The 208282-nt window shown below is 31.8% G+C and overlaps 4 protein-coding genes and 2 long non-coding RNA genes across 7 annotated transcripts; 3 read left to right on the plus strand and 3 right to left on the minus strand.

Moving 5' to 3' along the window:
* The first annotated feature begins 26058 nt into the window (after nucleotides 1-26058).
* Gp150 (leucine-rich repeat domain-containing glycoprotein 150) lies at nucleotides 26059-139707 on the plus strand. 2 transcript variants are annotated; one of them, XM_075313376.1, is made up of 10 exons: nucleotides 26059-26276; nucleotides 26498-26566; nucleotides 101650-101720; nucleotides 125206-125576; nucleotides 130665-130914; nucleotides 130972-131231; nucleotides 131294-131624; nucleotides 131682-133296; nucleotides 136450-136536; nucleotides 138525-139707. In XM_075313376.1, the coding sequence occupies exons 4-10, from the start codon at nucleotides 125224-125226 to the stop codon at nucleotides 138800-138802; spliced, it is 3174 nt and encodes a 1057-aa protein (XP_075169491.1). In that variant the 5' UTR covers nucleotides 26059-26276; nucleotides 26498-26566; nucleotides 101650-101720; nucleotides 125206-125223; the 3' UTR covers nucleotides 138803-139707. The 2 variants fall into 2 exon arrangements, with proteins under 2 accessions (XP_075169491.1, XP_075169492.1); XM_075313377.1 differs by lacking the exons at nucleotides 26059-26276; nucleotides 26498-26566 and adding exons at nucleotides 84221-84361; nucleotides 84519-84650.
* LOC142241595 (uncharacterized) lies at nucleotides 50998-51749 on the minus strand. The gene is made up of 4 exons (XR_012723712.1): nucleotides 51675-51749; nucleotides 51459-51609; nucleotides 51124-51363; nucleotides 50998-51061 (listed from the first exon to the last, which is right to left on the minus strand). It is a non-coding gene; the product is annotated as an uncharacterized LOC142241595 (long non-coding RNA).
* A 6997-nt stretch (nucleotides 139708-146704) lies between the features above and the next one.
* LOC142238939 (uncharacterized) lies at nucleotides 146705-153163 on the minus strand. Its single transcript, XR_012722869.1, has 2 exons — nucleotides 152907-153163; nucleotides 146705-147605 (listed from the first exon to the last, which is right to left on the minus strand). It is a non-coding gene; the product is annotated as an uncharacterized LOC142238939 (long non-coding RNA).
* T3dh (Type III alcohol dehydrogenase) lies at nucleotides 149712-153008 on the plus strand. Its single transcript, XM_075310670.1, has 4 exons — nucleotides 149712-149870; nucleotides 149936-150017; nucleotides 151573-152089; nucleotides 152156-153008. The coding sequence occupies exons 1-4, from the start codon at nucleotides 149821-149823 to the stop codon at nucleotides 152896-152898; spliced, it is 1392 nt and encodes a 463-aa protein (XP_075166785.1). The 5' UTR covers nucleotides 149712-149820; the 3' UTR covers nucleotides 152899-153008.
* A 6076-nt stretch (nucleotides 153164-159239) lies between the features above and the next one.
* LOC142238888 (uncharacterized protein C16C10.8) lies at nucleotides 159240-160571 on the minus strand. Its single transcript, XM_075310616.1, has 2 exons — nucleotides 160156-160571; nucleotides 159240-159923 (listed from the first exon to the last, which is right to left on the minus strand). The coding sequence occupies exons 1-2, from the start codon at nucleotides 160473-160475 to the stop codon at nucleotides 159353-159355; spliced, it is 891 nt and encodes a 296-aa protein (XP_075166731.1). The 5' UTR covers nucleotides 160476-160571; the 3' UTR covers nucleotides 159240-159352.
* An 8680-nt stretch (nucleotides 160572-169251) lies between these two features.
* LOC142238889 (uncharacterized) lies at nucleotides 169252-169864 on the plus strand. Its single transcript, XM_075310617.1, has one exon. The coding sequence runs from the start codon at nucleotides 169347-169349 to the stop codon at nucleotides 169515-169517; it is 171 nt and encodes a 56-aa protein (XP_075166732.1). The 5' UTR covers nucleotides 169252-169346; the 3' UTR covers nucleotides 169518-169864.
* The last annotated feature ends 38418 nt before the right edge of the window (nucleotides 169865-208282 follow it).

Here is a 208282-nt window from a genome sequence, read left to right on the forward strand (position 1 = left end):
AATTTTTATTTCTATTGAAAATTTCGTCAAAATTTTCTATTGAAACAAGAATTTGCGATTTGTCAAAATTTTATTTCTATAGAAAATTTTGTCAAAATTTTATTTCTATAGACAATTTTGTCAAAATTTTTATTTCTATTGAAAATTTTGTCAAAATTTTTATTTCTATTGAAAATTTTGTCAAAATTTTTTATTTCTATTGAAAATTTCGTCAAAATTTTCTATTGAAACAAGATTTTGCATCTATAGATAAAATAAAAATTTATTTCTATAGAAAATTTGTGAAGTACCTCTTAGTTGGAGAGGAGTATTTTGCAAAATCTACCTAAACATCAAGTACTCTACCAATCTACTCAACAGTAAAAAAACTATAATCTTTGGTAGAATTCTACGAAATGTGCCAACCATGAGACCTATCGTGAGATTGAGACAACCTTAGGTATTAGTGAGACCAATCAAAAAATTTGTTTGCGATGGATCCCACATAATTTGTCAATCGCTCCAAAAAAGGTTCGTGTCGTTTGATCGATGGATGTTTCAAGATGAAAGAAATGTATCAAGCAAATGATTGCCTTTGTTAGAAAAACTGGATCTTTCACAACCGCACCACTATAACGGCGCAGAACAGTCAATTATGAGTGGCACAAAACCATTTATTTGCCAGTTGTCTTGCAAGAAATAAGAAAAACCAACCGCCGAATCAAAACGGATCATTGTTCAACACGACAATGCGAGCTCACACAACTGCATTCTATTTATAGACCACATTTTTGGGCACACACAGGGCGATGTAAAATAACTTTATTTAAGGAAAACAAACCATTTTAATTGGTCTCTTTCTTACAAAAGATGTACCAAATAACGTACTTTTTTTATATAATCCAAAAACTATGAAACGATTTCGGTATGATGCTTGGCATTTCATATTTATAGTATACTATATTTAATTTTTGCTATAATGTTTCTTATTTATAATATACATCGAGAAAAGAACAGTGCTTGATATTAGCGAAGTAGTATATGATTTTGTGAAAAAAAAATTTTTTTTTGTATACATGAAGGGTGATCACAATTCAACCAATCTCAATATTTCCTTCTTACTTATTCCACCAACATTGTATAAGGTGCATCATTGTGTTGTGTTTCAAATTGTTGCATATTTTCTCGTCCCAGTAGACGGTAAAACAATTCAAACATTTTGTGTTTTTTTTCTCTTCAGATGTCTGTTGTGGGCCACATACATTTCATTTGGTGCTGTGGCATTGACGCTATTATTGCAACATTATTTTTGTTACCAATTTTGGAAAATTACTTTCATTTATTTTGTTATGTTGTTTTGTTATTTGGAAATTTTGAGATAAAAAAAATCATCGCTTAAATAATGCGAAATACATTACGAAATATTTCAATACGTCTTCGTTGAATGTTTTGTCATTTTTCATTTCAGTTATAGATTAAGCCTTAGGCATTGGTGGTTGGACATAATTCAATCAATTTTTGGTGGGGTAGGTTTGCAAAATTTAATGTGAAATTTGATTGTTCGAATGATTTGATGGAATTTTCAATTGAAAATGTCATTACTGGAAATTTAGACAGCTTAGATAATGGAATTTCGATTAGAGTAACTTAACATTTGGCGCAAAGATTAAAACCTGTCTAAGGTGGAAATTATGGATTCCACCGCATTGAAAATTAGGAGTTTTTTGTAAGTAATAGGATCTCAAGGTTGATTTAATTATATTCGTCAAATGGTTACTGTGTTTAATGTTTTAAAAATTGAAAATTTTGAATTTGTCTTATTGGGCTCTATAGGAAATCTTTAATAATCATTAGTGTCATTGATCTTCCTTTTAGACACAGATCGATACAAATTCATTGTCCGAGTCGATTTAGCCTTAGCTTAGCCGTTTGTCCAAACATTTGTTGTAATATTATATTGTCTAATAATGGGAAGTAGCTCCCATTAGAATGAGAAATTTAGTTCTAATAATCAATTTTAATTTGGAATGCTGCTGTGGCTTTCCCACTAGCTAAAAATTTTAATATGTTATTTTTGTACTTTTCCTAATTACTTGAAATTTGCAGAAAATGTAGAGAATATCGGCTATTTAAGAAGGATGGAGGAATTTCATTTCAATTCACAAAAAATACTTTTGTTTTAGTTGTATCTATCTATTTTTTTATGTTGATCCGAATGGATGTCTACAACATTGTAAAACATATGTTACTGATGTGGTTTTCGATGTCGATAAAGTGCTACCTAAACCACATAACGATCTCAAAGAAATGAATGTCCACACAAATTGGATTAACACAAAAGTGCAACAAAAAAATCAAGCGGTAATGACACCAAAGTAGAGAACTTCAACCTTAACTCGAACCACATCAATGGATAATTGGTGAGTTATTGGGTAGGAGGGGTTGGTTTGAGTATTCAAAAGGCACAGTTCAGATGTACCCACAAACCCACTTTAGTGCAACTGTCATCAATGGTTCATATAGAATTTGTATACGCTGAAAAAAATAATAAAAATTTTTTACTTTGTTTAATTAAATGACTAATTCCTTGAACTCCAATACACTGTACCATAGGCCGCATATAAAATTTTGTCAAAATTTTATTTCTATAGGAATTTTCTCAAAATTTCATTTCTATAGGAAATTTTGCCAAATTTCATTTCTATATGGAGTTTTATCAATATTTAATATTTATAGTAAATTTTGTTAAGATTTCATTTCTACAGGAAATTTTGTCATAATTTCGTTGCTATAGGAAATTTTGTCAAAATTTAAATTCTTTAGGAAATTATGTCAACTTTTCATTTCTATAGGAATTTTTTTCAACATTTCATTTCTACAGGAAATTTTGTCAAAATCTCATTTCCATAGAAAATTTTGTCAAAATTTCATTTCTATAGAAAATTTTGTCAAAATTTAATTTCTATAAGAAATTTTGTCAAAATTTCATTTCTACAGGAAATTTTGTCAAAATTTCATTTCTATAGGAAATTTTGTCAAAATTTCATTTCTATAGAAATTTTTGTCAAAATTTCATTTCTATAGGACATTTTGTCAAAATTTCATTTCTATAATACATTTTGTCAAAATTTCATTTCTATAGGAAATTTTGTCAAAATTTCATTTCTATAGGAAATTTTGTCAAAATTTCATTTCTATAGGAAATTTTGTCAAAATTTCATTTCTGTAGGATTTTTTTTCAAAATTTCATTTCTATAGGAAATTTTGCGAAAAATTTCATTTCTATAAGAAAATTTGTCAAAATTTCATTTCTTTAGGAAATTTTCTCCAAATTTTATTTCTATAGGAAATTTTGTCAAAATGTTATATCTATAGGAAATTTTGTCAAAATTTTATTTCTATAAGAAATTTTGTCAAAATTTCATTTGTATAGGATATTTTGTCAAAATTCCATTTCAATAGGAAATTTTGTCACACATTCATTTCTATAAGAAATTTTGTCACACTTTCATTTCTTTAGAAAATTTAGTCAAAATTTTATTTCTTTAGAAGTTAGTCAAAATTTCATTTCTATAGGAAATTTTGTCAAAATTTCATTTCTACAGGAAATTTTGTCAAAATTTCATTTCTTTAGGAAATTTTGTCAAAATTTAATTTCTTTAGGAAATTGTGTCAAAATTTCATTTCTATAAGAAATTTTGTAAAAATTTAATTTCTATGGGAAATTTTGTCAAAATTTCATTTCTATAGGAAATTTTGTCAAAATTTCACTTCTATAGGAAATTTTGTCAAAATTTTATTTCTATAGGAAATTTTGTTAAAATTTAATTTCTATAGGAAATTTTGTTAAACTTTCATTTCTATAGAAAATTTTGCCAAAATTTCATTTCTATAAGAAATTTTGTCAAAATTTCATTTCCATAGGAAATTTTGTCTAAATTTCATTTCTATAGGAAATTTTGTCAAAATTTCATTTCTATAGGAAATTTTGTCAAAATGTCATTTCTATAAGAAATTTTGTCAAAATTTCATTTGCATAGGATATTTTGTCAAAATTTCATTTCTATAGGAAATTTTGTCAAAATTTCATTTCTATAAGAAATTTTGTCAAAATTTCATTTCTATAAGAAATTTTGTCAAAATTTCATTTGTATAGAAAATTTTGTCAAAATTTCATTTCTATAGGAAATTTTTTCAAAATGTCATTTCCATAGGAAATTTTGTCTAAATTTCATTTCTATAGGAAATTTTGTCTAAATTTCATTTCTATAGGAAATTTTGTCAAAATTTCATTTCTATAGGAAATTTTGTCAAAATTTCATTTCTATAAGAAATTTTGTCAAAATTTCATTTGCATAGGATATTTTGTCAAAATTTCATTTCTATAGGAAATTTTGTCAAATTTTCATTTTTGTCAAAATTTTATTTGTATAGAAAGTTTTGTCAAAATTTCATTTGTATAGGAAATTTTGTCACATTTCATTTCTTTAGAAAATTTAGTCAAAATGTCATTTCTATAGGAAATTTTGTCAAAATTTCATTTCTATAGGAAATTTTGTCAAAATTTCATTTCTATAGGAAATTTTGTCAAAATTTCATTTCTATAGGAAATTTTGTCAAAATTTCATTTCTATATGATTTTTTTTTTTTTCAAAATTTCATTTCTATAGGAAATTTTGCCAAAAATTTCATTTGTATAGGAAATTTTGTCAAAATTTCATTTCTATAGGAAATTTTGTAACTTTTTCATTTCTTTAGAAAATTTTGTCAAAATTTCATTTCTATAGGAAATTTTGTCAAAATTTCATTTCTATAGGAAATTTTGTCAAAATTTCATTTCAATAGGAAATTTTGTCACACATTCATTTCCATAAGAAATTTTGTCACAATTTCATTTCTTTAGAAAATTTAGTCAAAATTTTATTTCTTTAGAAGTTAGTCAAAATTTCATTTCTATAGGAAATTTTGTCAAAATTTCATTTCTTTAGGAAATTGTGTCAAAATTTCATGTCTATAAGAAATTTTGTCAAAATTTAATTTCTATGGGAAATTTTGTCAAAATTTCATTTCTATAGGAAATTTTGTCAAAATTTCACTTCTATAGGAAATTTTGTCAAAATTTTATTTCTATAGGAAATTTTGTTAAAATTTCATTTCTATAGGAAATTTTGTTAAACTTTCATTTCTATAGAAAATTTTGCCAAAATTTCATTTCTATAATAAATTTTGTCAAAATTTCATTTCTATAGGAAACTTTTTCAAAATTTCATTTCTATAGGAAATTTTGTCAAGATTTCATTTCTATAAGAAATTTTGTCAAAATTTCATTTCTATAGGAAATTTTGTCAAAATGTCATTTCTATAAGAAATTTTGTCAAAATTTCATTTGTATAGGATATTTTGTCAAAATTTCATTTCTATAGGAAATTTTGTCAAATTTTCATTTTTGTCAAAATTTCATTTCTATAGGAAACTTTTTCAAAATTTCATTTCTATAAGAAATTTTGTCAAGATTTCATTTCTATAAGAAATTTTGTCAAAATTTCATTTCTATAGGAAATTTTGTCAAAATGTCATTTCTATAAGAAATTTTGTCAAAATTTCATTTGTATAGGAAATTTTGTCACATTTCATTTCTTTAGAAAATTTAGTCAAAATTTCATTTCTATAGGAAATTTTGTCAAAATTTCATTTCTATAGGAAATTTTGTCAAAATTTCATTTCTGTAGGATTTTTTTTCAAAATTTCATTTCTATAGGAAATTTTGCAAAAATTTCATTTCTAAGGAAATTTTGTCAAAATTTCATTTCTATAGGAAATTTTGTCAAAATTTCATTTCTATAGGAAATTTTGTCAAAATTCCATTTCTATAAGAAATTTTGTCAAAATTTCATTTGTATAGGATATTTCGTCAAAATTTCCTTTTTATAGGAAATTTTGTCAAATTTTCATTTTTGTCAAAATTTCATTTGTATAGGAAGTTTTGTCAAAATTTCATTTGTATAGGAAATTTTGTCACACTTTCATTTCTTTAGAAAATTTAGTCAAAATTTCATTTCTATAGGAAATTTTGTCAAAATTTCATTTCTATAGGAAATTTTGTCAAAATTTCATTTCCATAGCAAATTTTGTCAAAATTTCATTTCTATAGGAAATTTTGTCAAAATGTCATTTGTATAACAAATATTTCATTTATATAAGAAATTTTGTCAAAATTTCATTTGTATAGGAAATTTTTGTCAAAACTTCATTTCTACAGGATTTTTTGTCAAAATTGCATTTCTATAAGAAATTTTGTCAAAATTTCATTGCTATAATATATTTTGTCAAAATTTCATTTCTATAGGAAACTTTTTCAAAATTTCAGTTCTATAGGAAATTTTGTCAAAATTTCATTTCTCTAGAAAATTTTATTAAAATTTCATTTCTATAAAAAATTTTGCCAAAATTTCATTTCTATAATATATTTTGTCAAAATTTCATTTCTATAGGAATCTTTTTCAAAATTTCATTTCTATAGGAAATTTTGTCAAAATTTCATTTCTACAAGAAATTTTGTCAAAATTTCATTTGTATAGGAAATTTTGTCAAAATGTCATTTCTATAAGAAATTTTGTCAAAATTTCATTTGTATAGGAAATTTTGTCAAAAATTTCATTTCTACAGGAAATATTGTCAAAATTTCATTTCTATAGGAAATTTTGTCAAAATGTCATTTCTATAAGAAATTTTGTCAAAATTTCATTTCTATAGGAAATTTTGTCAACATTTCTGTCGTATACGAAAATTTATCAAAATTTCATTGCTATGCTCTTTTGAAAACCAGCTTAATTTTGAGGAGAAAATTGTATAAATTCTCTAAGTTGTGTGGCACACGATACGGCACGATCTTTAGAGATCTAGTAATTAAAACAATTTCATGACATTTTTTCTTTGAGTGCAATAGAACCATTAGTGTTTCCGGATAATGACCTAATGAACGACATCAACATAAAGAGTCTTATCTTTACTAATTCAGATAATATCTCTCACAAACAGATGCTTTTGGGGATCTTGTTAAACTTGATATTTTTTGATGATTTTCAATGCTTATGTTGGGGTGTTATTGTTGTGAATGACGATGGCAAGAATAAAGAATGAATGGATATTTAATTCGATCAAGACACCATCATCAACTACACAAAACACTGTGAAGACAATGATGTCTTGTACAAATGACAAGAAGAATATAAACAATTTCAAAAAATTAAAAAAAAAAAAACAAAAACAGAATGAACGGAGTAACGACACTCATATGGTTCATAATGCAAACACCCCAAACAATGAAATCAAATCACACCCAGCTCGAAGAGTGTTTTAATGGTTATTAAATTTTTAATTTAAATTTCAATTAATAATGTTAAAAAAAAATTATTGTGTTAATAAGTTAATTTGATGATGAAAATTTATGATTTTTTCGCCCCAAATTATGTTAATTAGAAAAAATGGAATACGATCAAAAATTTTGGGTTAAATGTGGAAAACGAGAATTTTTTATATATATTTACGATGGTTCAATGTGGGGAATAATAAGTTTTGTAACACATCGAAGTGTCGATTCCCCATCGTACTAAGTACTAAAAGTATTCTAAATCGAGATATCTCTCTTAAGAGATGCTGAATGTCAGGCAAATCAATTGAGAAACACGAACGGGAGGTCCCTAAGTTCTGTAATTGTAGTGTGTCCTTTTTTCCCCATAAATTACTTTCATTGGGTCAAAAATGCGATATTATTTCGGGATTCCCCCTTTAATGTCTATTAACGACCCACTTGAAACTTTCTTTGCCATACGGCCTTAAGAGACTCAAGAAGATACTAAAATAAATGTTAACACAAAAATATATTTTTGTTCAAGCTCGTTCATTGGAACATAGCTGGTTTTCGATTGGGGAGAGATTTGTTTTCGCTTGCGCGACTTTTTCGCTATTGCTGTCACCATTGTCGTCGTCATTTCATATTCATAATCTTTGACATTGCAACACAATGCAAACAGCATTGACCTTGTGTCAAGACGACATAAAATCCCCAAAATAAAACATACTGACACTAACGGAGGTAGTTTACAACAAGACCAACCAAAATCTCTCCAATAGATCCCCAATACGACCCACCACTTGACTATGTATTTCATAGGGATGGCGGCTCTAAAAATTTAATTTTTGGGATTTGTTTTTTATTTAATTTTTATAAGAAATTTTGTCAAAATTTTATTGATATAGAAAATTTTGTCAAAATTTCATTTCTATAGGAATTTTTTTTTAAATTTCATTTCTATAGGAAATTTTGTCAAAACTTGTCAAAATTTCATATTGTAAAAGAAAATTTTGTAAAAATGTTATTGCATTGGAAAATTTTTTAAAAATGTTATTGCTATAGATAATTTTGTCAAAATTTCATTTCTATATATTTTGCCAAATTCCATTTCTATAAAAATTTTATTAAAATTTCATTTCTAAAGGAAATTTTATTAAAATTTCATTTCTAAAGGAAATTTTGTGAAAATTTCATTTCTATAGGAAATTTTGTCAAAATTTCATTTCTATAGGAAATTTTGTCAAAATTTCATTTCTATAGAAAATTTTGTCAAAATTTCATTTCTATAGGAAATTTTGTCAAAATTTCATTTCTATAGGAAATTTCTATAGGAAATTTTGTCAAAATTTCATTTCTATAAGAAATTTTGTCAAAATTTCATCTCTATAGGAAATTTTGTCAAAATTTCTTTTCTATAGGAAATTTTGTGAAAATTTCATTTCTATAGGAAATTTTTGTGAAAATTTCATTTCTATAAGAAATTTTGTCAAAATTTCGTTTCTATAGGAAATTTTGTCAAAACTTCGTTTCTATAGGAAATTTTGTCAAAATTTCATTTCTATAGGAAATTTTGTCAAAATTTCATTTCTATAAGAAATTTTGTCAAAATTTCATCTCTATAGGAAATTTTGTCAAAATTTCATTTCTATAGGAAATTTTGCCAAAATTTCATTTCTGTAGGATATTTTGTCAAAATTTCATTTCTGTAGGAAATTTTGTCAAATTTCATTTCTATAGAAAATTTTGTCAAAATTTCATGTCTATAGGAAATTTTTGTCAAAATTTCATTTCTATAGGAAACTTTTTCAAAATTTCGTTTCTACAGGAAATTTTGTCAAAATTTCATTTCTATAGGAAATTTTTTCAAAATTTCGTTTCTATAGGAAATTTTTGTCAAAATTTCATTTCGTTTCTATAGGAAATTTCCTATAGAAATGAAATTTTGACAACATTTCCTATAGAAATTAAATTTTGACAAATGAAATGAAATTTTGTCAAAATTTCATTTCTATATGAAATGTTGTCAAAATTTCATTTCTATAGGAAATTTTGTCAAAATTTCATTTCTATAGGAAATTTTGTCAAAATTTCATTTCTATAAGAAATTTTGTCAAAATTTCATTTCTATAAGAAATTTTGTCAAAATTTCATCTCTATAGGAAATTTTGTCAAAATTTCATTTCTATAGGAAATTTTGTCAAAATTTTATTTCTATAGGAAATTTTGTCAAAATTTTATTTCTATAGGAAATTTTGTCAAAATTTCGTTTCTGTAGGAAATTTTGTTAAAATTTCATTTCTATAGGAAATTTTGTCAACATTTCATTTCTATAGGAAATCGTGTCAAAATTTCATTTCTTTAAAAAATTTTGTCAAACTTTCATTTCTATAAAAAAAATGTTGTCAAAAGTTTATTGGTATAGAAAATTTTGTCAAAAGTTTATTGATATAGAAAATTTTGTCAAAATTTTATTTCTTTAACAAGTTTTGTCAAACTTTCTTTTTATTGCTATAGATAAATTTGTCAAAATTTCATTTCTATATAGGAAATTTCGCGAAATTTCATTTCTATAAAAAATTTTATTAAAATTTCATTTCTAAAGGAAATTTTGTAAAAATTTCATTTCTATAGGAAATTTTTTGAAAATTTCATTTCGATGGGAATTTTTTTTCTGTTCTTTAAAAAATTTTGACAAACTTTCATTTCTATAAAAAAATTTTGTCAAAATTTTATTAATATAGAAAATTTTGTCAAAATTTTATTTCTTTAACAAGTTTTGTCAAAATTTCTTTCCTACAGAAATTTTTGCGAAAATTTCATTTCTATAGGGAATTTTTCAAAATTTCTTTGCTAAAGGAAATTTGGCAACATTTCATTTCTTGAAAATGTATTCAAAATTTCACTTCTATAGGAAATTTCATCAAACTTTCATTTCGATAGGGAATTTTGTCAAAATTTAATTTCTATAGAAAATTCTTCATTTATGTTGGAAATTTGGTAAAGAATTCTCTTCTATAGGAAATTTTGTAAATATATAATTTTTTTAGGAAAAATTGTAAAAATTACATTTTTATAGAATTCTTCTCATTTCTGTTGAAAATTTTGTCAAAATTTAATTTCTATAGGAAATTTTTCCAAATTTTAATTTTCATCAGAAATTTTGTAAAAATTTCCTTCTATAGGAAATTTTTCCAAAATGTAATTTTCATCAGAAATTTTGTAAAAAATTTCAGTTTTATAAGATATTTGGTCAAAGTTCATTTCAATACGAAATTTTGTAAAAATTGCATTATTGTGGAGAATTTATCTTTGGCGTTGGGAAATTCGTTGGCATATTGTAACCCAGAATTCGATATTTAATAGCAAATGGCACTCCTATAGAAATTGCAATTGAAATATGAAGACACTAACAAAAATCTTTCAAAAAACATTGCCCACTTTCCATTCTCAGTAAGCGTTGCTGCCAAAATATACATAAAAATTGCCCAAATGGAAACTCTTAAATTAAAAATGACAATGAATGGACTACACTTTACACCATCGCCGTCAATTGTGTAGGCTACTCGAATGAACATACCGATGCTCCAACAACTGGCATTATTGCATGAAGAGGGAGTCCCGTTTGCAAATTACCGCCTGCAGTTTTTTTATGTAGATCTCTCATGCAACAGTCCCATCACCCAGCCATAATGGCTGCAACTGGCTCTCAAACATCACCACCAAGATTCATTGTCCGTTGCATTTTTAATCCAATATAAGCTCCTTCATGAATGAACTCCTGCCATCCATTTTCCTTTTGGTATTGGGGACATCGAAGTCGTCATAGTATTCCAATAGGTATAGCGTGACATCGCAATTGGAATTGTTTGTCTAGCTAAGTATATGACGATGATTATGTTGATTCAGTAGATTTTCTAGACCACCTGCACCTTGTTATAAACAAGAGGTAGTTAGTTGATCGTCACAAAGTCTGTAGCCTGAAGGCTTCGATACAAAATGGGAATTTAGTGTTGGTACGATTACTTTTACAAATTTCCGTTGGAAACTTTATTGAAATTTACTATTTTGAGGTTTCTGAAAATGTTACTTATATAGGAAATTCAACCACTTCCATGATTTCATCCGATATTGTGACTGCAATCATATGCCTAAAGATAAAATTTCCGAAAGAAACGAAATGTTGTCAAAAATTTCCAATAGACAGTTTTGAAAAATGTCCAATAGAAATTACATTTTGACACAAATTTCAAAGAGATATAAAGTTTTAAAAAAATTTCCTATACCAAAGAAATTGTGACAAAATTTCCTATAGAAATGAAATTTTGAGAAAATAGATATGAAATTTCGACAAAATTTTTTATAGAAATGAAAATTTGCGATAAAAAATTCATAGGTATGCATTTTTGAAAAAAAATTGTTAAGATATGAAATTTTGATAAAATTTCCTAAGCCAATGAAATCTTCACAAAATTTCCTAAACCAATGAAATTTCTACAAAATTTTCTAAAGAAATGGAATTTTGACACAATTTCCTATAGAAATGAAATTTAGCGAAAATTTCGTGTAGAATTGCATTTGTGAAAAAAAATTCCGATACAAATGTAAATACTACGAAATTTTCTAAAGAAATAGAATTTTGACCAAAATTTCTTGTAACAATGACAAAATATCCTATAGAAATTAAAATTTCCTATAGAAATTCAATTTTGATAAAAATTTCCAATAGCAAAGAAATTTTGAGAAAATTTGCTATAGCAAAAAAAAAGAAAAAATACAAAATTTCCTATACCAAATTACAAAGAAACGTTGACAAAATTTCCTATACCAAAGAAATTCTACCAACATTTCTTATATAAATGAAATTATGACAAAATTTCCAGCAGAAAGGAAATGTTGACAAAATTTCCTATAGGAATAAAATTTTGACAAAATTTCCAGTAGAAATGAAATTTTGATAAAATTTCCTATAGAAATGAAATTTTGACAAATTTCCTATAGAAATGAAATTTTGACAAATTTTCCTATAGAAATGAAATTTTGACAAAATTTCCTATAGAAATGAAATTTTGACAAAATTTCCTATAGAAATGAAATTTTGACAAAATTTCCTATAGAAATGAAATTTTGACAAAATTTCCTATAGAAATGAAATTTTGACAAAATTTCCTATAGAAATGAAATTTTGACAAAATTTCCTATAGAAATGAAATTTTGACAAAATTTCCTATAGAAATGAAATTTTGGCAAAATTTCCTATAGAAATGAAATTTTGACAAAATTTCCTATAGAAAAGAAATTTTGACAAAATTTCTTATAGAAAAGAAATTTTGACAAAATTTCCTATAGAAGTGAAATTTTGACAAAATTTCCTATAGAAATGAAATTTTGACAAAAATTTTTATAGAAATGAAATTTTGACAAAATTTCTTATAGAAATAAAATTTTGACAAAATTTCCTATAGAAATGAAATTTTGAAAAAAATTTCTATAGAAATGAAATTTTGAAAAAATTTTCTATAGAAATGAAATTTTGACAAAATTTCCTATAGAAATGAAATTTTGAAAAAAATTTCTATAGAAATGAAATTTTGAAAAAATTTTCTATAGAAATGGAATTTTGACAAAATTTCCTATAGAAATGAAATTTTGACAACATGTCCTGTAGAAATGAAATTTTTGACAAAATTTCCTATACAAATGAAATTTTGACAAAATTTCTTATAGAAATGACATTTTGACAAAATTTCCTATAGAAATGAAATTTTGACAAAATTTCCTATAGAAATGAAATTTTGACAAAATTTCCTATAGAAATGAAATTTTGACAAACTTTTCTATAGACATGAAATTTTGACAAAATTTCCTATAGAAATGAAATTTTGACAAAATTTCCTATAGAAATGAAATTTTGACAAAATTTCCTATAGAAATGAAATTTCGAAAAAATTTCCTATTAAAATGAAATTTTGACAAAATTTCCTATAGAAATGAAATTTTGACAAAATTTCCTATAGAAATGAAATTTTGACAAAATTTCCTATAGAAATGAAATTTTGACAAAATTTCCTATAGAAATGAAATTTTGACAAAATTTCCTATAGAAATGAAATTTTGACAAAATTTCCTATAGAAATGAAATTTTGACAAAATTTCCTATAGAAATGAAATTTTGACAAAATTTCCTATAGAAATGAAATTTTGACAAAATTTCCTATAGAAATGAAATTTTGACAAAATTTCCTATAGAAATGAAATTTTGACAAAATTTCCTATAGAAATGAAATTTTGACAAAATTTCCTATAGAAATGAAATTTTGACAAAATTTCCTATAGAAATGAAATTTTGACAAAATTTCCTATAGAAATGAAATTTTGACAAAATTTCCTATAGAAATGAAATTTTGACAAAATTTCCTATAGAAATGAAATTTTGACAAAATTTCCTATAGAAATGAAATTTTGACAAAATTTCCTATAGAAATGAAATTTTGACAAAATTTCCTATAGAAATGAAATTTTGACAAAATTTCCTATAGAAATGAAATTTTGACAAAATTTCCTATAGAAATGAAATTTTGACAAAATTTCCTATAGAAATGAAATTTTGACAAAATTTCCTATAGAAATGAAATTTGGACAAAATTTCCTATAGAAATGAAATTTTGACAAAATTTCCTATAGAAATGAAATTTTGACAAAATTTCCTATAGAAATGAAATTTTGACAAAATTTCCTATAGAAATGAAATTTTGTCAAAATTTCCTATAGAAATAGAATTTTGACAAAATTTCCTATAGAAATGAAATTTTGACAAAATTTCCTTTAGAAATGAAATTTTGACAAAATTTCCTATAGAAATGAAATTTTGACAAAATTTCCCATAGAAATGAAATTTTGACAAAATTTCCTATAGAAATGAAATTTTGACAAAATTTCCTATAGAAATGAAATTTTGACAAAATTTCCTATAGAAATGAAATTTTGACAAAATTTCCTATAGAAATGAAATTTTGACAAAATTTCCTATAGAAATGAAATTTTGACAAAATTTCCTATAGAATTGAAATTTTGACAAAATTTCCTATCGAAATGAAATTTTGACAAAATTTCCTATAGAAATGAAATTTTGACAAAATTTCCTATAGAAATGAAATTTTGACAAAATTTCCTATAGAAATGAAATTTTGACAAAATTTCCTATAGAAATGAAATTTTGACAAAATTTCCTATAGAAATGAAATTTTGACAAAATTTCCTATAGAAATGAAATTTTGACAAAATTTCTTATAGAAATGAAATTTTGACAAAATTTCCTACAGAAATGAAATTTTGACAAAATTTCCTATAGAAATTATCCTGCAATGTGGAACGCCGTTCGGACTCGGCTATTGAAAGGAGGTTCCGTGTCATTAAGCTTAACATGTAATCGGGCAGCACTCAGTGATAAGAGAGAAGTTCACCACTGTGGTATCAGAATGGACTTAATAGTTTAAGTAAGTCTGGTACATCGAGCTGCCACCTAACCTAACCTTTCCTATAGAAATGAAATTTTGACCAAATTTCTTATAGAAACTTTGACAAAATTTCCTATTGAAATGATATTTTGACCAAATTTCCTTAGAAATGACAAAATATCCTATAGAAATGAAAATTTCCTATTGAAATTAAATTTTGACAAAATATCCTATAGGAATGCAATTTTGACAAGATTTTCTATAGAAAAGAAATTAAATCACAAAAGTAGTTTGGTATTTCATTGCTACCCTTTTGCAAACCGATTTGACGGTAAGTTTTGGAGTTGTGGCAGTTGTAATAGAGAAGATATGACATTGCATACTTCTACGAGCACATTTTACGATACATTTGCATTGTACCAATTTCTAGCTTAGACAATAACCTTACGATCCATTCAGCTTATTGTCTTAGCTAGAAACTGGTACAATGCCATCTAAACATTTCCATCGGCAATGAAAGGGAAAGACGTCTCAAGTTAATTTACAGTTGTTTCTCTGCACACCGTAGATGGCGCTCTTTGTTCTATAAAATAATGATTTTTAATATACCCTTTTCTCTTTCATTTCTACTTTTGAAAAAAAAAATGACATTTTGTACAAAATATAAAATGAACTATTTTCAAATTTAGCAAAATTGTGTACTTCATTTTGTAGTGCCAATTACACTTTAGTTTTGAAACCTTAAAAAAAACTTTTAATTGGCTGGAAAATGTAGTAGGCTACACATCTTAAATTTTCATGGAAACAATTTTCATATATAACAGGTTGGCTGATAAGTCCCCGGTCTAACACATAAATGGCGTCGCTAGCATAAAATGCATATTATTTTTATGTAGTAGCAACCTTCAAATGATTCGTGTCAAAATTTGACGTCTGTAAGTCAATTAGTTTGTGAGATAGAGCGTCTTTTGTGAAGCAACTTTTGTTATTGTGAAAAAAATGGAAAAAAGGAATTTCGTGTTTTGATAAAATGCTGTTTTCTGAAGGGGAAAAATAAGTTGGAAGCAAAAACTTGGCTTGCTAATGAGTTTCCCGACTCTGCCCCAGGGAAATCAACAATAATTGATTGGTATGCAAAATTCAAGCGTGGTGAAATGAGCACGGAGGACGGTGAACGCAGTGGACGCCCGAAAGACGTGGTTACCGACGAAAACATCAAAAAATCCACAAAATGATTTTGAATGACCGTAAAATGAAGTTGATCGAGATAGCAGAGGCCTTAAAGATATCAAAGGAACGTGTTGGTCATATCATTCATCAATATTTGGATATGCGGAAGCTCTGTGCAAAATGGGTGCCGCGCGAGCTCACATTTGACCAAACACAACAACGTGATGATGATTCTGAGCGGTGTTTGCAGCTGTTAACTCGTAATACACCCGAGTTTTTCCGTCGATATTTGACAATGGATGAAACATGCCTCCATCACTACACTCCTGAGTCCAATCGACAGTCGGCTGAGTGGACAGCGACCGGTGAACCGTCTCCGAAGCTTGGAAAGACTCAAAAGTCCGCTGGCAAAGTAATGGCCTCTGTTTTTTGGGATGGAACAATTTTTAGCGCATGGAACAATTTTTATCGATTATGTTGAGAAGGGAAAAACCATCAACAGTGACTATTATATGGCGTTATTGTAGCGTTTGAAGGCCGAAATCGCGGCATAACGGCCCCATATGAAGAAGAACAAGTATATAAGGCCGTAAGTTCGGCCAGGCCGAAGCTTATGTACCCTCCACCATGGATTGCGTAGAAACTTCTACTGAAGACTGTCACCCACAATCGAATTACTTGGGTTGCGGTAACACTTGCCGATGGCAAGGTATCTTAAAACTTCCTAACACCGTCTTCTAAATTACAAGGTAGTCCATACGTAGTATATATTAAACTAAAAAAGGCCCATTAAATACGTATATAATTAAGTTTAAAGTTTCTATAGAAATAAAATTTTGACAACATTTTCTAAGAAGTAAAATTTGGAAAAAATTTTATATAGAAACAAAATTTGGAAAAAAAATTTTCTATATAAATAAAATTTTTACAAAATTTTCTATAGAAATAAAATTTTGACAAAATTTTCTATAGCAATAAAATTTTGACAAAATTTTCTATAGAAATAAAATTTTTACAAAATTTTCTATAGAAATAAAATTTTGACAAAATTTTCTATAGAAATAACATTTTGACAATGTTTTCCATAGAAATAAAATTTTGGTAGATTATTTTTGGATTGAGTGGTAACCATGAATATGAATCGATATGGACCAATTTTTGTGTGATTAGGGATCGGCTATATAACTATAGACCGATATGGACCAATTTTGGCATGGATATTAGTGGCCTTATACTAACACCACGTTGCAAATTTCAACCGGATCGGATGAATTTTGCTCCTCCATGAGGCTCCGCAAGCCAAATCGGGGGATCGGTTTATATGGGGGCTATATATAATAATGGACCGATGTGGACCAATTTTTGCATGGTCATTAGAGAACATATACCTATACCATGTACCAAATTTCAGCCGGATCGGTTGAATTTTGCTCCTCCATGAGGCTCCGCAAGCCAAATCGGGGGATCGGTTTATGTGGGGGCTATATATAATTATAGACCGATGTGGACCAATTATTGCATGGTTGTTAGAGACCATATACTAACACCATGTACCAAACAGCCGGATCGGATGAAATTTAGTTCTCTTAGAGGCTCCGCAAGCCAAATCGGGGGATCGGTTTATATGGGGGCTATATGTAATTATGGACTGATATGGACCAATTTTTGCGTGGTTGTTCGAGACCATATACTAACACCATGTACCAAATCTCAGCCGGATCGGATGAAATTTGCTTCTCTTAGAGCGATCGCAAGCCAAATTTGGGGGTCCGTTTATATGGGGGCTATACGTAAAAGTGGACCGATATGGACCAATTTTTGCATGGTTGTTAGATACCATATTCTAACACCATGTATCAAATTTCAGCCGGATCGGATGAAATTTGCTTCTCTTAGAGCGATCGCAAGCCAAATTTGGGGGTCCGTTTATATGGGGGCTATACGTAAAAAAGGACCGATATGGACCAATTTTTGTATGGTTGTTAGAGACCATATACTAACACCATGTACCAAATTTCAGCCGGATCGGATGAAATTTGCTTCTCTTAGAGCAATCGCAAACCAAATTTGGGGGTCCGTTTATATGGGGGCTATACGTAAAAGTGGACCGATATGGCCCATTTGCAATACCATCCGACCTACATCAATAACAACTACTTGTGCCAAGTTTCAAGTCGATAGCTTGTTTCGTTCGGAAGTTAGCGAGATTTCAACAGACGGACGGACGGACATGCTCAGATCGACTCAGAATTTCACCACGACCCAGAATATATATACTTTATGGGGTCTTAGAGCAATATTTCGATGTGTTACAAACGGAATGACAAAGTTAATATACCCCCATCCTATGGTGCAGGGTATAAAAACGAATTTTGACAAAAAAATGTGTTTTTCTTTGTTAGACCGGGGACTTATCAGCCAACCTGTTAATCAAGGAACGTTAGAAAAGCAATTCTTCCCGTATATACGGCTTATCATAAGGGTCTCGTGAGGACATAATTTTTCAATAGTACTTTAAGGATTAGTACAAAGAACACTTAAGGACATTACAATTAAATTTGTATAGATTTTAATAATACAAAAGTGTGAATCTTTTAACAATAAACCAGGGATGGTCAAATAGTTCTGGTATCCATGAGGATTTTACGTTTCTCATTTAATCAAGAAAGAAGAAAACTCTTCATATTTTCAACGGTAGTACTCGCTCTTTATAGAGCTCGACTAAGAGTTAATTCAACGAAGTAGTTTAAGTTTCACCCTAATACACAAATCCACATTTATGTATGTATGTGTACTCGAGCATTTGAAAAGTTTAATTCTCAATCAATAACTCCTTCGATTTGTTGAATGATGCAACAATGGTTTGCTGTTGCAAATATGACACCAAACCAAATTAAATAACCTTACCTCTTCCACAGAGATACAGAGAAACCAAATAGAAACGTGATCATTTCAGAGTCTGACAATACCCCGTTTAATATTTGTGAAGAGAATTCATGTCTCATCTATACGAAATGCTCTTAAATGCCTATTGTTTCCGTTGGTTTTCCCTTGCAAAATACACAAAAACCCGTTGTTGTTGAGCTAAAAAAACCCACCATAGCATTCCACAGATACAAATACACAGCTTGAATGGATGTTACCTGAATTCCACAGAAATCGTGGGCGTTTTTACGAGTGCAATTGTAAAGATAATAACAAACAAACACATAGTGCCGTTCAATATTACCGAGCCTCAAATGCACACACACATACATGCACTTTTGGTGCATGTCCATATGCAATCCATATGGGAGTCATAAACAACAATTTCATACGAGTGTCTCTACACATATTTACATACCCCTATATACGCACTCACCCAGATTATACGCTTAACCATACGCTGACTTGGCTCGGATTTTGTCGAACTCATATAATGTAGTGATCGGGGAGATGAGAGTGTTCATATCATATTACCATCACATATGGGTGACTACACGGAAAAGCTGAAAATTTCCGTTGAAGACAATAAGAGAAATATTTTGCCATTGATCATGAGCAGGGTTGGCCTGTCACAAACTGTGACTTTTGCGACAGACATTTGTGACGGTATAATACGTACGTCGCAAAAGTCGTAAACCTACTGTAGAAAACCAAATTTTGAATAAAAGAAATCCTGAACATTTTTTAATTTAGTTTACCAACATTCGCTGTGAGTTTCTGCAGAAATTTGTGAAAGTTTTCCCATGGTCAAGCCTATTTTCTTAGGTGGTATCAAAATTCCGGTTGGTGAGTGTGCAAAATACCTTGGGGTTATATTGGACGGGAGACTGAACTTAAAGCTAAGACAGGACGAGAAAATCCACGGTTACCCTGTACTCGTGCAAAAGGCAAAAGGGAAACTGTGGGGACTAAAACCGAAAATTGTGAACATTCCTAAGAATTGAAACTTATTCGCAAATACCATCAGCTACTTCTTTGATCCTTACAAACTGTGTGGTCCGCTGTTCGAATCCCCGTCCGGCAAAAGGTAAAATTAAAATAAAAAACAAGTATATACGGCCGTAAGTTCGGCCAGGCCGAATCTTATGTACCCTCCACCATGGATTGCGTAGGAACTTCTACTAAAGGCTGTCATCCACAATCGAATTACTTGGGTTGCGATAACACTTGCCGATGGCAAGGTATCGTAAAACTTTTTAACACTGTCTTCTAAATTGTAAGTTAGTCCATAAGGGGTATATATTAAACAAAAAAAGGCCGATTAAATACGTATATAGTTCAGTTTGACAAAATTTTCTATAGAAATAAAATTTTGACAAAATTTTCTATAGAAATAAAAACTTGGAAATTTTCTATAGAAATAAAATGTTGACAAAATTTTCTATGGAAGTAAAATGTTGACAAAATTTTCTATAGCAATAAAATTTTGACAAAATTTTTTATAGAAATAAAATGTTGACAAAATTTTCTATAGAAATAAAATGTTGACAAAATGTTCTATAGAAATAAAATGTTTACAAAATTGTCTATAGAAATAAAATGTTGACAAAATTTTCTACAGAAATAAATGTTTTACAAAATTTTCTATAGAAATAAAATTTTGACAAAATTTTCTATGGAAATAAAATGTTGACAAACATTGCTATAGAAATAAACTTTTTACAAAACTTTCTATAGAAATGAAATTTTGACAAAACTTTCTATAGTAATAAAATTTGACAATTTTTACATGGCTGTTAGAGGCCATATACTAACGAAATGTACCCAATTTCAACCGCATCGGATGACTTTTGCTCCTCCAAGAGGCTCCGGAGGTCAAATCTGGGGATCGGTTTATATGGGAGCTATATATAATTATGGACCGATATGGACCAATTTTTGCATGGTTGTTAGAGACCATATACTAACACCACGTACTAAATTTCAATTGGATCGGATGAATTTTGCTCATCCAAGAGGCTCCAGAGTTCAAATCTGGGGATCGGTTTATATGGGAGCTATATATAATTATGGACCGATATGGACCAATTTTTGCATGCTTGTTAGAGACCGTATACTAACATCAGGTACCCAATTTCAAACGGATCGGATCGGAGGTCAAATCTGGGGATCGGTTTATATGGGAGCTATATATAATTATGGACCGATATGGACCAGTTTTTGCATGGTTGTTAAAGACCATATACTAACACCACGTACCAAATTTCAATCGGGTAGGATGAAGTTTGCTCCTCCAAGAGGCTCCGGAGGTCAAATCTGGGGATCGGTTTATATGGGAGCTATATATATTTATGGACCGATATGGACCAATTTTTGCATGGTTGTTAGAGACCGTATACTAACATCAGGTTCAAATTTCAACCGGATCGGATGAATTTTGCCCCTCCAAGAGGCTCCGGAGGTCAAATCTGGGGATCGGTTTATATGGGGGCTATATATAATTATGGACCGATATGGACCAATTTTTGCATGGTTGTTAGAGACCGTATACTTAGACCACGTACCAAATTTCAACCGGATCGGATGAATTTTGCTGCTCCGGAAGGCTCCGCAAGCCAAATTTGGGGATCGGTTTATATGGGGGCTATACGTAAACGTGGGCCGATATGGCCCATTTTCAATACCATCCGACCTACATCAATAACAACTACTTGCGCCAAGTTTCAAGTCGATAGCTAGTTTCGTTCGGAAGTTAGCGTGATTTCCACAGACGGACGGACAGCCGGACAGACGGACGGACATGCTTAGATCGACTCAGAATTTCACCACGACCCAGAATATATATACTTTATGGGGTCTTAGAGCAATATTTCGATGTGTTACAAACGGAATGACAAAGTTAATATACCCCCATCCTATGGTGGAGGGTATAAAAATTATAAAATTGAATAATTTCTTCTACAATGTTTGTATTACAGAAAAAGGTGCTAAGAACTAAAAAATCTCGTGGAAGTGAGAAAGATGTCGGGGAATATACAATTGGGCAGAAACAAAATTTTGAGCATTCAGGTCGAAAACCTATGTTGTTAGCACCTATATTACCTGTTTATTTTCATAATTCATTATGATTGTAAATATATAAATAAATAAATAAAATTTTGAGCACAATATTGTTTGGGAGAATTTTTTTTAAGCATATAATATTTCTGGGTGCAAAATGCTTCCAAACATATTATATGGTCACACAATAACATATTGTTTTTTGGAAGACAACATTATTGAATTTGGATGCAAAAATACAAAATGTTTGGAACTTAGACTACCCAAACATATATTGTTTAGACCAATATGCTTTCAAACATATTATATATTGGTAGAGATCAAACATATAAATGTTTGGGCAATACCCAAAAATGTATATGCTTGAAGCAAAATATGTTTGGGAGTATATGTTACAGAAGCGATTTTTTGTGAGGGTGCGGTCAACAGCGAAGCGCAGTTTTGAGATGATCGAGACTTTGGTATGATTTAGTGCCAACCTTACTCACCAATCCGCTCAAGGCGCCAAATTCCAGTGGATTGAGATCTGGAGACTTTGGTGGTCATTATGCAATAGGAAGGAACCTCCTCTTTAAGCCATTCTAAGTTGACGTGTACAGAGAGCGATGGTTCTGAATTTTGTTGGAAAGTCCATAGTCTGCGACCGAAACGTTTATCTGCCCAGGGCATCAATACTGTCTTTAGAACAATTCTCTATAATATTCCACATTATTTTGATTCCACGGTTGATGAATACGAGCGAAGAACAATCATCAGCCGTGACGGCAGCCCACACCTGTACTATTGGAGACGCTTGAGAGTTCTGATGGCCAATCCAAGGTGTAAATTTTCTGCTGACCTCTCTTCTGACATATAAATCCGATAATTTTGTGTGTTAATAAACTGCTCAGTTTGGTTCGGCTCCTCATCGGAGAAAATTAAATTCGGTAACTGGCTACGTGCAAGCGAAGCAACTCCTTGCCTCTTTTTGTGAAACGGTGAGCTCTTGCAATTTGTTGGAAGGTTAATGACATTAGATCAAGCTCATTTTTCAATATGTGTTGTTTCGTTTCTCACGATATGTCTAGCTCACGAACAAGTTTTCTACCATTGCAACGTGGATTTTGATAAAATCTGGCCTTCACTTTCTGGTGGGGTTACAGTTTTTTGGGACACGATATACCAAGAGAAGGAATATGAGCACCCCAAACATATTTCAGGGAGCCACCGTGGTGCAATAGTTAGCATGCCCGCCTTGCATACACAAGGTCGTGAGTTCGATTCCTGCTTTAGTGATAAGAGAGAAGTTCACCAATGTGGTATCACAATGGACATAATAGTCCAAGTGAGCCTGATACATCGGGCTGCCATCTAACCTAAACTAACATAATTCAAGAGCATGTTCACAGAAAAAAATATCACCAAAATATTTCCAATTAAAAAGTCAATTGAAGTTGAAAATATTTTTAATTAATAAATTACTTGATATAATTAACTTTTTAATCAAATTCGAAAAACTAATTCAGTTAAAAAAGTGCTGATTTTTTTTTAAATTTTTAATTAAAAATGTATTTCAAACAATCATTTGTTAATCCAAATAAAAACTGTAAGCCAATTCAGAAAGTAATTAAAAATAGTTACCTTTTTTAATTAATAAATTAATTGAGTTTTGCAATCAACATCAATTAAATTTTTAATTGAATCAATTAAAAAATTAATTGAAATTTGCTGAAAAAAATCAATTAATTTTTAATCAAGAATTTTTTCTATGCCCAATTAAAACTGTGATTGATACTATCATTTTTGTGATTGAAGACATTTCAATTAAACAATTAATTGGATCAATTAATTTGGTGATTGAATCAGAAAAAAATTGTGTGTTTGTACACGGATGAAAAAGACTGTTTTTCATATGTTTGGCTATAAACATTATATGTTTGGAACACAAATTTTTAAACACAATATTTTTGAGTGCAAGCATATAATGTTCATAAACTAGCATAACATGTTTGGGACATATATGTTAATATGTTAGAACATATTATGTTTGGGACATAAAATGTTTGTAAATATAATATGCTTGGATGCAAACATAAATTAATTTAGAAATAGCCTATAAACATATATGTGTTTAGTAGCTTGGAGCGCTATTTAACAGGGAGCGATATTGAATTAAGTTGGTGGTTGTTGCTTGTTATTAAAAAATTAACATTTTATTTTTCCTTGGGCAATTGATCAGCTACTTCTTTGATCCTTACAAACTGTGTGGTCCGCTGTTCGAATCCCCGTCCGGCAAAAGGTAAAATTAAAATAAAAAAATCATAAAATTGAATAATTTCTTCTACAATGTTTGTATTACAGAAAAAGGTGCTAAGAACTAAAAAATCTCGTGGAAGTGAGAAAGATGTGGGGGAATATACAATTAGGCAGAAACAAAATTTTGAGCATTCAGGTCGAAAACCTATGTTGTTAGCACCTATATTACCTGTTTATTTTCATAATTCATTATGATTGTAAATATATAAATAAATAAATAAAATTTTGAGCACAATATTGTTTGGGAGAATTTTTTTTAAGCATATAATATTTTTGGGTGGAAAATGCTTCCAAACATATTATATGTTCACATAATAACATATTGTTTTTTGGAAGACAACATTATTGAATTTGGATGCAAAAATACAAAATGTTTGGAACTTAGACTACCCAAACATATATTGTTTAGACCAATATGCTTTCAAACATATTATATATTGGAAGAGATCAAACATATAAATGTTTGGGCAATACCCAAAAATGTATATGCTTGAAGCAAAATATGTTTGGGAGTATATGTTACAGAAGCGATTTTTTGTGAGGGTGTAGCAACCAGTTATTGTCTCGATTTATTATGTATATTTCGGCAACAATGTATATGTTTGCAGAGAAAACAAAATTGTTGCGACAAAAATGTTCCATGTTCACTATTCAAAAACAACATCTTTCTTCTCTGCATGTACAACATTGGCAGTTTCACGGTAAAGGGAAAGATTGATTCACAATGAAATGCGGGTGGGATTTAACGATACCCACTTGTAACTATATAAAGCAATCCAACAATCACCCTTGAATTCCATCACGAATAACTTTCACCCACAGAATGAATATGATCACCTCAACCATGTTTCAAAAGCAAACTTTTATTTTTGGACGGGAGCATTTCGGTTCGATTTTAATTCTTGAATGTTAGAGAAATTGTAAGCCCCTTGGGCGAGTCAAATTTCGACGGTGTGAATATGAGCCACAAAAGCGTAAATCAATTAGGACTCCAAAAAAATTGTATGGATAACCACAAACCCAAATGTTTATGTTTTTTGGGGATTAACTTCATTTTATTCTTGGGGTCGTTTGCATTATGAAAACAAATCCCAATATATCAAATGAAATTGAACCCAAATTTTCTTTTTTGAGGTTCGTTTCAAGTTTTCAAGTGGGCCCTATTTTCGCATTCTGCAATTTGACAATGACGGCACTTCTGTTGTTCCGAATAGCATTGTATCGCTATCTCACCTACGGCCTGGGTTTAAGATTTTCTCCTATGGATAAATTTTTATTAAAACTTCATATTCACTTCTATTCATTATTAGGGTTCATTTCTTTTAAACCAAAAGTGAAAATTGAGCCTAATTTTATTTTTGGGTCGATTTTCATGCTTCAGCTAAATTTTGTTGGCTTGGCTTCATTATGAAACGTCCCCCCTATTTGTGATTTGGGGCTTATTTTCATGCCGCCTCAAATTTTAAATGACTCACACCGACACAAACAAAATTATAAAAAAAATATTTTTCAAAACGATTGTGTAAGTACCTAACGGAATACTCACTTGCTTAACAACGAAATGAATGGGGAGTGACCCATATTTCAATGCAACTCATCATACATCATACAAGCACAAAATATATTCAAATGACTACACATTTAAATGAGAGCACTTGAAGCCGCTCACAGATACTCAATGCAAAGATATATCAACCAAAAAGAGAGAAGAACCCAAGAAATTCACCACTATTCTGGTAAACAAAGACAAAGAGAATAGACCAAGTGCAAACGTTGCGATCCCACTTTGGACGAATACAACTCATATTACCAAAAGCGGTTATTAAACGAATCGCGACAGCCAACGAATTCAGTCGAGTTAAACATCAACAGGTGTTAAAAACGTGTTGACGATAAGTGTCGGACGAAATCTTAATTTTACTGTAATTTTTGTACTAATAAAAAAAAATTAAAACAAAAACAACTAACAAAAGATAATAGAAGCCAAAACGATCTGGAAAAAGAAAAGAATAACAGAAAATATTAAGAAAATTCCAAAGGTGAAGTCAAGTTTACAAAATAAACGACAAATATAATAACCAAAATTATTTAGAGATAATCTGAGTAGATTTAATTCTCTACCAAAAAAAAAATTCAATTCTAAAAATTGGTGAATTTCTTTATTTTTGTCTTCTTTTGTGTGGAAAAAACCCAAGTGTTATTATATAGTACATCTGTGACTAGACCTGTTTTTCTAAGCAAGGATTATTATATTTTGCAGCTCTTAGGATTTAATTGAGAATCTATCTACAACGCAAATTGAATTTTTCATCGAAAAATATAATTTGAGGTAAGTTTGCAAGCAGTACACCATGAACAAAATCAATATTTACTTATATAAAAAAAAAGCAAATCAATTTTCGGAGGGGCTAAACGAACGAATTCACTAAGGAGGAAACAACGAGCGACGAACACAAAAATTATTAAGAATTTTTTTTTTATCATACGCTGGTTAGCCCTGGGTTGTGTTTTTACCTAATTTTTGTTCACCTTTTACCATTATTGTTATTGTGTAGTTATCTCTGCCCACCTATCTACCTATCTGGCTATCTTTATGCGTACCAATATACAATAATAACAACAATAGGAATACAACCAGCGATACTCGTTACTTCAACACACTAACACACACATTGAAATACCATGAATTCACCTTAGCTTTCGAGTGAAAATGTAGTCATCATATTTCATTAGTATACTGAACACTTTTAAGCCAAGAGTTGTTGTTATCATTATACTCTTGTTTTTGTATCTCACCTATGTTAGAAGAGTTGTCTCTTTTTCACCTGGACAGTGTGCCAGAAATGTTTACATGTGGTTGTATGGCGAACAGAGAGAGAGAGAGAGAGAAACGGTTTGGAGAGATCACCGTATACAGGTATTGTGCTATCACAAATGCTTCTTCTTCTTCTTGTTTGCAGACTGCTATGAAAAACAAAATTAACTCATATGTCGCTGTATACAGACTTAAGCAAGGGTCGGTCAATGAGGAGCCAGTCTGGCAGTCAGTTAGTGAGTGGTAGTAACTGGTAACCACAATCTGGTTTGTTTTACATACTCACTATAGTTCACCTCTATTGATGGCGACCATAGAAATCTCCCCCAAAGACAAAAAAGATTATGTGTGTGTGTGGTGGGGCCCGACAAACAGAGAGGGACACAAAGCCCAGACCGACACATTCTTTCGAGAAAACATTTGTTTTTTATGTGTGACCATCAATAGAAATTTATTTATTTTGTTTTGATCTGCATATGATTGGAAGTTATGAATACCACTAAAATATGTAAAAAAGAGGTTAAGAAGATGTTAAGGTGGCCAGATGTTTTGATATGTTTTGGTTTAAAGGGACGATTTCATAGATCATCACAATCATTGCGATTGCGATTACAATTTGGCCAAATATGAAAGTCGACTAAGTAGGATAGGAAAAGACATTAAGATAAGATTAAATGCAAAATATTTTTTTTATAAAAAGCCTTTAGTCCAAATGTGGGATATGGATCCTTTCTCTTTATCCAAATCACTTAGAGGCCTCTTTTGCGTTTGCAATTTTTAAGTTGTTTTATTACCAGTAAAAAGTTTGTTTTTGTTTTATCCATATCGAAAAATTTAGGTCGTATTTATTATAACGATATAACCCAAGTTCAGGCTTCCACAATCTACCCACTAGAGAACCCATATTCAATTAATTTATGTACTAACATTGTTTACATTTCAATTACCTTTGAAACAAACAAATCAATCAATTTCATCCGCATTCCCCAATTGGACGTCTCATCTGCATTCATGAGAATATTTTCCACATAAAAATTCTTGAATATTCACAATATGAGTAGAGATTCATTTTGTATTTCGTTGCCAGCTTTTGCTGTCATTCCTATTATTTCTCTTGTTTATTTGTCCCCCTTTTTTTGCTGCTTCTTGTTGGAGCATTAAGGTTTCTTATTACCTACCTACGTTCCTACAGATCTAGACGTTCAGTAGTTTATAAAATCGCTTATTCAGCAGCACTCTTTGTAGTTCGAAAAACGAAAAAAAAAACACTCAGACTGGGGGGGGCGATAGAATTCATGAATACGTCAATCTATACAGACAAAACCAATATGGGTAGGTACACCACATATGAGGTGAATGTTGTTTGGCAAATGCATAACATTATTCGCCAATTTGTACGTGATATTCCAAGTATATTTACTGTTTTTGCTATCCTCGATCATAGCTCAAAAATTTTGACCTCAGAAAAATATTTCAAAAGATGAAAAATGTCATATAAATTCATTACAAATCTCTTCCAAAATAATATGTTCCCGATCTTAAAAGCTCTTAATTTTGCTTAGAAAAAAAAGAAAATGTTTTACAGTAGAAATTAATAACACGCAAAGAAAAAAAACTTTTGGAAAATGGGTTTCGCAATGTGAAAGATGAAAAATACTTTTTGTAGGTTCATACTAGGTAGCTCTATAAGGAATCACAACGGACCAATATGGTCTAAGTGGAAATCAATTCCATTTCTACGAATTGAGTTAATCCTGTATAAATTAAGCTAACCTGCTACCTTTAGGTTAGCTTAATTTATACAGGATTAACTCAATTATTCTATTTGTTCTAAAGATTTTATCACTTCTTTTGCGTACTCAATCAGCACTTTTCGGACCATATGTCATTATCTATTTCATTCTGCACTATTTTCAATGTTCGAAGATTTGTTGTTTTCTCAACACTTGTTTGCCGACATTTCAGGCTCACTTGGACCATTCAGTCTATTGTGCGCTTCTCCCTTATCACTGAGTGCTGCTGATTCTATGTTTAGCTCAATGACAGGCATTGGCGGAGCTAGAAATTTTCTCTGGGGGGGGCTATGCCCCCCCCAGACATCCTTCAAAATTTTGTCGAAATTTCCGAAGCGATAAATTACCCCTATTGATAAAACTATACATCCTCAATTTTATTGCGGTGTTAAAGGCAATATGCAGCAAAATCAATCAAAAACAAAAAAAACTCAATCGCAAAAATTAGTTGTATTGATTAATTTTTTAATTGGCTTTGATGATTGATACTATCATTTTTTTTTTTTTTTGATTGAATACATTTCAATTAAAAACAAGTAAGTAAAGTCTAAAGTCGGGCGGAGCCGACTATATTATACCCTTCACCACTATGTAGACAAACATTTGTGTTACCATCTCAACTACTTAAAATTTGCTGGGAGCTATATAAAGGTTTGCATTTCCAGATACAAATACTTTTAATGGAAACAATTTTTTGTACTTCTACAAAAACTCTAGAATTAAAATTTAAATCGGCTAACGCCCTGGGATGATACACAATGTTAGTAAAAAATATGGGAAATATGAAGCGAGAGAAATTTTAATGCAATTGCACAAAAGAGATTTATGATTTTTCAGGCGATACATATGTATTCGAGATATAGGACAATTAGAGTAATATTTACAATTTTTGCTACTCAGCAGTGGCGATTTTACAAGGATATTGGTTAGATCTCGCCAAGATATGTGTAGGGCGACTTGGAGCCTTATTTAAAACTCATCCGTTCTGTGGAAATTTTGGCATTGCAGTGTGTAGGATATGGCTAAGATATGGGGAAATCATCACAGAATTTTGTGTAAACTGTGAGAATTTTGGCCATATTTGTATTCTCTGTGGAAACTCTCCAGTCAATTGGAGGAAAATCCCATTGAAAATGGGTCTAAAATATGAAACAGTCGACCATATTTCCCCAACTCTGGTGTACGTATATATGAAAGCTATATACAATCTGAACCGATTTTGACTAAATTTGACATGTATAGTTAGAATAATAATTCTGCTATCTATGCGAAATTTCACGTAAATGGGAGTATAACTTTGGCCCCCCTGGTCACATGAGTGCAAATCGGACGGGAGATATATATGGGAGCCATATCTAAATCTGAATCGATTTCAACCAAATTTGGCACAATTACCTATACTCCGTATACACAATTACGTACTCCTTGCGCGAAATTTGAAGCAAATCACGGCAAACCCCTGGATTTTGAAGCCATATAAGTTCAAATCGAACGAAAGATATATATGGGAGCTATATCTAAATCTGAACCGATTTGGCTGATATTTTGCAAGATTTGCGAGATTCATTAAATATTTGGATGTACGGTATTTCAAGAAAATCGGTTGATAAACACGCTAACTATGACCACATCGTAGATAATTATATATGGCAGCTATATCTAAATCTGAACTGATTTTTTCCAAAAACAATAGCAATTGTCTCTGTCTCAAGAAACGGCCCTATGCCAAATTTGAGGACGATTGGACTTAAATTGCGAGCTGTACTTTGTGCACAAAATTACATATACAGACAGACGGACGGACAGACAGACGGACATCGCTAAATCGACTCAGATTTTAATTCTTACCCGATCGGTATACTAAAAGATGGGTCTATGACCACTATTTCTTGGCGTTATATACAAATGCACAAACTTATTATACCCTGTACCACAGTAGTGGTGAAGGGCATAATTAATTAGATCAATTAATTTCATGGTTGAAGACAAAAAATATTTTATTGTGTGTGGGAGCCGGTTCCACGACACCGCTATAAATAATCAAATAGCAACTTACCATTATTTAATATAACAAAAAATAAAAGCATTGCTTTAAATATGTGTTTGAAAAATATTGTTTGTAATTTATTTTTAATTCAAGACAACAAACATATGATTTTTAAATTTTATTTAAAATGTGTGTTTTAAACCAGGACTAGAAATCATAAAGCAAAACATAAACTTAACATATTCATCGTGTATAAAAAATACTAAGAATAAAAAATTAAATAAAAGCCAAAAAATAAATTGAATATTATAAAACGTCTATCTTCGATTAGTTTTTAAAAATTCTCTGAGAACAGAATACAACGAAGCAACTGTCGAGAGCAGCGGTGCCAACTCTGTGGACTTTTCGTGATTTTGACGATTTTAGATGGTAAATTGGGCATGTGACGATTTATGATTTTAATCAACGTAGTTATAAATTGACTATTATTGAAAATGTGCGTCTCAAGTTTCCTTTTAGTGTTTTTATTTCGTGTTTTTAGTTGTAATGTAAATATCAATACTAAAAAATATGCTTAACATACTCTCTCTGCCACAATCTTAATTGGATTAAACACATCGCAAAGCTTGAATTAAAATATAAAACAACTGTAGCTTTGATTATTCTGGGGGGGGCAAGAACTATTCTGGGGGGGCTACGCCCCCCCCAGCACCCCCCTAGCTACACCAATGATGACAGGGTACTTGTCGAACGGCGTTCCACATTGCGTTGAAACCACTTAGAGAAGCTTTGAAACACTCCGAAATGTAACCATCATTACTGAGAGGGAATAGTCCTCCACGGATCCATGGTCGGTATGTTTCAAAACTTTCGAACCATTCTGACGGTGGTTACCTAACAGGTTGGCTGATAAGTCCCCGGTCTAACAAAGAAAAACACATTTTTTTTTGTCAAAATTCGTTTTTATTATTCAACATTGTTCCCTTCAAGAGCGATACAACGATTATAACGACCTTCCAATTTTTTGATACCATTTTGGTAGTATTCCTTCGGTTTTGCCTCAAAATTGGCCTCAGTTTCGGCGATTACCTCTTCATTGCAGCCAAATTTTTTCCCTGCTAGCAAATTTTTGAGGTCTGAGAACAAGAAAAAGTCGCTGGGAGCCAGATCTGAAGAATACAGGGGTGGGGAAGCAATTCGAAGCCCAATTCATAAATTTTTGCCATCGTTCTCAATAACTTGTGGCACGGTGCTTTGTCTTGGTGGAACAACACTTTTTTCTTCTTCATATGGGGCCGTTTTGCCGCGATTTCGACCTGCAAACGCTCCAATAACGCCATATAATAGTCACTGTTGATGGTTTTTCCCTTCTCAAGATAATCGATAAAAATGATTCCATGCGCATCCCAAAACACAGAGGCCATTACTTTGCCAGCGGACTTTTAAGTCTTTCCACGCTTCGGAGACGGTTCACCGGTCGCTGTCCACTCAGCCGACTGTCGATTGGACTCAGGAGTGTAGTGATGGAGCCATGTTTCATCCATTGTCACATATCGACTGAAAAACTCGGGTGTATTACGAGTTAACAGCTGCAAACACCGCTCAGAATCATCAACACGTTGTTGTTTTTGGTCAAATGTGAGCTCGCGGCACCCATTTTTCACAGAGCTTCCGCATATCCAAATATTGATGAATTATAAGACCAACACGTTCCTTTGATATATTTAAGGCCTCTGCTATCTCGATCAACTTCATTTTACGGTCATTCAAAATCATTTTGTGGATTTTTTTGATGTTTTCGTCGGTAACCACCACTTTCGGGCGTCCACTGCGTTCACCGTCCTCCGTGCTCATTTCACCACGCTTGAATTTTGCATACCAATCAATTGTTGAGATTAACTCTATGGTTGGTCCTGTCGTAATATTTCGACCTTAAAAACAAACGGTTCGATGTGGGAACTATCACAGATGTATGTCGGAAACTTGATAGGCACCGATTCCAGAACTAAGTTAAGGGTTTTAGGTATAAAGAAAATAATATCTCATCCAAATAGATACATTGATAGATTAAACAGTATACACGCACAGAAAAAACATGTTTGGACATGGTTGCCGCATCCATTTAATGCTTATTTAGAGTATGTAATTGTCGCGAAAACCATGTATTTTGTCTTTGTAAAAATAATTTTCGAGCGGAGAAAAATATATGTTGGCAATAAGCATTTAAATGGTTCTCAAATGCCGCAAACATGTTCTATTATTTAAATGATAGAATTTGAGACCATTATATGGTCAGGAAAATCATGTATCTGACCATTCAATTTTTTTACTTTTTTGCAGAGAAAAAAATATTTTTATAGTTTACGTATAGACATGTCTACAACCATTACATGACCATAAAGACCATGTACATTGTTTTCGTGACCATTTAATTTTTTAATTTTTTTGCAGCGACAAGAATTTTATAAAAACATTGAGCAGGTACACACGATTTTCATTTTGCGCGTCAGTCGTGTGTTGATTGTTTCTTGGAATGGACGGAGAATACGGAATTATTGTGTTTTGTGTTAATTTATTTATTCAGAAATGGCACGTGGTTTTATGTGAATACAAAAAAGGAAAGTGTAATTGAAAAAAATATACCTGGTTTTTGTTCTGCATTTTGATATATGATATAATTTATTTTTATTTGCAGTTACATGATGTCTGCGTTTGTACATTTGATGGTCACGAAGTAAATATGGAATGATTACTTATTGTTGAAATTGAACCAAACTAGAGTGTGTAAAAATATGTGAAGTTTGCTTGCACGACATTATAAATACAAATAAACAATGAATTAGTTTATAAATAAATAAAAACAAATAAATAAAGTTGATTTTGTATTTCTTTTCTCAAGTGGCGTCCTTTTTTCGACGACGAAAAAAGTTTTTTCATAAAAATCAAAACATTTTAGGTTGTGACCATGTTCTTTTAACTAGAAGAAAAACATTTTTGACGAATAACATAACATTTTAGATCGTGACCATTGTCTTTTAATGGAAACAAAATTCTTTTTATCAATATAATAACATTTTAGATGAGGACAATTGTATTTTTCTTAGAACCATGTTCACTGAGCCAACATGGTTGCAGGTTAAAATGTTACATGGTCGCCGCAAAAATAGCTGCTATCATATTATTTTGCTCTTCGAATATGATTGTGGCAATCATGTTTCTTCTCTGCGTGTAGGACATAAGAGAATGGTGGAAGTTTGCCAACTCCATTGAATGAAATATTCATAGGCATGACAATAATCGATCTACATCAGTATTCTATAATTAAAATTGATTCTAAAATTGTTATATGTGCATCCTTAAATTGCCAGACTCCCTTAGACTATTCAGTCCATTGTGATACGGTTAGGTTAGGTTAAAGTGACATCTTTAGAGCGCGATATTTGGTATAAATAGAATCATATGGACCCTTGTCCATACAAACTTTCTAAATGATTGTATTTCCATGTTTAACGAAATTCTGTTGTCTATCTTAATTCCGCTCTTAAAAACAAGCAAAGTTAATACCTTAAGAAATTGGTGCAAATTGCCACAGACGGACCTATCACAGGACCGATACCTGCTCCAGTTTGTCACAAGTTTTAAAAGTTAATTTATTGATTTCTAAACTCTTTGTTATGAAAATCATATGGAACCTAATCATTTACTGTAATAAAATTATCAGAATAATCTATTGTCCAATGTATTCCAAAAGATTTTTCTTGGAGCTTGTTCCAGACTGGTTAATGAGGACCTGTTTATGGGGTGGTCTCATTAAAGTGTCGCAGGACATGTCCTTCGGAATGAGTCCGTGTTATGTCCTAAAGTGTAAATTTACACCGTCAATGACAAACCCATGTTAAAGTGACCGGTCCCTCTCCTACGTCTTGGCCAGAACTGGAACTGATCCATACATACTAGGGACTGGACCTAGGGGTGATCCTTTTCCAATATGATGGTTTAGTGGTATATTCCTAAATTGTATTGGCAGCTGGCTTCATATGAACGGTTGTCTTGCTGAATACCAAGTTGGCTTTCGCAAGGGGGTTTCGACCAAGGGGGTTTTCATTTCATTCGATTAAAAGAATCTACGTAGTTTTTGTTACTTTTTCCGCAGAATTCGCCAAGATTCCGCGTAATTTTCTATTCTACAAACTCGATCAAAATGGTAGTTCCTCCAAGTTCCTAAACTTATTGCAAAAGTTATTTTTGAAAACACTTCATGTCGAATTTTGGATCAGACAAGGATGCCTTCTAAAACCTACCTTGTATTCGATTTATTTCAGCGACCTTTCCGAATGTTTGTCACATGGTGTATCGATTGCTGGCACCTCAATCAAAGTTTTAGGTTATGTATAGCGCCGGCCCGATATTTCGGACTCACTTATGGCGATTTCGATTGGCGAAAAAGGTGCAACATTCTCGAAATTGATTGCCAAATATGAAGGACATAACCATAAATTTTGGATCCTATATCCCTCGCATTATTATGAATTAATAATAACTTTGGAAAGACACTATCATTTGAGTGAAAATGTATTGACGGAAAAAGTAGTGTCACACCAGGGCAACATATTTTTTGCGAAACGAAAACGCCTTTAGACTATTCAGTCAGTGGTGAACTTCTCTGTAATCACTGAGTGCTGCCCGATTCTATGTTTTTTAGCTCAATGACAAGGATCCTTCTTTTTATAGTCCGAACGACCACGGGGAGCCACCGTGGAGCAATGGTTAGCATGCCCGCCTTGCATACACAATTTCGTGGGTTCGATTCCTGCTTCGACCGAACACAAAAAAGTTTTTCAGCGGTGGATTATCCCACCTCAGTAATGCTGGTGACATTTCTTAGGATTTCAAAGCTTCTCTGAGTGGTTTCACGCCATTCGGACTCGGCTATAAAAAGGAGGTCCCTTGTCATTGAGCTTAACATGGAATCGGGCAGCACTCAGTGATAAAAGAGAAGTTCACCAATGTGGTATTACAATGGACTGAATAGTCTAAGTGAGCATGATACATCGGGCTGCCACCTAACCGAACCTAACCATAGTCCGAACGGCGTTCCATGCACCGCTGAAAAACTGTTTGGTGTTCGGTCGAAACTGTGGTTGAACCCAAGGCCCTATGTATGCAAGGCAGTGGCTCAAAGTGTTGATGTATGCCGAAAAGTTGCAACGATTTTTTCTGAAGAAGATATTATTTCTTCCTGCCGCCTAATTATATTCTCCATTTGGAAACAGTTTCACCCTCGTTACATATCTATATGAATTAAAGTGAAACCTCTCAAACTTGGACACTCTGAAAACCGGACACCTCTAAAAAATGGACAACCATTGACACATAGTGGCTCCTTGTATTCGACTTAACATTATGACATAATTTTATAGATGAGAATTCAGCACATCTTGTAAGTACGATTATGAAGACCAGAGGTAGTCTGGTAAAAACTTTGTGCTTTTCGATCTGAAAATTCTGATCCATGTACAATCTGTAACCTAGGTGAAGTGGAAAATATATATCGCTTTGTGGGCTTATGTTCGATATTTTCAATGGAAAAAAGCATTTATAACCGATGAAATTGCATGAAGCTGCATTAAATATAAATCTCTTTTAATTTCATCTCGAACAGATTTATTATTTATTATTTTTATTTATGTTAAATTTATTGTACCCAATCAGACACACAACAAATATTTGTTATGTCTTATTATTATTTGATTAGATAATTTTGCTCTAACTAACCATTTGGTTTTATCATTTATAATTGGAATTTGTTAACAACTAATCATACAAACATACACGCATACATACAAATTGGGAGTATCTTCATTAATCGCTTCCTCTTTCTCATATCATCGAGGTTTTATTAATGATGCAGGGGCAAAGAGGGCATCCTTACCATGATTGTATAAAGAGAGAGAGCATTATATTGTATGCAATAGATTCATAAATTTCTTTTAGAGAGTCTGCATTAATCACTCCCTCATTTTCCTCTCTTTAGGCTTCTATTAATGATGCTGAAAAGTAAATCGCTCTCACATTGGGAATTAATGAGAATTTACAAATGTTATGACTCTCGTCATTGTCTTCTTCGAAACCATATTTAGATTTCAATACTACGAATCATTATCATGAATTTCCAATAAAATCAGACAATAAAATCATAAAAACGAGACAGCTTATGCGATTATTCCCTTTTTAAAAAATTCAAATTGACATTAAATTGAAAGTTGATCGTATTGATGGCTGACGTAGACCAGAAATGATTTTTACAAGTGGCGCCAATTGACAAATAAACTCTGTATGTTTCTTTGGATATTGTTTTCAGTTTTATTATTATTTTTTTTTTATCAAAATACCAATAACGTCATTTAATAATTTCTTTACGTTTTCCAAGGTAGCTGAAATAAACTTTTAAGTAATGTTTATTTTGAGATAAACCAGCATCATTGGTTGATTTCCAAAACTTTGTTTTTTTTTTCGTATTTATTTTTATATTTTAATGGCCTTGTATAAGCAAGCTGTATGTCTCAAATGTAAAATGAGGTTTCGATATTTTTATAAAAAAAATTAAACAAATGACAAACGTTCAGTAGAAAATACAAGTGTTGTTCAAAGAATTTATTTTTGAAATGAACCGCAGAAAACCCACTTATATATAAAGGGTAGTTGACACTTTGTGTTTTTTGTACGATTTTTTTTGTTCACTTGATAAGACTACGTGGAAATGGAATTTAAGTTTTGGTATCCATTTACGTTTACTCGATTTGACCACACTTGTATATTTTTTAATCCTTTCTTCCTTTCTAAATTGCCCAAATTGGAAGGTCCATCGGATTTTGGAGGAAGCCATTGGTTGGTAGACATTTTATAATTTGTGGCACTGCTTTTGAAAGTTTACGAACATATTTCATCATACAACACGATGTTCAGAAAACTTTACCTACACAGAAAAAAATATCACCAAATGTTTTCCAATTAAAAAGTTAATTGAAGTTGAAAATTTTTTCAATTAATAAATTAATTGATACAATTAACTTTTTAATCATGATAGAAACATTAAGTTAATTAAGTCAATGATTGAAAATTTTAAAATTTTTATTAAAAAATTAATTGATATAATTAACTTTTTAATCAAATTCGGAAGACTAATTCAGTTAAAAAAAGTGCTTATTTTTTAATTTTTAATTAAAAATGTATTTCAAACAATCATTTGTTAATCGAAATAAAAACTCTAAGCCAATTCAGAAAGTAATTACAAAAAGTTACCTTTTTTAATTAATAAATTAATTGAGTTTTGCAATCAACATCAATTAAATTTTTAATTGAATCAATTAAAAAATTAATTGAAATTTGCTGAAAAACTCAATTAATTTTTTAATCAAGAATTGTGTCTATGCCCAATTAAAACTGTGATTGATACTATCATTTTCGAGATTGAAGACATTTCAATTAAAAAATTAATTGGATCAATTAATTTGGTGATTGAATCAAAAAAAAATTGTTTTGTGTGTAGTGCTCGTTCTTCAATACAGCAACCAACTTTAGGATGCTAAACCATTCGTCTAACACCTGACACCTTTATTCCAGTGGCAGTTCATTTTATTGTTTACAAGCCTACAGAAGCAATTTGATCTATTGCATTCAGAATTAAAGTTATTCGCAATAGAATTGAAGCGAGATTGTGTGATTGCTTTGTATTTGGCTGGAAAATCGCAAATGGCTATCGCTACTTGATACTGCAACGCGTGTAAAAATAACGGTCATAACACCAGAAATAAAACGAAAACTGAGAGCCAAATTTGACTCTCGTACATATCATGATGACGGACGGATGCAATACGGAAAAAGTTCGACTGGAATGGGTCAGGGAGTTGCTTCGCCCAAATGGAAGTGGTCGTTACAAAATTTTGTTTTATCCTATGAGAAGCCATTCCAAATTGAGTAGTTTGTAAACAAACAAAATAATCTGGTTGGCTTGCCGAGGAGGTGAACTGAAAATATACATCTTCGATTGGTAACCAGAACTCAAGCGCCGCCCATGGTAAGAGAGTGGGCCGTCACGTACCGCTCCCACTGGTATTTTCTATTTTCTACTAGGTTACCTCCAAGATTATTTTGTAATCAAAGGTTTTACTGGTGTTAAATTTTATTAGATACACAAATCCTTTGATGACTTATGAAGATATCTAACAGGTTGGCTGATAAGTCCCCGGTCTGACACATAGATGGCGTTGCTAGTATTAAATGCATATTATTTTTATATAGTACCAACCTTCAAATGATTCGTGTCAAAATTTAACGTCTGTAAGTCAATTAGTTTGTGAGATAGAGCGTCTTTTGTGAAACAACTTTTGTTATTGTGAAAAAAAATGGAAAAAAAGGAATTTCGTATTTTGATAAAATACTGTTTTCTGAAGGGAAAAAATACGGTGGAAGCAAAAACTTGGCTTGATAATGAGTTTCCGGACTCTGCACCAGGGAAATCAACAATAATTGATTGGTATGCAAAATTCAAGTGTGGTGAAATGAGCAGCCTTAAAGATATCAAAGGAACGTGTTGGTCATATCATTCATCAATATTTGGATATGCGGAAGCTCTGTGCAAAATGGGTGCCGCGCGAGCTCACATTTGACCAAAATCAACAACGTGTTGATGATTCTGAGCGGTGTTTGCAGCTGTTTACTCGTAATACACCCGAGTTTTTCCGTCCATATGTGACAATGGATGAAACATGGCTCCATCACTACACTCCTGTGTCCAATCGACAGTCGACTGAGTGGACAGTGACCGGTGAACCGTCTCCGAAGCGTGGAAAGACTTTTTGGGATGCGCATGGAATAATTTTTATCGATTATCTTGAGAAGGGAAAAGCCATCAACAGTGACTATTATATGGTGTTATTGGAGCGTTTGAAGGTCGAAATCGCGGCAAAACGGCCCCATATGAAGAAGAAAAAAGTGTTGTTCCACCAAGACAACGCACCGTGCAACAAGTCATTGAGAGCGATGGCAAAAATTCATGAATTGGGCTTCGAATTGCTTCCCCACCCACCGTATTCTACAGATCTGGCCCCCAGCGACTTTTTCTTGTTCTCAGACCTCAAAAGGATGCTCGCAGGGAAAAATTTGGCTGCAATGAAGAGGTGATCGCCGAAACTGAGGCCTATTTTGAGGCAAAACCGAAGGAGTACTAACACAATGCTACCAAAAAATTGGAAGGTCGTTATAATCGTTGTATCGGTCGTTATAATCGTTGTATCGCTCTTGAAGAAGAAAAAAGTGTTGTTCCACCAAGACAACGCACCGTGCTACAAGTCATTGAGAACGATGGCAAAAATTCATGAATTGGGCTTCGAATTGCTTCCCCACCCACCGTATTCTCCAGATCTGGCCCCCAGCGACTTTCCTTTGTTCCCAGACCTCAAAAGGATGCTCGCAGGGAAAAAAATTGGCTGCAATGAAGAGGTGTTCGCCGAAACTGAGGCCTATTTTGAGGCAAAACCGAAGGAGTACTACCACAATGCTACCAAAAAATTAGAAGGTCGTTATAATCGTTGTATCGGTCGTTATAATCGTTGTATCGGTCGTTATAATCGTTGTATCGCTCTTGAAGAAGAAAAAAGTGTTGTTCCACCAAGACAACGCACCGTGCTACAAGTCATTGAGAACGATGGCAAAAATTCATGAATTGGGCTTCGAATTACTTCCCCACCCACCGTATTCTCCAGATCTGGCCCCCAGCGACTTTTTCTTGTTCTCAGACGTCAAAAGGATGCTCGCAGGGAACAAATTTGGCTGCAATGAAGAGGTGTTCGCCGAAACTGAGGCCTATTTTGAGGCAAAACCGAAGGAGTACTACCACAATGCTACCAAAAAATTGGAAGGTCGTTATAATCGTTGTATCGCTCTTGAAGGGAACTACGTTGAATAATAAAAACGAATTCTGACAAAAAAAATGTGTTTTTCTTTGTTAGACCGGGGACTTATCAGCCAACCTGTTATAATAACCACAATGAAAATGTGCATTAATAGCATGAAATATTTCATTATTCAATAGAAAAGCCATTATAGTAAAGAAACGTTCATTGTTTTTACGAAATTATTTGGTTGGATCAACTGTAACGGCAATTTTCGTCAATATTAGGAAGCTCTTTCTACCAGTATTGTTTGAAAGATATACTAGTGCGATTTTGGTAACACTATATATCAGAAACATTGTTCATATAAACAATTTTACAAAACATAGATCCATTACTACATAATATATTGAAATTTCGTTACATTGTTTCTTCCATTCTTACCTTTCCCCAATAACAGTTTTCACAAAAAAAAAAAAAATATTCTTCATGTAATTTCCTGATTTACAATTGTTCATAACGAAAAATATTTTAAGAAGTTATCAGCCTATTTGTTCAACTTATCAGACAATCAGAATAATATACTAGCATCATAAATTTTATTCATAGAGATCGGTATATGTAAAGATAAACTCAAAAACAAAGGAAAATAAAATGATAAAAAAATGCATAGATATCACGAAAATGTATGCATACCAAATAGGCACATTATACATTTTAATGTCGACTTTAGGAAGACATAAAATCTCCCAACAAACCGTAATACTGAATATTTATTTTTGTCTGTAAAACTGGACTTATCTATAGTCGATGATCTACAAAATGTCAATCTTAATGGGATGGATAAGTTTCTGAGCTAATGTGGAAAGCCAATCAGCCAGCAATCGAGACAGACGTTGTATGGAAAAATATTCAAATTTGAAACTTCACTAAAAAAAAAACAACAAACCTCTTATACACCTACACCAGTGGCCGACTACGCACTTTTGTTTTTGGGAGAGTCACTGCTTCTCCAGAAACAAGGAGGTTTTCAAATTTATAGTCAATTAGTCATGTCAGAGACCCGAAGTCAGACAATAAAATGCAATGACGAAATTCAATATCCACCAATGATTTGACATTATCCACTCAAACTAAAAACCCGCATGAAAGATTTTGTGCATATTTGTTTCTGAATTTTAAATAAACTCTACAATTTATGTAGTGTCATATAAATCATAATTGTTAATAAATGGGAATTTGTAGAGAAATTAAAAAAATCAAAAAGGAAAATCATATTGAAAATCAATTTAAATCTCTTCTCACCATGTCTCTGGTGGTGTCACATAGAAATAGTTTCAATTCCAAAAGCAAGACAAGCCAGCATATTTTTGTTTGCCTTATCAAGCTGTGGCTATAACTGTTTTCCCCGATTTCAGTATCACAAAATAAACGCCCACTGTTTTTGTTTACCATTGCAACAACTGTGTGGATAATAATAAAACCTCACATTCACCACACACTTACTTTAGGCTTATTGCCTAGTGAGTTAGAGAGAGGGAGAGGGTGTGTGTGTAGTGTCATTTGTAGAAGTAACAAAGTAAATTCTCAAACTTGTTTTTCCAGGTTCTGCTGCTTGCATTCAATGAAATGCAACAAACCCTCTTGTTGCAACATTGAGCTCCAAACATCCAACAACAAAACAAACACCATAAGGTTTTAGGGAGTCATGAACATGATGATTGATTTGTGTAAATGAGAAAGCTATCTCACCCTTGGGGGGGGGAGAGTAATTCAATACAAATAAATGTTAACGGTATTTTCCTTATCAATTTCCTATCCAGCTCTTGAATATTCAATGCAAACAGCAGTCTCGACCAATGTTGCCTTATAGGTTTGAAGAAAATCACTAAATATTAGGCTAAACATAGAATCGATGTACCCAAGGAGACTTATGACAACTCATGCCTTATTATCACTGATATCAGGAGTGGTAAATGAAGTCTTAATATTAGTAAATTTGGATAGGATCAATATGTTTTTTTGGACTTTTAGAAATCCATCAACATATTGAGGAGCACAAAATAGATGTGCGAAAAATTAGCCGCAAAAGAAAATAGTAAACAAAACTTACCAAAATTGTAAGACAATGGCAACCATGACCACATCATGGGTAAGCAGTCACCACAAATCAGCGTTGCCAGAATTGTTTCACCAAAAACCGCTAGATTTGCCCAAAAAAATAGCTAAAAAAAGCTAAAAAGTTCTAAAAAATAGCTAGAAAAAAGCTAAATTTTTTTGTATCGAAAGTCACATTTTTGATTGAAATTTAACAAACTTAAAGGCTATTATTTCACTTACAATGCATATTATTTTCATTTTAATTCCACTTCTGTGAGACTATAACAATATCTAAGGCATAGTAGCTCTGTTTGCGTATTCGATACATTTTGATTACTATCACAAATTTTTTACTGGTACCAGTAAAAACATTTTCCTTTTCTTCATGAGCTATCAAAGTGCTTTAAAAACGTGCTAACGCCAACTTAAATTTCCAAATTCAGACTCGACTTCAAGTAGAAATTATTGTATATATACGTTTTTAAAATAAAGTGTTGAAAAACATCTTCTATTTTTGAACGCTATTTTGGTTTGTGGTTAAGATGCAAAAACTCCTCACATTTAAAGACTATTTCATTAATTCTTCCTTCTTTCATGAAAACATACCCATTTTTAAATTGAATCACTTAATTATAAGGACAAAACGACTTTATCGTCTTTTGGACAAGGAAAACAGTTTATATAAAAGAAATTCACAAATGCTATTATAACCAAAATTCGCGTTCGTATTTTAAGGCGATGAAATCTTTGGCCTCACGACAATATTTTTTCAGTGCACAAAGCGATTCACATCTACTATTTTAATTTAGTAATATCGTAATAACTTTAGAATATTATAATAACATAAAAAGGATAAACGAGTCAAATGATAATATTCCCAATAATTTACTGACAGTCTATCTAACAAATTTGTATGGTAATAGTAGATTTAAATTTTACGATAACTTTTATGTAATGAAAAAACTTTACAACAAGGTGTATTTGCTACAAAAATGCCCGCATAATGGCTGGAATCATTATTAATGTTTCAACGGAGCTTTGAAATATGTGGACACCCTTATTCTTGCAGCAAGGCTTAGATAAAAACGCCGATTTATCCATATTTCAATAGAAACATGTCGAAAATAAAAAAAGCCAAAAATAGCTAAAAGGGTCATGAAAAAAAGCCAGAAAAAAGGCTAAAAGCTAAATGCATTTTTTTCCCGCTAAACGTCTTCAAAAAAAAGCCAAATCTAGCGGGAAAAAAGCTAAATTGGCAACGCTGCCACAAATATAAAGAAAAATTCTGTCAAACCTAGAAAAATGAGATGAAAGACAAAACAATCGTATATTGTAGATGAATAACAATTAACCCAGCAAACATCAATATATATTAAAAAGATAGTGAAAAGAAAAATTGTTTGTACACTGAAAAAAACTGAAAACAGTGAATCCACCATAAAGAAACATTTTGGTAAATTTGAGAAAATTTACATTATTTTTTAGAAAAAATTTAACCAAACAGTATTACAAACGCTGACATCTCGCCGATATCACAAAAATAAGTTAATATTTTTCGACAAATTCAAGAAAATTTATTAGACATAATTAATTTTTTTCACTTGTTAAAGAAATTTTTGTAGTTCGAAGGAAAAAATTGGAGTTCAAAATTGCAAGAATGTGTTTAGTGCCATACGAATTTCAAGATGGGCGTATTTGTAGTAAAATTTACAAATTTAAAGAAATAATTTTGTGAGAAGTACGAATTTAGTAAATTTTTATGATACATTTGTGTATAATTTTTTCACATTTTTTAGTTCATTTATCTAACGTACGCAAAAAATATTAGAGTAAAATAAACTTTCTGCAAGTATAATAATTCCATGAACTTAAATAAAGTTAAATTGGTTTTAGTGAGAGAGTTCACTTTTAAATTAAAATATACAAAATTTACAAAGATTGCCACCAAACGATTTTTTCTCTTGGCATTTTTCCCCTCTTTTGTTTATTCCGAATCGTTGCAACACTTCTTTGATCTTAAACCGACACGCATGCATTAACGTTAAACTACAATCAGCAAAGGGAAGTTCTTCGCCATAGATTTAATTTAAGAAGCCAAAGTGCAAGCACTTCTTTTATGACCAAAGATGCACAAAAGAAAAGAAGTAAAAAGTGTAAAAAAACGTTGATGTGGAAAAACCCAAAGGCAAACGCCCAGCATTGCACATTTTATTTGTTGATGGTTTTCTTTGTTTTTTCTTGTTAGTGTCTGTCTCTCTTAACAGCGGCCACAGATGAAGAAATTTTAGCCTAAAGGTGATGCAAAAATTTCGTTAACTTCATTTCTTTTGATGGAGTTAAGTTAAGAAGCCTCTTTTTAGTCTCTTTACTAAACCACCACAATGAGAATGGCGACGACGAAAGTGGCGACCGATTACTGGAAGGAATTTCTTGGGCTATGAAATGTTTACTTTAGTTTTTTTTTTAAGAAAATGTCAAGACAAAGTCTATACAAATAAACGAGCAAAACAAAATACTCTGACTGTAAGGCATATAAGATTTAATGGGAACAGGGGCAGACGCAAAAGGAAAGCAGAAGGCTATATCTTTTTCCAAGATAAGATAAACGAACACATTTGTTAGGGTTATGTTAAGGTGGTGCAGCAACAATACTATGCCATTAACATGAAAGGTGAATAGCAATAACATTCACAACTCTCTTATGCGTATTCATCACAAGCTTATGTAGATGGACAACAGTTAAAATAGAGTAATTTTGAGTAAAGTATGATCTATTGTGTGCATGTAGTTAATATGTGGTGTGGTAAAATAACCCGTTCAACGAAGTAAATAAAAGTGATGTCTCATTTTCATGTACCATTTCTCTTGGGATTTAACTGTAAATTAGCAGAATGCAAATTGCAGATATTATCTCTCCTGTTAACTTTAAGTTGATATTGGTTATCACATTATTAGTCTACGTGTGCCTGTAAAAACAAATAAAGCTAACCCCAGCTCTCCAAATTTAGCATCTTCGACGTCCAAGTTATCGAATAGGATATATTATGAGAATATTTTTAGATTTTCTAACCATTGCCCCGCATACTAAATGAATTAGCAAAGCGAGAATCACAAACACAAGTTTTTGGGATTTTTAAAATCTCAATGTTAGTAAAAGTGGAAAGTCGATATACAAGGTAGCTGATATGTAATGTAAAAAAGTAAAGCGCTATATGTTTAAATTTGTTTGTTTTTAATTGTATTGTCCAAAAACAAAAAACTTCGGAAATAAGATCACATTTTGGAATCAGTTTTGATTTGTTCTAATTGGCCCATAATTCGTGCTAAAGGTGTATTATGGGCTTCAAACGTCCAACAAAGCAATTACATGCTGCTCGAAAGTGGTTCTGAGGTAACGGTTGCCACACGAGCCAAAAATAACCTACCAAGGTAGGTTAAGGTTAAAATGGCAGCCCGATTAAGTCTCAGGCTCACTTAGAATATTCAGTCCATTGTGATAACAATAAACTACCAAACATTTACCACAACATTTTACCAGAAAACTACCAAACGAACAAATCTTATTTTGAAAAATTTTATCTCTATAGAAAATTTTGTCAAAATTTTATTTTTGTAGAAAATGTTATTTCTATAAAAAATTTTTAAACATTTATTTCTGTAGAAAATTTTAATTTTTCAGAAAATTTTGTCAAAATTGTATTTTTATAGAATTTTTTTATCAAAATTTTATTTCTATAGAAAATTTTGTCAAAATTTTATTTCTGTAGAAAATTATGTCAACATTTTATTTCTGAAGTATCTCTTAGTTGGAGCGGAATAACATATTTTGCAAAATCTACCAAAATATAAAAAATCCTACCAATCTACCAAGCAGTAAAAAATTTACCATTTATTATAGAATCCTACCAACAGAGGCAAACGTGTCTGCGGTCGTTTGGGCCATTCCCGGCGATGCCACAGGCGCAAAATTCCTAGGTATGGAGATCGCCATTGTGAGGTAGAAATGAAGCCATTCTTGCTTGACGCGTGCTGAGCGCGAGGGTGCTCCGTCCTGTTGTAATGTCTACGGTCTGCGGCCGAAATGCTTGTCAGTCCAGTGCTGTCTTTAGGATATTTTTCCGATAATATTCGTCATTTATTTTGACCTCAAGTTGGATGAATTCGAGCGGGAAACGACCATCGGCGATTACGTTGGTCACACCATTATCGTCGAAGGTGCTTGAGTTCTGGTAGCCAATCAAAGGTCTAAATTTTTAGCTGATATGTTTGGAATGTAAACCCGATAATTTTTTTTCACAAACTGCTCAATGTGGAATGGCTTTTCAAAGAAGAAAGCCAAATTCGACAACTGACAACTTTCGTAGAAGCGAAACAATTGTTATACCCTGCGCCACACTGTGGAACAGGGTATTATAAGTTAGTGCATATGTTTGCAACACCCAGAAGGAGACGAGATAGACACATGGTGTCTTTGGCAAAAATGCTCAGGGTGGGCTCTTGAGTCGATATAGCGATGTCCGTCTGTCCGTGAACACATTTTTGTAATCAAAGTCTAGGTCGCAGTTTTAGTCCAATCGACTTCAACTTTGGCACAAGTATGTGTTTTGGCTCAGAATAGAACCCTATTGATTTTGGAAGAAATCGGTTCAGATTTAGATATAGCTCCCATATATATATATATATATATATATTTCGCCCGATATGGACTTATATGGCCCCAGAAGCCAGAGTTTTACCCTAATTTGCTTAAAATTTTGCACAAGAAGAACAATTAGTACTATAGTCAAGTGTGCCAAATTTTATTGAAATCGGTTAAGATTTAGATATAGCTCCCATATATATCATTCGCCCGATATGACTAATACGGTCCCAAAAGCCAGAGTTTTACCCCAATTAGGTTGAAATTTTGCAGTAGGAGTAAAATTAGTAGTGTAGTGAAGTGTGCCAAATTTTATTGAAATCGGTTCAGATTTAGATATAGCTCCCATATATATATTTCGCCCGATATGAATTAATACGGTCCAAAAACCCAGAGTTTTACCCCAATTTGGTTGAAATTTGGCACTAGGAGTAAAATTAGTAGTGTAGTCAAGTGTGCCAAATTTTATTGAAATCGGTTCAGATTTAGATATAGCTCCCATATATATATCGTTCGCCCGATTTACAGTCATATGACCACATTGGCCAATCTTTTACTCCGATTTAATTGAAATTTTGCACAGGGAGTAGAATTAGCATTGTAGCTATGTGTGCCAAATTTGGTTGATATCGGTTCAGATTTAGATATAGCTTCCATATATAGATTTCGCCCGATTTACACTCATATGACCACAGAGGCCAATTTCTTGCTCCGATTTAGTTGAAATTTTGCACAGGGAGTAGAACTAGCATTGTAGCTATGTGTGCCAAATTTGGTTGAGATCGGTTCAGATTTAGATATATCTCCCATATATAGCTTTCGCCCGATTTACACTCATATGACCACAGAGTCCAATTTTTAACTCCGATTTAGTTGGAATTTTGCACAGGGAGTATAATTAGCATTGTAGCTATGCTTGCCAAATTTGGTTGAAATCGGTTCAGATTTAGATATAGCTCCCATATATATGGTTTACTGATTTCGACAAAAATGGTCAAAATACCAACATTTTCCTTGTAAAATCGCCACTGCTTAGTCGAAAAGTTGTAAAAATTACTCTAATTTTCCTAAACTTCTAATACATATATATCGAGCGATAAATCATAAATAAACTTTTGCGAAGTTTCCTTAAAATTGCTTCAGATTTAAATGTTTCCCATATTTTTTTACTAAAATTGTGTTCCACCCTAGTGCATTAGCCGAATTAAATTTTGAGTCTATAGATTTTGTAAAAGTCTATCAAATTCTGTCCAAATCGAGTAATATTTAAATGTATGTATTTGGGACAAACCTTTATATATAGCACCCAACACATTTGACGGATGTGATATGGTATCGAAAATTTTAGATCTATAAAGTGGTGCAGGGTATAATATAGTCGGCCCCGCCCCACTTTAGACTTTCCTTACTTGTTTGGCTTAGGTTAGACACAGTGGCAGCCCGTTATTTCAGGCCCACTTAAACTATTCAATTCATTGTGATACCACAAAGGTGAACTTCTTTCTGGTCACTGAGTGCTGTCCGATTCGATGTTTAGCCCTATGATAAGGAACCTCCTTTTTATAGCAGAGCCCGAACGGCGTTTTAACTTACGGTGAAACCAGTTAGAGAAGCTTTGAAACACTGAGAATTGTCACCAGCATTGTTGAGAGGGGATAATCCTCTCAGCATGTTTGGAACTTCATTGCTTTAATCCAAACTGGCGTGGTACCGGTTTTTCGTCCACATTTTGAACGCGATGCAACACTACCAGTATCACGATAACGACCAATTGTACGAGAAACAAAATATTTATTTACAATTAAATGCTGAAGCGCTCTAAATATCACCACTATTGCGCATCATTTCTATCACAAATATTTTTATATCTAAATGCAATGGATCAAACTGTAAACTTGTAGCATGAACTGGAATAAATCTGTCTGCTGTCAGACGCACGTTTTAGAAAGGATACTAACCGGAAGTTGGTGGCAATACATATCAACCAGCCTGCATTCACAGTTCTCACGCTATAGCAGAGATGAATGTATATATTCTTGAAAAGTCGAAAAATCAACCATTCGGCATTTTCACCATTCTTGTATTTTTACATCGGATAAAGAGTAAAAAAATTCTGTCTATTTGAACTTTAACTATTTGTTTTAGTTCTACATTTATTGATTACTGTTTTAATAAAATATTAAATAATTATGGAACTCTGTTTTCTGTCTCCTCTTTTCTGTCGTAAAATATGTAAAACACACATTATTGTATATGACAATTAAGCCGACATTAATGACTTCAAATAAAACTTTAAAACAAAAACCAGTTTATCGGCTCTTTTTCATTACTATTTTTTGTGTTTTAAGAGCTTTTATGTGTGGCTAGATTTTGAAATTTGTAAATACGATTTTAATTTGTTTATCTAAACACACATAATCCGAAGACATAAAATGATTAAATCGTATCAAAGTAATCTTTTAGCGGTTTCATTCTAGGATGGTAGCTGGCTATCTAAAAGTCATTAAAATTCCATAACCAGAATGTGAAAAAAAAACGGCTGGAGAATTGCTAAGTAGCTTTATGCTATAAATAATAATAAATATAAATAGGAAACTTAGATATTTTTCTGTCTTTGCTAACAAAACATATGTATATATGTATATATACATGTATTGTATAACAAATAGAAGTATAAATTTTAAAATAATTTTTTTTACTAATTATCCATTCTTTTCTTTTTTTAGGTGAGTACTCGTTTAACAATGAGAATTTAATTGAAATCGATCTGGGTAAGTGGTTTTGGAAATAGTGAAAAAAATAAAATAAAATGCTAAAAATATAAAAACTCAAACACACAGAAAAAAGAAAAGGATGGGCGAATATGATTTTGTTACAAATATATTTTTATTTTACTGAGATTGAAACTTTTAAAATTGTTGATCTTTCGACATTACGGCAAAAAAACATTGCGTAGGTACACACAAAAAAAATTTTTTTGATTTCAATCACGAAAATCGCGGATTCAATCATTTTTTTAATTGAAATGTCTTCAATCACGAAAATGATAGTATCAATCACCCATTTTGATTGAAAACCAACACGATTTTCAATTAAAAATTTAATTGACTTTTGTCACGGAATCAATTAATTGTGTGATTGAATCAATTAAAAACGTGATTGATTTTTAACATAAAATTCAATCACAGTTTTAATTGAATCAATTAAAATTTTAATTAATTTCGCGACAAAAATCAATCAACTATTTGATTCATTCAATTAAATAATTAATTGAAATTGGCTATAAATTTCGATCAAAAAATGTATATATTGCGACCCCAAAATCGTATTTAGTTTTATTTGAAATAAAAGAAAATATGTGTTTCTTATAAAACATATTCAATATTTTATTATTTTTTTAATTATGCAATAGACAAATAAATTTGGTTCTTGTTATTTGTGTTTTGTTCTAACATAACTTACTAATACAATTACTATCAATAACAACTATAGGGTGAAAAAATAAATTATATAAATCATTATAATAATAACCATGTTAGCATGTTCCTTCTAATATGTAGATGCGCCTAGATTTCCAATAATTCAGCAGCCTGTAAGCTAAATTAGAATAATTTGAATTTAATTTTGTTCAAATAAAAATTAATTTTGTTAAACATTACCTGCATAGAATATCAAGTTCAATTCTTAGTTCCAGGTTACAGATTTATAATCTTCTTTTGTAGTTGTAGTCTTTTAGCATAAAAAGGTGTATTAAGGAGCTCGGTAATTTAATTTTAGTAACAATTCCTTTCCAAAATCCACACATTGAAATCGTCTATTAAAATTTGAACCAATGAAAGACAAAAATAATGGGAAAACAGTGTAGTATTTGGTATTATATTGATGATACTTCGTAAATTCTGGAAATAGAAAAAAATATAAATGGAAAATACATATTTTTATTATTTTCGGATATTTTTCATGTTTTTAAATCCAAAAGAAAGAACTTTTTTACCATTACATAATTCAGCTCATTAGTTTATATATCAGATATACTGCTCTCTACTTGGGTTCAAACTGAAAAAGGCAGGTAAAGCAAAAATGCAATTTAATGCCAACGCCACTTCCCAACTTCAAGGTGAATCTTCCAACAAACCCATACCGCTCTTGGTTTTAAGAAAACTAAGAGTGAAAAAAATTTATAATTTTAAAAGATCAAGACGGTACCCACTTTTTTGTTGCAAACATATTCTTATATATTTGATAAAATGATGGAGTTGATGGTCAAGTGATTGGTCAATTTCACGAAATAAAATTGGTCACTAAAAGAAATGAATAAAAAATATATTATTTTAGTCCGTTTAATGTAAACAGGCTTCAATGGAAAACGGTATTCACATTTCACAATTTCTTACCTTCAATAAACGTAGATTGTTTTCCATTTTTACAATACCACAAAACACAAACACAGGTAATTTCAAATGCGTTCTCTCATATATTTTTTCAACCCTTTACCACGTGGCCATTTGTTGTTGCACACTTTATTTATTTCAACCCTTTGCTATGATTTGTTGTTGCGTTCAAAATATTTATGCACACATATTGAATGCAGCAGACAGAATGTCGCCAATCATGTTTTTCAATTTACGCGAAAAACAAAAAACCAACCGTTCGTTACGAGTTACTTCCACAGACTGATCTCTCCATCATACATTGTTGAATAAATACCCATTCTCTTGTTCTCTTTTCGCTCTTTCCATTGCTCAAAATTATTCAATTTCAATCACAAAGGTAATTGGAAACGGAAAAAATTTCAATCACGTTTGTAATTTAAAATTATTTCCGAATTGATTAACAAATTGATTGAATCAATTAATATTTTAATTGGAAACGTAACAAATATCAATAATTTTTTTAATTGGTTTTATTTCGGATTTGATTAAATAATTAATTGAATCATTTAACATATTAATTGAATCCGTTTCCAAATTCAATTACGTGTTTAATTGAAAAAATTTTGGTGATAATTTTTTGTGTGTATATCACGGTTGCCACAGTTGGTAGAATTCTACCAAAAATGATAGATTTTTTACTGTGTGGTAGATTGGTAGAACTCTTGATGTTTTGGTAGATTTTGCAAAATTAAATTGAATTCCTTTTGAAATCCAGTAAAAGTTAATTTTCGAAGTGCAATGTGAATGAGGTATAATCCAGCATTCGGTATGTTATGTACTCTTACTTCTTTTTTATACCCTCCACCATAGGATGAGAGGTATATTAATTTTGTCATTCCATTTGTAACACATCGAAATATTGCTCTAAGACCCCACAAAGTATATATATTCTGGGTCGTGGTGAAATTCTGAGTCGACCTAAGCATGTCCGTCCGTCCGTCTGTTGAACTCACGCTAACTTCCGAACGAAACAAGCTATCGACTTGAAACTTGGCACAAGCAGTTGTTATTGATGTAGGTCGTATGGTATTGCAAATGGGCCATATCGGACCACTTTTACGTATAGCCCCCATATAAACCGACGCTCATATTTGGCTTTCGGAGCCTCTGGGAGTAGTAAAATTCATCCGATCTGATCGGTTGAAATTTGGTACATGGTGTTAACATATGGTCTCTCACAACCATGCAAAAATTGGTCCAAATCGGTACATAATTATATATAGCCCCCATATAAACCGATCCCCAGATTTGGGTTGCGGAGCCTCTTGGAGTAGTAAAATTCATCCGATCCGGCTAAAATTTGGTACATGGTGTAAGTATATGGTCTCTAACAACTATGCAAAAATTGGTCCACATCGGTCCATAATTATATATACCCTCATAGAAACCGATCCCCAGATTTGACCTCCGGAGCCTCATGGATGAACAAAATTCATCCGATTCGGTTGAAATTTGGTACGTGGTGTTAGTATATGGTCTCTGACAACCATGCAGGAATTGGTCCATATCGGTCCATAATTATATGAAGCCCCCATATAAACCGATCCCCAGAATTACCCCCGGAGCCCCTTGGAAGAGCAAAATTCACCCGACCCGGTTGAAATTTGGTACATTGCCCTAGTATATGGCCGCTAACAACCATGCCAAAATTTGTCCATATCGGTCTATAGTTATATATCCGATCCGGCTAAAATTTGGTACATGGTGTAAGTATATGGTCTCTAACAACTATGCAAAAATTGGTCCACATCGGTCCATAATTATATATAGCCCCCATATAAACCGATCCCCAGATTTGGCTTGCGGAGCCTCTAAGAGAAGCACATTTCATCCGATCCGGCTAAAATTTGGTACGTGGTGTTAGCATATGGTCTCTAACAACCGTGCAAATTTTGGTTCACATCGGTCCATAATTTTATATAGCCCTCATATAAACCGATCCACAGATTTAACCTCTGGAGCCTCATGGATGAGCAAAATTCATCCGATTCGGTTGAAATTTGGTACGTGGTGTTAGAATATGGTTTCTGACAACCATGCAGGAATTGGTTCATATCGGTCCATAATTATATCAAGCCCCCATATAAACCGATCCCCAGATTTGACCCCCGGAGCCCCTTGGAAGAGCAAAATTCACCCGACCCGGTTGAAATTCGGTACGTGGTGAAATTTGGTACATTGCGCTAGTATATGGCCGCTAACAACCATGCCAAAAATTTTCCATATCGGTCTATAGTTATATATAGCCGATCCCCAAAAATAATCTACCAAAATTTTATTTCTAAATATAGAAAATTTTGTCAAAATTTTTTACTATAGAAAATTTTGTTAAAATTTTTTACTATAGAAAATTTTGTAAAATTTTATTACTATAGAAAATTTTGTCAAAATTGTATTACTATAGAAAATTTTGTCAAAATTTTATTAGTATACAAAATGTTGTCAAGATTTTATTTCTATAGAAAATTTTGTCAAGATTTTATTTCTATAGAAAATTTTGTCAAATTTTTGGAATCAAATTTGACAAAATTCCATATCGGTCTATAGTTATATATATCAGATCCCCAAAAATAATCTACCAAAATTTTATTTCTAAATATAGAAAATTTTGTCAAAATTTTTTACTATAGAAAATTTTTTCAAATTTATATTACTATAGAAAATTTTGTCAAAATTTTATTTCTCTAGAAAATTTTGTCAAAATTTTATTAGTATACAAAATTTTGGCAAAATTTTTTACTATAGAAAATTTTTTCAAATTTTTATTACTATAGAAAATTTTGTCAAAATTTTATTTCTCTAGAAAATTTTGTCAAAATTTTATTAGTATACAAAATTTTGGCAAAATTTCATTTCTATAGAAAATTTTATCAAAATTTTATTTCTTTAGAAAATTTTGTCAAGATTTTATTTCTATAGAAAATTTTGTCAAATTTTAGCAATCAAATTTGACAAAATTCCATATCGGTCTATAGTTATATATATCAGATCCCCAAAAATAATCTACCAAAATTTTATTTCTAAATATAGAAAATTTTGTCAAAATTTTTTACTATAGAAAATTTTTCAAATTTTTATTACTATAGAAAATTTTGTCAAAATTTTATTTCTCTAGAAAATTTTGTCAAAATTTTATTAGTATACAAAATTTTGGCAAAATTTTTTACTATAGAAAATTTTTTCAAATTTTTATTACTATAGAAAATTTTGTCAAAATTTTATTTCTCTAGAAAATTTTGTCAAAATTTTATTAGTATACAAAATTTTGGCAAAATTTCATTTCTATAGAAAATTTTATCAAAATTTTATTTCTTTAGAAAATTTTATCAAATTTTATTGCTATAGAAAATTTTGTCAAAATTTTATTTCTATAGAAAATTGTGCAAACTAAATTAGTTACGTATTTAATCGACCTTTTTTGTTTAATGTATACCCCGTATGGACTAAATTACAATTGAGAACACGGTGTTAAGAAGTTTTAAGATACCTTGCCATCGGCAAGTGTTACCGCATCCGATTATGGATGACAGTCTTTAGTACAAGTTTCTATGCAATCCATGGTGGAGGGTCCATAAGATTCGGCCTGGCTGAACTTACGGCCATATATACTTGTTTATTCTGGGTCTCTAACGAATTCCCTAATTTATTTCCAATCCATCTTTCCCAGATGTGCCAGATCCCAAATAACCTCTTCACCGATATGGTTAAATCTTTGCCTAGTAATGGCAGGGAAGTTACAAGTGGTGTTCCAAGGTCTCATCATCCTCAAAACACGCCCTAAATGGACCATCCTCTGCTGCTTCTATTCGGCACCGATATGTTCTCAAATCTAGGTGCCAGGTCATTATTTCCACGGCCCTTTCGGACTGTCGTCATATTCTCGGTGAAAAGTGCCTCTATTGACTTTGCGTTCACTAAGTTCACTTCCCTATCCTATGTCCTATCTCTTATCGGCAGTTTATTTGCCTTTATGTTACCTTTTATTCCGGCATGTCCCGGTACCCATATAATGAGGTTCCTACAATATTTCGAGTTTCAGTTCGGTTCGCGCTCGAACTGTAATGTCTGCTATTACCTTCACTGACCTCCGGCAATCTGGGAAAATATTTACGTTTTGTGGCTTAGTTACTGCAATAGCTGTCATTTCCCTCTGGCAATCTGAGAAAATTATCACATTTTGTGGCCTCGTGTTACTTCCTTGTTATTTATCACATTCCGTTATGGCACGCACTTCTGGCTGCAGGATTGTCCTGTGGTCGGGTAAATGAAATAGGATCTTGGTGTTTGGGCGGGAGCCACCGTAGCGCAATGGTTAGCATGCCCGTCTTGCATACACAAGGTCGTGGGTTCGATTCCTGCTTCGACCGAACACCAAAAAGTTTTTCAGCGGTAGATTATCCCACCTCAGTAATGCTGGTGACATTGCTGAGGGTTTCAAAACTTCTCTAAGTGGTTTCACTGATATGTGGAACACCGTTCGGACTCGGCTATAAAAAGGAGGTCCCTTGTCATTGAGCTTAACATGGAATTGGGCAGAACTCAGTGATAAGAGAAAAGTTCACCAATGTGGTATCACAATGGACTGAATAGTCTAAGTAAGCCTGATACATCGGGCTGCCACTTAACCTAACCTTGGTATTTGGGCCTTCCTCATGTACCCTAAGACCCGTCGACTCTCCCATCTACGATCCATTGGTCTTTTACTAACGAAAATTGTTCACTTTTTGGAGGTGCCCGCTTTTCAGAGTGTCCAAGTTTGTAGATATCTATCCGAACTGTTTGTTAATTAAAATATTAATAATTAATTGTATAATTACTGACGATCTATATCTATTGCACTGCCGATTCTGTCAATCAATCTGTGTATTCTTGGATTTAGCCGCAGATATTGCTAATAGTCAAGGAACCATTTTGCATACCTAAACTTACTACTTTTCCATGAATTCTGGTAGTCTTGCCTTTGAGGAAAATAAAATTTCATTAAAAAAAATGTTATTTTTTTCTCCGAACATATCAAAATGAAACCATAAAACCATTTACGATTAATTTAAATCAAATCGTTATTTTCCAGTGCCTATGAAAACAATATTTTTATCATTAAATTAAAATGAAATTTAATTAATTGAATAAAACTACATTCTCTAAGCTTGTGCGACGTAAAAGCAAATGTCATCTGCATACGATGAGAAGCAAAAGTGAGAAAAAACTGCATATTAATGACACATTTCAATGCAATCATTGAGGGTTAAGGTGATAGATTCCATTTAAATAGACAGACGTTTCTGTTTTATTTTACTTTTTTTGTGTGATACTGTCATTTTCTTTTTTTTTTTTAAATTAACATTGGACAATTTTTGTAGCGCTTTTATAAGGGGGGAAAATAATATTTTATGCTTAATTTACTTTAAATGTAATTATAAATAGCTAGGGTAAAATTGCCATAAAAATGAGTTCCCTCTATTTTTGTACCACAGATAAAATTGAAAATAATGCTTTAATTTTTATACACAGAAAAACATTTCACGAACATTTGTTCAAATTAAACTCTTAACTGATTTTTTTTTAAATATTCAAGTAAAAATTTAATTGATTGAAAAAATTTATTAATTGAAACAAAAATCTATGACAAAAAATAATAGTATTAATTAATTTTTTAATTGGATCAGTTATTTTTTTATAGGCTTTCAATTAATTTTTTAATTGATACTACACCCAAAGAAAAAATACTTTCCTCAGGAACGAAGTTGTAGACAACCGAAATTCCCCTTTCCTATAAAGTATTTTATTTTCGATCAAACAAACCCAAATTTATGATATGCGATTCAACGATTGTCTCTATTTCTTTTTATTTGCCTTTAAAGAAAATTCTTTAATGTCAAAAGAAAACTTTGTTTGTCCAAATTTCGTTCCTCAGAAAAGAAAACTCTTCCTTCAGTGTATCATTTCTGTGATTGAAGACATTTCAATTAACCAATTAATTGGATCAATTAATTTCGTGATTGAATCGGAAAAATGCATGAATGAATGATTTCATGTTAAAAATGTAGCAAAGTCATTACATCACATAAACATTTCTCACGAACGATAATCACCCCAAATATGTTTCAAGAGTATAATCTTATTTTTGGACGGGGAACATAGTATATTTGTGACTGTTACCAAGCTATTGTTAAACTAACTTTATCACTCTTTACAAAAAATCAAAATATTTTTTTTTTATTTATGATTTAGAATAAAAATAAAATATAAAAAAATATATGCCAGTAGCAGTGGTCCATGTTTCATTATTTATGCAAAGACCCATAACCTAAAAACAAAAAAACCAACAAAAACTTCAATAAAAGTCATTAGTTCAACACATTATCTTAGTCACGAGTTTGAATTATTTAAGCCAGAATTTATGCTAAGGCAATAGTGTCAGAGGAACAGAAAAAAAGTGGATATGGTTTCAGAAGAAGCAAAAAAAAAAAAAAACAAATGATATAAAAAAACACGTAAATCGAATTGAGCTAAAAAATATTGGCTATAACAAATGACATCATTCTCTTTCATACCAGCTATGAGTTGACGACGATTATGAAAAATGTTAAAAATATTCAATGAAAACGATCACAATACAAAAAAACCAAAAAAAACAATCACTTATCAAATGCAAATTAATGAAATAAAGGAAATTATTAAAATAGATAAACGAAACGAAAAACACATAAGGCGGTCATATCATTTCATTTCATATTCATTTTCGCATACGTGAGCTTTTCACTGAAATTTCTATAGCAAATTCTTGGAAATGAATTCATTTCATTGTTAAAATGAACTTACGAGTATAGTCTTTCATTTCATTCAAAGTAATAGCAACTATTGAGAAATGTAATTTAATTCATTAAATGTGACCTAAAATATTAATAGTTAAAAAAACCTGTTATTAACCAACCATATTTAGAAATTCTTGAGATTTTATATAGATAAATAACGAAATAAATGCTTTTATTGTAACCTATTTAATTAAATTACTTGTAATTTTGCCAGACCATTTAACTACTCATACTATATTCAAACATACTTTGCAATTTACAATACAATAAAAATTAGTCTACATGAAATAAAGCACTAAAAAACAAGTATATATGGCCGTAAGTTCGGCCAGGCCGAATCTTATGTACCCTCCACCATGGATTGCGTAGAAACTTCTACGAAAGACTGTCATCCACAATCGAATTGCTTGGGTTGTGGTATCTTAAATCGTTTTATAAATTGTGAGTTAGTCCATACGTGGTATATATTAGACAAAAAAGGTATGTATAGGTAAGTCTACAAATAATTGCGAATCGATATGGATTTTTGCACGGTACGTAGGGAGCCAGAATTGAAATATGGGTGTCGCTTATATGGGGGCTATATTCAATTATGAACTTGATATGGACCAATTTTTGTGTGATTGCGGATCGATTTATCTGAGGGCTATATATAACTATAGACCGATATGGACCTAGTTAGGCATGGTTGTCAACGGCCATATACTAGCACAATGTACCAAATTTCAACTGACTCGGATGAAATTTGCTCCTCCAACAGGCTCCAAAACCAAATCTCGGGATCGGTTTATATGGAGGCTATATATGATTATGGATTGATATGGACCACTTTGGGCATGGTTGTTAAATATCATATACTTCCACAAAATTTAACCAGATCGGATAAAATTTGCTTCTCCAAAAGGCACCGGAGGTCAAATCTGGGGATCGGTTTATATGGGGGCTATATATAATTATGGACTGATATATACCAATTCATGCATGGTTGTTGGACACCATATACTAACATCACGTACCAAATTTCAACCGCATCGGATGAATTTTGCTCTTCCAAGGGGCTCCGTAGGTCAAATCTAGGGATCGGTTTATATGGGGGCTATATATAATTATGGACCGATGTCGACCAATTTTTGCATGGGTGTGTCAGGCCATATATTAACACCACGTACCAAATATCAACTGAATCAGATGAATTTTGGTCTTCCGAGAGGCTCCGGAGTTCAAATCTGGTGATCGGTTTATATGGGAGCTATATATAATTATGCACGTATGTGGACCAATTTTTGCATGGTCATTAGAGACCATATACTAACGCCATGTACCAAATTTCAGCCGGATCGGATGAAATTTGCTTCTCTTAGAGGCTCCGAAAGGCAAATCGGGGGATTGGTTTATATGGGGGCTATATATAATTATGGACCGATGTGGACCAATTTTTACATGGTTGTTAGAGATCATATGCTGACACCATGTACGAAATTTCAGCCGGATCGGATGAAATTTGCTTCACTTAGAGTCCCCGCAAGCCAAATTTGGGGGTCCGTTTATATGGGGGCTATACGTAAAAGTGGACCGATATGGCCCATTTGCAAAACCATCCGACCTACATCAATAACAACTACTTGTGCCAAGTTTCAAGTCGACAGCTTGTTTCGTTCGGAAGTTAGCGTGATTTCAACAGACGGACGGACGGACATGCTCAGATCGACTCAGAATTTCACCACGACCCAGAATATATATACTTTATGGGGTGTTAGAGCAATATTTCGATGTGTTACAAACGGAATGACAAAGTTAATATACCCCCATCCTATGGTGGAGGGTATAATAAAAATATTTTTGAAAAACTAACTATTCTCTTTCATTGATAGGCTAAGAAGTTTCCGAACCGCCCTCGTACTATATTAAAACATACTTTGCAATTTAAATACAATAAAAATTAGTCTATATGAAATAAAGCACTAAAAAAATCAATCAGTACTAATAGCGAAAAAAATAATTGTTTCAGCATGCAGTTAAGAGAAGAATAATCCTAGTATGTAAATTTCATAAGGAATAAACATAAAAGACCCAAATTAAATCATCTCACCAGGCCAGATCTCACTAAAGACTATGGAAATGTGTAGTGGCCAACACTGAAACATACCTATAGTAAGGCTTGGTAGATTGGTATTTGGAATTTTCTTTTCAATAATTTAATAGTGCAATCAATTTCTGTATAATAAGCTCTATTAAATATTGTAATATGTAGTTTCTTTTTGTTCTCAAAGCTTCCTATTTTTTTCCATGATTTAAGGTAGAATTACATACCATGCGTTCAATGCGTCCGATGATTGAAGAGTTGAAATTTCTCTTTGAAATCAAAAGCTCGACTAGTCTGCCGCAAACAGAAAAAATCAACCCTTCCATCAACGCACGGATTGACGCATGGTGTGTAATTCAACCTTTAGAGTTTATTTCTGTTAAATCAAATGTGAAAATGAGCCCTAATATTATTTTGGGGACGATTTTTATGCTTTAGTTACACTTTGTTGGGGCTCATATTCATTATGAAACGTCGTTTCACAATTATGACCCTGTTTCATTTTCATTTTGGGGCTCAATTTCTTACCATCCTAGAAAAGCCACAAATTTACCCTTAATAACATATATCTCCGTATTCCGATATTTGGAATCGAAAGTACACCCAGAGAAGGAATATGATTACCTCAAACATGTTTCAAGAGCAAAATGTAATTTTTGGATGGTGACCATGTAACATTTTTATGGCAACCATGTTATTTTCTCGGAAATTATGTATATGGTTTCGGAAAGCATTTTATTTTTGGCGACAAAACAACATTTTTGCGATAAACATTTTACGTGGTTACCACCCAAAAATAACATTTTGCTCTTGAAACATGGTTGAAGCGATCATATTCCTTCTCTGCGTGTATTTTATTTTTATTATAACAAAAAAATTGAGATTCTCTCGGACTTAAAGTTCAATTTCACTTTGAACTTTCCATTAAAGAGGACTAAACAGAATGGCAGATTGACACAATTATGACCTTCAAACGACCTACAAAGGCATCAAATGCTGCACGAAAGTGCCTCTGTGGTATTTTAGTTCATTCCCGGTAAAACGCCGCCTTGAGATAGTCGACATTTTGGTTAGTTTTAGTGTCAATCTTACTCTCAACAAATTTTGAGGATCATTTTCTTACCGTCCTAGAAAAAGCCACAAATTTACACTCATCAAATATGTGCTTCGATATTCGAAAACAAAAGGATTTTATTATTTTTTTTTTTTTTATAACAAGAAAAATTGAGATTCTCTAGGACTTAAAGTCCAATTTCAATTTGAACTTCCCATTAAAGAGAACTACACAGAATGACAGATTGACACAGTTATGAGTTTCAAACGGCCTACAAAGGCATCAAATGCTGCACGAAAGTGCCTCTGAGGTATTTTAGCTCATTCCCGGTGAAACGCCGCCTTGAGATAGTCGACACTTTGGTTAATTTTAGTGCCAATTTTATTCTCCAAAAATTTTCCCCGATGCAAAAGCTCAGAATTCGACAATTCGCGAATACAAATGTAAGCATGTAAGCATTCGGTCGTTTTGAGATAAAACTTAATCGATAGTAGTTCTATGATAGATCTCTGACGTCCTCTCCAGCATCTGAATCGAGTTGAGCTTATTTAGTAGAAATCCTTTGTATTCGAAATAGAGAAATTTCTCGAAAAAGAATTTTTATAGAGAGGAGTGGCTGAAACTTGAGTAATCGACTTTCCATGGGATTTTACATACATGGAGAATGACATATTTGTATTTTTCAATTCTCTAGTGCATTGAGTAAAACAACTGCAGAAGCCCTCAATGTCATGTTGCATCTATATTCTGTCATTGGATATATTAGCCAAACATTGATACTCAATATAATTGCAGAACCTGCCAGATGATTGCTGTCATTCTGGCGGAACCAGGAACTTGAAACTCAGTAGTGTAGTTTGGACTACATAGTGTCTTGGATCTTCAGGTTCTACGACAACGTCGGTATAATACTCCCGGGTCACAGGGATTTGCCTTGGAAACTAAAAACAAATAAGTGGGAAGACTTATATATCATCCCATAATATTTATTATCATCACAGCGATTCACTTCCTCTTTACGAGATATAAAGATTTCTTTGTTTAGCAGCGGTGGATTACCCCACCTCTGTAATGCTGGTTTCAAAGCTTCTCGAAGAGGTTTCACTGGAATGTGGAACGCCGTTCGGAGGTCCCTTGTCATTGAGCTTAACATGGAATCGGACAGCACTCAGTGATAAGAGTGAAGTTCACCACTGTGGTATCACAATGGACTGAATAGTCTAAATGAGCCTGATACATCGGGTTGCCACATAACCTAACCTAACCTTTGTTTAGCAAAAGAACTATTGCTATTGAATTTGATAAATACGAATTTAATTCATTTCTGACCTCGTACTTTAGTCACTCATCCTTTTGAGTTCAAAAAAACTCAAATTTTTTTAGAAAAAAAGAATAAAATTTTGGAAAAAAAAAATTTATTCATTTGCTATAATGATGATCTCTTTTTTTTCTGTGCAGTTAATCAATTAATCCAAATAAATTAGTGTGTACTTGAAAGCGAGTGCAAAAACCTTTTATTTGTAATAATCAAATCACAGGTTCATCCACCTTAGAAATGGAGTACGTGACAGAATTGCACTGCCTCAAAATATTATTAAATACAAAATTTCAACTATAAATATATATTGTATTTCCTAGACAATTGATAGTTAATACTGCTAAATGCTTTTATTAATGAAAATAGAACAATTTATTCAAAAATGTTAAATCCCTCTCAAGCTATGTATATATTTTTTATTAGTTGATATTCAGAGTCTTAAAGTGTCTAACAGATGTTTTGACCCACATAAAGCTTCATAGTTTTTATTTACCCTTTTTTCATAGTTGTTAAGCGGACTACCATAATATTTATTTTTTCTGTTGTAGATAAGATAGTATTCAATATTCCTTTTACTAGTGGTTACTTATTAGTTTTTTTTTTCTTCAAATTTTTCAAAGCTGTTCTATTTGTAAGGTTAGACATTTTATAGAAAAAACTTACAAATGCGATAAGACCTTAGAAACAAAAATAGAGCTTTTGTTAACTAGGTAGACATTTTTACAAATGTTATCAAACTATAAAGTGCTACAAAACAGAAAACTGTAAATGAAAGGAAGATATTGTATATGACACTACTATATTGGAATTGTTAAACATTGTATACCACAAAATATTGCACCGAGATTACATATTGTATATATTGATCAATTGAGAAGGGCAATCGGATTGCCAGATGATTTTGAAAATCTGAGCGAATAACTTATTTTGTGTATCTCTCTGAAGCTCTTTGTAAAACATGTAACTAAAGATGATCTTAATGTCATATTGCATATACTGCCTTTAGGTACGTTTGCTTAAACAGTTTTGTCATGACAGAGGCAACAGAGTTCTCTCTCTCTCTCTTGTGGGACAGACTTGCCTATCACAATAGACTACGACAACCTGGCGAAAAAACTGTTTGGCGAAGAGAGCCACCGTGGTGCAATGCTTAACATGCCTGCCTTACATACATAGGGTTGTGTTTCGATCGAACATCAAAAAGTTTTTCAGCGTTGGATTATCCCCTCTCGGTACTGGTGAAATTTCTGAGTGTTTCAAAGCTTCTCTAAGTGGTTTCAACACAATGTGGAACGCCGCTCGGGCACGGCTATAATATAGAATCGTGCAGCACCCAGTATCACAATAGAATGAATAGTCTAAATGAGTATGAAAATATCGGGCTAAGACTATACCTAACCTAACCCCTTTGGCAAGAAATTGATACAGATTCCTGGAAGCATAATTTAATTCAATTCGACCATTTCGCAGATAATTAAGTTTTGGAGACAAGGTCTCTACTTTTCGAGAATCTCACACTCAGAGAAGGAATATGATCACCTCAAACATGTTTTAAGAGCAAAATGTTATTTTTGGATGGTGACCAGTAACATGGTTTTCGCAACCATGTTATTTTCTCGGAAATCATGTATCTGATTTCGGCAAGCAGGTTATATTTGACGAGAAAATAACATTTTAGTGACAAACATGTTACATGGGGTCACCATACAAAAATAACATTTTGCTCTTGAAACATGTTTGAGGTGATCATATTCCTTCTCTGTTTGCATACTGAAGCTCTTCAAAACATTCACAGGTCTCTGACGTTAACTAAACTCTTTTCCTTTATACTGCCCTCTTTCATTTCATGTCTTAAAGTGAGTACTAAGTTTCGTATTTTTCACCAAAACACAAAATTAAAAGTACAATTTAAATAATGAAATAATTAATGAAAAACATCTAAGGAATTGATTGTGAACCATTTTATATTTATAATATAATTAATTTTAAAAAAGTAACCGTGAAATCAAGCAGGTTTTCAGCTTGAAAACTGAACATAGTACACGCAAAGAAAAAAAAACGTTTGGAAAACGTGTACCGAAAACGTTTTTCTTTTGTTAGAGTTTTTTGAATTGCTTCGAAAAGTATACACTTTTATCACCAAAAAAATTCGTTTGTTACAAAATGTTAATTGTTTTAATAAAAAAGGTTTTTTTTGAACCAACAACACAGTCCATTTCGTTTATATCTAACACTGTTCTTCTCTGACTTTAGGTCTTAAATAAGACACATTTTACAGTTCAAAATTTAATATACTACAATGTAATATTGAAAATTTTTTCGGAATCTTCCTAACATATCTGGAATATATGCAAAAAAAAAAAAAAAAAAAAAAAAAAACTTTGGCCGAAGCAGGGATCGAACCCACGACCCTTGGCATGCAAGTCAGACGTAGCAACCACTGCTCCATGGTGCCCAACTAAATGTATTTTTCTGTGAAATAAACTTTGTTTAATACGCTCGTGGGCGCCGCAAGCTATGCTATATATGAATATAACTTATATGGGTAATTGTCTATTGATGACAATAACGGCTACATAGCTCGGTGGATAGTGTGTTGGCTTACAAATTGCATGGTCCGCGGTTCAATTCTCCGTCCAGGCGAAAGGTAAAAAAAATTAAAAATTTATAAAATCGTATAATTTCTTCTACATTGTTTGTATTACAGAAAAAGGTGCTAAGAATTAAAAAACTTTGTGGAAGTGAGAAAGATGTGAGGGAAAATGCAATTAGCCAGAAAAAAATTTTTTTGAGTTAGTCTTTATGAAATTGTTTTTACATCCTGGAAAAGAATAAACGTTTATCACAAAAAGTATATACTTTTCTTCCAAATACACTTCCTTTCAACGAAAAGCAAATGAGAAACGAACTTTGTTTGTCTAAAATTTCGTTTGGGAGGAAAGAATTATTTTTTTGCGTGTACTCAGCTTTAACCACGAAGTGAGTTTTTGAAATAGTTAATTACATTCTCTTTTTATTTTTCATACTCGAAACAAGTTTAGGTTAGGTATAGTGGCAGCCCCTTATTTCAGATTCACTTAGTATATTTGGTCCATGTATTTGAATTTGAATTTACCGACCTTACCCAAATGATTAACGGAGTTAAGAGCGGAGGCAAGAGCGTTACTCTTCGAGAAATTCATATTGAGATCCTTCGCAAGAGTCACTTGTCTCCTAAGGTAAATCATAGACATAATACATAGATGAGCCATGGGTGTCAAACTATGATTGACAGTTCCGAAGATTAAGAATAAACGAGAAAAATAAGAGCACGCTTACAATCTCTTTCGTTTGCCGATTTTACACAAAATTAGAACGCTTATGATGCAACAGAGGATTTATAAATAAATTAATATATAAAAAGTTCATATTTGAACAAAAAATTGTGACCAAAACCGCGGAAATACGAAATTTAATTTTGAGCAGCATTGCTCTTTACGAACAACACAAAAGCAAATGCGCGAAAATAATGTTTGGGACTGACTCTTTAAGAAAAAATCAAAACGAAATGTCAGAAAATTAATTTTTCGAACTGACACATTTTTATACCCTTCACCACTACTGTGGTACAGGGTATAATAAGTTTGTGCATTTGTATGTAACGCAAAGAAGGAGTAATCATAGACCAACCTTTTAGTATACGGATCGGCTTAGAATTAAATTCTGAGTCGATTTAGCGATGTCCATCTGTCTGTCTGTCCGTCTGTCCGTCTGTCTGTTGATGTATTTTTGTGTGCAAAGTACAGCTCGCAGTTTTAGTCCGATTGTCCTAAAATTTGGTATAGGGTCCTGTTTCGGCTCAAAGACGATCCCTATCGATTTTGGAAAAAATCGGTTCAGATTTAGATATAGCTGCCATATATATTTTTCACCGATCTGGTCATAATTGTATATCAACCGATCTTCCTCAAATTCCGTACGTCCGAATATTTTATGAGTCTCGAAAAACACAGAGGCCAATTTTTTGCTCCGATTTATTTGCAATTTTGCATAGGGAGTAGAATTAGCATTGTAACTATGCGTGCCAAATTTGGTTGAAATCGGTTCAGATTTGGATATATCTCCCATATACAGCTTTCGCCCGATTTACACTCATATAGCCACAGAGGCCAATTTTTAACTCCGATTTAGTTGAAATTTTGCACAGGGAGTAGAATTAGCATTGTAGCCATGCGTGCAAAATTTGGTTGAAATCGGTCCAGATTTAGATATAGCTCCCATATATATGTTTTTCTGATTTCGACAAAAATGGTCAAAATACCAACATTTTCCTTGTTAAATCGCCACTGCTTAGTCGAAAAGTTATAAAAATAACTCTAATTTTCCTAAACTTCTAATACATATATATCGAGCGATAAATCATAAATAAACTATAGCGAAGTTTCCTTAAAATTGCTTCAGATTTAAATGTTTCCCATATTTTTTTACTAACATTGTGTTCCACCCTAGTGCATTAGCCGACATAAATTTTGAGTCTATAGATTTTGTAGAAGTCTATCAAATTCTGTCCAGATCGAGTGATATTTAAATGTATGTATATGGGACAAACCTTTATATATAGACCCCAACACGTTTGACGAATGTGATACGGTATCGAAAATTTAGATCTACTAAGTGGTGCAAGGTATAATATAGTCCCCGCCCCGCCCGACTTTAGACTTTCCTTACTTCTTTTAAAGAGAATAGTAGATCATCTATGTATTATAATGTCTATGAGGTAAATTGCCTACTTTTCTCTTTATTGTGCTCTCTTTCAATTCACCGGAATTTTTTTCTGTGTCATGTGGTGAGTTTTCGATATTGTAAATAAATGTCTCACTTTTTTTCATACTCCAAACAAAGAACTCTCAAATCCATACTGATAGACATGTATTCTCTCTCTCTCTTTCGGGTCAGACCTGCCTATCACAGTAGACTACAACAATCTTTGCAGCAAGAAAATTGAAACACTGAGTATACAGATTCCTGGTAAGGGAGGTTATTTAAATTAACCGATCGTTTAAGTCATATTGTTATCCTTAAAAAAAATCACAGGTCTCCAGATCTAAACTACTCTCTTTTTTCTACACACTGCTCTTCCTCTTTCAATTCACCGTAAAATTACTCTGAGTCATGTGGTGAATTTTCTTAGATAACAGCAAATAACAGTCTCTTTTTTTCATACTCCAAACAAAGAACTCTCTAATACATACCACATCAGACATGAGTTCTCATATTACCAAGAAATGATCGAAACATTATTAGTGGCTTACGGTTTAGGCTTACATTTCAGGTAGTTTTACCTTGGCAACAGATTAAAATATACCCATTGTAAATACAGACATTTGCTACGATGACCCTAACCATTGATGAAATTGAGATGCCTAATGACTTCATGTGAAATCACAAGCAAATGTTAGGTTTCGTCTTTGGTATTTGAATCAGACAATGACCGATTTGGGAATGTACTTGCAAAACTATCCTCTTAAATTATGAAATACAACACATCTACCTGGTAGACGTAAATGTATAGATGGACATTAAATCTCTGTTTAATTTCCTTAAATTCGATGAATCTAGGTTGTGTGTATAAGACATGTGTAGAGAGAAGTTCATAGTGAAAATTTCATATAGATAATGTTACGATATATCTTGATGGTCTTCCTGTTAAGCAGGAAGTAAATGATGTTCTTTACAAAAACCATATTGTGATTATGAAAGGCAAACAGGGCTATGTGCTATGGGTTTTCTTAGTAATAATTCATAAAGATGACAATGAATTTTTCCTAGTCAAATATGGGAAATTCAAAATCTGAAGAATGTATGTCAATATGGTGTAGCTAATACGAAGGTTTGCCATTTTGAACGACTATGTTTTGTGATTAAAATGCCAAAAATGTGTGAAAGTAATCTAAATTTCAGAATCCACTCACTTTTGCTCGTTAGTGACCAATTTTTGTCTTTACTATTGATCTGAGAACCCGTTAAAAAAAAATGCCACCATGGCGTTTGGCAACGCTACCAGTATCACTATAACAATTTATGGAGCACAAGAGTTGCAAAACTATCGATAGTTGCCCAATTCAATAGTTCCTTTGAATACGAAGGATTGCCAATTTAAACGACTGTGTTTTTTGCGATTCGAACGACAAAAATGTGGGGAAGTAATCTAAATGTCACAATCCATTCACATTTGCTCGATACTATTCAAACTTTGCCTTGACTCTTGATCTGAATACGATGGGTAGATACTCACCGGGCGATTAAATGTATTGTTTTTTTTTTACAACCACCATGGCGTTTGGCAACGCTACCAGTTTAATATAACGATTTATGGAGAAATACACAAGAGGTGCAAAAGTATCAATAGACGCCTATTCGATTGAAATTTTTTGATTGAAATGACAAAATTGTGTGAAAGTAATCTAAATTTTAGAACCCATTCACTATTGTTCAATTCCCACTCATTTTTGCTGAATATTGACTAACTTTCGCCTGGACTTTTAATCTGATTCCGCGTTCAGACACTCGCCGGACCATTTCAGATGTTATTCCCGTTAGTTTTGTTTATTTTTGAACCAACGCCACAGCATTTTGCAACTGTAACAGTATCGCTATAACGTTTTATGGGTCCATACACCACAAGTCCAAAATCATCGATAGTTTCTTATTTTGTGATTGTGATATACTTGAATTAAAAAAAATATATGTAAGGGAGGCTATAACCTCTAGAGAATGCGTGGAAATTACGGTTGGTGAATGCCTCCCATATATGGATAGTAGGAAGGAAAACAAATAGCTCATTGGCCCTACGATCCTTATAGGACACATCTGGTAAAATTAGGTTAGGTTAGGTTAGGTTAGGTATAGTGGCGACCCACGTAGACTCTTCAGTGATACCACAGTGACGAACTTCTCTCTTGTCACTGAGTGCTTCCATTTGGTTCACTTTGAGAATTTCCAGCTCGCTAAAATGGTATGTTCTTGGAAAATCTATATAGTCCTGAGCAGGGCTGCGGAGTCGGTATCTGAAGATTTTGCTGAAGTCGGAGTCTAAATATTTTGCTGAAATCGGAGTCTGAAGATTTTGCTTAATTGCGCTGCAACTTCCAATTAGGACGTTTATTCTATGTTTTCTAGAAGGTTAGACTAGAAGATGGACTGAATCTATCACTTTTAATGTCCACGACCATAAAATTCTACTTGTAACATATAGAAATATAGATTTTAATTTTATTTAAAAACGATATTCCTATGTCCATCTGTCAGTGGACTTCACGCTCACATATAAACCGATCATGAGCGCTTAGGTCTGCTTTTGCCAAAGAGTCTGCCTTTCCAGATTGAAATTGGGATACGAGAATTTGAGATTGCTATATAAATACCAAAATATGAGTCGACTCCAGGGTCAGATTCGAAGCGGATAAAAATGCTGAAGTCGAAGCAAAATTGTCCCGACTCCACTGAAATGGTCCTGAGACATTGTTACTATACAAAATAAGCTTTTTTTCTAGGATATTGTAGTACTCTAAGGCTGATTAATTCCTATTTTCCTGCTAAACTTTCTTTCAGTAGCAAAGAATTTTTAGTTTCGTTTCTTCTCTCTCTCTCTCTCTCTGCATTGACCAAAAATCCATATTTCTTGAAGTTTTTCTTTCTTCGAAATTATGATGACGATAACGAACCTCACGTTGTTTTTTTCGGGAACTTTATGCGTTTTCATGATTTCTTTTGGAGTATAAAATAAGACTCAAATAAAACATTCGACATTTGACCAAAAGCCGTAAAATGCGGCAGCAAATGATGGCACAACTGGTTTTAAGTACGCATCACAAAAACACAACAAGGTAAGTACCTACCACAGATCAGATGAAAGTCCAAACGAACCAGACTGCAAATGAAAAATAACAAAAAAAACAAGCAACACAAAAAAATACGAAGAAGAAGCGTTTTATGCCTTTTTAACAGCTGCAAAATTCTTGCGTCTTCATAAAGAGCGGAAGACTTGTGGTAGTTTCAAGTTTTTTTTTCATTTTCTGGGTTTCTTTTTGCTTCACAACCAACAAAATACAAAACTCTGAGGGTTTTGCAATTCATAACTGCTCGAAACACACAAAGAACTTAAAGCCAAGACCAGTTATTAAGCCAAGATATGAACGTGTGCTTCAAATAACCATAAGCTATATACCTATGAGCCATATGTCGTTGTACATTACATCTGTCTGTCCGTCCGTTCGTCTTATGGCCCTTTAAACCCAAAAACGGGAAGTAAATATGGGTTCATTAAGCTTGGTGTTGATGGATACATTTTGTCAAAGTTTAGTGATAATTTCATCACTTACAGTACTAGAGAAAATTAAATCATACTTAATAATACTTCTTAGGAGTTATCTTCGAGGCGATGATTATATAGCGAGGCATTAGTGATTGTAATGAGAAAAGTCGACGAATGCGAAGCACTGTTGCTATTCGTGCCGAAAATAATATACTAAACTTTTAAGAAAATTTTGTCAAGATTTTATTTGTATAGAAAATTTTGTCAAGATTTTATTAGTATAGAAAACTTGGTCAAAATTTTATTTCTATAGAAAATTTTGTCAATATTTCATTTCTATAGAAAATCTTGTCAAAATTTTATTTCTATAGAAAATTTTATCAAAATTTTATTTCTATAAAAAATTTTGTCAATATTTTATTTCTTTAGAAAATTGTGTTAACATTTTATTTTTATAGAATTTTTTTTTCAAAATTTTATTTCTATGGAAAATTTTGTCAAAATTTTATTTCTATAGAAAATTTTGTCAATTTTTTTTATAGAAAATTTGGTCATAATTTTATTTCTATAGAAAATTTTGTCAAAATTTTATTTCTATAGACATTTTGTAAAAATTTTATTTCTGTAGAAAATGTCAAAATTTTATTTCTATAGAAAATTTTGTCAAAATTTTATTTCTACAGAAAATTTTGTCAAAATTTTATTTCTATAGAAATATTTATCAAAATTTTATTTTTATAGAAAATTTTGTCAACATTTTATTTCTATAGAAAATTTCGTAAAATTTTTATTCCTATAGAAAATTTTGTCAAAATTTTATTTCTATCGAAAATTGTCAAAAAATTTTTTTTCTATAGAAAATTTTGTCAAAATTTTATAGCTATAGAAAATTTTGTCAAAATTTTATTTCTATAGAAAATGTTGTCAAAATGTTATCTCTATAGAAAATTTTGTCAAAATTTTATTTCTATGTAAATTTTATCAAAATTTTATTTCTATAGAAAAATTTGTCAAAATTTTATTTTTATAGAAAATTTTGTCAACATTTTATTTCTATAGAAAATTTCGTAAAATTTTTATTCCTATATAAAATTTTATCAAAATTTTATTTCTATAGAAAATTTTGTCAATTTTTTTTTATTTCTATAGAAAATTTTATCAAAACTTTATTTCTTTAAAAAATTTTGTAAAAATGTTATTTCTATAGAAAATTTGGTCACAATTTTATTTCTATAGAAAATTTTGTCAAAATTTTATTTTTGTAGAAAATTTTGTCAAAATTTTATTTCTATATAAAATTTGGTCAAAATTTTATTTCTATAGAAAAATTTGTCAAAATTTTATTTTTGTAGAAAATTTTGTCAAAATTTTATTTCTATAGCAAATTTGGTCACAATTTTTTTTTTCTATAGAAAATTTTGTCAAAATTTTATTTTTGTAGAAAATTTTGTCAAAATTTTATTTCTATAGAAAATGTTGTCAAAATTTTATTTCTATAGAAAATTTTGTCAAAATTTTATTTCTATAGAAAATTTGGTCAAAATTATATTTTTGTAGAAAATTTTGTCAAAATTTTATTTCTATAAAAAATTTGGTCAAAATTTTATTTCTATAGAAAATTTGGTCAAAATTTTATTTCTATAGAAAATTTTGTCAAAATTTTATTTCTATAGAAAATTTTGTCAAAATTTTATTTCTATAGAAAATTTTGTCAAAATTTTATTTTTGTAGAAAATTTTGTCAAAATTTTATTTCTATAGAAAATTTGGTCAAAATTTTATTTCTAGAGAAAATTTTGTCAAAATTTTATTTCTATAGAAAATTTTGTAAAAATTTTATTTCTATAGAAAATTTTGTCAAAATTTTATTTCTATAGAAAATTTTGTCAAAATTTTATTTCGATAGAAAATTTTGTCAAAATTTTATTTCTATAGAAAATTTTGTCAAAATTTTATTTCTATAGAAAATTTGGTCAAAGTTTTATTTCTATAGAATATTTTGTCAAAATTTTTTTTCTATAGAAAATTTTGTCAAAATTTTATTTCTATAGAAAATTTTGTCAAAATTTTATTTCTATAGAACATTTTGTCAAAATTTTATTCCTATAGAAAATTATTTTAAAATTTTATTTCTATAGAAAATTTTGTCAAAATTTTATTTCTATAGAACATTTTGTCAACATTTTATTTCTATAGAAAATTTTGTCAAAATTTTATTTCTATAGAAAATTTTATCAAAATTTTATTTCTATAAAAAATTTTGTCAAAATTTTATTTCTTTAGAAAATTGTGTTAAAATTTTATTTTTATAGACATTTTTTTTTTCAAAATTTTATTTCTATAGAAAATTCTGTCAAAATTTTTTTTCTATAGAAAATTTGGTCAAAATTTTATTTCTATAGAAAATTTTGTCAAAATTTTTTTTCTATAGAAAATTTTGTCAAAATTTTATTTCTATAGAAAATTTTGTCAAAATTTTATTTCTATAGAACATTTTGTCAACATTTTATTTTTATAGAAAATTGTGTTAAAATTTTATTCCTATAGAAAATTTTGTCAAAATTTTATTTCTATAGAAAGTTTGGTCACAATTTTATTTCTATAGAAAATTTTGTCAAAATTTTATTTCTATAGAAAATTTGGTCAAAATTATATTTTTGTAGAAAATTTTGTCAAAATTTTATTTCTATAAAAAATTTGGTCAAAATTTTATTTTTGTAGAAAATTTTGTCAAAATTTTATTTCTATAGAAAATTTTGTCAAAATTTTATTTTCAAAGAAAATTTTGTCATAATTTTATTTCTATAGAAAGTTTTGTCAAAATTTTATTTCTATAGAAAATTTTGTCAAACTCTAATTTCTATAGAAAATTTTTCAATTTTTTTTCTATAAAAATTTTTGTCAAAATTTTATTTCTATAGAAAATTTTGTCAAAATTTTATTTCTATAAAAAATTTTGTCAAAATTTTATTTCTATAGAAAATTATGTCAAAATTTTATTTCTATAGAAAATTTTGTCAAAATTTTGTTTCTATAGAAAATTTTGTCAAAATTTTAGTTCTATAGAAAATTTTGTCAAAAATGTTTTTTTCTATAGAAGCAAAATGATAGGGTTTATTTTCCAAAGAGGTCAGCTGAAAATTTACACCTTCGATTGGGAAAAACATGATATCGTTTTCCTAAAAACAATAGCTAATCTAAATATCAAAAACAATGACATCGATATTAAAAGCTAATTATATCGAAACAGATAAAATTTCAACTTTCACAATAAAATGAGTTAATGACTCATAGTAAATAAAAGAACGAAAACTCAGAACATATACCATTTGGGGAATATGGAATACAATGACCTACAGTGTATGTCTATACATTTTATTTGTGACTATTGAAGATACAACAATATGAGAAATACGCAAAAGGTAAAAGTTGTTTATTAGATTGGTGACAATTTTTACTTGGAAAGGTATTATATTCGGCAACACAAAAGAATTTGAGACATTTGTTGGATCCTTTCTTAAACCTACGTCATTTAAATCGTTATCAATATATGTATTAAAATACTTCCCCTTGTAAAGCTACATGATCATCATATCATTGTGATCATTGGCATTCGATCTGATGGTCTATTTGCAGAGCATGTGTGGGCTTATAATTAATGGACGATTTTTTAATGGTATGGTAGTAGGATTTGTATATTTCAGAGTGTGGTTACGTTATATTTTCTGTTTGCTTTTTTTGATGATATGTTTTTTCATCAACAGGAAATAAACAAAATAATCTGAAGACAAACTGGTTTTTGTCACTTTTTATCTCCCATCAAAAAAAAACAAAAACAATATTTTAATTTTAAAACATTTCATTGCAATAAAAATATCATAAAAGACAAACAAACTGCATTCATTTTTAAAAATTATGTAAATAAAAGTAAAATAAACTACAAAAAAATTTTTGTTTTTTAGTTTTGTTTTTTTTTTTTGCCGAAATAGCACAATTATTTGACACCGACAGAATTATGTCTCTAGCGGAAAAATGGCAAATGATCAAAATGGTACATATTTGGTTCAATAAAGTTCATTATAAATATAAAAACATGAGTAAAACTAGAAATACGAAAATACTTTTTCCACCATCCAATTTTTTTCTAAATTCATTTATTCGTATTCACACCATTTTTAGCTTACGAAACTACTGAATGACGATTCAATATGGAGATCAAATGCTTAATTAGCATTTTTGTTGCTTTTACAACTTGTTAAGATCTCTCAGAAATAAATACCGACTATAGACAATATGAACAATTGTTATGGGTAGAAATGCATATTTTGCATCTTGCCCTTTCCAGAAGCAATGGGTTTTTGTGATTTACATTACAGAAATTGAAAAAAGCGCCGCCTATTCAGGAAGCAACTGCATATTAATATACATTTTTTTGTAGGTGTTTTGTAAATAATTCTTTCTCCGTTTGTTTTGAAAAAAATATATCAAACGATTTGTTTATTATTGTTTATCTACCATTTGAAATACTTTGTATTATTGTGGTAGGCCAAGAGATCAAGAGATATTTCAAAAGAAACCTAATATGATTGCATATATTGAGATAGAGTAAAGTAGCGGAAAATAATTCCCAAGTATTTCAATTAGTTACTGAGAGATATGTAAACAATGACAAAAACTAACAACAAACAAACAATTTAGATCAGTACTACAGTAGAGGCCGTGACGAACTTCTAATACCCTTCATCATGAATTTGCAATCCAATGATCTCATCAAAATTGAAAATCGACAACCCTATTTATAAAAACTGGTTATATAGTGAGAGACTGAGATAGCAACTATCTGGTCTCACTGGGTAGCCGTATCTCGTCGCTCTGGTAAAAAGATGTGCCTTCTGAACCACTGCCGTGTAAACGGCATCCAAAGCCTGTGATTAATTGCCCAGCAAACAAAATGTGACCAAAAAAGTTTTGAAAATGTTCTTTTTGGATCCAGAAGTGGTGCCAACTTGGCGCAGAAACAATGAATTTAACATGGGCTTGTCATATGACGGATGTCCACAATTTCAACAGCCGTTGCACAGATTTTACATCACTCCTTAAGGTGTGACCCGAATTCAGTGTTTTAAATATGAATACAAAAAATTGTAATATTTTGGAAATAAATATTTTTTTAATGATTTTTAAAGCATCCTAAAGCTTGTCTGAAACGTTAGACCTCAAATATTTTCAAAAATTCCCAATTTTTCTACAATAGATTTAGCATTTTTTTTCGACAAAATTTGAATAATTTGAACCATTTTATTAATTTTTACTCTCTTTTTACCCTATTTGAAACACAACAGGTAAAATTACCCATTAAAAATATGAATAAATCGAGTTATAAAAAAATTGGATTAAAAAAACTTCATATGCATGTTAGTTAAAATAAAGAACTTCTTTGGGCGGACATTTTTGGAAGGGCTTTTAAAGCCGTGCCTTTAGAAGAACTTTTTTTGCTGGGTGATTGCAAGTCTTTTCGAAAGCCTAACCAAATGGACTTGGCTCGATCAGGTGCCCTGAATGTGGCAGTGGCAGCAGTTTATCAGGTTCTGTTGGGTGAGGAGGTCACAGTGTTGCCTCACCGAGAGCATTTTGAACTCATGCTGCTGATCCTGCTATCCGTAGCGCAGTATTCTGCACCATTTGAAGATTTCTCCATTGGGTCTCGCTTATACTGGGAGTCCAAACGGGGGCCAAATTATCGATAAGGGGGAGACCAATCGACTCATAGATCTCTTGAATCATCCCGCGGGTTGTCCACACTGGTAGAAAAAGCTTCGTTATATTAACGAAATTTTTCATTAAAAGGAGTCTCTCTGAATGGAGAGGTCGCAGTATTGCCCAGAGATGGTCTGTATCAAACGTTTTTAGGTTTGCGACTGTCGCAAAGTTGTAAACGTCGTAAACGTCACATACACGTCGTAAATGTAGAAAAAGTAACAAAAGTCGCAAACTCAAAATACTTTAGTTGCGTCAGCTAGGCAGCAAATTCAATGATATCCAAGACGATGGTATGTGCGAAGAAGTTTCAATTCTTAGGAATGTCCACAATTTTCGGTTTTAGTCCCCACATTTTCCCTATTGCATTTTGCAAGAGTACCGTGGATTTTCTCAACCTTTCTTAGCTTTATGTTCAGTCTCCTGTCCAATATAACCCCAAGGTATTTTGCACACTCACCAACGGGAATTTCGATACCACCTAAGAAAATAGGCTTGACCGTGGGAAAACTTTCACAAATTTCTGCAGAAACTCACAGCGAATGCTGTCAAACTAAATTAAAAAATGTTCAGGATTTCTTCTATTCAAAATTAGGTTTTATACAGTAGGTTTACGACTTTTGCGACATACGTATTATACCGTCGCAAATGTATGTCGCAAAAGTCACAGTTTGTGACAGGCCAACCCTGGTATTGCCTCGCCGAGAGCATTTTGAACTCATGCTGCAGATGCTGCTTCGGTACCTTTGAGTTACTTCCCGTTTGAAGATTTTGCTTATACTGAGAGTCAGGATCTTGTTTCTACTCCAAAAGCTTTTAGCAACTATTTCGGGATGTTTTCCAAACTGGAACAAGCTTGAGTGCAGTACTTCGCCTATAATGTCCGGTTTTTTTTTCAGCGTTTTGATATATTTATTCTTAAATCAGGAAGAATCACAAAAATCAGGCCCCGATAACAATCTGTCTGGTTAAGTTGATATACAACAACTCAAACTCAAGAATTTTAAAATGCTAACATTACAATGCTTGAAGTATGTAACAAAGTAATAACCACTTAACATATATATGAAGGCCATTTAAAGCAATGATGATGGTCAAGAATCACAGCACATGTATCAACATTTTTTTAAATATTTTTGTAACCGTTTGTGCATCACACAGAGAGTTTTTATTTTTTATATCTAAAATAGTAGACCATTTGGAGAGTACAAAACCTAAAAACGAAAACATTTATTTCAAATTAATACCATATTTATGAGAGAGTGATTTTTTCTTTGATGACGGCATTTGGTGCGCACTTGGTCAAATTCAATGAAATAAAACCGGCTTTCATGGCTGCCACAACTGTCATCATCCAAAGTGAATTCAATTCGAACGGCTGCCCGATGGTATGTTACCAAATGCACGTAACACATAAAATGCGTTTACAAAAGACTAACTATGTGAATGGACATCCGTTCATATATATATGAGTGGTAGACATGTGAACAGATTTGCGAGAATAACCATGAATTGGTTTCAAATCTAGCCTATGGCGACAAGCTTTTAATTGAAAAACCAAAAAGGCTAAATACGATTAGAAAATAAATATTTTAAACTCTTAAAACATGTGTGTGTGTGATAGCTACCCACACATTGTCTAAGCTCATAGTCAATTATGGCTGCCAATTATATTATTTTTCGGGATTAATGGACTAAATGGTAATATTTCCCGGTTCGCATGGTTATTATTTCAATATTGAGAATTTTCCTGGTAGGTTTGTTGGTTAATAGTCTGTGACAGTATCAAATCACAGTATTTATTGTTGAAAAGCAAATGTCGGAAATAACATCAAATTTTAGAATCATCTTAGATTTGTTCGAATTGACTACCATTGTCACGAATTATTGCCGACGAAGCCATCACACGTTACACGAAACTGGTTTTGCGGTATTGTGGCCCATTCCCAGTGTCGATCATCTCAATAGCCCCATATTATAATTTGTTTAGTGCCGACCATACTCTTGATATAGCCCAGGCGCAAAACTCCAAACGTTTGAGATCCGGAGATTTTGGTTGCCATTGTGCGGTAGAAATAAACCGAGGAACCTCAACTTTAAACCATTCTTGGTTGACGTCTGACGTCTGGAGCTCGGTTGTCACTCGATCCAAAAATAGTCTACCAAAATTGGGAGAAAATTTTACCAAACAAAAACAAATATTTTGCTAAATTGTATTTCTATAGAAAATTTTGTCAAATTTTTATCTCTATAGAAAATTTTTGTCAAAATTTTATCTCTATAGAAGATTTTGTCATAATTTTATCTCTATAGAAGATTTTGTCAAAATTTTATCTCTATAGAAGATTTTGTCAAAATTTTATCAAAATTTATTTTTACCAAAAAAAATTTGGTAAAAAATTTATCTCTATAGAAAATTTTGTCAAAATTTTATCTCTATAGGAAATGTTATCAAAACTTTATCTCTATAGAAAATGTTGTCAAAATGTTGTCAAAATTTTGTCAAAATTTTATCTCTATAGAAAATTTTGTCAAAATTTTATCTCTATAGAAATTTTTGTCAAAATTTTATCTCTATAGAAAATTTTGTCAAAATTTTATCTCCATAAAAAATTTTGTCAAAATTTTATCTCTATAGAAAATTTTGTCAAAATTTTATCTCTATAGAAAATTTTGTCAACATTTTATCTCTAAGAAAATTTTGTCAAAATGTTATCTCTATAGAAAATTTTTTCAAATTTTTATCTCTGTAGAATATTTTTTTTTTTTAATTTTATCTCTATAGAAAATTTTGTCTAAATTCTATTTCTATAGAAAATTTTTGTCAAAATTTTATCTCTGTAGAAGATTTTGTCATAATTTTATCTCTATAGAAGATTTTGTCAAAATTTTATCTCTATAGAAGATTTTGTCAAAATATTATCTCTATAGAAAATTTTGTCAAAATTTATTTTTACCAAAAAAATTTGGTAAAAAATCTTTCTCTATAGAAAATTTTGTTAAAATTTTATCTCTATCGAAAATTTTGTCAAAATTTTATCTCTATAGAAAATTTTGTCAAAATTTTATCTCTATAGGAAATTTTATCAAAATTTTATCTCTACAGAAAATTTTGTCAAAATTTTATCTCTATAGAAAATTTTGTCAAAATTTTATCTCTATAGAAAATTTTGTCAAAATTTTATCTCTATAGAAAATATTGTCAAAATTTTATCTCTATAGAAAATTTTGTCAAAATTTTATCTCTATAGAAATTTTTGTCAAAATTTTATCTCTATAGAATATTTTTTTAAATTTTATCTCTATAGAAAATTTTGTCAAAATTTTATTTCTATAGAAAATTTTGTCAAAATTGTATCTCTATAGAAATTTTTGTCAAAATTTTATCTCTATAGAATATTTTGTCAAAATTTTATATCTACAGAAAATTTTGTCAAAATTTTATTTCTATAGACAATTTTGTTAAAATTCTATTTCTATAGAAAATGTTTGTCAAAATTTTATCTCTATAGAAAATTTTGTAAATGTTTTATCTCTATAGAAGATTTTGTCAAAATTTTATCTCTATAGAAAATTTTGTCAAAATTCTATTTCTATAGAAAATTTTTGTCAAAATTTTATCTCTATAGAAAATTTTGTAAAAATTTTATTTCTATAGAAAATTTTATCAAAATTCTATTTCTATAGAACATTTTTGTCAAAATTTTATCTCTATAGAAAATTTTGTCAAAATTTATTTTTACCAAAAAAATTTGGTAAAAAATTTATATAGAAAATTTTGTCACAATTTTATCTCTATAGAAAATTTTGTCAAATTTTTATCTCTATAGAAAATTTTGTCAAAATTGTATCTCTATAGAATATTTTTTTTAAATTTTATCTCTACAGAAAATTTTGTCAAAATTTTATTTCTATAGAAAATTTTGTCAAAATTTTATCTCTATAGAAATTTTTGTCAAAATTTTATCTCTATAGAATATTTTGTCAAAATTTTATATCTACAGAAAATTTTGTCAAAATTTTATTTCTATAGACAATTTTGTTAAAATTCTATTTCTATAGAAAATGTTTGTCAAAATTTTATCTCTATAGAAAATTTTGTAAATGTTTTATCTCTATAGAAGATTTTGTCAAAATTTTATCTCTATAGCAAATTTTGTCAAAATTCTATTTCTATAGAAAATTTTTGTCAAAATTTTATCTCTATAGAAAATTTTATCATAATTTTATCTCTATAGAAAATTTTGCAAAATTCTATTTCTATAGAAAATTTTGCCACAATTTTATTTCTCTTAGTTGGAGAGGAATATTTTGCAAAATCTAACATACAAAAGCACCAAGAATTCTAGCAAACAGTAAAACAACTACCATTTTTGGTAGAATTCTACTAACTACTAACTGGCTCGGGCCGAAATATTTGTCTGTCCAGAGCTTCATTGACATTTTCCCGGCATTTATTTTGACCATTGGGCCATTACGGTCACCCACACCATTACCATCAGGCACGCTTGAGTTCTGGTGGCTAATCGATGTTTAAAATTTCAGCTGACCTCTTTGGCAAGTAAATCCGATTATTTGGGAACCACCGTGGTGCAATGGTTAGCATGCCCGCCTTGCATTCACAAGGTCGTGGGTTCGATTCCTGCTTCGACCGAACACCAAAAAGTTTTTCAGCGGTGGATTATCCCAACTCAGTAATGCTGGTGACATTTCTGAGGGTTTCAAAGCTTCTCTAAGTGGTTTCAGTGCAATGTGGAACGCCGTTCGGACTCGGCTATAAAAAGGAGGCCCCTTGTCATTGAGCTAAACATGGAATCGGGCATCACTCAGTGATAAGAGAGAAGTTCACCAATGTGATATCACAATGGACTGAATAGTCTAAGTGAGCCTGATACATCGGGCTCATACCTAACCTAACCTAACCTAAATCCGTTTTGTTTGTTCACAAACTGCTCAATTTGGAATAGCTTCCCATGGCAAAACCCAACCAAACCCAACCCAAATTCAGTAGCTGGTCACTTTCGTGCAAGCGAAACATATCCCCTTTACTCTTTCCAATCCAATTTGTTTTGGGCATTTGCACTTTTTGAAACTTTGGCTTTAATCCAAACTCATTTTTCACTATGTTTTGCATCCATTCCCGCGATATGTTCAGCTAACGATAATGTTTTCTACCACTGCGACGTGGATTTCGTCAAATTTGTCCTTCTTTTTTTGGATCATTTCTGGTGTTGTTACTGGGCTTCCGTCCACTATTTGGAGACGATGTAACACTGTCATCATCACAGTTATGAACAATTGCACGAGAAACAAAATAATTATTCACATTTAAATGCTGGAAGGCTCCTACAATAGCCACTTGTGGATTTCCAACCAAATATATAACAATCACGCTTGAATTCCATCTCGGCTGAAAATAATAACGGGCTGCCTATACAACCTAAAGTAACCTAACCTATATGTGATCTGTCGGAATGTTCACGGCCGTAAACACATTTCTTGGTTGTTTCCTCGTCCATATCGTGGTCTTGCATTTCATTCAAATTCGTCATCTTATCGGACTCTACCTGCGCAAACGGTTTTGATATGGAGTATAACCGTTTTTCGTGTGAAAATGTGATCTTAATGCTTGCTAACTTATATATATGTTCGAAAATTTCAGATATTTGCATCACTATCTGTTCAAACTCAAAACAAAGATTTCGCTGTTATTCGACGCAAACTTTTTTATATGGAATATAACATTCGTGCGAAAACTTGATCTTAGTATTAGGCTTTATTTTTGATCGATCTGTGTATCAATTGTTACCATTAGGGCACATGAGGTTTCATAAGCTCTCCTAACCTAATTTTCCCGAGTACATTTTTAATCAAAAATTTTCAAAAGACGAAATGTTACTCAACCAATGCCTTGGAACTTTTCCTTTTATATGCAATAGAACATTCGTGCGAAAACATTATCTTAGTATTAGGCTTTATCCTTGATCCATCTGTGCACCAATTGTTACCATTAGGTCACGTTATAAGGTTTCATTAACTCTCCTAAACTAATTTTCGCGAGTACATTTTTAATCTAATAATTTCAAAAGACGAAGTGTTACTCAATCAACTAAATTTATCATATTTTTTTTTTTTTTTTATTTTTTAGTTTAGAGTTTTGGTGAAAAAAAATCGTACATAACACCTACGTTTAGAACTCAAATCATTTAAAAATATTCCATGAAGCAGATTCGAAAAATCAACGTTAATTACTTATGAAGCTATAGCGCAAGACCCAGACGATCACTCTTCCATTGGATTTCTTGACTGGATTTTAAGTATGGGGTCTTCGAATAAATACTCCTGAAAGGCCTTAGAACTTTTATTCATTCCATGCTATAATTTTCTGACAATGTGTAACATTTTCCGATTATTTGTTTTTTATTTCAACTTTCAACTGACGTCAATATCCACCACATGTAAATCCAATAATCTTTTTTAAATTATCTCTAATGTTTAAATTGTTCATTCTTACTTATATTTAATTACAGACAATTTCCATATCAACACTTTGCCTCATAAAATCACACCTTAGATTCCCCTTAATCTATTTTTTTGTTGTTCATTAAATGAACATTGTAAATGGGCCCATCTCTATAAAGCTCAATTTTTTTTACACAACCACAAGCCACATTGTAGCAAAGTGTGGTGTGAATGGTGAATATATATATGCACTCACCCACCATAATGGAAATATGTATTGACTTACATGGGTGAGATCATTTATTCTCACCCAAAAACAAAAAATCAACATGGCTTCAATTGTGCACTCGACACTGTTATTTTTCGTGAGTGTGTGGCCTGCTTGTTTGGCCAGGTTCGAAACGTCGCAACGATAAAAATGCAATGCAGTAAAGGTTGTTGTTTTTCTATAGCCTCAAAGTCATTTTCAGTATTTTTTTCTTTTCAATATATTAACAACTGTTGACAATTGTGTTTAGTTAATCATATGACAGTTCTCTGACATATGACTTAAGCCGCTAACGTTGCCATTGCTGTTGTGTGTTTGCTGCTGTTGTTGTTATTGCCGAGATTGTAGTTGACAACGGCTTAACTCGAGACTTTGATTCACACCCTCATTCTTTGGTTTGGTATTTTGAATGGTGGTAAATAAATTGAGCCTAAATCTAGGGATTTTGAGACTGAGAGTGTGGTCGTCGCTTTGGTCTTTTGTTCATTTAAATCATAATTGATGGAAAAATTCTTATGTTTGAAGTTTATTTTAAGCTCTCTCTCTCTCCCTCTTTTCTCTTTGTCATATAGAATCGACTAAAATTGTGTTTGTTTTGCTTGAGTTCATATTCAAATTGAATTTCTACAACGGATTATTACAACAACAATAGCAACTGCGTATAAAATATATTAACGGAACACCATACTTGTCGGCCATTCGGGGTATGTATTTGGGAAAACAGGAAGTATTTGGATTAGTTAAACAAATGATACCGGTGTAAAGTGTCGTCATTATTGTCATAACGTTGACGTCGTGAAGTGAAGTGAAAGTATTTAGTTTTTATGGAAATTTGTGTTAGGTGAATGTTACAATGTACACTCTCACACACAACAAAATAGAATATTCAAATTTTAATATGGATTTAAATGGATTAGTAAGAATAAAGCAACCATGTTCAAAAATTCTGAATACAATTAAACCTCTGAAAGGTGGACACCCTCGGTCGCCTTAAATTTATCCACATTTGAGAGGTGTCCATGTATGAGAGGTTAATTTTAATGTGTTAATATAGAAAACGTCCCCAACAACTGTCCACATTTGGAAGGTGTCTGATTTTCAGAGTGTCCAAGTTTGAGAGGTTTTACTGTATATATATATAGAATGGCAACCTCTCAAAAGTAGACACCCACGTCGCCTAAATTTCGTCCACTTATGAGAGGTCATATACCAAACGTCTCACGAAAGTTGTCCACTTTTGAGAGGCTTCCACTTTACAGGGTGTCTAAGTTTGAGAGGTTACGCTGTACTTTTTAAATTCTTACAATTGTCATTTTTCTATCACAATGGGCTGAATAGTCTAAGTGAGCCTGAATCTTAATCGGGCTGCCACTTTAACCTAACCTAACCTAACTGGGGTATGGAATAATAATATGGACGATATTTAAACTACACGAATGTTACTGAGTTCTCACAAGTATATCTGTAAATATCTCAAGGGCGCAAATTAGACATGAGGATTTTTCCACATATTTAAAAACTTATTTCAAAAAAAAAAAAAAATGTACGAGCATTGCCTTTTATATTTGGGGATTGGGCAACCCTCATTTGCAATCTGCCAACTCTATTATAGCGTTTGGCATTTTTGAGGTTATACGTACTCAGAAAGTTTGGACTTACGAGCGATATTTGTACTGTTTACAGTAACTGAACAGATTCATATCGTCCAAAAAATTGATTCAAATCATGAAAATTTCCGTGCGATAACAGGTTGGCTGATAAGTCCCCGGTCTAACAAAGAAAACCTCGTTTTTATTATTCAACATAGTTCCCTTCAAGAGCGATACAACGATTATAACGACCTTCCAATTTTTTGATACCATTTTGGCAGTACTCATTCGGTTTTGCTTCAAAATAGGCTTCAGTTTCGGCGATCACCTCTTCATTGCAGCCAAATTTTTTCCCTGCGAGCATGCTTTTGATGTCCGAGAACAAGAAAAAGTCGCTGGGGCCAGATCTGGAGAATACGGTGGGTGGGGAAGCAATTCGAAGCCCAATTCATGAATTTTTGCCATCGTTCCCAATAACTTGTGGCACGGTGCGTTGACTTGGTGGAACAACACTTTTTTCTTCTTCATATGGGGCTGTTTTGCCGCGATTTCGACCTTCAAATGCTCCAATAACGCCATATAATAGTCACTGTTGATGGTTTTTCCCTTTTCAAGATAATCGATAAAAATTATTCCATGCGGATAAAAATTATTCCAAAAAACAGAGGCCATTACTTTGCCAGCGGACTTTTGAGTCTTTCCACGCTTCGGAGACGGTTCACCGGTCGCTGTCCACTCAGCCGACTGTCGATTGGACTCAGGAGTGTAGTGATGGAGCCATGTTTCATCCATTGTCACATATCGACGAAAAACTCGGGTGTATTACGAGTTAACAGCTGCAAACGCCGCTCAGAATCATCAACACGTTGTTGTTTTTGGTCAAATGTGAGCTCGCGCGGCACCCATTTTGCACAGAGCTTCCGCATATCCAAATATTGATGAATGATATGACCAACACGTTTCTTTGATATCTTTAAGGCCTCTGCTATCTCGATCAACTTCATTTTACGGTCATTCAAAGTCATTTTGTGGATTTGTTTGATGTTTTCGTCGGTAACCACCCCTTTCAGGCGTCCACTGCGTTCACCGTCCTCCGTGCTCATTTCACCACGCTTGAATTTTGCATACCAATCAATTATTTTTTTATTTCCCTGGGGCAGAGTCCGGAAACTCATTATCAAGCCAAGTTATTGCTTCCACCGTATTTTTTCCCTTCAGAAACCAGTATTTTATCAAAACGCGAAATTCCTTTTTTCCATTTTTTTTCACAATAGCAAAATTTGCTTCACAAAAGATGCTCTATCTCACAAACTAATTGACTTACAGACGTCAAATTTTGACACGAATCATTTGAAGGTTGGTACTATATAAAAATAATATGCATTTAATACTAGCGACGCCATTTATGTGTCAGACCGGGGACTTATCAGCCAACCTGTTAATTTTTTTACGACTTTCGACGTGGATTAATTCAACAAAAGTGTATCGATGAACATAATTCAAATTTTGGCTATTAAACTCCGTCAAGGACCAGTGTTTAACGATGGTATGGTGAATTCAACCGAGGTCGTAGTTCACTTCAAGAGGGATTTTGTGAACGTCTTCCAAAATCAGTTGTTGTTCCGAAAAAACCATTGATGATATGTCCCAACTGATAATGCAAGATTATCATGTGACCTATGGTGAGGTTGAGACAACCTTAGTCATTAGTGGGACCAGTATACATTCAATATTGTAGGAACATTTGACCGTCAAAAAAATTTGACGACAATTTGTCAATCGCTCTAAAAAAGGCTCGTGTCCATTGATCGAAAGAAATGCTCCAAATGCGCCGTGCTTCGAAACAAATCTATGACATCGTGAAAGGTGATGAATCGTGAATTTATGCATATGAGCCCGAAAGTAAACAGAAGTCGACTGTATGGGTGTTTGAGAATGACCCAAATCCAACAAAAGTTGCTCGCGTACGGGGCATACTTGCAAGCACATGACACCCTGTTTTTTCGGAAAAACTGGACATGAAGCAATAAAACAACTAGAACAACGAAGAACCGTCAATTTTCAGTGGTCTAAAACCATTTATTTTCCTAATGTCTTCCAAGGTATCAGGAAACCCAACCGCCGAAAACGGATCAGTCTTCAAGAATTGCAGTTGTGAGCCTACAAAGCAGCGATTTGATGAGTCATCCGCTGACTTGGCACCGAATGATTTCATTGTATTCCCGTTCGTAAAAAAACAGAGGTCTGGTGATGCATAGAGAATACATTTTTTTGGAGATACCTCAATCAGATTGGCAGAAGTGCTTCGATCAATTGTTTCAAACGCATCCAGAAGCCTATAGATCTTAATGGGGAATATTTTGAAAAACCATAAAGCGATTTTCGATGATCAATATTTGTTTTTTGATCGCTAATCCCGAAATATAAAAGGCAACCCTAGTACCGACTTTTCACAAGTATATATTTTATAACAGCCTGATCAAACGAAGTATTGTCCATCAAACGCATCCAGAAGCCTATAGATCTTAATGGGGAATATTTTGAAAAACCATAAAGCGATTTTCGATGATCAATATTTGTTTTTTGATCGCTAATCCCGAAATATAAAAGGCAACCCTAGTACCGACTTTTCACAAGTATATATTTTATAACAGCCTGATCAAACGAAGTATTCCCATCTTTCTAGCAAGATATGGACACCGCGGCGAAAAAACGCTCGTCGTTTGGACAATCCGCGAATCTACCCAATTTTTGGCTTCCTCAAAAGAACGAAAATGCTGATCAGCCAGGTCAGGTGTCATACACCAGAATAAGTGGTAGTCCAAAAGGATAATATCTGGTCCATGCGGAGAGTGAAATAGGACTTCCTATTTGAGTATTTGCCAGAAAGTGTTTGTGCAATTGAAAAATCGCCATTCGACGTCTCTCTGCATTCACTCATACGGTACGCAATTTCCTTGCTTTTGAATCATTCACAACAATTTCAATCGATGGAAAATAGAAAACGAGCAATTTGGCATGTTCATCTTGAGTGACACGAGTCATCGTCGTGTAAATCCTTCAATTCAGCACCTTCAAACTTATTCGATTGTTGTGGATTTTGCGGAAGGGGAATTCAATGTGGAATATAGAAGAGGAGGAATTTCTTTCATTTTGTTAGATAAATATGAAAGAACATTATTTATAAGTTTAATATATATTGCAAAAAACTACAATTTTGAAATAGCCAAAATGTTTATTCCTTCAAAAGCCTATTGCATTCAAATATTTATCTTATTATATCCTTCACTACTGTGGTACAGGGTATATGTATGTAACGCCAAGAAATAATTGTCATAGACCCATCTTTTAGTATGTATACCGATCGGCTTAGAATTAAATTCTGAGTCGATTTAGCGATGTCCGTCTGTCTGTCTGTATATGTAATTTTGTGCACAAAGTACAGGTCGCAGTTTAAGTCCGATCGCCCTCAAATTTGACATAACGTCTTTCTTCGGGTAGAAGACAATCGCTATTGATTTTGGAAAAAATCGGTTCAGATTTAGATATAGCTGCCATATATAGTTATCACCGATTTGATCATAATTCACGTATTTATGAACCGACGTTCTTAAAATTTTGTACATCTGAATGTTTTATCAGTCCCGTAAAAACTGCCAAATATCAGCTAAATCGGTTCAGATTTATATATAGCTCCCATATATATCTTTCGTCCGATTTGGACTTATATGGTCCCAAAAGCGAGAGTTTTGCCCTGATTTGCTTCAAATTTTGCACAACGAGTACGTTTAATAGTATCGTGAATTGTGCCAAATTTAGTTGAAATCGGTTCAGATTTAGATATAGCTCCCCTATATATCATTCGTCCGATTTTGACTTATATGGCTTCAAAAGCCAGAGTTTTGCCCTGATTTGATTAAAATTTTGTAGAAGAAGTACGTTTAATAGTTTCGTTAATTGTGCCAAATTTAGTTGAAATCGGTTCAGATTTAGATATAGCTCCCATATATATCTTTCGACCGATTTGGACTTATATGGCCCCAAAAGCGAGAGTTTTGCCCTGATTTGCTTCAAATTTTGCACAACGAGTACGTTTAATAGTATCGTTAAGTGTGCTTAATTTGGTTAAAATCGGTTCCGATTTAGATATAGCTCCCATTTATATCTTTCGTCGGATTTTGATTTATATGGCCTCAAAAGCCAGAGTTTTGCCATGGGTTGCTTGAAATTTTGCACAAGGAGAACGTTTTATAGTATCGTTAATTGTGCAAAATTTAGTTGAAGTCGGTTCAGATTTAGATATAGCTCCCATATATATCATTCGCCCGATTTGGACTAATATGCCCACAGAGGCAAAAGTGCTACTCTGATTTACGTGAAATTTTGCAGAGGGAGTAGAATTGAACTTGAAACGTTGCACAGGCAGTAGAATTAAGGTTCTGCATATGCGTGTTTATTTTGGTTGAAGTCGATTCAGATTTTGATATAGCTCCCATATATATCTTTCGCCCGATTTTCCGTCATATGACCACAGAGGTCAAAGTTGTTATCCGATTTACGTGAAATTTTTCACAGGGAGTAGATTCAGTGCATTTGACGACTTAAATGTAAAATCTATAAGTATTGGAGAACTCTGTACAGATCTGCTCAGATATACAGAATATATGTGTATGGATTCATATAGCATCCAACACATTGGACGGATTTGATATGGTATCGAAAATGTGGACTTACAAAGTGGTGAAGGGTATAATATAGTCGGCCCCGCCCGACTTTAGACTTTCCCTACTTGTTTTTGATATAAAACTGTTAAAGTGTATTGCATTTTTAAAGCTTCAGATATCAAACATGATTTTTCCATTTCAAAACCCGAAAATTAATTCAAACATAAAACTTGCCATCTTTTAACGATTTCCAACGTTTTTGACAATATAAAAAGAGGAACACAAAGACATATACAAATTTAGTGGGAAATTTAACAATTATAATAAAAAAGCAAAACATAAGTAGTAAACATTTTCGATCGTAAAATTAAGGAAGTTTCTGATTGATTCATGTATTATGATTTCCTTTTCATGGTGGCTATATAATGAGAAACGATGAAATACTTTCGATCGTAAAATTTGTTTATTACTCAAGTGATGGAATGATAAAAACAGCGTCGGCGTTTGTTAATTAGGTAACAATCTTTGAGTGATATTTACTAAAGGTGGGTATTAAGTTCGAGTTTATTCGCTAAAATCTTCAGTTTTTCACGAGTACTTTTCTTTAATAATCCATTTTAAGGAATACAAACTTTGTGAAAATTTCCTTTGGGCTATTCCCCATCAAGTTATAATAAAATTTACAACAAATATGTATAATTTTATGCCTTTTCTGCTGATTTAGTTTTCACTTTAGCGGCTAAACTCGAACTTAATACCCACCTTAAAGTTTAAAATACTTGTATAGTTTTCCAGTTATATTTAAATAACTTGGATCAATAATTTTTGAGCTTCATTTAAGGATTAAGAGTACAGATTGCGATGTTAGATAATATTTGTGAAGTCAATATTTGTTTTCGAATGTACACTTCAAATGTAATTGCAATAATTAACTATTTTGAATATTTATAGATTGTTTTCAAGTTTACTTATTGTCGGTAGATATCACTCAAATGCAATCGCAAAAGGAATGTACTTCTGTTTCATATTAATGAACACCCAATGAAATACCTATATATAGACATTATTACAAATGAAATGAAATATTTGAAGAGAGAACTATCTTATAATAATATTAGAATAGAAAATTAAAAACGAAACACGTGTATATAATAAATAATATTGTTAAATGAATTTGCAATTATAAAAACAAACAAAGATATTAGGGTGGTTAAGAACTCGTATGGAAATATACTATTTCCAGAAATGGTCTGTATGAAGCTATTTTAGGTTTGCGACTGTCGCAAAGTTGTAAACGCAAACGTCGCAAACTCAAAATACTTCTGTCCCTTCAGCTAGGCAGAGAATGATATCCAAGATGATGATATGTGCAAAGAAATTTAAATTCTCAGGAAGTTATTAACGAGTTAAAAAAATGAGAATAGAGTTATTTCAATTGGTGATTCCAAGCCGAAATTACAATGAACTACTTGATGGTGCAGTAAACGTAGCGGTCGGTATTCGCTCATCCTTTCTTTCCAAAATTTCTGCAGAAACTGGAAAGCAGGAAGACTACTTGAGTCTTGCAAAAGTGAATTTTTGTTTAGAGAGAATTTTATAAAATCACGTTTTGGCTTATTAGAGCCAATTTCCATACTAATTGAAATTTTTCACAATTGTAGCAAACCAAGAATAGTTTGGAGTTGCGAATGAGAGATGTAAACCTAGTGGAGATTTGAAAAAATATTTTTTTTTGCATCCCTTTTATCGGGATGCCTAACTAAATTAAATTAAACAAGTATATACGGCCGTAAGTTCGGCCAGGCCGAATCTTATGCACCCTCCACCATGGATTGCATAGAAACTTTTACTAACGACTGTCATCCACAATCAAATTACTTGGGTTGCGGTAACACTTGCCGATGGCAAGGTATCTTAAATAATCCTTAACACCGTCTTCTAAATTGTATGTTAGTCCATACGGGGGATATATTAAACAAAAAAAGGCCGATTAAATACGTATATAATTCAGTTCGACAAAATTGTCTATAGAAATAAAATGTTGACAAAATTTTCTATAGAAATTAAATGTTGACTAAATTTTCTATAGAAATAACATGTTCTATAGAAATAAAATGTTGACATAATTTTCTATAGAAATTAAATGTTGACTAAATTTTCTATAGAAATAACATTTTGACAAAATTTTCTATAGAAATAAAATTTTGACAAAATTTTCTATAGAAATAAAATTTTCTATAGAAATAAAATTTTGACAAAATTGTCTATAGAAATAAAATTTTGACAACATTTTCTATAGAAATAAAATTTTGACTAAATTTTCTATAGAAATAAAATTTTGACAATATTTTCTACAGAAATAAAATTTTGACAAAATTTTCTACAGAAATAAAATTTTGACAAAACTTTCTATAGTAATAAAATTTTGACAAAATTTTCTACAGAAATAAAATTTTGACAAAACTTTCTATAGTAATAACATTTTGGTAGATTAGTTTTGGCGATATGGACCAATTTTTGTGTGCTTGGCCATTGGATATATATAATATGGACAAATTTTTGCATGGCTGTTAGCGGCCATATACTAGCGCAATGTAACAAATTTCAACCGAATCGGATAAATTTTGCGCCTCCAAGAGGTTCCGGAGGTCAAATCCGGGGATCGATTTATATGGGGTCTATATATCATTATGGACCGATATGAAACAATTTTTGCATGGTTGTTGGAGACCATATGCTAACACCACGTACAAAATTTCAATCGCATCGGATGAATTTTGCTCCTCCAAGAGGCTCTGCAAGCCAAATCTGGGGGTCGGTTTATATGGGGGCTATACGTAAAAGTGGTCCGATATGGCCCATTTGCAATACCATTCGACCTACATCAATAACAACTACTTATGCCAAGTTTCAAGTCGATAGCTTGTTTCGTTCGGAAGTTAGCGTGATTTGAACAGACGGACGGACGGACATGCTCAGATCGGCTCAGAATTTCACCACGACCCATAATATATATACTCTATGGGGTCTTAGAGTAAGATTTCAATGTGTTACAAACGGAATAACAAAGTTAATATACCCCCATCCTATGGTGGAGGGTATAAAAATATTCACAATTTCTTTAATTCAAAAATAGGTTTTTATACCCTCCACCATAGGATGGGGGTATATTAACTTTGTCATTCCGTTTGTAACACATCGAAATATTGCTCTAAGACCCCATAAAGTATATATATTCTGGCTCGTGGTGAAATTCTGAGTCGATCTGAGCGTGTCCGTCCGTCTGTTGAAATCACGCTAACTTCCGAACGAAACAAGCTATCGACTTGAAACTTGGCACAAGTAGTTGTTCGGTCCACTTTTACGTATAGCCCCCATATAAACCGATTCCCCGATTTGGTTTGCGGAGCCTATGAAAGAAGCAAATTTCGTCCGATCCGGCTGAAATTTCGTACATGGTGTCAGCATATGATCTCTAACAACCATGCAAAAATTCGTCCACATCGATCCATAATTATATATAGCCCCCATATAAACCGATCCCCCGATTTGGCTTTCGGTGCCTCTAAGAGAAGCAACTTTCATCCGATCCGGCTGAAATTTGGTACATGGTGTTAGTATATGGTCTTTAACAACCATGCACAAATTGGTCCACATCGGTCCATAAGTATATATAGCCCCCATATAAACCGATCCCCAGATTTGGCTTGCGTAGCCTCTAAGAGAAGCAAATTTCATCCGATCCGGCTGAAATTTGGTACATGGTGTTAGTATATGGTCTTTAACAACCATGCACAAATTGGTCCACATCGGTCCATAAGTATATATAGCCCCCATATAAACCGATCCCCAGATTTGGCTTGCGTAGCCTCTAAGAGAAGCAAATTTCATCCGATCCAGCTGAACTTTGGTACATGGTGTTAGTTTATTGTCTCTAATGACCATGCAAAAATTGGTCCACATCGGTCCATATCATCAGATTTGACCTCCGGAGCCTCTTGGAAGACCAAAATTCACCTGATTCAGTTGAAATTTGGTACGTGGTGTTAGTATATGGTATCCAACTACCATGCCAAAAGTGGTCTATATCAGTCCATAATCATATATAGCCCCCATATAAACCGATCCCGAGATTTGGTTTTGCAGCATCTTGGAGGAACAAATTTCATCCGAGTCAGTTGAAATTTGGTACATTGTGCTAGTATATGACCGTTAATAACCATGCCTAACTAGGTCCATATCGATCTATAGTTATATATATCCCTCAGATAAATCGATCCCCAATCACACAAAAATTGGTCCCTATCAAATTCATAATTATATATAGCCCCAATATAAGCGACCCCCATATTTCAATTCTGGCTCCCTACGTACCGTGCAAAAGTCGATATCGATTCATAATTATTTGTAGACTTACCTATACATACGTTTTTTGTCTAGTATATACCACGTATGGACTAACTCACAATTTAGAAAACGATGTTAAGAAGTTTTAAGATGCCACAACCCAAGTAATTCGAATGTGGATGACAGTCTTTCGTAGAAGTTTCTACGCAATCCATGGTGGAGGGTATATAAGCATCGGCCTGGCCGAACTTACGGCCGTATATACTTGTTTTACATTAGGTTTACGACTTTTGCGACATACGTATTATACCGTCGTAAACCTATGTCGCAAAAGTCACAGTTTGCGATAGGCCAACACTGACTATTTCACTCAAAATAATTAAAAATGTCAACCTAACCTCCAATCAAGTTACCAATAGTTACTTCATTTTGCAAAACTTCCTGCTATTGCAAAAAGTGCTTAAACTATAGCACTGTGATCATTTTTCATTAATTGATCAAATATCAATATTAGAATTTTATATTTGGTAATGTTATATCTATCCATAGTGAATAAATAGATAAAAACAACACGATTTCATGTCAATTTGAATAATTCTTTTGATTGTGCATTACAACACTTACAGTAGATTGAATATCGCTGATTTGTTTTTCTTATAAATGAGACATGACAAACCGCTAAAAATCTCCCCTGAACATATGCATATACACAACCACAATAATTGAATAATGACATATTTGTATTTTATATATATATTTCCTATTTTAGAAATCTTTTATTGTGGCAATCATTGTCTCAAAACAAAGCCAAGGTTTCAACAAAGGGCTAATGAGGAGCAATTTGAACAAAGACATTTTTGTTATAGCTTTACGGAATGTGGACATTGTAGATAATTGCAAACGACCTAAATATGAAGTACATATCGGTGATCTATTTAAATTTCTTACTGTCTTAGTAAAATGAACCATGTCTGTACGTCAGTCTACCTTACAAGGGAGAAATAAATCTTTGACTCACTTTTAATTTGTGATGATTTATTTTGGTTTGAATCTATTCAGACCATAAATATTGATATACCGAAACACCCAAAGAAGTCCAACAATTATAAGTGTAGAATGAGCCATCATTTAAATATATAACAAATTATTAGCGTACTATACAACGAATTAAATAAATCCTTAGAAAATAGATTGTAGGGGATACTCAAGCTTGATATTTTTGAGGTTATACAAACTCAGAACGTTTTCACATACAAATTTCGCACAAAAATTTAACAACAATTTTTGGAGATGAAGCTGCGTCAAGAACCAATGTTTATCGAGGTTAGGTTAGGAAAACTCCGTAGAAAGGAAAAATGGTGTCCACTTAGACTATGTTGGTCCATCGTGATTTCTCATAGAAAATAATACGGTTCTCTAGGTCTTCCATCCAGAAGCCTTGTTAAAGGCGAGTATATACTTTAAATTACAGTCCCGTACCTCAGTAATATCCTGAAAGAAAAAGAAATCCAATATCTTGTTTCGTCTAAAAGATAATGCCGGACACTGGCACAGAAAGTGGTAAGAGTCTTCTGTAGCCTCCGGGTCAAGGCACCATCTACAAATATCATCGGCCATTAAGCCAATCCTGACCATATGCTTCCCAAGTCTGTTGTGCCCTATTATGCACTGAAAAAAATATTGTCGTGAGGTCAAAGATTTCATGTCTTTAAAATACGAATACAAATTTTGCTTAGCATAGAAGACGCATTTCTCTAAAATAAAGTTATTTTCCTTGTCCAAAAGTCGATAAAATTTTCAATGAAGTCGTATTGTCCTTATAATTAAGTGATTTGACTTAAAAATGGGTATCTTAACATGAAAGAAAAAAGTTATAGGCTAAGGTCAACTTGAATTTAATATTTCAGAAAAATTCTTTAAATTTAATGAAAATGTCTTTAAATTTGTTGTCTTTTTGCATCTTGACTACAAAGCTAAAAATCGTTCAAATATAGGACATGTTTTTCAAAACTTTATTTTAAAGAAGTTTTTTACTTCAAACATAGCATAATTTCTACTGGAAGTCGAGTCCTAATTTGGAAAATAAAGTTGCCGTTAACTCGTTTTTAAAGGACTTTGATAGCATATGAAGAAAAAAAGCTGAGAAAGCGAAAAATTAAAATTTGCTTCCTAGAAGCAAGTACACAAAACCTAAATTTAAAAGAGAATTGTGTCTTAAAAGTATCCTTACTTGTATTCTCCGCTTCTTTGGCTCGGAATCAATACCAAATTTTTTAAAGTAAAGACAAAATCTTTGGAACCGAGTATGCTTTTTTTTCAGTGTGATGCCTATTAACGTCCTTAAATCCTCTCTATTCGTCGCCATTAGAAATGCTGAGTTTCTACTACTCTTGTCGTTCCATATCAATTTGGTCCGCTCGCTACCCACAGAGGAAGTCCATCGTTCCTTCCACAGATCATCGTATTTAACTTTGACCCTGTAAGTATATAAAGATAGCGGGGGTAAAACGTCCGTGACGATGTTATCCATAGCGCGTGCACCTTCCTTAACCAGCACATCTGTCTCTTCATTGTCCCTTATTCCATAATGTCCAGGTACCCAGCACAGAGTTATATATGCTGTTCAGCGAGAACTCTGAGTTCTCTACGACAACGGCCGACTATCTCCAATGTTATGTTCGTATTATCTAAGGCCTTCATTGCTGCCTGACTGCCTCATCAACAGAAGCTCCGCAGCTTTGGCAATAGCAAATATCTCCGCCTGAAAGATGCTACATGCGTTGTCCATTCCATATGACTCACTGATTCCTAGCTCCTCGCAGTAGATACCACTGCCCAGGCCTTCAGCCATTTTCGATCCGTCCGTATAAATGTTCAGATCTCCAAAAAGTATACGCTTTTCCTCCCAGTCGTCTATGCTTGGGATAAACAATCTTAGCTTGCCTTTATATACATGCCGAGTCGCCATATAGTCCGTCCTTAAATGTTGCCCAGTTGAAGCAACAAGTTCCGTGTGCCTACAGGTCGTGTTTCCGAGTAATGTTTATCAATAGTATGGTGACTTCAACTGAGGTCGTAGTTCACTCCAAGACTAATTTCATGAAAGACGTCAAAAATCAATTGTTGTTCTGGAAACCATTGATGCAGAGCACCATGTGACCAATCGTGAGATTCAGACAACTTGAAGAATACAATCGCAAAGGTTATTGTCGATTATTCAAAAAAAAAAAAAACTCCAAAATTACGATCGCGGAGCTTCGAAACACGTCTATGACATCGTGGCAGGTGATGAATCGGGGATTTACGCGTATGAGTCCAAAAGTAAACAGCAGACGACTGTATAGTATAGTGAGTATAAAACTAAGGAAAGAAATTTAAAATAAAAAATATTTTGCTATTTCTCGGCTGACATGCAATTCAGCTCGACCCAGAATATACACAATTTATGGGGTATTCTATCAATATTTCGATGTGTTACAAATGGAACGACAAAGTTAGTATACCCCCATCCTATGATGGAGGGTATAATTAATGTAAAAGATAGAATAAAGAAAAATAAAATTAATTAAATCAAATAGAATGAAATTGAAATAATTCATTGATTTAAAAATATTAAAGTGTTCATGCCTCATTCTTTTTTTGTGGTTTATTCGACTGATCATTTCTGACAAAGTCTCCTTATTTCCATTCTTTATTATTTTTGTATAAAATTTTACTTAATATGTGTGAAACCGGTTATAATTTTAATATTTACTGACCGAATTATTGAGTTGTTAGCAAATTAACATAATTTAATTTAAACTTCCTGCCCCATATTTTTAAAATGCCCTACTTACTTTTCTTAACGAGCTTAGATATCGAAGAAAATAAATAAATAATTTATGTAAATTACCCGATCGTCATAATTTTTCATGATCAAACATTTTCCGCAATTGCTTCAAGAAATTCCCCACAATGAATTGGATGTAAACATTATGAATTTAACTTATTTATGTTTTAATATTTACACATATCGCCCTTAACTTTGTAACAAGAAAAAAAAAAACCAGATGTTTTAACAAAACCAGAAAAAAATACTTAATGTAAGCTTAAAAGGATGATGGTGAAGGCTAATTAAGATCAAATCAATTGAATTCTGTGGTATTGCCATTCTGGACATCAATCAGTCAACATTAAAAATTGTCACAGTATAAAATTTATAATTCTATTTAACAAAAGTACAACGTGAAAATACGTGAAAAGAAAGTGCGTCAAATAAAATATTTTTTCTTTTAATTTTTTATAATTACAAATAATATAAAAAATTGATAAAATAAATTTATATAACAAATTTATAAAACAAACAAACAACAAATTATGAAACATCATTAGGTTTTAATGTTATTATCTTATGCCACTAATCAAACAATTCTGTGTTAATGGGTTGCTGTAAGTGATGGCTATTATCCGAAATTCTAGACAGAGATTGTTTTGTTAATGTTACGTTTGATGTTTGTTTCAATAAAAAAAAAAAAAAACATTTTAAATAATTTTCATTAAAATTTTCACTGTGGGAAAAACTCATATAACCTAAATTGTTATCATTGTGTTATGTTGTGAAAAATTAATAAAATTCAACTGGAAAGGTCAAACAATTAAGATGCTGGCATACAAAGTGTGGCTGATATGTATTCCAAGCAACTTCTAAACCGCTATCCAGATTACTTCGAGTGACAGTTCATTTTATTGGTTACAACCTTACAAAAGCATTTTGATGTATTGCATTCAGAAAAAAATTATTGTGATAGAACATATCGCGAAAACGAGGTTGGACTAAGCCTTTGAAGTTGCAAACAGTGCATGGGGTTGCATTGATGAGTTCTTGCACCTTTTACAAATTAGACTTGAAAGAACAAAGGTTTTCTTTTGCACGAAAGTGTTCTATTACCAAATTTGGTTTTTTTCTCGGATAATAAGTCATTCCAAATTGAGCTGTTTGTGAACAAAATGATCGGGCGTACTTGCCCAAGAGATCAGCTGCACCTTCGATTGGCCACCAGATTTTAATGGTGGCCACCGCCGATTTTAATGGTGTGCGATGGTAGCTCCCCGCTTTATTCAACCAAGAATGGCGCTGAAATTCTACCCCACAATGGCCACCAAAATCTGCGGATCTCAATCCGTTAGACTTTTGCGCCTGGGGCATTTTGTTAAGGTTGGCACTACGAGGGCGGTTCGGAAACTTCTTAGCCTATCAATGAAAGAGAATTGTTAGTTTTTCCTGAAACTTCAATACACTTAGTCCAACGCTTTTCTAGCAATTCTATCCCTTGATTAATATAGTTTTCCTCAAGGTCTTCAAAATAGTGGTTCACAACTGTAACTGAAAATCCATTTTATTTCGCTTAAAACGATCCAAACAAGCTTGAGAAATGTTCATTCTTATGCGTTTTTGATCGACTGTTAACAAATGCGGCAACCATCTTGCAGAAAGCTTTTTCATCTGTGGTTCTTCATGCAAAATTAAATGGACTCGATCATTTGAGATGCCCATGATATTAGCAATTTCACGCACTTTTATTCGTCGATCATTTAATACCATATCATGTACTTTGCCTACAATTTCTGTTGTTGTTGCCGCTTTTGGACTTCCACTACGTGGTTCATCTTCAATGCTTGTACGACCACGTTTAAATTTAGAAACCCATTTTTTTAATGTTGTATATGAAGGAGCACTTTCACCTAACACATTCACCATATCATTATGAATTTCTTGTCCCGATAAACTTTTTTTATGTAAATATTTGATGACTGCACGCATTTATAATTTTTCCATTGTAAAAAAAAATTGCGGATGCGTCTTTTTTGAACACCTGTTTCTATACGAAGGAGTTGCCAGATCGGGAAAAAAATTAACATGTGTTCATAACAGAGATGGAAGTTTCCAAAACACTTAACTTTTTTCTGTTTATACCGCGCTTTTTGTGCTAGACTAAGAAGTTTCCGAACTGCCCTCGTAAAAATTACCAAAGTATCAATCATCTTAAGACGGCACTTCATACACTGAAAAAAAAGCATACTCGGTTCCAAAGATTTTGTCTTTACTTTAAAAAATTTGGTATTGATTCCGAGCCAAAGAAGCGGAGAATACAAGTAAGGATACTTTTAAGACACAATTCTCTTTTAAATTTAGGTTTTGTGTACTTGCTTCTAGGAAGCAAATTTTAATTTTTCGCTTTCTCAGCTTTTTTTCTTCATATGCTATCAAAGTCCTTTAAAAACGAGTTAACGGCAACTTTATTTTCCAAATTAGGACTCTACTTCCAGTAGAAATTATGCTATGTTTGAAGTAAAAAACTTCTTTAAAATAAAGTTTTGAAAAACATGTCCTATATTTGAACGATTTTTTGCTTTGTAGTCAAGATGCAAAAAGACAACAAATTTAAAGACAGTTTCATTAAATTTAAAGAATTTTTCTGAATTATTAAAGTCAAGTTGACCTTAGTCTATAAATTTTTTCTTTCATGTTAAGATACCCATTTTTAAGTCAAAGCACTTAATTATAAGGACAATACGACTTCATTGAAAAGTTCATCGACTTTTGGACAAGGAAAATAACTTTATTTTAGAGAAATGCGTCTTCTATCTTAAGCAAAATTTGTATTCGTATTTTAAAGACATGAAATCTTTGACCTCACGACAATATTTTTTTCAGTGTAGGGATGGGCCAAGATACCGAAGAACCATAATTCGTGCCAAAGGTAGTCAATTCGAACAAATCTAGTTTGATTCTAAAATTTGATAGTATTTCCGCCATTTTTTGCTATTGAACAATAAAATTTTACAAATGGCAAAAATATTGGTCTACACCGAATCGATCTGAATGATCGGTTATGGCTTCTATAATCTATATATATACACAAAAAATGTATTCCTCTGAAGTCACTCGTATCTCGCGTGATTCAAACGTGAAGGCCACAATTTTCTACATTTTTCTACATTTTCTATAACTGGAAAAAATTTATAACATTAAATATTAATACTCATATGATTTTATTATTATCACCATTCTCCTCCATTAACTTGATTTTTAAAATGCGTATTCTCTTTTTTATTTATTTCAGTTACCAACTTTGTGGCATACAATTATTATAACCTCAGGGGTATATAAATAAATATAATTCTTAATTATAAGGTGAGTAATGCTATTGACTTCAATGTCTGTCAATTTTGGTTGCTTGCAAGAAATTTATGTGCCAAGCAATTTGTATGCAATTTATTTTTATTTTATTTTGCTGAACCTTGTTTTTCTTCTTTTTTTTTTTGTTTACTGCTTTTTTTTTTGCAAAACACCCACATGGTTTTGCATGCATACAATTTTAAAGTATATTGTTTTGATTTTGATTATACAATACTTGATGCATTTAATGGGGAGATAAATTATAAAAAAAAAACACACATACAAAGACTACGCTTAGCAGAAAATTGATTAATGAAGACATAATAAATTGAGATGATTAAATGACAGAAAGCTGCGAATCACAAAAGCAGAAAATAATATAAAAATTGATATTGAAATATATTATATCCAAAGAAATTTGTTAGAAGAAACAGCAGAAAAATCTGTTTAAACTACAAAAGGTCTGCTGAAAAAGATAAAACAGTCTATGAATTAACAAACGAGGGGATATGCAATAACACAATAAAAACATTATTCTATTCATTATTCTTGTATTTTCTTAAAAAAATTGAATTGTTGTCAAATTAAGGCATAAAAACAAATAAAGGAGGTCGAGGCCGACTATATTATACCCAGCACCACTCTGTATCTTCATTTTCCTTCAAATGTGTTGGGTGCCATATATACTGGAAGAAGGGTATTCTTTTCTGAGGAACAAAATTTTTGACAAACAAAGTTTTCTTTTGACGCTAAAAATTTGTGTTTAAAAGTAAATTTAAAAACAAAGAGGCAATCGTTGAATTGGTTACCATAAATTCTGATTTTATTGTTCTAAAAGAAAATACTTTATTAGAAAGGGGAATTTCCTTTGTCTAAAATTTCGTTCAGGAGGAAAATACTTTTTCTTTGGGTGTATAAAGGTTTATGTTTCCATATAAATATATTTAAATCTGAGCCGATTTGGACAAAGTTTTTAGACTTCTAGTTTAAAGCCAAAATACAAAATCCTCCAAATAAGCCTTAGCCTTTATTTTGATGCTTTTTTATATTTAATAGAAAGATTCAGTATCTTAGTTCGTATAAAGATTAGTTCTTTAAATCAAAAAAAAAATCTTGACTTTATACAAAATTGGCCTTCACAGAAATTCGTGTCCTAAATTTAATATAAACATTATTCTATTCATTATTCTTATATTTTCTTCAAAAAATCTGAATTGTTGTCAAATTAAGGCATAAAAACAAGCAAATTGTTTGCGAACGCATTTAAAAAAACTAGTATGGAAAGTCTAAAGGCGGGCGAGGCCGACTATATTATACCCAGCTCCACTTTGTATCTTCATTTTCCTTCAAATGTGTTGGGTGCCATATAAACTGAAAGAAGAGTACTCTTTTCTGAGGAACGAAATTTTAGACAAGCAAAGTTTTCTTTTGACGTTAAAAATTTGTCTTTAAAAGTAAATTTAAAAACAAAGAGGCAATCGTTGAATTGGTTACCATAAATTCTGATTTCATCGTTCTAAAAGAAAATACTTTATTAGGAAGGAGAATTTCCTTTGCCTAAAATTTCGTTCAGGAGGAAAATACTTTTTCTTTGGGTGTGTAAAGGTTTATGTTTCCATACAAAAATATTTAAATCTGAACCGATTTGGACAAAGTTTTTAGAATTCTTCTTTAAAACTAAAATACAAAAAAAAATAAGCCTTAGCCCGATCCGGCTGAAATTTGGTACATGGCGTTCGTATATGTTCTCTAACAATCATGCAAAAATTGGTCCACATCGGTCCATAATTATATATAGCTCCCATATAAACCGATCCCCAGATTTGGCTTGCAGAGCCTCTAAGAGAAGCAAATTTCATCCGATTGAGCAGAAATTTGGTACATGGTGTCAGCATATGATCTCTAACAACCATGCAAAAATTGGTCCACATCGGTCTATAATTATATATAGCCCCCATATAAACCGATCCCCCTATTTGGCTTGCCGAGCCTCTAAGAGAAGCAAATTTCATCCGATACGGCTGAAATTTGGTACATGGTGTTAGTATATGGTCTCTAATGACCATGCAAAAATTGATCCATAATTATATATAGTCCCCATAAAAACCGATCCCCAGATTTGACCACCGCAGCCCCTTGGAAGAGCAAAATTCATCGGAGTCGGTTGGAATTTGGTACGTGTTGTTAGTATATGGTATCCACCAACCATGCAGGAATTGGTTCATATCAGTTCATAATTATATATAGCCCCCATATAAACCGATCCCCAGATTTGGCTTGCGGAACCTCTAAGAGAAGCAAATTTCATCCGATCAGGCTGAAATTTGATACATGGTGTTGGTATATGGTCTCCAATGACCATGCAAAAATCGGTACATAATTATATATAGCCCCCATAAAAACCGATCCCCAGATTTGACCACCGGAGCCCCTTGGAAGAGCAAAATTTATCGGAGTCGGTTGAAATTTGGTACATGATGTTAGTATATGGTATCCACCAACCATGCAGGAATTGGTTCATATCAGTCCATAATTATATATAGCCCCCATATAAACCGATCCCCAGATTTGGTTTGCGGAGCCTCTAAGAGAAGCAAATTTCATCCGATCTGGCTGAAATTTGATACATGGTGTTGGTATATGGTCTCTAATGACCATGCAAAAATCGGTACATAATTATATATAGCCCCCATAAAAACTGATCCCCAGATTTGACCACCGGAGCCCCTTGGAAGAGCAAAATTTATCGGAGTCGGTTGAAATTTGGTACATGATGTTAGTATATGGTATCCACCAACCATGCAGGAATTGGTTCATATCAGTCCATAATTATATATATCCCGCATATAAACCGATCCCCAGATTTGGCTTGCAGAGCCTCTAAGAGAAGCAAATTTCATCCGATTGAGCAGAAATTTGGTACATGGTGTCAGCATATGACAACCATGCAAAAATTGGTCCACATCGGTCTATAATTATATATAACCCCCATATAAACCGATTCCCCGATTTGGCTTGCCCAGCCTCTAAGAGAAGCAAATTTCATCCGATCCGGCTGAAATTTGGTACATGGTGTTAGTATATGGTCTCTAATGACCATTCAAAAATTGATCCATAATTATATATAGCCCCCATATAAACCGATCCCCAGATTTGGCTTGCGGATCCTCTAAGAGAAGCAAATTTCTTCCGATCCGGCTGGAATTCGGTACATGGTGTTGGTATATGGTCTCTAACAACCATGCAAAAATTGGTTTATATCGGTCCACAATTATATATAGCTCCCATATAAACCGATCCCCAGATTTGGTTTGCGGAGCCTGTAAGAGAAGCAAATTTCATCCGATCTGGCTGAAATTTGATACATAGTGTTGGTATATGGTCTCTAACAACCATGTAAAAATTGGTCTACATCGGTCCATAATTATATATAGCCCCCATATAAACCGATCCCCAGATTTGGCTTGCGGAGCCTCTAAGAGAAGCAAATTTCATCCGATTCTGTTGAAATTTGGCACGAGGTGTTAGTATATGGTCTCTAACAACCATACCAGAATTGGTCAATATAGGTCCATAATTATATATAGCCCTTATATAAACCCATCTCCAGATTTGACCTCCGGTCCCTCTTGGAGGAGCAAAATTCATCCGATAACAACCATGCCAAAATTCGTCCTTTTCGATCTATATTATATATAGGCCCCATATAAACCGATCCCCAATCACATAGTTTAGGTGGCAGCCCGATGTATCAGGCTCACTTAGACTATTCAGTCCATTGTGATACCACATTGGTGAACTTTTCTCTTATCACTGAGTGCTGTCCGATTCCATGTTGAGCTCAATGACAAGGGACCCCCTTTTTATATCCGAGACCGAACGGCGTTACACATTACAGTGAAACCACTTAGAGAAGCTTTGGAACCCTCAGAAATGTCACAAGCATTACTGAGGTGGGATAATCCACCGCTGAAAAACTTTTTGGTGTTCGGTCGAAGCAGGAGTCGAACCCACGACCTTGTGTATGCAAGGCAGGCATGCTAACCATTGCACCACGTTGGCTCCCTAAATCACATAAAAAAGCACGATTGCCACTCGAGCCAAAAATAATATACCAAAATTTTATTGCCATAGAAAATTTTGTCAAAATTTTATATTTCTATAGAAAATTTTGTCAACATTTTATGTCTTTAGGAAATGTTGTCAAAATAAAATTTCTATTGAAAATGTTGTCAAAATTTTATTTCTTTTATTTCTTTGTTTATTTCACAATTTAATTTCTATAGAAAATTTGTGAAGCATTTCATAGTTGGAGAGGAATATTCTGCAAGATCTTCCAAATTATTAAGAATTCTACCAATATACATACCAAACAGTAAAAAATCTACCATTTTTGGTAGATTTGTGTTCATAATTGTATATAGCCCCCATATAAAGAGACCCCCATATTTCAATTTTGGCTCTATAATTTCCGCACAAAAGTTCATATCGGTTCGTAATTATTTCTTCCCTATATATACCGGTCAAGAACTGAATATATACGTATTTAATCGACCTTTCTTTTATTTACTATATATCCCTCCTGGACTAGCTTACAACCCAAGTAATATAATTGTGGATGACCGTCTTTAGTAGAAGTTTCTACGCAATCCATGGTGGAGGGTACATAAGATACGGACTGGCCGAATTTACGGCCGTATATACTTATTAATTCTTTAAATTAAAAACAAGTTCTTTACTTTATAGAAAATTGGCCTTCAAAGTCATACGAATTCAAAGGACGAAAATTTCAGAAATTCGTGTCCTAAATTTAATGTAAACATGTTTAAATCTAAGATAATTGATTTCTTTTCAAATTTCTTTATTTTAAAGAAATTTCTACTTAAAATTGAAATCTGCTACTAGTAATCTTTAAATACGACTTTCGAAATTGTGGAAAATTGAACAGATCATCTATAGATAGTGACCAAAATAGACTTAACGACTTCTAACCAAATCGAAAATAGCTGTTTCCTTATGACGTTATTTACATTTTTAAGTGTACTATCTATAAAAGTGGATAACTTTACTACTATGTTCATATCTACACAAACATCAGCGAAATACTCAAATTTGATAGACATTTGATGTGGTTAAAGTCTACGGATTTTTTTTGTATCGTTCATTTGATTACAGGCGCCAAACAATGAGCTAAGTCCAACCTTTGAACAATCTACATAAATGGGTAGACAGGAATTTGAACTTAACGAAATATTATAAATATAAATATTAAAAAAAAAAAACCTAAAACAGTAAATAGACTTTTTACAAAAATCTAACAGCGCCACCAATTAAGAAGCAAATAAGGCAAAATCCTACAAACCAAATATGAAATAAAAATTAAAAAAATATATATTGGTATTCGAATACAAACATTAATAAACGAATGACCCATTCTCATCACTCTTGTTATTAACTGCAAATAATAAAAATAAATAAATAAAAAATTCCATTATCTACCTGGGCTAGGCAATAGATATATCCCCAATTCCCCATTTTTGATATGGCCAAACGGACGCGTTTAATGATATGAAAATATTGACGAATTTCATTAGCACACATGAATCTGGTTAACGAGACATCGATATTTTTGGTAGATGTTTCATTCCACCTAAGCAAAACTCAATGGAGTGGGACGCCTCTGATTCAAATAATCACATAAAACTTTTTTTTAGGAAAATGAGCAAGAAAGTACATATTGACATAAGTGTGAATGAAGTAAGCTTATTAAGCGGAACTAAATAGAAATCGCCCCTAAACGAATGACAAATAATCACTTAAATATGTTCAGCAAAAAAATAGAAATAGAGGTGATAACCACCTGTATTCCTATGCGTAATAAGATAATCAATTATACCCATTTCCTTTGGGTTGCGAATTTATCAAATTTTCCATTTTTTTGGAATATTTTAAAAGTATATATTATAACAAAATATTTTGTACACCGAAAAAAAATAAAATTATACAACCTAAATAATGGCCGTTTGCAGGCCATAATTCGTGTCAAAAGTAACCAATTCGGAAAAATCTAATGATATTTCCGACATTTTTCGCTTTATAACAAAAAAATATAACCCTTAACTTTCTTGGATTAAATATCAGCCATCCTGTAGTTACCTCTTCTCTTATCATCATCACGACATTGAGATTGTATCTCTTTAGAATTTAATTTAAATATTTGCATAATATTACAACACAAAACTCACACCTCAATTTAATATCCTCTAGAGCTCTTAGCGGTACATTCAAAACTTCTCATTTGTCAAGATATTATAATTCAATAAAAAAAAAGTTTAATGTATACAAAAATTGCTATAAATTACTAGTAATTTTCTGTAAACAAAAATTACAACAGACGATGGAGTCATGTATACGTTTTTCAAGTGTCTTTCATATTTGGTAATCTTACCTTCAATTTAATGGCATTTAATTCGGTGTGTTTTGTTCTACCTGAAATGCAAATGGATGTAAGATAATATTTTCATAAATAAAGTATTTCATTTTTTAATAGGATTGATTCAATTCAATTAAAATCTAATTTATTTAAATACAATCTGTACTCGATATTTATATCAAATTTTGTTTGATTATATTCAATTAAATGTATATTTATTTCGACTTTCCATTAAAGATTTTGCTTCTTTGAAATAAAGACAGTTTTGATACAGTTATCTAACTTTAAATCTAGTCTCCATAAAATTAATATTAGATTCTTTTTTCAAAATTTTATTTCTATAGAAAATGTTGTCGAAATTCTCTGTGTATAGAAAATGTCAAAATTCTATGTCTATAGAAAATTTTGTCACAATTTTCTGTCTATAAAAAATTTTGTCAAAATTTTCTTTCTATAGATAATTTGGCACAATTTTATTTCTATAGATAGCTGATGGCCTTAGCAGCCAATGCTACTTTTCCCTTTTCTTTTTTATCATACATTTACTGTATGATTAAAATAAACAATAAATAAATAAATAATTATTTCTATAGAAAATTTTATTTCTTTAGAAAATGTTGCCAAAATTTTATTTCTATGGAAAATTTTGTCAAATTTTATTTCTATGGGAAATTTTGTCAAAATTTTATTTCTATAACAAATTTTGTCAAAATTATCTGTCTATAGAAAATTTGGGCAAAATTTTATTTCTATAAAAAAGTTTGTCAAAATTTTATTTCTATAACAAATTTTGTCAAAATTATCTGTCTATAGAAAATTTGGGCAAAATTTTATTTCCATAAAAAAGTTTGTCAAAATTTTATTTCTATAAAAAATTTTGTCAAAATTATCTGTCTATAGAAAATTTGGGCAAAATTTTATTTCCATAGAAAATTTTGTCAAAATTTTATTTCTATAGAAAATTTTGCCAAAATTTTATTTCTATAGAAAATTTTGTCAAAATTTTATTTCTATAGAAAATTTTGTCAAAATTTTATTTCTATAGAAAATTTTGTCAAAATTTTATTTCTATAGAAAATTTTGTCAAAAATTTTTTTCTTTCATTCCTTTTGTTTTCTTATTGTTGGTTTTTGTTCTTTAATCATTGTTGTTGTTTTTTTGATTTTAGCTCAAAACCATACATTGACTAAACTACAAGTGTAGCTTAACCAACAGAGGAAAAGAATGTTTGTCAAATTTATTTGGGCAAAGCCTTATAGACTGCAAGATGGTTGGATGGACGCCCGTTTCGGAATTACCACATTCCTCATCAGCATCCTCTACTTGCAGCAAAACTATCAACCAATTATCAGAATAAATTCAGGCAGTTCATTAAACCCAACAATAAACCACACTTGAACACTCCGACACTTGAACCCTTCTATAGAAAATCTTGTCAAAATTTTACTTCCATAAAAAATTTTGTCAAGATTTTATTTCTATAGAAAATTTTGTCAAAATTTTATTTCTATAGAAAATTTTGTTAAAATTTTATTTCTAACATATAGAAAATTTTCTCAAAATTTTATTTCTATAGAAAATTTTTGACAATTTTATTTCTATAGAAAATTTTTGAAAAATTTTATTTCTATAGAAAATTTTGTCAACATTTTATTTCTATAGAAAATGTTGTCAAAATTTTATTTCTATAGAAAATGTTGTCAAAATTTTATTTCTATAGAAAATTTTGTCAAAATTTTATTTCTATAGAAAATTTTGTCAAAATTTTATTTCTATAGAAAAATTTGTCAAAATTTTATTTCTATAGAAAATGTTGTCAAATTTTATCTCTATAAAAAAGTTTGATAAAATTTTATTTCTATAAAACATTTTTTCAAAATTATCTGTCTATAGAAAATTTGGGCAAAATTTTATTTCTATAGAAAATTTTGTCAAAATTTTATTACTATCGAAAATTTTGTCAAAATTTTATTTCTATAGAAAATTTTGCTAAAATTGTATTTCTTTAGAAAATTTTTCAAAATTTTATTACTATTGAAAATTTTGTCAAAATTTTATTTCTATAGAAAATTTTTGAAAAATTGTATTTCTATAGAAAATTTTCTCAACATTTTATTTGTATAGAAAATTTTATCAAAATTTTATTTCTATAAAAAATTTTGTCAACATTTTATTTCTATGGAAAATTTTGTCAAAATTTTATTTCTATAGAAAATTTTTTCAAAATTTTATTACTATAGAAAATTTTGTCAAAGTTTATTACTATAGAAAATTTTGTCAAAATTTTATTACTATAAAAAATTTTGTCAAAATTTTATAACTATAAAAATTTTTGTCAAAATTTTATTACTATAGAAAATTTAGTCAACATTTTGTTAACATTTAATTTCTAAGAGAATTTTTTTGAAGAACCTCTTAAATGGGGTGGAATATTTTGCAAAATCTACCAAAACATCAAGAATTTTATCAATCTACCAATCAGTAAAAAATCTACCATTTTTGGTAGAATATTGCCAACTGTGGCAATCGTGTCACCAGACCGTTGTACTATTTTCTGAGATTTCTGCACTACCAGTATTGTTATAACGATTTATGCTGCGATACACATTTTTTTCATTTTTAGTGTTTGAGCCATCATATTAATATGTTAGCTTTAATAAACTCCAACACTTATAAGTTTGGTGGCTTGTAAATAATATAATCAACTGTCTATAAGGCAAATAGAATGTAGCTGTCATATACTACATTAGCAAATGTACTAGTTTGAATACCACCTTTCTTTTGTATTTATAGCTGCAATTCATATCTGGCTAACTTCATTGTTATATACATTTCATATTTGTTCTTCGAGAGATAATTTTGTATGCTAAAAATGTTGTTGAATTTAATTTATTCAAATGATGGTGTATGCCATCATCCTCCCAATGTATGATTTAATGAAAACAAACCAAAAATGTTCCTCCTCAGTTTGCATAAACGACGATATTAAGATGCTGTTTTTGGTATTTTAGTACAAATGTTTTTGTCGGATATATTCGTGTACGTCACTCACTCATCATATCCAGGTTAGTTGATGGGCAACATTGCACTGTGCATTCATATATGAAAATACTTTCGATTAAAATGTATTTGACTTTTTTAACATGGATTACCATGTTTTTTGAGAATTGCATTTAGCTGTTTTCTCTCCAATACCACATGGATAATAAAGGCAAATATATAATGCAATTGAAAGTTGTAGAAAAAAAATATATTTAATATTGTGTAAACTATTAATATTGTGTAAACTGTGTCCTAAAATTTTGGTTTACCTTTTAACTTTTTTCTCTTTGAGCCACTGTCTTGTTCATCATATAAGCTTGTCTCACCACAAATTACTGTAATGAGAAGAAACATGAAAGGTGATCACAAAGCTCAACACCAAAAACAGTTTCTCTTATTAAGGTGACACTTTTGAATAAGCACGATCACGATCTGATCGTCTACCAAAACCTGAGATTGTCTCGAGCCTCATATTCCCTCTCTTCGTCTCTGTGTGTGTGTGTGTGTGTTTCTCCACAACTTAAAATTATACCACAAAAAGCTGAGTGGCGGCAATTTTATACAAGTTTATCACAGACAAAAAATATATAATACATATGTTTGTCTATTCATATACATATATATTCATCATACATACAGACACATATATATTGACAAATATATTTACAGACGATATACATTGGTTTGGATGAATGTATATTGCTATGTGGATTACTGAATGCATTCATGTACATTTATTTAACTGATGGCGGCACTCCCATGTGTCAGTCATTAGTCTATCGGCTGAAACTATTTAGAAGAACAAAAAAAATCATCATCATTTAAATACCAGTAAATATCGAATTGTGATTTGTTTTTTAACCCATTTGGGGAGGGAGGAAGATAATATTTGTGTTCATAGGAAGTATTGGTGGGCAGAGGGGTGCCTATTGGCGAACAATAATTCATTATTGTATATTTGTATTAACCAAAAAACGTATAGCCAAAAGTTCCAAACGTCAAAGTGTCTTCAACATTCAAATGATGCAATTGCAGTGTTGCCAGCACAATGCATATTAGAAAATGTTAGTGATATTTGTAAGTGTTTCAAAACTTCTCGGTAACTTCCCGTTTGGACTAAAGTATTAAAAGGAAGTCCACTCATTGATAAGAGAGAATTCCACCACCTCCCACAAAAAAGCACTTCCAAAATAACCTCCCAAAGATGTTCTTTATTTTAACTACACGGGAATTTCTTTTAATTCTATTTTTTATAACTCGTTGTTTTCATCGATAATTTTAAGTTGTTTTTTCAAATATGATAAAAATAGAGTACGAATTAATAAAATGGTACGAATTATTTAGGATATGTCGAAAAAAAATGATATGTAAATACATTCTAGAAAGAGTACGAATTTTAGAAAATATTTTGGATGAAACGTTTTAGACATGCGATTTTAAAAATCATAAAAAAATACTTATTTAGCAAAATATCACAAATTTTTTTAATTCACATTCAAATTCGCTAGGCTGTGATATCACAATGGAATGAATAGTCTAAGCGAGCCTGACCTAACCTACTATGTTTGTACTGGAATATCAAGAAACCAGAATGTCCCAGCAAAAACAATTGGAAGTTGTTCTAAAGGCATAACTTTAAAATCTCTTCCAAAAATTTCTTCCCAAAGTTGTTATTTAACTATACTGGAAGTTTTTTAATTCAATTTTTTTATAACTCCCTTTTTTCATATTTTTAATGGGTAAATTTAAATTTTTTGTTCAATAGGTTAAAGTAAGAATTAATAAAATGCGAAGTTTTTAAATTTATTTGAGGTCAAAGATTTCAGACAAGCGTTAGACCGCATTACAAATCAAAAGAAATTATAAAAATTATTTATTTAGCAAAATATCACAACATTTTTTAATTCACATCCAAAACTCTGAATTCGGATCACAACTAAAAAAAATGATGCAAATTCAGTGCAACGGCTGTTGAAATGGTGGTCATCTGCCCTATGATAAGCCCATGTTAAATTCATAGCTTCTGCGCCAATTTTGCACCACTTACGAATCCAAAAAGAACATTTTCACTACTTTTTTGGCTACGCTTTCGTTGCTGCGATAAGAAAGGTTTAATGTTGAAGGAAACCGTGTTTGAACGTAGCTTCCGCAGCCATTCTATGCTCTAAAGCATTTAAACAGATTTCTCTCGCCAAGATCAAACTAGTCACTGTTGCGCTTTTTTATATCCTCCATATACCCTTCACCATAGGATATACACCACCTGACGAAGCAACGGAACGCATGCAACATATATTGAACAAGTATATACGGCCGTAAGTTCGGCCAGGCCGAAGCTTATGTACCCTCCACCATGTATTCCGTAGAAACTTCTACTGAAGACTGTCATCCACAATCGAATTACTTGGGTTGCGGTAATACTTGCCGATGGCAAGGTATTCTTAAAACTTCCTAACACCGTAATATATACCACATAGTCCATACGTGGTATATATTAAACTAAAAAAGACCGATTAACTACGTATATAATTAAGTTTAAAGTTTCTATAGAAATAAAATTTTGACAAAATAAAATTTTGACAACATTTTCTATAGAAGTAAAATTTGGAAAAAAAATTTCTTTAGAAATAAAACTTGGAAAAAAATTTCTATAGAAATAAAATTTTTACAAAATTTTCTATAGAAGTAAAATTTTGACAAAATTTTCTATAGAAATAAAATTTTGACAAAAGTTTCTATAAAAATAACATTTAGACAATGTTTTCTATAAAAATAAAATTTTGGTAGATTATTTTTGGCTCCAGTGGCAACCTTGACCAAATTTCCAAATTTCAACCGGATCGGATGAAATTTGCTTCTCTTAGAGGCTCCGCAAGCCAAATCTGGGGATCGATTTATATGGGGGCTATATATAATTATGGACCGATATGGACCAATTCCTGCATGGTTGTTGGATACCATATACTAACACCACGTACCAAATTTCAACCGGATCGGATGAATTTTGCTCCCCTAAGAGGCTCCGGAGGTAAAATCTGGGGATCGGCTTGAATGGGGGCTATATATAATTATGGACCGATATGGCATGGTTGCTAGAGACAATATACTAACACCACGTACCAAATTTCAATCGGATCGGATGACTTTTGCTCCTCTAAGAGGCTCCGGAGGTCAAATCTGGGGATCGGTTTATATGGGGGCTATATATAATTAGGGGCTGATGTGGACCAATTTTTGCACGGTCATTAGATAACATACACCAACACCATGTACCAAATTTCAGCCGGATCGGATGAAATTTGGTTTTCTTAGAGGCTCCGCAAGCCAAATCGGGGGATCGGTTTATATGGGGGCTATATGTAATTATGGACCGATATGGACCACTTTCTGCATGGTTGTTAGAGACCATATACTAACACCATGTACCAAATTTCAGCCGGATCGGATGAAATTTGCTTCTCTTAGAGCAATCGCAAGCCAAATTTGGGGGTCCGTTTATATAGGGGCTATACGTAAAAGTGGACCGATATGGACCAATTTTTGCATGGTTGTTAGTGACCATATACTAACACCATGTACCAAATTGCAGCCGGATCGGATGAAATTTGCTTCTCTTAGAGCAATCGCAAGCCAAATTTAGGGGTCCGTTTATACGGGGGCTATACGTAAAAGTGGACCGATATGGCCCATTTGCAATACCATCTGACCTACATCAATAACAACTAATTGTGCTAAGTTTCAAGTCGATAACTTGTTTCGTTCGGAAGTTAGCGTGATTTCAACAGACGGACGGACGGACGGACGAACATGCTCAGATCGACTCAGAATTTCACCACAACCCAGAATATATATACTTTATGGGGTCTTAGAGCAATTTGTGTTACAAACGGAATGACAAAGTTAATATACCCCCACCCTATGGTGGAGGGTATAAAAATGGGCTTGGACTATAGTCATTGAAGTTCAAATTGTGCAAGAGCTCACCGATGCATAAAAAGAGTTGGACAGGCATAAAACAAGGAGTTACTTCGCTTGCACGAAAGTGGCCATTTATCGAATTCAATTTTCTCCGATGAGAAACTATTCCAAATTGAGCAGTTTGTGAGTAAATAAAACGATCGGGACTATTTGCCAAAGAGGTCAGCTGAAAATTTCCCCATTTATGTAAACGTTGGGTCAAAATAAATGCCGAAAAAATGTCCTCAATACAGTACTGAAACCCTTGGCAGGCAAACATTTTGATCCGCAAACCATGGACATACGACCAGTATTCAGCTCCCAGAGCAAAATGTTTTTGGATGGGGAACATAGAACATTTCTGTCGCAAAAATATTGTTTTCTCGTCAAACAAAGTAATTGTTGTCGAAATCAGATTTATAATGTCCGAGAAATTTTGCTCTACACGCAGGGAAGGAATATGATCACCTCAAACATGTTTCAAGAGCAAAATGTTATTTTTGTATGATGACCATGTAACATGTTTGTCACTAAAATGTTATTTTCTCGTCAAATATAAATTGCTTGCCGAAATCAGATACATGATTTCCGAGAAAATAACATGGTTGCGAAAACCATATTACATGGTCACCGCCCAAAAATAACATTTTGCTCTTAAAACATGTTTGAGGTGATCATATTCCTTCTCTGTGTGTAGGAGGTGAAATTTGCTTTAGGATGTGATCCTTTTTGTTAGCACCAGTCATGCTGACTTCCGAACTTCGACGAATAGCCTCCATATAAACCGATCCCGATTGATTTTTAAGCCTCCAAAGGCCATAATTTTCATCCAATTTAGATGAAATTCGACTGTGGTGGAATCTGTAATAAATCTTTGTATGTATGGTAAAAGATAGATTTAAATACATTAAAATTTGTATGTTTAAATTTACCAGCTGATACCACCGTTACATATTTTTGTACTTGTTCTTTTCAAATCAGCTTTGGATTTTCTTTTAGTCCGTCAAGATATGGTTGTACAAAATTTCATAGAATATGGCAACCCTGTATCTACGTATGACACTAAACTTCAAACTATGTCACTAAACGACAACCACCTATTCAAAGTGCTGACATTCATTTGTTTTCATGCCTTACTATTGTCAGAGATGTCTTCAAGTAATTTACATTGTAATCCCACCTTAAAATATTAATGAAAGGTGTAATTATAATAGCGATCATACTTTACTAACGATAACTGGCCATAATGGTTTCAATTGTTTAAGAGGCCTTTGTGACACAGGGATTGAAGTTTTACATAATTAAAATGTAATATAATGTCGTTTGAACATTTTAAAAATTTTGCTAAAAAATGGCAACACAAAAAATTAATATTGGTCAAGAACACAAGAGTACATTATTGGTTATTGACCAATTCAAAAAAAAAAAAAAAAACAAACAAACATATGTGACTGGGGATTTTCTAAATTGCACCATAGTGTCAATCATTTACTAAACAAGTTGTGATTGCAAGCTTCAAATAGCATTTATTCAATTTTGGCGCCATAGAAACAAAATATTACACACAGAAAAAAATTTCCGTAGTTAAACTAACGCCAAGTTTAATTAATTTTTATTGCAAAAAAAATTATTTGTTTGTAGTTCAATTTTAATATTTTTTGCGAAATTTTCCACAGTCCAATGAAATTTTCGTTTTTTTTAAGTATGTCTCAAACATTTTATGAGCTAAACGCGAGTATAGAGTTCAATGACCGTACACATAAGTTCATTTTTAACTAAAGCAAATGAAAATTTTCGTACGATTCCCAAAAATAGTAAGAATGAACTATTGTATGGTTAAAATGGTCATGATTTGGCACCAATGATTTTCTTATATGCTTTTAGATAAGTTTTTCTTCAATGAGAGGGAGTAATTTCGAGAACAACAGTTAAAAAGTACAACATGGTACTAAATTTTCCTGGTTTTAACAACACTTCGTGGAAATCTCAAAATATGGAGTACAAAATAGTTCAATTTTCGTGCGAGGTAGTTCATTCTTGCTATAAAACAGTTTACTTTTTTTTCGGTGCACTCTAAGAAATATTACATAGATGGAGAGATTCTATATTTTATTTTAATATTTTCGTATTAATCACACTTTAGTATGAAAATAATTTATTCAATGAAACAATTATGAAATTTATTATACAGACATCAGAAAGACCAGAGATTCGTGTGGTAAATTCAATGAAACAAATGTAAAGCATAGAATGTGAACCTTCTTTAAATAAAAATTTCGTTATTATAAGAAATATGTCCTTTATATTGTATAAATAGCGTTTACTAAAATTTAGTTTGCGTATTCCTTCATATTAGGTCAATAGTTTTTCAATGTATGATTGTTGGACTTAAAAATAAAATTCTTTAAAATACATATCTTTAGTGGAAAGAAACTTTTTGTGGCTTTAAATGAACACCAAACCAACTATTTTTCTTTTTTTTTTTAATGTTGGGGTAAAGCGCCATCCTCCCACATGTTTTGTTTTATGTCTGCATGAATTGAATTACCACTGTATTTTTCCAGGCAACTTCTTTATGTTTTAGCCGAAAATATTGCAAACACTTCAGAATTCTTGCAACTTCAATTTGGTATCCAAGTGTTAAACACAAATCAAACCAAATAAGTGTAGGTTTCTGAGCAAGTTTTCTGTTGTATTTTCTTAGCTTTCTGGCAATAATTTATGATTTTTAATGAATTGTGAAATACACGTTTTAAAACTCATTCTTTGTAAGATGAATTGCGATACTGAGAAATGAAAAATTATATGTAAAAATTGCAATTAAATTAGAAATAAAATAAAATTTTGACAAAATAAATAGAAATAAATTTTTGACAAAATTTTCTATAGAAATAAAATTTTGACAAAATTATCTATCGAAGTAAAATTTTGACAAAATTTTCTATAGAAATAAACTTTTGACAAAATTTTCAATAGAAATAAAATTTTGACAAAATTTTCTATAGAATTAAAAAACATAGCATTGATGTTTTTATCTTATTTTTTATATCCAATATTTCGGTTGACTTCGTCAAAACTGTTTTCAAGGTATTTACACTTATTGTAGTGTACACACCTTCACACTCTGTTTTACAGTGTAAAAGCTGTGCACACTAGAATAAATGAATATGGTTTTGACGAAGTCAACCGAAATATTCGAAATATAAATAAGATAAAAGAATCAATCCTATGTTTTTTAATCGACCTTTAGCCGGAACTATGAAGAGTGTTGCTCAGAAGTAAAATGTTAACATTTTATATAGAAATCAAATTTTAACAAAATTTTCTATAGAAATAAATTTTTGACAAAATTTTCTATAGAAAACTATTTTGACAAAATTTTCTATAAAAATAAAATTTTGACAAAATTGTCTATAGAAATAAAATTTTAACAAAATTTTTTATAGAAATAAAATTTTGACAAAATTTACTATAGAAATAAAATTTTGACAAAATTTACTATAGAAATAAAATTTTCACAAAATTTTGAAAAGAAATAAAATTTTGACAAAATTTTCTATAGGAACAAAATTTTGACAAAATTTTCTATAGAAATAAAATTTTGACAAAATTTTCTATAGAAATAAAATGTTGACAAAATTTTCTATAGAAATAAAATTTTGACAAAATTTTCTATAGAAATAAAATTTTGACAAAATTTTCTATAGCAATAAAATTTTGACAAAATTTTCTACAGAAATAAACTGTTGACAAAATTTTCTATAGAAATAAAATTTTGACAAAATTTTCTATAGAAATACATTTTAACAAAATTTTCTATAGATATAAAATTTTGACACAATTTTCTATAGAAATAAAATTTTGATAACATTCCTATAGAAATAAAATTTTGACAAAATCTTGTAAAGAAATAAATTTTTGACAAAATCTTCTATAGAAATAAAATTTTGACAACATTTTCTATAGAAATAAAATGTTGACAAAATTTTCTATAGAAATAAAATTTTGACAAAATTTTCTATAGAAATAAAATTTTGACAAAATTTTCTATAGAAATAAAATTTTGACAAAATTTTCCATAGAAATAAAATTTTGACAAAATTTTCTATAGAAATAAAATTTTTGACTCAATTTGTTTTAAATACCCCATAGTGAATTATTAATACTTTTAACATGTGTACGAAGATTTTCTTTTGTTTTAGTAAGAGTTGAACTTATTTGTACGGTCTTTGATATTTTTAGTTCATACAATTTTTGAGATATACTGGAAATAAAGAAAATTTCATTGTGCTACGAAGATTTTCTTTTGTTTTAGTAAGAATTGAACTTATTTGTACGGTCATTGATATTTTTAGTTCATACAATTTTTGAGATATATTTAAAATAAAGAAAATTTCATTTTGCTGTTTAAAAAAAATTAAAAATCAAAAAAAAAAAAATAAAATAAATCTTCTAAGATAAATAAACAACTGACTTGTTTTTCTTTGTATAAACTCTAACAAAATTAATGTAGTTGAAATAAGTCAAGAATCCTTTGCACTAAATTTTATTATATATAAATAAATTAAATTACATTAGATTCATTTAATTTAAAGTAACTTAAATTAAAAAAAAAAATATTTTGTAATTATTTCTAAGGTTCAAATGTAAATATTTTCCTAACTATAAATATTGTACTAACTTTTTTGTAATATACTTCGATTACCATAAAAGTATTTAAAATTATTTATTTTTATAGTCATTAATTAAGCTTGTCTCTCATCAATTTGTACGTCAGCGCCAGCCAAAATTAGCATTTACAAAAAAAAAAACAACAACAAAACATTGGAATAATAGGAAGAAGAAAATGTTGCATACTTAATTGCTATTTATTATTTGCGTTTACCAGTATTCCTTTTTTGGCTATGGCCCTACTCAATTAGTTTCACTAATTTATGCACACATTTTTTTTTGTACTGGAAAATGGTTTTCATGTCAATTTGTATAGATTTTTGTTGTGTTAAACATTTTGTACTTTGTCCACTAGATATAAAATTTGTGGGGGGTTTCATTTAATTCATAGTGTTTCGTTACTTATTTCGAACGTGAGCTGCCTGACAAATTACAAAACACCAAAAAAAAAAAAAAATAAAAATAATACAAAATAATTTATTAAAATACCAACAATTTTTCTTGGAATTTTAAATTTTTATTACATTTATTTAATATGTAAGGAAGCGAAACGGTGTAAAAACAAAAAAATATATACATATTCATTGACATTTTGAGAGTGTTGCGGGTGATCATTTTATAAGTATTTTAATTATTTTAACAGAACGCTATATAGAACTTGTTTAATATTCTAATTGATATTCATAGTATTGATACCGAGATAAGTTGTCTATTATTTGATATTTATGTAAATAGAAGTTAATCGATTAAAATAGTTTGTAAGAAATTCACACAGAAAAAAGGTAATCCTTTAAATCATGCTAACTTAACTTATTTTTATTGCAAAAAAATGTTATATTATTTTTTTACTTTTATGTTTTAAAAATTTTTCTCCCAGCCTAATGAAATTTTTCTTTTGCCAAATATGTCTTTGAATTAAGGAAATGTTTCCTTAAAGCAAAGAAAACCATTTTGTTTTTTTTTACAACAAATAATTGCCAACATTTAATTCTATAGAAATTTTATCAAAATTTTATTTCCACAGAATATTTTATTAAAATTTTTATAATTTTTCTATAGAAAATTTTGTCAAAATTTTATTTTTATAGTAATTTTTTTAAAAATTTTATTTCTATAAAAAATTTTTCACAATTTTATTTCCATAGAAAATTTTGTCAAAATTTTATTTCTATTGAAAATTTTGTCAAATTTATTTCTATAGCACATTTTGTCAAAATTTTATGTCTATAGAAAATTTTGTGAAAATTTTATTTCTATAGAAAATGTTGTCAAAATTTTAGTTCTATAGAATATTTTGTCAAAATTTTATGTCTATAGTAAATTTTGCTAAAATTTTATTTCTATAGAATATTTTGTCAAAATTTTATTTCTATAGAAAATTTTGTTAAAATTTTATTTCTATAGAAAATTTTGTCAAAATTTTATTTCTATAGAAAATTTTGTCAACATTTTATTTCTATAGAAAATTTTGGTAAAATTTTATTTCTTTAGACAATTTTGGTAAAATTTTATTTCTTTAGAAAATTTTGTCAAAATTTTATTTCTATAGAAAATTTTGTACAAATTTTAATTCTATAGAAAATTTTGTCAAAATTTTAGTTCTATAGAAAATTTTGTCAAAAAATTTTATTCAAAAGCAAAGAAAACCATTTTTTTCGAAAAATAATTGCCAACATTTAATTCTATAGATATTTTATTAAAATTTTATTTCTACAGAAAATTTTATTAAAATTTTTATCATATTTCTATAGAAAATTTTGTCAAATTTTTATTTTTATAGTAATTTTTTAAAATTTTATTTCTATAAAAATTTTTATTTCTATTGAAAATTTTGCTAAAATTTTATTTCTTAGAATATTTTGTCAAAATTTTATTTCTACAGAATATTTTGTCAAAATTTTATTTCTACAGAAAATTTTGTCAACATTTTATTTCTATAGAAAATTTTGTTAAAATTTTATTTCTATAGAAAATTTTTTCAAAATTTTATTTCTATAGAAAATTTTGTCAACATTTTATTTCTATAGAAAATTTTGTCAAAATTTAATGTCTATAGAAAATTTTGTCAAAATTTAATGTCTATAGAAAATTTTGGTAAAATTTTATTTCTTTAGAAAATTTTGTCAAAATTTTATTTCTATAGAAAATTTTGTACAAATTTTAATTCTATAGAAAATTTTGTCAAAATTTTAGTTCCATAGAAAATTTTGTAAAAAATTTTTTTTCAAAAGCAAAGAAAACCATTTTTTTAAAAAAAATAATTGCCAACATTTAATTCTATAGAAATTTTATCAAAATTTTATTTCTACAGAAAATTTTAATAAAATTTTTATCATTTTGTCAAAATTTTATTATATTTTGTCAAAATTTTATTTTTATAGTAATTTTTTTAAAAAATTTTATTTCTATTGAAAATTTTGTCAAATTTATTTCTATAGTAAATTTTGCTAAAATTTTATTTCTATAGAATATTTTGTCAAAATTTTATTTGTACAGAAAATTTTGTCAAAATTTTATTTCTATAGAAAATTTTGTCAAAATGTTAATTCTATAGAAAATTTTGTCAAAATATTATTTCTATAGAAAATTTTGTCAAAATTTTATTTTTATAGTATTTTTTTTTTTAAATTTTATTTCTATAGAAAATTTTGCTAAAATTTTATTTCTATAGAAAATTTTGTCAAAATTTTATTTCTATAGAAAATTTTGTGAAAATTTTATTTCTATAGAAAATTTTGTGAAAATTTTATTTCTATAGAAAATTTTCTCAGAATTTTATCCCTATAGAAAATTTTCGCCAGATTTTACTCGTCCTTTGAAAAATCAGTTTGAATTGTCACCAATAACCGGTCCAACAGACTCTTCGTCTTCAATTCTCTATCTGGTAAATAATTTCTTTTAGGCCTTTCAATATAAGGCCTTGTTTCAAATGTCTGCCATTTAATTGTGTCTAGCCATTATTTATAAATACCATATATAACGAGTCATACAACTACTGCTAATACTAATATCTTTGGAATAGTTTACTGGGGGTTTTATCTTATCAGAGGGAGAAAAACAAAAACAAAACCAACAACCACAACATGAGATATAATTTAATTTTATTTACTGGAGATAAGACCGAAATAAGTTACTATTTCAATTTCATCAAAAAAAGAGACAAATAACCAAACCACTTAACAACAAGTCATAATGGCACTCTATACTCGATTAGGTTGAAACTAGTATACCCTACACTAAAAACAAAAGTTTACTCGGATACAAAGACTTTGACCTTCGTTTAAGGTTTAAAATACTCTTTTTGGGCACCTATCTAACTTTAAATCTAGGATCCATAAAATTAAAATTATATAAAATTAAATTTAAAATAAAATTTAACTTAGAATGCATGGCTCATTTATCGAACATGTATTCGTTTTTGCGGCATATTAAAAAAAAAACTATTAACGTACAAACAAATGCCTGTTTAAAAATCTAAATTATAACAGATACTTCAAAGTAAACCATGGTTTTTAAATTGCAAAAAACTTTAAACCAAAGATGCAAAATATTTAAAATAAGTCTTAGCCTATATTTAAAGCGTCTAAATCATCTAAAGATTCACTATATCAGTAAATTTGAAGACGATTTCTTTAATTTAAAATTATTTTTTCATTTCTTGAAGGAAAACTTTCCTTAGTTCAAGGACATACAACTTTAACGGAGGGATGCAAATTTGCAAGATTCGTGTCCTACATTTAATGAGATTTTTTTTGAAGCATCGTTTCATTAAAATGTCAATTTCAAAGGAATTTGTAATATTTTTAATATTTTGTAAATAGCGTGTCCTAAAATTTAGGCTACATACTTCTTCTTCTTAGTAGGTCAACATTTTTTTCACTGTACGAAAGGGTTTGAAAAATGAATTAGTCCTCTGAATTCTCAGTTGACATTTATCATATTTTATTATATTTTTGCTATTATCGTGGTGTAGGATGATTCTCGTGGAGAATTTCAAACTACGCCAATGCCCTGACCACAAATGGACCGATGTATACAATCTTTAATACATCGTTTTGGCGGTCACAAAGCAAACATGCTAAATTTAAACCATGGTCAAAATTTTATTTCTACAGAAAATTTTGTCAAAATTTTATTTCTATAGAAAATTTTGTCAAAATTTTAGTTCTATAGAAAATTTTGTAAAAATTTTTTTTTTTAAAGCAAAGAAAACCATTTTTTTCAAAAAATAATTGCCAACATTTAATTCTTTAGAAATTTTATCAAAATTTTATTTCTACAGAAAATTTTATTAACATTTTTATCATATTTCTATAGAAAAATTTGTCAAAATTGTATATTTATAGTAATTTTTTTAAAATTTTATTTTTATACAAAATTTTATTTCTATTGAAAATTTTGTCAAATTTTTTTCTATAGTAAATTTTGCTAAAATTTTATTTCTATAATATATTTTGTCAAAATTGTATTTCTATAGAAAATTTTGTCAAAATTTTATTTCTATAGAAAATTTTGTCAAAATTTTATTTCTATAGAAAATTTTGTCAAAATTTTATTTCCATAGAAAATTTTGTCAAAATTTTATTTCCATAGAAAATTTTGTCAAAATTTTATTTCCATAGAAAATTTTGTCAAAATTTTATTTCTATAGAAAATGTTGTCAATATTTTATTCCTATAGGAAAGTTTGTCAAAATTTTAGGAATTTGTAATATTTTTAATATTTTGTAAATAGCATGTCCTAAAATTTAGGCTACATACTTCTTCTTCTTCTTAGTAGGTCAACATTTTTTTCAGTGTACGAAAGGGTTTGAAAAATGAATTAGTCCTCTGAATTCTCAGTTGACATTTATCATATTTTATTATATTTTTGCTATTATCGTGGTGTAGGATGATTCTCGTGGAGAATTTCAAACTACGCCAATGCCCTGACCACAAATGGACCGATGTATACAATCTTTAATACATCGTTTTGGCGGTCACAAAGCAAACATGCTAAATTTAAACCATGGTCAGTTTAAAAACTCAAATGATCAACAAATACATACGACCGTAAGTTCGGCCAGACCGTATGTTATAAACCCTCCTCCCAAAAATATACTTCTGATCGCAGCAATCGATACTTTCATGTCTTACAAGCAGAATGATTAACTTATATGGAAATCATAAACACACAGTAAATAAATTAAATATTCCACCAATAATGGCTTGACCGCATACGTCAGTCCGTCATAAGAATTAGTTCCTATTGAAATGTCGTGCTTAATCTGATTATTTTCATCGGTATAAAAGTTTCAATAGTACGTTTTTTATATACTTTTTATTTATTTAATATGATTAATTATTTAATAATTATTTATTTTAATAAATTGCTGTTTTTTTTGTCATCTACTTTCAGTTTTTCCCCAATCACATCATGTCACGCCAGTCCAGACTGGTGCTACTCTTACTCCTCTCCATAGGGGTATGCCAGGTAGCCCTCTCCAGCCCACCATTAAATGTTATTCATGATGCCATACCCGATGATCAGTTGGATTTGCATGATGACATTTTGCCTGCAGAACCTGTCAAGCAACAAGAACAAACACAACAACAGCATATACGAATTTCCACACCCAAAATCAAAGAAGTTCCAGTTGTGGTATCTACAACTAGTGCCAAGAGTGAAAGTTCTACAGCCGCTACAACACAAAAGACACTCAGTGATAATACTCTAAATGATTTAGTAGAAGCAGCTAAACATTCCGAAGCTTTAGCTAAGGATACAAGGTTAGTATAAATTAAATGAATACAGGATACAATTCCATGATAAAGGGTGATAGGGTCAAAATTTGGTCAAGGGAAAACGCGTGTAAATCGGTGAAATCGTTTATTTAAAAAATCAAATTAAATTTCTTTTTCAAGTTCAATTAGTATAAAATTCAGGAAAAATATTCAGTTAGGCTTTCGCTTTTCCAAATCCGAATTGCCGGGCCTCACGCTTCACACCTGCCATCAGATTTTGTACAGCCACCTTGTCCACCTTCTTCGCCGCAGAAAGCCAGTTTGCCTTGAACTGCTGTTCGTCCTTAGCAGTTTTTTTGGTCTTCTTTAGGTTCCGCTTGACAATAGCCCAGTATTTCTCAATTGGGCGGAGCTCTGGCGTGTTGGGAGGGTTCTTGTCCTTGGGAACCACCTGCACGTTGTTGGCGGCGTACCACTCCATGGCCTTTTTACCGTAATGGCAAGATGCCAAATCCGGCCAAAACAGTACGGAACAACCGTGTTTCTTCAGGAAAGGCAGCAGACGTTTATTCAAGCACTCTTTCACGTACATTTCTTGGTTGACAATCCCGGAAGCTATGAAAATGCTGCTTTCAAAGCCACAGGTACATATGGCTTGCCAAACCAGATATTTCTTTGCGAACTTTGACAGTTTTATGTGCTTGAAAATATCTGCTACCTTTCCCCTTCCTTTTGCCGTATAAAACTCCTGTCCCGGAAGCTGCTTGTAGTCGGCTTTGACGTAGGTTTCGTCGTCCATTACCACGCAGTCAAACTTCGTCAGCCTCCGGGATCGCGCTTTGGCCGTCGTATTTTGTTTATCATCGTGATTTGGAGTCACTACCTTCTTGTAAGTCGATAGTCCGGCTCGTTTTTTGGCTCGATGCACGGTTGTAGACGATACACCCAGCTTATTTGCGGCATCTCGGAGAGAGAGGTTAGGGTTTCGCTTGAAACTACCGGCAACTCTCTTTGTCGTCTCAGCGGCTTCCGGTTTTCGATTTCCCCCAGATCCAGACTTCCTGGCTGTCGAAAAACGTTCCCCAAACACTTTAATTACATTTGTAACGGTTGATTTGGCAACTTTTAGCGATTTTGCCAGCTTTGCGTGCGAGTAGCTCGGATTTTCGCGATGCGCGAGCAAAATTTTGATACGCTGCTCTTCTTGCTTGGACGGCATTTTGACAACTGAAGAGTGAATTCCAAAATCAAAATAGGAGCAACATTCTACACACACACACCTTCAAAATGAGGGGTGTTCAGGTTTTTTAAATGCAAAATTGAAAGAAATACGTCAAGTTTATATTGACTAAATTTTGACCGTATCACCCTTTAGGTTACGTTAAAGTGGCAGCCCGATTTATGTTAAGGCTCACTTAGACAATTCCATGATATACAGAAAAACAAAAGCTTAGTCAGTTTTATCTGGTACAGGTTAAACGAACAATTACCTTCACTCACTCAACCTCAAGTATAAATTATGTCCTGTTTTGTTAACTTTGTTCTTAGGGCGAAGGAAAAAAATCGTAATCTTTTTATTCTACGTCTTCATTTCCAAGGCAGACCCTATTAGGCATATGTGTAATACCTCAATAAATGCTCTTGATGTAATGTTGCATTTGTTGTCAAGGATAGAATGCCATCCTCATAACTATGTCAGAGCAGCCTAGTTATACAATAAGCGAAAAACACTTCAAAAGGAATTTGGCTTCGCCTATCACCATACCACAGTACCTCTTATGCGCTTTACAGACTATCAGTTATTCCGGACGGAATGTTGGGGTTTGTAAAGGATCTTACAGTGTGTCGGATCGATATGACTTGTCGGCGATGACTAAATAATCGGTAAATGTGTTATCGATCCCATAAACATGCAGCAGTATCGATTATGCCGTCGGACTTAACTTATAATGTGCACAATATATGGGATATGTTCGACACGAGCACTGTCGTACGGAATAACTGATAGCCTGTAAAGCGCATTACGGTAGGTTGAGGATTGTTGTGTGTACTAACTCCTTTCCATCATACCCTTCTGCTTCTCCTCAAAATATACGAAATCGTCAGCCACTCATATTTAGCACAAAAGCACACACAAGTCTGGAGGTACGGCCCTACTGAATGTCGTCATTTCTACTGTATTGCAGCAGTTCTCCAGTCTTTTTATTGTTGTGGCCACCCCCATAGTAATTTAATTAATTTGTTCGTCCTTCCGTTTGCACTGTTCCATATCGCTTTATGTGTCTCCCATGTCCATTCATCAAACTCTTCCCGCGTAGTGTTTGTGGTCTTTCCGTTCTCGAAGTTTACTTCCTTGCTGTCCTAATTCCGGATGAAAATTTTAGGAGGAATTAAAATTTCTGCCTCTTCCAAAGTATCTCTTAGGTTAGCTTACGTTGAAAAGGATACAGTTTTCCTTTGCGGTGTGCACTAACTTCTTCTAGTGGAAGAAACTCTGTGTCTTAAACGAATTCCATAATTTGTTTCCAGTCCCTCCACCGTGGTGCAATGGTTAACATGCCCGCCTTGCATACACAAGGTCGTGAGTTCGATTCCTGCTTCATCCGAACACCAAAAAGTTTTTCAGCGGTGGATTTTCCCACGTCAGTAATGCTGGTGGCATTTCTGAGGGTTTCAAAGCTTCTCTAAGTGGTTTCACCGTTCGGACTCGGTTATAAAAAGGAGGCTCCTTGTCATTGAGCTTAACATGGAATCGGGCAGCACTCAGTGATAAGAGAGAAGTTCACCAATCATTACGAGGGACTGAATAGTCTAAGTGAGCCTGATACATCGGGCTGCCACCTAACCTAACCTAACCATCCAGTCCCTCCTGGTAAGTCGCGAATTACTTTTTCATCGATGTGGTAGGGTCCAAATCTCGTAAAAGCAGAGCAATGACATACTATAGGCAGGGCTTCATGTTCTTCACACCATCATCCACAACGCCTATGCTCCCTCAACTCTATGTGTACTACCATCTTCTCTTTCAATAGTTATCCAGACTATTCCTTGTTTGGGATACCCTGTAGTAGGTTGTTTGCTCATTCGACGGTTGCACTGTTCCACACCGCTTTATGTGTTCCCCATTTCGATGTCTGTTCATCCTCATAGTCTTTATGGTCTGCCGACTTTAAGTTCATTGCCTTTGTCCCCTAGATATCATCGCCAATTCATTTGCATTTAGATTTCCTCTTATTCCGGCGGCGTTTACAGGTGACTCGGTGTCTGGGTCTTCCCCATTTCGGGCCAACCGCTCTTGTGTATAGTAGCCAACATATGCAGGCCTTCTCATTCCGGTCTTTTATGTGGCAGTTTCAATTAAGTTTCCTAGAAGTTCTTAACCTTATCACATAGTGTTATAATTCGATATGGTTCAAATTCAATCTTCTGGGCTTTTGCAGTCATATGACATCCTTAAAACACTTTTTGACCTCCTGCAGAAGTATTCAAGTTCAAATCCCTCCATGATCAGAATCCTCAGTAGGCTGTTTATATAGATTGTTGTTGGTGTTGTAACAGGAATTGAGGCTACGGCACTTGCCTGATCTAATTTAGTCCAAAACTACCATGTGAGGTCTGCGGTTCTTGGATATCGAGAAGAGAATTAACTTTGTAGCTTCTCACCGGCACGCCTCCAGTATCCTTATGAATCTTGTTCAGGCTTGCCTGGTGTATATGCTGCCCGATCTAGAGGCTGATGTAATTTAGTCCAAAACTATCATGCGAGGTCTTTTTCCTCGGTTCTTAGACACCGAGAATAGGGTTTTCCTTGTAGCTTCTCACCGGTTCAGCTACAGTATCATTATGAACCCTGTTCAGACTTGCCTGGTATGTATGCTGCCCGATCTAGAGGCTCTCTTTTGTAACGATAGATCTCGCGGTCTGAGTGGTGGTTGTCTATCTAAAAGATGGTGGTTTGGACGGTTACTGTGTTATCGCAGTAACCTACCACGAGATACTTCTTTGACAAGATGTAATTATGTCTACACACCGAGAAGATCGTGGTCTCCATATAAAGGAGGTCCAGTGGATAACTGCTGAGACACACTGTGTAGTTCTTAGGGCAGCGTTCTGACAGGTCTGTAAGTTGTTCCACTGAGTGACACTTATCTGAGGTGACCACACAGACCGGCAAATTTGCCTATAGGCCGCCAACAAGGAGTCTTTGTCCACACCCGAAGTTTCGATGTCAAGATACTCTGTTTCTACCGCGGAATCTTGGAAAAGTTTGTTGTCAGAATAGTTACACTAGGGGCGTAGGATTTGTTGGCATATATCCTGAAATGTCAAACAACGAAAAACTTTTAATGTTTAACGATAGTAGTATAGATAGTATCCTCCCTGAGAATTTTCGTCCTCCACATTGGCCGCTATGTTCACATCATGGGATCCACAGGTTATTCTTCTCCTTTTTTATTTCTGTCAAATATTTGCCCAGTGTGACTGTACCGTAAGGATCTAATAAGAGCGTGATATCCAAAACATATAGCTAACATGTAAATCTTTGCGGAGAAGGACTCTATTCCACCGATCGTCCCTTCAGCTAAGCGTGCTTAAAATTCTACCTTATCCTTTATCTATATTGGTGTCCACTATACTTTCAATGGTTTTTAGGTTACCAAAGAATAACAGACCTTCTAGCTTTGATTTGCAAGAATTGAATTTGGGATTTAGAAATAATGGCAGCTCCTTAGTTTAGGCTCACTTATGGCGATTTCGATTGGGTAAAAAGGTGCAACATTCTCGAAAATTATTGCAAAATTTCAAGAAACCTGTCTTAGATTTTGGATCCTGTATCCCTCATAATATTATGAATTAACAATAACTTTGGAATGACACTATCATTTGGGCGAAAATACAATCAGGGAAAAAGTAGTGTAACACCAAGGCAACATATTTTTTGCGAATCGAAAACGCCCTTAGATTATTCAGTCCATTGTGGTATCACGGGTGATGATCTTATCAATAAGTGCTGCCCTATCCTATACATGAAACATAGGGTGAAACATTCTATATTCAATTTCCCAATACTGAGCTGTATACTACAATTTCATTAACTTCTACTAAATATATACATATATACATCTCTTCTAGATTCCAAGAACTTGTTGCCAAGAAGCTAAATAGCAAAACTACAACCACCACTACCACAGCTAAACCCACTGATGTCTATGATGACAACTATGATGAGGATAATTATGAATATGATGACGATGATTACAACTATGATGAGGTGACCACAACACCCAGTAAAAAATCCAAGAGTAAGGCAAAATTGTCAACGGAACAACCCAAATTGCAGAAGAAACCAATTGATGTGAAAATCTTGAAGGGAGATACCAAGGTAAGATCATCTTCACGAACGAAAGGAATTCCTCTCTCTAATCTGGACTTTTCTCAGACTTCCACCTTGAAACCGGTGCATGAAGACAATAACAAGGCATCCAATACGATTGAGTTCCATGATGAGAATACCTTGACCAATGATGATAATGACGACGATGACGATTACGATGATGAAGATGACGATGAATTTGATACTGAAAATGATATCAATGATGACGATGATGATGATGCTAGCTTCACTGAAAGTGTACCATGCCCTAGGTATTGTGTATGCGAACGTAATATTAACAGCTATTTGGTGGCTTATTGTAGTCGGTAAGTTGGAAGGGAAATTATATGCAGTCCATATCCATTAACTATCCTTAATCATGGTATAGCATTGATCCTGATACCCAGAAATTCGGCAAAGATATCACAGATTTGGTTGTCACTGATGTTGGACCCAAATACCCCATACTCTTGGGCCCAGATTTCTTCAAGAAGTTGGGTTTGAAACATGTTTCCTCCATTAAGATTGCCAATTGTACCATTGAGTATATGCATCCTGATGCCTTCAATGGTTTGGATGATTTGTTCTCGGTTAACTTGACCAATGTTGGCTTGGCCATCATCAATCCCGATACCTTCGCCAATAATAAGAAGCTGCGTATGTTAACCATTTCGGGTAATGATTTGAGTGTTATGTCCAGTGTCCATTATTTGTTGAAGGTAAGTGATATGCAATTGAAAGATCGATTCCATTGAGTTAATTGTTTCCTTTTTTAGTCTTCCAGCATTGAGGAGTTGGATTTGTCCCGCAACAATTTGATGGAATTGAATCCCAATGCATTCTCTCAACTCTCCAATATCATCTATATTAACTTGTCCCAAAACAACTTGGCCAAGATTCCTGAACATGTTTTCGATAAAATTGAAACTATTGAAGAATTGGATTTGTCCTATAATTCCTTGACCACTTTGCCACCCAGTATTTTTAACCGCACCGCTTTGGCTATTCTACACTTGAAATACAATTCCATCACCAATGACTTGCGTTTCGGTACTGTGGACTTACAACAATTGGACTTGAGCTTCAATCAAATCCACATTGTCCATCATGGCATGTTCGATAAGATGACCAGTTTGACAAATTTGAATTTGAAGGGTAATGGCTTGACCAAAGTACAAGCTGATTCCTTCTTGACCCTTAAGAATTTGCGTCACATTGATTTGTCCATCAATGAATTGGATCAGATTTCCAGCATGATGTTCTACAAGAACTCTGAATTGGATGTTATCCGTTTGAATGATAACCCTCGTTTGAGCCAATTACCCACCGATGGTTTCCGTAGCTATAATGGTTACTTCACTGTTTACTATTTGGATGTTTCCAATTGTGCCATTAGCTCATTGGGTCACAAAACATTCTCGACAATGCCCCATTTGGCCACTTTGAAATTGGCCTGGAATAACATCAATAATTTGGACAAAGACACATTCTCCAATCTCAAGAAATTGAATGACTTGGATCTGAGCAATAACCTAATAGCCAAATTGGATGAATTGCTCTTCATGAACAATAATGATTTGATTAAATTGAATTTGGCCGGTAATCCCATACACAAATTGTCCGTCCGTCTCTTCTTGCCTCTGCATAAATTGCGTGAATTGGATGTCAGTGACTGCGAACTTAAGTCCTTGCTAACCGGTAATCAATATGGTGTGGGCCGTAAATACAAATTCTATGAAACCTTGAGATCTTTCAATGTCTCCTCCAATCAAATCCATAAGATTCATTCCAGTGACATACGTCCATTCAAGAATTTGAGAAGCTTGGACCTTACTTTGAATCCTCTGAAATGTAATGAAGATTTCCAGGATTTCATTAGCTATGTCGCCCTTAATACCCAAATAATGCCTCATAAAATGTCCGCTTTGGCTAATCTGGATACCGACAGTGCTGTTTTGCAACATCAAGCCCAAGCTGGCTGGTCCAATTTGGCTTATAAGGTTTGCAAATATGAAGATTTTGCCCTCAAGAAAGGATTGGGTGATTCCAAGATTGAGAAGCGTTTGGAAGAAGCCGATAAGGATTTGGATGAAGATTCCAAGAATCTCATGAACATTATGGAAAATAACCGTCTACAAAAGATCATGAAAGACTCGCGTAAACGTATTCAAGATGAGGATGATATCGATGATGAGGATGATGACAACATTGATGATGATTTGAACACTGGCGACGATGATAAGGATGATGAGAGCAATTATGATGATGAAGATACCGCCGATTACGAGTATTACAAGGAAAAGGCTGATGTCGCCAAGGGCTTTAAGAATCATGGAATTCGCGTGGAAGAAGTCGACTTGGAGAAAGAGACACAAGATGATCGTTTGTTGAGTAAGTTTCTGTTTTTGTTAAACGTTTTACATAATACAAATCAAGACTTGATCACATCAACATTGAGTTAGTGGCAATTAGATAAATTATATTCAATACACATTCTACGGATAGCCTCTACAGATGCATAATTGGAACGTTGAAGAGGATTCGGTAATTCCTGAAAGGGATATATTTCCTCATCCTACTTGGGTGTATAAATTTATTAGTAGACACAGCAAAAACACCTGCTAACCCAGCAAGAAGTCTGCCGAAAAATGCAAACCAGTTACCAGCTGAATCAGCAAACATTGTCAGTTAGTTTTTAAGCTCGATTTCAGTAAAGTTTGTAATTTGGCTGATACATTACAAAGAAATCTAGGAGCTAAACTATGTACGTATGTTAGGAATAAGTTTTGTATTTGCTCAAAAATCTGCATTTTTACCAAATTAAGGCATAACAGCAAACATTTTGTTTGCTTGCTTGCTTTTAGGAGCTTTTAAGAATATTATCTCATTCACATATTGGGGGATTCAATAAACGGTTACCATAGTTGGTAGAATTCTCCCTAAAATCGTAAATTTTTTACTGTTTGGTAGATTGGTAGAATTATTGATGGTCTGTTAGATTTTGCAAAACATTCCTCTGCAACTAAGAGATACTTCAATTTTCTATTTAAATAAAAATGTATATAAATAAATGATCTATAAATAAAATTTTTAGAAAATTTTATATAGAAAAAAATGTTCAAGAACATTTTCTATACAAAATAAAATTTTCTACAAAAATAAAATTTTAGGATAATTTTCTATAGAAATATATATTTTGAAAAAATGTCTATAGAAATATATATTTTAGAAAATTTTATATAGGATAGGTTAGGTGGCAGCCCGATGTATCAGGCTCACTTAGACTATTTAGTCCATTGTGATACCACATTGGTGAACTTCTCTCTTATCACTGAGTGCTGCCCGATTCCATGTTAAGCTCAATGACCTCCTTTTTATAGCCGAGTCCGAACGGCGTTCCACATTCATAAAATTTCATATATACAAATAAAATTTTTGAGCAAATTTTATATAGAAATGAATGTTTTTAGAACATTTTCTATAGAAATAAAATTTGAAGAAAATTTAAGATAGGAATAAAATTGTAAGAACATTTTTATAAGAAATAAAATTTTGAAACAAATTTCTATAGAAATAAAAAAAAATTCTATAGAAATAACATATTAAGAAATAAAAAGAAATTATATTTTTTTAAAACTAAAAGTTTGAGAAAATTTTATATAGAAACAAAATTTTAAGAAAATTTTTATAGATATAAAATTTTAAGAAATTCTATAGAAATTTTATAATTTTTGAATAAATTTTCATATTGAAATAAAATTTAGAGATAATTTTCTATAGAAATAAATATTTTAGAAAATTTTATATAGAAATAATATTTTGAGAGAATTTTCAGAATAGTTTTATGTTAATTCATAGCCAAAAAATTGTCGCTGATAGGAGGGGTCATTCATTCGAAAAAAAAAAATCATACTAGCCACAAAAACTTGATCAAAGACTTAAAAATTTGATTTTTATATTTGATAGATTTGTGGTAAAACGTCCATCAATATTTGGTAGATTATTTTTAGTACGAGTGGAGAGTGTGATCCCATACGATAAAGCCATACTCTAGGATGGGTGGTATCTGGATGGATATCATTTTGTTTCGAAAAAAAAACCAATTAAGTTTTTTCAAATAAACAAAGTTCGGCCGGGCCGAATCTTAAATATCCACCACCATGAATCAAATATTAGGGTTTCCTTTGAAATTTCAGGGGGGTTTGAGGACAGATCAAGCAGAGCAGTTCATCCAGTACACTTGACGAAGATAAATTTAAAGATTTTACCTATGAAGACTACATCAGATTCTGGATTTATAAGAACCCTTTTTGTTTGAGTTTTAGAGGAATCATTAACATCTCTTGTAAGTGTGCAAGAAAATTATAAAATAATGTCTTGATGTGAAATCTTAAATCTGTAAATTTTCACCCGAGAAGTAAAATCTGGAAATTTTGCATTGAGTTTCAAGCAATTTTCATGATCTGTGCGCCTTCTATACCCTCAAGAAGTGAAATCGGTCTATATGGAGGCATTACCAAATGGACCGATAAAAACTTAATTTGATACACGTCTTTGTTAGCCTTAAATACCAGAATATTCACAATTTCAGGCAAATCGGAAAAAACTACGGTTTCTACAAACCTAAGGAGTTAAATTGGAGATCGTTCTTATGGGGGCTATACTAAAATATGGACCGATACTCACCGTTTTCGGCACACCTCTTTATGGCCCGAGAATACCCCTAGATTTTCAATTTCAGGCAAATTGGATAAAAACTACGGTTTCTATAAGCCCAAGACCCCAAATCGGGAGGTCGGTTTATACGGGGATCATACCAAAATATGGACCGACGCTCACCATTTGTGGCGCACCTCGTTATGGTCGAAAAATACCTCTAGATTTCCAATTTCAGGAAAATTGGATAAAAACTACGGTTTCTATAAGCCCAAGAAGTAAAATCGGGAGATCGGTCTATATAGGGACTATACCAAAACATGAACCGATACTCAACATTTTCGGCACACCACTTTATGGTCCTAAAATACCTCTAGATTTCCAATTTCAGGCAAATTGGATAAAAACTACGGTTTCATAAGCCCAAGAAATAAAATCGGGAGATCGGTCTATATAGGGGCTATACCAAAACATGGACCGATTCTCACTATTTTTGGCACACCTCTTTATGGTCATAAAATTCCTCTAGATTTCAAATTTCAGGCAAATTGGATAAAAACTACTATAAGCCCAAGACCCCAAATCAGGAGGTCGATTTATATGGGGACTATATCAAAACCTGGACCGATGTAGCCCATCTTCGAACTTGACCTGCCTGCAGACAGAAAGACAGTCGCCAGACAGACAGACAGACGGACATCGTTATATCGTCTTTGAATTTCTCCCTGATCAAGAATATATATACTTTATATATTCGGAAATCGATATTTCGATGTGTTACAAACGGAATGACAAAGTTATTATACCCCCGTCACCATTCTATGGTGGTGGGTATAAAAATGTTCTCCATGAATGTAAATTTACTGTTTTACTTTTTTCCCATTTCAGACAAATTCGATGCCAAACACAACAAATTCAATGATGACGATGAAGATGAGGACGATGATGAAGATGATGATGACGATGAAGATGAAGGTAAGGAGGGCATCATATTTTTGTTTTGTTGTGTCCAGAAAAGGACCAGTCTGAGACACATCGTGTAGTATAACGATCGAATAAAATTCTGAATTGATGTAGCTATGTCCGTCTGTCTGCCTGTCTATTCAAATCCAATCGTCTTCAAATTTAAACACAGTTATTGTTATTTATGTAGGCCGGATGGTATTGTAAATGAGCCATATCGTACCACTTATAAGTATAGCCCCCATATAAACCGACCCTCAGATTTGGCTTACGGAGCCCTCTGGAGGAAGAGATTTCATTCGAGCCGCTTGAAACTTGGAAAATGATGTTATTTATGCTCTATACCAGGTTGGCTGATAAGTCCCCGGTCTGACACATAGATGGCGTCGCTAGTATTAAATGCGTCGCTAGTTTTTTTTGTTATATAGTACCAACCTTCAAATGATTCGTGTCAAAATTTGACGTCTGTAAGTCAATTAGTTTGTGAGATAGAGCGTCTTTTGTGAAGCAACTTTTGTTATTGTGAAAAAAATGGAAAAAAAAGGAATTTCGTGTTTTGATAAAATACTGTTTTCTGAAGGGAAAAAATACGGTTGAAGCAAAAACTTGGCTTCATAATGAGTTTCCGGACTCTGCCCCAGAGAAATCAACAATAATTGATTGGTATCCAAAATTCAAGCGTGGTGAAATGAGCACGGAGGACGGTGAACGCATGGACGCCCGAAAGAGGTGTTTACCGACGAAAACATCAAAAAAATCCACAAAATGATTTTGAATGACCATAAAATGAAGTTGATCGAGATATCAGAGGCCTTAAAGATATCAAAGGAACGTGTTGGACATATCATTCATCAATATTTGGATATGCGGAAGCTCTGTGCAAAATGGATGCCGCGCGAGCTCACATTTGACCAAAAACAACAACGTGTTGATGATTCTGAGCGCTGTTTGCAGCTGTTAACTCGTAATACACCCAAGTTTTTCCGACGATATGTGACAATGGATGAAACATGGCTCCATCACTACACTCCTGAGTCCAATCGACAGTCGGCTGAGTGGACAGCGACCGGTGAACCGTCTCCGAAGCGTGGAAAGACTCAAAAGTCCGCTGGCAAAGTAATGGCATCTGTTTTTTGGGATGCTCATGGAATAATTTTTATCGATTATCTTGAGAAGGGAAAAACCATCAACAGTGACTATTATATGGCGTTATTGGAGTATTTGAAGGTCGAAATCGCGGCAAAACGGCCACATATGGAGAAGAAAAACGTGTTGTTGCACCAAGACAACGCACCGTGCTACAAGTCATTGAGAACGATGGCAAAAATTCATGAATTGGGCTTCGAATTGCTTCCCCACCCACCGTATTCTCCAGCGACTTTTTGTTGTTCTCAGACCTCAAAAGGATGCTCGCAGGGAAGAAATTTGGCTGCTTTTGAGGCAAAACCGAAGGAGTACTACCAAAATGGTATCAAAAAATTGGAAGGTCGTTATAATCGCTGTATCGCTCTTGAAGGGAACTATATTGAATAATAAAAACGAATTTTGACAAAAAAAATGTGTTTTTCTCTGTTAGACGGTGGACTTATCAGCCAACCTGTTAACAACCATGGAAAAACGAGCCATATCGGTCCATAACTATATTTAGCCCCCATTTAAAACGATCCCCAGATTTGACTTGCGGAGCCTCCTAGACGAGCAAATCTCATCCGTTTCGTTTAAAATTTGATACACCATGATTATCGGTCCACATGAACCCCCAAATGGATATCAGTTTTTAGTACAACTTTGTACGCAATCCATGGTGGAGGGTACACAAGATTCGGTCGGGTCGAACTTTTGGTCGTATAGCTCAGTTTGGGTGTTATATGTTAACATCTATTCTCTAATTGAATATATTGAATTGTAAATAATTAAAATCGAGTACCTAAAAATGTATATTTTCATATTATTTAATTTATATTTAATGTAATTGTATTTTTTTTTTGTCTTTTTTTCAGATGTAGAACGCATTATTGAACATGGACGTATCTATTACAGTGGCTATAAATTCCTTGTACCTGTCATCATAATTGTCACTTGTGTTTTAGTTCTATTATTGGTCATTGCCAAGATTGTATCAATGATTGTTCACAAACGTGGTGAACGTTATCGCATGTCATTGCTGCAGGCGCATAAAAACTCCATAGTATATCAGAAGCTGACGGAAGATATAGTGCCACCCAAAGAGCCTAAACAGCCCAAAGTACATCGATATGCCCCAATTAGTAATGCTTAGAGAGAGAGTTAAAATGAGGAAGGATGATGGTTGGCAGAAGAGAGGAAGAAAAGAGCATGTCAACACAAGGATTTATATACTATAGCAGTAAAGTTCTAAGAATGTTCCGAGAGAGAGAGAGCGAGGGCGATGTACCGCGAGAGTACGATAAGCGTATATGCTTAGGCTTAGTTTAATGTTAAAAGAAAAACCATTTGTATGCATAAATACACACAAAATTCAAATGTAGTATGATAACGGTTTAGCAAGGAAAACAGCTAGCCGTTATTTTTCCAACAGAGGTTTATCGTCTATTTTTTTTTAATTAATTATTATTATATTTTGTAGATGTATAATAAAAAAAAAAACAAACACAAGAAAAAACTTTTAAATTAAACAAAAAAATAACAAACACACAAAAAGTATTTTTGAATTCAAGCAAGCATTTCCAGGGTGAAATAAAAACTCCCCACACAAACACACACACACACACCGACAGAAACCAATCCTTCTAGAGTTTATTCGTCCTTTTGAGCTACTACTTACTTACTATTTTGGAAATAAAAAAATACTAGATTTTATACAAAAACACATACGTAATATGTACACTATAATTTAAATATATTCCAATATAAAAACACGAGAAAATAAATAATCCCCATCATAAGTTAAGAACGAATTATTTACTGATTTTCCAACTTTATATGAAACAAAAAAAAAGACATTTCCATTTTCAAATATATATTTTTTTAATTTTAAATTATGATAATTTAAAAATTTCTTAACACAAACGAACATTTTACAATCCCTAAATAAGGACGTTAATAATAGATAACAAAAAAAAAAACAACACTCTATAAAATTATAGAAATACAGAACTAGTATTAAAAATCTTCAATAAATTCAAAACAAAACCAGAAACCTAACCATTTAATGTGTATCCATTTTTCTATAGAAAGCCCACAATAGAGGAAGTTGCCCTTAGCGAAAATTTTAAATTATTTTGTATTTTATGACAAAATTCTTTGTAAAATTAAAAGATTTTCCAAATATACAATTGCATTTAGTCTCAGCCAGACAGATTATTATTAAATTAACCACCTATAAATTTAAATTTAAACAAAAAAATTAAGATTTTGCTCCCAAGTGCCATTTATTTGAATGGTTGTATATCACTTCAAATCAAATTTCTATAATTTAATTTTGTTTTGTTGATAACCTTCCAAATTGCAAAAAACAAAAACGAAAACATCCCAACACAAAATAAATATTTTATGTTAATCTACACTCAAAAAACAAAAAACAATAATGGGTAAGGCAAATATTAAAGTGTTTGTGGTAACCGTTTGAAAAATTACCTTCAACGAGTTTTATATGTTTCTTTGCGAACACCTAATACTCCTTAGAGGCCATTGTTGAAATGTTGGTCACATAGTGGAGTTTATTTGCCTTTCATGAAAATACTTCAACTACAAAAAACCAGATAGTTTTGATATAAAAAATAATTATGTTTTGAGTGCGTAATTTATAATTTTAAAATTTCCATACATTTCTAAATTCCTGCTATCTTTCAATTTTTAAATTCTTTATTTATGTCCTATGTTTTTATTGTCTTTCAATTAATTTTTTTTAAGATGTGTACAAAAAAATATTGTTTAAAAACTATGCACAGTTACTTATTTTTATAAATTTTAAACTAAAATTAAATAAATTTACTTTTTCTGTTTTTTCTTTAGTTACTATATATGTATATGTACATCTAAAACATCTGCAAATATTGCATACATATTTTTTTATTAATTTTTAATTATACACTTATACTTTTTGGAAGCCCTTCTTTTTATTCAATTTGTTTGGTTTTCACAATGCAAAGGGAAACAGAAAAATTTTTTTGAACTTAATAAAGTGTAACATAATTTTACTTCCAAAAAGTTGAAACAATTGTCTTTTATTATGGTGAGGTAAATGGAATAAACAAAAGTAGCAATACGTTTGAAAGTTCAGCCAGGCCGAATCTTTAGTAGCCTCCACCATGGATGGATAGCGTATAAAGGTCTACTAAAGACTGTCGTCCTTACACAGAAAAACATATCACCAAAATATTTCCAATTACAAAGTTGATTAAAGTTGAAATTTTTTCAATTAATAATTTAATTGATACAATTAACTTTTTAATCAAGATATAAACCTTAAGTTAATTAAGTCAATGATTGAAATTTTTTAAAATTTTAATTAAAAAATTAATTGAAAAATAACAAACACATCAGTTAATCAAACTCGGTAGACTAAGTCAGTAAAAACAAGTAAGGAAAGTATAAAGTCGGGCGGGGCCGACTATATTATACCCTGCACCACTTTGTAGATCTAAATTTTCGATACCATATCACATCCGTCAAATGTGTTGGGTGCTATATATAAAGGTTTGTCCCAAATACATACATTTAAATATCACTCGATTTGGACAGAATTTGATAGACTTTTACAAAATCTATAGACCCAAAATTTAAGTTGGCTAATGCACTAGGGTGGAACACAATTTTAGTAAAAAAATATGGGAAACATTTAAATGTGAAGCAAAAGTTTATTTATGATTTATCGCTCGATACATATGTATTAGAAGTTTAGGAAAATTAGAGTCATTTTTACAACTTTTCGACTAAGCAGTGGCGATTTAACAAGGAAAATGTTGGTATTTTGACCATTTTTGTCGAAATCAGAAAAACATTTATATGGGAGCTATATCTAAATTTCAACCGATTTCAATCAAATATGGCACACATGACTATACTACCAATTGTACTCCTTGTGCAAAATTTTAAGCTAATCGGGATAAAACTCTGGCTTCTGGGTCCATATAAGTGCATATCGGGCGAAAGATATATATGGGAGCTATAACTAAATCTGAATCGATTTCAACCAAATTTGGCACGCATAGCTACAATGCTAAATTTACTCCCTGTGCAAAATTGGGCCAAAACTCTGGCTTTTAGGACCATATTAGTCCATATCGTTCGAAAGATATATATGGGAGCTATATCTAAATCTGAACCGATTTCAATCAAATTTGGCACACATGACTATGCTACCAACAGTACTCTTTGTGCAAAATTTCAAGCTAATCGGGCTTCTGGGTCCATATAAGTGCATATCGGGCGAAAGATATATATGGGAGCTATATCTAAATCTGAATCGATTTCAATCAAATTTGGCACGCATAGCCACAATGCCAAATCTACTCCCTGTGCAAAATTTCAAACAAATTGGGCCAAAACTCTGGCTTTTAGGACCATATTAGTCCATATAGGGCGAAAGATATATATGGAAGCTATATCTAAATCTGAACCGATTTCAATAAAATTTGGCACACTTGACTATACTACTAATTGTACTCCTAGTGCAAAATTTCAACCAAATTCGGCCAAAAATCTGGCTTCTGGGGCCATATAAGTCCATATCGGGCGAAAGATATATGTGGGAGCTATATCTAAATCTGAACCGATTTCAATCAAATTTTGCACGCTTGACTATACGACTAAGTGTTATGTTTGTACAAAATTTCAAGCAAATCGGTATAAAACTCTGGCTGCTGGGTCCATATTAGTGCATATCGTGCGAAATATATATATGGGAGCTATATCTAAATCTGAACCGATTTCTTCCAAAATCAATAGGGTTCTATTCTGACCCAAATTAGGAACATGTGCCGAATTTGAAGGAGATTAGACTTAAATTGCGACATAGACTTTGATCACAAAAATGTGTTCACAGACAGACGGACGGACAGACGGCCATGGTTATATCGACTTAGGGACCCACTCTGAGCATTATTGCCAAAGACACCATATGTCTACCTCGTCTCCTTCTGGGTGTTACAAACATATGCACTAACTTATAATACCCTGTTCCACAGCGTGGCGCAGGGTATAAAAAGTGATGGATTTTTTTTTAAATTTTTAAATAGAAAATATTTCAAAATATATTTTTTTTAATCAAACTAAAAACACAAAGTCAGATTAGAAACTAATTGGAAATAGTTACCATTTTAATTCAAAAAATTAATTGAGTTTTGCAATCAACATCAATTACATTTTTAATTGAATCAATCAAAAAATTAATTGAAATTTTCAAATTAAATCAATTAATTTTTTAATCAAATATTTTTTTTTAATTTTCAATTAAAACTGTGATTGATACTATCATTTTCGTGATTGAAGACATTTCAATTAAAAAATTAATTGGATCTATTAATTTTGTGATTGAATCAGAATGACAATGTATATTAAGCCTTAAAATTATCTTCTAAATTGTATGTTAGTCTATGTTATACAAAAAAAATTAAATTTTTCAAAAATTTTCTACAGAAATAACATTTTTCAAAAATTTTCTATAGAAATAAAATTTCTCAAAAATTTTCTATAGAAATAAAATTTCTCAAAAATTTTCTATAGAAATAAAATTTTTCAAAAATTTTCTATAGAAACAAAATTTTTGAAAAATGTTCTATAGAAATAAAATTTTTAAAAAATTTCTATAGAAATAAAATTTTTCAAAAATTTTCTATAGAAATAAAATTTTTCAAAAATTTTCTGTTAGTCTATGTTATACAAAAAAAATTAAATTTTTCAAAAATTTTCTATAGAAATAAAATTTCTCAAAAATTTTCTATAGAAATAAAATTTCTCAAAAATTTTCTATAGAAATAAAATTTTTCAAAAATTTTCTATAGAAACAAAATTTTTGAAAAATGTTCTATAGAAATAAAATTTTTAAAAAATTTCTATAGAAATAAAATTTTTCAAAAATTTTCTATAGAAATAAAATTTTTCAAAAATTTTCTATTGAAATAAAATTTTTCAAAAATTTGCTACAGAAATAAAATTTTTCAAAAATTTTCTATCGAAATAAAGTTTTTCAACAAATTTCTACACAGAAAAAAATATAACCAAAATATTTCCAATTAAAAAGTTGATTGATGAAGTTCGAAATTTTTTCAATTAACAAATTAATTGATACAATTAACTTTTTAATCAAACTCGAAAGACTAAGTCACTTACAAAAAAGTGATCGATTTTTTTTTTTTTTTTAATTTTTAACTAAAAATTTATTTCAGTCAATTTTTTAATCAAACTAAAAACACTAAATCAGTCAAGAAAGTAATTGAAAATAGTTACGTTTTTAATGAAAAAATTAATTGAGTTTTGCATTCAACATCAATTTAATTTTTAATTGAATCAATTAAAAAATTAATTGAAAATTGCTTATGAAATCAATTAATTTTGTATTCGAGTATTTTTTTATTTTCCAATTAAAACTGTGATTGATACCATCATTTTCGTGATTAAAGACATTTCAATTAAAAAATTAATTGGATCAATTAATTTCGTGATTATATAAACAAAAAATTCTTGTGTGTATAGAAATAAAATATTTCAAAACTTTTCTATAAAAATACAATTTTTCAGAACTTTTCTATAGAAATAAAATTTTCAAAAAATTTCTATAGATATAAAATTTTTCAAAAATTTTCTATAGATATAAAATTTTTCAGAACTTTTCTATAGAAATAAAATTTTCAAAAAATTTCTATAGATATAAAATTTTTCAAAAATTTTCTATAGATATAAAATTTTTCAAAAATTTTCTATAGAAATAAAATTTTTCAAAAAATTTCTATAGATATAAAATTTTTCAAAAAATTTCTGTAGATATAAAATTTTTCAAAAATTTTCTATAGATATAAAATTTTTCAAAAATTTTCTATAGAAATAACATTTTTCAAAAATTTTCTACAGAAATAAAATTTTTCAAAAATTTTCTATATAAATAAAATTTTTAAAAAAATTTTCTATAGGCATAAAATTTTTAAAAAAATTTCTATAGGCATAAAACTTTTAAAAAATTTTCTATAGAAATAAAATTTTTCAAAAATTTTCTACAGAAATAAATTTTTTCAAAAATTTTCTATAGAAATAAAATGTTTCAACAAATTTCTACACAGAAAAAATACAACCAAAATATTTCCAATTAAGAAGTTGATTGATGAAGTTGGAAATTTTTTCAATTAATAAATTAACTGATACAATTAACTTTTTAATCAAACTTGGAAGACTAACCCCCATTTTCATAAAGCTCCGTTAGTGTTCCGTTGACTAACCAACTTTTAAACCGTATTATAGACGAAGCTGTCATCTTGCCTTTATATTCCATAAGCCAGTTAGGAACTTAACTGACGAAAATTTTTCAGTTAAAGTTAATCGGAGAGAAAATATTTGCAATTTACTTTCTGTTAACTGGCAGTTAAAGCCTAACGGAGCTACATGAAAATGGCCCTAAGTCAGTTACAAAAAAGTGATCGAATTTTTTTAATTTTTAACTAAAAATTTTATTCAGTAAATTTTTAATCAAACTAAAAACACTAACGGCCATTTTCATGTAGCTCCGTTAGGCTTTAACGGCCAGTTAACAGGAATTAAATTGCAAATATCTTCCCTCCGGTTTACTTTAACTGAAAAAAATTTCAGCAGTTAAGTTCTTAACTGGTATATGGAATATATAGACATGATGACAGATATGTTCATAGTGCGGTTTAAAAGTTCGTTAGCTAACGGAGTACTAACGGAGCTTCATGAAAATGGGGGTAAGTCAGTTAAGAAAGTAATTGAAAATAGTTACGTTTTTAATGAACAAATTAATTGAGTTTTGCATTCGACATCAATTAAATTTTTAATTGAATCAATTAAAAAATTAATTGAAAATTGCTAATGAAATCAATTAATTTTGTATTCGAGTATTTTTTTATTTTCCAATTAAAACTGTGATTGATAGTATCATTTTCGTGATTGAACACATTTCAATTAAAAATTAATTGGATCAATTAATTTCGTGATTGAATAAAAAAAATCTTGTGTGTATAGAAATAAAATATTTCAAACATGTTCTATAGAAATAAAAATTTTCAAAAATTTTCTATAGATATAAAATTTTTCAAAAATTTTCTACAGATATAAAATTTTTCAAAAATTTTCAATAGAAATAGAATTTTCTATAGAAATAAAATTTTACAAAATTTTTCTATAGATTTTTTTTTTTAATTTTTTATAGAAATAAAATGTTGACAACATTTTCTACATAGAAGTAAAATTTTGAGAACATTTTCTATAGAAATACAATTTTGAGAAAGTTTTCTATAAAATTAAAAGTTTGCGTAAATGTTCTATGGAAATATTTTAAAAGAACTGATAGCGCGTTTCCACCGTACCTCACTAATTACATTTTCTCGATCTGACGAGAGAATTAATCGCTGAAACCTACACGCATATAATAAAGTCTGCTAAAAACAGTAGTCTATTCTGTTATATTTTTTTACTTGAGGTTTTAAAATATTACCGATAGCACACTAAGAACCAAAAATAGTTAATATTCCTGCACTCTATTATTCTACTATTCCTGCACTCTACTACGCTTAAAAGCTCCTAAAGGCGAGCAGCAAACATTTTGTTTACCGTTATACCTTAGTTTGTTTAATATTCAAAAATTTTGACATATTTTTAACATTTTCTGTTTATAGAGTTAAGATGTCCCGTAATTTATCTGTTGTGTAGTCGAGCTTACCAAATAGCAAACAAAGTTTACTACTTCAAACAAACAGTGACTGCTTTGCCCTTTCAGCACACTTTTTGCTGTTTCAGCAGACTTTTCTCCTGTGTCTACTAACAAATTTCTTCGGATGTATGTGAACTATTTTCTCGAGACCAAATACCCAGATTGATGTATATTGGGCTATATTGGAAAATGAACCGATAAAGTGCACCTTCTTTATTAAGGTCTGTAATGTGATGACAACCTGTGCGTATGACAACCTGGAATATCTCAATAAAGCTTGCAATTTCGCTAAGCCGCTACTCTTCATTAATAATTTCTGAATTTTCTTTAGATTAAAAATATAACATTTTTAATTACTTTTATTTGTTGTTTTTACAAGAGTTTAAAAATTATGTGAATAGAATAAATATTGCAAATTTTTCTTTAAATATAAATACGAATATTAAATTTTCTCTTGTTCTCATATAACAGATTAACTTATACAAACATAATTAGTTTATAAAATTTTAGTAAAATGTTTAAAATCACCAATACATCGAAGGCTATATGACTACATACATACTTAGTTTCCATATAAACGAAAATGTATACAAATATATTTTATACAAGTCCTGACTATATATGTACAGGTGCTAAATATAAGTAACCTTCCATCGATATCGATGGTTGAACAAACGATGTTGGGATTTTCCCATATACATTATCAATTAAAACCAAAATTATTTTGTTTTGTGTTAAACATATGGTACACATGTAAAATCACTTAAATCACATCTAAGTGAGAACGGCTACAACAAATTATCACATCTTGATATCTTTTAATGTTATCACAATTTAAAATAAAATAAAAAAATAAAATAAATTTTAAAGAAATACAAATATATACATAAAGGTCATAAATAAAAAAAATATATAAATTAATAACAGATAATATAAATATTAATACGAACTTAATTATAAATATTTATACATTTTACATATGTAGCTAAATACAACGATGAAATATATTTCTCTCATAATCCTCCGATATGAATAGCTTTTGGTCAAAAATTAGCTGAAATTGTTCATTTTCTTCCTTTTTATGCATTTCCTCGCCTATGTCATTCCACATAATATCAAAATCATATTGATCTCCTGTGAAATCATTGACATAGTTCCCTTCATCGAAGGTAAATGAAAATTCAAATTCATCAGCCATCTTTAGGTTTATTTTAGATATAATCTGCAAAGTGATAAATAAAATTACGATATTATTTTCTATAAAATTTAAACATGGACACGGATCTTACTTTATTACACCAAACACCACTATGTTATCGGACAGTCAAAACAATATACGATTTTTATGTTATTCGTTTATATCACAAAACTAGATTATATTTTATTTAATGAAAAAATATAGATTGCATTTTTTTTTTTGAAAAGTAATGACTTGCTATTTTAAATTACAAAAAAAAAAAACTAAAATGTAAAGTTTAGAATGTTGCCACAAGTGAATAAATACATAGAGCTGCATGAAAATGCTCGTACTAGAAATAGTTTTTTACACTCAAAGAAGTTTGTTAGTAGACACGGAAGAAAACTCTGCTAAAGCATCAAAAATCTGAAAAATGGAAGCAGTAAATATTTGCAAAAATAAATCGAACTTTTTCTATAAACCCTAAAATAACCAAAGAACGAACTCTAGGGGTTAGTGTAACACAATAAAAACAATATATTAAGAATATGTCTCAAAAATTACAAAATTAATGCAAAATAGCAAACCAAATTTTTGCTGATCGCATTTGAAAGCGTTTAAGACCGGTAAAGGGCTAGGCTCACGGTTGCCACCATTGGTAGAATTATACCAAAAATGGTAGATTTTTTCTGTTAAGGTGAGTATTAAGTTCGAGTTTAGCCGCTAAAATCGCTAAAGTGAAAATTAAATCAGTAAGAAAATGCATGAAATTATACATATTTGTTGCAAATTTTATTATAACTTGATGGGAAAAAGCCCAAAGCAAATTTTCACAAAGTTTGTATTCCTTAAAATGGATTATTAAAGAAAAGTAACCGTGAAAAAATTACGTTTTTAGCGGCTAAACTCGAACTTAATACCCACCTTTAGATAGATTGGATAGAATTGTTGGCGTTTTTATAGATTTTTCAAAATATTCCTCAATTACTCTTCGATTAAATTTATATTTAGCGAATTTCAATTCATAGAAACGGGATTATATACTCTATTCCATTATTACACTGTAATTTACGCATGATTTATATGGAATAAACTCAAAATTTAAAATGAGATTTTTGGGGCTACAAGCAGCATTTTTTGCAGAATTGTTGCATGAGAATGTTTCTGATCGAAATATTTATGTCTATATTCATAACAATGTACTCACAATTTATCGAAGAAATTTATATGATAACAGTACTTTTAAAGTTTACGTTAACTTTTTTCAATATGTGTGTTAATAAGTAGTTTCAAAAGTGTTTATTTTCGTGTTAGGTCATTTTTACTGACCTTTGTCACAGCCTACCAAAGTAAATTGCAATAGCGCATAGTAACTGTTCTTTTTTGGAGGGAATTTTAACTTTCCGTTTTTGGTTCAAACTAAAATCCATAATTAAATGGTTTCTTTGGAAGAAACATATTTTTTTGTTTCAATATATTTGATAAAAAAACCTAACATTTTTTTGTTATATTTGTTAGAATTTTCGCCAAATTTGGTAATTATTTTTTAATCTAGTGGCAACTGTGGGTACGATACACAAAAAAACCTATTGGATGATATTTGAAATCTTAAGTTGAAGCCCTACCAATTCCAAGGGACGATCCTATGTGAACATTTCGGAAGATGCTTTAGAACCGTGGGCACGCCTTTATACAAAGCAAGTGTAAAGTAAGAGTGGTCAATTCGCCATATATCAAGCCGATCAAATCTGGTAAAATTTTGGTTGAGAAAGTTTTACAGCACTGCTTTTGCTTGCTTTCCGGCTCGAAGAGTGAACATAGTATCCACTTTAAGGTAATAACTAAAAAAAAAAATATGAACTATGAATAGGCTGAAGAAACTCATTACGCAAGATTGTATTTGAATAGCTGGCAAGTATTTTGTGTAAATGTTAACAAATTCTGAATAATTTTTTTCCCAAATATTTTTGTCATTTGGTCCAATAAAAATATGTTCATATATAAAACAAAACGATCATTTGAATTGGTAACAATTTGTGTTGTGTCAACTTTTTAGTTAATTCCGTGCCCTGATATCAAAAGATTGTTGGCAACGCTCTGCGCCCCGTATATGTTCTCTCTCGCATTATTGAGTACTCTCTGTTTATTTTTATTTAATTTATACGATCGTTTTTATCAAAAATCGAAGCGACTTGTTATCAGGTTAAATTAGTTTTCTCCACGAACTGGAAAAAAATTGGAGCTTTACTAAAAAATCGCGATGTCTCGAAAAAATGTTATTAATTTGTTAAATAATGTTGTTAATAATTCGTGAGTACAACATAGTTAAAAAAGGTATATTTTATCTATACATATGTCCAATGATCAATCAACAGGTGCAAGTGTCCAGCACATTCAAGTGGATATGGGTCAATGGCAGCAGCCAAACAAACTGGACAAATGGAATATGCTTTTGAGGTCAGTTGAGTTTCTATTAAGACTCGTATATATTTATCAATATCCTGAGCATGATCAAAAATGCAGCATACAAAAGGATATATCATAGAGGAATAGTTATACTCTTATTTATATAAAAATTTTCGTGTAAAAGTAGACGACCTTCGGCTTACTTCCTTACGAAAAAACACAACTGAACACAAAGAACAACTGATTTTGGACTTCAGACTTCAAAAAGTAGACAGTTAATTTGCATACAGTGCTGTGCAAAACATTTGCAACTAACCCATTTGAGATCCACCGTGGTGCCTTGTGCTTTCCATAAAAAGGGTCATGGGTTCGATCCCAGTTTCGACCAAAAACAAAAACTCTGCTATGAACTTAATCTAAATAAATCTCTCTATAATAAGAATTGTATAGTTTACACCACATTCAAAACATAGTTTTTATGGAGTGGTATTTCTAAGACTTTTTGTTTCTAATTAAAATTATTAGGAGAGCGGACATGCAAAAGAACAAGCCCTTCAAGTTGGTATCAGATATTCAACAGGGGTGATATAGACATCATAAAAACCGATCTCCATATAATTTCCTGAACCAAGATTCTTGAAATTAGTCAAGTGAAGTTTATGCAAGATATTTAACATACCACAAGAATATGTTGAAAATGTGTCATTTATACGATATGGCCCATACATGAATCGATACTTGACCTCGTAACAACTATATAATAGAAATTTTCCTATTAAAATCCCACATTAAATATCACCTTGTTATTTTATTCGAGAAATTTTCTTTTGTTTTGAATACTTTAAATTTGGCACTGTTGAATTTTGCAGAATTTATGATCTTATCCTGACCGACAGTCAACTGTTTTCTTTTTATGATTTATTTCATTATGTATATTTTTTATTTTATTTTCAAACATCAATACATAGGAAGCCTAATAAGGCCTATAATACATGTATTGTAAGATTAACTACTACGACTAAAAGTTGTAGTATAACTAATTTAATGGTAAATTTCTGATTCATGATATTAATCTAAATTTTATTAATATTAGTCTACGATTTTTTCCAAATTTGATTTGATTCGTGGTTGGCCCTACAAAACCATATGAACTTCATCTCAACGGTATTAGCTAACATCGATCGTATTCAAAATTTCATATTTTTAAAAATATTTAACAATTTTCGCAAAAAAAAAAATCTATAACGCAGTAGATTATTTAGAAGAAATTAGTAGTTAGTAATAATTTAGTAGATAATTTTAATTTATTTACGGCCATTTTCATGTAGCTCAGTTAGGCTTTAACTGCCAGTTAACAGAAGGAAAAATGAAAATATATTTTCTCCGGGTAACTTTAACTGAAAAATTTTCAGCAGTTAAGTTTCTAACTGGCATATGGAATATATACGCAAGATGACAGATATGTAGATATCACGGTTTCAGTTCGTTAGCTAACGTAGCACTAACGGAGCTTCATGAAAATGGGGGTTAAATAATATAACTACTACCAAAGGTAATAAGTAAATCTCAATCTATAGAAGAAATTTTAAAATTTATTTACAAGCAGATGTCTTCATCTACTGTGCGCTTTGGACCTGGGGTAACTGCAGAGTTAGGAGCTGATCTTCGCAATTTTGGAGCAAAAACCGTTTGTATAGTCACGGATAGAAACGTTGTTAAACTGCCAAGTGTTACAACAGCTTTCGATTCGTTGAAGCGTTATGACATACAGTTTGAAGTGTATGATCGGACCCGTGTAGAGCCAACCGATGAAAGTCTGTGGGATGCAGCAAATTTCGCTCGCTCTAAAGAATTTGATGCATTTGTAGCGATAGGAGGAGGTTCATCAATTGATACATGCAAAGCTGCCAATTTATTTTCTTGTGATAAAGAAGCTGAATTTCTTGACTATGTCAATCAACCCATAGGTAAAGGTAAAGAGATAAATGTCCCACTGAAGCCGCTGATAGCAGTTCCAACGACTGCAGGAACAGGGTCTGAGACAACAGGAGCAGCAATATTTGATTATAAAAGACTACATTGCAAAACGGGCATATCAAGCAAATATTTAAAACCAAAATTAGGTAAGTTCGACATTTCTGAAGCTAATCGTAACGAGAATTTACGTATGTACATATTAAACTTTACAGGCCTAATTGATCCCCTGCACACATTGTCTCAACCGGAAAGAGTAACGGCTTATAGTGGCTTTGATGTATTTTGCCATGCCTTGGAAAGTTTCACAGCCATTGAATATCGCGAACGTGGATTAGCACCAAGTGATCCCAGTCTAAGACCAGTCTACCAAGGTCGAAATCCCATCTCTGATGTTTGGGCACGATTTGCATTAACAACAATTAAGGATAACTTTTTGCCCGCCATATACGAGCCTGATAATTTGAAAGCGCGTTCGAAAATGCATTTAGCTTCAACCATGGCAGGTGTGGGATTTGGCAATGCTGGTGTTCACCTACCGCATGGCCTATCCTATCCTATATCGGGGCGTGTACGCAAATTTAGCCCCAAAGGTTATGATAAAGATCATGCCATTATACCCCATGGTCTATCGGTAATTATTACTGCTCCGGCTGTTTTTGAATTTACAGCCCCTTCATTTCCAGAACGCCATTTGGAAGCGGCCCATTTGCTGGGAGCCGATGTGAGCCAGGTCAAGAAGGCTGATGCGGGTAAAGTTTTAAGTGATTGCATCCGTGGTATAATGCAAAAAGCTGGTATTGAAAATGGCCTCAAAGAGCTTGGCTTTGGAGTGGCTGACATTACCGAATTAGTTGATGGAACATTGCCCCAAGAAAGGCTTATAAAAATGGCACCAATAGAACAAAGCCGCGAAAATTTATCGAAAATATTGGAAAATTCTATGGAAGTTTATTAAACACTTACCTTGCTATTGGTTGTTGTATTTGTTAATAGTATGTAATTTGTTTAAACTTTAAATTTGAGCAATAAACATATAACGTTTGCTCTTGCTTGTTTCTATTGCAATGCTTCTTCTTGTATTCTCTCTGCCATTTTTATTCGCTCCCATTAACCCCACAATATAAAGCGTCCTGCTGACAAATGTATTGGTCAGACATATGTGGGGTATGCCCAGTGGCGCATTCGTTTTATGCTCTCAAAACACAATATGCCCACACAGTAGGCCTTTTCACTTATGATATACTTTTTTATTTTATTTATTATTATTAACAAAAATTCATAAAGTTTACAATATAGGGCTGCCATTCGGGATCTTTTTTTAAAAATAACGGGATTCGGGATTCTAAAATATAGAATCCCGGGATCCCGTGATTTTCGGGATTCTTTAAATATTTTAAGTAATAACAATCTACATCTAATTTAGTATAATTCAATTATATTAACAAAAAAATAAACAAACGAACATAAGAGTAAATTAAAAAGAAATTTTAAATTGCTATCATACTTAAGGAACACTTAACTTAGTCCAACTCAACATAGTGATGTACTACAATTTTTTATGCTGTAGATTGTTATTTCCCAGAATATTTAATGAATTCGGGGATTACAAAAAATCCCGGGTTTTAAAAAACTCGATCCCGACTAACAGCCCTAGCATTAATATCAAAATGACACCTCGTGCAAATATTATACAAAAGTTGAGATGGAACGTAAAGGCCCAAGTCATGCCTCCTATGTAGCATTTTCCCTCGCTGGGATGTTCTGCGTTTCACTCACACAAGTAAATTTATAACGGTACATTATGCTTTCTCGCTTATCGATGCTACTGTGAAGTTATCGATTACATCTATATCGATTTCAATGGAATAATAAATGTGTAGTATAGGATGTTCACACAAACAGAATAAAGTGGACCTTAGACGGCCGGATAAACACTACGACAGAGGTTCGTCTATTTGTTGTGTGTTCGTTCAAGTTTTACCCTCACACTGCACGAACAATTATGATAACAACATGAAGAAATAAGAAGAAGCATAAACACAAACAATGAAGATGGACGAAAAGTTAGGTTTAAAGCCATTTTTTAGTAAAAATGGAAGAAACAATAAAAATTCCAAGCTGAATTAGCGATCCCTCATTAATTCCATTGCAGAAATGCTTGTTTTAATTATGAAAATAAATTGTTGTTTTGATTTATGCCAACACTTCCCCGCAACACGCGAACATGGCCTTATACTAGCGGATTTGTCGCCGCAACGTGTTGTGTCGTAGGATTTATCCAACCGTATAAGGTGCCCTTAATACACAATATAAAACAGGATTAAAAAAGTTGACACTTTTGTGCTTTTGAGCCAGTTAGTATTTTTTCATCACAATTACTCTATATAGAGTTAAATAAATTTTGACAAAATTTCCTATCGAATAAAATTTTGACAAAATTTCCTTAGAATAAAAATTGGACAACATTTTTTATGGAAATAAAATTTTGACAAATTTTCTTTGGAAATAACATTTTGACAACATTTTCTCTGGAAATAAAATTTTCACAAAATTTTCTATGGTAAAAAATTTTGAAAAAATTTCCTTTGGAAATAAAATTTTGAAAAAGTTTCCTATGGAAATATTTATTGGTATTTGTTAATAGTATGTAATTTGTTTAAACTTTAAATTTGAGCAATAAACATATAACGTTTGCTCTTGCTTGTTTCTATTGCAATGCTTCTTCTTGTATTCTCTCTGCCATTTTTATTCGCTCCCATTAACCCCACAATATAAAGCGTCCTGCTGACAAATGTATTGGTCAGACATATGTGGGGTATGCCCAGTGGCGCATTCGTTTTATGCTCTCAAAACACAATATGCCCACACAGTAGGCCTTTTCACTTATGATATACTTTTTTATTTTATTTATTATTATTAACAAAAATTCATAAAGTTTACAATATAGGGCTGCCATTCGGGATCTTTTTTTAAAAATAACGGGATTCGGGATTCTAAAATATAGAATCCCGGGATCCCGTGATTTTCGGGATTCTTTAAATATTTTAAGTAATAACAATCTACATCTAATTTAGTATAATTCAATTATATTAACAAAAAAATAAACAAACGAACATAAGAGTAAATTAAAAAGAAATTTTAAATTGCTATCATACTTAAGGAACACTTAACTTAGTCCAACTCAACATAGTGATGTACTACAATTTTTTATGCTGTAGATTGTTATTTCCCAGAATATTTAATGAATTCGGGGATTACAAAAAATCCCGGGTTTTAAAAAACTCGATCCCGACTAACAGCCCTAGCATTAATATCAAAATGACACCTCGTGCAAATATTATACAAAAGTTGAGATGGAACGTAAAGGCCCAAGTCATGCCTCCTATGTAGCATTTTCCCTCGCTGGGATGTTCTGCGTTTCACTCACACAAGTAAATTTATAACGGTACATTATGCTTTCTCGCTTATCGATGCTACTGTGAAGTTATCGATTACATCTATATCGATTTCAATGGAATAATAAATGTGTAGTATAGGATGTTCACACAAACAGAATAAAGTGGACCTTAGACGGCCGGATAAACACTACGACAGAGGTTCGTCTATTTGTTGTGTGTTCGTTCAAGTTTTACCCTCACACTGCACGAACAATTATGATAACAACATGAAGAAATAAGAAGAAGCATAAACACAAACAATGAAGATGGACGAAAAGTTAGGTTTAAAGCCATTTTTTAGTAAAAATGGAAGAAACAATAAAAATTCCAAGCTGAATTAGCGATCCCTCATTAATTCCATTGCAGAAATGCTTGTTTTAATTATGAAAATAAATTGTTGTTTTGATTTATGCCAACACTTCCCCGCAACACGCGAACATGGCCTTATACTAGCGGATTTGTCGCCGCAACGTGTTGTGTCGTAGGATTTATCCAACCGTATAAGGTGCCCTTAATACACAATATAAAACAGGATTAAAAAAGTTGACACTTTTGTGCTTTTGAGCCAGTTAGTATTTTTTCATCACAATTACTCTATATAGAGTTAAATAAATTTTGACAAAATTTCCTATCGAATAAAATTTTGACAAAATTTCCTTAGAATAAAAATTGGACAACATTTTTTATGGAAATAAAATTTTGACAAATTTTCTTTGGAAATAACATTTTGACAACATTTTCTCTGGAAATAAAATTTTCACAAAATTTTCTATGGTAAAAAATTTTGAAAAAATTTCCTTTGGAAATAAAATTTTGAAAAAGTTTCCTATGGAAATAAAATTTTGCCACAAATTTTCTATGGAAATAAAATTTTGACAAAATTTCTATGGATATAAAATTTTTACAAAATTTCTATGGAAATAAAATTTTGACAACATTTTCGATAGAACTAAACATTTTGACAAAATTTACTATAGAATTAAAATTTTGAAATAATTTTCTGCAGAAATAAAATTTTGACATTTTCTATAGAAATAAAATTTTTAACAAAAATTTTCTATAGAAATAAAATTTTTGACAAAAATTTTCCATAGATATAAAATTTTGATAAAATTTACTATAGAGTAAATTTTGACAAAAATTTACTAAAGAATTAATATTTTGACAAAATTTTCTGCAGAAATAAAATTTTGACAAAATTTTCTATAGAAATAAAATTTTGCAAAATAAGATTTATTTTAGAAAATAGAAAAAAAAGATTCTCCTAATCGTTTTAGATTTAAAAAATACCTATGCTTTTACAATAGTCTTTAAATTGGATATTTTGTAATTTTATCACCGTTTGGCTTCGAAAAGTACATTTTTAGTACTCTTTCGTCAACATAATTTATCATCCGAGATATGAAATTTTGTTTGCATGTCAATAGTTTACCCAAAAAGGCCCGTAAGAATTGCATGTACCTCTAAGGAATTTTCGCTGCCCATAAGAAATGCATTGCTATATTTGCTAACGAAATTTCGTGGAGACGTTATTATCGATTGCTTACGTTTTGCTGTGATATGAAATACATGGAAAAACTGGCACGCAAACGATAGAGATACACGCGTACACATGTAGATCTAACAGTGTTTTTCTCTGAATGTCCACATTGATCCATTTATACATTTGTAAGTGGCTTCCACTATAAAGGGTGATTTGTTAAGAGCTTGATAACTTTTTAAAAAAAAAAAAACGCATAAAATTTGCAAAATCTCATCGGTTCTTTATTTGAAACGTTAGATTGGTCCATGACATTTACTTTTTGAAGATAATTTCATTTAAATGTTGACCGCGGCTGCGTCTTAGGTGGTCCATTCGGAAAGTCCAATTTTGGGCAACTTTTTCGAGCATTTCGGCCGGAATAGCCCGAATTTCTTCGGAAATGTTGTCTTCCAAAGCTGGAATAGTTGCTGGCTTATTTCTGTAGACTTTAGACTTGACGTAGCCCCACAAAAAATAGTCTAAAGGCGTCAAATCGCATGATCTTGGTGGCCAACTTATCGGTCCATTTCTTGAGATGAATTGTTCTCCGAAGTTTTCCCTCACAATGGCCATAGAATCGCGAGCTGTGTGGCATGTAGCGCCATCTTGTTGAAACCACATGTCAACCAAGTTCAGTTCTTCCATTTTTGGCAACAAAAAGTTTGTTAGCATCGAACGATAGCGATCGCCATTCACCGTAACGTTGCGTCCAACAGCATCTTTGAAAAAATACGGTCCAATGATTCCACCAGCGTACAAACCACACCAAACAGTGCATTTTTCGGGATGCATGGGCAGTTCTTGAACGGCTTCTGGTTGCTCTTCACTCCAAATGCGGCAATTTTGCTTATTTACGTAGCCATTCAACCAGAAATGAGCCTCATCGCTGAACAAAATTTGTCGATAAAAAAGCGGATTTTCTGCCAACTTTTCTAGGGCCCATTCACTGAAAATTCGACGTTGTAGCAGATCGTAAGTCTATTCATGATGAAATGTCAAAGCATACTGAGCATCTTTCTCTTTGACACCATGTCTGAAATCCCACGTGATCTGTCAAATACTAATGCATGAAAATCCTAACCTCAAAAGAATCACCCTTTATATGCCTGATATCACATAATAAACTTCGCTCTTCGATCATTAAATACTGATAAAAATGCACGTCCAACTACACGATTTTAGCCTCATAGAGATATATGAGGATAACAGATGTGGTATCACAATGGACTGAATAGTCTAAGTGAACCTGAAATATCGGGCTGCCAACTAGCCTAACCTAACAGAGGGCGAGACAAAAAGTTTCCCAGTGTGGTATGATATCTCCGGCATTATTTTATTCCTATGATCTGTTCTACCCCTTCTGGTGATACTATTAACTAGAGGGCGAGACAAAAAGTTTCCCAGTGTGGTATGATATCTCCGGCATTATTTTACTCCTATGATCTGTGCTACCCCTTCTGGTGATACTATTAACTAGAGGCTTTACACCATAAAGCATCTGGATCTGCACAGAATTCATGAGGATGCTGCAGAGGAAACGGTAAATAGTCCCATATGTAACCACCTGGAACGTGGTCCATCTTTCGATAGAAACGTTAGCCTTTTGTTTGAAAGATTCCGATTATTTTCCGTTGTTCCCGACCAGCGGACAAACGATTTTCAAATTAAACACCAAGTCTTTATTTTCTCGGTAAACATTTTATTGTTACTCTTGCAGGAAAAAATATTCGTAAATTTTTCAAAACAAAAATTCGATCTTAAACACTAATATTATCCATCATCGTGTAAACATATCCATATCGAGGGTGAACAATTTTGATATCTCATCAGATTTTAGTGATGCAAATGATGATGGTGATGATATGGGTGATGAACATGCACTGGATGATGAACCAGAACGGGTTCGTGAACAATGACAGCTTTGTGAGTCACTACTGGCTTGTGGACTACAACAGGTTTAAGGACTACCACTGGTTTGTGTACAACAACAGGTTTATGAACGACCACCGGATGATGTTCGACTACAGCAACTGTATGATGATGATGATGATGGCCAGGAGCTGCCGAAGTAATAGCCACCATAGCAAGAATTAGAACACTAATCAATTTTATAAATTGGAATACCATTTTGAGTGGTTCTTCTTTAGGTGGCTACAATGAAGATTCGATTATGACTGATGATTATCGCAATGGCATATCAGTGCTTTTATACTAAACATGGAAAAATGATCATGAAAAATTGTTTGCTTCCAAAATAAAAAGCCTCAAATTTTTTGTGGTAACATTCTTGTAAAGTTTAAGGTTTTTCCTCTCTCTAGCCAAAAAGTCAAATGGTCATTTGTGGTTTTGCTTCGATATATTGTAAAAAAATATATTTCTCAATTATTCTAAAATCTTAGACAATTAACTTATGAATTATAATCAACATGTACAGCTATGCTAGATAAATGTTAGCAAGGTTTTGCAATTTCATTATCTACACTTATGGCTGGACATTTTTTGAGGGTTTTGTTGAATTTTTTCTCAAATTTCTTTTGTTGTTTCTCTGTCAATTCTTCAAGGGCCATTTTGGATTTGTATTTCTTGAGTAATTTCTTTTTCAGTTTTTCCAAGGAAAGGCCTTCGGGATTTTTGCCTACAATTTTCTCCAAAATTGTAGACCATTGGAATTCATCACTTTCTTCAATAATTTCTGCTGTGTCATTGCCATTTCTGGTAGGCTCTTCAACAACTTCGTTCTTCTTCTTTTTCTTCTTCTCCACACCATTGGAGGTATTTTCAGCTTCTTCAGCCGCCTTACGTTTGACACCATTTTCTTTGGGTTTTTCTTGTACCTTTTTAGCTTCTTCTTGGGCCTTTTTGGCTGCCTCCATTTGTTCCTGCTTAGCTTTCTTCATATTCTCCAATTCTTTTTCCAGAACTGACCACACTGGTTCGGCTTGTTTGGCTGGGATTCTCATACAATTTGCCACAAAATTTTGGAACTTTGCTTTCTTTCGAGGTACATTGTCAAAGTCTTTTCTACAAAAGAAAAATTCAATATGAGAACTCTTTTCAAGAAAACATCAATGGAAAATGTAAAGCTTACTGCAGTTTAGTGACTCACTCGGAGATATGATTTGAGCAAAAGCTGGTCATAGACCTATACTCCCAATAAAGTTTACTTTAATGGAATCGATTAAACATTTTATTTAGAAATTTCTTTATTTTTCACTAAACTGCAATAGCTCCGTATTTTCCCGCAAATACTTACAGACGTTGGAATATATTGCGTGTTTGTGGTGATAAATCGTACTCCTTCGATTCCAAAATGGACCTTACAATATCCATCCATGTTTCCTGTTTCTTTTGGCCACTATTTTGATTTTCACGAGCGACATAGTTTTTTCCTGAGTATTTCTCCAGTTCTGAAATGCATTTTGTATGGGCCACATATTCCTCTCCATGAAAATCCTTTTGACAATCCATGCAGGAAACATTTTTCACACGATTATTACATTTTGTATTGTAATGTTTTTCAACGGACGGCTTTTTCACTGATTCTCCGCAATTATTGCAAGTAAAAAACACCATGATTTTGAAAAAGAATTTAATGCGCTACGAATGGAAGTAAAAGAATTTTCCTACAAAGAAATTATAAACAAATACACGTGTGAGAGAGTGAAAATGAAATGCATTGGCAACGCAACAATAAAGTCCAGAGTTTCCGTGTTTTCTAAAAGGGAAATTTTAAAACAAGTACAAATGTTGCTAATAAATTATAATGGTAATAGCGTTTTTTATACCCCCCCTCTAGCGATGTCATTAGCGATATAATTGTCTAAGACCAATATATTCTGTGTCGGGGTGAAATTCTGAGTCGATCTTGCGATAGAAACATCTCATCAATGCAAATTGCGTCGGTATTGCCGAATTGCATTTTGATTTGTGACATTTCCTCTATTAATAATAGCAATTTATTATGATTAATTTGTCGAATAGTTGTAAAGTGTCATATAATATCACAGCAGTAAATATTTACTAGTATTTGAGCACTTCATACATTCAAATTGTAAAATTTCACTTGATTTCTGTGATTGCTTTCAAACAGCTGATGCCACTGCTGTATCTTATTCACAAAAAGGTGATTTCGTCTGTTTACGGATTTAAAAGCACTGTTTAGTTGAAAGAACTCGCAAAACGTTTTATATATGGGGTAAAAGAGATTTTCGTGGGAAAATGTGATCTTAGACCACAACTAGTCCATTAACCCTGGAAAGTCATCCTTATTTTTTGTACACTAACGTCATCCTTCGTCATTTTGACTACGGCATATTTAAAGACGCTATAATTTGCATTGTGAGCAAAAATGAGAACCAAATTTGAGAATATTTTCTTATTCAATATGTTGTTAATTAGTATACAACAAAAATTCATAAAAAAGTTTAATTAGTATAGCTTAAATTTATCATTTCCCAATCGACTAAAATACATTTTAGATTGAAATTGAAATTATGCGTCGTCATTTTGACGAAGGATGACTGTCCAGGGTTAATAGTTTGTATATTCTGCAAATCTATTGAAATCAATCGTGAAATGAGCACAAAACTACTTTGTGTAGATATCGTGCTTAGTGTGAAAGGGCTGGTATTTTCGACATTTTTGTTAAAAATGGATTTTCGACTTTTGTATCGCTAAAATAAATTGAATACTAAATACAATATATTTGGTTTTCCGAGTGAAAATTTGTCCAATTTCGATTGTATTATCCCTGTCAACAGGGATAATACAATTTGACGGCAATACTGAGAATCCCCACCACATTGAAAACAATCGTATACGACATAAAAAACTCGTCGGAAAAGCGCCGTCACTATTGAGAAGTTGTACCACGCCAAGTTACTACAAAAAAGTTTCTCATCAGTGTAATTACTATGTGCCTTTTTAGATCAATTTAGAACGACGCCAATAAGAGCCCCTTCAAACTATCAGAAAAAGTGCACTTTAAGGTAGTTGTAAAAGAATATTTGTGGGCAAGTAAAACACGATTGTGTAGATGTTTATTAATTTGATTAAACATTTATAAATTCTTATAAATAATTTTTTTTTCCGTTTATCTCATCACATTTAACATAACTTTTTTCATTAATAAAATAACGATGTTTATTTACATGTAACAAGTTACATGTTACAGCATCTATCAGCCGTTTGTTTATTCTCGATGGAGGCAGCGTGAAAAAAAAGCAATCACTTTATTCCATTTGGAAAGTTGAAAATTGTTCACCATATACCTTTCACAATTTTAAGCGTAATAACTAGGTTTTCAGCACTTTATTTCCTTTTTTATTTAAATAAATTATAATAACCTAGTTGCGCTTGGTCCACAAAATATAAAATAGTGTTGGCAAATACTTTTATGTACATTTTGTACTTTTGGATATACTTCCCCCATTACAGTTGGCAATTGTTGTAGTGACATTTACGAGTCTGTGGTAGCGATGAGGATCAAATTGAACTTTGAAATGCTGGCAGGGATATGTTAAATTATTTAGAAAATGTAGCCAAGAAAGTGAAACTGTAATCGCTGCGAAAACTGAACATACCAGCCTTTATAAAGGGTGATTCTTTTGAGGTTAGGATTTTCATGCATTAGTATTTGACAGATCACGTGGGATTTCAGACATGGTGTCAAAGAGAAAGATGCTCAGTATGCTTTGACATTTCATCATGAATAGACTTACTAACGAGCAACGCTTGCAAATCATTGAATTTTATTACCAAAATCAGTGGCAGAAAATCCGCTTTTTTATCGACAAATTTTGTTCAGCGATGAGGCTCATTTCTGGTTGAATGGCTACGTAAATAAGCAAAATTGCCGCATTTGGAGTGAAGAGCAACCAGAAGCCGTTCAAGAACTGCCCATGCATCCCGAAAAATGCACTGTTTGGTGTGGTTTGTACGCTGGTGGAATCATTGGACCGTATTTTTTCAAAGATGCTGTTGGACGCAACGTTACGGTGAATGGCGATCGCTATCGTTCGATGCTAACAAACTTTTTGTTGCCAAAAATGGAAGAACTGAACTTGGTTGACATGTGGTTTCAACAAGATGGCGCTACATGCCACACAGCTCGCGATTCTATGGCCATTTTGAGGGAAAACTTCGGAGAACAATTCATCTCAAGAAATGGACCGGTAAGTTGGCCACCAAGATCATGCGATTTGACGCCTTTAGACTATTTTTTGTGGGGCTACGTCAAGTCTAAAGTCTACAGAAATAAGCCAGCAACTATTCCAGCTTTGGAAGACAACATTTCCGAAGAAATTCGGGCTATTCCGGCCGAAGTGCTCGAAAAAGTTGCCCAAAATTGGACTTTCCGAATGGACCACCTAAGACGCAGCCGCGGTCAACATTTAAATGAAATTATCTTCAAAAAGTAAATGTCATGGACCAATCTAACGTTTCAAATAAAGAACCGATGAGATTTTGCAAATTTTATGCGTTTTTTAAAAAAAAAAAGTTATCAAGCTCTTAACAAATCACCCTTTATAAAGGGTGATTTGTTAAGAGCTTGATAACTTTTTTTAAAAAAAAAACGCCTAAAATTTGCAAAATCTCATCGGTTCTTTATTTGAAACGTTAGATTGGTCCATGACATTTACTTTTTGAAGATAATTTCATTTAAATGTTGACCGCGGCTGCGTCTTAGGTGGTCCATTCGGAAAGTCCAATTTTGGGCAACTTTTTCGAGCATTTCGGCCGGAATAGCCCGAATTTCTTCGGAAATGTTGTCTTCCAAAGCTGGAATAGTTGCTGGCTTATTTCTGTAGACTTTAGACTTGACGTAGCCCCACAAAAAATAGTCTAAAGGCGTCAAATCGCATGATCTTGGTGGCCAACTTACCGGTCCATTTCTTGAGATGAATTGTTCTCCGAAGTTTTCCCTCAAAATGGCCATAGAATCGCGAGCTGTGTGGCATGTAGGGCCATCTTGTTGAAACCACATGTCAACCAAGTTCAGTTCTTCCATTTTTGGCAACAAAAAGTTTGTTAGCATCGAACGATAGCGATCGCCATTCACCGTAACGTTGCGTCCAACAGCATCTTTGAAAAAATACGGTCCAATGATTCCACCAGCGTACAAACCACACCAAACAGTGCATTTTTCGGGATGCATGGGCAGTTCTTGAACGGCTTCTGATTGCTCTTCACTCCAAATGCGGCAATTTTGCTTATTTACGTAGCCATTCAACCAGAAATGAGCCTCATCGCTGAACAAAATTTGTCGATAAAAAAGCGGATTTTCTGCCAACTTTTCTAGGGCCCATTCACTGAAAATTCGACGTTGTGGCAGATCGTAAGTCTATTCATGATGAAATGTCAAAGCATACTGAGCATCTTTCTCTTTGACACCATGTCTGAAATCCCACGTGATCTGTCAAATACTAATGCATGAAAATCCTAACCTCAAAAGAATCACCCTTTACTAGATATATAAAAAAGTTCTGAAATACAAACTGGAAAAAAATGCTAGATTAAAACTAATGCTCATTTTGACTGGAATAGTGGAATAGTGGCAATACCGACACATGACAATAAACTTGGCAGCATTTTCGATTAACACGTTATTATCCAAATTAGAGGCGTTCGTTGAATAACAGCAGTGAATTTTATTTTATATTTGAAATGTCAAATGGAAATAGTATAACTGTGAGACCAAAACCTAAAATTTTATGATTTCATCTGAATTATTTTAAACTCTCAGTCCAAGTACTTCATTTTTACCAAAGCATATGACCTCTATACTCCAAAAAATTGTTAATATGTACACCCATAGAAATTTGTTAGTAGAAACTGCAGAAAAATCTGCAAAACTCTGATGAAAAAGGGAAAGCCAAACATCGAAGGCTGAAAAATAAAAAAAAAAACTATATTGCGTATAATGTTTTCTATTGGCTGCTATACTCGGTTACAGATCAACACATATTTTAGTTCGGCCGAAACAAAAAAAAAAGTTAATGTAGGGGCTATCGTAACACATTTAAACACTATTACAGGTCAAGAATTTACAAACAAATTGATTCTTGAAATCCTTTGGGTAACATTTTAAAAGCTAAAATGTCAGAAAAGTCAGAGAATTTTTTTTAATAGATCATTCAAAACAAACAAATGCTATTTGCACATTTTATCAACTTTTTTTCCGGGCTATAAGCGAAGACTTCGTTACCACATGGACAGCCACCGAGGTGCATACGGCATACGACAGTACAAATATAGCAAAAAATGCATGTATTGCACCGAAAATATTTTCAAATCCGGCACATAGCATCAGAGTTACAATCGACTATTAACATTTTGCTCACATAGTTTACACAGCGTTGCCGACCTATAAACAAAAGTTGAGCTAGAAGTACATTATCCACATAAGCTCGATATGCCGCTTCGGCGAATATTCCTGTTGTATGCCAATAATGCAGATTTGCCATGCATTTCTTATGGGAGCAATATATAAAAATCGACAAAAAAATGTTAACAGAATTTTTGGCATGTAACGATGTTGCGAGGATGAGTTTCCCACGCACACGCCCCTACTAAATTTAGATGTTTTCATGAAATTTTACATGTACATACAAATTGTACTAATACTTGTTTTACGGAATTTAAAAAAAAAATGTGGGAAATCATTCTTTACCTGTTAAGTCCCTAACAAATTTGGGGGGTTTTGAAAAAAAATCTAGTACAATTTAGGGGTTTAATACTTTGGAGGAGGTACCAGCAATAACGCATTTTTGTCTTGTATTTTTTATGGGAGCAAAATGTAAACAATCGACAACAACGTTCTCATGAAATTTTCGTTAGAAAATATAGAAAATAGTATTTGCAGGGGTTGCTAAAATTCCTGTAGCATGTTAATGAAGCAGTTTTTTTGGGCAGGTATGCACCTCTAACGAAATTTCTGCTACCCATAAGAAATGAATTAGTATTTTAATACCGAAATCCCATAAGACGTTATTATCGATTGTTTATCTTTTGCTCCTATATGAAATATTTGGAATAAGTGTATTAATGGATCTCATTTTAGAATTTTTTTAGCAAGAGCAGCACAACATATGTATAAAATCGATAACACAGTTAAAATTAAAATTTCCCTAGCAAACCCGTAGGTATGAAAAGAGTATTGTATATCCCAAGTGATATGCCGTTCAAAACTAAAATACTTACCGAAATCAAAATCATAATTTTTCGCTTTTAAAATAAACGAAGTAACATCAATGAGCTGCGAATGAAATCAAATCTAGCGAGAATAAAATGTTTGGGTAAAATTCCACATAAATTTATCATGTTACAATCACGATTAGAAATTTAACTGCACGCTTCAAATGCATTTTACGTTTCTCTGAAACATGTTTATCTGCTAGAACATTAATTGATTTATAAACGAAATTGAACAATTGAATAGATAAAACGACATTGATTTCACATTACCGATAGCTCAGCGTTGACGTTGGCTTTAGGATTAGCCTGCCTTTCAATTGATGATATGCCATTCAATTACAAGCATTTTAGATGTTAATACAAGCAGAAGCAAGCATTTTACCTTTAATTATCTAAACGGATTGTCGGCGATGTATGACTGAATTGCAAGTACGCTCGTATGTCTGTCGCCTGTGATAATTTCAGATTTAGCAAGCATCAGACATAAACAAATAAAGAAATCAAAACCAATTAACGTTTGAGTTTTCCATGGAAATTTACAACTCTATTAGAAATGGATAGAATCGCATGGGAAAAATAGGATGACAATTGTTTGCTTCCTACATAGAAAACACTTGGAAAAATAGAGAATGGAAAAGAGTAACAGTGCTTAACAGAAAATATTCAAACTGATGGAAAAATCACCTGATACTACGTTTTTGTTTCTCAAGTGGAAATCAAAAGTATAGGGTAGCTGATATGTATTGCAACCAACTTTAGGTTGCTATCATTTCTAAACTGATTGTTTGACTGCTGACAGATGTATTCCAGTGACAGTTAAATTAATTGTTTAAAAGCTTAAAATTTTAGATTTTAATATATTAAAATTTTATTTCTATAGAAAATTTTGTTAATTTTTTTTCTATAGAAAATTTTGTCAAAATTTTATTTCCATAGAAAATGTTGTCAAGTTATTATTGCTATAAACAATTTAGAATTAGAATTTTATTTCTATAGACAATCTTGTCAACATTTTATTTCTATAGACAATTTTGTGAAAATTTTATTTCTATAGAAAATTTTGTGAAAATTTTATTTCTATAGAAAATTTTGTCAAAATTTTATTTCCATAGAACATATTGTCAAATTTTTATTTCTAAAGAACATTTTGTCAAAACTTTATTTCTATAGAAAATTTTGTTAAAATTTTATTTCCATAGAAAATTTTGCCAAATTTTCTCTGGAAATAAAATGTTAACAAAATTTTCTATAGAAATAAAATTTTGACAAAATTTAAAAAATTTTGACAAAAATATTTCTATAGACGATTTTGTCAAAATTTTATTTCTATAGACAATTTTGTGAACATCGGCAATTTTGTGAAATTTTGTGAAAATTTTATTCCTATAGGCAATTTTGTAAAAATTTTATTTCTATAGAAAATTTTGCCAACATTTTATTTCTATAGAAAATTTTGTCAAAAATATTAGTTGTAGAGAAAATTTTGTCAAATATATTATTTATAGAAAAATTTTGTCAAATATATTATTTGTAGAGAAAAGTTTTTCAAAATCTGATTCCTATTGAAAATGTGGTCAAAATTTTATTTGTTGAGAAAATTTCGTCAAAATTTTATTACTATAGAAAATTTTGTCAAAATTTTATTTTTATAGAAAATTTTGTTAAAATTTTATTTCCATAGAAAATTTTGTCAAAATTTTATTTCTATAGAAAATTTTATCAACATTTTATTTCTATAGACAATTTTGTGAAAATTTTATTTCTCTAGGCAATTTTGTGAAAATTTTATTTCTCTAGGCAATTTTGTCAAAATTTTATTCCTATAGAAAATTTTGTCAAAATTTTATTACTATAGAAAATTTTGTCAACATTTTATTTCTATAGAAAATTTTGTTAAAATTTTATTTCCATAGAATATTTTGTCAAAATTTTATTTTTATAGAAAATTTTATCAAAATTTTATTTCTATAGACAATTTTGTCAAAATTTTATTTCTATAGACAATTTTGTCAAAATTTTATTTCTATAGAAAATTTTGGCAAATTTTATTTCTATAGAAAATTTTGTCAAAATTTTATTTCTATAGAAAATTTTATCAAAATTTTATTTCACAATTTTGTCAAAATTTTATTTCTATTGAAAATTTTGGCAAATTTTATTTCTATAGAAAATTTTGTCAAAATTTTATTTCCATAGAATATATTGTCAAATTTTTATTTCTATAGAACATTTTGTCAAAATTTTATTTCTATAGAAAATTTTGTTAAAATTTTATTTCCATAGAAAATTTTGCCATTTTTTTTTCTATAGAAAAATTTTGTCAAAATTTTATTTCTATAGAAAATTTTGTCAAAATTTTATTTCTATAGACAATTTTGTCAAAATTTTATTTCTATAGACAATTTTGTCACAGTTTTATTTCTATAGAAAATTTCGTCAAAATTTTATTACTATAGAAAATTTTGTCAAAATTTCAATTCTACAGAAAATTTTGTTAAAATTTTATTTCCATAGAAAATTTTGTCAAAATTTTATTTCTATAGAAAATTTTATCAAAATTTTAATTCTATAGACAATTTTGTAAAAATTTTATTTCTAGAGAAAATTTTGCCAAAATGTTATTTCTATAGAAAATTTTGTCAAAATTTTATTTCTGTAGAAAATTTTGTCAAGATTTTATTTCTATAGAAATTTGTGTCAAAAATTTATTTCTGTAGACAATTTTGTTAAAATTTTATTTCTATTCTGTAGGCAATTTTGTCAAAGTTTTATTTCTATAGAAAATTTTGTTTCTATGGGAAATTTTGTCAACATTTAATTTCTATAGAAAATATTGTCCTTCCCTGGATGTAGCAAACTTTTTTCTTTCAAAAATTTTTTTAGAGTACTAATTTTAATTTATTCCAATTTCTGATCACCTATCTTACAATTCAAAACACTATGCGAAATTTACAACCTAAACGCACCACAAACATTGCAATAGTTAAATGTTTTTGACACATTTTCACTATTGGACATCACAATACATACACGCTGATGACAAAAGTTTGATTTTGAAAAGATTTATGTTAGCAATTAGGAAGCCACCTGTAGACGAGATATCATGGCCATTTACAATGAGGCACTCCTATAAAAGTTAACATTTCAGATATGCTCTGCATCAGTAAATAGTGGAAAGTCTGAAGGGAACACATTTTTCGAGAAAAACGAAAAAACATCGGTGAATAGTGAAAACAACAACTCAACACAATGAAATTTCTGAGTTTATTCTTCATATTTGGTCTCTTGGCAGTCATTGCCACAATGGGTTCGGTGGTCACTGCTGATCCTCTACCCAGTCCTCGTGGTCGTCCTGCCACAACAACGAAACGTCCTAAGGCTGATAATGATGCCGAAGGGGCGGGAGGAGATCGACGTTAGCTAGAATCGATGGCAGAGCGGAGACAAACGGTGTCTTGTACAAAGCCTCGCAAAGTCACCGACAGCAAGATAACAGTCCATTGTTATGGCGAGGAAAATTTACAAACTGTTGAAATATTATTTAATAAAAAATAATAATTGGTGTGAATAATTTATTACAACAAATTGAATACTATGTCAATTAATTAATTAATAACTGTTGGTGTTGGGTTCTGAATGTCTCATGTACATGTGTATGCGTGCGTGCCTTTGCATACATGTGAACACATATTTCGGGTTTTTAATAATTGGTAGTTGCAAATTACTGAAATAACATGAAATAAATAAGTAATTATATTAAACATGAATTATGTAATATTTATTTTTTTTATACTCAGTACAGTGTGATAATACGGAATACATAATATTTTATTTGAGTTTATAATGACTGTACACTCAAAAAAAAAAAAAGACAAGATAAAAATAAACAAGTAAGGAAAGTCTAAAATCAGGCGGTACCTATTATATTATACCATTCACCCTTGTAGACCAGAATTTTTGATACCATACCAAATAATTCTAATTTGTTGGGAGTTATACAAAGGTCAAACTATTGAAATAAAGAAAATTTTGTCAAAATTTTATTTCTAAAGAAAATTTTTTCAAATTTTTATTTCTATAGAAAATTTTGTTAAAATTTTATTTCTATATAATTTTTTTCTCGAAATTTTATTTCTATGGATGATTTTGTCAAAATTGTGTTTCTATAGACAATTTTGTGAAAATGTTGTCAAAATTTTATTTCTATAGAAAATTTTTCAAAATTTTATTTCTATGGAAGATTTCGTCAAAATTTTTATTTTTATAGAAAATCTTGTGAAATTTTGTCATAAGTTTATTTTTAAAGAAAATTTTGTCTAAATTTTACTTTTATACAAAATTTTTCAAATTTCTGTAGAAAATTTTTCAAAATTTTATTTCTGTAGAAAATTTTGTAAAATATTATTTCAATGGAAAATTTTGCCAAAATTTTATTTCAATGGAAAATTTTGTCAAAACTTTATTTCTGTAGAAAATTTTATCAAAATATTATTTCTATATAATTTTTTTCAAAATTTTATGTCTGTAGAAAATTTTGTTAACATTTTTTTATTTCTATGGAAGATTTTGTAAAAATTTTTATTTTTATAGAAAATCTTGTGAAATTTGGTCATAAGTTTATTTCTAAAGGAAATTTTTTCTAAATTTTATTTCTATACAAAATTTTTCAAAATTTTATTTCTGTCGAAAATTTTGTAAAATATTATTTTTATAGACAAATTTGTCAAAATTTTATTTCTGAAGAAAATGTTATTTCCATAGAAAATTTTGTAAATTTTTTTTTTTATAGAAAATCTTGTGAAATTTTGTCAACATTTTATTTCTATAGAAACATTTATTTCTGTAGACAATTTTTCAAAATTTTATTTCTATAGAAAAAATTGTCAAAATTTTATTTCTATAGAAAATTTTGTCAAAATTTTATTTCTAAAGAAAATTTTGTCAAAATTTTATTTCTACCTAAAATTTTGTCAAAATTTTATTTCTAGCTAATTTCTTCCTAAAATTTGCCAAAATTTTATTTCAATGGATAATTTTGTCAAAACTTTATTTCTGTAGAAAATTTTGTTAAAATATTATTTCTATATAATTTTTTTCTCCAAATTTTATTTCTACAGAAAATTTCTACATTTCTATAGAACATTTTGTCAATATTTTATATATATTTTATATTTTATTTCTATGGAAAATTTTGTTAAAATTTTATTTCATAATTTTTAAATTTTTTTTTCATAGAATAATCTGTAAAAATTTCATTTCTAACGAAAATTTTATTTCTATAGAAAATTTTGTCAAAATTTTATTTTTATAGAAAATTTTATGTCTGTGGACAAAAAATCTTAGGACATTTACCGAATTTGGTTTTATTTTCCGAGAAGAAACCATTCCAAATTAAGCACTTTGTGAACAAAAAAAAAATCATAGGGTTTAATTGCCAATGAGGTCAGCTTAAAATGTACAACTAGCCCCCAAAACTTAAGCGCCGTTGATGGTAATGTTGGGGGCCATCGTAACGACCGATGGCCGCTCACCGCTTGTATTCATCGACCGTGAAGTCGAAATAAATTCCGAATATTATCGAGGAAATGTCCTAAAAATAGTATTGAAGCCCTGGGCACAGAAAAATTTCGTCAGCAGGCCATTGATATTTCCAGAGGACTCATCACAATCGCACTCAGCACATGTCAATCAAGAATGACGGTTCTTGGTTGACGTTATTTCCGACATATTTTTGTTTTTTCGCACTTTTTGAAATTTACAACTACTGGAGAATAAAGAACGGATCAGCTCTTGCTGGATAATAAAAACCTATTAATAACAGATTCATTGTAGAATATAAGAACAATCGCCCTTAGCTTTGTCTGAACCGTTCCCTGCCCATTTTCAACTATTATTTCAAATACAATGGGGCTATCAATTGCACTGGATGCAATGATGTAAAAATCACATTAGCAACGAGTCATGCGCAAACTTTGCATGTTTCAGGCCATTTTTAATCGTTGTTTGTTCGTTCGAATTTAGAAATTATGAAACAGAGAACAATAGTCTGCAGGTTATTCCCCCCATTGATGAGTTGAATTTATAATTTTATTATTATGAGCTGAAAATTATATTTTTATGGACTAGGCTACACAAATATAATTTCTGGTTGTTTCTATTGGATGCTGACGTATAGATGAAATAACAGTATACAGCCAAGGTATTGGGATAGTAAGACAATAAAAACATTTTTAATTAATGTTATAATTGGAAGTCGATTTCTAATAAAACATTAACCCATGTTTTTAATATTTATAGTGAACATTATTGAACCAAATAGAAACCATTTCGGTCAACAAGAGATAGTATTTCACCAGTGTAAAACTTTTATTGATCCTAGGAGAAAAACTGCGACAAGTAATTCTCCTCCTTAATAGTTAATAGTTCTGCATTGACCAAAACAGATGGTAGTCCGATAATGCTAGTTCAGGGCTATATGAAGGATTCATCAAGTCTAGGGCGTCCATTGTGAAACGCCATTCGCACTCAGCTATACTGAGGAGTCCCTCTTATTGAACTAAGTATAGAATCGAGTGGCACGCATTCATAAGAGAGAAGTTCACCATAATGGACAGAATAGTCTAAGCGAGACCGTAACTATACCTAACCTCACCGAAGCACTTATCGGACCACCCTTATATGTGATTGTGTATTGAAGGCTATTCTAATTGCTCGTAACAATTTTATCATAAGCAATGGTCGCCCAGCAAACAAAATTGGAAGTTTTTCCACAAGCATTTAAGTACATCCGCGGATTCTGTATCACGGTTGCCACTCGTGACAAAAATATTTTACCAAAATTATTAAAAAAATCTACCAAATTAAAAAAAAATATTTTGAAGTTTTTGATCAAAATTTTACCAAAATTTTATATCTCTACACCGAAAAAAAGTAAACTGTTTTATAGGAAGAATAAACTAACTCGTACGAAAATTGAACTAAATTTTGCTACACATTTTGAGATTTCCTTAAAGCGTTGTTAAAACCAGGAAAATTGAATGCCCTGTTGTACTTTTTAATTACAGTTCACGAAAAAACACCCTCTTATAGAAGAAAATATTAACTAAAAGTTAAGAAGAAAATCATTGGCGCCAAATCATGACCATTTTAATCATACAGTAGTTTATTCTTACTATTTTTGGGAATCGTAAGAAAATTTTCATTTGCTTTAGTTCATATTGAACTTAACATATGTGTACCGTCATCGAACTATATACTCACGTTTAGTTCATAAAATATTTGAGACATACTTAAAAAAACGAAAATTTCATTGGGCTGTGGAAAATTTCGCAAAAGGTAATAAAATTTAACTACTAACAAATATTTTTTTTACAATAAAAATAAGTTAAATTTAGCGTTAGTTTAACTAGGGAAACTTTTTTCTGTGTAGAAAATTAAATTTTATTTCTATAGAGACTTTTATCAAAAACTTAATTCTATAGAAAATTTAGTCAAAATTTACATCTGTTAAGAATTTACCTCTAGAAAGTTTTGTCAAAATGTACCTCTAGAAAATTTTGTCAAAATTTATCTCTATAGAAAATGTTGTCAACATTTACCTCAATAGAAAATGTTGATAAAATTTTATTTCAATAGAAACTTTTGTCAATATTTTATTTCTACAGAAAAATTTACCTCTATAGAAAATTTTGAAAAAAATTAATTCTTTAGAAAATTTTTGTCAAAATTTTATTACTGTAGAAAATTTTGTCAATATTTTATTTCTATATAAAATTTTGTCAAAATTTTATTTCTTTAGAACATTTTGCCGAATTCTTATTTCTATAGAAATTTTACCAAAATCTTATTTCTATAAAAAAAAAAATATTTCTATAGAAAATTTTGTCAAAATTTTATTACTATAGAAAATTTTGTCAATAATTATTTCTATATAAAATTTTATAAAAATTTTATTTCTTTAGAAAACTTTGCTAAAATCTTATTTTTATAGAAATTTTCCAAAATCTTATTAAAAAAAATATTTCTATAGAAAATTTTTTAAAAATTTACCTCTATCGAAAATTTAGAAAAAAAATTATTTCTCTAGAAAATTTTGTCAAAATTTTATTACTATAGAAAATTTTGTCAAAATTTTATTACTATAGAAAATTTTGTCAAAATTTTATTACTATAGAAAATTTTGTCAATAATTTAATTTGCCGAATTCTTCTTTCTATAGAAATTTTACACAAAATCTTATTTCTATAGAAAAGTTGGCCAAAACCTTATTTCTACACCGAAAGAATTCTCTTTGTTAATTTTACGAAGAATTCTTCACTAACTATTCTTCGTGAATTCTTTATTAAAATAACGAAATTTTCATTCATTTTCGGTCTATATGGGGGCTATACCAAAATATGGACAGATACTCACTATTTTCGGCACACCTCTTTATGGTCCTAAAATACCTCTAGATTTCCAATTTTAGACAAATTGGATAAAAACTACGGCCAAGACCCCAAATCGTTAGGTCGTTTTATATGAGGACCATACCAAAACATGGACCGATACTCACCGTTTTCGGCACACCTCTTTATGGCCCCAAAATACCTCTAGATTTCCAATTTCAGGCAAATTGGATAAAAACTTCGGATTCTAGAAGCCCAAGAAGTAAAATCGGGATATCGGTCTATATGGGGGCTATACCAAAACATGGACCGATACTCACCATTTGTGGCACACTCTTTATGGTTCTAAAATACATCTAGATTTCCAATTTCAGGCAAATTGGATAAAAACTACGGTTTCTATAAGCCCAAGAAGTAAAATCGGGAGATCGGTCTATATGGGGGCTATACCAAAACATGGACCGATACTCACCATTTTTGGCACACCTCTTTATGGTACTAAAATACCTCAAGATTTCCAATCTCAGGCAAATTGGATAAAAACTACGGTTTCTATAAGCCCAACAAGTAAAATCGGGAGATCGGTCTATATGGGGGCTATACCAAAACATGGACCGATACTCACCATTTTTTGCACACCTCTTTATGGTCATAAAATACCTCTATATTTTAAAAATTTCGGGCAAATTGGATAAAAACTGCGATTTCTATAAGCCCAAGACCCCAGATCGGGAGGTCGGTTTATATGGGGACTATATCGAAACCTTTACCGATATAGCCTATCTTCGAACTTGAACTGCCTGCAGACAAAAGACGAGTTTGTGCAATATTTCAGCACGATTGCTTCATTATTGAAGACTGTAGCGTGATTGCAACAGACAGACAGCTAGACAAACAGCCAGACAGACAGACAGCCAAACAGACGGACTTGGTCATATCGTCTTAGAATTTCTCCCTGATGAAGAATATATATATGTTACTTTATATAGTCGGAAATCGATATTTCGATGTGTTACAAACGGAATGACAAACTTATTATACCCCCGTCACCATTCTATGGTGGTGGGTATAAAAAGTAGCTCCGATTCCCAACTCATGAAGTAGTGTAAATTTGAATCATCTCCAATGGAAATTGAAATGATCTTGTTTTTGGATAGAATTACTCCTTTTTCAGAAGTACTCTTTGTATTGCCTTTGAAGAAATGCCTTGCAATATAATTTGAATTATTATGTGGTTTTTATAATTAAAAAAAAATCCGGAAGTTGAACCTGGATATAGTGGCCATAACAGAAAGTCTTAGCACACTCAGCTAAAAACATTTGCTTTTAATTTCTTCATTCAAATGAACTTCTAAGGTAGTGCTAAGGATCCGATAACGATGTACTTTTCGCCCTATGAAAAGCCCATATAATACATTAGAGATGATCCAACTGTGTACTACATCCAGAACTCTTTTTTTTTTGCTTCGTATTGAAACTTGGAACAGAACGTAATTTAATGTCATGTTTTAATTGCTTGTGACACTTGTAATAAATCTCCCATTTCAATGCGCATACATTGACGTTTTCCAAGTAATATCTCAATAAAATGCATTTTAAATTAAATAGCAAAAAACAAACAGCTGTCAATGCGAGTATAAAAACGTTTCTCCATCTTAAAGATATCATAGTTTAATTTTGAAAAGCAAACCATGAAGTGCACTTACTTGATTCTCTTATTTTTGGTTATAATATCCATGTTTGCTGGTCAAGGCATGATAGCTGAGGCAACATTGAAAAAAGGTGGCGGAGGAAGCCGTGGTCGCGGTGGTGGTGGTGGTGGAAATTATGGAGGCAAAAAACATGGCTAATGTAGTTATTATGGATTATCTAAATATACGTTCTTCATTTTGAAATGTAAAAAAACAAAAATAAATTTAATTGCTTTTTAATCCTTTGGGCAAAAGAACTCTTCTTAATGCTTCAATGCGTGAGGGAAAAGAAAGAAAAATACTTATTGACAATACACAAAAAGAAAATGTTATTGGACTTGAGGCAACGATGATACTTTTTCATTGATATAAGGTAGCATTTTCATTAAGGCAATGAAAAGATTCGTTAATAGTATGAGACTTTTCGTTGACATATTGAAACGAATGAATTTAGTTTTTGATGAATTTAGAACTAGTTTATTAATACGGGCATATTCTGCTAAAACCGCAACATCATATTCAGCTGTGGGAGCCACCGTGGTGCAAAAGTTCCCAGCAAAAACTAGGTAACCACATCTCATTACAATCGACATTACCAGGAGTAAAGCTGTCATTACACGTTGCATTACATTGCGGCGAGTTATAATGACTAACTTGTAATGACAAAAATAAATACTTCTCGGTAATTTTCGAATTGTTATTCTCAAATTTTATGCAGTTGTAGTTAACGAATTAATAAAATAGAATAAATGATGGTACCATTAGGTATAATTATTCACATAATCGAGCACTTACATAAAAAATCAAAAAGAATATGTAATGTAACGGTAATTCTGAAAATGTTCCGTTAAGAAATTTTTATCACAAATATTCCATAATAATTGTGTTTAATGACATGTCATATTATGTTTTAAATAAATGCTTTCTTATACCTCATTCACATTACACTTAAACTAAATTTCAAATGCCATTTGCCTTATAAAAAAGAGACTTAAAATCCACTTTTAGTAGATTTTGAAACTTATGTGAATTGGCTATTGGATATATTATAACCTAATTCACGCATCCAACTCCCTTAAACAACCTACGTTTATTTCTATTTTAAGTGTGAAATTAATTTGCATCTTATTTATATTATTTATTAGATTTTTTGTTTATTTATACAATATTCGTTTCTATTCAAGTAGTTCTTCTATTACAGCATCACTCGCCATATTTTGATCCATTGTAATCGGCGATAGAAATCAATATTTTCGAGATTTGGTTGCCCTTGTCATTGAGCTTAACATGGAATCGGGCAACACTCAGTGATAAGAGCGAAGTTCACCACTGTGGTATCACAATGTAGTAAATAGTATAAGGGAGCCTGATACATCGGGCTGGTACAACCTAACCTACACTGAAAAAAATATTGTTGTGAGACCAAAGATTTCATGTCCGTAAAATACAAATGCAAATTTTGCTTATCATAACAGGTTGGCTGATAAGTCCCTGGTCTATCAAAGAAAAACACATTTTTTTTGTCAAAATTCGCTGTTATTATGCAACATAGTTCCCTTCAATAGCGATACAACGATTATAACGACCTTCCAATTTTTTGATACCATTTTGGTAGTACTCCTTCGGTTTCGCCTCAAAATAGACCTCAGTTTCGGCGATCACCTCTTCATTGCAGCCAAATTTTTTCCCTGCGAGCATCCTTTTGAGGTCTGAGAACAAGAAAAATTCGCTGGCGCCAGATCTGGAGAATACGGTGGGTGTGGAAGCAATTCGAAGCCCAATTCATGAATTTTTGCCATCGTTCTCAATGACTTGTGGCATGGTGCGTTGTCTTGGTGGAACAACAGTTTTTTCTTCTTCATATGGGGTCGTTTTGCCGCGATTTCGACCTTCAAACGCTCCAATAACGCCATATAATAGTCACTGTTGATGGTTTTTCCCTTCTCAAGATAATCGATAAAAATTATTCCATGCGCATCCCATAAAAACAGAGGCCATTACTTTGCCAGCGGACTTTTGAGTCTTTCCACGCTGCGGAGACGGTTCACCGGTCGCTGTCCCCTCAGCCGACTGTCGATTGGACTCAGGAGTGTAGTGATGGAGCCATGTTTCATCCATTGTCACATATCGATGGAAAATCTCGGGTTATTACGAGTTAACAGCTGCAAACACCGCTCAGAATCATCAACACGTTGTTGTTTTTGGTCAAATGTGAGCTCGCGCGGCACCAATTTTGCACAGAGTTTCCGCATATCCAAATATTGATGAATGATATGACCAACACGTTCCTTTGATATCTTTAAGGCCTCTGCTATCTCGATCAACTTCATATTACGGTCATTCAAAATCATTTTGTGTAGTTTTTTGATGTTTTCGTCGGTAACCACATCTTTCGGGCGTCCACTGCGTTCTCCGTCCTCTGTGCTCATTTCACCTCGCTTGAATTTTGCACACCAATCAATTATTGTTGATTTCCCTGGAACAGAGTCCGGAAACTCATTACCAAGCCAAGTTTTTGCTTCCACCGTATTTTTCCACTTCAGAAAACAGTATTTTATCAAAACTCGAAATTACTTATTTTTCCATTTTTTCACAATAAGAAAAGTTGCTTCACAAAATACGCTCTATCTCACAAACTAATTGACTTACAGACGTCAAATTTTGACACGAATCATTTGAAGGTTGGTACTATATAAAATAATGTAAAATTTAATACTAGCGACGCCATCTATGTGTCAGACCGGGGACTTATCAGCCAACCTGTTAGAAGAAGCATTTCTCAAATATAAAATTTCTTTCCTTGTCCAAAAGTCGATAAACTTTTCAATGAAGTCGTATTGTATTGATTCCGAGCCAAAGATTTATATCTTCCTAACAAATAAAGACATTTTATAGAAAAACATATAGCTTTAAGTCTATACTGAAAAAAATATTGACCTAATTTCAAAGATTACGCAACCTAAATTTTAGGAAACAAAATTTTCACCGCATTGAGGACGAATTTCTCTAAAATAAAGAAATTTTAATTTAAATAAGGTTCACAAGATCCAGTCGAACGGTCCAAAATTTAATGAAAAAAAAAAATTAATGGAAATATTATGAAATTATTTAACTAGAATTTCTTTATTTCAAAGAAATTTGACCTTAATAATGTTTAAATTGGAGGTGGTAAGAATGTAAGTTGCCTAAGCATTTATATTAGGTTAATATTTATTTTTCAATGTATATTTGATGCGAGTGTTTGGCCTGATTTTAAAAGACGGACGGACGTACTGAGGGACAAGTCGTGTGATAAAAACCTTGTATTTCCTCGATACTTTGGTGAACAAATTTTTTTTCACCACTTTTAATATCGTAATAATATAAACAGCCATATAGTGTTATTGATGTTTTTAAATATTACAAAATATGTCGATAATTTTTGGAAAAATCAATTAAATCCCAGTTAATAGTAATTATAGTTAATGGAACAAATTTTCTATAGAATTTGCTAAAATATTTTCTCATATTATGACAGACTAAACATATGAATATGACTGTATTTAGAAAACAAACCTATAATTTCTTTTTGTATAAAAATGAAAACATTGTCTAGAGTTTTTTAGTAGATTTTCATAGTTTATCTAGAAAACAACTTGGATGCTGTTAGCAATGAGGTTTTGCTATTTTATTTTAATGGTCCTAATGTTAATATCCGTTATTGTGGGACCACGTATGTTAGCTGAAGCAACCAAGAAAGGAGGAGGTGGTGGTGGCAAAGGACATGGAGGAGGTGGCAAAGGTGGAGGAAAAAAGCATGGCTAAAGGAGGAAATAACTAAGCTTAAGAAATCATATAACGGCTATTTGTTTATAAAGAAAATAAATAAATAACATAAAACAAGAAAAACAGTAATTTTCAATAAATATAAAATAAATATAAATATATTTAATGTACTTAATATAAATAAATTCGTATAAAACAAGGCATTAAAATATGGAACTGTTTTACTTTTTATACCTTTATCCTTTATCTTTAAGCAGCGGTTCTACACACAAAGAAAACAACAACGTTTGGAAAACGTGTATCGAAAACGTTGTTCTTTTGTTACGGAACCTTTTCGAAAATTTCAAATTTTTTTTATTACCATACAGCCACAATGCCATCGTGGTGCAATGGCTAGCATGCCCGCCTTGCATACACAAGGTCGTGGGTTCGATTCCTGCTTCGACCGAACACCAAAAAAGTTTTTCAGCGGTGGATTATCCCACCTCAGTAATGCTGGTGACATTTCTGAGGGTTTCAAAGCTTCTCTAAGTGGTTTCACTGCAATGTGGAACGCCGTTCGGACTCGGCTATAAAAATAAGGTCCCTTGTCATTGAGCTTAACATGGAATCGGTCAGCACTCAGTAATAAGAGTGAAGTTCACCAATGCTGTATCACAATGGACTGAATAGTCTAAGTGAGTCTGATAAAGGGTGATACGGTCTAAATTTGGTCAAGGGAAAACGCGTGTAAATCGGTGAAATCGTTTATTTAAAAAATCAAATTAAATTTCTTTTTCAAGTTCAATTAGTATAAAATTCAGGAAAAATATTCAGTTAGGCTTTCGCTTTTCCAAATCCGAATTGCCGGGCCTCACGCTTGACACCTGCCATCAGATTTTGTACAGCCACCTTGTCCACCTTCTTCGCCGCAGAAAGCCAGTTTGCCTTGAACTGCTGCTCGTCCTTAGCAGTTTTTTGGTCTTCTTTAGGTTCCGCTTGACAATAGCCCAGTATTTCTCAATTGGGCGGGGCTCTGGCGTGTTGGGAGGGTTCTTGTCCTTGGGAACCACCAGCACGTTGTTGGCGGCGTACCACTCCATGGCCTTTTTACCGTAATGGCAAGATGCCAAATTCGGCCAAAACAGTATGGAACAACCGTGTTTCTTCAGGAAAGGCAGCAGACGTTTATTCAAACACTCTTTCACGTAAATTTCTTGGTTGACAGTCCCGGAAGCTATGAAAATGATGCTTTTCAAGCCACAGGTACAGATGGCTTGCCAAACCAGATATTTCTTTGCGAACTTTGACAGTTTTATGTGCTTGAAAATATCTGCTACTTTTCCCCTTCCTTTTGCCGTATAAAACTCCTGTCCCGGAAGCTGCTTGTAGTCGGCTTTGACGTAGGTTTCGTCGTCCATTACCACGCAGTCAAACTTCGTCAGCATCGTCGTGTACAGCCTCCGGGATCGCGCTTTGGCCGTCGTATTTTGTTTATCATCGCGATTTGGAGTCACTACCTTCTTGTAAGTCGATAGTCCGGCTCGTGTTTTGGCTCGATGCACGGTTGTAGACGATACACCCAGCTTATTTGCGGCATCTCGGTGAGAGAGGTTAGGGCTTGAAACTACCGGCAACTCTCTTTGTCGTCTCAGCGGCTTCCGGTTTTCGATTTCCCCCCGATCCAGACTTCCTGGCTGTCGACAAACGTTCCCCAAACACTTTAATTACATTTGTAACGGTTGATTTGGCAACTTTTAACGATTTTGCCAGCTTTGTGTGCGAGTAGCTCCGATTTTCGCGATGCGCGAGCAAAATTTTGATACGCTGCTCTTCTTGATTGGACGGCATTTTGACAACTGAAGAGTGAATTCCAAAATCAAAATAGGAGCAACATTCTACACACACACTTTCAAAATGAGGGGTGTTCAGGTTTTTTAAATGCAAAATTGAAAGAAATACGTCAAGTTTATATTGACCAAATTTTGACCGTATCACCCTTTACATCGGGCTGCCACCTAACTATTACCATACAAATTGTTATATTAAGAAATTTTTATACCCTACACCATAGGAGGGGGGTATATTAACATTGTTATTCCGTTTGTAACACATCGAAATATTCGTCTAAGACCCCATAAAGTATATATATTCTGGGTCGTGGTGAAATTATGAGTCGATCTAGTTAGCATGATTTCCACAGACGGACGGACATCGGTCTGTGGAAATCGCGCTAACTTCCAAACGAAACAAGCTATCCACTTGAAACTTGGCACAAGTAGTTGTTGTTGATGTAGGTCGAATCGTATTGCAAATGGGCCGTAACGGACCACTTTTACGTATAGCCCCCTTATAAACGGACCCCAGATTTGGCTTGCGGAGGCTCTAGGAGAAGAAAATTTCATCCGATCTGGTTGAAATTTGGTACGTGGTATATGTATATGGTTTCTAATATTCACGCTAAAATTGGACCATATAGGACCAAAATTATATATAGCCCCATATAAACCGATCCCCAGATTTGGCTTGCGGATCCTCTAAGAGAAGCAAATTTCATCCGATCCGGCTGAAATTTGGTACGCCGTGTAAGTATATGGTCTCTAACAACCGTGCAAAAATTGCTTCATATCGGTCCATAATTATATATAGCCCCCATATAATCCAATTCCCAGATTTGGTTTGCGGAGGCTCTAAGAGAAGCAAATTTAATCCGATCTGGCTGAAATTTGGTACATGGTGTTGGTATATAGTCTCTAACAACCACGCAAAAATTGGTCCACATCGGTTCATAATTATATATAGCCCCCATATAAACCGATCCCCAGATTTGGCTTGCGGATCCTCTAAGAGAAGCAAATTCCATACGATCCGGCTGAAATTTGGTTGAAATTTGGTACATTGTGCAAGGATATGGCCACGAACAACCATGCCAAAATTCTTCCATATCGGTCTATAGTTATATATATCCCCCAGATAAACCGACCCCCTATCAAACAAAAAATGGTCCATATCAGTTCATAATTGCACAGAGAATACAGATTGGTTGTGATAACCGAATTTATTGCCAACCTCCTTTTGGCAGTTGCAGCAACCATCTGTTAGCAGTTGTGACACCCGACAAATTCGGTCAACTCAATCGAATTATGGAAAATCCAATTAATACTATGTATAGAGTTGGTTGTGTTAGACGATAGAATTGGTCGTTGCTCCTTTCTTTATTTGGTTATATCACCCAACTTTACTAGCACCTTAACCGAATTGAAAATGATTTTTTCCTTCAGAATACTGTATTTTATTCATATTTTTTTGAATGACAGAAAAGTACATAAAATTACAATACATTAACAATTAAAAAATATACACCTTTGAAAGTACACCCTCCAGCATTGATCGCCGAATTGACGGACGATGGTAGTTAAATCTTTGGACCTCTTAGTATACAAGTATTTATAAATGGCGTCCGAACTGAGCACATGATAAATGGGATGACATAGCCAGTCTAAAAACGCAACAAATTAAATCAGAAAATTAGTGTGGAGTTTTAAAAATAAATGAGAACATACTCGCCACCATCACTTCCTTAGGTGTTCCATACATAAAGACAGACGTGGAGATGAATTTTCTCATTAGAGCCGCTTTAAATTTGTAACATGGTTTAAACTTTTACCTTTTAACACTATAAAATCGTTCCACATCTAAAACTCGATCCTAAACAATTGAAGATACGAACTGTTTATATGACTCGTATCAAATATGGTGTACTTAGAACAGTTTCACACTGCGCGAGTTGTTCATGGAAATATTTGATAGGCAATCCACCAAGATTTCAAATAAACTTAGAACCGGCTGAAAATACTCTTATTTCAGTTATTTTTATTGTTTTGAATTGAAAAGACACGTTTTTCTCCAACATTGAATCATTTTTAACAATATTAATGACATTTGAAAAATATTTCCCAAGGAATTCGGTTGTGAATATCAATTGTAAGTTCTGAATACTAAATTACAGTTATGAAGGTTTTTTAAGGTTGGTTGCGGGTATCGAATTCAATCAAAATTTTTAAAAAGAGAGACATTTAGTTCAGACAACTATTTGACTTGTATTACAAACAAAACTCTATAATAATAATCGTCAAATGGCAGTAGGAACGAATTAAGGTTGTAAATAATGTAAATTGATTGACACAACTGTGATTTCATTGTAGATGCAGAATTTTTATTACAACAATCAATTTTCAACAAATATGTTCTCTGTGTGTAAGCATAAAGATTTACTAAATTCGTATTTCTCACAAAATAGTTTATTATTTCTTTAAATTTGTAATATTTTCTACAAATGCGTCCATCATGAACTTCGTATGTCACTAAAGACATTTTTGCTATTTTGATCTCCAATTTTTTCCTTCGAACTACAAAATTTTCTTTAACAAGTGAGAAAAATTAATTATGTCGAATAAAATTTCTTGAATTTGTGGAAAAATATTTACTTATTTTTGTGATATCGGCGTGATTCCCTCGTATTTGATACTGTTTAGTTAAAATTTTCTAAAAATATTCAAAATTTTCTAAAATTAACAAAATGTTTTCTTCCCGGTGGGTTCACTGTTTTTCCAGTGTATATAGCCGCCATACAAAGCCGCAACCATTCATATCGATTCGTAATTATTTATAGAGTCGATCAAGATCGGCCTCTTTTTGTCTAATATATATCACATATGGACTAACTTACAATTTAGAAGACGATGTTAAGAAGTTGTAAGATAACTTGCCATCAGTACACCGAAAAAAAGTGAACTGTTTTATAGGAAGAATGAACTACCACGCACGAAAATTGAACTAAATTTTATTCCACATTTTGAGATTTCCACAAAGCGTTGTTAAAACCAGGAAATTTTAATGCTTTGTTGTACTTTTTAACTGCAGTTCACATCATCTCATAGAAGAAAAAATTAACTAAAAGTAAAGGGGAAAATCATTGGCGCCAAATCATGACCAATTTAACCATACGGTAGTTTATTCTTACTATTTTTGGGAATCGTACGAAAATTTTCAGTTTTTATACCCTAAACCACATAGTGGTCAGGGTATAATAAGTTTGATCGGCCAAAAAATGTGCCTACCAGAAATATTGATTTTAGACCCCATAAAATATATACCGATCGACTCAGAATCACCTCCTGAGTCGATCTAGCGCTTGGTGTCCGTCCGTCCGTCTGTCCATGTATTTGTTGTTCACAGGATTCCGGTCGCAATTATTAACCGATTTTGATGAAATTTGGTACAGGGAGTTTTTTGGGCACAAGGACGAACGCTATTGAATCGGATCAAATTTAGATATAGCTCCCATATATATGTATCGCCCGATTTCGACAAATGGGGTCACGTTGCGCGTTTTTTCAAACGGATCGTCACCAAATTCGGCAAAAGGTAATCTTTTCCATTGCCCTTCAAATTTGCAAAATTTCATCCAAATCGGTTCAGATTAAGATATAGCTCTCATATATATGTATCGCCCGATTTTCCCAAATTTGGCAACAAAACCTTTATTTATCAACCGATCTTACTCAAAGTTGGCTGAATATAATCTTTTATAGCACTAACTATATGTGCAAAAAATCATCGAAATCGGTTCAGATTTAGCTATAGCTCCCATATATATGTATACCCCGATTTTCTCAAATTTGTCCATAGAACCCTTATTTATTAACCGATCTTACTAAAAGTTGGCTAGATCCAGTCCTCTATAGTACTAACTATATGTGCAAAATTTCATCGAAATCGGTTCAGATGTAGATATAGCTCCCATATATGTATCACCCGATTTTGAAAAATTCTCCCCTAATAACTTTATGTTTGACCATACAGGCCTCATTTCTTAACTGATCTTACTCAAATCTTGCACAAGGTAACCTTTTGTGGTATTAATCAAACCCGCAAAATATTATGCAAATTGGTTCAGATTTGGATATAGCTTCCATATATATATGCATCGCTCGATTTTCCCAAATTTGGCCATAGTACTCTTATTTATTGACCAATGTTACTCAAATTTCAAATTTTGATGTACTAGCCGATCGTACTTATACGTACTTGTAGCTCTTACATAAGAATATTTTTACAAATTTGTATTTATTGCCCACACTAATTTAACGATTTTCTCTTTTTTACTAATGGGCTCAATATTATTGGCGTACTAACTCCGTAGGCGCAATATCAACACAGCCAGTGTTGCTAGAAGTAGGGGAAATTCCCTATATGTAGGGTTTTTCTAATATTTAGCGTCTTGTAGGGACGTAGGGCCATAATGTAGGACATTTTCACTCAACACAATTTGTAATAATTTTTACATTTTGGTGGCTCTAGAGGAGGAAATTAGAAGCCGGCAAGGCTTGATCTTTAACAATATGTGGTAAACTTTATTCCAGTAGAGAATTTTTTCAACATTTTATTTCTATAGAACATATTGTCAAAATTGTATTTCTATAGAAATTTTTTTCAAAATATTATTTCTATAAAAAATTTTCTCAAAATTTTATCTCTGTGGAACTTTTTCTCAAAATTTTATTTCTATAGAATTTTTTGTCAAAATTTTATTTCTATAGAAACATTTCTCACAAAAATTTGTTTATAGAAACTTTTTCCAAAATTTTATTTTTATAAAGTTTTAACAAAAAAGATTACTAACTTGGGAAGAATTCTACCAACTGAGGCAACCGTGGTGGTAATACAAATTTATATTCTAAGTTATATACGATGCATATTCATGTTTTAAGATAATAAAGTACTTAGAACCATTTTTGTTTTGTAAAATTTTTTAAATATGACGAAAAATGTAGTAGGGAAAATTGTTTGGGAATGTATGGGAAAGTAGGGAACTTTTTTTGTCCTTGTAGGGTAAACCGAACATTTTCCGTGGCAACATTGACTATGAGCTATAGTCAGATTGACACAAATCACCCATAGACATGTACCCCTTAATTTTCTTATATATGCAACTGCGGTTTATCTCCCAGACCTATATGTTACCCCACAAATGCTTATGATTACTCTGTAATGGTGGTTTAGGGTATGATATAGTCGGCCCCGCCCGACTTTCTACTTTACTTACTTGTTTTAGTTCATATTGATCTTATGTGTACGGTCATTGAACTTTATACTCACGTTTAGTTCATAAAATTTTTGAGATATACTTAAAAAAAGTAAGATTTCATTAAGCTGTGGAAAATTTCGATAAAAATAATAAAATTTAACTACAAGAAAAAAATTTTTCTCCAATAAAATTAAGTTAAATTTAGCGTTAGTTTAACTACGGAACATTTTTTCTGTGTAAGTATCACCACAACCCAAGTAATTCGATTGTGGATAACAGTCTTTAGTAGAAGTTTCTACGCAATCCATGGTGGAGGGTACAAAAGATTTGGCTTGGCCGATCTTACGGCCGTATATACTTGTTATTTATTGTAAGTGTAAAATTACATTATTTATGTTTTCAAAATTTGTAATTGGTACTCTTTTGTAAGAAAGGGATAGACTAAAGGGTACACAGAAAATAATATTATAATTTTTGAGCTAACAATAAATTGTTGTTACAGAAAATTTTTAAGTTCAACAAAATTTTTGTTGATATAACAAAATTGGTTGCTAAAGTGACTAAAATCGTAACTGTATTTAAAAATTACGTTGTTAGCTCAAATTTAAACATAATTGTATTGACAATCAAATTAATTAATATTTTTTTGTGTGTATGTTTCTTTAAATAAATTTTGTTCACATAGGCTTATGTGCGCCCAAAAACTGTGCTCTATAAATATAGCTGCTTGACTGTATGGGTTATTTATGCAATAAAAATATATACAATTTAACAATAGACATTTTTTTAGTCTAACGATTTATCAGAATTTGTCTCTAGTTTGTAACAAATTGTAATTAAATATAAAAAATAGTTAATACAATAATAATTTATTTTGTTTAACTGAGTTTTTGTTTAATTTATAACAAAAGAAATTTCCTATGGGCTGATAAAGATAATATTATTACTCTATAGTCAACATGGAAATAATTGAAATCATATTGTGTGACATTGATATATAAAAATGGTAATAAAATTGCGAACATTGACAGTTGTACTAGATACTTGAAGTTGCTGTTTTGGATCTTGACATAATAAAACATGAAAATATATTTTGCGTTTTTAATTGTCGTCATTTTCGTGTCTGGTTTTCTTGGCCCAAGGATGTTAGCTGAAGGAACTTACAGTAAAAAATCTGGTGGTGGAAGTAGACATGGTGGTGGTTATGGTGGAGGCTATGGAGGTTATGGTCATGGCTATGGTTACGGTGGTAGACGACATTGCAAATAATTCTAAAAGATATTTCCGTGTGTAAACTTTCAATGTCATCATTATAAATAAAAGTGTATATATGGTCGAAGTTAAATATTGTGTTTGTTGTCACTGTGTTTATCTGTTCATCAAGTTTTTTCCTTTCCCGAAAGACGATGAACTTTTCTATATAAAGTAGCTTTTTCCTTATAATTATGTGATTCAAATTAAAAATGGGTATCTTAAAATGAAAGAAAATTTTATTTGACTTAAGCCAACTTGTCTTTAATAATTGTGAAAAATTCTTCAAAATTAAAGAAATTGTCTTTAAATTTATTGTCTTTTTGCATCTTGACAACAAAGCAAAAAATAGGAGACGTCTTTCAACACTTTATTTTAAAGACAATTTTTACTTGAGACATAGCATAATTTCTACATGAAGTTAAGTCTGAATTGGAAAATTTAAGTTGTCGTTTACACATTTTTAAAGGACTTTAATTGCCCATGAAGAAAAAAAAAAAACAGAAAAAACGAATAAATTAAAATTTGCTGCATAGAATCAAGTACGCAAAACTTTAATATAAAAGACAATTCTGTCTTAAAAGTATCCTTACTTCAATTCTCCGCTTCTTTGGCTCGGAATCAATACCAAAATCATTAGTGTAAAGACAAAATCTTTGGACCGGACATGCTTTTTTTCAGTGTGGATTGCGTAGAAATTTCTACTAAAGATTGTGATTGTGGTAAGACTCACCGATGGTCAGGTATCTTAAAACTACTTAACACCGTCTTCTAAATTGTAAGTAAGTCCATACGTGTCATATATTAGGCCAAAAAAGGTATATATAGGGAAGTTTACCAATAATTACGAACCGATATTAACTTTTACCCGGTAATTAGAGAGCCAGAATTGAAATATGGGGGCTATATATAATTATGAACCGATATGGACATATTTTTGTGTGATTGGGGATCGGTTTATCTGAGGGCTATATATAACTATTGACCAAGTTTGGCATGGTTGTTAGATGCCACATACTAACACATTGTACTAAATTTCAACCGAATCGGATGAAGTTTGCTCCTCCAAGAGGCTCCGGAGTTCAAATCTGGGGATCGGTTTATATGGGGGTTATATACCATATAATTATAGACCAATATAAGCATTGTTGTTAGAGACCTCATACTAACACCACGTACAAAATTTCAACCTCGGATAAATTTTGCTCGTCCAAGAGGCTCCTGATGTCAAATGTGGGGATCGGTTTATATACGAGTATAGGCTATATTTAATTATGAATCGATATGGACTAATTTTTTCATGGTTGTTAGTGTCTATATACTTACACAAAATACAAAATTCCAACTGATTTGGATGAAAGATGCTCCTCCAAAAGGCTCCAAAACCAAATCTGGGGATCGGTTTATATGGTATTGGATGAATTTTGCTCCTCCCAGAGGCTCCGGAGGTCAAATCTGGGGATCGGTTTATATGGGGGCTATATATAATTGTGGGCCGATATGGACCAATTTTTGCATGGTTGTTAGAGACCATATACTAACACCATGTACCAAATTTCAACTGGATCGGGTAAATTTTGCTCCTCCAAGAGACTCCGCAAGCCAAATCTGGGGGTCGGTATATATGGGGGGGATATACGTAAAAGTGGTCCGATATGGTCCATTTACAATACCATCCGACCTACATCAAAAACATCTACTTATGCCAAGTTTCAAGTCGATAGCTTGTTTCGTTCGGAAGTTAGCGTGATTTCGACAGACGGGCGGACGGACGGACATGATTAGATCGACTGAGCATTTCACCACGACCCAGAATATATGTAATATTTCGATGTGTTACAAACGGAATGACAAAGTTAATATACCCTCCATCCTATGGTGGAGGGTATAAAAATTACGTTCCAAAATCGGGAACGGACGGTAACAAAATGAAACGGAAACGTTCACGAAAAAATAAACGGTATGTTCATGGTTTCATCCACGGGTGTTCAGGATTTTATGAACGTCTTTCGTTTTTCTTTAGCCATGAAAAGTCTTAACATATTCGTTAGGCGTTCTTGTGGCAACTTCGTCGGTGGTGCATTGCGTAGACTATCCAGGTTAGAGTCACTATAGCGGAGGTTTTGTTTTCGTAACCATTACGTTTTCAGATCATGAACGCTGGTTATTGTTTTGACAGCGAAAACTGACACATGTCGTTGGCAGATTGACACTATCTATTCTCCGTTTAACACCACATGTGTGTTGATTCATGTTCCTGAACGGATTGTTTTAAGCGTGCACGCCGTTCATGATATTTTCTATGGGTGTAGGTGGGTATAATACACCGCTTTTTGGTGTTTGGTTGAAACTGATATTGATCCTATGACACTTTTTGTGCAAGGTTGGCATGCCAAGCATTGTATCTGGCATTAGCTGTAAATATGACACTTTTTGAGATTTCTTAGTAACTATTTAATATACACGGTGGATGATGTGTATTCTAAAATTTGCTGTTTTCGTCCTCTTTTGCCTTGAAAAATTAAATTAAATTAAATAATGACAAAATAGAACGCTTTACATTGTTGCATTACATATCAACCATCCGGTATATTATAGACTTCGGTGTAGATCTGATGGAAGGACAAGAGCCAATTTGGGTCTTGTATGCAAACTTCTAATGGATTAACATATATCTTTGAAAATAGAACTAAAGGGTGATTAAATTGTAAGGGCCGATGTTGAATGTGAACCACACCTAAACGCCAAGTTTTTTCCGAATTTTATTTGACATTTCTCTAGTTCAGACTTACTCAATTTGAAACATGGAGAGATACACAATCCAACAACGTGTTAAAGTTATCCAGACTTATTATGAAGATGGGCGTTCAAATCAAAATGCATATCGTGCACTTCGTGATTTTTTTGGTCAATCAAATCGTGGAAAAATTCGAGCAAACCGGGTCTGTAGAAGATGTGAGAACACCAGTGCATGCTCGTACAGTTCGTACTGCAGAAAATATTGCTGCTGTTCGCGATAGTGTGGCTGAAGAGCCGTCCACCTCAACTCGTCGTCGTTCCCAACAATTACAAGGTGCAATTGGCTCAAGAACTAAAGCCTCTTGACCATTCCAAACGTCGTGAATGGGCAGAATGGTTCCAAGAAATGGCAACAGTGGATGATCAATTTTCGAAGAAAATCATCTTCAGTGATGAGGCACATTTTCACCTCAGTGGATTCGTCAATAAACAGAATTGCCGCATTTGGGCGAATGAGAATCCAAGAGTGATTGTCGAAAAACCATTGCACCCACAAAGAGTGACTGTTTGGTGCGGTTTATGGGCTGGCGACATCATCGGGCCGTATTTTTTCCAAAATGAGGCCGGTCAGGCAGTTACTGTGAATGGTGTTCGCTATCGTGAGATGATAACGGACTTTTTATGGCCCGAATTGGAAGATATGGATGTGGACGATATGTGGTTTCAGCAGGACGGTGCCACTTGCCACACAGCTAACGAAACAATGGCTCTTTTGCGCAACAAATTCAATGGCCGTGTTATCTCACGTAATGGCGATGTCAATTGGCCGCCAAGATCATGTGATTTGACACCCTTGGACTTTTTTCTTTGGGGTTATTTGAAAGAAAAGGTGTACGTCGATAAGCCAGCAACAATTCAAGACCTAAAGGATGAGATAATTCTGCACATTAACGGCATAGAACCTCCATTATGCCTCAGCGTCATCGAAAATTTGGACCATCGGATGAAGTTGTGCCACCGAGGTCGCGGCGCCCATTTGGTCGATATTTTGTTCCATACATAATTGAGTAATACCAATATATCATAATAAAATAAAATTACAATAATTTCCTAAATAGTTTGTGTTTTATTCAAAATCAACATCGGCCCTTGAAATTTTAACCACCCTTTATAATAGTTTTCTTTGAAAATTTCAGGGGGTTTGATGACAGATATTTTCCCAAGCAGATCAGTGCGCGTTCTATACCCTCAATAAGTGAAATCGGTCTATATGGAGGCCGATAAAACTAAATCATATACACTTTGTTATGGGTCTGAAATGCCAGTATATGGGTCTGAAATGCCAGTATATTTTCATTTTTTCATTTCATTTTTTATTTTATTTTTTTTTCATCTTTTCACTATTTTCAAATTTAAATCTTAATATTTTTCAGACTGTGATTTATATTTTGTTCAAATTCTAAACTTCCTTCAATTTAATATATTAATGTTATTTTGCTTATAGATTTTCTTTTGATTAAATAATTTAAGTATTTATTTAATTGTACATTATGATCTTAAACCTCCCATGCTGGAATATAAGACCTTCGTGGTCTTGTGCATGGGAAAGCAAATAAAGAACAATAATAATTGTGGCAAATCGGATAAAAACTACAATTTCTAGAAACCCTAGGAGTTAAATCGGGAGTTCGGTGTAATGTTGGCTATACCAAAACATGGAAGGATACAAACTACGGATTCTAGAAGCCCAAGAAGTAAATCTGGAGATCGGTCTATATGGGGGCTATATCGAAACATGGTCCACCATTTTCGGCACATCTCTTTATTTTCCTAGAATATCTCTAGATTTCCAATTTCAGGAAAATTGGGTGAAAAATACGGATTCTAGAAGCCCAAGAAATAAAATCGGGAGATCGGTCTATATGGAGGCTATATCAAAACATGGTCCGATACTCACCATTTTCGGCACACCTCTTTAAGGTCCTTGATATCAAAACATGGACCGATATAGCCCATCTTCGAACTGCCTGCAAACAAAAGACGAATCTGAGCCAAATTTCAGGACGATAACTCCATTATTGAAGGCTGTAGCGTGATTACAACAGACAAACAGACGGACATGCTTATATCGTCTTAGAATTTCTCCCTGATCAAGAATATATACTTTATATAGTCGGAAATCGATATTTCGATGTGTTACAAACGGAATGACAAACATATTATACCCCCGCCACCATTCTATGGTGGTGGGTATAACAACGTCAGTCTCAATACTTCGCATGTTATGAATGGTCTGGACAGATTTTAAAGATTTTTTCAATTTGATAAAAATTCGGAATGTTGTAAGAAATTCATGTACTTACGACAATTATCATAATACAAATGAATTTTAATTGTTAAGGCAATAAAAAATTAATCTAATGCAAAGATTGCAAATTTTTTTGTATAAAAACGAATGGACTCGCACTACCTCAGTTACATTTGTTGCTGTATACAAAAAAAAAAGTTGACATTCGGATAAAATGAAATTTTTATCTTTGATTTTCGTAATATTGGTCCTAGTTTCGATATTCGGTGGTCCAAATATGTTGGCCAATGGAACTTCTTATAAAAAAGGAGGAGGTGGTGGTGGCTATGGAGGTGGAAAATCTAAAGGTGGATATAGCAGGAAAAAATGCTGAAAAAGTTCAAACATTAAAAAAAACGACATCATCGGGCCGTATTTTTTCCAAAATGAGGCCGGTCAGGCAGTTACTGTGAATGGTGTTCGCTATCGTGAGATGATAACGGACTTTTTATGGCCCGAATTGGAAGATATGGATGTGGACGATATGTGGTTTCAGCAGGACGGTGCCACTTGCCACACAGCTAACGAAACAATGGCTCTTTTGCGCAACAAATTCAATGGCCGTGTTATCTCACGTAATGGCGATGTCAATTGGCCGCCAAGATCATGTGATTTGACACCCTTGGACTTTTTTCTTTGGGGTTATTTGAAAGAAAAGGTGTACGTCGATAAGCCAGCAACAATTCAAGACCTAAAGGATGAGATAATTCTGCACATTAACGGCATAGAACCTCCATTATGCCTCAGCGTCATCGAAAATTTGGACCATCGGATGAAGTTGTGCCACCGAGGTCGCGGCGCCCATTTGGTCGATATTTTGTTCCATACATAATTGAGTAATACCAATATATCATAATAAAATAAAATTACAATAATTTCCTAAATAGTTTGTGTTTTATTCAAAATCAACATCGGCCCTTGAAATTTTAACCACCCTTTATAATAGTTTTCTTTGAAAATTTCAGGGGGTTTGATGACAGATATTTTCCCAAGCAGATCAGTGCGCGTTCTATACCCTCAATAAGTGAAATCGGTCTATATGGAGGCCGATAAAACTAAATCATATACACTTTGTTATGGGTCTGAAATGCCAGTATATGGGTCTGAAATGCCAGTATATTTTCATTTTTTCATTTCATTTTTTATTTTATTTTTTTTTCATCTTTTCACTATTTTCAAATTTAAATCTTAATATTTTTCAGACTGTGATTTATATTTTGTTCAAATTCTAAACTTCCTTCAATTTAATATATTAATGTTATTTTGCTTATAGATTTTCTTTTGATTAAATAATTTAAGTATTTATTTAATTGTACATTATGATCTTAAACCTCCCATGCTGGAATATAAGACCTTCGTGGTCTTGTGCATGGGAAAGCAAATAAAGAACAATAATAATTGTGGCAAATCGGATAAAAACTACAATTTCTAGAAACCCTAGGAGTTAAATCGGGAGTTCGGTGTAATGTTGGCTATACCAAAACATGGAAGGATACAAACTACGGATTCTAGAAGCCCAAGAAGTAAATCTGGAGATCGGTCTATATGGGGGCTATATCGAAACATGGTCCACCATTTTCGGCACATCTCTTTATTTTCCTAGAATATCTCTAGATTTCCAATTTCAGGAAAATTGGGTGAAAAATACGGATTCTAGAAGCCCAAGAAATAAAATCGGGAGATCGGTCTATATGGAGGCTATATCAAAACATGGTCCGATACTCACCATTTTCGGCACACCTCTTTAAGGTCCTTGATATCAAAACATGGACCGATATAGCCCATCTTCGAACTGCCTGCAAACAAAAGACGAATCTGAGCCAAATTTCAGGACGATAACTCCATTATTGAAGGCTGTAGCGTGATTACAACAGACAAACAGACGGACATGCTTATATCGTCTTAGAATTTCTCCCTGATCAAGAATATATACTTTATATAGTCGGAAATCGATATTTCGATGTGTTACAAACGGAATGACAAACATATTATACCCCCGCCACCATTCTATGGTGGTGGGTATAACAACGTCAGTCTCAATACTTCGCATGTTATGAATGGTCTGGACAGATTTTAAAGATTTTTTCAATTTGATAAAAATTCGGAATGTTGTAAGAAATTCATGTACTTACGACAATTATCATAATACAAATGAATTTTAATTGTTAAGGCAATAAAAAATTAATCTAATGCAAAGATTGCAAATTTTTTTGTATAAAAACGAATGGACTCGCACTACCTCAGTTACATTTGTTGCTGTATACAAAAAAAAAAGTTGACATTCGGATAAAATGAAATTTTTATCTTTGATTTTCGTAATATTGGTCCTAGTTTCGATATTCGGTGGTCCAAATATGTTGGCCAATGGAACTTCTTATAAAAAAGGAGGAGGTGGTGGTGGCTATGGAGGTGGAAAATCTAAAGGTGGATATAGCAGGAAAAAATGCTGAAAAAGTTCAAACATTAAAAAAAATTAAAAAAGTTTACTGAATTATGTAAATAAATTTGTTACAATAAAATAAAAAAGAAAAGAGAAAATTGTTATTAATAAAAAACTAGACCTTGTTTTTGTCGATGGAAGTGGTTACTATGGTGGATTTGTATTTGATAAACTTTTTTTTTTTTCAATAAAAATCAACAGCACAGTTCATTTCGTTTATATCAAGCACTTTTCTTTTCTGACTTTAAGTTTTTAATAAGACACATTTTATAGTTCATAGTAAAAATTTAATATAGTAATATGTAATGTTGAAATTTTTTTTGGAATCTTCCGATTTCTGGAATATATGTCAAAAAAAGCAAAAAAAACTGTTTGGTGTTCAGTCGAAGCAGGGGTCAAACCAACTGCTCCACGGTGCCTAACTAAATGTATGTTTCTGTTAAATAAAGATTGTTTAATCGGCTCGTGGGCGCCGCAAGCTATGCTATATAAATATAACTTATATGTCTATTGATGGCAGCTGCATAGCTCAGTGAATAGTGTGCTGGCTTGGTCCGCGTTCTATTCTCCCTCCAGGCGAAAGGTAAAATTTAAAAAAAAATTATAAAATCGAATAATACCTTCTACATTGTTTGTATTACAGAAAAAGGTGCTAAGAACTAAAAAACCTCGTGGAAGTGAGAAAGATGTGAGGGAAAATGCAATTAGCCAGAAAAGATTGTTATACCCACCACCATAGGATGGGGGTATATTAACTTTGTCATTCCGTTTGTAACACATCGAAATATTGCTCTAAGACCCCATAAAGTATATATATTCTGGGTCGTGGTGAAATTCTGAGTCGATCTGAGCATTTCCGTCCGTCCGTCCGTCCGTCCGTCCGTCTGTTGAAATCACGCTAACTTCCGAACGAAACAAGCTATCGACTTGAAACTTGGCACAAGTAGTTGTTATTGATGTAGGTCGGATGGTATTGCAAATGGGCCATATCGGTCCACTTTTACGTATAGCCCCCATATAAACGGACCCCCAAATTTGGGTTGCAGACTCTCTAAGAGAAGCAAATTTCATCTGATCCGGCTGAAATTTGGTACATGGTGTTGGTATATGGTCTCTAATAACCATGCAAAAAATTAGTCCACATCGGTACATAATTATATATAGCCCCCATATAAACCGATCCCCCTATTTGGCTTTCGGAGCCTCTAAGAGAAGCAAATTTCATCCGATCCGGCTGAAATTTGGTACATGGTGTAAGTATATGGTCTTTAACAACCATGCAAAAATTGGTCCACATAGGTCCATAATTATATATAGCCCCATATAAACCGATCCCCAGATTTGATCTCCGGAGCCCATTGGAAGAGCAAAATTCATCCGATTCGGTTGAAATTTGGTACGTGATGTTAGTATATGGTATCCAACAACCATGCAGGAATTGGTTATATCAATCCATAATTATATATAACCCCCATATAAACCGATCCCCAGATTTGACCTCCGGTGCCTTTTGGAGAAGCAAAATTCATCCTATCTGGTTGAAATTTGATACGTGGTGGTAGTATATGATATTTAACAACCATGCCAAAAGTAGTCCATATCAGTCCAAAATCATATATAGCCCCCATATAAACCGATCCCGATATTTGGTTTTGGAGCCTCTTGGAGGAGCAAATTTCATCCGAGTCAGTTGAAATTTGGTACATTGTGCTATTATATGGCCGTTAACAACCATACCTAACTAGGTCCATATCGGTCTATAGTTATATATAGCCCTCAGATAAATCGACCCCCAATCACACAAAAATTGGTCCATATCAAGTTCATAATTGTAAATTGGCCCCATATAAGCGACCCCCATATTTCAATTCTGGCTCCCTACTTACCGTGCAAAAGCCCATATCGATTCGTATTCATACCTTTTTTGTGTAATATATGCCACGTATGGACTAACTCACAATTTAGAAAACGATGTTAAGAAGTTTTAAGATGCCACTACCCAAGTAATTCGATTGTGGATGACAGTCTTTCGTAGAAGTTTCTACGCAATACATGGTGCAGGGTACATAAGATTCGGCCTGGCCGAACTTACGGCCGTATATACTTGTTTTAGTTAGTATTTATAAAATTGTTTTTACATGGAAAAGAATAAAAGTTTATTGCAAAAAGTATATACGTTTCTTCCAAATAAACTTCCTTAAAGCAAAAAGCAAATGAGAAACGAACTTAGTTTGTATAAAATTTCGTTTGGGAGAAGGAATTTTTTTTTTTTGCGTGAAGGTACACGTCAACCAGAGCCTTGGAAACCATATTGGACTGAAGGCCTATATACCATATGGCTGCGATGAGAGTGAAAATATTGGAAAGATGGATGGAAAACCACACTCAAAAAACAGTGAACAAAACATGATGGAAAATTTAAGTTAATTTTAGAAAATTTTATCTACATTGTATTACAAACGCAGATGTCACGCGGATTTCTCAAAAATAAGTAAATATTTTTTTTACAAATTCAAGAAAATTTATTAGACATAATTTGTTTTTCACTTGTCAAAGAAAATTTCGAAGTTTGAAGGAAAAAATTGGTGTTCGAAATTGCAAAAATTAGCTCATTTAACTAACGTCACAAACAATCTAAAAAACTTTCTCAAGACATAATAATTCTATGAACAACAAGTAAGGAAAGTCTAAAGTCGGGCGGGGCCGACTATATTATACCCTGCATCACTTTGTAGATCTAAATTTTCGACAAATGTTTTGGGGATATATATAAAGGTTTGTCCCAACTACATACATTTAAATATCACTCCATCGGGAAGAATTTGATAGACTTCTACAAAATCTATAGACTCAAAATTTAAGTCGGCTAATGCACCAGGGTGGAACACAATGTTAGTAAAAAAAAAATATGGGAAACGTTTAAATCTGAAGCAATTTTAAGGAAACTTCGAATAAGTTTATTTATGATTTATCGCTCGATATATATGTATTAGAAGTTTAGGAAAATTAGAAAATTTACAACTTTTCGGCTAAGCAGTGGCGATTTTACAAGGAAAGTGTTGGTATTTTGACCATTTTTGTCGAAATCAGAAAAACATATATATGGGAGCTATATCTAAATCTGAACCGATTTCAACCAAATTTAGCACGCATAGCAACAATGCAAATTCTACTCCCTGTGCAAAATTTCAACTAAATCGGAGTTAAAAATTGGCCTCTGTGGTCATATGAGTGTAAATCGGGCGAAAGCTATATATGGGAGATATATCTAAATCTGAACCGATTTCAACCAAATTTGGCACGCATAGCTACAATTCTAATTCTACTCCCTGTGCAAAATTTCAACTAAATCGGACCAAAAAATTGGACTCTGTGGTCATATGAGTGTAAATCGGGCGAAAGCTATATATGGGAGCTATATCTAAATCTGAACCTATTTCAACCAAATTTTGCACACATAGCTACAATGCAAATTCTACTCCCTGTGCAAAATTTCAACTAAATCGGAGTTAAAAATTGGTCTGGCTTCTGGGACCGTATTAGTCCACATCGGGCGAAAGATATATATGGGAGCTATATCTAAATCTGAACCGATTTCAATAAAATTTGGCACACTTGACTATAGTACTAATTGTTCGTCTTGTGCAAAATTTTAAGTAAATTAGGGTAAAACTCTGGCTTCTGGGGCCATACAAGTCCATATCGGGCGAAATATATATATGGGTGCTATATCTAAATCTGAAGCGATTTCTTCCAAAATCAATAGGGATCTATTCTGAGCCAAAACACATACTTGTGCCAAATTTGAAGTCGATTGGACTAAACTGCGACCTAGACTTTGATTACAAAAATGTGTTCACGGACAGACGGACATCGCTATATCGACTCAAGAGCCCACCCTGAGCATTTTTGCCAAAGACACCATGTGTCTATCACGTCTCCTTCTGGGTGTTGCAAACATATGTACTAACTTATAATACCCTGTTCCACAGTGTGGAGCAGGGTATAATTACAGCTTCCAAAGACATCGGGTGTATATTTCACAAGTAATTATGTAGGGCTATCTCAAAATCTGGGCCGACGGGAAAATTCCGCATATGTTTATGAATCTCAAATAACTCTAAATTCAAAACTTCTGATAATTCTTATGAAAATTTTAGACTGGGAAAAATTTCTTAAAAAAAATCGGAAGTTGGGTTTAAATGTGTTGCTATATCACAAAATTGTCCAGTATGACATATCTTCATGCCTGCCAAAAATTCAGAACGTTAGGTTCTACTGTTATATAGCCTTAAAATTGTACCTTTATCAAGAGTATATATAGGGTCAAAAATCGATATTTTAATATGTTAAAAATGGACAATGCAATTGACCAATTCAGCCCATATTCTAGTCAAACTTAATTTTTACATCACCGTGAATTTTCACCCGTATAAATACACTTTGAATGGCCTAAAATCCAGTACTTCGTTTTTCGTTGTTCGATTGAAAACCCTAATGGAATCCAATTTGTCGAAATATATCTTTAGTTAGAAAGATATGAAGTGTTTTTCAAATTTTGTTTCGCCGGAGTCGGAGTCGAGCAAAATTTCTATGACTCCGGCTCCGACTCCAGCAAAATCTTCAGACTACGACTCCAAGACTCCGACTCCGGCTCCGACTCCACAGCCCTGTTAGAATGCAAAAAAAAAAAAATCATCTCGGAATATGACAGGATCCCCATCGGATGGGCGCCGGGACATGCCGAAATAAGAGGAAACGAAAAGGCAAATGAACTGGCGATAAAAGATACGACACATAGGGAAGTGAACTTGGAGAACGAAAAAGCCCTCAAAAGGCGACGTGGACCGAGTTGCATGAATGAGCACAGGACACACACGCAGAGAAGGAATATGATCACCTCAAACATGTTTCAAGAGCAAAATGTTATTTTTGTATGGTGACCATGTAACATGTTTGTCACTAAAATGTTATTTTCTCCTCAAATATAACCTGCTTGCCGAAATCAGATACATGATTTCCGAGAAAATAACATGGTTGCGAAAACCATGTTACATGGTCACCACCCAAAAATAACATTTTGCTCTTAAAACATGTTTGAGGTGATCATATTCCTTCTCTGGGTGCACGTAACGCGGTTTGGGCCAATACAGTGGTAGGAAGTAGAGGTGTACGCGTGACACGAAATACTCGTGACATGCTTGAATCACTTGAGTCGTGAACAAAATTCAAAGCAACTTGACTAGAGAACTACTCAAGCGGAGTAGAACGACAGTTAGGAGGGCCATGGGAATAATGACCATTAATTCAGTTATTTTAGAAGTGATTTCTTTAACCGAAAAATATTTTTCTGTTCTTTAAGGATAATTTGCCTTACTTCAGCAATTTTATATTTTTATTTTTTTTCCAAAATCGACCATTCTGCTTATTTAAGTACCCATTAAGTTAAACTTGAGCTTCATCGGTGAACACAATATATCAAAATTTGGAACTTTCTTACTAGAGCACGCATTTTGATAATAAAAATCATCATCCCATTGTGCACAAGTCTGATTACTCAACCTCTATTATTTGCTTAGCTTACCTCTCATTTGTTTATAGACAATAAAAATGCAATGGATTATATTTTTAATTGATTTTATTTAATCATGTTTTAGTAGTTTTAAATTGGTCTTTTTTTTGTTTTTGCTGTTTGTATTTATTTTGGAAAATATAAATAGACATTTAAATTTAGTTTAGTATTCCATCATAATTGTCATTGTTACAATAAAATACAATAATAATTTTGTTATAGTAATAATAATAATTATAATAGTAATAATATCATACATCATACAATAATAAATATCAATAAATATAGCACAGTTTTAGGATTGTTACAATTAAATGTGTGTGTTTGAGAGTGTGAGTGTGTGTGTGATTTACTCACATCTACACATACATGGGAGAGAGTATGTCCATGGGTGTTTTATTACAGACTTGGAAAATACTTCCACTAAATTTGATTCAATTTAAATTTCATATATTTCTTTCTCGTTTAATTAATGGGCAATTTTCACTGTTTGGTTTTTATTTGATTTAATTTTAATTGTTGTTAAATTAAATTTATTTGGTTTATGTTTATTTTCATTTGGTTTGATTAGGTTTAGGTTTTTGGTTTTTTTGGTTTTCGTTTTGTTTTTGGATAATTGTTAATTAAATGCTTTAAATAAATCTTTTCAGTTACAGTTCTTATGTTTTGTTTTTGGTTTTGGAGGGAGCAAGGGAAGAAGATTGTATTGCATAGAATTAAAAAAATCTTTAAACTAAAGAAATATAATAGTCTTTTTCATTTTTTTGTAATTTCTTTTAGTATTTTTAGTTTCTGCTTAGTCATAGCAAACATTCAGTTTGTTTTGTTTTTAATTTTTTTTTTCATTAAGTTTTTAATAAATTTTCGTTTATTTTATATACTCATGTAGTTGTTTTATTTTTGAAACAAAAATATTTATTTTTAATTCTTTTTACCATTATCTCTTGTGGTATTTTGTGCATAATTGATTTTGTAGTTTGTAATATCATATCAAACTTAAAAATAATATTTACAAAAAATATATATTTTTTTCCACTTGATTATTTAATAAATTTTTGTTTGTTTTCTTTTTGGTTATCTATTCATATTTACATGAAATGTGATTTTCTTAATATCTTTGTAAAAGGTGGGTTTGAGTATTTTCAAAAAAATGGGAGCTAGTATTAATATTAACAAATTAAGAACAATTTAAATAAAAATTTTGTAATAATTAAATGTTGTATCTATTGTTTTGGTTATGTAGAGATTTTAATTGGTTTTTATTAATAAAAAATAGTATATATCATACATTACCTTTTATGGTATGAGGCCTATTACTGGAGAGAATAGAGAATGTAAAGGAAACGATTTTATGCAATGTAAAGGAAATGACTTTATTATTGAGCACTCCCTACCAACAAAAAATGGTGTTTTAGACCCTATCCCTCTATTTGTATAAAAAGTTCTAAAACCTTCATCCGGAAGTGATGCAGAATCGAATCAGAAGCAATGACTTTTACGTAGGCTTGTCATAGGCCGGAAGTCATTTTTTTAATTATCTGTTGCAGTAATATCGCATTTGTTTTCCAGATGATTAGCACATCTCACATTTCAGTGTTATAAGAACAAATTCTTAATTTTTTAAACTTTTATCTTTACACTGAAAAAATATTGACCTAATACGTAAGATTATGTAACCTAAATTTTAGGAAACACAATTTAAGCAATATAAGGAAAATTTTCTTTAAAATAATGCAAGTTTAGCTCAAAGCAAGTTTTTAATCTTCGCATCATTAAATTTAGGACACAAATATTTAAAATATGCGTACCTCTGTTAAAGTTGTATGTCTTTGAAGCAAGGTCAATTTTCCTTAAAATAAGGAAAAACATTTCTGATTAAAAAAAAAGAATCATTAAATTAACTGAACTATTAAATCTATGGATGAAAGATTGTTGATATACCGCTAAAAGACAATGAAAATTCGATTAATGAGAGCTGTATTCTAATTTTAGTTTAATTTTAGAGCCTAGATTTAAAGCTACATAGCTTTGTTGAAAAATGTTTTTATTTTAAAGAAGCCGCTTCCTTAGCTCGGAATCAATACCAAAATTATTTAAGGGAAGGTCAAAAATCTTTGAATCCAAAAAAACTTTTTTTTTGAGTGTACATAAAAACGTTTTGAATAATAAATGTTTTATAGCAAATTTCCCATCTGTCGAAAAATGGTTCGGTACACTTTTCAAAAAAATTTTTTGAACTTTTCATTTTTTACTGTAGTATTTAGTAAAATTCAAAATATGTACATTTATTGCGAAAAACATATGTACGATTGCCTACTTGCCTCAAACATGTCAATATGGGTAAATATCAATACGTAAAAAAACTGCGTAAAATAAAGGATTTTTTATATATCACATCTAAAGAACTTATTGTGAAGCGAAAATTATGTTAAGTCCATCTTTAGAAGAGCAGTTTTGGATGTACATTAAAAGTAATGACTTAGGAGGAATTTTGAATTTTTTTTCTGGGATATGGGATGACACACGGGCGGACAAGCTAGGTTAGATAGACGAAGTTGGTTATTAGGAGTCGATCACAACCAGGGTTGCCATTTTGGTCCGATCGGACCAAAATTGGTCCAAAAAATTTAAAATTTTTAAATTTGGTCCGATGGTTGGACCAAATAGAATTTGGTTGATTTTGGTCCATTTTCGTCAAATTGGTATTTTTTTCAATTTTCTATAGAAATGAAATTTTGATAAAATTTTCTGTAGAAATAAATTTTGTCAAAATTTTCTATAGAAAAAAAAAACTTAGTTCTATAGAAAATTTTGACAAAATTTTCTATAGAAATCAAATTTTGACAAAAATTTTTATAGAAATAAAATTTTCAAAAAAAAATTCTATAGAAATAAATTTTTCACAAAATTTTCTATAGAAATAAAATTTTGACAAAATTATTATAGAATTTATAGAACTAAAATTTTCACAAAATTTTCTATAGAAATAAAATTTTTACAAAATTTTCTATAGAAATAAAATTTTTACAAAAATTTCTATAGAAATGAAATTTTTACAAAATTTTGTATAGAAATAAAATTTTGACAAAATATTCTATAGAGATAAAAATTTTGAAAAGAAATAAAATTTTGACAGATTTTTTTATAGAACTAAAATTTTCAAAAAACTTCCTATAGAAATAAAATTTTTACAAAATTTTCTATGGAAATAAAATTTTTACAAAATGTTCTATAGAAATAAAATGTTGACAAAATATTCTATAGAAATAAAAATTTTGAAAAGAAATAAAATGGTGACAAAAGTTTTTATAGAACTAAAATCTTCACAAAATTTTTTATAGATCTAAAATTTTAAAAAAATTTCCAATAGAAATAAAATTTTCACAAAATTTTCTATAGAAATAAAATTTTGACAAAATTTTGTAAACATCTAAAATTTTCTATAGAAATAAAATTTTGACAAAATTTTGTAGAGAACAAAAATTTTCACAAAATTTTTTATAGAACTAAAATTGTCACAAAATTTTCTATAGAAATGAAATTTTTACAAAATTCTCTATATAAATAAAATTTTGACAAAATATTCTATAGAAATAAAAATTTTGAAAAGAAATAAAATTTTGACAGAATTTTTATAGAACTAAAATTTTCAAAAAATTTCCTATAGAACTAAAATTTTCAAAAAATTTGCTATAGAAATAAAAATTTCACAAAATTTTCTATAGAAATAAAATTTTCACAAAATTTTTTATAAACCTAAAATTTTCACAAAGTTTTTATTGAACAAAAATTTTCACAAAATTTCTTATAGAAATAAAATTTTTACAAATTTTTCTATAGAAATAAAATGTTGACAAAATATTCTATAGAAAATCTAAAATTTTAAAAAAATTTCCAATAGAAATAAAATTTTCACAAAATTTTCTCTGGAAATAAAATTTTGACAAAATTTTTATAGAACTAAAATTTTCACAAAATTTTCTATAGAAATAAGATTTTCATAATATTTTCTATAGAAAAAAATTTTTCACAAAATTTTCTATAGAAATAAGATTTTCATAAAATTTTCTATACAAAAAAATTTTTCACAAAATTTTCTATAGAAATAAATTTTTTGAAAAGAAATAAAAATTTGACAGAATTTTTATAGAACTAAAATTTAAAAAAAAAATCCTATAGAAATAAAATGTTCACAAAATTTTCTATAGAAATAAAATTTTCGCAAAATTTTCTATAGAAATAAAATTTTGACAACATTTTTTATAGAACTAAAATTTTCACAAAATTTCCTATAGAAATAAAATTTTTACAAAATTTTCTAAAGAAATAAAACGTTGGCAAAATATTCTATAGAAATAAAGATTTTGAAAAGAAATACAATTTTGACAAAATGTTTTATAGAACTAAAATTTGCACAAAATTTTTTATAGATCTAAAATTTAAAAAATAATTCCAATAGAAATAAAATTTTCACAAAATTTTCTACAGAAATAAAATTTTGACAAAATTTTCTATAGAAAAAAAATTGACAAAATTTTCCATAGAAATAAAATGTTGACAAAATTTTTTATAGAACTAAAATTTCCACAAAATTTTCTATAGAAATAAGATTTCCATAAAATTTTCTATAGAAATAAAATTTTGACAAAATTTTCTATAGAAAAAAATGACAAAATTTTCTATGGAAATAAAATTTTGGTAAAATTTTTTATAGAACTAAAATTTTCACAACACTTTCTATAGAACTAAAATTTTGACGACATTTTCAATGGAAATAAAATGTTGACAAAAATTTCTATAGAAATAAAATTTTGACAAAAATTTCTACAGAAATAAAATTTTGACAAAATATTCTATAGAAATAAAAAATTTGACAAAACTTCTATCGAAATAAAATTTTGGAAAATTTTGTATCTATTAATTAATGTAATTTGGAAAAATGGTCCGGTGGTATGAATTTCGGTCCAATTGTGGAAAAATGTTGGCACAAAATAAAAATTAATTGTGGCAACGCTGATCACAACATAGAGGATTTTCGGCGAATATGCATGCTATTATTGGTAGCTAAATGTTTGTGACATTTTTTTTGATCTTATCACTGTAGTTTTTTCTTCCAAAAAATACCTTCATCGAAATATTTTATTAAACGAGATGATTCATGCCATATTACGAATACGAAAGCCTTATTTCGTATTCCAAACGAAGGAAAATTGATTTTGATTGATTATATTTTCTACGTTGGACTTCTTCTCGACAGGAATATATGAAGTGATTTACCTATCAAAATAGAAGAACCAAAATCAATTTTGAAAATCATGTTTTATTTGAAATACGAATGAAATCTTCCTCCTGACATATGGGAACAGGTCATACATTTTGGTTAATCTGATCTAATAGTGCCTTAAAATATGCCACATATTTTATCATTCGAATTTTATCGTTGTTGCATGTATGTAAAGGGCTAATTGTGCTCATATTCTCACCTACACATATACATTTATATCAAATACCACAAGCTACTATGTGCCACAAATTCTTTGCCTATTCGTGGTAGCAATACGTGTGAGATAGCAGGGTTTTACATATTTTCAACATAATTTAAACTGAAATTTACTAAATACGCGGGATTATTTGGGGGCATAATGTGAGATATTGAAGTCAATTCGAACGAGTTAATGATTATCTATGGCCCCTACTATGTAGAAATTTTTTTGCTTGACCACAGAAACAAAAATCTATTATTCCAAAGGCATTATAAGCCAAAAGGCGCTAAAACCCACAAAAATGTCAATATATTACCTCGAGATTTGTGACTGTTTGACGAGTTGTTTCAATAAAATCTTTTGGTATTTTGCTTTAGGTTAGGTGGCAGCCCGATGTATCAGGCTCACTTAGACTATTCAGTCCATTGTGATACCACATTGGTGAACTTCTCTCTTATCACTGAGTGCTGCCCGATTCCATGTTGAGCTCAATGACAAGGGACCTCCTTTTTATAGACGAGTCCGAACGGCGTTCCACATTACAGTAAAACCACTTAGAGAAGCTTTGAAACCCTCAAAAATGTTACCAGAATTACTGAGTTGGGATAATCCACCGCTGAAAAACTTTTTGGTGTTCGGTCGAAGCAGAAATCGAACCCACAACCTTGTGTATGCAAGGCGGGCATGCTAACCATTGCACCACGGTGGCTCCCACCGTATTTTGGTATTTTGCCTTCCATGTTGCTATCATTTCTCAAGTTCATGTTGCTATCAGCTTGTCTGACAGCTGGAGTTTGCTTTGCTTGCGCGAATGTGGCCTATTACCGAATTTAGTTTTCTCCGATGAGAATCCATGCCGAATTAAGCAGCTTGTGAACGAGGTCATCTTAAAATTGTCATCTTCGCTTGGTCACCAGAACTCTAGTGCCGCTCACAGTAATGGTATGGACCACTGTAACGGTCGATGGCTGCTCCCCGTTCGTATTCATGGTCCGTGGGGTAATACTAAATGCCCAGTATTATCCGGATAATATCCAGTATAGAGGTCCTGGGCAGATAAACATTTCCACCACAGACTATGGACATTCCATCAGGACTCAGCACGTGCCAACCAAGAATGGCTTAGAAAGAAGTTCCTAGCTTAATTTCTACCGCATATTGGCCACCAAAATCTCTGAATCCCAATCCGTTGGATTTTTGAGCCTTTGCTCAAAAGGTTGAAGGAATATGATCACCACAAAAATGTTTCAAGAACATAATGTTGTTTTTTTTATGGTAAGCATCAGGGTTGCCATTTTGGCCCGATCGAACCAAAATTGGTCCAAAAAATTATTAATTTTTAAATTTGGTTGATTTTGGTCTATTTTCGACAAATCGGTCGAAAACCTATGTTGTTAGCACCTATATTACCTGTTTATTTTCATAATTCATTATGATTGTA

Source organism: Haematobia irritans, chromosome 5 (genome assembly GCF_050003625.1).
Source record: "Haematobia irritans isolate KBUSLIRL chromosome 5, ASM5000362v1, whole genome shotgun sequence".
NCBI classification, from domain to species: Eukaryota; Metazoa; Arthropoda; class Insecta; order Diptera; family Muscidae; genus Haematobia; species Haematobia irritans.

Coding starts and splice junctions, on each gene's coding strand:
- Gp150 (XM_075313376.1), top strand. CDS start 125,224: ATGTCACGCCAGTCCAGACTGGTGCTACTCTTACTCCTCTCCATAGGG. Junction 131,232..131,293: donor TTGGTGGCTTATTGTAGTCG/GTAAGTTGGAAG, acceptor ATCATGGTATAG/CATTGATCCTGATACCCAGA. Junction 133,297..136,449: donor ACAAGATGATCGTTTGTTGA/GTAAGTTTCTGT, acceptor TTCCCATTTCAG/ACAAATTCGATGCCAAACAC.
- T3dh (XM_075310670.1), top strand. CDS start 149,821: ATGTCTCGAAAAAATGTTATTAATTTGTTAAATAATGTTGTTAATAAT. Junction 150,018..151,572: donor AAATGGAATATGCTTTTGAG/GTCAGTTGAGTT, acceptor ATTTACAAGCAG/ATGTCTTCATCTACTGTGCG. Junction 152,090..152,155: donor ATATTTAAAACCAAAATTAG/GTAAGTTCGACA, acceptor TAAACTTTACAG/GCCTAATTGATCCCCTGCAC.
- LOC142238888 (XM_075310616.1), bottom strand. CDS start 160,475: ATGGTGTTTTTTACTTGCAATAATTGCGGAGAATCAGTGAAAAAGCCG. Junction 159,924..160,155: donor CGCAATATATTCCAACGTCT/GTAAGTATTTGC, acceptor TTTCTTTTGTAG/AAAAGACTTTGACAATGTAC.
- LOC142238889 (XM_075310617.1), top strand. CDS start 169,347: ATGAAATTTCTGAGTTTATTCTTCATATTTGGTCTCTTGGCAGTCATT.